This window comes from Oncorhynchus nerka, linkage group LG14, assembly GCF_034236695.1.
Source record: "Oncorhynchus nerka isolate Pitt River linkage group LG14, Oner_Uvic_2.0, whole genome shotgun sequence".
Taxonomy (NCBI): Eukaryota; Metazoa; Chordata; class Actinopteri; order Salmoniformes; family Salmonidae; genus Oncorhynchus; species Oncorhynchus nerka.
This window is the reverse complement of record NC_088409.1, coordinates 38,374,582-38,637,684: the sequence shown is the minus strand read 5'-3', so window position 1 is coordinate 38,637,684 and position 263,103 is coordinate 38,374,582. Positions and strand designations below refer to the sequence as shown.

General features: G+C 42.9%; 10 protein-coding genes, 1 long non-coding RNA gene, 1 other non-coding gene and 1 pseudogene across 21 annotated transcripts in view; 4 read left to right on the top strand and 9 right to left on the bottom strand.

Annotated features, from left to right (window-relative positions):
- The first annotated feature begins 48,449 nt into the window (after positions 1-48,449).
- pnp4b (purine nucleoside phosphorylase 4b) lies at positions 48,450-67,389 on the top strand. Its single transcript, XM_029679563.2, has 7 exons — positions 48,450-48,582; positions 51,844-52,016; positions 57,745-57,848; positions 62,425-62,600; positions 63,883-64,073; positions 65,344-65,423; positions 65,574-67,389. The coding sequence occupies exons 1-7, from the start codon at positions 48,557-48,559 to the stop codon at positions 65,718-65,720; spliced, it is 897 nt and encodes a 298-aa protein (XP_029535423.1). The 5' UTR covers positions 48,450-48,556; the 3' UTR covers positions 65,721-67,389.
- Positions 67,390-79,109: 11,720 nt separating this feature from the next.
- On the top strand, positions 79,110-96,886 carry LOC115141001 (calbindin-like). The gene is given in 12 exon segments (XM_029679562.2): positions 79,110-79,369; positions 79,792-79,868; positions 84,595-84,669; positions 89,136-89,216; positions 89,355-89,411; positions 92,649-92,726; positions 92,879-92,934; positions 93,033-93,072; positions 93,176-93,229; positions 94,487-94,558; positions 95,890-95,946; positions 95,948-96,886. Coding segments are annotated over 12 exon segments (801 nt in total). The 5' UTR covers positions 79,110-79,290; the 3' UTR covers positions 96,023-96,886.
- Positions 96,887-105,602: 8,716 nt separating this feature from the next.
- On the bottom strand, positions 105,603-112,352 carry decr1 (2,4-dienoyl CoA reductase 1, mitochondrial). The gene is made up of 10 exons (XM_029679561.2): positions 112,234-112,352; positions 111,123-111,322; positions 110,961-111,018; positions 110,753-110,839; positions 110,483-110,630; positions 108,254-108,353; positions 106,667-106,739; positions 106,363-106,509; positions 106,039-106,101; positions 105,603-105,763 (listed from the first exon to the last, which is right to left on the bottom strand). Exons 1-10 carry the CDS (start codon positions 112,315-112,317, stop codon positions 105,704-105,706), a joined length of 1,020 nt encoding a protein of 339 aa, XP_029535421.1. The 5' UTR covers positions 112,318-112,352; the 3' UTR covers positions 105,603-105,703.
- A 481-nt stretch (positions 112,353-112,833) lies between these two features.
- On the top strand, positions 112,834-115,130 carry LOC115140999 (uncharacterized). Its single transcript, XR_010458458.1, has 3 exons — positions 112,834-113,003; positions 113,122-113,185; positions 113,426-115,130. It is a non-coding gene; the product is annotated as an uncharacterized LOC115140999 (long non-coding RNA).
- Positions 114,287-136,933, bottom strand: LOC115140998 (tropomyosin alpha-4 chain-like). Of its 3 annotated transcripts, XM_065000053.1 has the most exons (9): positions 136,667-136,932; positions 136,158-136,466; positions 130,871-131,004; positions 130,325-130,442; positions 130,095-130,165; positions 129,342-129,417; positions 125,410-125,472; positions 125,225-125,294; positions 114,287-115,810 (listed from the first exon to the last, which is right to left on the bottom strand). In XM_065000053.1, the coding sequence occupies exons 2-9, from the start codon at positions 136,281-136,283 to the stop codon at positions 115,728-115,730; spliced, it is 741 nt and encodes a 246-aa protein (XP_064856125.1). In that variant the 5' UTR covers positions 136,284-136,466; positions 136,667-136,932; the 3' UTR covers positions 114,287-115,727. The 3 variants fall into 3 exon arrangements, with proteins under 3 accessions (XP_064856125.1, XP_064856126.1, XP_064856124.1); XM_065000054.1 differs by lacking the exon at positions 129,342-129,417 and adding an exon at positions 128,597-128,672 and having other exon boundaries at positions 136,158-136,933; XM_065000052.1 differs by having other exon boundaries at positions 136,158-136,932.
- A 6,764-nt stretch (positions 136,934-143,697) lies between these two features.
- LOC115140997 (annexin A2-like) lies at positions 143,698-150,614 on the bottom strand. The gene is made up of 13 exons (XM_029679558.2): positions 150,475-150,614; positions 147,932-147,998; positions 147,644-147,746; positions 147,379-147,473; positions 147,115-147,228; positions 146,306-146,396; positions 146,121-146,200; positions 145,610-145,669; positions 145,428-145,518; positions 145,220-145,315; positions 145,024-145,082; positions 144,674-144,784; positions 143,698-144,573 (listed from the first exon to the last, which is right to left on the bottom strand). The coding sequence occupies exons 2-13, from the start codon at positions 147,977-147,979 to the stop codon at positions 144,511-144,513; spliced, it is 1,011 nt and encodes a 336-aa protein (XP_029535418.1). The 5' UTR covers positions 147,980-147,998; positions 150,475-150,614; the 3' UTR covers positions 143,698-144,510.
- A 1,015-nt stretch (positions 150,615-151,629) lies between these two features.
- On the bottom strand, positions 151,630-196,887 carry LOC115140996 (rho guanine nucleotide exchange factor 2-like). Of its 2 annotated transcripts, none has more exons than XM_029679557.2 (20): positions 196,805-196,887; positions 169,040-169,202; positions 163,449-163,516; positions 163,261-163,324; positions 162,915-163,047; positions 162,549-162,802; positions 162,120-162,370; positions 161,789-161,914; positions 157,842-157,959; positions 157,420-157,668; positions 157,205-157,281; positions 156,816-156,988; positions 156,574-156,641; positions 156,213-156,404; positions 155,680-155,790; positions 155,500-155,558; positions 155,287-155,379; positions 154,772-155,158; positions 154,317-154,494; positions 151,630-153,247 (listed from the first exon to the last, which is right to left on the bottom strand). In XM_029679557.2, exons 1-20 carry the CDS (start codon positions 196,820-196,822, stop codon positions 153,186-153,188), a joined length of 2,844 nt encoding a protein of 947 aa, XP_029535417.1. In that variant the 5' UTR covers positions 196,823-196,887; the 3' UTR covers positions 151,630-153,185. The 2 variants fall into 2 exon arrangements, with proteins under 2 accessions (XP_029535417.1, XP_029535416.1); XM_029679556.2 differs by lacking the exon at positions 196,805-196,887 and adding an exon at positions 191,079-191,379.
- A 14,086-nt stretch (positions 196,888-210,973) lies between these two features.
- On the bottom strand, positions 210,974-226,621 carry LOC115140995 (death-associated protein kinase 2-like). The gene is made up of 12 exons (XM_029679555.2): positions 226,211-226,621; positions 216,462-216,596; positions 215,966-216,187; positions 215,028-215,166; positions 214,717-214,846; positions 213,792-213,840; positions 213,644-213,670; positions 213,229-213,381; positions 213,071-213,116; positions 212,788-212,877; positions 212,471-212,557; positions 210,974-212,128 (listed from the first exon to the last, which is right to left on the bottom strand). Exons 2-12 carry the CDS (start codon positions 216,521-216,523, stop codon positions 212,048-212,050), a joined length of 1,086 nt encoding a protein of 361 aa, XP_029535415.1. The 5' UTR covers positions 216,524-216,596; positions 226,211-226,621; the 3' UTR covers positions 210,974-212,047.
- A 6,321-nt stretch (positions 226,622-232,942) lies between these two features.
- Positions 232,943-236,914, top strand: LOC115140994 (transmembrane protein 79-like). 4 transcript variants are annotated; one of them, XM_029679553.2, is made up of 5 exons: positions 232,943-233,058; positions 233,617-234,460; positions 234,721-234,915; positions 235,033-235,249; positions 235,445-236,914. In XM_029679553.2, exons 2-5 carry the CDS (start codon positions 233,767-233,769, stop codon positions 235,644-235,646), a joined length of 1,308 nt encoding a protein of 435 aa, XP_029535413.1. In that variant the 5' UTR covers positions 232,943-233,058; positions 233,617-233,766; the 3' UTR covers positions 235,647-236,914. The 4 variants fall into 4 exon arrangements, with proteins under 4 accessions (XP_029535413.1, XP_029535412.1, XP_064856123.1 ...); XM_029679552.2 differs by having other exon boundaries at positions 232,943-233,063; XM_065000051.1 differs by lacking the exon at positions 232,943-233,058 and adding an exon at positions 233,090-233,210.
- Positions 236,915-252,190: 15,276 nt separating this feature from the next.
- On the bottom strand, positions 252,191-256,512 carry LOC115140993 (T-complex protein 1 subunit gamma-like). Its single transcript, XM_029679550.2, has 14 exons — positions 256,405-256,512; positions 255,718-255,779; positions 255,542-255,592; positions 255,384-255,446; positions 255,177-255,273; positions 254,797-254,914; positions 254,486-254,672; positions 254,219-254,368; positions 253,963-254,095; positions 253,774-253,855; positions 253,494-253,674; positions 253,061-253,306; positions 252,839-252,970; positions 252,191-252,498 (listed from the first exon to the last, which is right to left on the bottom strand). Exons 1-14 carry the CDS (start codon positions 256,430-256,432, stop codon positions 252,406-252,408), a joined length of 1,623 nt encoding a protein of 540 aa, XP_029535410.1. The 5' UTR covers positions 256,433-256,512; the 3' UTR covers positions 252,191-252,405.
- Positions 252,603-252,738, bottom strand: LOC115142291 (small nucleolar RNA SNORA15). The gene has a single exon (XR_003865497.1). It is a non-coding gene; the product is annotated as a small nucleolar RNA SNORA15 (small nucleolar RNA).
- Positions 256,513-258,316: 1,804 nt separating the features above from the next.
- Positions 258,317-261,341, bottom strand: LOC115140992 (protein disulfide-isomerase A3-like; annotated as a pseudogene).
- Positions 261,342-261,417: 76 nt separating this feature from the next.
- gon4lb (gon-4 like b) overlaps positions 261,418-263,103 on the bottom strand; it is a 25,315-nt gene continuing 23,629 nt past the window's right edge. For 3 of the 4 annotated variants that reach the window (XM_029679546.2, XM_029679547.2, XM_029679549.2), the window contains exons 29-31: positions 262,365-262,668; positions 262,183-262,285; positions 261,418-262,063 (exon numbers count right to left, since the gene is read on the bottom strand). In XM_029679546.2, coding sequence (XP_029535406.1) covers positions 261,944-262,063; positions 262,183-262,285; positions 262,365-262,668 — 527 coding nt within the window. In that variant the 3' untranslated portion in view covers positions 261,418-261,943. The remainder of the gene's footprint in view (positions 262,064-262,182; positions 262,286-262,364; positions 262,669-263,103) is intronic. The other variant, XM_029679548.2, reaches the window with a different exon arrangement.

Genomic DNA, 263,103 nt, shown 5'->3' with positions numbered 1-263,103 from the left:
GGCTGTCATCATGAAATAAAACATTCAACTATCTTGAATAAATAGTGGTATTTGTTTGACATGGTGGACTCATTTTGAAATGAATCGATTGAACTCCATAAGAAAGTTAGACTTCAAATTTGAACTAAATGCTCACTACACATTGGTTTGAACAGTGAGGACAGAGGTCAGGTGAGAAGTGATTTAGTCAATTTCGAGATAAAAGTGATTACATGGCCATGATCGCAAAGACAGTCACCTTTTTCTTGTACAGGGTATTCCAGTATGTGGCCTGAGTTGGTAAACAGTCTGACCCTCTGGGGACATTTAAAGATACCTCTGTGGACATCATGTTCCATTTTGATTTGATTTGAGCTAATCCAGACGGCCCAGGTACAAGATCATTAGATTAGGGTGGACAGTATAATGGGTAAGATTATGCAATCCAGTTTAAATGAGATCGCCCTAGTTTAGCGACACATTATGTAAACGTATTTAGGGTTTCAATGATAATGAGTTCCTGATGGTTTGTCAGGCGATGTTCACCTTCCATAAACGCTGAGAACAGGGACAACAGGCACATCCCTTAGCTGAAGTACACTGTATTCAACTTCCTGCTGTATTAAACAGTATTTGATTGGATTTATTTGATTCTTTATCCAGGAAGTCCCTTTAAAATGAAAAGTATATAAGAATATATCCTTTAGTGAGACCTTGCTTACTGTGCAACCAATACAGAGTTATACATATCAGCTGTCATAGCACCTTCTATGTCCCACCAAAATGTGTATGAAATGTTTTCCTAATCCGAACATTTAGCTCACAGTGTGTTGTGTCTTTACTTTCCTTATGACAAGGGTAAACTGTGTTCTTTCAATGGACTGTCATTATCATTAATGGAATTGTGTTATTATCCCATGTTGCATAATATAGTACTGTAAGTATAGTCACGAAGACATGGCCATTGACTTTGTTTTTTTTCGTCAGTACAGACACGGACAGAGAATACACACACATACACACACGCACACACGCACTTTCACACACACACACGCGCTTAGGGAGCGGTGCATTGAGATGGGCGGCAAGGTTGATTTCAGCACCATGGACAGTGTTAGCTGAACTGCCTGAGTGAGAATGAGAAGAGAGAGTCTAGAAGAGGGGAGATAAGAGGAAAGAACAAGATGAGAGAGCAACGAGGAGAGCAGAGGAAAGAAAGAGGAGGAAGATATAGGTGATAAAGGAGTGAAGACCTGAGGGTAGAGAAGAGGTAGAGGAGAGCAGGATAACAGGAGAGAAACCAAGGATTTATATTTATATGGCTCTGTCCTTGGAGGGACATCTGTGTTAATTCCTGAACTAATGATAACAGAGGCAACAGCTGTCGTATTGCTCTGCCCTGAACATTTGATTAATGAGATTTTACAATTCGCCAAATGCACGGTATAACTAGCCGATTAAACTCAACTCCACGGTTTAAGATGGAGTTGAGTGGCGACTACTGTGGGCGGACTGGAGCTCCTACGTCACATAACATTTTATAAAAAATGAATGATGTTTGTAATTGCGGGCTATTCTTTGTGTGCTGACATCAATCGTTTTTAATTTCATGTGAATCTGAATCTGGTAACAGGCTTGTGATTGAATAGATTTCTGATTGAGTTTGCCAGTTGGGTAATTTATCACGTCAGATAGGGCCAAGCACAAATCTAAAACCTGATGGATCAGATGAGACTCCAGCGTCTCTTTCCTCTGATGCCTGATCATCGGTAATTACAGCTTTGCTGCATCTTTCATCCTGTCATTCCTCATGACTACACAGGCAAATACATGTCAATCAGATGTTGGAGATGGTAGATGTTGTTGGCTGTTTGAGGGTAATTATTGAGGAAATGTATTGGAGCTTTTACTATTTGTGTCACACTGCAATGCCGTTTGGAAACCCTGGTTAGGGGCCCTATTTGTGTTGTTCTGCTATAGATTCCGACAGTGAGCAGAACCATATGAGACTCGTGTGAGACCCGTTTCCCTCCCTCTAATCCCTGCTGTGTTGGTTGGTTCTGCCTCAGGCTTGTGCCGGGGGTTGGGACACAGTTGCTGAACACCACCACTATGGGGTCTACCCCCTGTCCAATGCCCGCCTGGCATTTCCAGCTGCCGACGCCGTGACTCGTGATGTTCACCAGATGCATGCGCCATGGTGACTGTCTGGCTGGTTGACACTGGTGGCACCACCAACTCACTGTCTAGATTGATGTTGAGTTGAGCGAAGCATTTGAAAAGGCATGCACAGCATACTGTCCTCGAAATTAAATGCAAACAGGGAAAATGTTCCCATGTGTCTCTTCTTTGAGATGAGATTCTGCAATCATCAGTCATACTAACATCCCTCAGTTCTTATCCATAAAATGATCTAGTCAACTACACAAACACAACAGTTTGAGAAATTTGCACATATTCTCCTGCTATAACCTCATCGCATCCTCCTGTGAATATCCACATGCATCCATTCCTCCAGTGGGTTGACTGGCAAGGCTAAACGCTCATTTCCTGGCCAGGAATTGTTTTTGTGATTTGTCACCCCGCCTTGCTTCTTCCCCTCCCTTCCCCTCTTTCCCAGTGTACCTGTATTATATTTGGCCAGGAGGCAGGATTGCTCCTGGAAAGCAGCTGGCTAAAAGATGCATCTAGTTATTATCATCATCATTATCACAGTCTTTAGTCTTCTCCCTTATTGAGGCACTGTGAAATGACATCCAGGCTCTGTGAGACCGTTATTAAAGCCACGGTGAGACACAACACTGATTTGATTGGTTCTTGGAGGGACCTCCTATTGTTTACCATTTCTGCAAAGCAAATTGCAGTTTGATTTCACATGCGCTGCAAAAATAAGATGATTATTGAACGTGACCCGAAAACAGATAAATCCCCCCGTAACATATTCTTTGAATGGGTTTTTCCTATTGGCAAACTCCTATTGCTGCCTATGCGAAATACATTATTTTCTAAATGAACAAGAAATGTTCATTATCTCTTTTAGCATTTCTCCCATTTGCTCCTTAGCTGAAAGGTTCTGCTACTCTTTAGCCCATTAATGGTTCTCACTGTTTTCATCTGGTTCTCACTGGTTCTCCTCTGGCTTTCCCCTCCCAGTGTTCAGGATGAATGTTCAGTAGTGATGGGCATTCATTCATTGCCTCTGTATTAGAGCTGCTGATCAGATGGAGAATGGCTGTGCAGAATAAAGGAACAATGCAAACAGCCCTCTCCTGGATGAAACAATCTTCCCCCAGGACAAGAAAGCAATTCCAGCCAGCCTTGTAGTTAAGATTTAAACAGCACTGCTAAACAGCATATACCGTATGTATGTGTGTGCGTGTGTGTGCATTTGTGTGTGTGTGTGTGTGTACATGGGTTGGTACACGTTCTGAATGTATTTGGATGTACATTAGTGTTGTTTTTTGTGTTAGTATATGTATGGTTGTGGAATCATGGAGATTCACTTTAGAATGCTGTTTTTATCAGATAAAATGTGTGTGTTTGTGTGCCTGCCTGCCTGCCTGCCTGTGTGCATGTGTGCATGTGATGTGTGTGAATATTCCCCACTCCAGATGGTGATTATAGCCCAATCTCTCCATTGATTCACCTATCACTTTGTCCCCATCAACAGCTGTCACAGACCCTCTACTGAACAGTTCCTATCGATAATGGACACTTGTGACTATATAGACCTGTCAATGGTCAAGGACTCACCTGTCCATAGCTCTCTCAGCCTTCTGACAGGCAGAGTTGGATCAATACACAGCGACACCCGGTGAAGTAGGGGGAAGGGGACAGTGTGACACGAGGTGGGTGACACCACATGGAGTGTGTATGGCCCAGTACATCACTGGGGCCGAGCTCCCTGCCATCCAAGACCTCTATAATAGGTGGTGTCAGAGGAAGGCACTAAAAATTGTCAAAGACTCCAGCCACCCAAGTCACAGTAAACGGCTACCTGGACTTTCTGCTTTTCAGCCCCTACCTACATGTACATATTACCTCAATCACCTAACCAAACCTATATGTACATATTACCTCAATCAATCAATCACCTAACCAAACCTACATGTACATATTACCTCAATCAATCAATCACCTAACCAAACCTACATGTACATATTACCTCAATCACCTAACCAAACCTATATGTACATATTACCTCAATCAATCACCTAACCAAACCTATATGTACATATTACCTCAATCAATCAATCACCTAACCAAACCTATATGTACATATTACCTCAATCAATCAATCACCTAACCAAACCTATATGTACATATTACCTCAATCAATCAATCACCTAACCAAACCTACATGTATATATTACCTCAATCACCTAACCAAACCTACATGTATATATTACCTCAATCACCTAACCAAACCTACATGTACATATTACCTCAATCAATCAATCACCTAACCAAACCTACATGTATATATTACCTCAATCAATCAATCACCTAACCAAACCTACATGTACATATTACCTCAATCACCTAACCAAACCTACATGTATATATTACCTCAATCAATCAATCACCTAACCAAACCTACATGTACATATTACCTCAATCACCTAACCAAACCTACATGTACATATTACCTCAATCACCTAACCAAACCTATATGTACATATTACCTCAATCAATCAATCACCTAACCAAACCTACATGTACATATTACCTCAATCACCTAACAAAACCTACATATACATATTACCTCAATTAATCACCTAACCAACCTACATGTACATATTACCTCAATCACCTAACCAAACCTACATGTACATATTACCTCAATCAATCACCTAACCAAACCTACATGTTCATATTACCTCAATCAATCACCTAACCAACCTACATGTTCATATTACCTCAATTAATCACCTAACCAAACCTACATGTACATATTACCTCAATCAATCACCTAACCAAACCTACATGTTCATATTACCTCAATCAATCACCTAACCAAACCTACATCTACATATTACCTCAATCAATCACCTAACCAAACCTACATGTACATATTACCTCAATCAAGCACCTAACCAAACCTACATGTACATATTACCTCAATCACCTAACCAAACCTACATGTACATATTACCTCAATCAATCACCTAACCAAACCTACATCTACATATTACCTCAATCAATCACCTAACCAAACCTACATGTACATATTACCTCAATCAATCACCTAACCAACCTACATGTACATATTACCTCAATCACTACCTCAATCACTACCTCGTACCCCAATACATTGACTCGGTACCAGTACTCTTTGTATATAACCTGTATATAGCCTTGTTATTGTTATTTTATTGTGTTATTTTATTGTGTTACTATTTTATTTTGATCTATTTGTTAGTTTTCTTACCTTTTTAACTGTGTTGCTGGGGAAGGGCTCGTTAGTAAAAGCATTTCACGGTAAAGTCTATATTTGCTGTATTCGGCGCATGTGACAAACAATTTGATTGGATTTGATTTGATGGAGCATTGCTGACATGCTCCAGTCCAAGGTATAGGAGTACACATTGTACATACACAGACAGATGCACATACACACAGGCAGAACACAAACACATACACATAATGCAGACTTGTATGTGTGTGCACACAAATGCACACACATACAAATGCTCACAAATGCATGCACGCACACATGTACCAGCACACAGCAAACACACACACACAAACAGGTAAACTCACACATACACCAATTTAATTTCTATCTACCCTTCCCCGAACACACACACACACACACACACACACACACACACACACACACACACACACACACACACACACACACACACACACACACACACACACACACACACACACAGACACAACCTCTGTGTTTCTACTTCCCAGTGCTAGTATCGACACAGCCTTGCGTCCTGCCCTTTGGCACTGATTCCTCACAGTAATTCAGTTTCTAAATAAAGACATTGACTCTGTCAGAGAGAGAGAGAGAGAGAGAGAGAGAGAGAGAGAGAGAGAGAGAGAGAGAGAGAGAGAGAGAGAACAATGGATTTCTCCTTGAGTTTGGCCTCAGTGACATGTGGCCTGAGGGAGACGGCTTGCTGAACACAGTGCTGAAATGGATACCGAAAAAAAGCAACAATGACTATATCGCAGGGTTTGAGTTAAACCCAAGAGCTAGGTTTTAATCACTGACTGTTAATGGAACAGCAACAATGATGGATCCATTCACATTTACATTAAAACAGCTGACTTAGGACATCTGAAGTTTTATATTTATACCAAAAGGCTGGATGACAAATAAAGGGTGCCCTCCTGCATAATGTTACCATACACAAATCCAAGGACTCGAGTTGGCAGTTCAAATGACATGCAAGGGTAGCGATACAGAGAGGTCAAATATAACATTGCATTCAAGACATGCGAAACTGGACTCGACCAATAAACTTTGATTTGATTTGACATCAATTGATTATGAATGTTGAAGGATTTCTTATTTTTTTTAAGGGATGCTGGTTTTCAGGTATACAAGTGAGTGCCTAATTTTCCTCTCTCATGTGTAAATGCAAGCAATTTCTTTACTCTCACTGATGAGCATTCAATCCTAGGCTCGATTCAGTGTTGTGTCTCCCTGATGCAGTAAATCCTGTACTGCAGCATTTATATAGTAGTACTGTAGGCCTATCCTATCCGATTCATTTCAATGTGGACAATTGGGTAATATTTGGTATATACTATGAACAATGAGATTCCAACCTATTTTCACCCACTCAAAAAGACAGCCAAAAATGTGTTTAATTCCCAGTGTGTTATAACTATGCTTTCAAAAATTTAAAAGCACACCAAAGTTAAAATTGGAATATAATGTCAGATATTTTGTTTACATATACAACAACTGAATATGTTATCGCCGTGCTTCATCTAATAGCACAACCAAATGACCTGGATTGCAGTTAGTTGAGATTACATTAAAGTACATGGAGCAAGTGGAAAAGGCCATTTTATGTGTAGATTATTATAGCAATGGTGAAGATTTCCACAGATCTGCGACCCTGAACATGCATACATTCTATGATCACATAAGAAGACATTTATTGCTACAGTAACCTCAAAATGTGGCCATGGATGTGTTACTCCTCTTTTAAGGTTGAATAAATAATGTTACATTTGTTTGTAAGATAGCCTTAACATCAGGCTATTTACTGTCTTATACACAAGTCATATTGAATTGTGTTTGGTTGACAACACAATAAAATATCAACAATTAAAGGAGATGTATCTACTTCTTGGATAATTTCATCTGAGCCACTGGCTTAATCCTATTCTTCAACTTGTATTTTTGGTTGAGATGGCGACGTGAATCTAACATATCATTTTTTTTACTTGTTCGCAAGTTAAAGATGCACTCCGGGATCTTGAGCAAAACATTTTTTTTAACATATGACACAAATTGGATTCGTAGCATATCATGAATAGCAAAAATCGTGTGATATCACACAAATCGCAAAATTCCTAACATATCACAGAAAATGGATGACATAGGACACAATTGGATGACGTAGTACACAAAAAACAGGGAACATTTTTGGCTCGTGAGCACCACTTTCAAAACTACTGGCTGAAATTATACAAATGTTCGAGAGTGGATCTTGAATATGTTATTAACCATGTTGTAAAAGCCATATTGAATTGTGTTTTGTTGTCAACGCAACAAAATATAAACTTTTGAAGGAGATTATCTTCTGCTTGGATAGCTCCATCTGCCTCTGAGTCTGGCTTTAATTACAGTTTGTCTACAAATTAATACAAATACAAATTAAACTGATATTTTTTTTTCTTTACCTTTATTTACCTAGGCTAGTCAGTTAAGAACAAATTCTTATTTTCAATGACAGACTAGGAACAGTGGGTTACCTGCCTGTTCAGGGGCAGAACAACAGATTTATACCTTGTCAGCTCAGGGGTTTGAACTTGCAACCTTCTGGTTACTAGTCCAATGCTCGAACCACTAGGCTACGGCTCCATTTCAACCAAAATTGTAAGCTAAAAAATATGACTAAATCACATCAAACTTTAAATGCACCATAAATACAGTTTCATTTGATTTATTCCTTTTCTTTAACTTTTATCTTTGGTAGAGATGGAGGCATTAATCCAACATATTGCTATTAACTTGTAGATTCCATGGCTTCCAAATCTTTACGTTTCTCAAAGTTAAAGTCGCTCAAGGTCAAAATCCCGTCAGAGAACCTCATAGTCAAGTCAAGCCATTGTCTAAAGATGTTTTATTGTCACATTCACCAGATAGGTGCAGTGAAATGTGTTGTTTTACATGGTCAGCCATAGTAGTACAGCACCTCTAGAGCAAATTAGGTTTAGGTACCATGCTCAAGAGCACATCAACGGATTTGTTAGCTCAGGTACTTGAACCAGTAACCTTTCATGAATATTCCACATTTTTGCTGTGCTCTTTTTCATGCTCTTTGAAAAGGTCAACGTACATTAATTGACTGAAAAATCCTTGGCATAACAGCAAAATATGCAGCAGGAATCAAAATCACAACATTCTTCTTGATTAAAATGTTTCCACCAAGTGCTTCTGCTCTGGGGTCTGTTCAAACTGCAGTCTCAGGTATCAACTCAGCCACCTGGAGTTTTGCTAATAGCTCAAGACCCTTTGACTTCTAGAAAGATGCCAGTAAGTCATTTACGTGCAGACTCATGCTAATGCTAATGGGCTCGTTTGAGTGGTACGGCTGAAGCAACCGACTGCAGACGCAAGTCGAGGAGTGAAATCGAGTGAGGTGCATCTGCAACAGCAGAAAGTTGGACACTGATGTGGTTTTCCAACAGAAAGGCTGAGTGGAACATGGCTCAGTGTAATGTCGAAATGAACACCCGTATCGCACACTCACAAACTGTAAAAATATTGTACTATTTGTATATATATATATTGTACTATTAATTGGTTAGAGAGAGCCTCAAATATCACATTAATTTGTCGATTGTATACAATCGCACAAAGTTGGTTCCTGTTTCAGTCACTTCTTTGGTCAAACAAAAAACACCCTAATTGAGCCTCCCACAATGCAGGCGATGGCTGCAGGACGAAGTTGGTGAAGAGCAACTGCAGAAACTTGCAGTTGACTGCAGTCAAAGTTTCATGACCTTTGATCGCATGTTTTTTGTAAGGTTTATGCAGTCGACATGTCGTCATCGGATTCAGTCGTCATGTCGTCATCGGATTTTTGTAAAGTTCATGACGACTGCATGATCAAAGGTCATGAAATTTTGACTGCAGTCAACTGCAAGTTTCTGCAAGTTGGACAATATTTATCCCCATAATACAACACACTTTGGAAGGTGATGACCAACGATGGCAAAAAGTGACAAAAGTGATCCACTCAAACGCGCCCAATCTATGGCAGGTCTAAACTCCTGTGGTCCTTGCAAAACAACTGCAACCATCTGCAACAATGATTTCTATATACACTAGATGACTGACAGGGGATGTCGTTTTGAAGCCACTGCGCCTCCATCTTGACACTTCCCCACCGTTGTAAAAAATGTTTTGGAAGCTATATAAATCATTTACTACTAGGCAGGTTTCCATTGACCCAGGTTTGGAAAGGGACGATATAGGAGACATTTTCGAAAGTATGCAGGGCACTTGATGTCACCATGCAACTATAAAGCTCCAGTCCACATTTAATTCTAAATGTCTAATGCTTGCTAAATATACTTTTTTTATGATTAAAAGTAGATTTCTTTGCAGGATAAGGATTGTTCTGACTTTTTGTATTTGTATTTTTTTTATTTCACCTTTATTTAACCAGGTAGGCCAGTTGAGAACAAGTTCTCATTTACAACTGCGACCTGGCCAAGATAAAGCAAAGCTGTGCGACAAAAACAACATAGAGTTCCACATGGGATAAACAATTGTACAGTCAATAACACAATAAAAACATCGGTATACAGTGTGTGCAAATGCAGTAAGGTGATAAGGCAATAAATAGACCAATAGTGGTGAAGTAATTACAATTTAGCACTTTACACTTACAGTTCAAGTCAGAAGTTAACATACACCTTAGCCAAATACATTTAGAATTCACAAATAGATCATGATATTATATTGTATTCAAATTGTGCTGTATTACTGTATATTCCTCATACATCTGTAACATGATCTATTTGTGAATTCTACACGTCATATATAAGACTGCACAACGACCTCATGCTGATGGCAGAGCAGCAGTATTCAGTCATTAGCAAGAACAAGAAATTTGCAACATGGTCATAGCCAACAATTCCATCAGGCTAAGAGAGATCCAAAGTGTAATCATAACTGACAACAATGTCTTCGCAAATATCAATTCTATCAGCATTTCCACTATAGACAGAGTTTTGAAATAAAATGACTATGAAACAATTCTACAAGGTGCCATTTGAGAGGAATAGTGACAGAGTGAAGGAGCTGCAGTAGCAGTATGTCCAGGTAAACCATTGGTGTGCACATGGTATATTGTACAGGGAGTTTTACTGTACTTCAATGATGCCTGTATATACTTCTTGAAGTTGTAGATAGCCATAAGAACAGAAAACACTTCTACTTAACTAAACTGTCTCATTCTAGAATAGGCTACGTAAAACTAACTCTATATTTTGTTTCCGTGTTACTATATAGAGAATAATGGAGCTGGAAGGACATGAAATGACCCACATTCTTGTTTTTGTGGACGAGGCTGGGTTCAATCTGGCCAAAGGCAGGAGACGTGGCCTCAATCTCATTGGACATCGAGCCACAATTGCCACACCAGGCCAACGTGGGGGCATAATTACAACGTGTGCTGCCATTTATGAAAACGGTGTGAGCACATATTCCACACATTGGGCCCTATCACACCCAACTTCTCCTGTCCTTCCTAAATACACTTTACAGAGACCTAATACCAGAACACGAAAGAGGTTTAGTTAGACCCGATTTGCCAAATGATGTAATTGTGTGGGATAATGTCAGCTTCCACCGAACCAACATTGTTAGGGAAAGGTTTGCTGCTCATGAAAGGATAACAATGGAGTTGCTTCCACCATCCTCCCCATTCCTGAATCCGATAGAAGAGGTTATGTTCAGCATGTCTCCGTTAGATGCCATGAATGCTGCTTGTAAGGACATCACATGCAATCATTGCAGTGGATGGTTGCGCCACGCAAGGAGATTTTTCCCCTGGCGCATTGCAAGGGGAAAATCAGATGTGACGTTGACTAAAAACCAAGAAGATGGGAAGGTGTAGTGTTGTTTGTTTGCTTTTTACAGAACTACCACAGGCTTTTTCATCGTGCGGGTTTACATTTTTTTGCATGGATGTCATTTTGTGTCAAATTTTCTGTTCACTATATATGACTTTACATGTAAGAAATATGTCATTTTCTGTTTACATGTAACACATTGCTACAAAAATACATGTACTGTATACATACAAATGTGCATATCCTTTTTCTGTGTACTACAGTATTGTACAGTATTGACTTTTCCCAGTTAACTTTTACCTACTGTTCAAATCGGTATCTAAAAACTCAGTATGATACACAATAGCATTCAGCTGGACAAAACGGGCATTCTTTAATAGTACAGTAAGCAGTCAGTGTCAACAAAACAGTAGAACAAAACTGACATTTGTATTTAACAAATATTTCCAGGGTTGACTGCCATGGTGACAAAAACATCTAAACATTTTGACCAGGTACCCGCACCCCACCATACCCCTGTCTGTGCATTACGCCCTGAATATATTCTACCATGCCCAGAAACCTGCTCCTCTTATTCTCTGTCCCCAACGCTCTAGGCGACCAGTTTTGATAGCCCTTAGCCGCACCCTCATACTACTCCTTCTCTGTTCCGCGGGTGATGTGGAGGCAAACCCGGGCCCTGCATGTCCCCAGGCACCCTCATTTGTTGACTTCTGTGATCGAAAAAGCCTTGGTTTCATGCATGTCAACATTAGAAGCCTCCTCCCTAAGTTTGTTTTACTCACTGCCTTAGCACACTCTGCTAACCCTGATGTCCTTGCCGTGTCTGAATCCTGGCTCAGGAAGGCCACCAAAAATTCAGAGATTTCCATACCCAACTATAACATCTTCCGTCAAGATAGAACTGCCAAAGGGGGAGGAGTCGCAGTCTACTGCAGAGATAGCCTGCAAAGTAATGTCATGCTTTCCAGGTCCATACCCAAACAGTTCGAACTACTAATTCTGAAAATTACTCTCTCCAGAAATAAGTCTCTCACTGTTGCCGCCTGCTACCGACCCCCCTCAGCTCCCAGCTGTGCCCTGGACACCATTTGTGAATTGATTGCCCCCCATCTAGCTTCTGAGTTTGTTCTGTTAGGTGACCTAAACTGGGATATGCTTAACACCCCGGCAGTCCTACAATCTAAGCTAGATGCCCTCAATCTCACACAAATCATCAAGGAACCCATCAGGTACAACCCTAACTCTGTAAGCAAGGGCACCCTCATAGACGTCATCCTGACCAACTGGCCCTCCAAATACACCTCCGCTGTCTTCAACCAGGAACTCAGCGACCACTGCCTCATTGCCTGTATCCGCTACGGTGCCGCAGTCAAACGACCACCCTCATCACTGTCAAACGCTCCCTAAAACACTTCTGTGAGCAGGCCTTTCTAATCGACCTGGCCCGGGTATCCTGGAAGGACATTGACCTCATCCCGTCAGTTGAGGATGCCTGGTCATTCTTTAAGAGTAACTTCCTCACCATATTAGATAAGCATGCTCCGTTCAAAAATGCAGAACTAAGAACAGATACAGCCCTTGGTTCACTCCAGACCTGACTGCCCTCGACCAGCACAAAAACATCCTGTGGCGGACTGCAATAGCATCGAACAGTCCCCGCGATATGCAACTGTTCAGGGAAGTCAGGAACCAATACACGCAGTCAGTCAGGAAAGCTAAGGCCAGCTTCTTCAGGCAGAAGTTTGCATCCTGTAGCTCCAACTCCAAAAGTTCTGGGACACTGTGAAGTCCATGGAGAACAAGAGCACCTCCTCCCAGCTGCCCACTGCACTGAGGCTAGGGAACACGGTCACCACCGACAAATCCATGATCGAAAACTTCAACAAGCATTTCTCAACGGCTGGCCATGCCTTCCGCCTGGCTACTCCTACCTCGGCCAACAGCCCGGCCCCCCGCAGCTCCTCGCCCAAGCCTCTCCAGGTTCTCCTTTACCCAAATCCAGATAGCAGATGTTCTGAAAGAGCTGCAAAACCTGGACCCGTATAAATCAGCTGGGCTTGACAATCTGGACCCTCTATTTCTGAAACTATCCGCCGCCATTGTCGCAACCCCTATTACCAGCCTGTTCAACCTCTCTTTCATATCGTCTGAGATCCCCAAGGATTGGAAAGCTGCCGCAGTCATCCCCTCTTCAAAGGGGGAGACACCCTGGACCCAAACTGTTACAGACCTATATCCATTCTGCCCTGCCTATCTAAGGTCTTCGAAAGCCAAGTCAACAAACAGGTCACTGACCATCTCGAATCCCACCGTACCTTCTCCGCTATGCAATCTGGTTTCCGAGCCGGTCACGGGTGCACCTCAGCCACACTCAAGGTACTAAACGACATCATAACCGCCATCGATAAAAGACAGTACTGTGCAGCCGTCTTCATCGACCATGCCAAGGCTTTCGACTCTGTCAATCACCATATTCTTATCGGCAGACTCAGTAGCCTCGGCTTTTCGGATGACTGCCTTGCCTGGTTCACCAATTACTTTGCAGACAGAGTTCAGTGTGTCAAATCAGAGGGCATGTTGTCCGGTCCTCTGGCAGTCTCTATGGGGGTGCCATAGGGTTCAATTCTCGGGCCGACTCTTTTCTCTGTGTATATCAATGATGTTGCTCTTGCTGCGGGCGATTCCCTGATCCACCTCTACGCAGACGACACCATTCTATACACTTTCGGCCCGTCATTGGACACTGTGCTATCTAACCTCCAATCGAGCTTCAATGCCATACAACACTCCTTCCGTGGCCTCCAACTGCTCTTAAACGCTAGTAAAACCAAATGCATGCTTTTCAACCGATCGCTGCCTGCACCCGCTTGCCCGACTAGCATCACCACACTGGATGGTTCCGACCTTGAATATGTGGACACCTATAAGTACCTAGGTGTCTGGCTAGGCTGCAAACTCTCCTTCCAGACCCATATCAAACATCTCCAATCGAAAATCAAATCAAGAGTCGGCTTTCTATTCCGCAACAAAGCCTCCTTCACTCACGCTGCCAAGCTTACCCTAGTAAAACTGACTATCCTACCGATCCTCGACTTCGGCGATGTCATCTACAAAATGGCTTCCAACACTCTTCTCAGCAAACTGGATGCAGTTTATCACAGTGCCATCCGTTTTGTCACTAAAGCACCTTATACTACCCACCACTGCGACTTGTATGCTCTAGTCGGCTGGCCCTCGCTACATATTCGTCGCCAGACCCACTGGCTCCAGGTCATCTACAAGGCCATGCTAGGCAAAGCTCCGCCTTATCTCAGCTCACTGGTCACGATGGCAACACCCATCCGTAGCACGCGCTCCAGCAGGTGTATCTCATTGAGCATCCCCAAAGCCAACACCTCATTCGGCCGCCTTTCATTCCAGTACTCTGCTGCCTGTGACTGGAACGATTTGCAAAAATCGCTGAAGTTGGAGACTTTTATCTTCCTCACCAACTTCAAACATCAGCTATCTGAGCAGCTAACCGATCGCTGCAGCTGTACATAATCTATTGGTAAATAGCCCACCCATTTTCACCTACCTCATCCCCACAGTTTTTATTTATTTACCTTTCTGCTCTTTTGCACACAAATATCTCTACCTGTACATGATCATCTATCACTCCAGTGTTAATCTGCAATATTGTAATTATTCGCCTACCTCCTCATGCCTTTTGCACACATTGTATATAGACTCCCCTTTTTTTTCTCTACTGTGTTATTGACTTGTTAATTGTTTACTCCATGTGTAACTCTGTGTTGTCTGTTCACTCTGCTATGCGTTATCTTGGCCAGGTTGCAGTTGCAAATGAGAACTTGTTCTCAACTAGCCTACCTGGTTAAATAAAGGTGAAATAAAATAACAATAAAAAAGGTGACAAAAAAACATATCATTTTGGTGACATTGACCAATTTACTGACACAATAACTAGGTTTTGAAGCATGAATGAAATGTTTTGGGTGAGTTACTACATTTTGCATACATGCAATAGAGTTGTGATGTCCTATAAAACAGTTGTGAGAATTGCACTTACAGTTTAGAGAACATTTAGACGGTTTAAAAAAAAAAAAATGTCAAAGCGATTGAGAAACTGTAATGTGGAATTTGCCTAAAAGAGTATTGGGAACACTTCAACCTCTTGTGTGTGTGTGTGTGTGTGTGATGTCATTATGTCCAGCTCTTTTTATAGACACAAGATAGCTAAATGGAAATGTACCCCTGCAGGCAATTGTTGCATCTTTTTTTAATGCGTACTTTCTAAATGTCTAAAAAAAATCACTGGGCAAGTTAATGGAAACATTGCTACTGTCTACATTTGTTTTTGCCATGTTTCTTCTATTACAGACACCGTAATGTATGAATTATGTTATGTGAGCTAAACAAAAAAATAATATAAAAATTCCTTTAAAGAATAATATTTATGAAAGTTCTAATGTCACTGTCCCCACTACAACAAAACATACTTAAATACAAGGCATTTTGTCGAACATTTAATTGGAATACTTTAGAATCCCATTCGTTTTTATGTTTTTAATCAGATTCTGTTGAACTGAGGGAAGGATGAGAATACCAATTGGAGATGTAAGTATTATTCAAGCAGGGGGAATAACTATGCACCATGCTTTTCAATGGGATGTTTGTTTAGTTAAAATAAAGTCCACTGGCGTTGAACATCTAATTTGAATTCAAATAAATGTACTATTATTTCTCAATGTCTAATTTAAACTTATTGAGAGACATTTAAAGTAAGTCTAAAGTTGCATTGTTTTGTTCATGGCCCTAAGTAGGCATTAGTACTACCCTGCCAAGTAAAGCATTATCATCACCATCATAGATTACTCTTTAATTCACTCTCTACTGAGTTTATATTGGAAATCAGCAGAATACACTTAACTTTATAGTCAACCATTCTCTTCCTTTAACAATGAGTGGTAAATGAAAGCTGAAGCAGAGTTGGAATCATTTATGTCCCTCAAAACGGCTTCCCGCTGGTGAACAGAGAAGGTAATTACCGACTCGTTTAACACGCTGACGTTCCTCCCATTGTGTTTGCTGTTTTAATTTACTCCTCAATGCCAGCACATTTCAAACTACAGAGGGCGGGAGAGAGAGCGAGAGAGAGGCAGGCAGACAGTCGGTGAGTGATTGTCAGCTTTTACAATCTTACAAGATTGATAACATAAATTCATGCAATCACCCTTTCAAATGAAAGAAAGCTGAGGAAATAGAACTAGCAAAACCTGACCTAACTTCTGCCCATATTCCTGCCTCCTGAATGGACCATCCTATATATGGTCAAGCCTATTAAATGGAATGTGATTCACACAAATATGGGATATGTGGTATATGTGATGAAATACAGCCATGTCAATGACAGGATGTCGTATACTTTAGTGCGGTGCAGGGAGAGGACAGGAAGGTACAACTGTCTCACAGTGGGTGGTTTCATAGGCATGGTCTGGGATGTGATGCATTACAGTCATCATGTGTAGGCATCAGACTGGCTGTGTGTCATGCAAGTGCAGGCTATTACTACATACTATCTATTAAAGTTTCTACGCCACAGGAACTACAAGATTACATTTGTGGTCCAAGGACACTTCGCTGCCCTTACAACATCCTGCTATCATAATGTTCTCAGATCCAACCTTGTTTTTTGGGTTGAGTGTGAGGGTTTGATATTGGACATGACGTTAATGGTTTGTAGAATTGAGTTGGATAATGTCAATTTTTATAATAATGGATTTCATTGTATGCTTTTTCAGTATTCAACTAAACCACACCACAAATGATAGAAGTTCTTTCCAGTAGATACATTTATGTCCTCAGGGCCAGCCTACTAGTTTTTTTTTATAGAATTCTCCTGATATGAAATTCTATATTTTTAAGTTCCTTTGTGTGACCTAATATGTTCGTGGCATGTTTCCATTCTAATAGTAAACCATGGGGCTCCTGCTATGTCCTGTCGGCCTGTCAAGCTCCCCCTCAGCAGATTACACAAATGAATCATTTTACAGCTGGAGGCTCTCAGAGAAAGGTTTCATGTTCAAAAGGCAATTATGTGATGACATTAGAGGCTCTCGCTCTTTCTCTCTCCCTCTCTGTCACACACACACACACGCACGCACGCACGCACGCACGCACGCACGCACGCACGCACGCACACACACACACACACACACAGAGAGAGAGAGAGAGAGAGAGAGAGAGAGAGAGAGAGAGAGAGAGAGAGAGAGAGAGAGAGAGAGAGAGAGAGAAATACACACACAACTTTAATGATACTACAGAGGCCTCATTTGAATAAGCGCTCCAGGGCAATAAAAACAGAAGCCATACCAGTAGCAGTTAAAACATCAACACCATCGCTTCATGCACATCTGCACTCCAGGCGTTAATAAACATATGGAAATCATTTTGATATAGCTTTTCTCTACGCCTTCAAAAACGAAAGACTTGTTCATTCAAAATAACAGTTTAATCAATTTGTTAGGCACAGTGTTTGTAATGTGTCAGGGCTTTTCTGGATTGTGACTTAAACATACTGCGTATTGTGTTGTTTCTGTGCATTAGACCAAAGTGAAGGACAAATCACTGGATGGGAGGCTATGACCAGGCAGTTGGACAGGGGGAATGAAGGTCAGTGGCTTTGTTTCTGCTGAAATGCTGTACATGTTGTCCTTCCAAATACATGCTGGCAGAAACAAAGACGAAGCTCCTATTGAGTGGCTGACCCAACATCAATAACCCAGCAGTTTTCAATCAATCAAATGTTATTTGTCACATGCATCATAAACAACAAGTGTAAACTAACAGTGAAATTCTTACTCACAGGCCCTTCCCAACAATGCATAATTACAAGTAATTTGTAGACTGCAAATTGACCGCAAGAAGCCCAAACAGATGTAGTATTTGACTAAAATATTATTTCAAATCTTGCTTACATTTGTATGTACGGTCACCTCTCTCTATAGCGTGTGGGAATATTTGGGAACAGATTTCCAAAATGAAAATCACTTCGAGCAGATTTCCTGGTGTTAGTCTTTTATGTCCAACAATGAAAATGCAAGAAAATAATACATTATATTTATTTATTTTTTGCCCTGAAAACGTGAGGGGCCAAATAAAACCACCCGTGAGACAAATTCAGCACACGGGCCTCCAGTTAGGGACCCTCTTCTATAATACGAATATTATTTATTACATATTATAATCAAGTATACCAGCTTACTGTATCTCAACAATGGGATTTACATAGGCTTTTAGGGAACTCCTACACTTTAGCAAGCCTCATTGAAGAGACAAAAATGTCAATGTTCAACCTTAGCATGTCAGAACTATACAGCAGACATATGAACAGGAATGACATTTACTCTCATGGGTAGCTAAAAAGAACTAGCTGAAAGCCACGCCCCTACTAAACCAAGCCGCCAGTCTTCTGAACTGGCCCAGTGAGTCATATCTCAATAACCCAGCAACAATAACCCTGTATTTTGAGGGGAAGGGCCCGTAACTAACTTACTCATTGTGTATTTATTCCTTGCATTACTATTTCTCTATTATTTAACTTTTTTTTAAATCTCTGCATTGTTGGGAAGGGCCTGTAAGTAAGCATTTCACTGTTAGTCTACACCTGTTGTTAATGAAACATGTGACACATACCATTTTATTTTATTTTATTTGACCCAACATCAATAACCCAGCAGTTTTTAAAGAAAACAACCCAACTAAATCAATCAATGTTATTTGTCACATGCATCATAAACAACAGGTGTAAACTAACAGTGAACTCTTTACTTACAGGCCCTTCCCAACAATACAAAGATTTTAAACATGAAGATAAATAATAGAAACATAATAATAATACAAGGAATAAATACACAATGAGTAACGATAACTTGGCTATATACAGTATACTGGCTATATAACTAAGACAACCCAACACCTGCAACTCGTTTTTTTTATGACTGTGTGAGCGAAGTCTTGCATCTCAATATCTGTGGTGCAGCTCGTGGCAACGTCATTTAGCCGAGTCTACCTTTAACTGTAGTTTGTATGACAAAGTAGGTCTACTGGACTTTCCTGTTGTTCAATATTGAAAAAAATCCCAGCAGCCTCTTCCATGCACTGAGGACAGAGAATGCCTTGGGAGGGTATGAGGTGGAGGGGAAGTAGATTCATTCCTCTATTTACCGTTGCCAATTTCCTCGTCACATTAAGAAAGATTGCCCGAGACCTCCTGAGTGTCTTCACCTCCTATGTGATCTTGTCTGGCTCCTGTCTCCCTCACTTTTAAGTCATTGTCTGACCTCCGCCTATCCCCCCATGGAAAGGGTCCACAGCGGTGACAGCTTGCTGGTTTAAGTGCTTGGCATTTGGAGGAACAAAAGGCACCCACACTGAATGGGCCCTGATGTCTCTCCTCCCGACGGGTTTGCCCACTAATGGGCCTGTAATGAATTTTAAAAATATTGAAAGGCATGCAAGCTCCTATCCAGATAAGGTAAAATAATCCCAGCATGAATTACGCAAGGCTACAATTGTTGCCATATATACACCACCATTATTAACCTTTGACTGCTTGTCAGACGTAGACATGCCCTTAATCTGTTTATCTGTTGGTTGGTTTATTTTTTTTCAGAAGTTGCTTACAGGAGTTTGTCACACACAATTTTGTGGGCTTGAGCTGAAAACCTGCCTCTGGAACTCTGGGAGTTCATCAATGACAGCTACGTAGTCACAAAATGCCTTAAGGGGCTTCTGGGAGAATTAATTTAAATCCAGGGTAGATTTACTGACATGATGTCCTTCGAGTGAATGGGGAAGTGCCATCGTATGACTTCTAAAGAGCACAAATTAAATACTGTAATTTATACAGTAAGGTACTTTTTACTTTGGAATTTAATTTGAAAAGAGTTCATGCTTTTGGGGAACCTGACTCCCGGCCTTGACTCAATTGTACTGTATATGCACCAAGTTTTGCAGTTTATGACAAGACAGGGAAATATTTCAAGAATACTGTAGGTCCATTCTGTATCATGTAATCCTTCAATGGATGGGTTACGACATGAGGCACTGATCATGCTTCCAGAGGTACTGGAGGTTTATAGAATGACACACTGAAATGCATGTTCTGCTGTATGCCCATTTATGTGACCTGTGTATAGCAGATGACATCAGATTATACTGTAGTATGGTCTGGACATAAAACATGAACTGGAATCTGACACCTTATACTATATAAAAACTCATTAGACTTGACTGATTGATTAACCATATGAATTACTAATGAGGCTGACTAAAACCCTTTATTCATGAATTTAATGAATTAATCCTGCCCATCAGTTAATTATAAATGGACATACCCCAATCGGATATGAAACATATGTGTTTAAAACCTCTAAAAGTCTAAGCTGTTGGGGGGGGGTAAAGAGAAAATAACTTATCCCAGCCATGAAAGCTGCCCGAGCGCATGGGGACATTGCTTACATTTGCTATGACAGACTCATTGTCCACCCTCCCTCCCAGAAGCCTGGAAGGGATGAGAGAGCCAAGCCTATGGGTTCGTAGCTTCAACCCCGCAGTGCACACATACGCCAATTGATTAATGAACTGCTGAATGTATATATTTTTATTTATTTTGCTTTCTTTGATCCTTTCAGTATTGTGTATATCTCTGATAAGCTGCTCAGGAAATGGCTGAAAATAGCCCATATTAATATATGTAGCCTCCCTACCACTGAGGAAGTACAGTTCCCGCTCAGCCCAGTCAAAACTGTTCGCTGCTCTGGCCCCCCAATGGTGGAACAAACTCCCTCACGACGCCAGGACAGCGGAGTCAATCACCACCTTCCGGAGACACCTGAAACCCCACCTCTTTAAGGAATACCTAGGATAGGATAAAGTAATCCCTCTCACCCCCCTTAAAAGATTTAGATGCACTACTGTTCCACTGGATGTCATAAGGTGAATGCACCAATTTGTAAGTCGCTCTGGATAAGAGCGTCTGCTAAATGACTTAAATGTAAATGTAAAATCAATAACTTGCTAACATCAGATAGCATTTATATGTTAGCCATTTCTGAGACTCACTTAGATCATTTATTTGATAATACAGCAGTAGCAATGCAAGGATATAACATCTATAGAAGAGACAGAAATGCTTATGGGGGAGGAGTTGCTGTATATATTCAGAGTCATATCCCTGTAATGCTTAGAGAAGATCTTCTGTCAAGTGTTGTTGAAGTGCTGTGGTTGCAGGTTCACTTGGCACATCTAAAGCCTTTTTTTTGGGGGGGTTGCTATAGGCCACCAAGTGTTAACAGTCAGCATCTAAATAATGTGTGACATGATTGATGATGTATGTGATGTAAACACAGAGGTCTACTGTCTTGGGGATCTGAATATTGACTGGCCTGCTGCACTGAAAGTAAAGGGGCTGAATAATTTTGCACGCCCAATTTTTCAGTTTTTGATTTGTTAAAAAAGTTTGAAATATCCAATAAATGTCGTTCCACTTCATGATTGTGTCCCACTTGTTGTTGATTCTTCACAAAAAAATACAGTTTTATATCTTCATGTTTGAAGCCTGAAATGTGGCAAAAGGTCGCAAAGTTCAAGGGGGGCGAATACTTTCGCAAGGCACTGTAGATAGTTTGTGTGTATGCATTGATATGTAGGCTACGTGTGCCTTTCATTTTTTAAATGTAGTTCTGTCCTTGAGCTGTTCTTGTCTATTAATGTTCTGTATTATGTTGTTTCATGTTTTGTGTGGAACCCAGGAAGAGTAGCTGCTGCTTTTGCAACAGCTAATGGGGATCCTAATAAAATAACCAAATATGTGACCGATCACCTTGATTCAGTCTTATGTAGCAACATTTGAAATGGTCTTTTCTTTTACATTGGATAAAAGTAGAGACTTAGAGCGAAAAATAAATAAATAGTATGTCATACACTGCAGTTGAGGAACAACGGGAAAGTGTTATTTATGACCATCTTAAAACAATTCGTATTATAGAATTGCTTTAAGATAGTGATACCATGGATCCTTTAGCTATTGGATTTTGAATTTTAGGACCCCTTTAGGTATAAAAAAAATATATACAATTTGGCCTTTACTACTATAAACTATAGAAACGCATTGAATAACACATTCAGAAATGGCAAAAAAAGGCAGGCAAAAAATGTATCATAAGGAATGAGGTTTTGAAGTATCTGTCCTACATCTAGGAGATAGAAGAAAGATCAGGGGATTTCTTTTGGGGGGGGGGGGACACACATTTAACACCTTATTATTGTTTGCACATAACTACCTCCATACTTCCATTCGCTTGTATGGATTACCTTCAGGCAAGTCCCGTGACACTCGCGGGGGTCGTAGAGCAAAACGGACGCTACAGACATTTCTGTGAGAAGACCAATTTTCGGGATGTCTCATGGTCTGACAAACATCGCTGTAGCTCGGTCACCTTCCACCGCAGATTGGGAAGGCCGACAGGCCGATGCTATCTGATATATCTAGTTTAAACTGATGTATTTTTAGGTATTTTTTATTATGTTACTTAGATTGACACACGGGTGCATCAATAGACTCTTAAGGATGATTGCTGCAATTACAAATACATATATGTCATATCAAGCTCAATCTCTCTGTTCCCCTCCATATCTGACCTTATCCTTTCAGTCCGAAGTGAGAAGAAATTTAAATATTAAGGCTGTAATTTGTGTCAGAGGACGGAGGATTTGTTGAAATCTCTGATGGGCGACTACAGAGCACACCCCGAGGGTCCTCTGTCACCTCGCCCTCACCCCTTCCCCCTGCACTCCAGTCCTCCTTGATCCATCGTATTAGCAGGGTGTAGGCCCTGAAAGCGTGGGTGACTGAGCTTAATCTACTGGTCCCATCATTAAGCAGTCAGTCCCCCCATAGACATCCCGAGCTGTCTCCCAGATAGAGGCCAACAATGGGGCTGTCACAGGTAATCTGGCTCATTTGATCTCAACAGTATCAAGATGTGTTTTCATCCTTGAGCTGGAGATCTCTCATGTGCCACACTCACCTAGAACAATAATCCTCCCTTTTAATGTGACAGTGATGGCAAGATATGCTTGAGAAATAGTGCCCAGCAAAACTAAAAGATATTCAAGCCAGAGGGCATTTAATGACATTTTAAATTAAGTTGCACAAATACCATGTGTGTAGGCCTTTCTACACAGTAACTACAGTGTAACTCATATGAAATAGATTCTTCATTCTAATTCATTCATGATTTACAGTGTTTAGTCTGTTGCACACTTGTCAATCAGTTTGTCACCTGTTGCGCCCAACATTGTTACATTTTATTTTATTTCAGCCAGATCACTCAAGATTCACTCACAAGGGCCTCCCGGGTGGCGCAGTATTTAAGGGCGCTGTGCCACCAGAGACTCTGGGTTTGCGCCCAGGCTCTGTCGTAACCGGCCGCGACCGGAGGTCCGCACAATTGGCCTAGCTTAGTCTGGGTTAGGGAGGGTTTGGCCGGTAGGGATGTCCTTGTCTCATCGCGCACCAGTGACTCCTGTGGCGGGCCGGGGGCAGTGCGCGCTAACCAAGGTTGCCAGGTGCACGGTGTTTGTTTCCTCCAACACATTGGTGCGGCTGGCTTCCGGGTTGGATGCGCGCTGTGTTAAGAAGCAGTGTGACTTGGTTGGGTTGTGTATCGGAGGACACATGACTTTCAACCTTCGTCTCTCCCGAGCAGCGATGAGACAAGATAGTAGCTACTAACAATTGGAAACCACGAAAAAGGGGTAAAAATATAAATAAATAAATAAAAGATTCACTCACATTTAGTAGCCTACTACAGCTTAAAATACAATATGCAAATAGTGTAGTATTTTGATTGTCTATATAGGATGTCATTTACAGTATATGATGTAAATTTGCACTTGAAGTTTGCTCAAGTGAAGTTCATATTCATTGTTATTGCACACATTCAAATTCATTTAAATTCCTAGCACATCCTGCCAGCTACAATGTATTTGAAAATTAGGGGTAGGGTTGACCATGAATGTAATATGAAATCTTAGGTGCTGGCTTAAGGCTGGTAGCAACCACTACAGAATGTCCGGTCAGAACAAGGATGAGGTGGATGTCCAGGTTAAGGGGAGTTTAACGGAAGAAGATGTCCACATTTACACACACATCACACACACATCTGACCACTCATGGTTCAGATAACTGAGAATCATGTCCAGTGAGAACTGACATTGACTATGTGTTCGTTTAGATGGATGCACAATTAAACATCAGACATCCTGTACATAAAAGTTCAGCAGGAGGGAAAACTGTGGAAGTGCTCATCAGGCTGGAGAAAGCACGTTTCTGACCACACATCGAGCTTGGGGTATAGACCAACTGAAACTGAAGTCCTGGGAATCCTGCTGATAGGCTGAACGAGATGTGGTGATAAGTATTTGGCGTGACCTTGAACAATAAGACACTAACAAAAGTGGGGGGCCTCTGAATAGGAGACTAAGGTGTCCGACTAGGACTAACCATAAAGGATGGCTAGAATCAACTGACTGAAGTAGGCCATTTGAACAACATTCATGTTGTAGGTAGAGACAGACATCTGTAGGGACAATGAATATGATTATTGAGACGATGAAACAATTCTATGAAAGTGCAGAAATTATAAATAATATTTTCTTGAGAACAGTTTGATTGAACCATGTAGTTTGTTTGAACTATGTCCGTTTACAGACCTTTGTCCACATTCTATATTTAACATTATATTATTTTAGCATAGGCCTTTTCTGAAAAAAAAACTCATCCTACTGTAAGCAAGCTACCAAAGCATTTATCAACTCACAGTTGATGTTTGTGTCTTACAATTTAGTCGTCCATTAAGTCAGAATTTCTTAAATGTTTTACTCATCCCAAATACTCATCCCAGTGTAAGCAAGCTACCGAGATAACTGCTCACAGAAACGGGGAAATATCCTTCTGAGACCCAACAATTTTTATATATTTTTATATATATTATATTAAAAATGAAATAAAAGTTAAATGTAAAACATTTAAAAATAATAATAATAATAAAAAATCTATTGAAATATCACAAGTGTTTGGGGCGATGTTTTTTTAAACATAAAATCTGTACACCTGTGGTATTTAGGACTCGGTTGATAGTAAATATGCTAAATTTAACGTTACAGTAAAGAACATAGTTAGCTCATCCTGATGTCCACTACAGAGGACATCTATTAATAAGCTCTTCTTTTAATGTGAAAAAATAATAGGACATTTGCTCATGAGTTCAGTGACCATTGTCCCGTTGCCTGCATAAGAGACGTTGAGCTACCTAAATCTCGCTCACACGTTACTACAAAGATCATTTTTACAAATTTGAATCACCCAAAAGTTTTTGGTCTGAGCTGGAGATGAGTGACTGGTGGGTTGTGTCAACTATCACTGGCCCTTCATTGTTTTATTTTCCTGTTTAACTCAGATAAACGTGCACCGTACAAAAGGGTAAGGGTAAAAAACGGATATAATTTTGGGTTCACGCATTAATTGTCTGAGAAATTACAGGAAAGAAATACAGCTTGGGCTATCAAATGTATTTATAATGCCCTTCTTACATCAGCTGATGTCACAAACAGCAAGCAATGCAGGTGTAGAAGCACGGTGGCTAGGAAAAACTCCCTAGAAAGGCCAGAACCTAGGAAGAACCCTAGAGAGGAACCAGGCTATGTGGGGTGGCCAGTCCTCTTCTGGCTGTGCCGGGTGGAGATTATAACAGAACATGGCCAAGATATGCAAATGTTCACAGATGACTAGCAGGGTCAAATAATAATAATCACAATGGTTGTCGAGGGTGCAACCGGTCAGCACCTCAGGAGTAAATGTAATTTGGCTTTTCATAGCCGATCATTCAGAGTATCTCTACCGCTCCTGCTGTCTCTAGAGAGTTGAAAACAGCAGGTCTGGGACAGGTAGCACTTCCGGTGAACAGGTCAGGGTTCCATAGCCGCAGGCAGAACAGTTGAAACTGGAGCAGCAGCACGACCAGGTGGACTGGGGACAGCAAGTAGTCATCAGGCCAGGTAGTCCTGAGGCATGGTCCTAGGGCTTAGGTCCTCAGAGAGAGAGACAAAGAAAGAAAGAAAGAGAGCGAGAGAGTAAGAGAGAAAGAAAAAGAAAAAGTGAGAAAGAGAGAGAATTAGAGAGAGTATACTTAAATTCACACAGGACACCAGATAAGACAGGAGAAATACTCAAAATATAACAGACCCTAGCCCCCCGACATAAACTACTGCAGCATAAATACTGGAGGCTGAGACAGGAGGGGTCGGGATACACTGTGGCTCCATACAACGATATCCCTGGACAGGGCCAAACAGGCAGGATATAACCCCACCCACTTTGCCAAAGCACAGCCCCCACACCACTAGAGGGATATCTTTAACCACAAACTTACCATCCTGAGACAAGGCCGAGTATAGCCTAAGATCTCCGCCACAGAACAAACCAAGCAGGGGCGCCAACCCGGACAGGAAGATCACCTCAGTGACTCAACCCACTCAAGTGATGCACCCCTCCTAGGGACGGTATGGAAGAGCACCAGTAAGCCATTGACTCAGCCCCTGTAATAGGGTTAGAGGCAGAAAATCCCAGTGGAAAGAGGGGAACCGGCCAGGCAGAGACAGCAAGGGCAGTTCGTTTCTCCAGTGCCTTTCCGTTCACCTTCACACTCCTGGGCCAGACTACACTCAATCATAGGCCCTATTGAAGAGACAAGTCTTCAATAAAGACTTAAAGGTTGAGACAGAGTCTGCGTCTCTCACATGGGTAGGCAGACCATTCCATAAAAATTGAGCTCTATAGGAGAAAGCCCTGCCTCCAGCTGTTTGCTTAGAAATTCTAGGGACAGTGAGGAGGCCTGTTGTGACCATAGCGTACGTGTAGGTATGTACGGCAGGACCAAATCGGAAAGTTGGTAGGAGCAAGCCCATGTTATGCTTTGTAGGTTAGCAGTAAAACCTTGAAATCAGCCCTTGCCTTAACAGGAGGCTAGCACTGGAGTAATATGATCAAATGTTTTGGTTCTAGTCAAGATTCTAGCAGCTGTGTTTAGCACTAACTGAAGTTTATTTAGTGCTTTATCCGGGTATTCGGAAAGTAGAGCATTGCAATAGTCTAACCTAGAAGTGACAAAAGCATGAAATAATTTTTCTGCATCATTTTTGGACAGAAAGTTTCTGATTTTTGCAATGTTACATAGATGGAAAAAAGCTGTCCTTGTAACAGTCTTGATATGTTTGTCAAAAGAGAGATCAGGGTCCAGAGTAACGCCGACGTCCTTCACAGTTTTATTTGAGACGACTGTACAAAGATCAAGAAGATCTCCTTGTTTCTTGGGACCTAGAACAAGCATCTCTGTTTTGTCCGAGTTTAAAAGTAGAACATTTGCAGCCACCCACTTCCTTGTGTCTGAAACACAGGCTTCCGGGGAGGGCAATTTTGGGGTTTCACCATGTTTCATCAAAATGTACAGCTGTGTGTCATCCGCATAGCAGTGTAAGCTAACATTATGTCTCTGAACAACATCCCCAAGAGGTAAAATATATAGTGAAAACAATAGGGGTCCTAAAACGGAACCTTGAGTAACACCGAAATTTACAGTTGATTTGTCAGAGGACAAACCATACACAGAGACAAACTGATATCTTTCCAACAGATAATATCTAAACCAGGTCAGAACTTGTCCATGTAGACCAATTTGGCTTTCCAATCTCTCCAAAATAATGTGGTGATAGATTGTATCAAAAGCAGCACTAAGGTCTGAGGAAGAGGAAATGGAGAATGGGAGATTCGATATAGGCCGATATTTTTTAAATATTTTCTGGGTCAAGGTTTGGCTTTTTCAAGAGAGTCTTTATTACTGCCACTGTTAGTGAGTGTGGTACACATCCCGTGGATAGAGAGACGTTTATTATCTTCAACATAGGAGGGCCAAGCACAGGAAGCAGCTCTTTCAGTAGTTTAGTTGGAATTGGGTCCAGTATGCAGCTTGAAGGCTTAGAGGCCATAATTATTTTCATCAAGGTGTTAAAAGATATAACACTAAAAACTTGAGTGTCTCCCTTGATCCTAGGTCCTGGCAGAGTTGTGCAGACTCAGGACGACTGATCTTTGGAGGAATACGCAGATTTAAAGAGGAGTCCGTAATTTGATTTCTAATGATCATGATCTTTTCCTCAAAGAAGTTCATGAATGTATCATTGCTGAAGTGAAAGCCATCCTCTCTTGGGGAATGCTGCTTTTTTGTGTGTTTTTTTCGTTTTTGTTGAATTTTACCCCTTTTTCTCCCCAATTTCGTGGTATCCAATTGTTTTAGTAGCTACTATCTTGTCTCATCGCTACAACTCCCGTACGGGCTCGGCAGAGACGAAGGTTGAAAGTCATGCGTCCTCCGATACACAACCCAACCAAGCCGCACTGCTTCTTAACACAGCGCACATCCAACCCGGAAGCCAGCCGCACCAATGTGTCAGAGGAAACACCGTTCACCTGGCAACCTTGGTCAGAGCGCACTGAGCCCGGCCCGCCACAGGAGTCGCTGGTGCGCGATGAGACAAGGACATCCCTACCGGCCAAGCCCTCCCTAACCCGGACGACGCTAGGCCAATTGTGCGTCGCCCCACAGACCTCCCGGTCGTGGCCGGTTACGACAGAGCCTGGGCGGGAAGCCAGAGTCTCTGATGGCACAGATGGCGCTGCAGTACAGCGCCCTTAACCACTGCGCCACCTGGGAGGCCGGGAATGCTGCTTTTTAGTTAGCTTTGCAACAGCATCAAAAAGAAATGTTGGATTGTTCTTATTTTCCTCAATTAAGTTGGAAAAATAGGATGATCGAGCAGCAGTTGGGGCTCTTCAATACTGTACGGTACTGTCTTTCCAAGCTAGTCGGAAGACTTCCAGTTTGGTGTGGCGCCATTTCCGTTCCAATTGTCTGGAAGCTTGTTTCAGAGCTCGGTATTTTCTGCATACCAGGGAGCTAGTTTCTTATGACATATGTTTTTAGTTTTTAGGGGTGCAACTGCATCTAGGGTAAGTGGTTAACTGATTTTTGTCCTCTGACGTCCTTGGGTAGGCAGAGGGAGTCTGGAATCTTTGGGTTGTCCGAGAATTTATAGCACAACTTTGCATAACTTTTGATGATCCTTGGTTGGGGTCTGAGCAGATTATTTGTTGCGATTGCAAACATAATAAAATGCTGGTCAGATAGTCCAGGATTATGAGGAAAAACATTAAGATCCACAACACTTATTCCACGGGACAAAACTAGGTCCAGAGTATGACTGTGGCAGTGAGTAGGTCCGGAGACATGTTGGACAAAACCCACTGAGTCGATGATGGCTCCGAAAGCCTTTTGGAGTGGGTCTGTGGACTCTTCCATGTGAATATTAAAGTCACCAAAAAATGAGAATATTATCTGCCATGACTACAAGGTCCGATAGGAATTCAGGGAACTCAGTGAGGAATGCTGTATGACACAGGAGGCCTGTAAACAGTAGCTATAAAAAGTGATTGAGTAGGCTGCATAGATCTCATGACTAGAAGCTCAAAAGACGAAAACGTTGGGGGTTTTTGTATATTGAAATTTGCTATCATAAATGTTAGCAACACCTCCACCTTTTTCGGGATGCGCGGGGGATATGGTCACTAGTGTAACCAGGAGGTGAGGCCTCATTTAACACGGTAAATTCATCAGGCTTAAGCCATGTTTCAGTCAGGCCAATCAGATCAATATTATGATCAGTGATTAGTTTAATGACTATAACTGCTTTGGAAGTGAGGGATCTAACATTAAGTAGCCCTATTTTGAGATGTGAGGTATCACAATCCTTTTCAATAATGGCAGGAATGTAGGAGGTCTTTATTCCAGTGAGATTGCTGAGGCGAACACCGCCATGTTTAGTTTTGCCCAACCTAGGTCAAGGCACAGACACGCTCTCAATCAGGACAGCTGAGCAGACTACACTGACTGTGCTAGTGGCAGACTCCACTAAGCTGGCAGGCTGGCTGGCTGGCTGCACCCTATCTCATTGTGGAGCTAGGGGAGTTAGAGCCCTGTCTTTGTTTGTAGATAAGAGGAGAGCACCCCTCCAGCTAGGATGGAGTCTGTCACTCCTCAACAGGCCAGGCTTGGTCCTATTTGTGGGTGAGTCCCAGAAAGAGGGCCAATTATCTACAAATTCTATCTTTTGGGAGGGGCAGAATACAGTTTTCAACCAGCGATTGAGTTGTGAGAATCTGCTGTAGAGCTCATCACTCCCCCCACCCGGGAGGGGGCTAGAGACAACTACTCGATGCTGACTCATCTTTCTAGCTGATTTACACGCTGAAGCTATGTTGCCCTTGGTGACCTCTGACTGTTTCATCCTAACATCGTTGGTGATGACGTGGATAACAATATCTCTATACTCTCTACACTCGCCAGTTTTAGCTTTAGCCAGCACCATCTTCAGATTAGCCTTAACATCAGTAGCCCTGCCCCCTGGTAAACAGTGTATGATCGCTGGATGATTAGTTTTAAGTCTAATACTGCGGGTAATGGAGTCGCCAATGACCAGGGTTTTCAATTTGTCAGAGCTAATGCTGTGAGGCTTCAGTGTCTCAGACCCACGTAACGGGAGGTGTAGAGACAAGAGAAGGCTCGGTCTCAGACTCCGACTCGCTGCTTAATGGGGAGAACTGGTTGAAAGTTTCTGTCGGCTGAATGAGCGACACCAGTTGAGCATTCCTACAGCATTTCCCTCCAGAAAACATAAGAAAGTTGTCCGGCTGCGGGGACCGTGCGAGGGGATTTATACTAACGTTACTATCTGTACTTACTGGTGGCACAGACGCTGTTTCATCCTTTCCTACACTGAAATTACCCTTGCCTAACGATTGCGTCTGAAGCTGGGCTTGCAGCACAGCTATCCTCGCCGTAAGGTGATCGTTCTCCTGTATATTATGAGTACAGCGACTGCAATTAGAAGGCATCATGTTAATGTTACTACTTAGCTTCGGCTGGAGGAGGTCCTGACGAACCACGTTCAGATAATGCGTCCGGAGTGAAAAAGTTGAATGAAAAAAGTTGAGCGAGGGAAAAACAAAAAATATAAACTGTAATTAAAAAGTAAAAACCTTAAAGTTGTCAGGTAGCAAAGTAAGGTTAGCAACAAAACGCACAGCAGCACATAAACAAGTTTACAATTTGGCTAGACTGACTGATTCTACATCTTATTGGCAGTGCTTCAGACATCTCTGATTAGAAAAGTAAAATCAACATGTTTCATGATTTGCGTATTGGAGTGTTATCAACCAACTTTTGGAAAGTGGTCCAATTTTTGGAAACAACTCCACCCCCTCCTTGCCCCAGCAGGTTGACAACCTCTGGTCCCATAATAGACAGAATGGACATTTGTGGTGCTTTATCATTTTGCAACAGACTCATTTTATTTTCCTATCAACCATTTGATGTGTGTAAAGGCTTTCTTCCTGGGAAAGAGAGGACCAAAGCGCAGCGTGGTGAGTGTTCATCTTCTTTAATAATAAATCCCAACTGAACACTTCAAATTACAAAACAACACATGTGAAACCAGTCCTATCTGGTGCATAGACACAAAGACATGAAACAATCACCCACAAACCCCAACACAAAACAAGCTACCTAAATATGGTTCCCAATCAGAGACAATGACTAACACCTGCCTCTGATTGAGAACCATATCAGGCCAAACACAGAAACAGACCAACTAGACACACAACATAGAATGCCCACCCAGCTCACGTCCTGACCAACACTAAAACAAGGAAAACACACAAGAACTATGGTCAGAACGTGACAATGTGCTTTGTTAAAGATTGATGTTAAAACAATCCATAGGATCTGATTCACTTGATCCCTTCTTCCTGCAGCTCTCTGCCTCACTAATTGCAGTACCATTTACCTATATTGTTTACTTGAAAATGTGTTTCTAGTCTTATCCCTAATATCTGGAAAGTGACACATGACCTTTCCCTACATGAAGGAGGAGATCCTTCTGACTTAGGTAACTACTGTACAAATTCCAAATTATCTTTCCTTTTCAAAGTTTTAGAATCCCTGGCCAACTCTCAGCTAATAACTTTTTAAACTTCTTACTCTATTCTTAATGTACACCAATCAGTTTTTTTTTACCTGACATGGCACAGTTTCAACTACTACACTGCTTTTAGATGATGTGTTAAATTGTTTAGATCATAAAAATCATTGTCCTACCTTATGTATAGATCTTTCCAAAGCCTTTGACACTGTTGACCATCACATTCTCATTTAAAGGTTGATTGAAATAGGCCTGGATCAGGCTTCTTGCATGTGGTTTGAGAATTATCTGTCAGACAGGACATCATGTGTGATTTCTGATAGTGTTAAGTCTAGTTTCCTGGATATTACAAAAGGTGTACTACAGGGGTCGATATTGGGTAGCCTAGTGGTTAGAGTTTTGGTCTAGTAACCGGAAGGTTACAAGTTCAAACCCCCGAGCTGATAAGGTACAAATCTGTCGTTCTGCCCCTGAACAGGCAGTTAACCCACTGTTCCTAGGCTGTCATTGAAAATAAGAATTTGTTCTTAACTGACTTGCCTAGTTAAATAAAGCTTAAAAAATGAATTATATTATAAATAATATTGATCTATCTATTAAAACTTGTAATATTCATCTGTATGCAGATGAGACTGTTATGTATACCATTGCCCCAACTGTTGACCAGGTTATGTTAGAGCTGCAATCTTACAGAAAGCCCTGGTTGGTTTATGTAACAGGTGTCGTTGTCCGATGAGGAGGAATCGGACCAAAGTGCAGCGTGGGAAGTGTTCATGACTTTTATTTAACTGAAAACTGAAACAAAAAGAACAAAGTTCAAACCCACAAAACATAGGTGGGAAAAAGCTACCTAAGTATGGTTCCCAATCAGAGACTACGATAGACAGCTGTCCCTGATTGAGAACCATACCCGGCCAAAACAAAGAAATACAACACATAGAAAAAGAACATAGAATGCCCACCCAAATCACACCCTGACCAAACCAAAATAGAGTCATAAAAAGCTCTCTAAGGTCAGGGCGTGACAGTTTAAAAGTGTACTGTCATGCCCTGATCTGTTTCACCTGTCCTTATGCTTGTCTCCACCCCCCTCCAGGTGTCGCCCATCTTCCCCATTATCCCCTGTCTATTTATACCTGTGTTTTCTGCCTGTCTGTTGCCAGTTCGTCCTGTTTGTTCAAGCCTACCAGCTTTTTGTCTCAGCTCCTGTTTTTCTTAGTCTCCCTTTTTCTCATCTTCCTGTTTTTGCCTGTCCTGACCCTGAAACCCACCCGCCTAACCACTGCCTGTCTCTGAGCCTGCCTGCCATCCTGTACCTTGGCCTCTGCTCTGGATTATCAACCCCTGCCTTCCTTGACCTGTCGTTTGCCTGCCCCTGTGGTTACAATAAACATTATTACTTCACAGTCTGCACTTGGGTCTTACCTTGATTCCTGATAGTACGAACTGGCCATGACTGACCCAGCAGACTTGGACCAGTTCCGCAACGCCATCTCCGCCATCTCCTCCCAAGGAGCCCTTATTGGTAGCCACGAGGAGATGCTTTGTGCTCTGATGGAAGGGTTCCAGGACGTGGCCGAATGTGGCCGAACGTCACAAACTAGCATTGGACGCTTTGCGGGAGCAATTCCGTGGGTTGCCTACGAGGCAGCCTACCACGATGGTAACCTCCTAGCCCCTCAGTAACCCGGCTGGTAGCAGCGCCGTCACCCGGGTTTCTCGGGAACCCCGCTTACCTCCCCCGGAGGCTACGATGGAGATTAAAGAACCTGCCAGGCCTTTCTCTCCCAGTGCTCCCTCGTTTTCGAGCTGAAGCCTTCTTCGCTCCCCTCGGACTGCTCGACGATAGCGTACATCATTACGCTGATGTCCGGGAGGGCACTCGACCTGGGCCACGGCGGTGTGGGAGCAACAATCTGCTGTCTGCGTTCAGTCTGGAGGTATTCGTAGCGGAGGTGAGAGGTTCTTGAGGTTCCGGTGTCCGGGAGAGAGGCTGCCCGGAAGTTACTCCGGCTTTGGCAGGGCTCCTTCAGTGTGGCAGACTATGTGGTGGAATTCAGCACGCTGGGAGCAGAGGGTACCTGGAACCAGGAAGCGCTGTTCGACACGTTCCTGCATGGATTATCGGGGGGGGGGGGGGGGGGGGGGGTATAGGAGGGAGAAGTGGTCTGATTGCGGTCCCAATCGCTCACTCAAGGATCCCACCTTGCATCTGATGAACTCCCAAGTTCCTCCAAGAGCCTCCAAAGACTGCTCCAAAGAGTTGCCTCTTCCTGAGCCGATGCAGGGCTAAGCTGCCTCCAGCCGAACGCGTACCCAGACTGAACACCCAGAGTTGTCTGTATTGTGGTACTGTCGATCATTATGTGTCTACCTGTCCCTTCAAGAGACCCAGCTCATTCGATGGAGTGAGTACTCTGGTGGGTCTTAAAGATAATTATTATTCTCCCCTTACTCACCCCCCTCTCCATGCCACCAGTCCAACTCTCTCCAGGTACTCATCGACTTAGTGGCCGATGTGAGTCTCATGGACGTTACCCTGGCGTCCGAGTTGGGCATCCCCACTCAACCCCTTTTCATTCCCAAGGATGTTAGAGCGCTGGATGGGCGCTCTATATGCCGAGTCACCCACTTTTATCGATGGCGGTTATGATATCGTTTAGTATCTTGAGCATGGCTGAGGTGCATCTGTGACTAGCTTAGAAACCCGGATTGCACAGCGGAGAAGGTACAGTGGATTCGAAATGGTCACTGATCTGTTTGTTAACTTGGATTTCAAAGTAACTGTAACAGTTTGGGTCTAGAGTGTCACCCCTTTGAAGAAGGGGATGACCGTGGCAGGTTTCCAATCTTTAGGAATCTTGGACGATACGAAAGAGAGGTTGCACAGACTGGTAATAGGGGTTGCAAAAATGGCGGTGGATAATTTTAGAAAAAGAGGTTCCAGATTGTCTAGCCCAGCTGATTTGTACGGGTCCAGGTTTTGCAGCTCTTTCAGAACATCTGCTATCTGGATTTGGGTGAAGGAGAAGCTGGGGAGGCTTGGGCAAGTAGCTGCGGCGGGTGCAGAGCTGTTGGCCGGGGTTGGGGTAGCAATACAAATTAACTACTTAAAAATCCTACAATATGATTTTCTGGATTTTTGTTTTAGATTCCGTCTCTCACAGTTGAAGTGTACCTATGATAAAAATTACAAACGTCTACATGCTTTGTAAGTAGGAAAACCTGCAAAATCAGCAGTGTATCAAACACTTGTTCTCCCCACTTGTATACCTTGTGTTGAGAGAAAATCATACTGTACACTCGTATACTGTCTTGCCTTCTGTTCACAAGATGGATAAATGACCAAAAGGGACACGTGGTTACCAAAGTTGTGAAAAAAGTGATTGACTACAAAAAGTGCCATTGCTTTATGGATACAATTACAGACGTGTGTAATCCATTATTTAACCATTTCAATTCCACACATTGTTGTCTCTTTTATGGCTCTTTCAAGCTCCCTCGTTGTGTATGTAGCTCTTCAAGTGGAGTCCTTGGAGCCCTTGTCAGTGTGTCACCACCCTCATCAGTGACATCAGAACATGTCTCTCACGTGAGAATGTGGTCCAGATGAATTGCCTTCTGCTGCCCAATCAGCTCTTGTTGATTGGATGGTGTCATGTTTGAAGGGACATTGTAGACTTGAATACTACAGACCGTCACAATGTCATGATCAGCTAAATCAACACACTTCCTTGAGGTTCAGCTTTCCTTGTTAAGTCTAACTTGGCATGGTATGTATTATTGCATTCATTAGAACTATTTGTTGGTGAAGCTGCAAAAATTATTTATTACTTGTTCAAAACAAATACATTTATAACTCCTGTGAAGAAGTATGAACTCAAGCGGCCAAAGTGATTCCCAGCAGTTCCACCTGGAGTATGATATAATCCCATCTTGAGTTAGAGAGTCTCTCATTTCAAGCATCCCTTTTATTTCTGATATAAGGAGGCAATTTCCCCTGAGACATAGACATTTTGTTGAGACCAAAAGTAAAAGGATATACCAGCAGAAAATTCCATTCAAGGATCATTAAGCAGTTTCGGAGGAAATTCTCATTCTATGACATTAAACAACTTCCAAGACAAATGTATTTCCCTGTGCGAGCACACACACACACACACACACACGCACGCACGCACACACACACACACACACACACACACACACACACACACACACACACACACACACACACACACACACAATTTTCGTTCTATGACAATAAACAAGATATTCCGTATCTGATTGTTTTTTGTCTGTAGAACACTGCATTACTGATTAAAGAGTGAAGTCGCTGTGACAAACACATTCAAGCACATTTGTCACAGCATACAACTTGAAGAGAGAAAAACTCGGCCATCGTATTCAACTAATTCTCTCTTCTTGTAAATAACTTTTTATTACGATATCACTTCAGAGTCTAGTATCTGGGTTTCCAATCTGTCTCCCTCAGCAAGGCAATCGATGGTTATAGATATTTCTCCATAGATATGCATAATATGAGTCTGAGTCACCTTTTTCTGGACACAAGATAATTTGTTACTGTACCCTCCTCAATATGACTTAGCAGGTCTCTGTCATTTGATAAATCGTTTTTTATACATTACAGGACACTGTAATGCATCATGCGTAAATGTGGTATAACCTATGTACAGTATGTGGTCCATTTTTGTGTTATTATGAGAGGATCCAGTCATCTGAGAGCTCATGAGGCTGAAAGAGACTAACAGAACGCTAACCAGTGATGAAAGATGAGTGAATGGCCATACCAGGAAACGGATGCATGAGTGGGGTGAAAGAATCTTCAACAGCTTCCTACTGAGGTTTGGATACCCCTCGAAGCTACGCCATGACCAGGATAGAGAAATTGAGAACGGGCTCTTCAAAACCATGCAGCAGCTGACAGCAATGGTTTACTCAAGAACATCACCGTACCACCTTCAGGGCAACCCAGCCTAGAGATTCAACAGAACTTGAGAACAAATCTGGAGAAGGAGAAAGAGAGATGGAAAGAACACCTTCCACAAGTGGTGCATGCATACAGTTGTACAAGGCCTGAGTCCACAGGATTCTCACCCCCCTATCTGCTCTACGGTCGCCATCGGCGGCTGCCAGTAGACCTGCTGTTTGTCCTGACAGTTGAAGAGGAGACAAACTCGCCCACAGGCTATGCTGAGAAGTGGGCTGAGGGAATGACTGAAGCATACAGAATAGCATCCGAGAACAGCAAGCCGGAAAAAGTACTACGACCGACTACTGGGAGAAAACAATCTACGTTGTCAAAGAGCAATTGAGTGACAACCCTGTGTATAAAGTATGTCCAGAGTCTGGTGAGATGAAGATCCGCACCTTCCATCGAAACCAGCTCCACTTGGTTAAGAAAGGGCTCGTAAGTAAGCATTTCGCGGTAAAGTCTACACCTGTGACAAATAAACATTAGATTTGATTTGGTTCCTCGTCTTATTTCTCTTACAGGTGAGTTGCTTTGGGTGGGTATGATTTCTTTGGATGTTCTTCTATGGATTGGATTCATCTGCAATCTACAGGTAGGTTGTGAGTGTTCTGTTCTCTCTTCTCTTCTTACAGGTATCCTCAGACATTTTTCAATCTGCTGTAGTAGTAACACATAGTAACACAATAGTACAATAAATAACACAATAAATAACAATAGCGATGCTATATACAAAGAGTACCTGTACCTAGTCAATGTGCAGGGATAGTTGAGGTAATATGTGAATGTAGTTAGTGATACAAGTGACTGGGGAGCCAGGACCAGCCAATCAAAATTAGTTTTTCTACACAAAATGGAGAAATCAGATCAGATGTCCGTGTGGCTGGTCTCAGACATTCCCACAGGTGAAAAAGCTAGATGTAAATGGCCTGGGCTGGCATGGTTACACGTGGTCTGCGGTTGTGAGGCCGGTTGGACGAACTGCCAAATTCTGTAAAAAGACGTTGAAGAAATCAACATTAAATTATCTGGCTTGGCTACAGCTCTGGGGGTCATTCCTGCAGTCAGCAATGCCAATGGCACACTCCCTCAAAACATATCTCTAGCTTAAGGCGCCTCCAACGTTGTTTAAGAGAATTTACGTCCAATAAAGCACTTTTGTGGGGAAAAACACGTTCTGATTGGCTGGGCCTGGCTCCCCAGTGGGTAGGCCTATACCCTCACAGGCCTACCCATGGCTCTGCCCCTGCCCAGTCATGTGAAATGCATAGATTAGGGCCTAATATCTTTTTTCAATTGGCTGATTTCCTTATATGAACTCAGTAAAATCATTTAAATTGTTGCATGTTTATTTTTTTGTTCATTATATAATGCATAGACATTGAGAAGAAGCAACTGAAGAAAGCGGCTAACTCTCTCCATTTCAGGTGTTCTGCTTCTTTCTGTAGCAGCTTTTGTCCAGATCATACGGCAGTTGCCTCATCAGTTTACTGTATGTACTACTGTGAAACCCCCTACCTCACAACCATGATTGCATATTGATTTCATTACCTGTGACCAAACTGGCAGTGTTTACTTTTGTCATTAGTGCAGAAAAGTACTCCGTCAGTGGCACCTGCATCTCTATCGAGCCACCCTCGTGGTGACGGGTATGGCCTTTTACTTAGAGTATGGATTCCTCATCGAGTCGCCCACTTTTGAACGCATCATTAACCTTTGCCCTCTGCGTAATGGTATAGGTCAAGTCACTAATTATGGTTTGAGAGGAGTTCACCATGCTGGCGAGGATCCATCTGCCTTGTCTAATTATCTTTAACTGGGCACTCAGTCACTACTGTCTGGTGTTACTGTAGAGTGGAGAGGGCTAAAGAAACAAATAAAATAGATATTAGTGCCATATCTCATCAAGTAGCTGTCCAGTGTTTCCAGATCTCTATTAAATATTATCTTGAATTAATTACAATATTTGTGAAATAGTATTCCTTCAAAAATATCATATAAGCATATAAGTATGTTAAAAAGCAGCTTTTCAGTGTGTGGTGTGGGCATACCCCAACAACAGAATTGTGTGACCATATACCGGTCAATAAAAATATTCATGACAAGTGAACAGATGATTGGCCAGCTCAGCTAATGAGCCAATGAGTGGCTTGGCCAAAAACATGATATCATCCTCTATGAGGAAATGGCAAGCATTTTTTAAACGGTCTGTTTGAGATACAAGTTTGAGAAAGGGTTTTTAAAGTGTTTTCTCTCTGATTTATGCTTTTGGCCAGTTGTTGACAAGTCAATAACATTATTTGGGTATGAGTTAACAGATTATGAGCTTTTAAAAGTGAGATTTTCACTGGACAATTACTTTCAGTCCTATTGTAAATGGTGGCAATAGGAAAGTTGGCAGGAGTTATTTTTGTACTGTAGACATAAGGATGTCCATGTCCTTCTGGGGGGCAGTAAAGCTGATACAAATATAAGATAAGGTCGGTCCAAGACTGAGGGGTTGTTGGCCGTAGCAAGGTTAGATTTGATCTGTGCGATGGTGGGAATGGGAAAGACTAACTAGAATAATAATTTGGTGGGTGCTTATAGTTGTCCTATTTCACAGATGTACAAAGTGTATTGGAAATGAGCTTTTTGCGTATCCCAACTCCCCCTGACTGTAGGGTCAAGGCCAGGGTCGGTCATTATCAACAGTAACCCTGAAGCAATTAGGGTTAAGTGCCTTACTCAAGGGCACATCGACAGATTTTTCACCTTGTCGGCTCGGGGGGGATGCAAACTAGTGACCTTTTGGTTACTGGCCTAACACTCTAACCGCTAAGCTACCTGCCCTACTAAAACCACAATAACCAAGGAATTCCATCTACCCTGCTTAAAGCACAGCACTGACAATATTTGGACGTTTTTTCCAAAGTTATTTTGCAATAATAATTATTGCTATGTAGCTATGGTTTGTATAGCGGTACGAACATTGGTGGTATTACATAACACCATTGTGTTCATTGGCTTTGCCAAGAATATTGTCTGATTGAAGATTCAGGTTGGACTTTGCCTGGCTACCCAGACTCCTTGCGCCAGCTAAATGCTACACCAAGCCCTCCACAATGAGGCCGGATCTGAGTATCTCCCAGGTGATTTCTAGAAGGCAAGTACATTCGAACCGTTCCGATTGGTTCCAGAAACCGATGGGGTGGGCCAGAGCCAGAACCCATGTGGCTAAAGCAGCATTTCAAAAATATGTGATTGGGTTTGATACTCTGATTGGTTATGATCCCATCGCTGATGACTTTGTTTTGTACAACACCCCTCATTTTGCCATCACCACAAACGACTTAAAGTATGTAACCAATATAGAGCAGTGGAAGAATTCAGTTTGAGTCGTCAGGCAAGGTTCGACTGAAGAAGCCCTTTTCAATGAGGGCAGGGAGGTAAGTAAGAGGTCAGGAATGGAGGCTTTCTATCAGAGAAAGGTGTTGAGTTGACCTTTTTTTATTTCTTCTTTATTTAACCAGGTAGGCTAGTTGAAAACAGTTCTCATTTACAACTGCAACATGGCCAAGATAAAGCACAGCAGTTCGACCCATACAAAAACAGAGTTACACATGGAATAAACAAACATACAATCAATAATATAGTAGAAAAAATAATATACAGTGAGTGAATAATAAGGTAAGATAAGGGAGGTAAGGCAATAAATAGGCCATGGTGGCGAAGTAATTACAATATAGCAATTAAACACTGGAATGGTAGATGTGTAGAAGATGAATGTGCAAGTAGAGATACTGGGGTGCAAAGGAGCAAGATAAATAAATAAATACAGTATGGGGATGAGGTAGTTGGATGGGCTGTTTACAGATGGGCTACGTACCGGTGAAGTGATCTGTGAGATGCTCTGACAGCTGGTGCTTAAAGCTAGTGAGGGAGATATGAGTCTCCAGCTTCAGTGATTTTTGCAGTTCGTTCCAGTCATTGGCAGCAGAGAACTGGAAGGAAAGGCGGCCAAAGGAGGAATTGGCTTTGGGGGTGACCAGTGAGATATACCTGCTGGAGCGCGTGCTACGGGTGGGTGCTGCTATGGTGACCAGTGTGTTGAGATAAGGCGGGGCTTTACCTAGCAGAGACTTGTAGATGACCTGGAGCAAATGGGTTTGGCGACAAGTGTGAAGTGAGGGCCAGCCAACGAGAGCATACAGGTCGCAGTGGTGGGTAGTATATGGGGCTTTGGTGACAAAACGGATGGCACTGTGATAGACTGCATCCAATTTGTTGAGTAGAGTGTTGGAGGCTATTTTGTAAATGACATAGTCGAAGTTGAGGATCGGTAGGATGGTCAGTTTTACGAGGGTATGTTTAGCAGCATGAGTGAAGGATGCTTTTGTCACGCCCTGGTCGAAGTATTTTGTGTTTATCTTCATGTATTGGGTCAGGCCAGGGTGTGGCATGGGGTTTTTGTATTGTGGTGTGTTTTGTCTTGGGGTTTTGGTATTGGGATTGTAGCTTAGTGGGGTATCTAGCAAAGTCTATGGCTGTCTGGAGTGGTTCTCAATCAGAGGCAGGTGTTTATCGTTGTCTCTGATTGGGAACCATATTTAGGCAGCCATATTCTTTGAGTTTGTCGTGGGTGATTGTCCTTAGTGTCTTTGTTCCTGTCGCTGTGTTAGTTGACACAAGTATAGGCTGTTTCGGTTTTTGTTACGTTTATTTGTTTTGTAGTGTTTGTATTGATTCGTGTTTACGTTTTGTTGATTAAACATGGATCGCAATCTACACGCTGCATTTTGGTCCGATCCTTGTTCCACCTCTTCGTCAGAGGAGGAGATAGAAGAGAACCGTTACAGAATCACCCACCACAAACGGACCAAGCAGTGTGTCAACAGGCAGGAGCAGCCCAAAGAGGAGATGCGCAATAAGGATTTCTGGACATGGGAGGAAATCCTCGACGGGAGAGGACCCTGGGCTCAGCCTGGAGAATATCGCCGCCCCAAGGAAGAACTGGAGGCGGAGAAAGCTGAGAGGCGCAGGTATGAGGAGGCAGCGCGGCGTAGCGGATGGAAGCCCGAGAGTCAGCCCCAAACATTTCTTGGGGGGGGCTCACAGGGAGTAGGGCTACGCTAGGTAGGAGACCTACGCTAACTTGCCATGAAGCCGGCTCTACGCATCTGGTCCTCAGTGCGTCTCCTTGGGCCGGCTTACATGGCACCAGCCTTGCGCTCGGTGTCTCTGGTTCGCCTGCATAGCCCAGTGCGGGCTATTCCACCTCGCCGCACTGGTTGGTAAGGTTGGGCAGGCTCGGTGCTCAAGAGCTCCAGTGCGCCTGCACGGTCCGGTCTATCCAGTACCACCTCCACACCCCAGCCCTCCAGTAGCAGCTCCCCGCACCAGGCTTCCTGTGCTTGTCCTCGGTTCAGTACCACCAGTGCCAGCACCACGCATCAGGCCTACAGTGCGCCTCGCCTCTCCTGCGCTGTCGGAGTCTCCCGCCTCTCCAGCGCTGCCGGAGACTCCCGCCTGTTCAGCGCAGCCAGAGCTGTCGGTCTGCATGGAGCAGCCAGAGCTGCCAGTGTACATGGAGCAGCCAGAGCTGTCAGTCTGCATGGAGCAACCAGAGCTGCCAGTCTACATGGAGCAGCCAGAGCTGTCAGTCTGCATGGAGTAGCCAGAGCTGTCAGTCTGCATGGAGCAGCCAGAACTGTCAGTCTGCATGGAGCAGCCAGAGCTGTCAGTCTGCAAGGAGCTGCCAGTCTGCAAGGAACTGCCAGTCTGCACAGAGCTGTCAGTCTGCAAGGAGCTGCCAGTCTGCAAGGAGCTGCCAGTCTGTAAGGAGCTGCCAGTCGGCAAGGAGCTGCCAGTCTGCACGGAGCCGCCAGAGCTGCCAGTCTGTAAGAAGCCGCCAGAGCCGCCAGTCAGCGTGGAGCAGCCAGAGCCGCCAGTCAGCGTGGAGCAGCCAGAGCCGCCAGTCAGCGTGGAGCAGCCAGAGCCGCCAGTCAGCGTGGAGCAGCCAGAGCCGCCAGTCAGCGTGGAGCAGCCAGATCTTTCAGTCTGCCAGGATCCGCCAGTCAGCCAGACTCTTCCAGATCTGCCAGTCAGCCAGACTCTTCTAGATCTGCCAGTCAGCCAGACTCTTCCAGATCTGCCAGTCAACCAGACTCTTCCAGATCTGCCAGTCAACCAGACTCTTCCAGATCCGCCAGTCAACCAGACTCTTCCAGATCTGCCAGTCAACCAGACTCTTCCAGATCTGCCAGTCAACCAGACTCTTCCAGATCTGCCAGTCAACCAGACTCTTCCAGATCCGCCAGTCAACCAGACTCTTCCAGATCCGCCAGTCAACCAGACTCTTCCAGATCCGCCAGTCAACCAGACTCTTCCAGATCCGCCAGTCAACCAGACTCTTCCAGATCCGCCAGTCAACCAGACTCTTCCAGATCCGCCAGTCAACCAGACTCTTCCAGATCCGCCAGTCAACCAGACTCTTCCAGATCCGCCAGTCAACCAGACTCTTCCAGATCCGCCAGTCAACCAGACTCTTCCAGATCCGCCAGTCAGCCGGGATCTGCCAGAACTGCCAGTCGGCCAGGATCCGCCAGTCGGCCAGGATCCGCCAGATCCGCCAGTCAACCAGGATCTGCCAGTCAGCCAGGATCTGCTGAAACCACCAGCCAGCCAGGATCTGGTAGATCTATCTACCTGCCTGAGCTTCCTCGCACTCCTGAGCTTTCTCTCACTCCTGAGCTTTCTCTCACTCCTGAGCTTTCTCTCACTCCCGAGCTTTCTCTCACTCCCGAGCTTCCTCTCAGTCCCGAGCTGCCTCAGTCCCGAGCTGCCCTTCAGTCCCGATCTGCTCCTCAGTCCAGTAGGGTTCTGGGTGAGGACTACTAGGCCATGGTCGGCGGCGAGGGTGGACTATCCAGGGACGCGAGGAGAGGGGACAAAGACATTGACTGAGTGGGGTCCACGTCCCGCGCCGGAGCCGCCACCATGGACAGACGCCCACCCGGACCATCCCTATTGTTTTGAGGTGCGTTCGGGAGTCCGCACCTTAGGGGGGTGGTTCTGTCACGCCCTGGTCGAAGTATTTTGTGTTTATCTTCATGTATTGGGTCAGGCCAGGGTGTGGCATGGGGTTTTTGTATTGTGGTGTGTTATGTCTTGGGGTTTTGGTATTGGGATTGTAGCTTAGTGGGGTATCTAGCAAAGTCTATGGCTGTCTGGAGTGGTTCTCAATCAGAGGCAGGTGTTTATCGTTGTCTCTGATTGGGAACCATATTTAGGCAGCCATATTCTTTGAGTTTGTCGTGGGTGATTGTCCTTAGTGTCTTTGTTCCTGTCGCTGTGTTAGTTGACACAAGTATAGGCTGTTTCGGTTTTCGTTACGTTTATTTGTTTTGTAGTGTTTGTATTGATTCATGTTTACGTTTTGTTGATTAAACATGGATCGCAATCTACACGCTGCATTTTGGTCCGATCCTTGTTCCACCTCTTCGTCAGAGGAGGAGATAGAAGAGAACCGTTACAGCTTTGTTGCGAAATAGGAAGCCGATTCTAGATTTAATTTTGGATTGGAGATGCTTAATGTGAGTCTAGAAGGAGAGTTTACAGTCTAGCCAGACACCTAGGTATTTGTAGTTGTCTACATATTCTAAGTCAGAACAGTCCAGATTAGTGATGCTGAACGGGCGGGCAGGTGCGGGCAGTGGTCGGTTGAAGAGCATGCATTTAGTTTTTACTAGCATTTAAAAGCAGTTGGAGGCCATGGAAGGAGAGTTGTATGGCATTGAAGCTCGTCTGGAGGTTAGTTAACACAGTGTCCAAAGAAGGGCCAGAAGTATACAGAATGGTGTCATCTGCGTAGAGGTGGATCAGAGAATCACCAGCAGCAAGAGCGACATCATTGACGTATAAAATAGAGCTATTTCCCCTACATCCTTCCTCGGTGGGTAGCGGGAGTGGGACCTCTGGCTCTAACCGAAAGACAGTCACCCAAAGAGGTGAGGTGGAACAATTTAAATTCATGACACCATCTCGTCGACCCCAAGCATGCCACGTGTGTTTTGGTAAAATGACGCCCATTAAGGGGGAGATCCCTGAGACCCCCCTACCTCTCCCCAACCACCCAGCCTTGGAGGTGTCTCTAGGATCAGGACAGCTATTTTTTTGTCTGTTTGCTGCTTACGTAAGGTCTTCTGTCTCACATTGATTCTCCCCACAGGAGAGGACAAATACATGCAGATGCAAATGAGCTGCCAAGGCCTGGAGACAGAAAAAGATATTCTCTCTGGTCCCATTGTCTGCACACAACCATGCCTGAAAACAAATGGATATGATACAGTTATCCTTCCGAGCAGGGGTCAGCAACTTCATAACACATTCATAACCCATACATACAGCATTTATAAGCAGTGCATAAGCATTTGATATTTATTTGTGTTTAGGAGCGCAAAAATACTCTTACGTAACAGTATGTTTTCTGAACTCCGATAGGTTCAGTGAATCAGCCTGCAGAACTATTTGCTTAGGGCGCATGTGTGTACTTGTATCTGTGTGTGTATGCGTGCTTGCTTATGTGTGTATGTGTGTTTGTGTGCACATATACATACCGTTGAATGACCCTGTCTAGACAAAGAGATCCATTATGGTCAAGGTGACTCCAGGATTGGACATTGTCCTGCCAAGTGCAATGTGATGTTTCATAGGCTTTAGTTTAAGCCTATTGCCAGTCTGACTGAGCTTATGATACATTATGTCCCTGTATTACCACCACAGTAACCAGTACCAACTTGTACTGACTCATAGCCCATTAAGAGGATACTACTCTTATCTAATCAATTAATCTGCAATCATCACAATTGAGTTGACCAGTAGTGGTAAATAGGTTATAATACAAATTGAATGAGAAACGTAGCCTATCGGTCCACAATGGCCTTTTGACCAGTCACATTAGATCTTTTCACATCAGATATTTTTCAGAGCTGATCTGATAGGTCAAAATATCAATTGGTGATAAAAAGATCAGAATTGAGCTGCCTGTGTAAATGCAGCCTTACTCAGGCAGACCAATTTATATTTTTGCACAAATTGGTATTTTGACCAATTAGATTAGATATTTTGCCCATAATTGGGCAAAAGATCAGAATTGGTCTGCATGTGTAAATGCAGCCTAACAGTCTTCAATTGAGAACTTGGGTTGATCATCATTAGAAGCATATAATATTTTACTGGGCGAGATGCCAGGGTTTTCACCTAGAATTTTCCATAGTTCAACAAATTAGGGAAGAAGCAATCTCTCGTGGACAGACTACATGACATAAATTATAAGGGGTGGCAGGTAGCCTAGTGGTTAGAGTGTTGGACTAGTAACTGAAAGGTTGCAAGATCGAATCCCTGAACTGACAAGGTAAAAATCTGTTGTTCTGCCCCTGAACAAGGCAGTTAACCTGCCACTATTCCTAGGCCATCATTGAAAATAAGAATATATTCTTAACGGATTTGCCTAGTTAAAAAAAAGGTCAAATACAATAAAATATCTTAACATTTCAGAAGGATGGGATAAGCAACAGTAGTTCCGGTGCTTTGATTTTGCGTCACAAGTTATGAAAGCGGCATCTGACACAATTACACAAGATTTTGTTCAGGGATGAAGAAAAATAATTTTGTCAGATTTCTTCACATCTAACATTAGTTCAAATAAAGCATAGTATGAAATTCCGTGAAGATGAAACAAATGTCCTCCCACAAAAACGTTTTGAGAGAGCTTAGAGAGAAGCTTAGAGAGAGTGAGCTGGGTAGAGAACACATTGTGACAACGCAATCGTCCTTGAGAGTAGTTAGGTTATCCCACGGCTCATCCAAAATCATACACAACGCACAACGAACACGGCATGCACACACACACACACACACACACACACACACACACACACACACACACACACACACACACACACACACAGCATGTGTTGGGTTTTCATCAGGATAATCAGCTGTCTGGATTCCCCTCCGTAGACCACATCTGGCACAGTACTAAAGTCGACATCAACTTACAGGGAGCAATAATTAAAGGTCTGTTAATGACAGTAATAACCATGTCAGTGTACTCCTTTCATATCCCAGCAAGGCAAAGTGTCTAATTCTATGTCTCTAGATGATACGCCCTGATCGATATAAATCCCCTGCAATACCTACTCCTGCCACTAGCTGTTAAGCATTCTTTATAACTAATGATTTACTAAATACTATACACAAGTTTTTGCTGAACCCATACCCTTCTACTCAATAATCAAACATCTTAACGTTTTGAAAATGTCTGTACCTTGGAATGCTGTAGATGTGTACACTTCCTTAGTATCCCTCATGTAAGAGTGTTATGTAAGCCCATGTTACTCATTGACTGGGTTTACCTTGAACTCAGGGCATCAACACTATCTAGTCAAAAAATGGTTGTGAGCTAAATGCACACCTCTCTCTCTCCACTCAAAGTCCATGCTATGTGTGGGTGGGAGCCGGATGTGTCTGAAGACGTGGAGGTGTAGCAGAATGAAAGGTCAAGGGTCACAGACAACAGCTGACTAAGATGATAGTGGCATATGCTGACGGACACTAGACATTTAACCAGAGATGCCCCACCAACCCACCTTTGGCCACCTGAATGAATATGGTTTTGCCTCATTTCACAAATAACAACAATTAATAATCCTATGCTGTAATAAACAACCCATTAGTCATATTGCTTAAACTGATATAAAACAAGTTAGACATATTTACTTAATATTTGTTAGTGAATATTGTAGTAAGGTCCTTTCCGATTTGTTAAACAAATTCACTTTCACTATGAACGTGACTTCAAATAGGTAAAAGAACATTGGTAAACCCTGTAATTATTTGCATGTACCCTTGTCACATCGGACCTTTGCATCCCACGAGGATGTGGCTCGGCACGTTTTTTTTTTCTCCAGGAATCCCAAAGAATATACCCCACACTATTTCCCACCTCAAAATCAACCAATGAAAAGGTTCCACACACTAGGTTGCGTGGCACTATCTCACTCCCTCATGATCTCTCTTAACTCTATCTATCGTCGCCAGCTTTGATGAACTCTAAACTCCCCACCAGACTGCACCTGACAGACCTGTTTGTGGATCATGCATACCAAAGGAAGTACAGAATGGTAAATGTTATTTTCTTCATCATATTTCACACATCAGACAATATTTCCAGTTTAAATGGATTGGTTTAGCATAAGCACAACTTTGATTCAGGGATGACAGTGAATACACACATTTCGATTTGTTTCCCATAAATTATGAAACAAAAATGGAATTGTTACATACATTTAATGTGTTTGTTTAAAACAAACATACTAGCAGTCATAAAGACTTTTAGAGGGACTTACTAAGGAACATTTCAAAATGTGAATCTGAGAGGAATAAACAGGCACAGACAGTCATAGACTGCAGGTTAGCAGGGTATTATAGTATTCATTCTTGCTTTTCAATAAATACACTGATTTGTTAATATATTCAGAGGGGGCCTATATCAGAACAACTTACAAGTCAGGTCACATACTGTGCACTCAGTGAATACAAGAGGCTAAATTGGATTTGAATTGTAATTGTAATGTAAAATACCACTCAGGGGTTGACAATCTGTGGAACAATTGCTTTGAATATGTTTCCTCAGGTCAGGCACACCATTTCAAAAGAGCAGTGAGATCTCCTCACTTATTTCAGTTATTCCTCCTGTGCCTCAGCGGATTTATTAGTTGGAGTTATTCCTGTTTGATCACAATGAAGCCAAATGGAACTGTTCTCTATACGGATGTGTTGCGTTGTAATGAGGTGCGCACTTCTAATTTTATATTTATATATTGAGAGTTTGTGTCACTGGTCTACACACAAAACCCCATAATGTCAAAGTGGAATAGTATTTTTAGACAGTTTTACAAATTCATTAAAAATGAAAAGCTGAAATGTCTTGAGCCAATAAGTATTCAACCCTTTTGTTATGGCCTCAATAAGTTCAGGAGTCAACATTTGCTTCACAAGTCACATAATAATTTGCATGGACTCACTCTGTGTGTGCAATAATAGTGTTTAAGATTTTTGAATGACTACCTCATCTCTGTAACCCACACATACAATTATGTATCTGTAAGGTCCCTCAGTCAAGCAGTGAATTTCAAACCCAGATTCAACCACAAAGACCAGGAAAGTGTTCCAATATCTCGCAAAGAAGGTCACCTATTGGTAGATTTGTATAAAAAAAAGCAGACATTGAAAATCCCTTTGAGCATGGTGAAGTTATTAATTACACTTTGGATGGTGTATCAATACACCCAGTCAATACACAGATACAAGCATACTTCCGTAGAGGAAGGAAATCGCTCAGGGATTTCCCCATGAGGCCAATGGTGACTTTAAAACAGTTACAGAGTTTAATGCCTGTGATAGGAGAAAACTGAGGATGGATCAACAACATTGTAGTTACTCCACAATACTAACCTAACTGACAGAGGGAAAAGAAGGATGCCTGTAGACAATAAGAATACTCCAAAACATGCATCCTGTCTGCAACAAGGCACTAAAGTAATACTTAAAAAAATATTTCAAAGCAATTCACTTTTTGTCCTGAATACAGTGTTATGTTTGAGGCAAATCCAATACAACACATTACTGAGTATCATTCTCCATATTTTCAAGCATAGTGGTGGCTGCATCATGTTGTGGGTATGCTTTTAATCGTTAACGACTGGGAGTTTTTCAGGATAAAAAAAGAAACGGAATGGAGCTAAGCACAGGCAAAATTCTAGAGGGGAAACCTGGTTCAGTTTGCTTTCCACCAGACACTGGGAGATGAATTCACCTTTCACCAGGACAATAACCTAATCTACACTGGAGTTGTATCTGTAACTAGGCCAAATCTACACTGGAGTTGCTAATGAAGAAGACAGTGAATGTTCCTGAGTGGCCGAGTTACAGATTTGACTTAAATCTACTTAAAATTATATGGCAAGACCTGAAAATGGTTGTCTAGCAATGATCAACTGCCAATTTAATTTTGAAAAGAATAATGTTGCACAATCCGGGTGTTCAAAGCTCTTATAGACTTACCCAGAAAGACTCACAGCTGTAATTGCTGCCAAATGTGCTTCTATAAAGTATTTACTCAGGGGTATGAATACTTCTGTAAATGAGATATTTCTGTTTGTAATTTTCAATAAATGTGCAAACATTTCATAAAACATGTTTTCACTATGTCATTATGTGTCATGGATCCCCCCGGAACTGTCATTACGCACACCTGGTCCCTATTCCCATTTGATTAGTAACTGTATAAGTGTGTCCTTTGTTCACCATTGTCCTGTTGATTATTGTTCCAATGTCCGTTGGTTCGTGTGAGTACCTGTGCTATGTTGTTTTGGCTTTTGTGCCACGTATATTGTGCAGATGATTACGGGTCTCGTCCCGTGTGATAATCATTGTGCGATTGTGTATTTATTTGAGGTACTCCTCGCTCTTTTGTTTGGGTTTCTACCCTGTGATTGTATACGTGTTTGTTTGGTCTTCGTCCCCGTGCCTTTACACGGCACGCTGTAATTTGGGAAATAAAAAACCCTATTACGCATTCCTGCGCCTGTCTCCCAATCCCTTTATACCAACGTAACATTATGGGGTATTGTGTTATTCCAGATGGGTGAGAAATATATTGAACACATTTTGAATTCAGGCTGTAACACAACAAAATGTGGACTAAGTCAAGGGGTATGAATACTTTCTGAAGGCACTGTAAACAAAGATCTAAGTAGATATGTTATCTCGTCTTCCTTGCATCATTTTTGATGATAAACAATATTGTTCCTAGAAGGATACAGTCAGTATATTATTTATCTATTGCAAGTGTGTTTTATTTCTATCTAACCAATTATGAAGTTGAGCTATACCTAACTCCATTGCCTAATTCAGTTAACTGCCCAATTCAAAATTGACAGCTTGTCACTACCACCTATGGACTTGTTTAAGAAGGTGTAGACAATATGGCGGGGAAAAAACATAGGTATGGTGGAACTATTACCATATTGTTCATACCAAATCCTTTCATATCCATATTAAATGTTGAGTGGTAGGGACAAGGGGTTCATTTGGAATTAAGCATGTGTCTCTACATCAGGGGTAGGCAACCATGGAGACACGATCACGTCTCTTTTTTTATTTGTGGGAATGGTTGGGAACAGATTTCCAAAATTAAACACTTTTTTAGCTAAATTCCTGGTGATTTTACAGTCTTTTTTGACCAAAAAGTTAAATCCCCCCAAAATCACATTTGCGGGACGGTTTTGGCCCGTGGGCCACCTGTTGCCGATCCCTGCTCTACATGGTGTGTAGTCAGGCAGTCTATTTAAAAATAATTACCTGAGTGTCATCTCTCCTAGCTGTTGCTCTTTTGAAGACTACAATCAGACGACAGAATGGCTTCTGAGCCGGACGAGACACAGGCCTAAGATCGCAGTGGTGTGTGGCTCAGGCCTGGGCCTGCTCGCCGATGGTGTTACCAACAAAGAGATCTTCCCTTACGCAGATATCCCCAACTTCCCCGTCAGCACAGGTGAGATGAAGTCGCTGTCACGAATGTATAATGTGTCATGATAATATTGATATGAGACTAATGATAGTATATTGTGGTCTCTACCCAGCAAACAGTGAATGTTCCTACAATGTTACGATTAAGTTCCTATGGAGTCTTAATTTGGTTTACGTCCAATGTTAGCATGAAAACTTCCTATGACTGTTGTTAAAATGTCCCGGCAAAACCTACTAACATTCTGGGAATTCAGAAGTAACCAGAAATGGTTTGCTAGGTATAAACTGTCAATCTATACTACCAACCCCCTCACACACACACCAACACACACACACACACACACACACACACACACACACACACACACACACACACACACACACACACACACACACACTTTGACAAATATAATAGGCAACACCTCTCTGTAAACATCACCTCACCCCAATTAGCTTGTTCACTGATTCTCCCAAACATCAGGTGAACCTGTGTAGTGCTCTTAATTATGCCTGCACAGCAGAGGAATTTACATTTTCCTCAATGATTCCATTGACACACCATTGCAGCTAAGTAGTTCATTATTTACTTGCTGAAATGCATTTGGGATTTCTGTGTGTCTTTGTCAAAATGTCGCATGGAAAAACAAATCATAACCAGTTGGCGGGAAAATGAACCAAGAATGAATAACTGCTCCCCATGAATAAAATATTATAACTGGAGTAAAAATAGGCCCTAATATCTTCCACATGGAATTCTTATTAGGATCTCATGGACATGTTTAAATATTCATCATGTGGAGGTGAATATAAAATGTCTGCATAAGCGCTCAAATGTTCACTTTCCTATTATTATTAGAGTATGGTGGGTCTTTGCAGAAAAGCCATAGCCTCCTTTCTAGTAACCAGCTTTTGTTGTGTTTTTGGACAACAATAGCATCACAAATAAACAAATGAGAAGCCTAGAAATGACATTATTTGACAATGTTGCCTTCATTAGACAGAGCTGACATTTAAAAAAAAAAATATCTTCAATTCTGGTTTGGTTTGTGTTGCAGTCTTCCCAATTATATTCTAGTTAATTTAAGCTTGTCAGAGAGAAGCCCATTGAAAACACTAATCGATGTTCAGTGCAGTACTAGACTTCTCGTTTTTTGGTAAATTAAATGGAGAGCATAATGATTGGCAGACATTCTAAATGAGTGTGATTTCAGACAATACTAATATTGGTGTTTGCCTGTGAACAGGTGCTATGCTGTGTGAACCTGTAACAGCAAACAAAAACAACAACAAAATGCCTATCCAACAACCTGTAAAACCAAAGGGCCAGATTGAATCAAATCCACACAACATAGCAGTATCCAATAAAGGCTTAGATAACCAATACGATAGTGCATCCTTAGATAACCAATACGATAATGCATCCTTAGATAACCAATACGATAATGCATCCTTAGATAACCAATACGATAGTGCATCCTCAGATAACCAATACGATAGTGCATCCTCAGATAACCAATACGATAGTGCATCCTTAGATAACCAATACGATAGTGCATCCTTAGATAACCAATACGATAGTGCATCCTTAGATAACCAATACGATAGTGCATCCTTAGAAATACATGGTTTGCTTGGTCACTCACACCAAGTCTATATAAAGTGACATCCAGTTACGCTCATTAAAACAAGTTAATGCAGCAATGGAATGGATTCTGAAGTAACTTCAATGGACAGAGTAATAACTGACACCATCCTCCCCCCTAAACTTCCCTCTGCCAACCGTCAACCTCTGACAGAGGAGAAGAAAGTCACTTCTCTAAACAGTGTTGTAATCATTCAGGTTCTATCTCATTACGCAGCACTTTCCAACAAATTGCCTCTGACAAAACTCAGGGTCAAATTAACATCATCTCCACACCACCGAACACAACTCTGCTGAGGTCTCAGCCATCATCCCCACTATAAAGAAGGGTACTAAACAGACAATTACAGTTGACATTTGACAGCGGATGACTAACACTTTTATTTCAATAGCACAGATACTGTTCCTACACTGCATGCTGTCCTGAGTACTACAGTGCATTCGGAAAGTATTCAGAACCCTTGACTTTTTCCACATTTTCTTACATTAAGGCCTTATTCTAAATGTAATTAAATAAAATGTTTTCCTCATCAATCTACACACAATTCCCCATAATGACAAAGCAAAAACTGGTTTTTAGACATTTTTGCAAATGTATTCAAAATAAAAAACAGATACCTTATTTACATAAGTACTCAGACCCTTTGCTATGAGATTTGAAATTGAGCTCCTGTGCATCCTGTTTCCATTGATCATCCTTGAGATGTTTCTACAACTTGATTTGAGTCGACCTGTGGTAAATTCAATTGATTGGATATGATTTGGAAAGGCACACACCCGTCTTAAGGTCCCACAGTTGACAGTGCATGTCAGAGCAAAAACAAAGCCATGAGGTTGAAGGAATTGCCCATAGAGCTCAGAGGCAGGATTGTGTCGAGGCACAGATCTGGGGAAGGGCACCAAAAAATGTTTGCAACATTGAAGGTCCCCAAGAACACAGTGGCCTTCATCAAGACTCTTCCTAGAGCTGGCTGCCTGGCCAAACTGAGCAATAGGGGGAGAAGGGCCTTGGTTAGGGAGGTGACCAAGAACCCGATGGTCACGCTGACAGAGCTCCAGAGTTCCTCCGTGGAGATGGGACCACCTTCCAGAAGGACAAGCGTCATTTCTGGAGGAAACCTGGCACCATCCCTACGGTGAAGCACAGTGGTGCCAGCATCATACTGCAGGGATGTTTTTCAGCGGCAGGGACTGGGAGACTAGTCAGGATCGAGGGAAAGATGAATGGTGCAAAGTACAGAGAGATCCTGCACCAGAGCGCTCAGGACCTTAGACTGGGGGTGAAAGTTCAGCTTCCAACAGGACAATGACCCTAAGAACACAGCCAGGACAACGCAGGAGTGGCTTCAGGACAAGTCTCTGAGTGGCCCAGCCAGAACCTGGACTTGAACCGGATAGAACATCTCTGGAGAGACCTGAAAATAGCTGTGCAGTGACGCTCCCCATCCAAGCTTGACAGGATCTGCAGAGAAGAATGTGAGAAACTCCCCAAATATAGATGTGCCAAGCTTGTAGCGTCATACGCAAGAAGACTTGAGGCTATAATTGCTGCCAAGAGTGCTTCAACAAAGTACTGAGTGAAGAGTCTGACTACTTATGTAAATGTAATATTGAAGTTTTATTTGTAATACATTTGCAAAAATGTCTAAATCTGTTTTGGATTTGTTATTATGGGGTATTGTGTGTTGAGTGATGAGGAGGAAAAAACAATTGAATCAATTTTAGAATAAGGCTGTAACGTAACAAAATCTTGAAAAAGTCAAGGGGTCTGAATTCTTTGCGAATGCACTTTATATAGTCTATGTCAGATTATAAACCAGGTGGTTTGAGCCATGGATGATGATTGTCTGAAAGCCGTGGTATTTTTAAGCAATAAGGCATGGGGGGGGTGTGGTATATGGCCAATATACCACGGGTAAGGGCTGTTCTTAAGTACAACGCATTGCAGAGTGCTTGGAGACAGCCCTTAGCCGTGGTATAATGGCCATATATAGCAAAACCCGAGGTGCCATATTTATTTTTTAAACTGATTACCAACATAATTAGAGCAGAAGTTTACATACACTCAATTAGTGTTTGGTAGCATTGCCTTTACATTGTTTAACTTGGGTCCAACGTTTTGGGAAGCCTTCAACAAGCTTCCCACAATAAATTGGGTGAATTATGTGGACTTGCCAAAACTATAATTTGTTAACAAGAAATGTGTGGTGTGGTTGAAAAACGAGTTTTAATGACTACAACCTAAGTGTATGTAACCTTCCGACTTCAACTGTAGGTCCCATTGTATGTACAGTTGAAGTCAGAAGTTTACATACACTTAGGTTGGAGTCATTAAAACTCGTTTTTCAACCACTCCATAAATTTCTTGTTAACAAATTATAGCTTTGGCAAGTCGGATAGGATATCTACTTTGTGCATGACACAAGTAATTTGTCCAACAATTGTTTACAGACAGGTTATTTCACTTATAATTCACTGTATCACAATTCCATTGGGTCAGAACACTATGTTGACTGTGCCTTTAAACAGCTTGGACAATTCCAGAAATTTCTGTCAAGGCTTTAGAAGCTTCTGATAGGCTAATTGACATAATTTCACTCAATTGGAGGTGTACCTGTGGATGTATTTCAAGGCCTACCTTCAAACTCAGTGCCTCTTTGCTTGACATCATTGGAAAATCAAAAGAAATCAGCCAAGACCTCAGAAAAAAAATTGTAGACCTCCACAAGTCTGGTTCATCCTTGGGACCAATTTCCAAATGCCTGAAGGTACCACGTTCATCTGTACAAACAATAGTACGCAAGTATAAACACCATGGGACCACGCAACCGTCATACCGCTCAGGAAGGAGACGCGTTCTGTCTCCTAGAAATTAACGTACTTTGGTGCGAAAAGTGCAAAAAAAAAATCCCAGACAACAGCAAAGGACCTTGTCAAGATGCTGGAAGAAACAGGTACAAAATTATCTATATACACAGTAAAATGAGTCCTATATCGACATAACCTGAAAGGCTGCTCAGCAAGGAAGAAGCCGAAACCACCATAAAAAAGCCAGACTACGGTTTGCAACTGCACATGGGGACAAAGATCATACTTTTTGGAGAAATGTCCTCTGGTCTGATGAAACAAAAATAGAACTGTTTGGCCATAATGAACATATTTTTGGAGGAAAAAGGGGGAGTCTTGCAAGCTGAAGAACCCCATCCCGACCATGAAGCATGGGGGTGGCAGCATCATGTTGTGGGGGTGCTTTGCTGTAGGAGGGACTGGTGCACTTCACAAACTAGATGCCATCATGAGAAGGAAAATGATGTGGGTATATTGAAGCAGCATCTCAAGACATCAGTCAGAAAGTTAAAGCTTGGTCGCAAATGGGTCTTCCAAACGGACAATGACCACAAGCATACTTCCAAAGTTGTGGCAAAATCGCTTAAGGACAACAAAGTCAAGGTATTGGAGTGGCCATCACAAAGCCCTGATCTCAATCCTATAGAACATTTGTGGGCAGAACTGAAAAAGTGTGTAATAGCAAGGAGGCCTACAAACCTGACTCAGTTACACCAGGTCTGTCAGGAGGAATAGGCCAAAATTCACCCAACTTATTGTAGGAAGCTTGTGGAAGGCTACCTGAAACGTTTGACCTAATTTAAAGGCAATGCTACCAAATACGAATTGAGTGTATGTTAACTTCTGACCCACTGGGAATGTGATGAAAGAATAAAATCTGAAATAAATCATTCTATTTACTATTATTTTAACATTTCACATTCTTAAAATAAAGTGGTGATCATAACTGACCTAAGACGTGGGAATTTTCACTAGGATTAAAATGTCAGGAATTGTGAAAACTGAGTTTAAATGTATTTGGCTAAGGTGTATGTAAACTTTCGACTTTAACTGTATGTACATGCAGAGAGTTTTTCATTACAGCAGTAGTATTTTATTTCTATAGGACTCTCTCATGCTTGGAGTATGAACAACACAAATCAGACAACTTCTATGAAATTAAACATGAATAAAACATAAATTCACTGTTTTTATTTTCTAACCCTACATGAGACATGCTGTATCACTAACCGTCCATGACAGAATATGCTTGTGTCCGTCACAGTCCCGGGTCATGAGGGGTGTCTGGTGTTTGGTATTCTGAAAGGCAAATCCTGCGTCTTCATGCAAGGCAGATTCCATCTCTACGAGGGCTATTCACTCTGTAAGGTAAGTCCAAATACAGTATCTGACCGATGAACAGGTAATAATATATGCCATTTAGTAGATGCTTCGATTCAAAGTGACTTACAATCATGTGGGGGGGTACATTTGACACATATGGGTGGTCCCAGGAATCAAACCCACTACCTTGACATTACAACATTCATGCTTTATCAACTGAGCTACAAACTGAGCAACGAAGGACCCCATACATTTAGAGACTCCCAGTACCATGACGAAGACTATATCTATATTATTTTAATATAGGCCCTATTTTAAACATCCAACATTAAGACATTTACTTTACACTACTAGTCTTTCTACTCTTTTACCTTGCTGCTCTGCCCTTTGAGATCAGGGAAACATCACATCAGACTATTTTAACCATCAATATCCATAGCCTCCATGGATTCAACCCAGTCCCTGCTCATCTATAACCCTTACACATTCCCGCTACGGCGACACCGGATGTTTTGAAATATTCATCACCAGTGTGTGCTTATATTAGCCATCATAAAGAAGGAAAAGAGTGAAACAAAATGGGTCCTTTCCTTTGGAACGCTATGCGAAAAACTCTCCATTGTGGCTCAACAAGGTCATGTTAACTGAAGGAGAACTCCTCCTATTTGTATAACAGAGAGGGGCTGGCATCTCCGGCCTTGGCCCATTAACTTTATCTGTCACAATCAGGAAAATGGGAGGCAGGAAGACGATTGCTGAAACCAGCCTGGGAACTGCTGACTCTGCACAAGGCTGTATATTTTAAGAAACAAAGTTTAGGACAGGGTCACCACTGATCTGGGCCCTGTTTCTTAAAAATGTCCCTGGCAGCAATCAGGTCATTGTTGGGTCATTTGGTGTGAATTTGAACGAAATGTCAATGAAATTAAGCCATTTTCTCAAACAGCTTGTAAGGATATCTGGCCAAATGTTGAGTGGATGAGAGGTATGTACCAGCAGCCGTTCACCTGTGTTGCGACGCTTGTCTTATTTGTATATAAAAGTATTTCAAAGCAGCAACTTTCTGTGTGTAGGTTTTTGCTTGGTCGAGACTTACAGCCCCAATCAACCACTCAATCAGCTGTAGCACTGCATATTTATGATGTCACTCCAGAGTTAAATGAGTCCTTTCCTTCCACTGTTTTGGTTAAGGCAGCATAAATGCAACCCTCTCTAGACCCTCTAGGCCCTTGGTAAATGGCTAAGGAATCTTCTGTTGTCTGGAGTGGCGAGGGAAATTCTCAGAGCAATTACGACATTGACAACATGACATCATGTATTAGAGTCAACCCTCATGGCTGCCGGACACCGGCACATAAGTGAAGCACAGGCTTTTTGGCCTTTCACTTAGGGTCACCACATTGTACCTGTCAATCAATAGCACTAGTAAATACCACATTGCTCATTCTCATCCTTTGATTCTGACCAGTCCAGACAATAATATGTTCCTATTGACCTAGATTGCATTGGACGGCGAAAGTATAGACATATTGTATAACAGTCTATGAGAACAGCAGGAGACAGTCTAAAGATGTGTAATTATGATGAGATATCGAAGCAGCATTTCTACCCCCCAGGTGCTAGGCAGTAAACACGTCATCATGTTCTCATTGACTGTGACCACAGAGGAGGGCTTAGGTTGCAGCCTCGCCATTGGACATACAGAAGTATCGTACACCGCAAGAGGCTTTGGTGACAGTTTATAGGGAGACACAGAGAACAACAGACCAAATGCTGCCCTCTAGATCAATGTCTTATCTCCTATGGGCTGTTTCTCAATTCTGACCTCCACAATATTGTTTTCACCTGTCAATTCTCTTCAGATCAGAGTAGATGTAGGATAGGACCCAAAGGAGAGGAAGTAACTTTACACTCTTGAGATGCAGCCCATAGGTGAGCACTGTCACGGTTAGGGTTGCAAAGGGACGGTATATTACTGGAAACTTTTGAAGTTTACCATTAAACGACCAGAATTTGGTCTCTTTTAAGGATTTTATGTAATCTGTCACAAGACATCTAGTGGCACGTTTGGGTACTTCAGATTATCACAGGTGTCTAACAATCTCTGGTCTGGCCTTGTCACATAATATGATTTTACAATTTAAAAACAATTGAATGACAAATCTGTAAAACATTATGTGTGTGGCTCAGTTGGTAAAGCATGGGTTGTGGGTTCGATTCCCATGGGGGACCAGTATGAAAATGTATTACTGTAAGTTGCTATAAGAGGTGTTTAGCATGAAATATCATTTCAAAATGTTTTTACAAACTTTAATTTATTTTATTATGTCTATGTATTTGTTGTCAAGCTGGTTGCAGTTGTGAAAAAAGTAAATAGTTGCAGAGTTAACTAGAACATAATAACATAGTTGATGAGATGCTTTTTTCACTCAATCAGCTATTTTCTCTTGAACCATATTTATTTATTTAATCTTTATTTAACTCGGCAAGTCAGTTAAGAACAAATTCTTATTTTCAATGACGGCCTAGGAACAGTGTGTTGTTATCTGTGCCTTGTTCAGGGGCAGAACGACAGATTTGTACCTTGTCAGCTCAGGGATTTGAACTTGCAACCTTTCGGTTCCTAGTCCAATGCTCTAACCACTAGGCTACCCTACTTAATACAAATTCATGTACAATATCGACACAGATATAATAAATGAATCATTTATGAGGTTTCCTATCTTGAGGGCTGACTGAACATGCAGCAAAACGTGTAAGGTGTTAGAGAAGAACAGGTGTGATTACAGTGGATGTTGGACCTCTTTCCTATGGCTCAGCACACCAGACAAGGCAACAAAGCGATTTCTGCTAAATTTACCCGGGCACATGCAACCGATACAGCTGTGGTTTCAGCCTGCCATCTGCCCACTCTCTTTGTCTTTCTCTCATTCTCTCCCTTCTTTTCTCTCTCTCTTTCTTAATTTATCTTTCCCCCACCACTACCACCACACAATCTCACACTCTCCATGTCTCTACTCTCATCTCCATGTCTTCCCTGTTCTGCTCACTTTCTTTCCCAACATTATCGGACAGCAGTCCAGTATGTGTGACAGGGACACCAGGGTGTCCATACACTCCATCAGCCCAGGGACACATCCATGAGTCATTGTATCTGACACTTCCGACACCAACATCGCACCACTCTCACAAGAGTTTACGTCAAGACAAAACAAATACAGAGGTGTTGCAGCGAGAACTCAGTAAATATCTGGAAGGCGTAGTGATGCTACTAGTTTGTTACCAATTTTATATCTCCCTTTTCATACACTTTCTTTTATGATACACTTTGTTCCATGGGTTTTGACATCAAGTGCCTGGTACATAGCAGAAAAGCAATATGGTTTTGGCTTTGTTGAATCGCACTCGCACAAGCGCTCTCTCTCTCCCTCCCTCCCCCTGATTTGCAATCAGGGTGTGAGCTGTTATCTCTCTCATCTCAGTGTGTCGGTAGGAGATGCATGGCAAGGTTAATTAGCTGGCTTGCTTCGTTAGCCCTCCCTGATCTCCTCTCCCTCTGTGAGTGGTGCCTTTCATACAAACTGCTAGCATGCAGCTGGAGTTAGCCTTGGTGCTAGTTCTGTATTGTATAGTGGCTGTTATTGGAGCATGATGAGTCTTATTGGCATGCATGTTTAATTAAGATAAGCATGCATAAACATGTATACACATTAAAAAAATCACTTCTCCTATGCCACACACAAATATACATGCAGGTGAGGCAAGGAAAGACATTGAGGAAAGGAGGGAGGGAGGCTAGAAAGGTGATCTGGCATTGAAATATATTCACCAATTGCCAATCCTAGCTTGCAAACTGACAGAAATGTGCATTTTCATGAGTCACTGTACAACCCACACACGCACCCACACACGCAAACCATGTTTATGGATGTTGCACTAGTGGTGCCGTGTGTATGTGTCTGACAGTGGTCTGACTTACAAATGTAGGATCTTAATTTGAGTCAGTTTTCTACAGCAGGAAAATAATACTGCAGCAAACAGGAAATGTGAATTCTTATGCGGATTATAATTAATGCAAAGAGCAAAAATTGGACAGCACTCTGGTGAATAAACTTAAATGAACATATGTTTATTGCTGCACTCAAATACACTACAAGTTTTACATTTCAGGAAAGTTCTCCTGCAACAGGGTGATCAAATTAAGATCCTACATCTGTACCCTATTGGGTATTTCTATATCAAGAGAAGTGTGTGTGTGTGACAGAGTTACAAGTCGTGGCTGCATGCTTCTAGCAGATTGTATGCACATCTTGTGTATTACTGGTGCTGGAGATAACCAAGAATGGTCCAAGAGAGAGAATAATACATTTTATGTCTCATTTCTCATCTTCCCCTTAATGGTACAATAAAGTGTTGGTAGCATTCTCTTCACCTCTCTCGTCATTTCCTCTCTTCTATATTTATCTCTCCCTCCCTTTCTCTCCAACTCCCTTTTCCTCTTCACTCGTCCACTCCTTTCTCCTCTCCTCCTCTATACTCATATAATTCTCTTGTTTTCTCTCTCTGACTCTCTCCCCACCTATATTTCTCTCCTCTCCATCCCCTTCCTCTTCTCCCCCAGGTCACATTCCCGGTGCGGATCTTCAAGCTGTTGGGCGTGGAGACCCTCATTGTGACTAACGCCTCAGGGGGCCTGTGTCCGGACTTCAAAGTGGGCGACATCATGCTCATTAAGGACCACATTAACCTGCCAGGCTTCGCCGGCCAGCACCCTCTGTGCGGCCCCAATGACGAACGGTACAACCAGAGACAGGGAGACAGAAAGATAGGGGTAGAGAGGGGAGGTAAGGAGAGAGGGAGAGGGAGAGGGTTGTGGGAGGGCACAGCACCCTCTGTGCGGCCCCAATGACAAACGGTACAACCAGAGACAGGGAGACAGAAAGATTGAGGGAAGAAAGGGGAGACAGTGGTAGAGAGGGGGGATAAGGAGAGAGGGAGAGGGGTGTGGGAGGGCACATCAATCACTGTGCAGCTACAATGATGAACGATACAGGCAGAGAGATGGAGAGAGGCAGGGAAGAGGGACGGAGAGAGGGGTGGGGGGAATGGGTAGGGGAGAGTGGAAGTGATGGAGGGAGAGTCAAGGAGAGAGAGTGAAAAAATGTAGTATAGTCTGAAGCACAACGGTGGGAGGAGAGATGGAAAGAGAGAGAGTTGCAGTCAGTGAGAGAACTGAAATGATCCCGGAGAGAGGAAGCACGGGGAGGGAGAGGGGAAGAAATACATACTCTTCAAGTAATCTATCTAGCTCACTAGGTTACATGGAACCTGTAATTCATATTTTCCCTTTACAGCTAGGAGGTTGTAGATTAATGACAAATAAACTGTATATTTAGTGTAAGTGCTCAGAGAGCTACAGGTAACTGCCAAAATAATGGAAACACTTGAGCAAATGAGGAATACAAAATATATTGAAAGCAGGTGCTTCCACCCAGGTGTGGTTCCTGAGTTAATTAGGCAATTAACATTCCATCGTGCTTAGGGTCATGTATAAAAATGCTGGGCAGGCTATTATTTTGGCTAGCTTGGCTCTGCTCCAATAGGATGACAAAGACCCCATCCGCCGGGCACAAAATGGCTTGATGAGCATGAAAACGATGTAATGGCGGTCTCAGTCACCAGATCTCAACCCAATTGAAAACTTATGGGAGATTCTGGAGCGGTGCCTGAGACAGCGTTTTCCACCACAATCAACAAAACACGAAATGATGAAATTTCTCATGGTAGAATGGTGTCGCGTCCCTCCAACAGAGTTCCAGACACTTAGAATCTATGCCAAGGTGCATTTAAGCTGTTCTGGCTCGTGGTGGCCCAAAACCCTATTAAGACACTTTATGTTGGTGTTGCCTTTATGTTGGCAGTTGCCTGTATACTATCATAATACTGTATTATATTACAGTATTATTCATATTATTAATAGTAGAAGATTATTGGTAGATTAGGAGAGATACATTGCAATAGTATTTGCTCCATATGTCCCATCGATAAGCCAGTAGTGATTGTCTGTGCTCTGCTCCAGGTTTGGGATCCGGTTCCCCTGCATGTCAGATGCCTACAGTAAGGACCTGAGGAAGCTAGCTCTGGATATCAGTCATGAGCTGGACTATACCAACTTTGTGCGGGAAGGGGTGTACTGCATGGTGAGCGGGCCCAACTTCGAGACCATCGCTGAGGCACGCATGTTGCAGGTCTTAGGGTGTGACTCTGTGGGTGAGTGGAGACAACACAGGCCTACGGGCTACAACCACGAACGGGTTTTCATCACCAGAACTGGCTATGACTTGAGCAACAAATTACAGTTAATGTTAGGAAATGGTTCAATTTATGTTTAAAGGAACAATAGCAAGATATTTAATACAACTTGTGTTTCAAAATGCTGTATCAAGATCAAGCATCTACTCAGGAAGGGGATGTTTTGTCAGAGAGCCAAGTGACCACCAGCCACAACATGGTTTAACAACGATACAAACACAGACGAGGCTTGCTCACTCTCCTTTTCCCCTTTTTAGTTCATTATCACTGCTCTAATTGGACCTCCCTCGTAAAAACACCCATGCTGGGCTCGTTAATAAATGATGGTGTTAGCCGACTCATGCTAATTAGCTTAGCGATTAGGTCAACAGATAGACCAACAGGCTGCTACATGCTGTGACGCTAATTGGTCTGATGATTTGATCCAGGATCAAAATACAACACCAATATCTGTTACAATGTACAGTGGGCAGAATTAACGAATGACATCTTTCATTATCCACTCCCCCTAAGAACATGTATTTTGCCGACTTGTTACCTTAAGAGCTTGTTGTTGTAGCCAGAAAAGAAAAGCCGCTTTGGTTCCTTGTTTTGATGACGTTTTGAGTTATTACTCCTGTGAGTGTATTATTTAATGTGAGAGTCCAATTCAGGTCTGCCAATCCATATTTCTTTATGTGGTGTTTTTTCTTTACCATGCTTGAGTTTCAGCTTAGTGGAGGCTGTGTTTGAGTGAGTGAGACCTTTGGCTTAATAAGTATTTTTAATTCATATGCTTTTTGGTTATGCCTGTAAACATTGTTTTGTCGTTGCATTCGTACAGTATGTGCCTGTGTAAATTGTATCCATGTTTTTAGCATGGTTTTAATGATATGTGAGATCTGGCTGGGTTCCCATTAAATACTAACATGGGAATGGGACCTAATCTCAGGGAATGGGACCTAATCTCAGGGAATGGGACCTAATCTCAGGGAATGGGACCTAATCTCAGGGAACGGGACCAAAGTTCAGGGGGAAGTACACGGAGGGGGTTATTAATGATGCTGAATAGTATAACCACCTCTCTACACACACACAAACACACAACCATGACCCGGTGCCACCCACAAACCCTGTTGGATATTTAGCCATTTTCTCTCTGCCCCCCTCGCTTTCCATCCCCATGAACCTGCCAACCTCCGCTCCTGTCCCCGTCTGCACTCCCCAACCCCTTTCCTCTTCCCCATAGGCATGAGTACGGTCCCAGAGGTAACAGTGGCCAAGCACTGTGGCCTGAGGGTCTTTGGTCTCTCACTCATCACCAACAAGGTATTGATTGACTTCTCTTATTGCTGTATATCATTTGATGTACCTTATCTGCACACACTCTGAACAGCTCAGCGTATCTATTCTGTCATCTGTTGACTAGTTATTGAGTATGGTACCGGAGCATCTTAATGTATTCTTATCATTGTGAAGGTCTCCCTAGACTACAGCAGTGAGGAGAAGGTGAACCATGAGGAGGTCCTGAAGATCAGCAAGATGAGGGCGGAGCATGTGCAGATGATGCTCAACACACTTATTGCCCGCTCAGACCAGCTGGACGAGGGCATCAATGTCAACTGAAGGAGGAAGGGGGATGGAGAAAGAGACAGAGACATACTCTAATGTTGAAGCACACTCTCTCACACACAGACACGCAGAAATGTACATATCATTCACTGTGAATCTTTACAATAATCAACCACCCATGATGAAAGAATTTAGTCAATTTTCCAGTTTAATAAAATGTTCTAAAGTTGTTTTTTACACAAGAACCAGTCTGTTAAAAAATGTAAATGCTTATTTGATGATAGGACACTGACATGAGAATATGTAACGCTCCTATTTAACATCAGCTGAAGGGGTGCCACTACCAGTTGAACAACTGAACACCTTCAACTGAAATGTGTCTTCTGCGTTTAACCCAACCTAGGTATCCCCCTTTCCTTACGTGAGGAAATTCAGAAAGAGAGAGATGACAAAGGAGAGAGAGAGAGAGAGAGATTGTGACTTGGGTGGGCAAATCTGTTTCTATTTCTTTGTTGGCCTAGTATGGTTCGTTGTCTCTGATTGGGGATCATACTTAGGGCAGCCCTTTTTCCCACCTTCAGTTGTGGGATCTTGCTTTTGTACAGTTACTGTGTAGCCTGCAGAACGTTACGTTTGGTTATCTTTTTTTGTTGTTGTTGTTGTTCATCTAAATAAAGAACGATGTACGCTTACCATGTCCGATCCTTCAAACAACGGACATAACAGAAGACAGTTGTTGGGATCTTCTGTTCCGTCCGTTGTTTGAAGGATCGAACCAAGGCGCAGCATGGTAAGCGTACATCTTTATTTAGATGAACACCAAAAAAACAAAAGATAAACGAGGTGGGAAACAAGGTGGGAAAAGGCTGCCTAAGCATGATCCCCAATCAGAGACAACGATAGACAGCTGCCTCTGATTGGGAACCATACCCAGCCAACAAAGAAATAGAAAAACTAGAATGCCCACCCAAATCACACCCCGACCTAACCAAATAGAGAAATAAAAAGGCTCTCTAAGGTCAGGGGTGACAGAGATTATACATTAATTCCACCAAATGTTTTTCTCCCAAAAATAAATGTGAAAAGCCTCCAACCAGAAAATAGCATTTAATGGTAAATAGTGGGAAAATAAATATGCAACTGAACTAATGTACAGATGATGGTGCTTTTCTCTTCAAATTCCTCCTGCTATTCAGAGCTAGTGACAGAAAAAACATGTCCTGTATTAATATAATTATACAGTGCTTTCTTCTTTGTTATCCCCTCACTGTTTAGAACGAGAATCAAACTATTATTTATGTGCTTCACTGTGTTTACCAGACAACACAAGTCTGTTTCATAAAGTTGATTAAAAAACTATTTTCATGCTGAACAATTACAGTGTTACGAGTTAGTTTGACTGCAATAACAGTGAGAGCTCATGTAGAAATAATGTTTCTTGTAAGAATTTACACAGCAACAGAAAAAATGTACAGAAAAACTTGGTATCTTGCCAAAGCAAATACTCTGTTCACTGCCTTGCCTTACAGTAAATCGAAGTGCATTCATCTATAAAGAAAACACTGGCATCTTTCACAGGGCTCCTCAGCCAATATGGCGCAGTGGTAACTTCTGCACTGTAGCGATAAGCTTGGAGATCACTGATGTGTTCATAACAAGGTTTTCCCATTGTAAATATATAGATACATATATAAATAAACATACAGTAGATATAGATCATAAACAGACTTTAAGTGTGTTTATTTGTGTCTTGTGTGTGTTCGTCAGTGCATGCGTGTGTGTGTGTGAATATTGGGGCGGCAGGTAGTCTAGGGGTTAAGAGCGTTGGGCCAGTAACTAAAAGGTCGCTGGTTCGAATAGGTGAAAATCTGTCGTCGTGCCCTTGAGCAAGGCAATTTATCCTAATTGCTCCTATAAATTGTTCTGAATAAGAGCGTCTGCTAAATAACTAAAAGGTAGTGCAGGTGTGTGTAAAAATGGGGTAAACCAAGGTTAAACCAATCTACTCAGGGTCCGACTCAAAGTAAACGTGAATATAATCACATTGGATATTCAGGAATTCTGACCTTGTGCATTGGTTAGTGGTAAAGGAGACAGTAGAAGAAAAGTAGCCCTTCCCTGAGACAGTGTTCAGCTTGAAGAGACAATCATCTCTCATTGTATACAATAGACAAGACCAGGGTGGCTGATTCTGGTCGTGCAGGGCCTCTGTTGTTACAGTCAGTCCAGGGCCCGTATCCACAAAGTGTCAGAGTCGGATTGTGATCTAGGATCAGTTTAGCCTTTTTGATCACAATAAATAAGATTACATGGCCAGGTGGCCTTGTGTATACGGAGCCTGGACAATACGGCTGAACTAACACATCTGATTGATCTAATCATTGTCGTGAGAGGAAACTAAAATACATATCGCCACCTTATTTCTGAGTATTTAAAGTTGTATGCAAAGCAATACTGTACAATATTGGAACAGTATGGTTGACTATCTATGTTTAGTCCTGGGACCTGTTTAGCTGAGTGTATAAAGTAGCCAATATACTATTAGTAAACTAATCATAATATGAATCTCCTGTCACCCTTAAGACATCATTAACATAGATCAGTGGCTTTTCACACCCTGTTCATTTAGAATCTCTGTTATAAACTCCCCACAGAAATCATTCATGCTAACCTGGCAGGCCGAAACAAGGCTGGGGGTAGAACGCTTTCAATCTAAATCTTCCCTTTCGATTCCTCTCATGAGAATAAATAGTGTCAGGTTCCTCTTAGCCTTCTAGTCATTACCAAGGAATACAAATGTTCTCTAGTATTATTAAAATCACCAACATTAATAATTAGCAAATTATTGTAATTACACCAGAACTATTACCTTAAAATCCAAGGGGAAGTGAATTTATTAACAGGCTAATGTGGCAGTTTATCAGAGAGAGAGAGGCGATGTTTGGGTGTTTTTCTCCTTTCTCTGTGTTGATTGCCCTGCCTTGATGACTTGTATTGATGCTTAATGAGTTTGGTAATGTACAAAAACGTAAGCAGTATTTCCTCAAAATATTCAACAGGACATGCTACCTACCACATGCTGTTCTTTAGAATGTCAATCGGTCAAATGTATTTTGTAAATCATTAATGGCCTAGAAAAGCAGTAGCACATTGTTTTAAAAAAAAAAGCTCAATAGAATGAAGCAACCTAGATATGAACCAGGCTCAGAGGGAAGGCCCATCCTCTTCTGGCTGTACGGAATGTTTTGTTTTATTATGATAAGGTAATGCCACAAATGAGCAGAACACTTTGCTCTTGATAAATAAATAAATGTCTACTATTAACATTGGTATTCAGATCATATTCAGAATCATTATGGAAGCCAATTACCTTTTATCAGGAGTAATATTGTAATGAAATGTACATTGTTCACAATTAATCATAATCCTTTCTAGGCCGACAGGCAATGTTTGTTCTACAGTGCATCAAAAACAGAGTAATTACCATTAACACTAATTACAGTCAAATCTTACACATTATTCTCAGACTTGGGTTAATGGGACATTTGTTTGTTTTCTTATCAATTAGCTCATTAGCCAAGTCAGTTAGTACATATTTTGATGTCTGCTCAAACTTCAATTTGGAGGATAATGTCCCAGTTATGCTTGTGCCATCAATGTACATGTTATTTAGCCCTTTTCTTCCCAATTGGTAGTTACAGTCTTGTCCCATCGCTGCAACTCCCGTACGGACGCGGGAGAGGCGACGGTAGAGAGCCGTGCATCCTCCGAAACACGACCCCACACTTGACACAACGCTCGCTTGCCAACCGCACCAATGTGTCGGAGGAAACACCTTACACCTGGCGACCGTGTCAGAGTGCATTGCACCCGGCCCGCCACAGGAGTCACTAAAGTGCAATGGGACAAGGACAACCCTCCTCTATTGAATATTATATTAATACATTCATTCAATTTTGACCTAACTTTTTCGAACAATGAGCTCGACGTGGAATCCAAAGAAATGTTAAAAATGTTTTGTTATTTAGGGGGGTGCTGTTCCTAACAGCAGGAACAGTACTATCTAGAGGTAATATCAGTATGTAGGATGGTGATGTATATCAGTATGTAGGATGGGACATCACCTAACAATTTCATTGACTAATTTCTCTGAACAGGGGAAAAAAACATCACAAAATTCACTGAGAATACATTACATAGGATGAAGAAACAATACTACTTGTCAAACATAGAGAACTGACACTGTACAGTCATTGTTGAGGTGGGATTGGCGTGGTTTGTGGGGGGGGTCCGTGGTTTGTGGGGGTCCGTGGTTTGTGGGGGTCCGTGGTTTGTGGGGGTCCGTGGTTTGTGGGGGTCCGTGGTTTGTGGGGGTCCGTGGTTTGTGTCCGTGGTTTGTGGGGGTCCGTGGTTTGTGGGGGTCCGTGGTTTGTGGGGGTCCGTGGTTTGTGGGGAGTCCGTGGTTTGTGGGGAGTCCGGGTTTGTGGGGTCCGTGGTTTGTGGGGGTCCGTGGTTTGTGGGGGTCCGTGGTTTGTGGGGGGTCCGTGGTTTGTGGGGGTGTGGGAGTGTGGTTTGGAGTCCGTGGTTTGTGGGGGTCCGTGGTTTGTGGGGGTCCGTGGTTTGTGGGGGTCCGTGGTTTGTGGGGGTCCGTGGTTTGTGGGGAGTCCGTGGTTTGTGGGGGTCCGTGGTTTGTGGGGGGTCCGTGGTTTGTGGGGAGTCCGTGGTTTGTAGGGGTCCGTGGTTTGTTGTGGGGGGGTCCGTGGTTTGTGGGGAGTCCGTGGTTTGTGGGGGTCCGTGGTTTGTGGGGTCTGTGGTTTGTGGGGGGTCCGTGGTTTGTGGGGGTCCGTGGTTTGTGGGGGGGTCCGTGGTTTGTGGGGGAGTCCGTGGTTTGTGGGGGGGTCCGTGGTTTGTGGGGGGGTCCGTGGATGGCTTTTGACCACTTATTTGGATTCCTCATGTGGAACTTATTGTTTAAAAAAAGTTAGGTACCGTTAGTTCCAATATTTATTGAATATTATGAATCCTATTAATTAAAATGGCCAATTTGGATGCAATCAATTAACCTAATTTCTCAGAGATCAAATTATATTTCAACAAGATAATTGCAGAAACGCTAATCTGATCTGTTTCTAATTACAGAAATGATTTCAGAACTATCTGAGATAGTGGGTGTCATGGCTTGCTGAAATGACATGGCACGACGCTAAACAAAGATACTGTAACCTCTGTCTGATGCTCCAAATTATAGCATCTTACATCGACAAATCTTTACATTTCTCTTTTCCTCTTAATTATATAGGTTAATAATATACAAATAAATGTTTGACAGCCAGGGGCAAAACCAGTTAATGACTGTCATAATAATATTGACTTATCAGGAACCCATTGGATGTTTATGTTCCAATTAAATTCACATTTGTCTGATGAGCAATTGACTATTCAAAAGCTTGTCATTATTTTGTTATGCACTCGGTTCAACCTCATTTCAAATTGGTTGTGAAATTGTCCGGTACAACGTTAAAAGGAGACTCCACAAGGAGACATCATCATACAGGGGCTCCTGAGTGGCGCAGCGGTCTGAGGCATGGCATCTTAGTGCTAGAGGTGTCACTACGGACCCTGGTTCGGTTCCAGGCTGTATCACAAACGTCTGTGATTGGGAGTCCCATAGGGCGCCACACAATTGGCCCAGCGTCGTTAGGGTTTGGCCGGGGTAGGCCGTCATTGTAAATAAGAATGTGTTCTTAACTGACTTGCCTAGTTAAATAATAAAATACACAATGGAGACTTTCTGTTTACAGACATCAACAAAATACATTCAGATCAATAAAAGTAATCAAATAGGCTCTTCCTAATTTGTTCCAGGGAAGGCAGAGGCCAAAAAGCCGAATTAAACCAAAAGTCTGTCTGTTAGTTAGGTGGCCATAGCCATCCCATTTAGGCAGGGATTCTATCCAATTGGGGGTTGTAGAAGGCAATTTCCGATTGAGCCGACATATGCAGTGTTACTGTGAATGGGTTCCCTGTGAACGCGGGAAAATTGCCTTTAAAAGCCACAATGGTTATAACCCATGATCAGATTGAATCCCTGCATTACTTTCAATGGTCCTTTGGAGCTCAGTTAGTAGAGCAGGGCTCTTGGAACACCAGGGTAGTGGGTTTGATTCCCAGGATCACCCACATGTGAAATGTATGCATGCATGACTAAGTTGCTTCGGGTGAAAGCATCTGCTAAATTGCATATCTATACTGTATATATTATAATGGTCTATAAAGATTATGCAAAAAGTCATGATTCAGTAAATGGAAAGCAATAGGGCTGACAATGATTTCCATTGCAAGTATGGCCAGTCACCTATCTTGTCAATAGAAGTTTGCGCCCTCCCTTAAGTAACACCTACATGAGGATGCCATCTTAACAAATCTACCATATGTGTGTCAGATGCTGTAACCTCCACAGTTTTCCCCTGAGTGTCATACTGCAAGTGAAGTCACAGCATGGGTCAAACAGATTTATGCAAAAAGAGAAAATGCATCTCACCAGTGCGACTCCGCAGGAAAATACTGTCACTTTGTCAAAGCTCTCGTACCTCCTCTGAGCTGTCAGATAACCCAATCTACGGACCGAGGTTAAACCCTCCATTGAATTACCTTTAACCCCCAAGGCCAAGGGCATCCTGACGCTAGTCAATCTTAGTCAAGCAAAAAGCCTCTCTTACTCTGAGAAAGAAAACCGCTAGATGGTGAATGGAGGGATGAATAAGGGCTTGGTTCAATCCGTAGCGTGGACGATCTGCCTTGTAACTCGATTGACATTTAAAGACAATGTTACCATAGCCGTGGGAACGAGGAGTGCTGGAAAATCTCAATTTTATTTTCAAGTTTATATTTATTTTTTAACAAAATTTGTGAACTAGGACTTTATTACTCCTGTATGAGCGGAGAGAAAATAACTCCTCAGCTGAGTGGAGCACAGTACTCCCAAACAAAATATCATTAGCACCCCCCCCCCCCCACCCTCTGTGAACGTTATTGAGTTTTTGCGGAAACCGCATTTATGGTAAATGCAGCATATGTCATCTGAAACGGAAATTACCTTTAGATGTCAACCACATTACAATGCAGATCCTCCGTGATACAGATTAAATCTAACCCTAAGACTCTAATGTGCTGTTGCCAACACTTCTTCATTAACCCATAGAAAGATTGGTTACTCTGGTTGGAGTCTGTGCCAAATTGTCTGGAGGAGCCAACAGGAACTAAATGTCACAGGCAGCCCTGACTGCGGTTCAGTGGCCCCAACTTTACGGCGCAGTCTCGCCGTTTTGCATCTTGAGGATTTATAACGTATGTAAAAGAAAATAACATTCTCAACGTGGACAGTTAGTCAGGATTTCTGGACAGCCAGTGCACTCCACTCCATCCAGACATTAGATTAGGTCTCACTCTGAGTGGAATAATAACTAGAAAACTGTTGAATTACAGATTAGTCTGGCAAACTCCCCAGCTGCTGCAAAATGTGTTGGCAGGCACAAGTACAGGTGTTTTATTGTCTGCATAAACTGCAGACTGGGATATGTCCTGGGATGTAAAGAAGCTGTCTATGAATGAGCCTCAAGATTGTGTAAAGTTCTCTGAGCTCAGCAAAAAAAAGACAGTTATAGTTTTTGTAAAACAGCCCTACTTCACATCCCAATCAAGTCAAGGAAGTATTCGTTAACAAGCGCATATTTCAAGTGAGGTAACTTATTCAGAGTAATTACAAGTAAAGCTTTCCTCCACAAACGCGTACATTGATACAGAATGATGTATTTGTTATTATACAGAGGAATGTTTTCAAATCAAATCCAACTGTACTGGTCTCGAACACGTGTTTAGCAGATGTTATTGCGGGTGTAGCAAAATGCTTGTTTAGAATGCAGAACACGTTGTGGTGAGGGTGTGGAGGTAATGGCGTGTCACTGCGGGTCTGTAGAATACAGCATCACATCAGCACAAACAACACAGAACATCAGATGACACTCTCCACAGAATCTATGAGGTCTCTGTCAATATACAAGCTTATGTAGAGTACACACTTGAGGTAAATCAGACCATTTGACCAATTTCCATTTATTATCCATGTAAATCCATGCAGCATAGTGTGCGACAACCTTATGAAAGCATTGACTCGTCATCGCCACTCAGACATACAAAGTAATTTCACTATATTATTTGAGTGTCATGGGTAACATTTAAACATTGGATATCATGCTATGATTCTGGGTATTCTTGCATTAAATCCCCATTTTATAATGATACATCCCTAGGCTAATGTTCTTGCTACATGGGGCTTCTTTAATGTAGATCATTTGTTTACATGTGACATTTCACTGGCTATTCATTCTTCATAATTAACCCTAGCTACATGTCGTCTCAACAGATGACCCTGTGTGAAATGTGGCGACGCTCGAGACAGACTGCCACGGGTGTGTTCCATATTGCCAATGTGCTGCAGTCACACACATATACACCAACAACACACACATACTGCCAGCGCACCAACAGCAACCCCCCACATCCTGTTATAACATTTTCCTGTTATTAACAATTTGTTAACACTCACATTTTTTTTCAATATACAATTGTATTATTTATTTTGGGATTTTCAAAACACACAAATCACCACCCTTTCGACACACCCACTCTTTTTCACACGCCCATACTCCGGTAGTCATGTTGGGATGCAGCAACACCCTTCTCGCGGAGACAGCATTCATTGTAAACGCAGCATATGTCGGCTGAAACTGAAATTACCTTTAAATGTCAACTGCGTTACAATGCAGATATATTATATTTATATAGCATTATTTTTTGACAAATGAGTCATACTTGTAATCATTTCCCGTGACAAACTGCTCTGAACTGTGAAACGTTTTGAAAATGGATGGTAGGTTTTACGTAGTGTGTAGGACCATTGAAAATGTATGCGGTCAACACCAGTAACTGGTAGCTCTTGTAGGCCTATGTTAAAGAGTTTTTTCATTGTGGTATGATGGGAATTGAAAATCTACCATGAATATCAGTTTGATCATTAATTCAAATTCCTACACCATGAAGTCTATTCACTCCCTTCTCTGAGAAAGGCTATACTTTATTGCATGTGTTCAATTATAATCTTAGGCAGAATGAACACATCATTCCTCTTAAAACTCGTAGTGTAAAAAACAGTAGATGTTCCATTAGAGCCATATCTCATAAACAACAGTTCCATGTTGTAATATATTGAAGGTAACAGTTTAGGAATATTACAGGAGAGAGAGAGATAGTAACTTTCATTACAAATGGAAAGTGAATCCAAACCCTCCAATCACATCAAAGCCCAGACAGGTGACACCTATGACATCATGGCTGTCAGGCAGAATAGTTAGTCACCCACTGGTTGACCATCCGAGGAAGAGCAGTAGGGGTGAGAGGTCGCGGTGGGGCTGAAGCCAGGTCCCCTGTTTGTCTGGGACAAGGTGTCATCAGAAACAGATGGAGCACAATTACACCCTCGGGTGACAGAGTGCATGTGGCTACACTAAATGGCTGTAAATAGCTGGGATGTGTTGTAATAACAAGATAGGAGCTAGGAGTGAAAATCAACACAAAACAAATACAGTGAGAGAACCATGAGCAGACCAGATGGAAGCTCTGGCCCTGAACCAATAAGGAGAAAGGAAATGTTGTTTTTGCTTTGTTTCTACAAATTAGTAAATGTGGGGAAAATGCCAACAAATCAAAGCAATACAATTGACATACATTATAAGCAATTTATAATATTTCTAAATGATTGTACACTACAGCTCGAAGAAAATATGGGTTGTCCTAGGCAAGCTCTAAACATCACAGCAAAATGACATGCTGATATGAACATTTCCACACTCTTGTGGAGTAAAGGAATTTAGATTACAAGAAAATGTAATCCTTTCTTATCATTTAAAAACAATATAAAATCGTCTGAAATGTTCATATTCATAAAACGTCCTTCTCCTGCTTAAATGTTAGAAATACATTTACTTTCAGTGCCATGGTAGGGGTATGGGAGGGGAGGGGACAAAACCTAAATGATACATCATCCTTCATGTCTGTGCTGTCTGTTCCATAAACCAAGAGGAGAGCTGTTTCCCATTACTCCACCATGATGCCTCAGAATGGGAACTCTGCATGTTGCCATTATAAGGTTAATTTATGATAGGTGGTGGTGGGGTTGTTGTAAAAGCCCTCCTTAAAAAGCTATGCCAGTTCCCATGCAGTGCTATTATATGCCGACCTTGGCTGCCTGCGGATTCTCGACCCCACACTGGGAACCCGCAGCACAAGGTGATTAAACTGGACCATATCTCTGGAGACTGAACGCAGCCAGAGCTAAGCATTCATTTTTCAAGGGAACGAAGAAGCACATTTTGTGTGTGTGTGTGCGCATGCCTGTATGTTCGAACTAACTACAGTATCTACAATCTTTGTACCCAAAAGTGTGGCCCTGTCATAAGGCTGTGTTAAGGCACATGGACAAGAGGAATTATAATTAAGCAATAAGGCCCGAGGAGGTGTGGTATATGGCCAATACACCACGGCTAAGGGCTGTTCTTAGGCACGATGCATCGCGGCCATATATCACAAACCCCTGAGGTGCCATATCGCCATTATAAACTGGTTACTAATGTAATTAGAGCAGTAAAATAAATGTTTTGTCACATCCATGATATACGGTCTGATATACCACAGCTTTCAGCCAATCAGCATTCAGGGCTCGAACCACCCAGTTTATAATGATGAATGGCAATGTCATATCCTGTCACAGTGACTGATGGGAAAGGGAAGAGACAGTGTGATGAGAGTGGATGAGAGGAGGCCCCGGGAACAGGGATAAGCTGAATCATGTCAATGATGATAAGCATCATCATCATCATCATCATCGTAACACCTTTTATTTGTTTTTCTCATTTACAGAAAGGACTTTGAAGTAACTGGCAGAAAGTATTCATACTGTACCCCTTGACTTCTTCCACATTTAGTTCTGTTACAGCCTGAATTAAAAATATATTGAAATGAGATTTTTTTGTTGTTGACCTGAACACAATACCCCATAATGTCAAAGTGGAATTCGTTTTTTAAAACATTTTTACAAATTAATAAAAAATGAAAAGCTGAAATTTGTTGAGTCAATAAGTATTCAACCCCTTTGTTATGGCAAGCCTAAATCAGTTAAGGAGTAAAAATGTACTTAACAAGTCACATAATAAGTTACATGAGGCAATAATAGTGTTTAACATGATTTTTTAATGACTACCTCATCTCTGTACCCCAGACATACAATTATCTGTAAGGTTCCTCAGTCAAGCAGTGAATTTCAAACACAGATTCAACCACAAAGACCTGTGAGGTTTTCCAATGCCTCGCAAAGAAGGGCACCTATTGATGGAACACAAGCATTTTGCTGCACCAGCAATAACATCTGCTAAATTTGTTTATGTGACAATACATTTTGATCTAATATATATATATATTAAATATATATATATATTAAAAGAACAGACATTGAATTTTCATTAGACTTGGGATGGTGTATCAACATACCCAGTCACTACAAATATACAGGCGTACTTCCTAACTCAGTTGCCGGAGAGGACTAAACCGCTCAGGGATTTCACCATGATGCCAATGGGGATTTTAAAACAGTTACAGTTTAATGGCTGTGCTAAGAAAACACTGAGGATGGAAAAAAACTAAAACACTGTAGATACTCCACAATACTAACCTAACTGACAGAGGGAAAAGAAGGAAGACTGTATAGAATAAAAAATATTCCAACACATACATCCTGTTTACTAAAGTAATACTGTAGAAAATGTGGCAAAGAAATTCACTTTTTGTCCTGAATACAAAGTGTTATGTTTGGGGCAAATCCAATATAAGTCATTACTGAGTACCACTCTCCATATTTTGAAGCATAGTGGTATCTGCATCGTGTTATGGGTATGCTTTTAATCGTTAACAACTGGGGAGTTTTCAGGATAACAAATGCATCGAATGGATGTAAATAAAGGCAAAATCCTAGAGGAAAACCTGGTTCAGTCTGCTTTCCACCAGACACTGGGAGATGAATTCACCTTTCAGCAAGACAATACCATGAAACACAAGGCCAAATCTACACGGGAGTTGCTTACCAAGAAGACAGGGAATGATCCTGAGCGGCCGAGTTATAGTTTTGACTTAAATCTACTTGAAAATCTATGGCAAGATGTGAAAATGGTTGTCTAGCAATGATCAACAACCAATTTCACAGAGCTTGAAGAATTTTGAAAAGAATAATGGGCAAAATCCAGTTGTGGAAAGCTCTAAGGGTCTTGCCCAGAAAGACTCACAGTTGTAATCGCTTCCAAAGGCACTTCTGCAAAGTATTGACTCAGGGATGTGAATACTTACGTAAATGAGATATTTCTGTATTTCATTTTCAATATAAATTGCAACAATTAAAAAAAACATGTTTTCACTTTGTCATTGTGGGGTATTTTGTGTAGAGGGGTGAGAAAAATGTTACATTTTGAATTCAGGCTGTAACAAAAAGTGGAATAAGTCAAAGGATATGAATACTTTCTGAAGGCACTGTACTATAGTGTACAACAACCCGAAAAAGAGGCATAACCCTCTTCATAATACGTTCATATAGAAGTAACTTTGTGATACAATGTGGTTTGAAGCCATACAAGTCATAGACCTGTGCTGCATTTATATGCTGGGGTACATTGACTCTCCATGGCATTCATTGACCACAGCCATCCATATCGAAGCTCCATCTTTCTCTTGTCACTCACAATATCGGTTATTGAAGGTAATATCTTCACTTTATTCTATTCCATCTCCCCATCTCCCAAAGCCACCTCGTGCACTGAAATGTTATTGATTGTGTGGACTATGTGTGTCCCACACACATTATGAGGCAGCAGTCACCAGTCTTCTCTAATGAGTGGCACCACCCAATACAACAGTGGTGTAAGAGAAATGTACAAGTAAGAAACAGAATCCTAAATCTCCATAGTTAGATAAGGAGTTGAGTCAGCCCAACTATCATGGAGTGTCCAGCCAGCAATTCGCATTTCAAAATATCCTTTCTGTCCTTTCCTTCTTTTTTGAAGATTATGTAACTTTGCATAAGTCTTTTACTACTACATAATCCATTTTATTTCATAAAGAGCCCTTGGATGGCCCTTAAATGCCAGAATAAAGAAGAGGAGGGTTGAGCTATTTTTTGGTTGAACAACTTCTACACTTTTGTGTGATAGAGCGTATATCTGGAGGGGGAAATGAAAAGCACGAAAAGCGGGTGCTCATTTAAATGGATCTCACATCTCCGTGCCCCCTGGCGCGCGTCAACGTGCTGCTGAGCTCGCGCTATTCCTGCGGCGGGAGGAGAGGAGGTGACTTGCGCGTTTGGCTAGTTTCCCAACGTCGGGGAAGGGGGGGCGACAGTGAAAGATTAGCGTGATAGTGCTTCCTTTAAATACCGGGCACCGAATAATCAAAGCGTCTCATTCATAGCATATCTTCGGCCAGTGCAGCTATCTGGTACGCGCTCTGGTCCCCAAACCTAACCCGCGACATGGCAAACGCTTACCTGCAAGGAGTAGAGATCTCTGCATCACAGTTCCTGGATATTTTTCACCATTATGATAACGATGGTAACTTATTCTTTAAGATTGTGGATTATTCATGGAGATGGCACTGAAGTAAAACGATTTTTGGAAAGTTTTGCACCAAAGACCCTCATGGACATTTGCGCTTTTTAGCGGGTTTTCGAAAATATGTAGTAGCCTATAGTATATTGAATGAAAAACTCGAATTAGCTGTCAAGACTGATATTTGTTCTCTCAACTTTATCCATTGACATTTTATAGCGACATTTTCAATATTTACAAAACTCTAAATGACTGGAAAATATTATTATAATATGGTGATAGGTTTAGGCACTAAAATGGAAGTTCAGTCATACAGCTGTCACGAAACGGCAAATGATGGATTTGATCCTGTGCGTAATGTTCTTAAACTTAATGTAGGCTACTTTACGCATGTCTTTGATTGATTTGGTGCTTACTTCTTGCAGGTAATGGATATATTGAAGGGAAGGAGTTGCAGAGTTTTATAAAAGAACTTCAGCAAGCTCGAAAACAGGCAGGACTTGTAAGTAAACTGAATGATTTTACATTTTTTAAACTTAAAACATGAATGTATTGGCAGTGGGCCTGATATCTAATTGTCTTCTCCAACTGAACTGTATCTAGTTTAATGCGTTTGGTGTGACTCTCATTCCAATTACCTTCATCAGATAGGTCATACAGTAGGCCAGACATATTGACATTGTGAAACCAATGGGTGGTTGATTAGGCTACTGGTGGTGCCACAGTTGAAAGCGTTCAAGTTAAAACATTTTGTGTGCGCGTGTGTGTTTGTGTGTGTGCGTGCGTGTGTGTGTGTGTGTGTGTGTGGTGCATTTCATGTAACGCTTCACTGAGCTTCCATTTTAAAGTACTGTCATGATATTGTGAAACTGGTTGTTCTTAATTGACCCTTCGCTAAGCCCCACCCCCCTTGGTTACTGTTGTAACCACGGACAACATTTTCCCTGGAAGCACAAATCCCCCTTCTAACCACTGGCGAAATCCCCTCACAATGATCTCAAACTGTGTTTTTCATACACAATGAAATTATACACTGACTACCCCTTGCTAATTAAGAAATTATCTTGTATGTTGTAGTGGATTGTATTTATTATATTTACTATATTTATAGTCTGGCAAGCCAATTAATCTATGGCTCTGAATTCACTGTCAGCATGCAGTCAAAGCGTACTAACCTCTTTTGGAGCTAACTAGTGCTCTCAAATCATATCCTGATGTCGACAGCAGATTGGAGTTGTATTAATAACATGGCTAACTTAGCTAGCTAACATACATTTCGAGAAAACAAGTTATATTTAGTGGCAAGCTAGCTAGCATTAGCAACGTTTGATGGTCAATGAGCCTGAGAAATAGCTAACCAGATGAACTACCAAACAATGTAACAGAAGTATAATTTTGGATTTTAAAAATACTCCATAAACAGGTTCTGGAATCAGAAGTGCCACTGGTGCACTATTCCATTGTCTAGCCATTTAAAACATGTATTTTGTTTAAAGAACTCAGGTTTTCTTACAGCCCTCACTGGCTTTTATGTGTTTCAAACATGAGCTTCCTTGAGGTGTAGTACTCGAGACAGTTGCTATCCATTGGAGTGCTATGATTAGTTGCCCAGAATTCTGGGGCGGGGCTTAGCGAAGGGTCAAATGTCATTGATTAATACATTATGACTAGTTATGAGGTGTCAAGTACATGCCTGAAAGACATGGAACAACCCCATATTCCTGTTGCGTCAGATTGATGGGTTGATGGATATATTTCCCACATTTCCATCTTGCTCAACTGTAAGCCCCGATGCGGAAAAAGCAGTTTTGGAAAATTCTGTTTTCCATTCTGACCTTGTTATTTGACATTGGTATTTTTATTTGAGTCTCAACTCAGCGTTTTGGGGTCTGAATTGGATTGAGTCACCTATTGCTCAGTGACAAACAGCACTGCAGTGCACTTTCCTACTTTGCATTTGGGAAAGGTTAAACACTTATTTCCCATTCTGTGTATAAGCAATTAGCCAAGCCTCTATAGAGCAAGCCATTTGGCACTCAATCCCAGATCTTTAAACAGGAGTAATGGTTCAACGTTTGCCAGACACTGAAAACATCTTTTGATTTACTCTATGGGGGGAGAGCACGTTGGGGAGTGGAAAATCACAGCATTTACCATCAAATGAAGTGCCCATTTACAACTGCCCAATCAATGCCCAGTGAGAGAACACCATTGAAGTGCATTTTGAAGTAGGATTGGAGTTATTAGCATATCTGACACCACCTTATGCAGAGAGATGCCAAAGATGGTTTCCACATTTTGCATGTGTAACAGTATAACTTTAGACCGTCCCCTCGCCCATACCCCGGCGCGAACCAGGGACCCTCTGCACACATCAACAACAGTCACCCTCGAAGCATCGTTACCCATCGCTCCACAAAAGCCGAGGCCCTTGCAGAGCAAGGGGAACCACTACTTCAAGGTCTCAGAGCAAGTGACGTCACCGATTGAAATGCTATTTAGCGCGCACCACCGCTGACTAGCTAGCCGTTTCACATCCATTACACATGGGCGTCATCATCACAGAGATCAATACAGAGATCAATGATTGGTTTTGACTGCACAGCACATGCAGTGTGTTGATTGGCTCAGGGTCCTCTTACTTTGAAATTCCATGGAATTCAATCAAACATGCACTTTAACATTTGCAGAGTCACTTGACGTTGGATAGTTGACATGATTTTGATTATGTCATACAGCAATAAAGATAGCTTCCAAAGATGGCCGCCTACTCAATGGACACACACATAGACTAGAAGAAGAGTTCACTCGTAGTACATCTTCCTTTCATACAACATAATCATTTTACCCCGATAGACAAGGCCAATGTTAGAATATTGCCTACTTTCTACATGTTGCTACGTATTGCCTACTTTCTACGTGTACAATTTTCTCTCCAGTGAGTATGCAAGGTGGTCTTCTTCTCTAGAGTTAACCTCTTGTGCCAGTTTCTCTGAAAGGAAAATTATGAAATGATAATGGTCGTATATTTGGTCAGCGCTGGTGTGGTACTGGGATTTACAGATATTTGTTTATAGCATCTCAGGATATGGTTCACATTGTTCTTGAAGGAATGGATTGCTTTTATTGATTGTGTATTGGAGATGAAATGCAAATCTAAAAATCTATCTGTTTATATTCCTACTATAGAAAGGCTCTATAAAACAGACATTAGTCAGGACTAAGGTACTTCTGATGTTCTCATAAAAACATATAGTACTAACGCCTCAATCACACCGATAGCGTCATTGCATTTTGGTACAGCAGAAGTACATTCATTTCCAATGGAACGCTGCGTGAGCCTTGCAGCACTGCGTTGCAGAGGCAGTTGCAGTGCGTTCTGTGTGGTGCATACGTTGGATTTATAGAACATATGCGTTAAACTGTATGCGTAGACGACTTGACAGAAATGGTAGCAAGGGGTGAATGTTAAACTTTTGTTGAACACATATCCAGATGATGCTGCGTACCATTTTGCGCAATGATGGTATAGGTGTGGTCGAGGTGTAAGATATATTGATATTTTATCCTTGGATATCAAATTTAATCTAGTTTTTTTTTTACATCTATTTTTTACATCTATCTAACTCATTTACTTTTACCATCGACACAATGGGAGTGAGTGATCATAGTAAAGGCCATGTCCATCTTTTACAGCAATGCTCAATTTGCAGCATAAAGCCTAAGCCTTACACAAATATGCAACACAAGAACGCAATTAACTACACATGCAATAAAGCCCACTTCAACCGCAAGGCCGCTTACCGCAAGGCCATGTAGCAGATGAAGTGCTACCCTTTAAGTGTTACACATCATACAATATCTACAGTATCACATTGTCACATGTAACACTTCCCAGTCCCAACATAGACAATCTCAAATGGCTGCCTTTAAAGGCCCAGTGTGTCGTCAAAAACTAGATTTTCCTATGTTTTATATATATATTCCCACACTATGAGGTTGGAATAATACTGTGAAAATTGCTAAGAAGCTGTTTTTGTTTCTTTTTGACCATTTTGATGGAAAACAATCACAGTAAGCTACTTAATTGTTATCCATAAATCATTTGCTATTGAGATAAAATGTCTGCATTGGAGCTTTAAGCATCTTCTATTATAACTTATTTTAGCATTCTCTTGTGGCACTTCGTATGCTTCGATGAAAGTACCTGACAGTATCAGTGCCTCGTCAACTCGATTCAATTACACTGAATGTGTCAGTGGAGATCTCTGTCCCTCCACACCAGGCATTACATCAGTAGCTGGCTGGCTGTGCAGCCAGGTCAACTGTGATACAAGTCAGTATTCCACGTCCATCAATGTCTGAGGACGTCGGGAGATGACGTGGAACCGGCCTCTAGGGGCAACAGTGAGCTGTTACCTTCAAGTAGGTTGAGGTTTTGCTAGGGTGTTGTGAACGGAAATGGCAGATGGGCGTAAGCATCTGATTCAAAAGGTTGCAAGTTCTAATCTAGCGATAGAATGTTGTTTTTTATATTTTGTTTTAAACATATCCCAAAACCTAACCATTCAGAGTTACTGCCTAAACTTAAGAATTTTAAATAAATGCCTGAACTTAACCCTAACCATAAAAATTCAGAGTTAATTCCTAAACTTAACCTTAAACACTTTACTTTACACTTTACATTTGGAACAATCTCGAAATTTGCCATTTGAGAAACATGGATCAACGTCTAATTCTGACGTGAGACTTTGAGAGCTGGTTGGGCCCCTCCGTACATGCATAATCAATGCATCGCGTGGCCATCTGTATGCGTGCAGTGACATGGACTGACCAGTGCCAAAACTCTATTAGAATTGTGCTCTGATGGGTGAAGATTACCACCCTCGCTCCTAATCTAATTCAGATTGGATAACATGGCCGTCTACTTAGCATGTTAAATGGTGTTTGTGAGGACACAAGGTATACAAGGTCTTTCACGGCACCAGGTGCCTACTAAATAGCCTTTCCAGATAATTGAGCAGATTTACTGAGCCCTCTCATGTTATCAGTGCTTGTATTTCAAACTAAAAGCTTCCCTGCATAAAACATAATTACTTGTTATAACGATGTGCGAATACCTATTTAGTTTCGTTGTTAACTAATTATATGTTTATATGTTGATTTGTGTGTAATTCTTCAAGGCAAAAGCTACTGCAATTAATTGACACTAATTTTCTCTCTCATAGGAGCTTACAGACCAAATGAAGGCTTTTGTACAGGAATATGAGAAAAATACAGATGCCAAAATTGGAATTGTTGAGGTGAGAGTCTACATAAACTCATGATGCAGTATACACACAGTAGGTTAAGACCCACCTAGAATTTGGGACTTTCAGGGACACTGGATCTTGAAACACTGACAGGTTTAGATGGGGCTTCTCCCTCTATGAAAGGTGTTCAAATATCATTTTAAAAGACAGTCACTTTAGCCATGCAGGGTCAAGGGGATTCATATCTCTGCTATAGATGGATACTCTGAAGCTTTAGCTGACAGACAGGGTCCTGACAGGGTCATTCAGCTGTACACAAATGCACCAACGCACACACAATGATTACACAAAAAAGAGGTAAGACATCATTTGAAAGTGGAAATAACATCTATTGTGTTTGGAATATGAGATTGCCGTTTAGATTGGATTCTCCAGGAGCATGATGGAAGAACACATTTTTGTCATGGGGTGTTTCAATGCCCCCGGAATGGTTATATTGCAGCTGTCTGATGGATAGTCTAGCGGGAGTAGTCTGAAAGTTTAGGCTGGGTCTCATACCCGATTTCCAATGCATTTCTGAGCAGCCAGCTGGGTTTGCTCACTGGGCAAAAACTGGTAGAATCAATATTGTTTCACGTTATTTAAAAAAAGAAATGACGTGGCAGACCAGGGGGTTTGATCAAGACGTTCACACAGATCAGACAGACACAGACACAAGTGTGATACCTCAGTTTCAAGGGTGTTTATTTAAAACAAAGAAAAAGTAAAGAAACCGGTCTCCTTCAGGAGACCTCTTCCAGATTACCGTCTTCTGGGCTCCGGGGAACGCTGTCTCCTCTGGGGTAGAACACCGAGCCGGTAGCGACCTCTCACTACCTCCAACCCTCGCATGTGCTGTCCTCCTGGAAGCTTCATGGGCCCCGTACTGCTGGTGAGCAATCAGCCCCTTGATTACTCACCATCCTCAATCAGGGTCTGATTGCTCACCAGCCTCAATCAGCCCCAATTAGTCCTGGCCGGAGGACCCATTGATACCTAGCACGTCCAGCAGAGGGAGCCACCGCCGTGTGATATAGACTCCAACTGTCACCAGGCCTCGACGAGTCTCCCCCTGGTGGGTTGTCCGCAGTACGCCACACAAGAATCAACTGGTGACTCAATCATTTGTGTCCTTTCCCCTGGCCATCCAGACCAGGGGATAATGGTCCGTGATTAGGGTGAAGTGGGTTCCCAACAGGTAATACTTAAGAGTGTCTAGCGCCCACTTCACCGCTAGACACTCTTTCTTAACATTCAAAACCTTATTTTCTCGGGGTATCAAATTCCGGGTTATGTACATGATGGGGTGTTCCTCCCCACCGTGTACCTGGGACAGGATGTCCCCTAGTCCTGTGTCGCAAGCATCCGTCTGCACCAGCATCGGTACCTGGAAATCCCTCTTCACGAGAATTGGATGAGAGCACAGGACTTCCTTCAGGCACCTGAACACCGCTTCGGCCTCATCCAACCACTTCATTGTTTTTGGGAGGCGGGCGGTGGTCAGATCGGTAAGGGCCATAGCTGCAAAATTGGGGATTAACCAGTTATAGTATCCTGCTAGCCCCAGGAAGGACTTGACCTGTGCCTTGGGGCATGGGCCAGTCACAAACCGGCTGGACCTTCTTCTTCTGGGGCTTGACGTTCGCATGTCCGATCAAATACCCCAGGTACTCCACCTTATCGATCCCCAGCTTGCATTTCTTGTGATTCGCTTGAATGAGCACATCCAGGACCGCCTGGAGACGCGTCAGCTGCTCTTCCCAAACTTGGCTGTGGATGATGATGTCATCCAAACAGGCCACTGCGTACTGTTGGTGGGGTCGGAGGACTTGGTCCATCAGGCCCTGGAACGTGGGCTGGGCTCCATGTACTGGACCTTTCCCAAATGGTCAATGAGCTTGTCCACCCTCGGAAAACACGTCCGTGTTCCGATCGATGAGCTCCCGGAGTGCTTGCTTCTGGGCCGGCCCGAGGTCCTCATTGCTCGAGACCACCACTAGTCCCGTCGACGTCCTGAGTTTCGACCACAACACAGCCAAGGCTGTCCTCACGTGTCACCTCTTCAATAGGTTCACGTGGTAAATCTGTTCGTGTTGCCGTCTCCCTGGCCGCCGTACGCTGTAATTTACGGGTCCCAGCTTCTCCGTCACCTCATACCGTGCCCTATTGCCAAGAACTTACTTTCTGCATTGGGGATTAAAACTAGCACCTTCTCACCCACATGGAACTCTCAGGGCTGGGTACCCCGATTGTAAACCTTGGCTTGGGCGCACTGGGCCTTCGCCATATGTTCCCTTACCACTGGCCATATGCCTGTCTTCCGCTCCCTCATCGTCTCTACGTGTTCCACCACGCTGCGTAAGGGGTCGGCTAGGCTTCCCACACCTCCCGTAGGGGAATGGCCTCGGGACGACGGTGGCATAATCTACTATTACCAGGATGTACCGGTGTCCTCGGGCCATTTTTACCAGGGGGCCCACTATATCCATGGCGATGCATTCAAACGGCACTCCAATGATCAGTAGTGGAACCAGCGGGTTCCAGAAGTGTGCTTTTGGTGAGGTGATTTGACACTCGGGGCAGCTGCGGAAATAGCCTTCCACGGCCTACCTCCTCGCGGGCCAGTGGAACCAGGCGTTTCCGGGTCTTCTCAATTCCCAGGTGCGCCCCCAACAAATGGGTGTGGGCCAGATGAAGAACGGTTCCGACATACCAGCGGGGCAGCAACAGCACCTCTCGAAGTACCCCCTGTTCATGGGACACCTGATACAACAGGTTATTTTTGATTTGGAAATGGGGGTATCGCCAGTCACTCACCCCCAGAACAAGCTGGCCATCCACCGCTATCACTCGGGCCGCGAAGGCTTTCAAGTCCAGCTTCCTTGTGGCGTCACGATGGTGGCCTGCCTGGTCTAATACTACCTGCCCGGTTAAATGTCGCCGTGGACACAGGAGACTGACACAGCGTTACCACACTCACAGAATCGAACAGAGCGTGTGTGTCGTGACCATTGACTTTCACCGGCACCATGGGTAGTTCACTGTGGGCCCAACATGAGATGAGGTAGTTTTACTGCATGACCCGACTCATCTCCAGGGCCCGCTGATGGCATCGACTCCTCTTGACAAGGGCAATTGCATGCGAGGTGTTCCCGGGCGCCACACTCAAAACATCTCCTTCATTCTTCATCCTCCTGGGTTTTTTGGCAGCGGGTCAATTCTCACCCGGCTGTCTCTCCGGGGGTCTGCATTCCTTTAGCCCGGCTGACTTTCGGATTGGGGAGTACGGTGGTGGGGTCATCCTTCTCTCCCCCCGACAGCTCCCGGACTTGACCTGCATCCCTTTCAGCAGGGCCTCTGTATTCTGGTGTGTCTCCACAGCTCACAAGATGTTCTCTAAGGTCTGGGCGCGTAGGTTTGTCGCCCTCTTCATGTGAGGTAGCACCCGTAAGAAGCGATTTATGACAACTTTGTCGATTACATGGAGGGTGGCTATGTCGGTTAGGAGTGATGCACAGTAGGTCGCTCATCTGGGCTCGTGAGGGAAGCTTCGGCCACAAACCTCCAGTCCTGGACCAGTTGGGCCCGACGGGCCAGGCTTTACCCGTAGCGGCTGAGCACCTCCCTCTTGAGACAGTTGTAGTTAGCCACCTGTTCGGTGTTGAGTTCATAATAATCTCCAGACAGGAAAGGGGCCAGCAGACACGCCAAATTCGCCTTGGGCCAACCTTCACAAAGTGCTGTCCGTTCAAACGTGCAGAGGGAGGTCGTCATCCTCTGTTAGCTTAATTAAAAACTGATTGGGATGCGATTCGGTCTATGTTTGTCCTCGCAGCTTCCTGACGTCCTTCAGCAGGTGGACATTCTGTAGACGCTGTTCTTCCAGCATTCGTTCCTGAATGCCCTGTTGCGCTTGTTGTGCCTGAACAAACTGAGCTATCAACTCGGCCAAGCTGATACTGCGTAAATGTCAACCCTGGTCTGACCACGTTCTCAGACTTGCCCTGTCCGGTAGCAACCCTCCCATGTGCTGGCCTCCTGGAAGCTTTATGGGCCCCGTATGGCTGGTGAGCAATCAGCCCCTCTGTCTGTCACAAGGCCTCGACAAGACTCCCTCTGGTGGCTTGTCCGCAGTACGTCACAATGATGACATTGAATCAATGTGGAAAACTGATTGGATTTGAAACAAGTAATCAACATAAGGGAATTTAATCTTTTTTTCACCCAACTTTAACCTAAATCCAATGACATAGTGATTTTTTGTTGTTTTCACGTTGAATTCTCAACCAAAAGTAAATCAAAACTAGACATTTAAATAACGTCTGTGCCCAGTGGGTGGTGGCTAAACTGTCACATGGTGCCATTCTTTGCCACTGATAAACTGTTAAAAATAAATGGGATGTTGAACCAATGTAAGCATGTTTCAGGACAATACAGTGTTATCTCTGATATATTTTCTTCTTTTCTCTGTGTCACAGCTAGTACAAATATTGCCCACAGAGGAGAACTTCTTGTTATTTTTCCGGCAACAGTTGAAGTCTTGTGCGGAATTTATGCAGGTATTTTTCTATTAACCAATATTATCTATTTTAAATATTTTCAAGTGGCTCATGACATAAATATAGTTTTTAACTGATTTAACTTTTCTCTCCTCATTGATGATACAAACCCCTATTTCACTCATTGTCTCATTCCAGGCTTGGCGGTGTTATGATGCAGACCATAGTGGCTACATTGAAGCAGATGAGCTGAAGGTGAGCAATGCTGGACTGTAACTTGCCTCCCAATTTGTATCTTGATGAACTGTCTCATTGTCCTCTCTATTTCATTAAGGGGATATAGGCTCACAAGGAGCCTCTGAGGTCAAGGCTCATCTGGACTGTAACTTGAAATCCCTTTTTTATTGTAAATAATTTAGGTAATTGAGCATTTTGTACGAATCTCGGGGGAGTTTTGTCTTTCTTAATAACCCCAATACCAAAGTTAGACTCATATACAGTACCAGTCAAAAGTTTGGACACACCTATCCATTCAAGGGTTTTTCTTTATTTTTACTATTTTCTACATTGTAGAATAATAGTGAAGACATCAAAACTATGAAATGACATATGGAATCATGTAGTCACCAAAAAAGTGTTAAACAAATTTGAGATTCTTCAAAGTAGCCACCCTTTGCCTTGATGACAGCTTTGCACACTATTGGCATTCTCGCAACCAGCTTCATGAGGTAGTCACCTGGAATGCTTTTCCAACAGTCTTAAGTTCCCACATATGCTGAGCACTTGTTGGCTGCTTTTCCGTCACTCTGCAGTCCAACTCATCCCAAACCATCTCAATTGGGTTGAGGTCAGGTGATTCTGGAGGCCAGGTCATCTGATGCGGCACTCCATCACTCTCCTTGGTCAAGTAGCCCTTACACAGCCTGGGGGTGTGTTTTGGGTCATTGTCCTTTTGAAAAACAAATGATAGTCCCACTAAGCTCAAACCAGATGGGATGGCTGTGGTAGCCATGCTGGTTAAGTGTGCCTTGAATTCTAAATCAATCACAAACCGTGTCACCTGCAAAGCACCCCCACACCCACCTCCTCCTCCATGCTTCACGGTGGGAACCACACATGCGGAGATCATCCGTTCACCTACTCCGCGTCTCACAAAGACATGGCGGTTGGAACCAAAAATCTCAAATTTGGACTCATCAGACCAAAGGACAGACTTCCACCGGTCTAATGTTCATTGCTAGTGTTTCTTGGCCCAAGCAAGTCTCTTCTTCTTATTGGTGTCTTTTAGTAGTGGTTTATTTGCAGCAATTCGATCATGAAGGCCTGATTCACGCAGTCTCCTCTGAACAGTTGATGTTGAGATGTGTCTGTTACTTGAACTCTGTGAAGCATTCATTTGGGCTGCAATCTGAGGTGCAGTTAATTGCCCATTTCTGAGGCTGGTAACTCTTAATGAACTAATCCTCTGCAGCAGAGATTACGCTGGGTCTTCCTTTCCTGTGGTTGTCCTCATGAAAGCCAGTTTCATCATAGCGCTTAATGTTTTTTTGTTATAGGGCTATTTTGCTTCCTCTGGTCCTGGGGCCCTTGTTAAGGTCAATATCACCATGAACTTTACCCAGTACCAGGACATTTTAGCCAAAAACTTGGTTGTGTCTGCCAGCAGGCTGAAACTTGGATCTTCCAGCAAGACAATAACCCCAACCACACATCAGAATCCACAAAGAAATGGTTAGTTGACCACAAAAAAATATATACATTTTGCAATGGCCTTCTCAGTCTCCAGACTTGAACCACATTCAAAACCTGTGGTTTGAATTGAAGAGGTCCATAAGCACAGATGAAGGATATCATGGATCTGTATGAAGACCGGGTCTAAGATGCTTTCCAACGTGTTCTTCAATCCATAAAACATTTTTGAAAAAGGCTCAGTGCCATTATCCTCGCAAGGTGAGGTATTGAAAACAGGGGTGCCAATAATTTTGACCTCTATCTTCTTGTGGAAAAAAAGCAACTGTATTAGTATAAAATAATTTCATTTTTCATTTTTTGTTGAGCATACAATATACAGTGCCTTCAGAAAGTATTCATACCCCTTGATTTTTCCACATTTTGTTGCGTTACAGCCTGAATTCAAAATTGATTACATAGATTTCTTTCCCTCACCCATCTACATACACAACACCGCATAATGACAAAGTTATAATAAGTTTAGACATTTTTGCAAATTTATTGAAAATAAAATACAGAAATATCTAATTTACATATATATTCACACCCCTGAGTCAATATTTTGTAGAAGCACCTTTGGCGGTGATGACAGCTTTGAGTCGTCTTGGGTATGTCTGCATCAGCTTTGCACATCTGGATTAGGGGATTTCCTCCCATTCTTCCTTGCAGATTTTCTCAAACTATGTTAAGTTAGATGGGGAGCGACGGCTAATAGCAATCTTCAAGTCTTTCCGCAGATTTTCAAAGGGATTCAATGATCTCAGAGTCTTTCATGTGGCTTTTGGCAAACTCCAAGCGTGACATCATGTGTATTTCTCTCAGGAATGGCTTCCGTCTGGCCACTCTACCATGAAGCTCATATTGGTGAAATGTTGTAGAGACTGTTGTCCTTCTGGCAGGTTCTCCCATCTCAGCCAAATAACTGTAGTTCTGTCAGAGTGGCCATTGGGTTCTTGGTCACCTCCCTGACTAAGGTCCTTCTTGCCCGGTTGGTCAGTTTGGTCGGACGGCCGGCTCTAGGCAGAGTTTGGGTAGGTCCATATTTTTTAACATTTCCCAATGATGGAGACCACTGTGCTCTTGGAAACTTTGAACACTTTAGAAATGGTTTTATACCCTTCCCCAGATATATGCCTCATCACAAGTATAACTCAGAGCTCTACAGACAGTTCCTTGGACTTCATGGTATAGCTTCTGCTCTGACATGCACTGTCAACTGTAGGACCTTATATAGACAGGGGTGGTTGTTTCTAAATCATGTCCAAACAACTGAATTGGCCACAGGTAGACTCCAATCAAGTTGTAGCGACATCTCAAGGACGATCAAAGGAAATTGGATGCACCTGAGCTCAGTTTAGAGTGTCATAGAAAAGGGTTGTGAATACTTATGTAAATGAGGTATTTGTGTATTTCATTTTTAATACATTTGCTAAACTTTCTAAAACCACGTTTTCACTTTGTCATTATGGGGTATTGTGTTTAGAAGGGTGAGAACATTTTTCTCCATTTAATCCATGTTGAATTCAGGCTGTAACACAACACAATGTGGAATAAGTCGAGGGGTATGAATACTTTCTGAAGGCACTGTAGCTCTGTATTTGTATTATTTATTTTATACAGTCTTTGTTTGCTCATCTTTATCAAGGTTGCCAATATTTCTGGACCTGACTGTACATCCCGGACAGCATTGCATTTCAAATGTGTCTGCTATAGCAGGCGTTTGTTGTCAAACTGATCTTTCTGCTTTTGCTTCATTTCCAGAACTTTTTGAAAGATCTGCTTCAGAAGGCTAAGAAACCATATGACGAAAAGAAGTTAGACGAGTATACACATACCACAGTAAGAATATAGTTTATACTTGTGCAGCTAGCCTCCGCAACAACTTTAAGAACAGTGTAGCTAAATGGCTACAACAAATAGCTCCGTACAGTATAGTCCTTCATTTTCTGTTTTGTAGAGCTTTAATTTCTTTCTTTATTTTTCTCTTCCAGCTCAAAATATTTGACTCAAACCACGATGGGAAGTTGTGTTTGGCAGAAATGGCAAGGTCTGCTTATGGAGTTTTGTCCTGTGTGATATGAATGATATATCTGTCTACACATCGTGCTGTATATGACCTGAACAGTGTGTGTTTTTTTTCAACAGGCTGCTACCGGACGAGGAGAACTTTCTACTCAAGTTTCAGGTTAGTGGTTATTCCCAGAGTAAATCCGAGATGGAATCGGAAAATCAGATTGACCTTGACTCAATTGTCTCCTCTCCCTCTCCCTCCTGTCTTTCTGTTACAGAATGTGAAGATGGTGAGAAGAGAGTTCAACAAGATCTTTGAGTTATACGATCAGGTACGTTCCAATAATACATTGTAATTATACACCAAAATAAGAATCACTCTCTGTTACGGCTTTTTGAATGTTTCAATGCCTCTCAAGACACAGTATGAACAAGGACAGAAAGTGCTTCAGAAAGTGCTAGTCTAGGAAATTGCTGCTCTCCTGGGATGCACTCCCTCAATCTTTCTCTCTTATCCTCTTTATCTATCTCTCCTTCTCTTTCTTGCTCTTGCTCTCTCTCTCTCTGTCTATCTACCAATTTCTCTTCCTATTGCCCTTATTTGTATGCACAATGGATACAGTGCATGGTCCCCCCCTGCCACCATCACTCTTCCTCTCTCTCTCTCGCTCTCTCTCTTCCCCCATCCCCATTTACCCCACCCTCTCCCTCTCTCCCCCTATAATGTATGACTGTCTCTGGAGCAGGTCGGCCCATACCTTCTCTCCCGTGGCAGCGCCTGTAATCCATATTGACTGGCAGGTTCATGTTGCACAGGCTGGCAGGCAGGGTTGCAGGCAGGCAGACAGGCAGGCTGACAGGCAAACAGACAGGGAGGCGGGCAGACAGACAAGGAGGCAGGCGTTCTGGGCCTTGCTGATATGTGACAGACAAGTAATTGGGGCAGCAAATGACAACACCTTCTTTAGTCTGCCTGTAGAGCATTACAGGACAATTAATCTGAGTGGCTGGCTGGCTGATCATGCTTTTCCTTTTGTTTTAGTCTTCGACCAGAGAACCTGGTCTAAAGATTTAGATTGTTAGATGTGCCATGTTGGCACCTACTGTCCCACATGGTTCCTGATGATGGCGCTCTTGTTGCCAACACAGAGGATTGATTGCTAGACTCTATGGTACAGTATTTATTTTGCTCTAAATGGAGTTGGACACACAGAGGACTCCCCTAAAGTGGATAGGGATATCCTTGTAAAGGTATCAGCGATGTGGTTATCATATTATAATATTGCTTTCAGGGAACACGAGCCAGTACAAAGATGACCAAAAACAAACCGTTCAAATTCATGAATAGAAAATATGAGCAAATATCAGAAGGGCCCATGAACAGGCTGTTCAAATATACACATCTGTTCATTAAGCCTATTGTTTTGTTTGTTTATGAGATCTGTCTTGTGAGATGCAGCGTGGCATCATGTTGACACTGCATACCAAACCAAACCCAAAGGCGGGCTAAATGGTGTGACATCGTGTTTCTTGTGTGTCTCTCTCTGTCTTTCTCCCTCTCTCTCTCTGTCCTTCTCTCTGTCTGTCAGGATGAGAATGGCTATATGGATGAGAATGAGCTGGATGCCCTCCTCAAAGATTTGTGTGAGAAGAACAAGAAGGTGGGTTTGAATTCTGTTTAAGGGCAAGATTCAATCAGTTCCGCCTTAACCTGCGATAATCAAGAACTGCATACCAGTCTCATTGTTTTTATGTAGGCGATGTCTGAGGTGTAACTGCGTTGGAGCTGTCAAATCAGCAAGCGGCTCCCGGCGTTATACTTATCGCGGACATTGTCATTGGATGCGCCAAGTTGAATTGGTAATAAACCCACACGGCTGAAACAACAGCTATGCAGGTGTCAGCTTTCAATGGTTAACGCTGGATCTGATTGAATCTAGGTCTGAACAGTCCAAACAAATATTTTAGTTTTTCATTGAGACTTCAAATATCACAGAGGGCCTCGTCTGTTGCCTGTGGTGATATGATTGGCCTGAGGACAATCACAATACCTCTTCAAACAAACTCATGAGAGCATGCTTAGAACTGGACAGATATCCAATCTCTCTGTCTCTCTCTGTCTCTCTCTCTGTCAATTCAATTCAAGGGGCTTTATTGGAATGGGAAACGTGTTAACATTGCCAAAGCAAGTGAGGTAGATAATATACAAAAGTGAAATAAACAATCAAAATGAACAGTAAACATTACACATACAGAAGTTTCAAAACAATAAAGACATTACAAATGTCATATTATGTATATATACAGTGTTGTAACAATGTACAAATGGTTAAAGTACACAAGGGAAAATAAACAAGCATAAATATGGGTTGTATTTACAATGGTGTTTGTTCGTCACTGGTTGCCCTTTTCTTATGGCAACAGGTCACAAATCTTGCTGTTGTGATGGCACACTGGAATTTCACCCAGTAGATATGGGAGTTTATCAAAATTGGGTTTGTTTTCAAATTCTTTGTGGATCTGTGTAATCTGAGGGAAATATGTGTCTCTCTGGTCATACACTGGGCAGGAGGTTAGGAAGTGCAGCTCAGTTTCCACCTAATTTTGTGGTCTGTCTCTCTGTCTCTCTCTCTGTCTGTCTGTCTCTCTCTCTGTCTGTCTGTCTGTCTGTCTCTCTCTGTCTGTCTGTCACTCTCTCTCTCTTTCACTCTCTCTTTCTTTCACTCTCTCTCGCACTCTTGACAGCTGACTTTAAAAATAGTTTTCTGGATGTCAATATATCAATGAAATATGTGACCTGCGTGTAGAGCCTACTCCTCTTTTCTTGTGCAAATATTTTGTGTCATCTCTATGAGCTAAGCTTTGGCCCAGCGACCATCTCATAGCCGCAGGGGATTTTGAAATGAAAAAGTAGGGTCAATGTCAAATCTGTAAAAGTCAAGGGATGAAAATGACAAGTTGGATGTTTGCATCTGTTTCTTGTCTCCGACAGGTGCTGGAAGTCAACAAAATCCCCACATATAAGACCGCCATTATGGCGCTATCAGACGGGGGGCAAGCTGTACAGGACAGAGCTAGCACTGGTGCTCTGTGCTGAGGACATTTCAGCCCCTGCCCCCGTATAAACCAGTCCTCTTTCCACCTAACCACACCCCCTCCATCCCCTTCCAACCCGCCTCCCTTCCCCTCACTCATGAAGTGTTTAAAGATACTGTACCTTGAAACCCCAAGAACGTAGGGTGTATTTTTATTTCAGTTTTTGCTTTTCTTTCAAGAAATCTGTCAATTTGCCAGTGACAGTGTGTGTGTAGCTAGGGCACATTATCAGAGACATAGGGTGTCAAATACTTTTCAAACCTTTTGTTTCTATACTCTTTGTAAATGTACAGATTTTTGTAACAATGAGATTGATACCACCATTGAAAGTCCCTGTACTTTGTCTTCTCTATACTACATACTCCAACCTCTCATTGGCTGAAAGAGAGGGTGTGTCCCCTACTGAGCAGTGACAAAAATGTTTACTGTATTGTTCATTAATATCTCTACACCAAGTAGTCAAACTACTAGTAACAATAACTTATTATAATTATATCCCTCCAGTAGCCTAAGCAATACGTTACTAAAATGTTTCTGTAATGTGGTGCATGGAAATTAAAAATAAAGAAAATAGCGGAAGAACAGTTCTGTGATGTGAGACCATTTGAAGCTATATATTGTTTTGCAGTGCATGTTAGTTGCTGAAGGCTAGCCTTGTATGGAGATACTACTGAATGGACAAGCACGTATCTCAGAGTTGTGTAGCCTAACCCCCATGACCCCTGACCTGCCCTGTGTACAACGATGGTGCCAGTCTCTGATGTGCTACATGGACCTTTTTTTGCACTGTAAACAATGCCATGCCCCACCATGCTGGGCACCAGAAACACTGTGTAAGATGTAATAAAAACTCTATTTAACAACTACCTTACACCCCAACTGTGTGCATCGCTGTGTTGCTATTTGACTGACGTAGGGGGGATTTGACAATGTCAAGAATGATATGGATGAAACATAATAATAATAAATTTAATATGAAAAGCGCTGAAGAAAATAACAAAAAAAGTTTATATATACAGAGCGTACAAAACATTAAGAACACCAGCTCTTTCCTTGACGTAGACTGACTAGGTGAATCGAGGTAAAAGCTGTGATCCCTTATTGATGTCACTTGTTAAATTCAGTTCAATCAGTGTAGATGAAGGGGAGGAGACAGATTTAAGAAGGATTTTTAATCCTTGAGACATGGATTGGGTATGTGTGCCATTCAGAGGGTGAACGGGCAAGACAAAAGATTGAAGTGCCTTCGAACAGGGAATGTTAGTAGGTGCCAGGCATGCCGCTTTGTGTCAACTGCAACGCTGCTGGATTTTTCACGCTCAACAGTTCCTGTGTGTATCAAGAATGGTCCACCACCCAAAGGACATCCAGCCAACTTGACACAACTGTGGGATGCATTGGAGTCAACATGGGCCAGCATACCTTGTAGAGTTCAAGCCCTGACGAATTGAGGCTGTTCTGAGGGTTAAAGAGGGGGGTGCAAGTTGCAACTTAATATTAGGAAGGTGTTCCTAATGTTTGTTATACTCAGTGTGTGTGTGTATATATTATATATATACACACACACACACACAGTGGGGCAAAAAAGTTACTTAAAAAGATGAGAGATGGCCTGTAAATGTATCATAGGTACACTTCAACTATGACAGACAAAATGAGAAAAAAAATCCAGAAAATCACATTGTAGGATTTTTAATGAATTTATTTGCAAATGATGGTGGAAAATAAGTATTTGGTCAATTACAAAAGTTTATCTCAATACTTTGTTATATACCCTTTGTTGGCAATGACAGAGGTCAAACGTTTTCTGTAAGTCTTCACAAGGTTTTCACACACTGTTGCTGGTATTTTGGCCCATTCCTCCATGCAGATCTCCTCTAGAGCAGTGATGTTTTGGGGCTGTTGCTGGGCAACACGGACTTTCAACTCTCTCCAAAGATTTTCTATGGGGTTGAGATCTGGAGACTGGCTAGGCCACTCCAGGACCTTGAAATGCTTCTTACGAAGCCACTCCTTCATTGCCCGGGCGGTGTGTTTGGGATCATTGTCATGCTGAAAGACCCAGCCACGGTTCATCTTCAATGCCCTTGCTGGTGGAAGGAGGTTTTCACTCAAAATCTCACGATACATGGCCCCATTCATTCTTTCCTTTACCCGGATCAGTCGTCCTGGTCCCTTTGCAGAAAAACAGCCCCAAAGCATGATGTTTCCACCCCCATGCTTCACAGTAGGTATGGTGTTCTTTGGATGCAACTCTGCATTCTTTGTCCTCCAAACACGACGAGTTGAGTTTTTACCAAAAAGTTCTATTTTGGTTTCATCTGACCATATGACATTCTCCCAATCTTCTTCTGGATCATCCAAATGCTCTCTAGCAAACTTCAGACGGGCCTGGACATGTACTGGCTTAAGCAGGGGGACACGTCTGGCACTGCAGGATTTGAGTCCCTGGCGGCGTAGTGTGTTACTGATGGTAGGCTTTGTTACTTTGGTCCCAGCTCTCTGCAGGTCATTCACTAGGTCCCCCCGTGTGGTTCTGGGATTTTTGCTCACCGTTCTTGTGATCATTTTGACCCCACAGGGTGAGATCTTGCGTGGAGCCCCAGATCGAGGGAGATTATCAGTGGTCTTGTATGTCTTCCATTTCCTAATAATTGCTCCCACAGTTGATTTCTTCAAACCAAGCTGCTTACCTATTGCAGATTCAGTCTTCCCAGCCTGGTGCAGGTCTACAATTTTGTTTCTGGTGTCCTTTGACAGCTCTTTGGTCTTGGCCTTAGTGGAGTTTGGAGTGTGACTGTTTGAGGTTGTGAACAGGTGTTTTTTATACTGATAACATGTTCAAACAGGTGCCATTAATACAGGTAACGAGTGGAGGACAGAGGAGCCTCTTAAAGAAGAAGTTACAGGTCTGTGAGAGCCAGAAATCTTGCTTGTTTGTAGGTGACCAAATACTTATTTTCCACCATAATTTGCAAATAAATTCATTAAAAATCATACAATGTGATTTTCTGGATTTTTTCCCTCATTTTGTCTGTCATAGTTGAAGTGTACCTATGATGAAAATTACAGGCCTCTCTCATCTTTTTAAGTGGGAGAACTTGCACAATTGGTGGCTGACTAAATACTTTTTTGCCCCACTGTATAAAGTTATATAAAGGTGTCGTCAGATCTGATGGACAGGAGAACAGAATTAACATAGGTATTTGAAAGCTATTCTGAACAGCAGTTATCTGTGCCTTAAACGAGAGACTCTACAGCCCTGACATTGACTAAGTTCCACAGTCGGGGAGCTGCAATACTGAAAGACCCGGTCACCCATAAATGTTTGTCTGCAGTGGGGCGCTGCTGAACAAGTACGGACCTGGAGGTTCGAAAGGTGTGTGTGGGGTAGGAGGGTAGAATGAGGTCAGACAGGTACTTGGCTCCGCAGTTGTGGATAGCTTGGTAGCTGTGAACCAGGATTTTAAAGTCAATGCGTGAGCATATTGGGAGCCAGTGGAGGTTGAACAGCACTGGAGGGATGTGCTTACAGGGGGAGGTGAGGACACTTCAGATGGAACTTCCTTAACCTGTGTGCAAATCTGTTTCTGCTTTGGCCAACTTGTCCTTGCAACAATGCAGCGTTGCTGAATGCAGAAACAGTCTGGTGCCCAGGACAGGAGATGTCTGTAGACACAGAGGCACTTGAAGTTACATGCTGCTTTATGACAGACAGAAGCATTAACCTTAGAAATCCCTGCACTGAGTGGAGGCATTGCTCAGTCCTCTGTACCCCATGCATTATGCAGTGAGAGTTTAGACAGCAGGATGATTTTATATCCTAATTGGGCAGCTGCTGGCATCTCTCGCCGAGTTGGTAAAGGTATAGCGATGGCTTATCTGAGGTTAGCTGCAGTACGTACTTGCCTAGTTAAATAAAGGTTAAATGTAGCCGGTGTGAAGTGTGTGTCTGTGTGTTTCTGTATGTGCCTAACGGAACTCTGGGACGTGAAAAGGTAGGGGTATGAAGTAGGAAGAGGGGAACAGGCTGCATTATGGGAGAGCTAATTGTAATTAATAAAAGCAAGGTACTGTTCCACTCTATACGTTGATGCCTGTTTCCCTCGACACAGAACAGGCATACCCCTGACCTTAAAAGCATGGCCAAAGGAGAATCTGCAAACAAATTGGACACTGGTTCAACACAATTAAAGATGACAAAGGAATAACCAGATGAAATTGTCGTTCTTTTCAATTGGACATTTCCACAAACCTCATAGGATAGGTAAATAAACCACATTTCATTTTCTCAGCTAAGTGTTGCTGACACCACAATCAGAGTAATAGTGTTTATCCTGGATATATCCCAACACTGTGAGACACATACACACAGATTTAGCAGGAGGGTCAGTGAACTGGTGTTTTGTGTTGGATTGAAAGGATGTTTCCTCCGTTGTGCTTGTCCTATGGCATCAGACACTGTCCAGCGCCCTCTGTTCAGTGGAGGAGGACAAGGTCTGGTGGCAGAACAGTGAAAATCCACCACGCTCCAACTGTAAGAGAAGGCTTTGTGGCTCCACTGCTCTAATGAATACAGGAAGGGAGGAAAATAAAATAGAAAATGTAAGGATGAGTGGGGGAGGGGGTTCAGACAGAGGGGGAAGAGGGGTGAAAGGGAAAGAGTTAAAGGAGGTAAAGTGAGGTAAGGAAGAAGGGGGAAGTAGAAAAGGGAGGAAATGGAGAGTATGAAAGACAGCAGTAGTGTGACTTGCACAATACAAATAGAGATGGGAGGGAGTGGGGTTCTCTCTGTTCCTCTGTAGAGAAGCTCACTGGCACAATGCCTACCCATCACAGTAAGACAACTATGCCTAACAATGAGACATGGGCTACTTCACATTTGGCTACATTTTCATTTAGCGTCACGTATGGTGCACCATTAAAAGGCTTAGGTCCAATTCCAACGTTGTCAAAATACATCACGTCCTTCCCTGAAGTAACCAATCGGTATGCGATTGGATGCGTGAAGGATGTTTCCATCTTTTTACTTTCACCAATGAAGCCTTGGCACATCAGTGATTACTTCAAAGAATATTAAAAACACATTTATGAACAATTGAAACGGTTCATCAATGATTATGCATTCGACAAGCTTTCATTTGCTACAAATCGCACTTCTGACCAAGGACAGCTCATTCAGGTTATTTATTTCTAACAGCTTAGCAGTGTATTAGATCCATACAAGCCTATGTCAGCATTTAGACTATTGATTTGTCAGAGTAACTAAAATAATGATAGAGCAGCTTGGGAGTGAATGAATAGAGTCAATCCATCTAACGCTCCATGTCAAATCAAATCAAAATGTATTTGTCACATACACATGGTTAGCAGATGTTAATGCGAGTGTAGCGAAATGCTTGTGCTTCTAGTTCCGACAATGCAGTGATAACCAACAAGTAATCTAACTAACAATTCCAAAACTACTGTCTTATACACAGTGTAAGGGGATAAAGAATATGTACATAAGGATATATGAATGAGTGATGGTACAGAGCAGCATACAGTAGATGGTATCGAGTACAGTATATACATATGAGATGAGTATGTAGACAAAGTAAACAAAGTGGCATAGTTAAAGTGGCTAGTGATACATGTATTACATAAGGATGCAGTCGATGATGTAGAGTACAGGATATACGTATGCATATGAGATGAATAATGTAGGGTAAGTAACATTATATAAGGTAGCATTGTTTAAAGTGGCTAGTGATATATTTACATCATTTCCCATCAATTCCCATTATTAAAGTGGCTGGAGTTGGGTCAGTGTCAATGACAGTGTGTTGGCAACAGCCACTCAATGTTAGTGGTGGCTGTTTAACAGTCTGATGGCCTTGAGATAGAAGCTGTTTTTCAGTCTCTCGGTCCCAGCTTTGATGCACCTGTACTGACCTCGCCTTCTGGATGATAGCGGGGTGAACAGGCAGTGGTTCGGGTGGTTGATGTCCTTGATGATCTTTATGGCCTTCCTGTAACATCGGGTGGTGTAGGTGTCCTGGAGGGCAGGTAGTTTGCCCCGGTGATGCGTTGTGCAGACCTCACTACCCTCTGGAGAGCCTTACGGTTGAGGGCGGAGCAGTTGCCGTACCAGGCGGTGATACAGCCCGCCAGGATGCTCTCGATTGTGCATCTGTAGAAGTTTGTGAGTGCTTTTGGTGACAAGCCAGAATTTCTTCAGCCTCCTGAGGTTGAAGAGGCGCTGCTGCGCCTTCTTCACAACGCTGTCAGTGTGAGTGGACCAATTCAGTTTGTCTGTGATGTGTATGCCGAGGAACTTAAAACTTGCTACCCTCTCCACTACTGTTCCATCGATGTGGATAGGGGGTGTTCCCTCTGCTGTTTCCTGAAGTCCACAATCATCTCCTTAGTTTTGTTGACGTTGAGTGTGAGGTTATTTTCCTGACACCACACTCCGAGGGCCCTCACCTCCTCCCTGTAGGCCGTCTCGTCGTTGTTGGTAATCAAGCCTACCACTGTTGTGTCGTCCGCAAACTTGATTGATTGAGTTGGAGGCGTGCGTGGCCACGCAGTCGTGGGTGAACAGGGAGTACAGGAGAGGGCTCAGAACGCACCCTTGTGGGGCCCCGTGTTGAGGATCAGCGGGGAGGAGATGTTGTTGCCTACCCTCACCACCTGGGGGCGGCCCGTCAGGAAGTCCAGTACCCAGTTGCACAGGGCGGGGTCGAGACCCAGGGTCTCGAGCTTGATGACGAGCTTGGAGGGTACTATGGTGTTGAATGCCGAGCTGTAGTCGATGAATAGCATTCTCACATAGGTATTCCTCTTGTCCAGGTGGGTTAGGGCAGTGTGCAGTGTGGTTGAGATTGCATCGTCTGTGGACCTATTTGGGCGGTAAGCAAATTGGAGTGGGTCTAGGGTGTCAGGTAGGGTGGAGGTGATATGGTCCTTGACTAGTCTCTCAAAGCACTTCATGATGACGGAAGTGAGTGCTACGGGGGCGGTAGTCGTTTAGCTCAGTTACCTTAGCTTTCTTGGGAACAGGAACAATGGTGGCCCTCTTGAAGCATGTGGGAACAGCAGACTGGTATAGGGATTGATTGAATATGTCCGTAAACACACCGGCCAGCTGGTCTGCGCATGCTCTGAGGCGCGGCTGGGGATGCCGTCTGGGCCTGCAGCCTTGCGAGGGTTAACACGTTTAAATGTCTTACTCACCTCGGCTGCAGTGAAGGAGAGACCGCATGTTTTCATTGCAGGCCGTGTCAGTGGCACTGTATTGTCCTCAAAGCGGGCAAAAAGTTATTTAGTCTGCCTGGGAGCAAGACATCCTGGTCCGTGACTGGGCTGGGTTTCTTCTTGTAGTCCGTAATTGACTGTAGACCCTGCCACATGCCTCTTGTGTCTGAGCCGTTGAATTGAGATTCTACTTTGTCTCTGTACTGACGCTTAGCTTGTTTAATAGCCTTGCGGAGGGAATAGCTGCACTGTTTGTATTCGGTCATGTTGCCAGACACCTTGCCCTGATTAAAAGCAGTGGTTCGCGCTTTCAGTTTCACGCGAATGCTGCCATCAATCCACGGTTTCTGGTTAGGGAATGTTTTTATCGTTGCTATGGGAACGACATCTTCAACGCACGTTCTAATGAACTCGCACACCGAATCAGCGTATTCGTCAATATTTTTATCTGACGCAATACGAAACATGTCCCAGTCCACGTGATGGAAGCAGTCTTGGAGTGTGGAGTCAGCTTGGTCTGACCAGCGTTGGACAGACCTCAGCGTGGGAGCCTCTTGTTTAAGTTTCTGCCTGTAGGCAGGGATCAACAAAATGGAGTCGTGGTCAGCTTTTCCGAAAGGGGGCGGGGCAGGGCCTTATATGCGTCGCGGAAGTTAGAGTAACAATGATCCAAGGTTTTACCACCCCTGGTTGCGCAATCGATATGCTGATAAAATTTAGGGAGTCTTGTTTTCAGATTAGCTTTGTTAAAATCCCCAGCTACAATGAATGCAGCCTCCGGATAAATGGTTTCCAGTTTGCAAAGAGTTAAATAAAGTTAGTTCAGAGCCATCGATGTGTCTGCTTGGGGGGGGATATATACGGCTGTGATTATAATCGAAGTGAATTCTCTTGGAAGATAATGCGGTCTACATTTGATTGTGAGGAATTCTAAATCAGGTGAACAGAAGGATTTGAGTTCCTGTATGTTTCCTTCATCACACCATGTCTCATTAGTCATGAGGCATACGCCCCCGCCACTCTTCTTACCAGAAAGATGTTTGTTTCTGTCGGCGCTATGCGTGGAGAAACCCGTTGGCTGCACCGCATCGGATAGCGTCTTCCCAGTAAGCCATGTTTCCGTGAAGCAGAGAACGTTGCAGTCTCTGATGTCCCTCTGGAATGCTACCCTTGCTCGGATTTCATCAACCTTGTTGTCAAGAGACTGGACATTGGCAAGAAGAATGGTGGGGAGTGGTGCGTGATGTGCCCTTGTGCTGAGTCTGACCAGAAGACCGCTACGTTTCCCTCTTTTTCGGAGTCGTTTCCTTGGGTCGCTGCATGCGATCCATTCCGTTGTCCTGTTTGTAAGGCAGAACACAGGATCCGCTTCGCGGAAAACATATTCTTGGTCGTACTGATGGTGAGTTGACGCTGATCTTATATTCAGTAGTTCTTCTCGACTGTATGTAATGAAACCTAAGATGACCTGGGGTACTAATGTAAGAAATAACACGTAAAAAAACAAAAAACTGCATAGTTTCCTAGGAACGCGAAGCGAGGCGGCCATCTCTGTCGGCGCCGGAAGTATTAGGTGGCTGAGAATTTTAAAAGAATGCGTCAGAGAGATATAAAAGGTCTACTGTCTTTTATTCAACATACTCCACACAGACATATTCATGTAAAGCTCACGTATTGTACACACAGAGCACAAGACAAACACTTAACAGCAATGAATAGCATTACTGGACGTCAACTTAGATAGGCCATTGAAACATGTTTTTTGAAAAAGAACAGAATTGATTCTTTTCAAGGCATCATTGTAAAAACAAATGATAAATGTTACTAGCAAAATACCAAGTCAATCGTAGGAACAGACAGGTTTTTCAACCAACAAGAAGCCAGTTTCATCCAGGGAGTGCTGTAGCCAGTAGAATCTCAGACCGAGTGAGAACGAAAAGATGAGGTCAAACCTCCTCTAAATAGTTGGCCTCCTGATGAAGCCATTTTCTCTTCAAATGCTGCCCTACTGTCCCCATCCTGTCGATTTGTCCATTAGGCAATGAGAAATAAGGCTTGAGGTTAAGTGAGTGTGTGAGAATGGTGTTTGTAGAGAAGGCTGTGTGTGTGTGTGTCGATCCTGTAGCCATATTCCCTGACATGGTATAATCTCTGTTTTAGGTCAGAAATAGAGGGAAAGATTGTCTGTGTGTACAGTATCTGTGTTTCCCTGGAGCATTAACAGTGGTAGAGAGTTAGTAAATATACTTTTTTTAACCTTTAATTAACTAAGCAAGTCAGCTAAGAACAAATTCTTATTTTCAATGACGGCCTAGGAACAGTGGGTTAACTGCCTTGTTCAGGGGCAGAACGACAGATTTTTACCTTGTCAGCTCAGGGATTCAATCTTGCAACCTTTCAGTTACTAGTCCAACACTCTAACCACTAGGCTACCTGCTGCCCAGGAAGTATCGTGTTCCCATCTTGACTTCTTAGGATCCCTTGGTGCCCCTGATCATGGTCTCCATCATAGCCCACTGCTCCTTAGTGACCTGACACACACAACACAGCAAGTTAAAACTAGCACAACCTGACCCACATATCCATAAACTAACATCTGTCATAAAATGTGGCCGATTTCCTCAACCAGAAACAGCTCACTTGCAATCTTGTTACGGAATCAATAGCTAGTTGCATAACAGAACAGAGATTATGCAAAAGGTAGCAATGCTATCAAATTATCATTCTATGTTCATATGATTTTTTTGTGTTAAAGTTCCGGTCTTGACAGTGGAACAGGGTTTGCAAAGTTAGTTGCAGCACATACCCTCCTTAGATCATTGAATTCTCCTGCCATGGAGACATACTCTCCACCGTCCATCCGAATGATCTGCAAATAGAAGAGAATGGGCACAACTGAAGAAAATAACATGGTATATGTGGATGTTGAGTCATCATTTTCCCCTTAGCTATAGTCCATCCTATACCTACATCGCCTAATCCTAGTGCACTTGGAATGTCATTTACAGTGAAGGACTTACTGCAATCTGCAATTTCCAGATACCCATTCTGCAAGGCAGGCATCCAGCTAACATAGTGATTGGTCTCCACTGCCTGCTTAGCCTATCAAGACAGACACACATTCTCTTACCGCTCCAGACACCCAGCAGGCATAGTCACTGCACAGGTAGGCTGCCAGGTTGGCAATCTCTCCGGGCGTGCCCAGCCTGCCCACGGGTATCCTGCCGATCATGGCCTTCTCAAACATGCCCGTGGGATCGAGACGACTGAAGGCCCCCTACACAAAGAGAAGAGGTCATAAAACATAGCTAATTACACATTTACAAGCCAAGATAAAACCAGAAAGGGCAAGATTTAAGCCATTTTATTATTTTAAAAAAAATATATCAACACAGTATATTTGTAAAGTTTCATGCCAGAGTTGTGTCTGTTACCTTGGTTCTGATTGGTCCTGGCTGGATGACATTAAACCTCAAGCCGTACCTCCCCCACTCCGCAGCCAGAGACCTGAGAAACAAACAGTCGTTTGTTTACATATACATACAATACACACACAGGAAAAAAAGAAGAAAAAGACAAAGAACTACCACTACTGCATGTAGTAATAAAGATGGCCTAGTGCAGGCTCAAGGAATCTGTTTAGACTTGGGTATAGGAGTGAGGCACTACCTCCTAAATATTCTCATAGGTAGTCACTCATAATGGGGCCTTCAGTCTGAGTCTAATATGATTGGAGGGTAACTAGCTGCACCTAAAAACAAAATACATCTCAACTATTCATACAGAAAAAGCTGGGGTGCCAAAAAGTAGATGCCAGGAGTGCTTTAGTCATTCCATGTCATTCTGGGAACATTATAGCGAGAGGCGCCGAGGGTGGTGCTTGTTGAATTGATTCATTCCCTCTAGTTTCTTGAAACCCTCCGCACAAAAAACTGTAATGAAAGAATAGGATCTAAAAATAGGCTAGCTCTCCCCTGAGATGCCGGGCGCAATAAATGAGCATGAAATTTGGCTGCTGCTGCCTTTACAAAATAGAGGGGTCACTTTTTTGGTGTGAGCGATTTCATATGGGGGGGGGGCATTATCAGATAATAGCGCTCATTCACACAGAAAAAAACACCAGCTATAGGTAACTCTCCAGTATGCCACTATACATGTAGTATGCTCCTTTGAGACCCCTCTTTCAACGTCACTGAACAACCAGGCATTTTTATGCATGACCCCTAAGCATGATGGGATGTTAATTGCTTAATTATCTCAGTAAACACACCTGGGTGAGCAACCTGCTTTCAATAGACTTTATCCCTCATTTACTCAAGTGTTTCCTTTATTTTGGATTCAAGCGTAACCTTAAATGGCATTCCAGCTAGTCTGGAACCCGCACACACACACACTGCGGTCACTTGTATAGGACGTCAAACATATCAAGGTACAAAAGGGACGTGATTGTGAGAGACACAAATAGTTCCCCCATCTATCATTCCCAGTCCCCTGGGTTTATGGGGAAACCTTTCAGTGTCATTAACTCCTTCCATGGAATTGAAAGGGACTAATATTGAGTGGGATCTTTCCTTCGGTAAAAGCCCTCAGAGGTTCATTAAGAAGGTGTATTCTTCATTTGATAAGAGCATCCCTGTCTTCACATGAAAGGTGTCGGTCCCATTCAGGATTTAAGTTGGGTTCTCACACACACTATTGGATTCACACGTGTGAAAGAACAAGGTACACGCACAGAGCCCACCCGTCTTTATTATTGTCTACATTCTACTGGAGGGGATCGGGAGAGAGAGACACTTTAATGTTAATTAAATGTTCCTGGACCTTCGTTATGCTAATGATTGCTTCTCTTTAAAAATGCATTAGTGTTCATAAGGCGTTTGATGAGTGAGAGAGCCAAATCTTTTCAAATGAGGCCAGTGTGGATGTCTACGTGTGGTGGGTGCAATAGTGATAGGGATGGTTTAGGACAGGGAAACAGGTCCTGATAGGTTTTATGGTAGTGCCTCCTTTGAAATACCTACATGCACAGAGTTTCCACTCCTGCCTTGGCAGCCGCGCTAGGAACCACAAATCCAGAGCCGGTCTCTGCATAGATGGTGGTGATGGCCAGAAACGCAGCACCTACAAACACAATGTACATAAATACCACAAAGAAACAAAAATATTTCCAACTGTAATATATGCACAGTATATGCCCAGCAATATGTGTTATCATGTACATCCCTATAATTTACAACTGATTCCAGTTTAGACCAATTCATCCATCTCTTCATTAGACTGTCATAGGCTGACTTGTTCCTCCAATGAACTGAGAGAAGCGGTTAGTCATTGTACAGTTCTATAGGCTTTTATATGCAGCACACTAAAGCTCATAAAACATGGTGGCTGTTGTGGGCCAGATTACACTGCAATAGATTTAACGAGTCAGGGTACCTTTAGATTGATAAAACAAACGACGCTACTACACATACATGGAACATCAAGAAGTCAGAGGAGTAGTGGAAGGAGATGCTAGCAGAATAAATATTGTGTCTGTGAGACTATTTAATCAAAGCCTGGAGCCAAGCTGCCAGGTGAGAAGACAAAGCAATGTTATTGTACTGCGATAAAAGCACATTTAGATTTATGTAGCCGCTAAAACAGGGAAGGGAAAATTCTTATTTTAGGCTCACAAATTGATTTTGAAGAACAAATCGATCAAATAAAAAAAATGTGCGGCCCTCCGTTAAATTTCAAAATCCCAATGTGGCCCTCGAGACAAAAAGATTGCGCACCCCTGCAATAGAATAATCCTAATAGTGTGAACGAAGAACAGACACCTGGGTATCAATTCAAATATGCTTTCTTGCACTGTTGGAAGAATGGCTGTTTTGGAAAACATCAGTTCAGATTGAATAGTGCCCCTAGTGTGATGGCATGTTTTTGTCTTTGTACTTCAAGGTAATTGCTTAATTGTGATTTGCCTAATTGCAGTGTTGAGGGCAGATGGAAAAGCCACAGTAATCAGAGAAGGGCTGGGATATTCACATGAATATTAAAGCTTATCCACGCACACACGCGCACGCAGACACACACATATTATAAATATGGCACAACATCGCATGAGAGGCTTTTCCTATCCTCCCATTACATATAATTTTCTCTTTGACCAGAGACAGCAGAGAAAGGAGAAGAAAAAAAAGAGAGGACGATAAGGAATGCCTCAGGATGGTAAGTTGGTGGTTGAAGATATCCCTCTAGTGGTGTGGGGGCTGTGCTTTGGCAAAGTGGGTGGGGTTATATCCTTCCTGTTTGGCCCTGTCCGGGGGTGTCCTCGGATGGGGCCACAGTGTCTCCTGACCCCTCCTGTCTCAGCCTCCAGTATTTATGCTGCAGTAGTTTGTGTCGGGGGGCTAGGGTCAGTTTGTTATATCTGGAGTACTTCTCCTGTCCTATCCGGTGTCCTGTGTGAATTTAAGTATGCTCTCTCTAACTTTCTCTCTCTCAGAGGACCTGAGCCCTAGGACCATGCCTCAGGACTACCTGACATGATGACTCCTTGCTGTCCCCAGTCCACCTGGCCGTGCTGCTGCTCCAGTTTCAACTGTTCTGCCTGTGATTATTATTTGACCATGCTGGTCATTTATGAACATTTCAACAACTTGGCCATGTTCTGTTATAATCTCCACCCGGCACAGCCAGAAGAGGACTGGCCACCCCACATAGCCTGGTTCCTCTAGGTTTCTTCCTAGGTTTTGGCCTTTCTATGGAGTTTTTCCTAGCCACCGTGCTTCTACACCTGCATTGCTTGCTGTTTGGGTTTTTAGGCTGGGTTTCTGTACAGCACTTTGAGAAGGGCTATATAAATACATTTGATTTTGATTTGATTTGAAGGAATGAGAGGGTGCATGCACGCAAAGCCAAGAGGAGCCTAGGGCAAAAGGGCAGTGGACAAGGGGAGGGATGCTGGACTATGACCAACTGAATGGAAAAGTGCTCAAGCATTTCATATTGAGGCTCAATCACTGTCAATATTACACACTTAAAATAGAAAACAGATAGACATGGTGCACATGCATCCACACCAATGTTCTGGGTTGATCCTCACTTGTTATACTACTAAGGATCAAATGTACAGGAGTTGTAGGCAAATGGTGAATCTTTACTGCCCCCTGTTGGCAGCACTACACATTACAACACAAATAAATGGGGAGGGAAAGCTGATCCTAGATCTGTGCTTATGGGCTCCATCAGATAGCTCTGGTGTTTACCCTTCTCGGCCAGTATCAGCCTCTTGCCCAGTTCCAGGGTGACGAAGGCCGTGCCGTTCAGGACGATGTCTGTGATGGTCCTCCATGCGTTGGCAGACAGCTTCTCTGACGGGGAGATGAAGTTCCCTGCAGCGTTGTTGATCACCACCTAAAGGAACAAGAGAGGAGGATGATATTTACCAAGCAATTGGAGTATTACTGGCCAGTACATCTAGAACAGCGAAGCATACCACTTTTCAGACAAAACATCCTTGATCTGTACCTACGTACATCAGGGAGACCAGCAACCTCTACCAGTTGGTCCACAGCAGCTTCAATTGACTTGGGGTCTCTAACATCACACTGCACAGCATGGACCTGCAGATAGAGTCTTGAAGTATCAAACACAACTTAAAGCAGAGTTCATACTGACTTATCAGTATCTACAACTCTTGGATAATGAATGCATTCAATGTGGGTAACTGATCAGTAGTAGTACCTTATTTCCTGTCTGAGCTGTAATTTCCTCTGCAGTCTTTTTCAAAACATCCAGTTTTCTAGAAATTACAACAAAAATGTGTCACTTTCTAATTTGTGAGTGCAAGAAGGCAGAAGTGGTGTTGGGATTTATAGCCCGACTGACTACCAAGTTTCCACTTACCTGCTAGCGATGACACACTCTGCCCCTAGCGCTGAAAGTGTTGTGGTCATGCCTTTTCCCAACCCCGTTCCTCCTCCTGTGATAAAGGCCACTTTGCCTTTGTAAGTCCCAGGGAGCAGCATTGATCCCTCATTTGCAGGAAAGAATTTAGCCTGGGAGGGTCCAGTCTCACTCAATGCCCTGGTCCCACTGCTGAACAACTGTTTAAGGAGAGTAAATGGGATAACACACAACAAAAAAAAACTCATATTAATGAACCAGCTGAAAGGGATGTTGCGAGTCAGAGATTTTGATTTGATTTATTTAGGATCCCCATTAGCCGACACCAATGGTGACATCTAGTCTTACTGGGGTCCGACACAAAGAAAAAGACATTACAGACAAAAAAAAAGACTTGGAAAAACACATTAACATGTGTGTGTGCATCTATCAGTTACACATACATGTCAGTAAATACACACAAGTACTGTTCGGTCACACAGGGAGAGGCGTTGTGCCATGAGATGCTGCTTTTTCTGTTTAAAAAACCCACAGGCTTGCTGTTCTCCTGCGCTATATAAGAACTTGTGCTATAATTGAACTTGCACATCTACAAGTAGCATAGAGGCCATTGAATTAAAAACTAGTTGTCTTTCCTGTCAAACAAATGCATTAGTAAGAGCAATTACTTATATTGATAAACACCACTGATACACTGCACTCTACTCTTCCAACAGCGTGGGTACTCACATTCCCAGTGGAGAGGGGACTGGGTGAAAGGTTGAGATGCTTACATGTCTGGCTGTGAGAACACACAGCAAGCCGCCTACACAGGTTTAGTATTTACTTTAGTATGTGCTCTTGCATGAACATCACAAAAGTGGTCATATCGTCAACTGTCCCTACACTTCTTAGCAATTTATCTGTAGCAGAACACTGGAACAAATGTCTGTCAACGTCGGAAATTATGTTTAAGCCGCTGCACAGCTTTCCCATAGAAGCACACCTAACAATTAGCTAGCCAACTAACAACAACCTGCTGCTAAACTAGCAGCTAGCTAACTTACACATCACATTAGAGTTTTTAATAAGATTTGTGAATTATTGCATTAATCTCGGTGGCAATGTTTACCCGTCTGTAGACAAGACTCTTCAACGGCAAGGTTAAATCAGTTTTAAATATTGACGACACCCGACACAGTAAAGTGGACGCCATGGTTTCAAAGTTTGATTTGACTTTTGCCCTGATTTCCGTAAGGTAAAGAAGGGGAGGGGGGTTATTGTTTAGAAAGTAGGTTGTTCCATGATCTTAGTCATACTGTCGTGGGCCATTTTACGTATTTTAACACTTTTTCTTTCGTGATTAGTGCAATATCCCTCTTATTTTTCATTCACGTATTCAATTTGATGTTGTCGTCATTAAAGAAACCATTAAATATTTTATATTTCATATGATCACCCTATTTCCGCATGTCAATGGTAAGGTCCATGATATGATGACGATCTGTTACCGTAAACCTTGCATGACAGTTTTTAACCAATGTTTGCCCATCTTTTTAAAGTTGATGAATTATAAGAATGACTATATCTTAAAATAAATAATTACATGTTGTAAAAATGTTGAAATATGTACTTTTCTCGAAGAAATTCGATCACATAAGCAAATGTTATAATTATATGGCGCTTGTTATGTGTATATTACTGTAGCTCAACCAACCATAATGCATGTGGTACGGTTAATGTGTAAACGAAGAGGCTAGCTCTTCTGTATCAAAAATAAAACACATAAATTGGTTGCTGCAACGTTTTTTCGATGGCGACAGTGGAACCCAAACTCATCCTTTTATTTAGTGGGAAACGCAAATCTGGAAAATATTACGTGACGGATTTGATTCACAAAAGGTGCTATTGACTGTTGGCATACTGTTCACCAATTTGTCAAAGCTATTATCGCTGAATTGTATACTCTATCAAATGTTATATTAGTTTAACAATGTGGTTCATGTATAATTTATATCAGACTAGGTCCAGATGTATGCTGTATCTTGCGTATCTCGGGTCCTCTCAAACAGCAATACGCACAGGTTGGTATTTCTGTACAGTTGTGCTACATCATCCTGGCCGATCCTCGGTGTGCAGGCTTGTGTTCCAGCTAATACAACACCTAATTCAGATAATCTTACCTTGATGAGGTTAATCGATCAGACATTAAGTGCTGGGCAGGAACAAAAGCCTGCATGCCCAGCTGGTCTACAATACACACTACGAGTGAATGGAGGAACACTACCACTACTGCCTCCTTATATTACCCACTATGCCTACAGGACCATGGATTGGACATTGATGAGCTGTATGGGAGCAGGTGAGTACAAGGAGAAGTACCGTGCTGACATGATCCAGTGGGGTGAGAAGCAGTGGGAGAAGGACCCAGGGTTCTTCTGTCGTGTGGCCATCAAGGCAGCCCACCAGCCTATCTGGGTAAGATAACAAAATTCTCAATTGACCCACTGTTATGGAGAAACAAACAAGCCAAGTCCCGCCATATATGATTTATGTCAAGCGCAAGTCTTTGAGTCAGGTCTTAATTGCTATTAGAAACTGACCATCTGCATATTCAGAGTTGGTGAACATGACAAAAAAAAAGGCCCTACCTGATGAGCAGTTGAAGCATCATGGATTGTCCTCTACCATTATACCTTCTCTAATCTCTATTGTGCCCCAGATTGTGACACATGACATCTGTCAGATCTGAAGTGGTTCTGGAGGGAGTATCCTAGTCAGTCTCGCTGTGTTCGGGTGGAGGACTCAGAAGAGACACGGAGGGAGAGGGGCTGGGAGTTCACAACAGGTGCAATACCTACACTGATAGTATTAGTGATATGTTCTTCACTTTCGGAGAAATACAATACCTCAACACCACACCCTCTCTCTCTGCAGGAATAGATGATGCAGTCTGAATGTGGGTTCGACCAAGGAGTAGTTTGATTGGATTACCCATGGTAAAATTAGTGCAATACTGCATTGCACACCCATTCAACATAATTAAAATGTACTAGACACAGACATGATCAATGTTCTAATAGCAGGGTAAGTGTTAGTTCATAAAACATTTTAAAGTAGACATGGAGGTAGTAGCAGCACCTAAATTGGAGTGGTATCAAACTGAAAAAAAAACAATACAAAAATTGGAATGTCAATACAAATCATGGTTCTTTATTTTTAAAAAGTGTGTCCATTTGTGTCATGATTACAATCAAAACATTACTGGTAACAATGTTTACACCCATAGTGTTGAGTGAAAAGTTCCAGTTAAACTTGATGCAATACTTTACTTTTTATTTCTTTATTAATTATAATGTTTGCAGTTCACTTAATTTTCAGAAAAAAATAGTTTAATAGTCTATACTGATAAGAAGTCTAGATAATACCCTTGTGTCCCTTCTGCCTATTCATTGGCCCCTATGCTTCCATTTTGGCAGTGGAATGCGTAGTGATTGGCTGATCACACCCCTCCCCTACATCATCTTATTGGAAAAAAAATAACAATTAGCCTAGAGGACTAAGGCTGCAATTGGCTAGAATATCTGCATCCAATTCTGTCTGAAGCTATAAGACATTTATATCCCTTCAATGACCCACGACTCATTCACAATTCAATTTCCTGATCTTGGGGGGAGGGGGGTAGTAGTAAACTGGAAGTGGGAAAAAAAACACAGTTTACAGTAACTTGTGACAATGGCCCTTTTTGGAAAATGACTCCAGATAAAAACAAAAACATGTCATGCAACTAAACAAAACACTTCTCCCTTATAAGAAAAACATGTTAATCCCCCAGCCCATAATTGTAAATTAACACAAAATCCTTGACAAAAGGTAGCATAGTTGTGGACCCTCTGGGCATTGGCACAGTAGAAATGCAGTGCTTGTGTAAGGATGTTCCAGCAGAAGGTGAGTGGTTAGAGGGGGACAAGAGTTTGAGGCGATACGTTGGTAGGGCAAGTGGTTCAGATGGGGATAACAGAGGGCGAGTTGATGATCAAAATGGTGGTCCCATTCCAAAAGGGAGACATAATTAGGTAAGAGTTATTACCCTCGCCACCTTCATATGTACCCCAGTGGACACCAAATATCCCCTTAAGGGTTCTTATCAGAACAGGAGAGAAGCACCTCAATGTATTTAAACGCTTACAACTAACATCCAAAGAAAGATCATAGGAATGGCCTCAAAAACACAAATCACACACCTAAGCTGGAATGTGAATATTAGAAACCTGTGAAACACTTAAGATGTGGGTGCTTGAGTAAATGTTAATGTTGCCCTTTTAAGACTAAAAAGAATGCTATGAAGAAGCTAAAAAAAAAAAAGAAAAAGAGATGCTCATCAGGAGAGCATCCGCAGATACTGGGGTGGAATGTGGGAGAGGCGGTCAGCCATTTGGTCTACTGGGGAGAAACGTTTGGCTAGGTGTGGACTGAAGAAAGTGCTAACGTGACCAAAAACAATTAACAACCCCCCCACCCCCTGCTAAACAGTCAGCCAGCACAGACAGAGACAGGGCCAGAGGTGAGGGGGTGGAGCAGTAAGAGGTGGTGGTGGAGGGGCCATGCCGCAGGTCCAGTAGCCGCTCAGAAGCTGTTAAGATCCTCCAGGGTCTTGTCCAGGGTGGCGTGAATGTTGACATTCTCCTCCTTGGCGTTGGCTAGCGCATCTGTAAATCAAAACAAAGAATGAAGGTAAGCGAAGGATCCTCCTGGTGGTGAGATGAGGATGTAGGAGGCAAGACATTGAGATGTTAAATTGGTGTTTGAGTTTTGTAAGAGGTGTACTACACTATAGTGGAGCAACGCCAAGGGATAAACCATGTCAATCCACATGACAAAACCTCCTGATAGCGTCAAATCAGTACATGACTACTTTGAAAACAAGTCACATACATAACTGTCAAGGATAAACAAGGAATGAGTTCAGCTGTAGCTGACAGAAGATGTAGGACATCTATTTCTGCAACTCCACAAGACGGTATAGCACCTGGTCAAATATTGAAGTTGGAGATTCCCTATTTAACTACAGTATAAGTCACTGAAACAAACACAGCCCGAGCTATTGTATGGCCGGATTTCTCTGACAGACATTTGGCATGACGAGATCACTCACACTGTTCGAACATTTAATAAAACAAGTCTGACCTGTCAGCTACACTTTTCTAGCAGCCTTTAGCAGACACCCTTATCCAGAGACACTTAACATTCAACTTCAAATCAAACCATTTACTTCAGCACATTTCAGACATGGAATGCTTTACAAAATAAAAAAATATATATAATAAAAGTTGAAATATTTACTACAGAAAACAAGATTTAAAAAAAAAAGACAACTAAAATGCACCCTAAGGAAAAGCTAAGCTAAAAATGTTTAAGATATCAAATATACGTCCACAGTTTCAGCACCCCTCAGGTTCTCTGGCAGGCTATTTCAAAGGCTGGGGGCATAATAACTAAAGGCTGCCTATCCATGCATCTTGGTCCTAGACTTTGGGATAGTTAAAAAGGCCAGTGCCAGAGGGACCCTACTAGGTACATTACTTAAAAGCATGTCTGACATGTATTGGGGTGAACGATGGCAGATTGATTTGCAAACCCAATAGAACCTGAAAATGTATTCTAAAACTCAGGCAGCCAGTGCAAAGACCTTAAAACCAGGGTAATGTCTGCTCTCAGTCTCATCTTGGTCAGTACCCGTGCTGCAGCAGTCTGTTTTGCAGTTGACTAATGGCTTTCTTGGGTAGACCAGACAGGAAAGCAATACAGTAGTCAGGCCTGTCAACTTAAGGTAGTGAGGTACAACAACAAGTCAGTAAAAACGTTCCTCAAAGCAGCCATCAGCAAAGTCAGTGCTAGTAAGGAAACAAGTCCAAGAAAGTAGAACAGTAGGTTTTTTATTTTGCTCGCTATGAACAGGTTTAGTTTTGTACTGCCTGCATGGGACAGCAAGTGTTAAATTTACAATGGAAGTCAGAAGTTTACATACACTAAGGTTGAAGTCATTAAAACTCGCTTTTCAACCACTCAAGTTTCTTTTTAACAAACTATAGTTTGGCAAGTCAGTTAGGACATCTACTTCATGCATGACATAAGTCACTTTTTCCCAACAATTGTTTACAGATTATTTCACTGTATCACAATTCCAGTGGGTCAGAAGCTTACATACACTTAGTTGACTGTGCTTTTAAACAGCTTTAGAAGCTTCTGATAGGCTAATTGACATAATTTGAGTCAATTGGAGGTGTACCTGTGGATGTATTTCAAGACCTACCTTCAAACTCAGTGCCTCTTTGGTTGACATGGGAAAAAGCAACAGAAATCAGCCAAGACCTCAGAAAAAAATAATAATTGTAGATTTCCATAAGTCTGGTTCATCCTTGGGAGCAATTTCCAAAAGCCTCAAGGTGCCACGTTCATCTGTACAAACAATAGTATGCAAGTATAAACACCATGGCACCACCCAGTCGTCATACCGCTCAGGAAGGAGACGCGTTGTGTCCTAGAGATGAACGTACTTTGGTACGAAAAGTGCAAATCAATCCCAGAACAGCAAAGGACCTTGTGAAGATGCTGGAGGAAACAGGTACAAAAGTATCTATATCCACAGTAAAATGAGTCCTATATCGACAACCTGAAAGGCCGCTCAGCAAAGAAGCCACTGCTCCAAACCTGCCATAAAAAAGCAAGACTACGGTTTGCAACTGCACATGGGGATGAAGATCGTACTTTTTGGAGAAATGTTGTCTGGTCTGATGAAACAAAAACAGAACTGTTTGGCCATAATGACCATCGTTATGGAGGAAAAAGGGGGAGGCTTGCAAGCCAAAGAACACCATCCTAACTGTGAAGCACGGGGGTGGCAGTATCATGTTGTGGGGGTGCTTTGCTGCAGGAGGGACTGGTGCACTTCAAAAAAATGGATGGCATCATGAGGGGGAAAATTGTGGATATTTTAAAGCAACATCAAGACATCAAAGTTAAAGCTTTATCGCAAATGGGTCTTTCAAATAGACAATGACCACAAGCATTCTTCCAAAGTTGTGGCAAAATGGCTTAAGGACAACAAAGTCAAGGTATTGGAGTGACCATCACAAAACCCTGACCTCAATCCCATAGAAAATGTGTGGGCAGAACTGAAAAAGCATGTGCGAGCAAGGAGGCCTACAAACCTGACTCAGTTACACCAGCTTTGTCAGAAGGAATGGGCCAAAATTCACCCAACTTATTGTGGGAAGTTGTGGAAGGCTATCCGAAACATTTTTAAACAACTTAATGGCAATGCTACCAAATACTAATTGAGTTTGTAAACTTCTGACACACTGGGAATGTGATGAAAGAAATAAACACTGAAATAATATTATTCTGACATTTCACATTCTTAAAATAACGTGGTGATCCTAACTGACCTAAGACAGGGAATTTTTTCTAGGATTAAATGTCCAGAATTGTGAAAAACTGAGTTTACATTTATTTGGCTGAGGTGTATGTAAACTTCAACTGTATAGGACTACTTAACAGTATATTGGTTGATATGCTGGTATGGCTATTATCTCTACGTTTCTCAACGTGTAGCTTTATTTGGTATTCATCACAACTTTAGAGCGGTAATTTACTAGCCAACGTTGCCTAAACTGGAGGGAGACCCATAATCGTCGCTGGCGTGAACATGAAAAATATTTAAAAGCATACTAGCAAAGTCAGCTAGCAATGCATTCACTCAGCCAGCTTCTGCTTACATTTCTGTAGCCACCTTATTTAGATTTATAACTAGCAGTAGCACAGTCATGGTGCACTAGATGGAAACAATGACTACATACTACCAGTCAAACATTGACACATCTACTCATTCAAGGGTTTCTTTATTTTTCTATATTGTACAATAGTAGTTGAGACATCAAAACTACGAAATAACACATATGGAATCATGTAGTAACCAAAGTGTTAAATCAAAATATATATTATTTGAGATTCTTCAAAGTAGCCACCCTTTGCACACTCCTGGCATTCTCTCAACCAGCTTCATGAGGTAGTCACCTGGAATGAGTTTCAATTAAACGGTTAGCTTGTTAAAAAGTTAAGTTGTGGAATTTCTTTCCTTAACGCGTTTGAGCCAATCAGTTCTGTTGTGACAAGGTAGGGGTGGTATACAGAAGACAGCCCTATTTTGTAAAAGACCTAGTCCATATTATGGCAAGAACAGCTCAAATAAGCAAAGAGAAATTACAGTCCATCATTACTTTAACTTATGGCTGCAGTGGCAGTATTGAGTAGCTTGGATGAAAGGTGCCCATATCAAACGGCCTGCTCAGTCATAGTTGCTAATAATTGCATATTATTATTATTATTATTATTATTATTGGATAGAAAACACTGAAGTTTCAAAAACTGTTTGAATGATGTCTGAGTATAACAGAACTCATTGGCAGGCAAAATCCTGAGTTGAAATCAAAACAGGAAGTCAGAAATCAGAGCTTGTATGTATTCACCAGAGTCCCCAATGAAATCCCCTTGATATGAATGATGTTGCACTGCCTAGGGGATCCACTAGATTTCAACCATCAATAGAAATTATAATAAGGCTATGTTGTTGTGGGAGTGAATGAGAGCAGAATATATCAGCTGTCCATCAAGCAGCCATTATGTGATCCCACTTTTTCCTCATGGTAGTCACTTGCGTTCCATTGCTCACGAAGACAAGAATACTCAGGTTGGAACTTTATTGAAGCTATATGTTAAAAACGTCCTAATGATTGATTCTGTACTTAGTTTGAAATGTTTCTTCGACCGGTAATATAACTTTTTGTCCGATATAACGCTGACCAGAATTAGTGTTTGGATATGTATACCAAAACGCACTAACAAAAGAAGGTATTTGGACATAAATAACGGATATTTTCGAACAACAAACATTTGTGGACCTGGGATTCCTGGAGTGCTTTCTGATGTAGATCAAAGGTAAGGGAATATTTATCATGTAATTTCTTGTTTATGTTGACGCCATCTTTGCGGCTGTGGTGTTTTTACTTTTGAGCACAGTCTCAGATTATTGCATGCGTTTCTTTTTCAGTCAAGTTTCTTGAAATCTGACACAGCGGTTGCATTAAGGAGGGGTATATCTATAATTCCATGTGTATAACTTGTATTATCATCTACATTTATGATGACTATTTCTGTTGAATGATGTGGCTATGCAAAAATCACTTGATGTTTTTGGAACTAGTGAATCTAACACGCCAATGTAAACTCAGATTTCTTTTATATAAATATGAACTTTATCAAACATGCATGTATTGTGTAACATGAAGTCCTGAGTGTCATCTGATGAAGATAATTCAAGGTTAGTGATTCATTTTCTTTATTTCTGGTTTTTGTGAATGCTATATTTTGCTGGAAAATGGCTGTGTTTATTGTGGTTTGGTAGAGACCTAACAATCATTTGTATTGCTTTGGCTGAAAAGTCTATTTGAAACCAGACACTTGTGGGATTAACAACAAGAGCTTTAAAATTATATAAAGACACATGTATGTTTTAGGAATTGTAATTATGAGATTGTGGTTTGAATTTGGCGCCCTCTATTTTCACTGGTAGTTGTCATATCGATTCCGGTATCGGGATTAAAGCCATAACAGGTTAAGACATGGTCAGTCAAGCTGGAAAATTTCAAGAATTTAAAGTGCAGTCGCAAAAACCATCAAGCCCTACGAAACTGGCTCATGAGGGCCGCCACAGGAAGGGAAAGTTTAGCGATATGCCATCCCATCTGGTTTGCGCTTAGTGGGACTATTATTTGTTTTTCAACAGGACAATGACCTAACACACCACCAGGCTGTGTAAGGGATATTTGACCAAGAAGGAGAGTGATGGAGTGCTGCATCAGATGACCTGGCCTCCACAATCTCCCAACCCAATTGAGATGGTTTGGGATGAGTTGGACCGCAGAGTGAAGCAAAAGCAGCCAACAAGTGCTCAGCGTGTGGGAACTCCTTCAAAACTCCTTCATTCCAGTTGAAGCTGGTTGAGAGAATGCCAAGAGTGTGCAAAGCTGTCAAGGCAAGAATCTAAAATATATTTTGATTTGTTTAACACTTTTTTTGGTTACATGATTCCATGTGATATTTCATAGATCTGATGTCTTCTATTATCCTACAACATAGAAAATAGTCAAAATAAAGAAACCCTGGAATGAGGTGGTGTGCCTTAACTTTTGACTGGTACATGCATGCACAGTCATCTTCTGCACATCTACCATTCCAGTGTTTAATTCCTTCGCCACCATGGCCTATTTATTGCCCTACCTCATTTGCACATACTGTATATAGGCTTTTTCTACTGTATGTTTGTTTATTCCATGTGTTGTGTGTCGAACTGCTTTGCTTCATCTTGGCCAGGTCGCAGTTGCAAATGAGAACTTCTCATCTAGCCTACCAAAAAAGGTAAAAAAAAATTTAAAAAAATGGACAAAGCTATCAATCGTGAAAAAATTAATTTCTATGAAGACTCAATAGCGCATCGAAGTTAAATTAAGTCGGTTAAGATGGCATCTCATTGAAACATGCGCAGTTGAGCTAGTCCAGGAAGAGACGTTGCAGGCTAGCTCAGTGCTGCCCACCCATTGAGTATCTCAAGTCGAAGGCCGACCAGGGCTGGCAGGCTGCCATTAGCAACTAAATTATCCTGTGTGCGATTTAACCGTTTTTTGTAAAAACAGTTTAAGGACATACATCTGGTGTATTAGAAGCAATTATTGGTACCATGATTTATTATTTACACATGAGGGGAGGGGGGGGGGGCAGTCTTTCTCCCCTGAATGGAAACACGAATCATTTGGTAATAATTTACTTACATTGTCTACTTAAGATTGATAGGCTAAACCTATTGATTCTTGAAGAACATAACTTATGAATGCCTCGTGAGCGAGGTACAGCTGGCGTACCTCATCAGAACCCAAAATATAAGCATGTTTTATGCCATTGTAAATAACCATTAAAGCCTCAAAACATGGTTAAAACTATGATTTTTATATCATGGATGGCCAGTCCTGACATCCATCGCTCTCTAATATGATTCTGAAAGTGGTGTCATTTCTCCAGCCTCCGCCTTTATTTTATTATGACCCATTTGCTCCCCAATTTCGTGGTATCCAAATTGGTAGTTAGTCTTGTCCGTACAGGAGTTGCAGCGATGGGACTCGGGAGAGGCGAAAGTCGTGCGCGTCCCCCGAAACCGCACTGCTTCTTGACAATTCCCGCTTACCCGGAAGCCAGCCGCACCAATGTGTCGGAGGAAACACCGTACACCTGGCAACCTCGTCAGCGTGCATGCACCCAGCCCACCACAGGAGTCGCTAGAGCGCGATGGGACAAAGACATCCCTGCACACCAAACCCTCCCCTAACCCGGACGACGCTGGGCCAATTGTGCGCCGCCCCATGGATCCCCCGGTCGCTGCGACAGCCTGTGGACTAACCAGGATCTCTAGTGGCACAGCTAGCACTGCGATGCAGTGCCTTAGACCACAGCGCCACTCGGGAGGCCCAGCCTCATCCCTTCACCAAAACAGTAGTGGGGTGACTAATTATTCAAACTGCAGATGTTAAGAATAACCTTTAAAACAATTAATTCATTGGTCTTTATTTCAAAAATCTCACCAGTACTTTTATACAAAATGGCACTACTGAAGATTGTGACTTCTTTGGCTATAATTATGCTATGGTGTCAAGATAGCAAACACAAGGTTGTAATAAAGGCTGTGTATTTAGTTATGGGTGTGTAATGAATTCTGTAGACTTAAGTCAACAATTACCAAGTTAATATCTTGCATTAAGACAAGTCACGGCTCATGCGACTCATTTTGTGCAACCACAGGCATGTCATTTTGATGTCATTGAATAGTCCATTTTAGGCATCTTGTCTAACTACTTACTGTAGCATTAGCTGTACAATGACCATGCTGTGCGTACTGACACGGTTTGGAATACCAACGCTGACTGAGCTAGTCACTATTACAGGCTTTTCTGCTTTAGTAACAAGGATGAGTCAATTTATCTACAAATAAACGTGTAGTAACGTTCCTGATGCCAGGTCACATTAAAAATACAATATTTGCACAGTTTCAATAATAATTCACCTGCAAATCTGTTTTGAGCTTTCCTCTTTTGGGTCACTTTATCAGACGTGACTCAGAAGGGTGAACATGTGAGAGAAAGGTAAGGGTCTGTTCCACACCTGTAATCTAGGATTACACAAACCTGGTCTGCAAGACTAAATCTTCTTTGATCACCAGGACATATTTAAAAAATATGTGTGTGTCTCTAGCCAAACATTCATTCATAACGATTTCAAGTACTTACTGTGCCCACAATGCTTGTGATAAAATTCTTGCTCAGAATACCTCCCCCTACTCACTTATTTTCAGGGGGGTTGCATCAGATACTGACCAACCTCTGGTGATGTGAAACCAATGAAGCCCAGACAGTGTGGACAGCCAAAAAGCAGTGAACAGAGACTAATGCCATGGCATTCTTTTCCCCCTCTTCATTAGGTACAGAGAGACAGTCACAAATACAGAGTGTGAACATGAGTGTCAGAGCGAGCAGTGTAGTACAGATAGGAAAGGACAGGTGGAAAATAAGAAAGGCAGTAACCCAGAAACTCAGCCAGCGTGTTGGCCGCAACTGGGCCAATGACAAAGGGAGATGAGAGAGAGAAAGGGAGAGACAGGCACAGGTGACTAGGAGGAGGGTATGGTTCTTTCTATCTAGAAAGGAAAGGGGGGAAAAGAGAGAGAGAGCACGCAACCATTGTGGCAGTTCAGGCAGACTGAATTCAGGGTGTATCGGGTTTTCCAGAAATCTAACGAGTCCAATTTATCTGAAATAGAGACGGAGCAATGGCAATTTAACACTTCAAAATAATACTGACACACCATGGTTGTCGTCATGGGGTGTAAACTCACAGCAAACCTGTAATCCATGCAAATCCAAAACACACCAAGCGTGACCGGAGTTAATAAAGGGCAATGCCACCACTTTTCAGCCTGGTTTTTATAATCTCCAGCACAATAACAGTGTCAACATGTGAAGGCAGCACATTTAAGTTATTCAAAATGTTCATAGAAACACGCTGTTTTCACATATGTAGACACCGGTTTGGTGCTGGAGATGGATGTTAAAAAGTGGTGGAATTGCCCTTTAAGTGTATTACAGTAGAACCCCGGGATACTCACACTTGTAATATAATTAGACTGAAAGAAATCGCCCAACATACACACGAGCTGCAACCCAATAGTTCCAAATGGAATCCCTGAGCTAGACTAGTCAAAGGCATTGATATCCATAAAAAGAGAACTTGTGTCCACATTTACATGTGGATAAGTAGGCCTGTGACAGCATGTGAGCCATATCTACATAAAGTATCAGTGTTCGTGCCTTGTGTTGTGCCGTTGCCAAGGTGACAGCTCACATCCGTTACATTGCAGAAGTGGGTGAAGGGGAAAGCTCAAGGTCTGAGGAAACGTTCTACCACTGCAGATTTACTTGTAGCTACCGTATGCTTGTATCTACAATGTGCCGATCCCTAGTCAGAATAAAATGGAATGTGTGCATGGGTGTAGATGCATGGAAGTGTGTGTACATGGTAGGCTATGCCTCAATACATTTTCCAGTACAAACAGCCAAAGGCTACCAGAGCACATTCCACTACAATAGTTCCCTAGCAACTCAACTTGATCCATCCTCTTATGACAGTCTGCATACGGTTACTGAATCATACTGTTATTAACACACGATAGCACACTCCAGTTCAACCCACACCACAACAGGCATCTAAATTAGTATTTACATGGAGGTCATGTCATTTAGGGCATGGTCCAACTCCTCACTAATGGCTTTGTACTTCAATTTCTGCGCATAGAGCTCATCTGTGGGCGCACAGAGGGGAGAGGAGAAAGGGATGAGGAGAGATGCTCTCCATCCCCCCTTGGTGTACAAGACAAAGCCAGAGGGCACAAGCAGGAGAGTACAGTTTATAACACCTTATAACTGTACTGTGAACTGCAACAATATGGCGAGTGAGAGTCCTACCTTCAAGGTCATCAATGGTCTTTTCCAGTTTGGCCACTGATCTCTCAGCAAACTCAGCACGGGTTTCAGCCTATGGGAAAGTAACACAAGTTCATTAAACCCCCCCACCACAGCAATACAGGCACATATCACAGCATCAGTCATCCATTCAGAGCTTCATGATAGACGTTTCCGGGGAATCTCACCTCTTTGAGTTTGTCGGTCAGGATCTTGATCTCTTCCTCGTACTTGTCCTCTTTCTGGGAGTACTGTAGGGGACAAAAGGGGAGGAAGAAAGAAAAGCCAATCAGATAATCACACGTTGGGAACACTAGGGAGTCCTCAGGCTTATTCAGGACAGCACAGAGCGTTCACATAGAACAGACAGGATTCTTGTGTCATGTAGTAGAAAGAGTCGAATCAACGCTGCACATTAGTGGAGCCAGAGCGACAAGAAAATGACAAAGCTTAAAACAATAATTCTAATGTGTTTTCAGCTATCAGAGGTAGCCGGTAGGCTTAACTAGGACTTACAACAGCACTCCATTTAACTGTCTCTCCCTAACATCTTTCCAACTCTTTATTTAACTAGGCAAGTCAGTTAAGAACAATTTCTTATTTACAATTACAGCCTACCCTGGCCAAAAACCTAACGACGCCGGGCCAATTGTGCGCCGCCCTATGGGACTCAGAATCACGGATGGTTGTGATACAGCCTGGAATCGAACCAGGGTCTGTAGTGACGCCCCTAGCACTGAGATGCAGTGCCTTTGACCACAGCCATTTGGAAGCCTCTAGCAGATGTGTGCTATGCAAAATATATATATATTTCTTTTTAAGAGGGTGGGGGGGAGGGGCGACATCTGCGACTAATGAGAAACAGATACTGACCTGCAAAGAAACCCCCTGGGAAGTGGGTTGGCCTACAATTAGGAGAAACTGATACGTATTATTCCTCATCTCTTGAGTACTCAGTCTGGTCAAAAGCTTTTAAAATGTGGCTGCTGTGCGAGTTTGATCGAAACTCCACCAGACAGAAGGGGTAACCCAGACATGTCACGGGGCTATCCGTTTAGAATGTTCTCACCACAAAATATGGTGGCGAGAGGAAGTCCAGTCACGGGTAGTGAGGATGGAACTAGGTGAAGCTGGGCTGACATTTTGGTCCCCAAATCTAGAATCTGTTAAAGACAATGCACTAAGTTTCAGACTGATACTTTGCCAAAGTTTTTTTTTTAATTGCATTGTTTAGGAGTGCAAGGTCGAATTGAGTTTGTGCACACACGCACTTCAGCGAAGGCGTTCCCTATTGGAAATATGCGTCAACGCACCAATAGGAACTTGCTAGCTCGTGCTTGGCCTACCTCCTTGCTCGTTCTACCCACTATGCTTAATTTGCTCCCACTGTAAACGACACAGATGAACTATCTTGGGTTAGTTATAAATATCTTCACTACCACCTTTGTGCGGACTGAGCTGCAACAGTGCAGTGGGAAGGCATGGGCTCATCAAGCTTTTGAGAGAATGAGGGAGAGGTGTGTAGACTGAGTGTGACTCAACATGCCTGGGAAGTTGAGAGAAAAACAGTCCATTAGTGCAGCTTCAATGGAGCTAGAGTTTGGGTGGGAGAAGAATGAAAACAAAACCGGCTTCTCTCGTCGGATGACATCATTGGCAGACACTCGTTTGGCAATGGGAGTTTGCTGAAAAGGCCTCTTTCTCTGAGCTACACAGCACTGGTGTAGTGCAGTACAGTATCATCACCCTGGGGGGGATTTACAGGAGGGGGTATGCATTCTTGCAGCTGCAAAGTCAGGGTGTGGCCTCTAATCTAGAAGTGTTTAAGGATTACGCCACAGCAGACAACCACCATGCAGACTCCCCCCCCCTGCCCTGAAACGCCTTAGTTAGAACTCGAGGTCGACCGATTAATTAGGGCAGATTAAGTTTTTCATAACAATCGGAAATCTGTATTTTTGGGCGGCATTTAAAAAAAAAAATTTTTACACCTTTATTTAACTAGGCAAGTCAGTTAAGAACACATTCTTATTTTCAATGACGGCCTAGGAACAGTGGGTTAACTGCCTCGTTAGGGGCAGAAAAACAGATTTTCACCGTGTCAGCTCGGGGGACCCAATCTTGCAACCTTAACTATTCCAACACAATAACGACGTGCCTCTCTCGTTGCACTCCACTTGGAGACTGCCTATTACGCAAATGCAGTAAGCAAAGCTAAGTTGCTAGCTAGCATTAAACTTCTTATAAAAAACAATCATAATCACTAGGTAACTACACATAGTTGATATTACTAGATATTATCTAGCATATCCTGTGTTGCATATAATCTGACTGAGTGGTGGTAGGCAGAAGCAGGCGCGTAAACATTCATTCAAACAGCACGTTCGTGCGTTTTGCCAGCAGCTCTTCGTTGTGCGTCAAGCATTGCGCTGTTTATGACTTCAAACCTATCAACTCCCGAGATGAGGCTGGTGTGACTGAAGTGAAATGGCTGGCTAGTTAGTGCGTGCTAATAGTGTTCCAAACTTCACTCGCTCTGAGCCTTGGGGTGGTTGTTTCCCTTGCTCTGCATGGGTAACGCTGCTTTGATGTGGTGGCTGTTGTCATTGTGTTGCTGGTTCAAGCCCAGGGAGGAGCGAGGAGAGGAACGGAAGCTATACTGTTACACTGGCAAGACTAAAATGCCTAGAAGAACATCCAATAGTCAAAGTTTAATGAAATACAAACGGTATAGAGGGAAATAGTCCTATAATAACTACAACCTAAAACCTCTTAACTGGGAATATTGAAGACTCATGTTAAAAGGAACCACCAGCTTTCATATGTTCTCATGTTCTGAGCAAGGAACTGAAACGTTAGCTTTCTTACATAGCACATATTGCACTTTTACTTTCTTCTCCAACACTTTTGTTTTTGCATTACATGGTTACATGAGCAGGAACCAAACCAAGTTCTGGGGGATGTCTGAAACTAAACTGACTTTGAGGCTATGGGCGGGACGCAAACCCAGACACCGTTACAAGGCAAACAGGTCTGCCTCTACTTTGATAAATTAAGTAAGTTGATTACACATGACATTTTGGACTAAAGTCAAGCATTATGTAGCATATACCAGTACACATGCTTTTTAAAACGTTACAGAAAACTAGGTTTATCCCTTCTTAAAAGGACACCAAACACTTCAAATTCAGGTTATGCACAACATCCAGGGTTATGGTAATCATATTGTAGTTAAAGAAATTCACCAGCAACTAATTTCAGATCAATAAGGCTTTGGAGGGTTTTAGGTGTAGCTGTAGTTGTCTCCAGGAATGGCCTGGGTGCAGTTACATTCAGTTCAAAAAGCATGCAGGGTTTCTCCTCCCTCCCTCCTACCTTCTCAGCTTGGGCTTCCAGGGACTTTAAGTTATTGCTGACATTTTTCAGCTCCTCCTCCAACTCGGCACATTTGCTGCAGTATTTAGTTTTTTTTTGCAGTTCATTTGGGGTTTTGGCAGGGTTTGGGAATAGGGGGATGAGGAAGAGGGAGTGAGGGAAATGAGGACAAAGGTCAATGGATAAGGTGAGGGGCAAGGAAAAGACATGTAACAATGAACAGGGGAATTAGAGGGTGGGGTAGAGACAACAGACGGAGAGATTTACAAAGAAAAACAAGGAGAGAAAGGCATGGACTTTAACCTCGGAATGGGACCCAGACCACGGCCATTCTGCTACAAACTAAATCATATCTCAACAATACAAAACAGACTTGTTTGTGGTCAACTACTCTTACTAAACTTGGATTATGGAGCGCCTGTAGGTCGGGTCAATTCATGCGGATGGTATGCGGAGCGTTTGAGAGAGAAGGAGAAGTGAAAAGGAGCACACACGAGAAGGGGAAAGGATCGCGGAGGCAGCAGCTATACAATTACAGCTGTTAGTCGTGCAGCCAGATAAACGTAGGACTTTATGTTAGCGAGGGTAGGAGGACTGTGTGCATTCCTGGTTTTCATAAACCAGGTTCAGGGGGTTATGTTTATGGATGCCTATAATGAAGACCCCAGTCAGACCAGTTGAGGGTCCCCATAAGGCACCATTGTGTCCTGTAGTTGGTAAGAACAGGGAGAAAGGGGGGTGGTACCTTGTCCTCAGAGGCCTGCAGGCTCTTCAGTGACTGGTCAAAACCCCTCAGCTGCTCCTCCAACCTCCGGGCGTTGCTGTTAGTGAGTGGGGGGGGGTCACATGACACGGAAGCGCATGCAGAACAAAGAGAAGGACCGAGAAAGACAAGATAGAGGGGGAAAAGAAAATGGTAACCGACATGTCGGTATGGTAAACCCAGGACACATACAACAGGCACATACATACAGGTACATACATATGGGGAGAGGGGGAGAACAGATTGGATATTGTCATGGTACTGTTACATCATTCCCATTTTTACACTAATGATTAGCGTGCTAGTCCAAGTTAGTGCTAGCAGACATTTGAATATATATTTCCTATTACAGCTATACTACAGGTAATTGCAAAAGTAACAGTATCGTTCGGTTGCATAGTAAAGACACCTCCAGTTTAACATTTAGTAACAAATCTTCAAAACATGTAAAAGTTTATTTTATTTTTTAAGTGACATAAGTGGTGTGCAGTTCCTACTGTGACGAGAGTGAATACATCGTGCAGTCAGACAAAGCAGTGTTGAGGCCAGTTAAGTAACGCCATGCAAAAGGTGTGGCTGAAACACATTGTGGCTTTAAACTTACTTCTGCAGTGTAAGAGTGATGGAACCGGTGGGTGTTTTTATGTGTTCTGCTATCAGCTTAAGCAGATGCAGTGTAAGACTGTAGCGGAGAGGTACAGGGAGATTGATCAAGTATGTTAGAAAGCGACTCACCCCTCGGCCAGCTCCGCCCTCTCCTCTGTACGCTCCAGATCACCCTCAATGATCACCAGCTTACGAGCCACCTGTAGGGGTAGAAAGGCAGTGAAACATTTGATAAGAGCAAGAGAATGAGAGAACGAAAGTGGTGACACACGGTCCAAGACTTCTTCAGAAGCCACACCAGAGCCTTGTTCTACATGTGTGACCGTGTGTTTGGTGTGGGGGGGCTCTGATCAGCTCACCTCCTCATACTTGCGGTCGGCCTCCTCAGCGATGTGCTTGGCCTCCTTCAGCTGGATCTCCTGCATCTCCATCTTCTCCTCATCCTTGGAAGCCCTATTCTCAATCACCTTCATACCCCTAAGGTAGAGAGAGGGCAAGGAATGAGTGTCAAAAAAGTGTTTTGGCCTTAATTACCATATTACACAGTGTACTGCAGGCCTTAGCTTTCGGCACAGGAAATACTGAAGAAGAAAAACAGGTGAGCACATCTCTGTATAGTCTGGTGGCAAACTACCTCCACAGCTCTCTTCTGCTGATATGTGGTGTCAGGACCCTATAATGCAGGCCAGATCGGAGGGGCACTGATACACACTGCCCCCTGACATCTTTGTATGTGAGAAAGTATCCTAGCATATATAGACAAATTATCCACAGGGTACACCCTCAAATAGGCTAATTCCAGCTCACACCCATCAATGACCTTGTCCCACAACAGGAAGTGGCGTGACCCGGTGAAGACTGAGAACACCGCCCCACCTCCACCCCTTCAAAACACACGCACACACCTCTCGCTCTCATCTGCAGCTTTCTCTGCCTCCTCCAGTTTCTGCAGAGCGGTGGCCAGTCTCTCCTGGGCCCTGTCCAACTCCTCCTCAACCAGCTGGATACGCCTGTTCAGAGAGGCCACCTCAGCCTCAGCCTGGATGTGGACAGAGAGTTATGTTAAGCTCACAAATGCCATTTGAGACACCTCTTCCAAAACAGACAACACATCATGACATACCGGTACCTTTAAATGATAAGGACATATTTCACACCACCTCAGCCTTTGATATAGAGAAGGATTACAGACGTGGCCTACAATCACATAACACTGGTAGTGTGAGAGTTACTATGACATAACAACCGGCAGTTATACTCAGACACACACGGGCCTGTTAAAGGATACACCTCTCCCGCAGCCTGGATGTGTGGGTGAGAGAGAAAGCAGCACTCTCGACAGAACTGGAACAGAGCTGGGAACCTGTGTGCTCGCAGAGTCTTTGTAATGGACACCAACCCGTCACATTTCATCACCATAAGAGCTGGATACACTAAACGCACACAGCAAATCTCTGACCGATGTGCTGGTGTATGGGTTAGACATGCCAGTGGTCTCCATGGCCATGAATGGCACTAATTAGGCACACCAGCCTAGATGACTGTGCTGCCTACCCTGGGTGGGTCGGGTATGGAAAAACAAGGGAGAGAGAGAAAATGCACTGATGAGGGAAAGGTTAAAGCACTTGGAGTGAATAAATGTTTTAGTGCCTTGTAGAGAGTAGCCTGGCTGTTCTCACTCTCCATGCCTTGGAACAGAGGAAAAATGCGGTGTCAGAGAAATAGCAAGCGGAAGACAAAGAGCAGTGAGAGAAGGATAGAAGGCTTACTAAGCCTTAGATAGCCACAACCAGATGGCCAGATCAGAAGATGGACCAGAAGGAGGCCAACACTGACACAGCTCAGTATATACTGTGAAGCACATTGAAGATTAGGACTGTCTGTTACTTGTAGTACCTCCATGTTAAGTTGCTAAATTGTATGCATGTACCATCTAGTAAATCTGGATGAGACAAATCATAAATGGGTAAAGCGTTTGACTGACTATAGAGCTGGGCACCATGATGCTGCTGCCACTATGTTTACAAATACTGGCCAGGAGACGCTAGCATGACAGCCATGGAATCATGTCTGCAAATAGTATCAGAACCATTTAGGTTGAAACCACAAGCTCTCCTCTATGGCTTTGGGTAAGACCATCTGTCAGATGAACACCATGTAAATATAACGCTGCAATATTGAGACAGAGCACCAAACTGAAAACAGAAGGGGAGCATTAAGCAATGAAAGCACAGCACCTTTTAGATGTAGATGTATACGGCAACCCTTAACTACCCCTACTACACACACAACAACCACAGGCAACCTGCTGTGGCTGCATGAAAGAACGACTTCGGAGCAGTCAAACCGGTTGCCATGGCACTGGCATGCAAGTGTTTGACAGCCTTCACGAGAAATGGGCCTCTTGCCAACGTAGGCCAGCACCATAGAGATATGCAAATCGGCACCCCCTCACACCCTGAAATAGCTTTCTGTCACCAAAGACAAGAGTGCTATTAGTTAGCTTCTTCCGGTCTGACCAAGCACATTCTGGAGGTGGTATTTTGCAGCCATGGTTCCTAGATTATTGCGTATGCACCTTCAAATTCCTCTATGGAGAACGCTGTAGCGCAGAGACATTTCAGCTCTAGACTTGAGAATGAGGCGTCTAGTTAGCTTGGTGGTGTTTAGTGTTTGTACACCTATTGACCAAGATGCAACATGATCCGAGTCTTCAGAGTAGCGCATGTAGAATAGTAGCATTTCTGAATACTGTTGACTTCCAGAAGGCTGATTCAGACAGGTGGAATGATACAACTCCTCCAGACTAGGCCTGATGATTTATTCTGTGGGAGAAGGGCCAAACATTCATTGTCAGGTTGTCTTCCTCTAGGTAAGACACACACGCGACTCATAACCAACATCTTTTTTTAGTCATCAGTTGTCATTTCCTCTGACAGCAGTGGCAAAAAAAGCCCCACCACAATCAGTTGGCAACCACACTTCCTGTGCACCATAATAGAATGACTCCACAGGAGCCTCACGCTCTGTCTCACCCGCTTTCAACACGGGCCTCTGTGCTAGAGTATAACTGTAGACCAAGAGACTCTCTCATTGAAAAATGACTCCACTGTTTAGGCCATTTATTTCAGTCAATTGCTCTTGAATAGCCGTTTATATCCAATCAGTTACTGTGTTGCATTTGTTTTGCTCCAAATAACAGTAACACTTGTGTACCTCCTTGAAAAAGACACTGAGCTCATATCAGTGACAGCATTCATGTCTTGTAGGAGTTTTATCATGGGATGAAAGGAGAAAACAGACATGCTTGTATCATCTGCGTGTGACCAAATTAACCATAGAATTACAACTGGGGCCTGGGCCAAAGTAATGCGCCATAAAACCGCAATACATGTTGCACTGTGTGGCAACCCAGGCGCTTACATCACTAGCTACTAGTGAGCTTAGAGAGGAGGAATTTGGCAAGTTGAGGGCCAAGCCTAGGAGGCAAACGTTTGAAATTCCAGTGAACAGGGAAATACAGGGACAACTGAAATACAAACTATTTAAAGCATTTGACCAACATTCATCTTGGAAATAGCATTGCACAAGTAAAACATCCATTCAATGAAAGACTAAGACCTTTGGGAACAATTATTCTTAAGATAATTGGAAATGCAGGACATCCATAGAGATGGATCAAGGACCCATCTTTGTCTCTGTGCCATGCTGCATCTGCGACAGCATGGGCTGCGCCATAGACGGGTTGGTTGTTTTAAGAGTTGCCAACTATCCCGTATTAGCCGGGATGTCCCTTATATTGGGCTAAATTGCTTTGTCCCGTATATTCATCCAATCACAGTATAGAGTAAACACGCCAAACCCTGCTAAGTAATTTCTGTTGTTGTTCAGTCAGTTTGGCATATCAAGGAAATATGGATAACCCTGCAATAAAAAAAATTGCCAGTACAACAAACGGGAAGCAAAAAAAAACAAAGTGGGTGAAGCCCGTCAGTGGTGACTCGAAAGCTGTCTGTACTTTATGCCGTCGGGAATTCTCAATTGGCCATGGAGGGGAGAATGACCTAACTCAGCATGCATCCACAGAAATGCACAAGGCAGCCACACTTGCTAAAGGTGCTAGCAATATCGGTGCATTCTTCGTGGTGTCTAATGCGGAAAGACAAAAATATCAGCAAGTGGAGCCTTGCATGTGTACCATACGGTTAAACACAGACTCAGCTACAACAGCACCAGCGGTCTTGTTAAGCTTAACAGTGTTTTGTTTCATGACTCAAATGTTTTGAAAATGCAAAAGCTGAGATTATTACAACGAATGTTTTAGGACCAAAGACTGTGCGGGATATTTTTTATGATCTGTCCCCGACCAAAGGTGAGCCAGTGTATTTCTCAGTGATGCCTCAAACAAGAGAAATAGACATATGTTTCCAGTGTGCGTGAGAATCTGATGGAGTGCAGTGCAAGTTACTTGACTTATGAAGACAGTGATGAAACTGCAAATGGCTTACATCAAGCTCTGATGAACTGTCTGGAAAAGCATGAACTGGATATTAGACATCACAGCCTACGCAGAAGACAATGCCAATGTCAACTTGAGGAAGTCCAAAATGAAGATGATTCAGCAGAAACAGGACAGCTTTTTTGAATACCAGACCAAGCAGCTGATGGGACAAACAATTGTCAGCACCAAGGTCCAAGCAGCAAAAGGACTTTGTGAAGTTCTATGACACTGTCATTACATACATTGACAAGTGGTTTGATTTCTCACCAGAAAAAGTAATGGTGAAACTGAAACCGATCTGCTTCTATGAGGAGCTCTCCTTCACTGACCTGGAGCGTGGTGGTTGCCCTCAAAATGACAGACAGTCAGTATGGACCAACTATGAAGAGTTTTGTGCTAGCTGGGAGGAAATACACAAAGCCAGTAAGGGCACTACATAATCCACCAGTGAGAAGTGGGTGGCAGTTTTCCAAACCTAGGGAAAGCCAACTTAATCAACATGTTCAGGATTGTCTCATTTGTCCTCAGTGTGCCAGGCTCAAATGCCTTTGTAGAGCAGATTTTCTCTCGGATGACCATTAAATGGTGAGACTCAAGAAACAGATGCTGCACAGACCTGATCAAAAATGAACTTCAAATATCTGTGAACTGTGACTTGTCATGTAAGGACTTCTCTGTCTATGCAAAAAGACAGCTTTAATCAGTCAAGAGCATCAAAAAATATCCATGGAAAAATGCAGACTTGGTGAGTGACTCATGCCCCTCTTTCGCATTTGAAATGTTATTTCTTGCTGTAATGGTCCAAATTGTGATTTCTTTGATAATTTATTTTGAGGTTTAGTCACAAAAGTTTACATAATTATACAGTTTTAGTAAAGCTAGACTAAATTGAATATAATTTATTTTTGCCTTTCAAATTGAATAAGAACATACACTTCATTCACACAACACCATACCCACACAGCCGTGGCACCGTGCACTGGCACGCCACCATACGTCCCTTAATTGGTAGTGTGAAAGGTTACAACCCTAGTTTACTAACAATTGTAAATAAGAATGTTCTTAAAAAAACTTTAAGGCAAGTCAGTTATGCATCTATTGAAACCAAATCCACTGTCACTTTTCTTCTTGTCTTTAAAAAAAATAGAAAGCTAATAGTGGAGGTTTTACCGCCACCTGTAGTGCTGGAGTCCTGAACCAAATATTGTCTCATTCATTTATTGTGGCCTCTAGATGGCTGTTATAGCTTAAATCCATTTACAAGCCATAAGACCCAATTTGAATACAATGGGTTTATCATAATCTGATTTCTCCCAACCCATAGGAAACCCCACCCAGTTGACTACTTTAAAAATGACACAATGGCCATGATAAAACTGGTTATATCCACGATGAGTCTACTCTCTATGAAGACGCCCAATTCCAGCTAGCTGATTTAGCTGGAATTTGTCACATTTCTTTCACCTCCAATGAGACTATTGGACTGAGCCAGCTGAAGAAACCAGACAAAAATAGGTGCTAACGGTAGCTATCCAGCCAACTGGCTAGGGGGTTCAGTTCAAACGATACTGTAAAGTTGACATAGCATCACAAATCAATGCATCTAGCTACCTAGCTAAAAACCTGTACATAGCAACTGGATTATTCAAGGCCTAACGTTGGCAGACGCCGGAAGGTTATGTCAACGTTACCTGTTCCCTTGACCGCTTCTCCTCTTCAACCTGTCTTTGCAAAGTCTCAGCTCTTTCCTCGGCTTCATCCGCCTGTTGCTGCAAAACTTTAATTTTTCGCTTCACTGCCTCGATGCTATTGGCCATTTTCTGACGTTGATTTGGTTTGCTAGCTAACTTGCAACGATTGAAAACGCGTTTCTATTAACTAACTCGTGCAGGATGCTAACGTTAGTCGTCCCAGTTGGATTAGTTGCAAGCTGGCAAACGTCGTTCCCGATGCGATGTTTTCACGAACAGACAAACCAACGCCCCGCCAACGAGTCCAAACTGGAAATTAGAACAGAGCTTTGTTTCTTTCAAATCTAACGTTACTCAACACTGTAGGAAGTCAGCTTATAGTCTAAATGAATTCTTACCGACAGACAAATGTAATGTGCATAAAAGCTTAACTCTCACGTAGTTCGATTGATAACTATACCGAATTAATCAATTAGACTAGCCTAAAAACTGTAAACCAAAGTTTTCACCTCGATGTGTCGATGGACAGACAACGTCGTTATCTAGCTAGCGGCTAAAATAAATGCTATAGGTTCGAAAGGCAGTTCCAACAAGGTGAATACAAGTAGGATTTTCCTTTTAAGCTAAATGTATGGACGGTGGTTCCAGTTGTCTATTGAAAATGAATACTGAAATTCCTAAGAATTTGGAGAAAAGCTGTGCAAAGAAGACGGTTCTCTCTCTCCCTCCACTGCTCAGTTGCCTCGTTCTCTTCCTTATTTCAGCAGACAGCACGCTTCCGGTCTACTCCGCCCTGTCAAAGGGGAACTGACGCCTTATATATTCCCGCCACCGGATCATTTTGATTTTAACCAAATGATAATGCAATAAAGTTCTCCAACGCAAAGACAATGAAACAGTAAACCAATAAATTGTCATATTTAGAGCTAGCTAGTAGCTCAACCTGGTCTCAGAATATTTCGTATTATTATGTACGTAAATCTGAGACACGCAATTTAGTACGAAATCAAATCAAATGCTATTAGTCACATGCGCCGAATACAACCTTACAGTGAAATGCTTACTTACGAGCCCCTAAGTAACAATGCAGTTAAAAAAAATATGGATAAGATCAAGAAATAAAAGTAACAAGTAATTAAAGAGCAGCAGTAAAATAACAACAAGCGAGACTATATACAGGGGGTACCAGTACAGAGTCAATGTGCGGGGGCACCGGTTAGTTGAGGTAATATGTACATGTAGGTAGAATTATTAAAGTGTCTATGCATAGATGAAAACAACAGAGAGTAGCAGAGGTGTAAAAGAGGGGGAGGTGGGCAATGCAAATAGTCTGGGTAGCCTTTTTGATTAGATGTTCAGGAGTCTTATGGCTTGGGGGTATAGAAGCTGTTTAGAAGCCGCTTGAACCTAGACTTGGCGCTCCGGTATCACTTGCCGTGCGGTAGCAGGGAGAACAGTCTATGACTAGGGTGGATGAAATGTTAAGTTTCGTATGGTATGTATTAATTTATGGATGCCCATCACCCATTTCGCATGATATGTTCCGAATTACAATTTGTATTACATGTTACGAATTAGCAAAATGTAAAATATGTTAAGAATTTGAAAAAAGTGTTACTGTTACGAATTTGCAAAACATACATTTAGCTAATTAGCTAAATGTATGTTAAATTCTAGCTAGGTGGCTAATGTTAGATAGCTGGCTAATGTTAGCTAGGCTACGGGTTATGGATACGTTTAGGAGTTAGGCTAAAGGGTAAAGGTTAGGGTTAGGGGAAGGATTAGCTAAAAGGGTTAAGGTTAGGGGAAGAGTTCGCTAACATGCTAAGTAGTTGCAAAGTAGCTCAAAAGTAGTAAGTAGTTGAAAAGTGACTAATTAGCTAAAATTATAAAGTTGTCTGTGATGAGATTTGATCTCGCAACCACCTTCATTTAGTTTTTTCCCTAAGCAACTATCTGTCTTATGTAAAGTTGTCGTGTAATGCTCTGGCTAATTGTGAATTATCATACTAATTTGAGTACCTTGGATTTACCTTTAGTATGCTACGTGTAGCCTATGAGACCAGGCTGCAACCCCCACACTGGGCACAGACGTCAATTTAACGTCTATCTATTCCACGTTGGTTGAACGTAATATATTTGAAATGACATTAAAACAACGTTGATTCAACTAGTGTGGCCAGTGGGTAGCAATACGGTTAATCTGAAGCTATAGCTTTATTTTTAATGTATTACTTTTGTCACTATAGGTCTAGGTCCTGTCTGCAGTGCTTTGTCATGGCCCATCTCTTCCAGGCACTCTTGGATGGCTGCCCTCAGCTCACAGGGCCATCTGTCCAAGCTGCATATACCAGCTGGCCAGGCCATTATTTGTACTGGAGAGCAGTGAGTGGTTTTATTTAGCATAAAGAAGATGTATACTGCCATGTAATGCTCTGGCTAATTGTGAAATGTGTTGGCTTGAGACGCCTGCTTTTAGCCCATGCTCAGGTGACACATCTTGCAGGGTATAAATGTTGTACGTGATGGTTTTAGTGTATGCAAAGATTCATTCCATGGTATTCAATAGGTGTGAGATGGCTTAATTTGCTTATTACTACTCTTTTTGCCCCATGTATCCAGAAATGTGCACCATGGTCCATGGGTGATTTTCATTGACAAGTGCATATGTCAAGTTGTATGTGGACTTGAGAATGGCTTGTCTAACCACTAGAGGTCCCCATGGTTACACATAATAGCCAGTCTTTGGCTGAACCAGTACCCGGTCTGAGGAGACGCACAGTATCTGCTTCCAAAAAAGGTCTGAATAAAAATGATCTATTGTTTTTTACCAAGTTCGCACGCGCCAAATCCATCTTCGGCACCTGCAATAAAATCACCCATTGGTGCTATGCACAGGTCGGCTGATCCAGCAGCGCTACTTTTATTTTAACCTTTTTTGGAAGTACATACCGTGCGTAACGGCAATAATCACGATAGTTGCTCTGCAAAACGTCATATTTTGATACCGAACATATTTTGACATAACGTTTTCAGAGCTGGTTAATGTGACTTTAAATTGAAGGATCCTAGGCATCAGAGGAGATCTTGTCAAATTCATCATCTCATCAAGCTCAGGTATTGGTTCAGGGTTTTTTTGGGGGGGGGGGCATATGAATCACGAGTGGCGTTGCATTTTATTTTGAATAAATAATTCTTTACATCAATTAAATAATCAAATGATAATTGGATACTGGATGAGTTCTTTTGATCTGCCTTTGTAACTCCTAACCACCAGGCAGTGCAATGTCAGAAAGACTGCAGTTGATCTCTTGCCTGTTTCTTATGTCTCTTGACATTTAATTAAGGGTCAGGAAACGCTAGCAACTCCATTAGAAGAGAAAGTAATGTGTGCCACCCACTTGTCTCCCAATACAATGTTCCAGGAAAGATTATCTCAACAAAGAGCAAGCCAATCGTTTGAAACGTGTCCCTAATCTTCAGTAAAGGAGCAGTGGACACCCCACAACTCCACAACGGATTACACCAGTCTGGGAGTGTCAATGACATTTGAACCCTAGTAGTTTGAAGGTGTAACGATATTAACCGTCCCCACTACACTCTCCCTAGTCACTGGGAACACAATGATGACAGGGGTGATAACAGCAGTGACATGGCGACACTATTAACACTAATCCCCCATTGGGTGCTTGTAGCCAGCTGGATATGCAAAGTGACACCCTGTCTAAATCAATTTCACCCCCTCTTGGATGCCGAGAGGCTTTGCACCAAAATGCCACTGCAGGGGGTGGGGCTTGCCAGTTGGTAGGGGAGGAGGGGAAACAGTATATATTTTATGGCTGACCCAGGATGGCCATTTTGCTTTGTGTTGTGTGGTTACAGAACGCCACACGCCAGGGTTTGTCATGGCCCCTGTAGTACATGTAGATCTCTCCACCTGACTGTGGATGTCTCCTGCCTCACTAATGTCTTGTTGTGTCTCTGTCCCTCGAGACTAACTAAAGACTGAAGGGATATTCTGTCCTGGCAACTGAGACCACAAGTCATGACATTATGCCATTAGATTGTCTGAGATGCCACACGAGCCAGGGCATAGGTGATGTGTTATCTTTATCCTCACTGAGGATTCTGGTTCCTCTCAAGGTCTCTTACTGCTTTTCTTCTTCAGGGCCTAACAGCATTGTCTCTATGGGTGCATTTGCAAATTCACTCTGGAGTGCCAAAGAGCACTCAGAGTGCGCTCTGGGCATTCATAAATTCAGAGCTTTGTCAGATTGTCCGTTTGTAAATTCAGAGCTTTTCGCTCTCGGAGTGTCTCTGGCCGAAGAGTCGAGGTTGATCTGAGCGTTCTGACCTCACAACGGCATTCAAGCACCCAAGCTAACTAGCTAAAGTTAGCTAGCTTGCTAGCTACTTCGAGACATAAATGAGAGAACACCTCACTCTGACCATTTTACTTGCTCTAGCAGAGCTGGTTTGGCTGTTTTCATGTTATCCAGAGCGTTGGTGACTGTAACTGTGCTGCTGGCAAAAAAAAATCTTAAGCTTTTTTGCCAATGTTTACTGACACCGACCATATTCAATTGGTGTTGAGCGTTCGTAAATTCATCAGTTATTTTGCATTCTGGCACACTCAAACAAGAGTGCTCTGAAATCGGAGTAGATAGCCAGAGTGAATTTACGAACACACCCTATGACGAACACGCCCTAGACATGGCCTTTGCCCCCCCTCCGCCCCCACCATTCTGACCTCTCCTATTTTAAACCCCATGGTATTTTGGCATAGGAGAGCCTTCTCAGGGCTTTGCCATAAGAAGGCAAATTATTCGTGTGCCAGGTGGACGTGCTATATCAGGGGAGTGCTTCCCTGACAAAACCATTTCATCATTATCATGAGACAGATCGGAAGAGAAGGATCAAAATAAGGTAGAGAAAGGGTGTGGGCCTGACAGGTTGACCTGTATGTGTGGAAACTGAGATGATGGGAAGAGAGGCCTTGTTTGTATCTGTGGGTGTGAGAGGGAAGTTTGTTTGGTGTGCCAATAGAACTTACATCTGCAGCTTTCTTGTCTGCAACCTCCAGCTTCTCCTGGGCATCCTTCAAGGCCTCAGAATATTTGTCCAGCTCATCCTCAGTCCCCTTCAGATTCTTCTGCATCTGGATCAATGCATCGTCATGCTGACGGAGGGAAAGAACAACGGATAGAGGAGAGTGGGAAAGAGAGAGACAAACAGGCAGAAAGAGAGGAGATGGAGAAACAGTGAGGAGAGGACAATAGAGCGAGGGAGAGATACAGTATGAGCAGATGGTTAAAGGGAAGAAACACAGAGTAAGACAAGCCAAGATGTGTGACGACCAGGCTATAGAGTGGAAAGAACCACACATACAGTAGCAAGATGTGAGAAGGAGAGGTCAACATCATAATGTTTCCGAAAACATATTTCCATAGTACAAGACCATTCATTGAAGTTATTGAGAGATTAGAGCAAACCATTTTTATTTTTTACCTTTATTTTACTAGGCAAGTCAGTTAAGAACAAATTCTTATTTTCAATGACGGCCTAGGAACAGTGGGTTAACTGCCTGTTCAGGGGCAGAAAGACAGATTTGTACCTAGTCAGCTCGGGGATTCAAACTTGCAACCTTTCGGCTACTAGTCCAACGCTCTAACCACTAGGCTACCCTGCCGCCCCCTAACAATCATGTTAGGTAGCACATATTTCGGGCTTCAGTTCATTACTTAGTGAACAAGACTCTTTTGGAATGTTATGTATACTGATTGGTCGCTTTTGATGAGCAATTGATCCCAAACATCCACAAGTATGAGTAGCCGAATGAATGTGTTTAGGGGTTACAGTGTCAATGCATTGTGGGTATTAATATCCCCAGGCTCTCAGCTTTCATACCTGGACTGCTGTGTAACACTATTGTCTGTCCTTGTCATTGTTCCTAACCCTAATGTTGGATTCCAACTTGGGGACAGGAGGACAGCTATCACTGTCAAGATGAATACCCACACGCACGGTCTTAATATAGATTATAGAGCTCTCTGGAACCCGATAATCACTTTAGGACCCGGATATAATGTCTCTCTTTGTCTTTTCCTGTGACTATCTGTCAATTAAGTTTAGGCCTTTATAAAGGCTCCTGGCTGTCAAATTTGGATTTGTCATTTTGATATTTTTTTCTACATTTCGGTAGAAATACCAAGATAATTTGTTTGTATTCTTCAAACAACTCCGCCTTGAATTTCCTAAATATTTTTATCATTGAGTTTAAAAAACATACACATAGTTAATAAATATGGTATATGCCATAACATATATTAGCTTGTAGAATAATTATTATAATTTGTGTTATTTATTGTTACTAACACTTTGTGTGAGCATAGGTTGCTTGCCTTCTCAATGTAATGATTTGCTTTTAAATACTCATATTAAATTCAGTGTTGACAGACTCATTTTGAATTTGACTCTATTGTAAGGCCTCAAGATTAACCTTCAGTTGACCTCCCCTAACCAAGCTATGGTTAGCATCTTAGCAATTGTTGGCCTACTTGTGTTAGCAAAGTTAATTGACTGTGTATGAGTTAGAATCACCTAATTACTTACTAACTAGAATTATACTGAGAATACTAGGCTAAGCTGGGCTAGGTGTCCCCACCTGCTTGCTCTTATCCTCAGCTGCCTTTTTGTCAATCTCGGACTGGTCAGCCGCTTCAGCATCAGCATCTTCTTCTTGATGGCCTCCATATTGCCTGTGTTTGGTTAGGCTCACGAGGCGAATAAATAAACGTGGATGTCTTTCTGGAGAAAAGCTCAAGGAGGATGAGTTGGAGCCCAGAAGGAGATGGGGAGAGAGATGGACGGACAGAGAAAGGGGTGAAAAGAGAGAGGCCAATCATAGGGTGGGTGGTTTTATACTTGGTGGAAAGGTTGGAGACTCCCACCTCCGATGCCGCTCCTCTAACCTATTTTAAGGCTCCTCCACTGACCAAGGCCTTATGAACCTATTATTCAACTCTGTGTGTCTGTCAGAATCTATCTCTCTGACACACACATGCACACCCACTCTTAACTATATCTCTTACACAAACACACACACTGTTATTGCTACTATGGACATGAAACATCCCCTCTTAGAGGCCACCCCCAAATATGAACTACTACTAATAAATGTTTCCCAGTTTAGAAACCACAGTCATTGTAAGTTGCAAATCAGTCGGAGAAATGGAGATAAAAGACGTGGAGGAAGGTGAGACCAAAAAAGTGGACAAGAATCAAATGTCGGAAGTAGAAGGACAGTCCCTGATATAGAATGTACATGGTCTCAAAAGTGAGCTCATTCAATGTGGAGAAGGGAGACAATTTACTGTTGGTTGACAAAGCTGTAATCCTGACAGGCAGTCATTCACTATCAGGGTGTCACTTTTCAATAGCTGGACATGGAACACACATGCAAGAAATTAGCCAGTGGTTAAGCAATGTTTTAATGACATGACCCCAACTAAGCTTTTGGAATTTGCCTGGGACCCATCAAGTGAAACAAACCCGTGTTTATTTTCATGATCCAGTCAGCAGTCAAACCTTTTATGTTTAAAACTAACTTTTATTATTTATCGTTTTGAACTTTGTACAAGTTCAAAGTTGCATTATAAAGGAACAGTTACATGTGGTTTTTGATGCGTCTCATCATAGGATCCAAACTCTTTGTCTCGACTCACACAAACATCCAAGGCTGCCAACATCACATTTGATTAACACCGATTGAATCAGGTACCAACTCTTGTGGAGCGTCGGAGTGGCAACAACATCATTAGGGGGCGGGGTGCCTTGTCTATATAATGGTAGGGGAAACACTGCCATAGGATGAAAGTGCTTCTATTTTTACTGATTGACAATCCATAGGCACAGCCAACCCTTGGTCATGGTGGGAGGGTGGGCAATGGTGGGGAGGGGATGAGGGGAGTCTGAGATGCTAGCTATGAGATGCTTGAGGGATATTAATACTTCCTGGCTGACATTGACCTGGGATTAGGACGAACAGAGGGAGAGAGACACTTAGAATTTGAAGCGCCTGGACCCTGTTCCCCACCAACTCTCACACACACTGGATGATATTCATAGAAGTAGAAACAAAGGTGTGAGAAGTTTGAAATTCGGTTGCTATAAGGCAAATTACCCAATCGTAATGGTTAGCACTATGGGTGATATAGACATGGTAGAATTATGGCAAAATATGCTGAAATATCAAAGACGTGTAAATTGTTTAATGGAGCGACATAATACCAGTTCTTAGGTTACAACAACGGAAATAATATGTACTGTGTGTAGGTTAAAAGGTATTCTTCCTTTACAGGTCTTCAGATCGACACAAGGCTAGGAGAGCCTGCTGCATCTCTCCTTTGTATTCTTTCTGTGGGTGTGAGAGAGAGGGGCGTAGTTATGAGAGTTACAAACAACAAACCTTTCAGAATGACTATTCAATGTACTGGTGCGCGTGCATATGTCTTCACCTGCAATGTAGAGTAGAGTGAAGTGTTGGTCAGTCTGCGATACTCGATTCTCACACAGAGGAGGTCCTCTTCACTGTGGCTGATAAGAATCCCCTGCACTAAACTGCCTTTCTGCAGGACACATACACAATAAACATACACATTTGGAATGAATCTGGCTTACAAAAGACTCTTCCTCAAGACCTGTCACAAAGGCACAGAAATCGATAGTCTTACGAGATCGCAATGCCCACTACACTTGCCGACTACACCTCACAGCATAACAAGAATAGTCATGTAGCCAGTGTGAGTCTGGAGTAGAGTCACTGTAACAGAATGTGGAGTAGACCATCATATGACATGAAACTCACCTTAATGTTGCTGTGTAGACGCTGGGCCAGGAACAAAGGAATACTTGGGATGGAGCCAACTACAGATGGAAAGAATCAATACATACTGTTAATTAATGTTTGTCATACTGTCACACACACACAAACACACATATGAGCGTTTGAAAAAGTTGATAGCCTTGTTCAATTGCTTTGTGCGAGACAAACTATGTCATACCCAGAGTGCGGAAGCCAAGCCTCAGGTCCCCAGAGAAGTGACTCTGTACTGTTTTATCCACAGTCTCCCCTCTCAGATCCTCCAACCTGGATAGCACTGAGAGATAGAGAGAGGGAAAGAGAGAGGGGAAGGGGGTAATGGAGGCTACAGCCATACCAGGGCTAGGAGGAGAGACAGCGAACGGATGAAAGAGAAATTGGTTTGTTACCTCTGTTGAGATGGTTTGAGTCTCTCGTGGTTAACACCTGAATCCAGGGAGCTGGGTCCTTTTTCTTACCATTCACAGCATCATTCAGAGCCTACACACACATGCACAAAGGATATCAAGAGTACTGCCTAATTGAAGGAACTTTCTGGAGGTAATTTTGGGCTTTGAGGAAGATCACTCACCTTAACATCCTGGTCAATGAGCTGATAATCAACCATCTCCTTTGAATTCAGCTCCTCCTTCTGTTGGTATTAAAGCACAAATGGCACCGTTTACTTAGTTTAAATTAGGACATTATTTTTCTCTGACTGATCTATACAACTTACTCTGTGCAAGGGGGTGAAACTTGACACGGCACTCTAACTTACTATGCGTATATTGCATTCACTTAGAAAAAGGGTTCCAAAGGGGTTCTTCAGCTGTCCCTAAAGGAGAACCCTTTTGGTTCCAGGTAGAACCCCTTTTGGGTTCCATGTAAAACCCTCTGTGGAAAGGGTTCTACCTGGAACCGAAAGTGTTCTACATGGAACCAAAAAGGGTTCTTCAAACGGTTCTCCTATGGGGACAGCCGAAGAACCCATTTAGGTTCTAGATAGCACCTTTTTTTCTTAGTGAACTCTACGTAGTTTGCAATATTGAGACATCAAGTCTAAGACCAGAATGAGTAATCTGCTAAAAGAAGAGTGGCAGTACCTTGAGTATGGCCAGTACCAGCTTAGTGAAGTCTTTACTAGTCTCACTGATAAGATCATTCTCCAAGTAACGTCCAAACTCTGTAAACAAAGCAGTATAAGACTACAGTAGGGCACACTGTGTGTGTGTGTGTGTGTGTGTGTGTTGCAAGAGTGTATGTGTTACCCACAGACAGTAATTCTCACCCTGTTTGTAGGCAATAGTGGCATCTTTAAGCTGCTGTGGTGATTTGGTACACAACACAGCCAATAGACTCTCTTCATCTGTACCAATACCCTGTAACAAAAAATTACACATTTAAAGTGATTTGTTCCAGTGATGTAGCCAAGTCACTAAATGTTGAGTCCAAGTGGAATCCCAAATACTTGAGTCACGAGTTCCTTGGTGTGCTAAATGTAGTTGTCAAACCATTTTTAAAGTTAAATATCATTTTAATTTAATTAAAATTTTTATCTTTACCTAGGCAAGTCAGTTAAGAACAAATTCTTATTTTCAATGACGGCCTAGGAACAGTGGGTTTACCTGCCTGTTCAGGGGCAGAACGACAGATTTGTACCTTGTCAGCTCGGGGGTTTGAACTTTCAACCTTCCAGTTACTAGTCCAACACTCTAACCACTAGGCTACCCTGCCGCCCCTCATTACAGTGTGGCACATTTGTAAGGCTAAATAGATAATAAAGCTATCTAATGTTTGCTGTTGTTACATTATGAAAAAGAGAGACATTTTCTGACAACAAAGTTACCACTGGTCAAATCCAAGTCGCGTTGCGAATCATGAAAATCGTGACTTGAGTCTGAGTCAAGTCCGAGTCCTGTGCTCGAGTACTACAACACTGATTCATTCACACACACACACACACACACACACAAAGACCCACACATTCATTCAAACCACATTACAGTACATACAGTAATTACACACCTAAAAATACATATAACATGTATTACATGCTTATTACAATGATCATTGAAATAACAGGTGATCTGCTCTCACCTCTATGGTCTGTCTGAGGCGATGGGCGTCAAACTGAGAGGGGGTCATCATCAGCCCCAGCATGAGTTGCTCCAGCCCCCCTGACAGAGCTTTCTTCAGGGCAGGACATAACTCCTACGGAGTATGGGTAGATAGAGACTGTTGGGCTGGGTTCCAATGCCATATATCACATCCCTTCCCACAGTCCCCTTATAGATGTAAAAGTAGTCAATAAGTAGGCTGACAGATCCACAAAGTGGTAGGCTGACAGATCCACGGAGTTACCTTCTGTGTGAGGTTACGGTAGGACTCTGCGATGCTCTGTCTCTGAACATTGTTTCGATTGGTCAGGATTCTCACCAAAGTGTTCACATCACTGTCTAATACACGGTAACACACACACATATTTTGAATACCTCATCCAATATGTATGTATAATATTAACTACTTCAAACCATCAGATTGATGAAATTCTCAGGCAACCAATTGTTTTCAATGAGCTATGGTAGTGATTTACTTCATTAGCGGACATTCAATCCTTGAATAGTACCTTTGCTCTCCAGGGCAGTTTGAATGTCGCGGGCGTCCTTCTCTGAGTTGAAGTTGGGGAAGGGTCGCACAGTGCCCAGTGTACCCCACCACATCGCATGAGACTGGACAAGACAGGGGAGAGAGGGGTGGTGTCACTGAGTCACTACAGTAAACCTCTATCACTGACATTTACTGTCTAGGTTCCGTCATGTTGCGTTTAGCCATTCCATCCTTTTAGTTTAGTCCAGAAGAAGGAGAGGAGATGAGGAGAAAGTATCTTCAGACTATGGAGAACAGGTTCACTTACACTTGCTTTGGGAGTGTTTTTTTGCATAGACTTCTGCAGAGCTTCCATGATGGGAGTGACAGAGTAACTGTGATGGAGATTAGGCATAATCAGTTTTGGGGTTAATTGACATTTAATATGTGTACAAATATTTCAAATATTCAATGCAATATTATATATTACAAAACGGACTGTTTGAATCCTAGATGCTGATTGGTTGTTAGCAAGGATTTATTCAAGATAATTCCCAAATACCATGATGCCATAATTTCAATTCACGTATCAATACACATCCACTGTCCCGCAGTTCAGTTGTCCAACTCTGCATTGATACATTTACCATTGATAAATCAGGTACCCAAACGACAGACATTAGATATTTTATGCAATAGAAACATTGTCTTCGTGTATCAATTCACAAACAAGTCAGTGATTACCAAAAGAAAGAAGGGAGGGAATAGAACGTTTTTGAACAGGGCCACAATGGTCCGTGAAGTCCATCCAAAATACTTTAACTTCATTGCCCTCTAGTGTCGCAAATGTACGGAATAGTATTAGGGGTATTAGGGGAAGTGGTGATACTTATATATATATATATATATATATATATATTTTTTTTTTACTATAGTAGTTTTTAAAAGTGCGAATATTTCGAGAATAAAATGGCAATATTTCGAAAATAAAGTGACAATATTTTGAGAATAAAGTGGCAACTTTTTGAGAATAAAATCGAAATGTAATTTTGAGAATAAAGTCAAGATTGTGAGAATAAAGTCGCAGTTATATTTCAAGATTAAAGTAGGTGATTTGGTTAACTGCATGACTCCCTCACTCCCTGCTGCTGTGCGTGCCACCATTGATTTGCCTGCAATTAGATGACCTGGTGAAACTATACTTTAGAATTGGCTTTAGTATCAAGGAAATCCTTTATCTTTTAGCACATAATAACCATATTATTATAAGTAGGCCAAATCCCTGTCATGGACCTTGCATAGCAACGGGGCAGAGGTTTGGGTAAAGCGCCGTCTAATTTTACGTTCCATTAAAATAATCTAACAGTCAGGTCTAGCCTCTATAATGTGAACAAGTGGTAGCCTAAATTAGCCGTATAGCTGAGACAAATAGTTTTTAACGGAGATGTCCCTGTTTTGGGATATGCATCCTTCATTATTCCCATCCTTGAAAACATCACCGATAGATGGATAGTGAAAGGAGATATTATGCTAGCCTACCAATCAAGTAATGTCAGATCAGTGATTATTTCTTTATAGCCTATCATAATGTATCTAATAGGCCTATATTTAGACCAATGATTATTTCTAGAAAGGGTGAATCAACCATGAATATATTCAAACAGCGCCTCAGATTAGCTGGTTTGCGCGTGCATGAGATGTCCTTGATTTGCCTGCTCCCACAGATATTTGCGTAAAACCCACGCTTCATTGTTCATTCCTCCCGCAGCGGTTGGATAGGCCTATCATTTACTTTAATTTGCCCACTGTAATGTAAAATTAGCCTACAGGTTAATTAAGGTACTCAATCTAATGGACCGCTATAGGTTTATAGTGTGCTGAGAATAGCGTTGTTGTAGCGAATTTTGAGAGCAGTTTGACATTGGACACATACACACGCATATTACCCAGGATCCCAAGATAATTCGTTTTATTGAGTGTGTTATCCTAGCCTACCATTAGAAGTATAGTTGCCATAAGGCGGAAATACTACTATCAGTAAAGCATCATGGATAAAGTAGTTAATTATGCAGATTTTTGCCAGGCGTTCCCCTAGGCTACGCATCATAACGTTGTAGCGAATTCGGAGGGCAGACTGACAGGGACTCAACCCCAGTTCTTGTTCGTGCGAGATATTAGATCATTAGATTGATAAACGTGAGTGCAGTGGCGCCTGTTTGAACGAGTGTATTATATCATTAAATTGATGGCCATTTGTTTGTTTTGCCCCTACTTTTAACCGCCCACACACACACACCTACACACCCAACCCGCCGCACTTCTCGAAATATTACCACTTTATTCTAGAAATATTGACACTTTATTCACGAAACTGCCACTTTATTCTATAAATATTTAGCTAGTTTTTTAAAGTACTCGCCTGCAAAAAATATATATAATCCAAGTAACGTCACCCCTTGCTCTTTTTTTCTTCACTTTGGCCCTAATACTCTTCCGTACAAATTACATTTCAGCGTTGTGTCATTTCTGCTTGCATTGCATATCACAAAACTCCAACATCTGGTCAGAGCAAGCAAATAGTCCTCCGACCTGACTCTACAGACTCTAAATTAATCTCGTCTCTGGTGATGTTGCCTACAACAAACTGTCTAGCCCACCAATCTAGAAATTACAACATGTGAAAAAACGCAGGGAAACCAAACGTATTTAAAAAACGCAGGGAAACCAAACGTTTTTTCTGTCGCTTATCACCATATCGTTTACAAAAATAAAACATACAATTATGAACTTCATAAATCAAGGATTATACATTGTTAAAAATGTGTCTCCAACAATTTATGTCATTATACAGCATAATGAAATGAAACGCACCTGATAGTACCGTTTCGTATCCGCTTGACAGGAGAGGTCTCTGAAATTACTTGATGTTTTAGTCTATTTCCAAGACAACCTGGTGTAGCTGCAGCGGGACAGGTGGGATATGGCTATGGTGCACTTGAAGCACTCACTCATTCATTGTATAACCATGGGCGTGTCTCTATTGACAGGTAGGCTATCTTGGCTGAAGAAATTCCTGGCTATGGACTCCCTTACAGAAAAACCACATGATTTCACAGGTGGAAAATCACATGATTTCACATTACATTTCAAATGTCAAAACGTGTTTTTTGGAACACTTCACATGTGATCACGTTTTCACATGTGTAGTTTCATGTTCACATGTTATCACATTAACTTCACATAAGATCACATGTGATCACATGAAAGCATGTGTTTTTGGAACACTTCACGTGTTCACATGTGAAATTCCTGTGTTTTTTTCACAAGTGCAATAAGCCTACCTGGCCGTTAGTTCAGTTCACCAATCTGATAGGAAATGGATGAAACCTGGAGTAAAACCAATACATGGTAAGATAGATGGAGCTATAATAAAATCACTTGTGTATCCAGTACTTTCATGTGGAAAGTTGGATATCAGACACACTGTCACACACACACAGAGAATGTTGCACACCTGTCAGAGGGCGACCCCCTCCCAACACACACACACACAGAGAATGTTGCACACCTGTCAGAGGGCGACCCCCTCCCAACACACACACACACACACACACACACAGAGAATGTTGCACACCTGTCAGAGGGCGACCCCCTCCCAACACACACACACACAGAGAATGTTGCACACCTGTCAGAGGGCGACCCCCTCCCAACACACACACAGAGAATGTTGCACACCTGTCAGAGGGCGACCCCCTCCCAACACACACACACACACACAGAGAATGTTGCACACCTGTCAGAGGGCGACCCCCTCCCAACACACACACAGAGAATGTTGCACACCTGTCAGAGGGCGACCCCCTCCCACACACACACACACACACACACACAGAGAATGTTGCACACCTGTCAGAGGGCGACCCCCTCCCAACACACACACACACACACAGAGAATGTTGCACACCTGTCAGAGGGCGACCCCCTCCCAACACACACGCGCCAATAACAACTTCCAAGCCACTCTAGATTTCTGTAACATTTATAAACAATACACAAAATTAACAATAATTGTAACTCAAATAAAAATGATAAAAAGACAAAATTACAACATTAACGTTAAAAGTCATTTTCTTTTTTCAGAACAGATCAAATATTTATACAAATTCTTCCTATAGAATATATGTAGCATATAAAGACAAAAACACATTTTTAAAAATGTATTTCAAACAAGGAAACACCTTTTGAATCCAGTCAAATAATTTCCATTCCTACATAATAGTTGCTTCATGGTCAAGGGGTGAGCTCAAAAACAGTTCTAAAAATGTTGACTTTTTGTTAAAGGAGGTTTTGGTTGGTGTCAGTGTTGCTGGTGGAGTTGGCTGGTAGCAACAGTTTATCATCCTAAAAACCATATGGGTGAAATACATTAGAGACGATCAAAGTCAATTCCACCGGCAAATCTGAACTCACGATTGAGTGCAGTGTAAACCACGTTTTAGTAGTTTGTGTATGAAACATACAACTGTAGATGAGATATGAGGTCAACATATTCCAGGTACAGTCAGCCAGATTAGTCTATCCTTATTCTAAGGATGCAATTCTTTATCCTAATTCAAATATAAATGTTGTTGTTTTTTGGTTCAGTATGGTCCTTCTGTGTATCCTCCAAAAGTCAGAACAGTTCATTGCAAACCTCCCTCCTCCCCATTTTTATAAAATATTCAGTATAAACCCCCCCATGGTGGCTCACTACTGTTGTCTTCCTAGAAAAAAGAAACAATTTGGTTTATAAAAAGCACAAGTGTTTTCAAGTGTTTGTGTTCAAGAATGGGGGTGGGGGGTGAGAGTTGATTAATACCCACATTTTTTTTCACAACTATATAAAGTATATATATATATATATATATATATATATACACACACATATATATATATATACACATATATATATATATATATATATATATATATATATATATATATATATATATATCCTCCTTTTCTGTCCTGTCCTCCCCCTTTTCCTGTCCCGCCCTCCTTTACTGATCTAAGTTCAGTTTCAATCAGTCAGCTCCACCACCACAGACAAACCAGTTCTGTAGAGAGGTGACACTAAATGTACAACAATGACAGGCAGTTACAGTACAGAATAGTTCCTACTGGTATCAGCAGACACCTATAGATCAACAGTCCACCATTAGAATTCCATTGTTGTTACGAACCGGATCCTCCTCTTCAGCCCTAATCTCTCTCTCTTATTAGTCATCCTTGTTTTGAAAAGGGAAAGAAGAAACGAAGAGTGGGTTTGGAAAAAGGGGTTCAATCCCGAGGATGAAGCTTTTAACATAACATTAGAAAAACATATAACATCTCCGAACTAACATATACCATGATACAATACACAATTCCTGGGTAGGCTTTCTATGCCAAAGAAAGACGAATAGATGGAATCACTGAAGATAATTTCTATCAGGTCTGGTTGGTTGAAGGTTGACAATATGTTGGTCCAGCTCTCAAGTCCTGTTTTCTGGTTTGCGTGTCCAGTTTGAGGTCAATGTTAACTCGGAACAGTCTCGGAATCAGCCTTTGGATTCCTGCGCTTCCGGTCCGCACTCGCTCTCCTCCGGGATATCCTGGAGATCTGAGGAGGTCACTGAAGGTTATTCATATGAATAAATGTGTTATTAATACGGTTAATAGCGTTTGAATAACGTGTTGATCCAAACAAGACTAGCTTGCTCAGTAATGTAAATAGAGGTCACCAATGAAGATGCGACTGGAGGAGCACTGTTTTACTAGACTGAGTTACCAGACAGTGACTGATACAATAAGGACTGTGGACAGAGGGAGTTAAATATTGTCAGAGGGATCCACCCTTTAAGCACACAGAAAGAAAGAATGGGGAGAGGTGCATTGATTAAGTGAGTAAGAAGGGCATCAAAAACATGGGCTGTCTTTCAATACTCTAAATGTCGCCTCTAAACCTACCATATAGCGTATGATCAAAGTTGAATGAAAATGTATGAAAAGTGTGGAAAAGTAAAGAGTGGAGAGGACAGAGTGCTATTATTGACTATCAACAAGCAGCCATTAAGAGAGAGCAGAGAGATAGAGGGAGGGCAGAGAGATAGAGGGAGGGCAGGACATGGTGCACAAAACTCTGTCTACTCTAGAAACAGCTGAGAAATCGGTGCCAAACAGATAGATAGAGATATGACGTGGCGACACACCTTCAACATGCAGAGGTAGAGAGTGAGAAATATGGCAGGGCTGAAAGAACATAAAAAGTGTGTGTGTGTGTGACTATTAAACTAGGTGTGATATGGTTAAAGGTCAGAAATGGACACCATGGGGATTTTCTGGGGATTCCATTGATTTGGCCAATCCCAAAGTTATCGAGTCAACCACCTCTATCTCACAGATTACACCCTACCAATGACTAATACTTTAGTGGCCCTAGATATTCCTTCTATTTTTGTTTTTTACTCCACATACAAACGTATACATATAAACAACAATTTACAGACGTACACAAACAGACGCGCACACAAACAATGACTACATCTCATCTACCCAGACCCACATGCTCACACCTCCATCCCTAGTGCCTGGTCACACCTCCATCCCTAGTGCCTGCATTACTGGTTTCCCTTAGATATTCCAATTACACTCAATACAGGAAAGATACACACTGTGGGTCATTTACTCACCTCTTGGACTGTCAGAGCGTGGTGAAACCTTCACTACATCTGCCTCTTCTTCTGACTCCTCCTCTTCCTCCTCACTGCCTTCCTGTACGCCGTCCAATTGGTCCACTGGTTCCTGACAGGCCAATGGGGCGACAGGGCTGGGCTCGCCGTCACCACTTCCTCTCCTTTTAGAGGGAGCCTAGTAAAGGACAAAAGTCATCATATCCTGTTTGAGCTCACCTACAGATCAACCACTAGTACTTCCTGAATGGCTTAGTGATTCAGCCAGTTGGGGTGAGGACTGTAAGTCTACCTAAACCCAAACACACTTGACCCCAAACTCCCATTCACACACCTCTGCATTCACACACCTCTGCATTCACACACCTCTGCATTCACACACCTCTGCATTCACACACCTCTGCATTCACACACCTCTACATTCACACACCTCTGCCAGATGTTACTTTGCTCACCTGCTCTAAGGCTGTAACATCCACCACAATGTCTTCGTTGCTGCCTCTGCCGCCCCTCCTTCCCCTCCTTCCCCTCTTGCCCTTATTGTCCCTGATCTGCTGCTCCAGCTGAGCCCTGGCCCTCTCGCTCTCCCTCAGCCTGGCCTCCAGGGGGCGCAGCCTCACCACCTCCTCCTGCAGCAGATCATGCTGCTTCTGGAGCATGGCCATCTCCCCCATGGCTGCCACCATGCCCGCATCCAGACCTGTGTCACGTGACATGGAACGGCACAGCCTGGGGAAGGAGTTTGGAGGAGTGGGGGTGGGAGTCGGGGAACCTGAGGAGGCAGGGCCTGTGCCCTCATGGAGGCGGAGCTCGAGGACAGAGTCTTGGTGAATGACGGCGGCCTGGGAGAGGGAGAGAGGAAGGAGAGAGAGTGAGTTTTGAATCTAGGTTGGAGCTGGGGTGTAAGGGAAGGACCACTTATGCAATACAAAATGCCTCAAATGGATTCCAGTGTGTCATTCAGCCTCACCTGTAGAGATTGGAGATGAGCACTGAGGTTCACAAGCCTCTGACACACCTCCTCATTTAGGGGTCTGTCCTGTAGCTGGTTACCATTTCTGTCCTGAGAGGATAAAAAACACCCACAAAACATGAAGTCATTATAAACTCATTATGTATTACAGTCACAGTTGTGGCTTATGTACATGTTATCCAACCCTAAGGCACAGTCATCCTCTCTCACCTTGGACGCTGGACTTCCTTTCATTTCATGAGTCCCGTTGACGGAGATCAAATCCCCATCTGTAAATGGGTGGGACAGAAGGAGAGAGAAAGTGAGCTGATTGGTAAGTGAGAGCTGAAACACTGTAGAGACCACCCTCCACCATGTCCCAGTAGTAAAAGACAAAGCGAAACCACTCACTGCTCACTGGCGCCCCTTTGTGGTTCTGGTCATCATTGGTACCGTTGGTGCTACCATTGGACTTGGGAAGCTCTATGTTGGAGCCCAGCAGCAACTCACTGAGCCTGTCAACTGATGAAAGGAGGGAAGGGGAGGGAATTAAAAACTAAAAGAAAGAGGCAGAGCAAAGTTAATAACACAATGTAACATCGTCCTAGTCACTGAAAAACACTACACCCAGGGGTTAATAAAGGAGGTTTCGTTGGTGATCTCAGATGGACTCCTGAGGAAGTTATGACTAGCTGATACTCATACTCTCATAGGGTGCTCATTATGTAATTCTACCTCTCTATCTGCAGTGTTAAGCTCTGGGTTAGGCCTCATTTAATACCTGCCTCTCTGTAAGACGGTATTAACACTCACCTTACACTCTATGGCACTGACCTAGGATGACCCAACCCTACACCGGCCTCTCACCTCACTATTAGGTGGTGAAAAGTCAAACTGACCATAGATCAGGAATTAGAATGAAGGTAAATTCTACATTCCCTTACCCTCTGAGATGGCGTCGGTGAGTAGGTATTCCGCCTGGAGTGCGTAGGGGGTGTCGGCCCGGAAGATGTTCCTAGAGTTGGTGGGGGGCGTGACCTCCTGACACCCACCGGTGACCTCAGCCAGGTCAGAGAACAGAGTCACTCTCTCCTGGAGGAGCTCCAGCACCTCCCTGTCCTTCTGCTGGATGTCAGCTAGAAACACATTCGAGTCAGTAAGATGCAACTTCAGGTCTAAAACAACTGAATATTCAGAACGATGCAGATGTTGTCTATTAAGGGAAGCTACATAGACAAGTGTAGCACAGGAATGATATAGAAAGAGAAGGATGGAGGAGTGTGAGGAGAGGAGAAGAGGTTGTACCTCTGAGTCGGCGCAGTAAGGCCTTGTCCTCTGTCTCTATCAGGGGGAAGTCCTCTCTGGACGGACAGCTGGAGGGAGGGAGAGAGAGTGAGGAGAAAGGTGAGGTATGGTCGGAATAAGGATAATGCTGGGGCATAAGGAAGGACCCCTAGGATTCCAGTAAGGATAATAGAGAATTCTCAAAATTGAAATCGGCAATGTTCTGAATGAGATGAGTAGGTGTGTGTATTACAGGAGCTGACCTGCTGACTGTCTGCTGTATGAGTCTCATCCAGTTGTTCCTGTCGTCTCGTGAGGCGCCGTGCAGCTCGTACATCTCTGGGGGGGTGGAGTCACTGATCAGGAACATCCCTCGCTCCTGATTGGCTATGTCCCTCACGATCAGGTTCTTCAGAGACAACACTGCAGGCTTGTCCTGAGAGAGAGAGAGAGAGAGAGAGATAGAGAGAGAGAGAGAGACCGAAAGGGGGGAGGGGTTACCTCTGTGATTTAACGCTTAGACTAAATAAAGTTAGATGTGTGGAAAGGCAAAGACAGAAGCAATGGAGGACCTGCTGAACAAAAGTCAGAAAGCAGAATAGATGAATAGAGGAGGATGAGTCAGATGGGTGGAAAGGTGGGGCAGACTTACTATGCAGGGGAATAAATACTTCTGGTCCTTCTCCTGCATGAACACCAGGATGTCTGTCATCAGCAGGACCTGCACATCTACATAGACACACAGTGGAACATTGTTAAAGATACAAAGAGTGTGCAACCTTGTTATACACACTCACACTCAAAGATACAAGAACAATCATACCCCTTTATCTCTCTCTCTCAGATACACACTCCCTCCCTCCCTACCTTTGAGTCTGGATCCTTGCGTCTTCCACAGCAGTGTGCCCTCGTGGAGGAGCGTCCTGCGGAGCAGTTCCCCTCCCCTGAACACCCCTCCTCCCCGGACCTCTGCCTGGGCCCGGGGGTCCAATCTGGCCCTGATCTCCTGGAGCCTCTGGGTCCGCTCCAGCTCTGCCACCTGCTGGTCCACAGAGCTCAACAAGTCCCGGATCAGGGACAGGGACTGGGCTAAGGACTGGGCCTCCTCTTCACTGCCTGTTGGGGGAGGGGGGTTATTCTACTGCCGTGTGCGTGTATGTAGTGATTATTCAGTTCTTATATATGTTTTTGTCTACTCCCTGAGCTGTAGTGGCTGTTCTGTGTTCAGCTTTTATGCTGTGTGAGTCTACTTACTAAGCTGCTATAGCTGTTCTGGTGTCAGGTCTTACCCTTGGTGTTGTCCAGGATGCGCTGGATGAGGACAGGGTATTTGGTGATGCGTTGAGTCACCAGCAGGATGCACTCCTGGATGCCATGGCGACGCAGCAGGGGCCCCCGGCTTACCCTCTGATTATGGGATGGATGAGATTTAATACCACTTATTATATATTTAAGCAATAAGGCCCGAGTAGGTGTGGTATATTGGCCATTATAAACTGTGGTTCGAGCCCTGAAAGCTGATTGGCTGACATGGGTATGACAAAACATGTATTTGTACTGCTCTAATTACGTTGGTAAACAGTTTATAATAGGAATAAGGTACCTTGGGGGCTTGTGATATATGGCCAATATAGCACGGCTAAGGGCTGTGTCCTGGCACTCAGCGTTGTGCGTAAGAACAGCCCTTAGCCGTGCTATATCGGTCATATACCACACTTCCTCAGGCCCTTTTCTTAAATATACCATGGCTAAGGGCTGTTCTTATGCACAACGTGAAACGGCCCTTTGCCGTGATATAATGGCCATATACCACAAACCAAGGTTTGATATATAATAAACTGGTTAACCTTTATTTAACTAGGCAAGTCAGTTAAGAACACATTCTTATTTTCAATGACAGCCAAGGAACAGTGCCTTGTTCAGGGGCAGAACGACAAGCTCGGGGATTCGATCTTGCAACCTTTCAGTTACTAGTCCAACGCTCTAACCACTAGGCTACCTGCTGCCCCATAAATAGGACATTAAACAAGTATTTATGTGCCATACCCGTGTTATACGTACTGATGCTGTTTCAGCCAATCAGCATCTAGGACACAAACTACCCAGTTTTATAATATACTATAATTACCACTTAGACATAAAATGTAATAACATGACTAATTTGAATGTGTAAAGTAAAATAAAGGTATAGATCCATCTATGGGGACTGAAGCCCAGGGTAAATCCCATTTTAGCTAATATACAGTACCAGTCAAAAGTTTGGACACACCTACCGTAATTGCTGGACTATAAGCCGCTACTTTATTCCCACGCTTTGAACCTCGCGGTTTATACAATGACGCGGCTAATTTATGGATTTTTCCCGCTTTCACAAGATTCATGCCGCCAAAAAACTGAGCACCGTCACATAATGTGACGTAAAATCGAGCGCGCTCAAACTTCCCATCATTCTGATTACGGTAGTAATTTTGTCACCCTCTTCATGGCAAAGACACTGAGAAATGCATATGATGCAGCTTTCAAGTTGAAGGCGATCGATCTGGCTGTTGGAAAAGGAAAGAGAGCTGCTGCACGGGAGCTTGGCCTTAATGAGTCGATGATAAGACGTTGGAAACAGCAGCGTGAGGAACTGACTCAGTGCAAAAGACAACAAAGGCTTTCAGAGGGAAGAAAAGCAGATGGCCCAAAGTATTTGCAGCCACTCGACATCAGTGTAAATCGTGCATTTAAGGTGGCGCTCCTTGTTCAGTGGGAGTCTTGGATGACAAGTGGGGAGAAATCCTTCACTAAAACGGGCTGCATGCGAAGAGCAACTTATGGTCAAGTCTGCCAGTGGGTCCTGACAGCGTGGAGCATTGTCAAAAAATCCACTATCATCAACGGGTTTCGAAAGGCTGGAATGCTGCGTGTTGAAGGGGCAGCATGAGCTCAGCTGGGTATTTGCCTCTGGATGAAAGTGACGAGAGCGACAATGAAAACGATCCAACATCGGATGAAGCAATTCTGAGGCTATTCATCTCCGACACCGAAGGAGATGACTTCAGTGGTTTCAGTGCACAGGAGGAGGAAGATAGTGACCAAGTTCATTTGTTTCAATGTACCGGTAGGCACCTGCGGCTTATAGACATGTGCGGTGTATTTATGTACAAAATACATATTTTTTAATAATTCAGTGGGTGCGGTTTATATTCAGGTGCTCTTAATAGTCCAGCAATTATGGTACTCAATCAAGGGTTTTTCTTTATTTTTACTATTTTCCACATTGTAGAATAATAGTGAAGACATAAAAACTGAAATACCACATATGGAATCATGTAGTAACCAAAAAGGTGTTAAACAAATGTTTTATATTTGAGTTTCTTCGAAAGTAGCCACCCTTTGCCTTACTGACAGCTTTGTACACTCTTGGCATTGTCTCAACCAGCTTCATGAGGTAGTCACCTGGAATGTATTTCAATTAAAAGGTGTGCTTTGTTAAAAGTTCATTTGTGGAATTTATTTCCTTCTTAACATATTTGAGCCAATCAGTTGTGTTGTGACAAGGTAGGGGTGTTATACAGAAGAAAGCCCTATATGGTAAAAGACAAAGTCCATATTATGGTCAGTCATCTTGAAAATCTCAAGAACTTTTAAAGTTTCTTGAAGTGCAGTCGCAAAAACCATCAAGCGCAATGATGAAACTGGCTCTCACGAGGACCGCCACAGGAAAGGAAGACCCAGAGTTACCTCTGCTGCAGAGGTTAAGTTCATTAGAGTTACCAGCCTCAGAAATTGCAGCCCAAATAAATGCTTCACAGAGTTCAAGTAACAGACACATCTCAACATCAACTGTTAAGAGGAGACTGTGTGAATCAGGCCTTCATGGTTGAATTCCTGCAAAGAAACCATTACTAAAGGACACCAATAATAAGAATTTTATGTATTTAACCAGGCAAGTCAGTTAAGAACAAATTCTTATTTTCAATGACGGCCTAGGAACAGTGGGTTAACTGCCTGTTCAGGGGCAGAACGACAGATTTGTACCTTGTCAGCTCGGGGGTTTGAACTTGCAACCTTCCGGTTACTAGTCCAACGCTCTAACCACTAGGCTACCCTGCCGCCTTAAAGAGAAGAGACTTGCTTGGGCCAAGAAACACGAACAATGGACATTAGACCGGAGGAAATCTGTCCTTTTGTCTGATTAGTCCAAATTTGAGATTTTTGGTTCCAATCGCCATGTCTTTGTGAAACGCAGAGTAGGTGAACGGATGATCTCTGCATGTGTGGTTCCCACCGTGAAGCATGGAGATGGTGTGATGGTGCTTTACTGGTGACACTGTTGTGATTATTTTTTAGAATTCAAGGCACACTTAACACAGCATTCTGCAGCGATACGCCATCCCATCTGGGACTATCATTTGTTTTTCAACAGGACAATGACCCAACACACCTCCAGGCTGTGTAAGGGCTATTTGACCAAGAAGGAGAGTGATGAAGTGCTGCATCAGATGACCTGGCCTCCACAATCACCCAACTCAACCCACTTGTGATGGTTTGGGATGAGTTGGAACGCAGAGTGAAGGAAAAGCAGCCAACAAGTGCTCAGCATATGTGGGAATTCCTTCAAGACCGTGGGAAAAGCAATCCAGGTGAAGCTGGTTGAGAGAATGCCAAGAGTGTGCAATGCTGTCATCAAGGCAAAGGGTTACTACATGATTCCATTAGTGTTATTTCATAGTATTGATGTCTTCTTTTATTCTATAATGTAGAAAATAGTAAAAAATAAAGAAAAGCCCTTGAATGAGTAGGTGTGTTCAAACTTTTGACTAGTACAGTAGATAGCAGTAAAGATATGTTAATTTTTGGGCATTTCATAGGGGAGTGATTGGACCACAAAGCTAGGACACTTATGAAAAGTTTTGAGGCCAGAACACATCCTTGTGACGAGTGTTAGTTAGGTAATGAAGCAGAAATAACTTGTTCGTGACTCCTTTTTGAATAGAATATCTACAGTGTGATAAGTTGTTCCTACCATTCAGTGTTATCTGTTCAGCACTCCTCCTAGCTAAGGCATGTGAGACACCCCTCAGCTGGCACCTCCTGACACGGACTGCTGAGCTCACATGCGCGCGCACATGAATCATGCTCTTAGGCCTTCCCATTCTCCCCGTCTCTGTACCTCTATCCCTTCCCCCTCCCTGTGACCCCCCCCCCGCCTCACTCCATCCACCTCTCTTGCTCGCTCTCTCTCTCTTACCCGTATGAAGTGCTGAAACCTCTTGTCTCTGGCCAGCAGTTCCTTGTATAGTTTCACAGCTTTGGGGTGGCGGCTACAGAACTCAGCATAGGCTTTCCTCATCTCATCTGCACACTGACCTGAGAACTGAAAACACACAACAGGTATCAACTCAGTTAGTGTGTGTGTGTGCACAATATGTTTAAATTATGCATTGTTCATTGGGTGTTTAGTATGAATGCATTCTAATGTTAATGGACGGCAAAGTTGGTACATGCGTCTTGGGTTCTGTGTGTGTGACCGTGGATGTTTGTTCTAACGTCTGAGTGTGTGTGCCCAGTGCGTTTCCTACCTGTTCAGTCAGTATATCCCCCAGTTGGTTGATAGTAAAGTTAGTACCGCTACCGGGGGCTAGACTGTGTGTGCGTCGTGTCATAAGCTGGGAAAGGAAACGTGTGTGTAGCGCCATCAGCTGCTCCAGACAGGGGAAGACAGCGTGCGCCACGCCCGGCTCCAGCAGCACCTCGTCCAGCATGCCCTGCCGGAACACCCCCTCCATGATCCGCAGGGTCCTCACGTGGTGGAACTCTGTCTGGATCAGCTCTGAGAGGGGCGCGGAATGGAAAACAGCGTTAGGGATATACAGTACCTTCACATAACACACAAACACACAGAGAGAAGGGATAGAAAGAGAGAAAAGAGATAGGAATATAGCGAGAGAGCAAGAGAAGAGGGAGAGAGAGAAAGTGAGAGAAATAGTGAGGAAGAGAGGTGTTCTCACCATAGATGACGTCCTGTCTCTTGATGACGTCTTTGCGGTGCGTCTGCAGGTAGGAGGGGTCTACGGCCCGGCTCCATGAGTCAGCCTCAAAGTCCTTCCCCTCCCTCTCCAGCTCCTCCAACATGGCAGCATAGTACACCTCCCCCTCGTCGTTGAGGGACTCCATTGACATGGCTCTGTTTCTGAAGTTCAGGGAGTCTGTGGACTGAGACAGGATCCTCCGCAGTCCCAACGGTGAGTCGTCATTCAGATTCCTGGAAACACATTTTTGAACACAACAGTTACACAACGTTTCAAACAACTTCATATCAGTGCCCTGCTCGCACAGGTTAATCAATTGATGACTCTACACAGCAGCCTGCTCACCCTGCGAGGTTTTGTGTGGAGACACTCTTGGAGAGGGAGAGGCCAGAGCGGACACGGCGGGAGCCCAGCAGTGACTGACGGAGACTGTCGGACGGGTAGATGGCTGAGCTGGGCCGCTCCTTCATCATAGGGGCTGGAGAAAGAGAGAGAGACAAGGGGTTCAATTGAACTTTTCCTGTCCAAAAGGATTTAAATCCATATGATGCAGTCAGTACATCCATATTGCAGTGGCAGCGACCAGCCAACAGGTGGCAGCACCCCTATATTCACATGCAGAAAGGAGGCATTAATTGCGAAAGAAGGAGAGGAAATAGGAGAGAAGTTTTTGAGGAAAAGAGATACTAACTTTTGGTCCTCAGAGCTACGTTCGGCAGCGCGGAGCTGTTCCTCACCAGGGCTAGCTTCTGTTGCTGCAAAACACACAGAGAAAACACGTTCAGACCAATGTCTCATCCAACAGTCAACTTTTCAAAAAACAAAAGGCCCAAATTTTGCTTTTCATACATTAAAAACCTTTCCTTTCCCCTCTCTTACCTTTTGTTTCATCTTGGCACAGTTGGCCAGTGTGTCTCGACAGCGGTTGTGGATGGTGACATTGCAGGCTGCAACACAGAAACACAAAGATCAATTTCCCCGACACTCCACAATATCTGCATATGTACTGTTGATAAGAATGGCAACTAACTTCATGAAATCACAAGACTATTTTTGAGGCACTTGTCATTACGGTCGCGATGCATTGCTTCCAGAGTGACTGGTGAGTACAGCTATCAAGTGAAGTTGATAAAGGTGCCCACTCCTCCTGTTCCAGATAGGGTTATCAATGACACATTGTACATTTGATACTGGCACTGACTCTAATTTCTTAGTTTTTTTTCTCCACATGTTTTTTATTAGATCTACCACTTTGATATTGAACACTGCACTGTTGGGTAGGGATTGCAAGTGAAGCATTTCACTGTACTTCTGCATGTGACAATGAACACTTGAAACCTTGAAACCTACGCTTTCTGACACCAATGAAAATGTTAGCACTGTTATTAAAACCTCTCCTATGCTTCAAAACACCCCTTCTCCCCTCTCCCCTCCTCTCTTCCCTCAGCTTCCCTTTCTCTTCATTGTTAGAGGGGCTCCACTTCCTGGTACATGTTTTCTTGACAGGAAGTTCTCCTGGAATGGCGGTGGGAGGTTGAAGGGATGTCTGAGGCAGGTTATCGGTGTGTAAGTGCATGTGTGTGTGTCCTGAGTCCTGGGAGTGTTGTTGCGTCCATATGAAACGGCCTAAAAGTGTTTATGAGAGTTCTTGCCCACTACACAGGGTTGTCTTTGTTCTAAGAGCAGCCCAAGGCTAGACACACACACACACACACACAGAGAATCTCCCTTATAAAACTCTACATATTCCTTTACTTTAGTCTTTCCAATGTCTCCGCCCAGATTACACATTTGCTACCAAAGCAGGCTAAATACAGCCAAAACACTTGTCAGAAGTATGCTTTGCTTTGGTGGGGTGCATTTCCTTGGTGCCGTTCCTATTTTCAACCAATAGTTTCCACACACATGAGAGGGAACATAGGGCTAAAAATACACTCTTTTCAGGGTGTGTTCTCCATAAAAGCCAACATTTTACAGAGCATGGACTCAGCTAACACACTTTCTACTTAAACCTCAGAATGCGAGGCACACTGTGACCCATTCATCGCTCAACCTCTCACAACACACACACACATACACAGGCTACAAACGATTTAAACATACTCAAAGCCCCTCACACACCACTCCTTACAGAAGGACAAACACATCCAGTAGATATTGTCCCCGGTGCTAAAACAAACAGACTAGGCCCCTTGCTCACTAAACCAACATGCCAGTGTTGGAGCAACACTGTTGGTGCTGAAATGATGGCGGCCTTCTCCAAGGCTCGTAGAGACGTTTAGAAAGTACTGTTAGACCCTTCCCCTAAAGCTCAACATCGCTGCTCGGAAACTAGACTGGAGACCCAACAGGATTAATGGCATACTTTATAGATATGTCCATACAGAGTGGATCTACAACATAGAAATGCTTTGGGGTTTCAAATACTACTTAGAATCCACACTTCCTTATGACACTATATTATTTACAGCTCACTTGTCTTTAGCTAATTATCTTATTTATTTCTATGATAATACTGTACACTGAGTGTACAAAACATTAGGAACACCTGCTCTTTCCATGACATTGACTGACCAGGTGAATCCAGGTGAAAGATATGATCCCTTATTGATGTCACTTGTTAAATCCACTTCAATCAGTGTAGATGAAGACATTTTAAAGAATGATTTTGAAGCCTTGAGACATAGATTGGGTATGTGTGCCATTCAGAGGGTGAATGGGAAAGACAAAGGATTTAAGTCGCACCGGTTTGTGTCAAGAACTGCAAAGCTGTTGGGTTTTACACACTCAACAGTTTTCTGTGTGCATCAAGAATGGTCCACCACTGAAAGGACATCCAGACAATTTGACACAACTGTGGGGAGCATTGGAGTCAACATGGGCCAACATCCCTGTGGAACGCTTTCGACACCTTGTAGTGTCCACGACCTGACGAATTGAAGCTGTTCTGGGGGGCAAAAGGGCGAGGACAATTCAATATTCTTAATGTTTTGTACACAGTGTATACTCCCCAATTGTAATCTGTGTGTGAGTGTAATCTAGGACCCTCAGATGATGTCAAAATGAGCCAAACAACAATGGCCTGGTCGTCTTAATCTGAGTCTTAATCTGTGTCTGAGGAGGTAATCTCACACGTAATGACACAGCGCTACGCAGAGGCTACACACATTCAATTACATTAAATTATTATCCTATTTGTCAGTTATCCGTTCACGCAGAGAACAATAAGATGTGAGGCAGGAAATAAACACGAGTTCAAATGTTGATGAAAACAAAAACAAAATGTCTTTCTCTGCAGTAATGGAATAAAGGGTCCCTGAAATGAATTTGAAATAAATAACAATAAATAAAAAGATACCTGTGGACCAAACCTTGTTGTACATCAAGAACACGTACTTAATTGATTGAATACATAGACAATATTGTAAAATCCTCCCTGGTGACTCCAACCCGGAAACATCCACTCAGACATGAAATCAATGGATTCTCCCAAAACAGGCGGTGCTACCTACTCCACACACACACACACAGACACTCTCCCCCGCACCCAGCCTAAACATATGTCTCCCCTGTCCCAATTCACAGGGGACCTCAGATAGCAATCCCGATGTAGGACAATGTCATGACCCCGTATTCAAACATCGCTGGGTCTCTGAGGCAACATGGCTCCCTATCAGACCACTGTGTTAAACAGGAGAGGTTTAACTGTGTTACCCTCAGCTCATTCATCACTCATTACTGTTAGGGACCACTAATATCTGTGGACGCAGAGAGGAAGAGGGATTGGGAGTGTGTGTGTCTGTGTGCATTCGTTCGTGCTGACCTGCCTATGTGTGTTAGTCTATGTGTGCGTGCATGTGTGTGCATCTATGTGTGCATGCATATGTGTGTGTATGTGTGTGGGTGCACACGTCAGTGTGGCAGATTGCTTGTTAATCTCCCACACTCCAACTACCAGATGCACTATTTCCAGATTACAGTCGGGGAGGGTGGTAGCAGCTGTGTATTGGGGCAAGAGGGGGAGAGGGGGGGGGCTGTTTCAGATCCACCAAACAAAGAGAAAAGCCCCTCTCTCAACAGACAGTGGGCTTCATCATAGACCTACTGTATAATCTCCTAAACCTGTATTCTGTACTGTAGTTACACTATAGCTACTTTGTCATTCTCCATCTCTATATTGAGTCTTACAGGTCTAATGGTTGTGTTGCATCTAATTATAACATATTAGCAAACTGAGATGACAGTGATGCGATAACACATTAATTAATGAAAAGGTAAAACTGTGAAAAATATTAGTTGAGTTCAGACAAACTGGCTATGACTGACCCAAGGCATGTTGCCTAAACCAATTTAGATTCTTATCGAATCTAAATCTAATCTAAATCAAACAGACTCTAGACTAAAAATATCTGAACTGGCTCAGAATTTGAATACATGAATAGAGAATCCAACACTAAGGGAATTCCCAACCTGAAATAGTCTCACAGCCGGCTCACACCTCAGTCCTCCCTCCTACTTACAGTAGGCATCCACTCTGTTTCTATTCCCGTTCTCTCCATCTCCATCTGTATCTCGCCCCCTCTCTCACCTCCGGTGTAGTTTACAATGATAATGTATTCATGCCCCCTTCAGCCCAATACGCACACATACACACCCAGACCTGACCCTGTGAATATAATTATGCCCCCAACCCAAATCAATAGCCTATGACTGGTGTTCTATCTAAACTACAGCTGGTGTACCCCTTACCCCCCACTGCAATCTCTGTGCCCACCGTCTCTCTCATTCTCAAGTACCGGAACTCTCACACACACACACAATACTCATAACCACTCACTCACTCACTCACACACACACACACACACAATACTCATAATCACTCACTCACACACACAGGCGCACACTCACAAACACACATACACGGGCACACACACACCACTCTTTGGCAGCAGACATGTGTAATCACACCCCATGCCAAGAGCCTTCCCTCTCCCACCCCCATGCCCCACTGTACCCCCTCCCCCTGTGCTCCCCTTCTCTCTCTGTCTGTCTGTCTGTCTCTCTCTCTTCTCTTTTATCTCTCTCTCTTTGAACCTCGTCTTCAGAGCTGTAGGGGTCAAGGTAACGAGGTCGAAGATGGAGCAGCTATTTCCTCAACTTGAAGGACAATGAACTTCATCCATACATCAATATTCAATCAAAATAGGTAATTGGGTTTGATAAGACAAAAGGCATCCCTCTTTCCCTTTAGGAATGTACGTTTGGATTGATTTAATGATAAATACAAATCTCAATAGACTATGACAGTCAATTGAATTGTCTTTGATGTTGCTGTGGGGACAGTGTAGTGTTGTTGCATGGTGTAACGCTCGTTTCAAAATGGGGTAAGCAAAACAAAAACACAATTCTCAGTATGGACTTCCTCTTTCTATCTCAGGCAAACTCCTCTCTGTCTGTTAGTGTCATCATGCATCATCCATATGGCTTCGTCTCCTACTCTCGTCTTTCTGGTTCACTTGTTTGTTAACTAATATCTCGCTCTCCCTCCCCCTCGGTCTCTCTTGACCTGAGAACTGATGGCCCCTGAGGAGCCTTTTCACTCAATATGTTCTCCTCTACCTCCACCTCTTCCTTCTACCCCTGTCTTTCCCCCTCTTTCTGCTCTCTTTATCTGTCCACCCTTCTCTCTGGATCTTCCTCTATTTGTTTTCCCCGTTTGCCCTGGAGTCTCCCTCCCTCCCCTCGCTCCCACTCCTCCCTCCCTCCCTCCCACTCCTCCCTCCTTCCCTCCCACTTCTCCCTCCCCTCCCCTCCTCCCTCGCTCCCTCCCTCCACCCAGCTGTTCCTCCAGGCGAGTGGAGAGAGGGGCAGGCCATCTGATCTGTGCTCCCCACACACTAACACTATTGTCTGGGCAGGGGAAGGGAGAGGGTTCTCCTAGAAGTCAACAGCTGATTGATTCTCAAAAGGAGGAAGGAAGGAGAGAAAGAAGGGAAGGAGGGAGGGAGCAAAGAAAAACATTGAGAGGGTGCAGGAGGAATCCCCTCTCCTTTTCGCTCCCCTGCTATTCACTGTGTGTTTCCTTCCCTCTTTTGATCCAACTCTTTGGCTCATTTGTTTCTTCTACCTTTATTGACCCACACGTCCTACCCCATCTCTCTCTCTCTACCCTTATTGTTTGAATCTTCTTTTTCTAGCTCCAATCTCTCTCTCCTGCTGTTCTTTTGATCACCCTTTCTCTTCCAAAGCAATTTTGCCCCCCCCCCCCTACACTAGACAGTCACTAATCTCTCCCTCTCTCCCTCCAATATGACAACCCTGGGGCAAGATGTCTGTTGGTCCACTGATCTGGTGATGCATCAATACACCAATACCCCGATAATGTTATCGCTAATGACATTAGGCTTTTGTCTGGGCCTTGTGAGTGTATGTACTGCCTACAATAATGTGTGTGTGTGTGTGGTACTCACTGGGGCAGCTGAGGGCCTCTTTAGCGGTGATGCTCTTGTTGCAGGCGGAACAGAGGGTGGTGGCAGACACGGTGAGGGAAGTGAAGAGGTGGCCGTTGCTATAGCGCGCCTCCCGCTCCCGCGCCTCCTTCTCCCTCTCCTTCATCCGCTCCTTCTCTTTGTTCTGTAACCAAAGACACAAATCAGCGCCAACCGATGCAATCTGTGGATGTTAACTGTTTAAAAAAAAAAGCCACTCTCGCTCATCTCACACTGTCAACCGTTCCGGATATTCCACAGCTGTGAGATGCTTGTCTGGTGCTCAGGTCTCCTCACACTGTATATGCAGCATGCACTTTGTTTCATAGAGGAAGTTTCACTGGATGAGGACAGCTGGTGCATGAGGAATTGTAAATGTGGTGTTTTCAGGAATAGTATCTCTCTCTCCCTCCCACTCAGGGAGATTGACAGCCTGGGGACTGTCTTTAATCTCGTTGTTACACTACAGGGCTCTCCATGCTGCCTCAGCATAACTCAAGCGCATTCAGCGTGAGAGTGTATTCCGTGTGCATGTTAGCAATTGCGAGTGCATGTGTCCTTGTGCATCTAAGAATGTGTGTGCGAGCACTATGCTAATTAGTGTAGGTGCATGTGCGTGCACTATGCTAATTAGTGTAGGTGCATGTGCGTGCATTTGCAATTGTGTAGGTGTGACTCAAATGTGAATGTTCCGGTGTTACTTTGCCTCTGTAATATCCAGCTGTTCCTAGCATGGTGCCTTATTTTATACCACACATTTTAATGGCAGCCTGTCTGTCTGTGTCCAGACCAGAGCACCAGTCTATGCTGCTGGCTGTGACTCTGGCCGTGCTGCTAAGTCAGCAGAATGGTCAGGTACCAAACAGCTTTTCACAGCCGGTGGCCTTTTAGTCACAAACTAATCTCCTGATGTTGTGAACACAGACAAAGTAGTCCATCTTCAGTGGCTTTGTCACTCTCTGTTTTTTAGCTCTCAGCTAATTATCAACTCAACAACACGTGGCGTTACGATGAAGTTGTGTATCCACTGTAGCGAGAGTATATGACTTACAGGTGCTTCCAGTAGGTTCTCAGTAAGCACTTTAGGCAATTATTTATGTTCAAGAGGACAACTCTGCCATCAAATTTGTTTTGAAATGACTCAAAATGGTATTCCATGTCAAATAATCCTTGTGCATCACCACAACTGCTACTGCTACCAAAACAAACAGAACAAAAGCTGTTTTCAAATACACAACATGTCTATTATCTGAAATGATGCCCTTCGATACTGGTTGTACTGTATTTTCTAAAATATTGAGAGGACATAATCAACAAAGCAGTTCTCTCTAAGAGTGTAGACTTCAGACCCTTGACGTACACATAAGGAAAGCTCACCCTGTTGGTTTATCATGATGGGCAGCAGAGGGGTTTAACCCGCTCACCGGAACGTGCCACACAACTATAACGTTATCGGAAAGAGGAAGAGAAATAACTAAAAGAAGGATTTGTCAGGGGTTCCTTTGAGAACCTAAACAAAAGGCCCGGGGGCCCCCATTGTGAGGAACTCATTCAGGACATGTCACCATCTCAGGGGTATGTAAAACACACCCAACGGAAAGAAACCAGAGAGGAAAGAAGAAGGGAGAGGAGTTCAAACCCATCCATTTACATTAGCTAATTAAAAAGGCGACCCGCCAAGATTTTGATCTGAGGTGAAAATGGTGGAAAGAGACTCAAGGGTAAGGACATATAGGACACACTGACACACGCAACATGCTGGTGTGATGACTAGCTACAGTTGTGACGCTGTAATGGCGGTGGAATGAGGTGAGATGGGCAGGGAGACAGCTTAGGTCCAGGACACTGGCTCTACTTACAGACCCTTGTGTCTAAACACACTAACCCACATTTACATTCACTCCGGTTTGAAGAGGAAGGAAACAGGTGCACAATTTGACTCTGGGCACCAAGCCAATGCTTGATAAATCTTTCTAAGCTTCTCGGTAGAATTAATCCATAGAGTTTAACTGCATCCATGTAGCGTCCATCGCCTAGCAACTCCTGTACAGTATGTCTGAGGCGGCTGGCTTTAATGGCGGTAGGATGAGCACTGCGGCAGCGTGCTCTAATCCACTCTGTCCCCCGCAGAGCAGAGGTAGGTTAGTCGACTGTTACCAAACTGCCTCCCTCACTATTATTAATGCACAGTCAGCTCCATCAGTCAAGACCACCTTATTAAGACCTTTTTTCTATAGAACTGACTCTTACACTAGATATCTGGCACACTGACTGAATTTCCCCCTCCCCCTATCCATCGCTCTCACACACTCGCTCCATCTCTCTCTCTCGATTCCTCTCTTCTTGTCTCTATCCTACCCTCCTTATCACGCTCCTCTATAGTGGATTAACAGACTGGATTAGAATCATCGGACTCAGGGCGGATAGGGGCTGGTGTGAAAGACGAGAAAGATAGATAGTGAGCGATAGGAAGAGAGAGCGAGAAGAGTGAGTGAGATTGCTAAGAGCATTTAATTGAGGGAAAGAATGCCACATTGCAGTTTATGAAGAGCGGCGCTGCTGGTAAATTGTTACCAAATGGGCGTAATGACTTTTTAATGAAAAGAGGGTGGGGCAGTGGGGAGGAAGAGAGAAGCTGCTGTTATAGACTAGGGATTAGTAGATACTATTAAGGGGCGGATTAGGCCACAGACTTAACCTCTGCCCAAATCTTCCAGATATCTAACCTTACCCCACTGAGGAATTTACACTGTTTGGTGGATGAGCAGAGGACAAGGCCTTCTTACCCTCTCTCTATTTTGTCTCTCTCTCCCTCTACTCAATTCAAATGTCTTTATTGGCATGACAATAGCCATATCACAAGCAAAAGGCTAGGAAGTAAGACTGGGAAATGACGTACTATGAAGAAATGAAGAGTATATTTCCAAAACGCTATATCCACAAATGTTTATCAGAAATTATTGCTTCTGGGTACCGTCATGTGTAGGTAAAATATTACTGTTCTCAGATTTTTTTATTCATAGATTTTAGATGTGTATGAAAATGTGTTTAGCTGGAATGGAATGTTCATATCTTGTATATTTGACTGTGGTATGTGCCAAGTTAAGTGACTTGCCTAGTTAAATAAAAGGTTAAATAAATAGAAATATATAAATGAATGCACTTAAGAGCACCTGCTAAATTAATAAAATGTCAAATGTAAATGTTTTACATACAGATTAATAACTGTATTGAATTTTTATTTATTTTATATTGATGCCCCAAAAGCATCCTTTGTACAGTTCTTTTAACCTAGCAGTGGCACTTATTTCTCTCAGAGTGAGGTGGTTAAGCAACATTTTGCAAAGAAAAAACATTATTATTTGTCTCTCTGAAATGAAACCATCAAGTGATAGAGATTTTAAACAAATACATGTCTATCATTGAACACCACCATACCGTGAATAGATAGTGAAAAAACACTCCAATCTCTTTCATAATTTCTTTAAAACAATAAAAGATCATTTACCAACATTTCTGAAAATGGATATACACTGAGTGTACAATACATTAGGAACACCTTCCTAATATTGAGTTGAACCCTCTTTTGCCCTCACAACTGCCTCAAGTCAGGACATGAACTCAAGGTGTCGAAAGCGTTCCACAGGGATGCTTCCCACAGTTGTGTCAAGTTGGCTGGGTGTCCTTTGGGTGGTGGACCATTCTTGATACACACGGGAAAATGTTAAGCATGAAAAACCAAACAGCGTTGCAGTTCTTGACACACTCAAACCAGTGCGCCTGGCACCTATTACCATACCCGTTCAAAAGGCACTTAAATATTTTGTCTTGCCCATTCACCCTCTGAATGGCACACACACAATCCATGTCTCAATTGTTTCAAGGCTTAAAAACCCTTCTTTAACCGGTCTCCTCCCCTTCATCTACATGGATTTGACATCAATGTAACATCAATAATGGATCATAGACTGACCAGGTGAAAGCTATGTCATGGAAAGAGCAGCTGTTCTTAATGTTTTGCTCACTCAATGTATAGTCCCTCTCCCCTGCTCCTCTACCTCCTCTCTCATATGATTCCCCTGTATCAGATAGCTGCCAGAGGAGAGCTAATGCTAAAACTCTGTAGTCGACTTGTTTATTAAACTGCCTCTCCCGTGCTCCTGGCCAGTCTGAGAGGAGACCACATCACAGTGTGTTGAGTTAAATCAGCCTAAGGAGGCCTCTAGGATCCATGACCCCACCAACGTCAGACGTCACCCCCCCACCACAAGACCAACAAACCCACTAAGATAACACCCTATCTGGCTGTAAAAATGTTATAGGATAAACTTCTCAGTGATGATCAGACGAAGGGCTTGGGATTCAATCAAACACGTACTACGGAATGTTTGATTGTGTTACGGAAAAACGCACTAGGGGAAATATCACTTTGAACTTTGTACACTGAAAAAAGGCTATCATCACCAAACAGGATGTTGAACCAAGATTACGCCTGTATTTATACGTCCATGTTTCAATCTAAAATGAGATACTTTAGACATGTGCGTCTACAGAGAATGAGTATCCTGCACAAGGCCATAAAAGCAGTATACAATTCTCACCTGGGGATTACGAACCAGTATGCCCTCAGGTCACAAGCCTCAACCTTAACCACCACTATGCCATATAACAGTATCCAAGTCTGAACTCTGACCCCAGACAGATAAGACACAGAGATAAAAGAGCTGTTAACATGCTGTTGTGGTGAACAACACAAACAACCAGCAGGTCAATAAACCTGCTATAGGGGAGTCATCAGAAAAATGTATGATGAGGGCAACGTTCCTTGTTATTTTGGATGGGGGAGTCTATCGTAGCCTTTGTCTCTTAGTGGTTGAAGAGCACCTTTGGCCAAATTCAGCCAGCCAGTGAGTAGCATGGCTAATCCTTTGTTTTGTAAATTCTTCTTAGACTGGCACTGGTGTCTATATAAAGTGGCATGTATTACTTTTTTTTAGATGGAAGGAAGTGACCTAATTGGTTTACTGTAAGCAATGATGCTTGGGTATGCTGCTGGGATCTGGCTTTATTGATGCTAATGGTTAACCAAGAGGTTGGCATGACCGAGAATCTAGCCAAATAGATGCAGATACACAGTGCTAGGCAGTTAACATTGAGTTATGTGTGTATGCAAAGACATATACTGAGCAAAAATATAAACGCAACATGCAACAATTTCAAAGATTTTACTGGGTTACAGTTCATAGAAGGAAATAGGTCAATTGAAACAATTCATTAAGCCCTAATTTATGGATTTCACATGACTGGCCGGGGTTGGCCTGGGAGGGCATAGGCCCACCCACTGGGGAGCCAGGCCCAGCCAATCAGAATGAGTTTTCCCCCACAAACGGGTTTTATTAGGCAGAAATGCTTTTTGTGCATATGGAACATTTCTGGGATCTTTCAATTCAGCTCATGAAACATGGGACCAAAACTTTACATGTTGAGTTTATATTTTTGTTCAGTATATAATAAATAGAATGGACATTACTATTTAAAGCAATTGTCAAAATGTTTTTATGCCACACGTCCATTTCTGATGAGTCAGTTTCCAAGCGTCAACCAGTTTTCCTGCCGCAACAATAACACTTCATATTTATCATGACACTTCTACAAAGTCTAGCATGCACTTTACTGGGCTGCCATGACAGATGAGGTCAGAGGAGTTTCAGATGAGATGGACAGAGAGCCATATAGATTCTTCCCTTTCTATTTCTATGAAGGGTGCTATCTGAAAGTGTCAAGACTCATGAAGTCTCTGTTCCTCTTCAGACTGTGATATTGGCATCTGTTGTTTTCAGGGGACTGAACTAATGTGCAGATGCCTGAGTCAGAGAGAATGTGCTCACTTTTGGTCCCTCTATTAAAAGCTTCTATGAATACATGTCATTCACTCCCCTTCCTGCAACCAAACAGCCTCAGAGACTCAGATACAACAAAACTAAACAGGAAACTCAGTGTCGAAAAACGTTGTTTGGAAATGGGTTTGTATACACAGTCCAAACATTTTTGTAAAAAGCAGTTTTTGTCTCAGTAATCTGTTTTCTACAAAATTGTCTATGCTAGTGCTTCAGTGCTGACATCACACACCGGAATTTATTATACTGACTTCCTGTTTCATGGAAAAGGCAGTGGAGCCAGAGGAGAGCATGGAGACTGGGGTTGGTGAGTTGGGAGCATAGCAACACTACAGTTGGAGGGGAAGGACAAAGTTGTTGTTCATAATCTTAGCTCCGGGCTTCTCAAACAGCCTTGTAGACTTCTTTGACACAGATCAACACCATGGCTATGCGTTGCAAACAATTTTGTCCAGTCTGACTGACAAAGCAGACATTTTAGGCATTTTTTTTGTCATATAGCTGGATATGTAGTGAATGTAGGTTAAGTAAAGAACAGTGACAACCCACTGGGTAAATACTTGTTGAATCAACATTGTTTCCACATCATTTTAACACCAAAATTCAATGTGATGAAGTTTAACTTCTTATGGTTGGGGGGCAGTATTGAGTAGCTTGGATGAATAAGGTGCCCAAAGTAAACGACCTGCTCCTCAGTCTCAGTTTCTAATATATACATATTATTAGTAGTATTGGATAGAAAACACTCTGAAGTTTCTAAAACTGTTTGAATGATGTCTGTGAGTATAACAGAACTCATATGGCAGGCAAAAACCTGAGGAGAAATCAAAACAGGAAGTGAGAAATCTGAGGTTGTCATCTATTCAACACAGTTCCCAATGAAATCCCCTTGAGATATTAATGAAGTTGTACTTCCCAGGGCTTCCACTAGATGTCAACCGTCTATAGAAATTTGAATGAGGCTTCTACTGTGTTGTGGGACTGAATGACAGCAGAAGGAATCAGGTGTCTGGCAGTCAGCCATTTCCTGGTCACCCGCATTTCACATGATAGCGACCTGCGTTCCATGGTTCCTGAAGACGCAAAGGAATACTCCGGTTGGAACTTTATTGAAGATTAATGATAAAAACATCCTAATGATTGATTCTGTACTTAGTTTGAAATGTTTCTGAAATGTAACGCTGACCAGAACGAACGTTTGGATATGTTTACCAAACGCGCTAACAAAAGTAGCTAATTGGACATAAATAACGGATATTATCGAACAAATCAAGCATTTATTGTGGACCTGGGATTCCTGGGAGTGCATTCTGATGAAGATCATCAAAGGTAAGGTAATATTTAACAATATTTCATTTATGGTTTATGTTGACTACAACATGGCAGCTAATTTGACTTGATTGTTCTAAGCGCCGTCTCAGATTATTGCATGGTTTGCTTTTTCCGTAAACTTTTTCGAAATCTGACACAGCGGTTGCATTAAGGACAGGTATATCTACAATTCCATTTGTATAACTTGTATTATCATCTACATTTATGATGAGTATTTCTGTTGAATTGATGTTGCTATGTAAAAATCATTGGATGTTTTTGGAACTAGTGAATGTAATGCGCCAATGTAAACTCAGATTTACTGATATAAATATGAACTTTATCAAACAAAAACATACATGTATTGTGTAACATGAAGTCCTATGAGTGTCATCTGATGAAGATCATCAAAGGTTAGTGATTCATTTAATCTCTATTTGTGCTTTTTGTGACTCCTCTCTTTGGCTGGGAAAATGGCTGTGTTTTTCTGTGGCTTGGTGGTAACCTAACATAATTGTTTGTGATGCTTTCGCCGTAAAGCCTATTTGAAATCGGACACTGTGGTGGTATTAACAACAAGACTACCTTTAAAACTGTATAAGATACATGTATGTTTGAGGAGTTTTAATTATGAGATTCCTGTTGTTTTGAATTTGGCGCCCTGCACTTTCACTGGCTGTTGTCATATCATCCCATTAATGGGATTGCAGACCAAAGAGGTTTTTAATCAACGTGGAAAACTGATTGGATTTGCAAAAAGTCATCAACGTAAGGGAATTCCGTCTTTTTTCCAGCCAACGTTTAATCTAAATCCAATGACATGGTTACATTTTTTGTTGATTTCACATTGAATTCACATTAGTTGGCAACTCAACAAAATGTAAATCAAAACAAAGACATTGAAATGACGATCAGTACTTCCCACTGGGCACAGACAACTAGGAATTTGAACCATAGGCTTTCTAGTAACTATATGACTGGTAACTATAGCATAGAGTCTATGCCATAGACGCTGTAAACATAAATGTTTATTAACTTATAACAAATAAGTGTTCAATAATCTATTTTTTTAAATAAATGCACTAAGACTAAAAATTCATTCAACACATATTGCACATAATGTAGCTCATAACACTGATTCAAAGCTGAAATAAATGATAATGCTTTGTTTTGATGTGAAGGCCCATTATTGCTCTCCCTTAAGTAACTCATTATCCACACAATGTAGTCATAAGTTATTACAGCCAGACACTAACAAGCTTGGCTGATCCTTGTTCCGGTTGACTGAATAGCTTTGGGTGTGTCCTCTCCTCTCCTCTGTTTATGCATTATTTTTGCCGACACACTTTCAACCCAGGGTATACAGTGGCTTGCGAAAGTATTCACGCCCCTTGGCATTTTTCCTATTTTGTTGCCTTACAATCTGCAATTAAAATGGATTTTGTTTGTATAATTTGATTTACACAACATGCCTACCACTTTGAAGATTCAAAATATTTTTCTTGTGAAACAAACAGGAAATAAGACACAAAAATGTAACTTAAGCGTGCATTCCCACGCCCCTCCCAAAGTCAAAACTTTGTAGAGACACCTTTTGCAGCAATTGCAGCTGCAAGTCTCTTGGGGTATGTCTCTATAAGCTTGGCACATCTAGCCACTGGAATTTTTGCCCATTCTTCAAGGCAAAACTGCTCCAGCTCCTTCAAGTTGGATGGGTTCCGCTGGTGTACAGCAATCTTTACATCATACCACCGATTCTCAATTGGATTGAGGTCTGGGCTTTGACTAGGCTATTCCAAGACATTTAAATGTTTCCCCATAAACCACTTGAGTGTTGCTTTAGCAACATGCTTAGGGTCATAGTCCTGCTGGAACGTGAACCTCCATCCCAGTATCAAATCTGTAGGAAGATTGAAACAGGTTTCTCAACAATTTTCTTGTATTTAGCACCATTCATCATTCCTTCAATTCTGACCAGTTTCCCAGTCCCTGCCGACGAAAAACATCCCCACAGCATGATGCTGCCACCACCATGCTTCACTGTGGGGATGTAGTTCTCAGGGTGATGAGAGGTGTTGAGTTTGTGCCAGACATAGCATTTTCTCTGATGGCCAAAAAGCTCAATTTTAGTCTTATCTGACCAGAGTACCATCTCAGCTCTGTGGAGTGTACGGCTTAAAGTAGTCCTATGGACAGATACTCCAATCTCCGCTGTGGAGCTTTGCAACTTCTTCCTCATCTTTGGTCTCTTTGTTACCTCTCTGATTAATGCCCTCCTTGCCTGGTCTGTGAGTTTTGGTGGGCAGCCCTCTTTTGGCAGGTTTATTGTGGTGCCATATTCTTTCCATTTTTTAATAATGGATTTAACGGTGCTCCGTGGGATGTTCAAAGTTTCTGATATTTTTTTATAACCCAACCCTGATCTGTACTTCTCCACAACTTTGTCCCTGACCTGTTTGGAGAGCTCCTGGTCTTCATGGTGCCCCTTGCTTAGTGGTGTTGCAGACTCTAGACCTTTCAGAACAGGTGTATATATACTGAGATCATGTGACAGATCATGTGACAGATCATGTGACTCTTAAATAAAGTCCACCTGTGTGCAATCTAACTAATTGTGTGACTTCTGAAGGTAATTGGTTGCATCAGATCTTATGGGCTTCGTAGCAAAAGGGGTGAATACAAATGCACACACCACTCTTCCGTTTTTTTATTTTTTAGATAAAAAAAAGTTGTTGTTTTCATTTCACTTCACCAATTTTGACTATTTTGTGTATGTCCATTACATGAAATCCAGATAAAAATCGATTTAAATTACATGTTGTAATACAACAAAATGGGAAAAACGCCAAGGGGGATGAATACTTTTGCAAGGCACTGTATTGTGTGATGTCAGCTCACTGAAGCGAAATAAGCGCAGTCTAATCAGAGGGTGAATAAGTGGTCAACTAACCTCAGAATGATATCACTAACTAATGAGATAGAAAGTCATTAGTGCACAAAGGAACAGAAACACATACAGCAGATTCACAGAATAATCACACTAGAATGACCTGCATACAGAAACTTAAGTTGAATCTGAAAACAAATGTAAACATGACGCTATTGATATAGGTTGAAATTTACAGGGACATATGCCAGTGGTCCCCAATGAGATTGTGTTCCTCAAATGACATATGTAAACAATGAAAAACCATTGTGCAGTCTGCCTTTATTCGAGTTGAGCCAACTAAACCAAGGTGTGTCAGGCAGGAAGGGCTGTCCTGTGTGTATTGCGACATCACAGGAAAGTGGACTGCCATAACAGAGTTAGTGGTAGTCAGCACATGGACATACACTGGGAGAACAAAGCCATTTGCCTTTGCTTGCTACCCAATCGGTCTGCGGCAGCCCAGGATCTCCTTCAAGTTAACCCTGTGTCATGCGTGAAGAGGGTCAGTCCCTCTGTTCTAGGAGAGGAGGAGAGGGGGGTCTTATTATGGGAGAGAGTGTGCTTGCTACTGTCCCCTGTAGCAGAGAGAGTGAGGCTGAGAGAGACTGAGCCCTGCTTAATGGGCCATAACAATGAGCTTGTCTGTTGTCTCTCTCATTTCAGATGACATCAGCAGCATAGTGACAAAAAATGAGAGCTAATGGGTAATTAAATATCCTCAGAATGATCTTTGTGAACAAGCACAGTCACCAATCCCCATAGCACGTATGAGAGACATTAAAAAGAGTGATGGAATAGCTACACTGTGAAGTGTAGCAGCTTGACGAGATCATCAGTAGCAAGGAGCAGCATGGAGAGTCTGCCTAAACCCAACAAAAAGGAGTGAAGTTATGAAGCTATACACTGTCTAGACAAATATGTCCTAAGAGGAGATGGAGGATTACTAACAGAGAGAGTAAGAGGGAAGGAGAGAGAATGAAACCGAGATACCTAGGAAAGAGGGAGAGGCCTGGAGGGGAAGACCCACGAAAGCAAGAGGCTGAAACGAGTGAGGGAGAAAAAGAGAGACCTAAGCAAGAAATAAAATGGGTCTGGGATGAAGGGGGGGGGGGAAAGGCAGACAGATGGAGAAACGGATACAGGGGGAAGAGAGAGAACCCCAGAGAGAGGTAGAGAGATAGAGAGCGTGATGTGGCGAGGAAACAAAAGAGGAGAAGAGAATACCTGACACAGCGAGAGAGCCTAGCAGGTAACTGGATTTCAGCGTGTATTGATGGAGGAACAAAGAAATAGAGAGCAGACAAAGAACACAAAGAGAGATGGAGAAACTGGAGACACTGGGGAAGAGAACTACTGGATGTGTTTGAACTCTATCCTAAGGGTTACTAAATGTATCGAAAAAAGACATTGAGTGTGTGGATCCATAGTTCTCATCTTAGTGTGTGCATGTGCATGTGTGTGCATTCAGTACGTGCATGCATATGGGTGTGCGTTTGTGTGGCAGCAAAGGGGAAGTATAGCTATAGTATTTGTGTGCTGTATGTGTGTTGTCACGGGGGAAGGTGGTCATTATAATATCGGGAATGTGTCCATCCTTTGCATGTTCCTGTGGGTGAGGAGACTATAGATGTAGGATCTTAATTTGAGCCAGTTTGCTACACCAGGAAAATAATCCTGCATTAATAGGAAATGTGAATTACAATGTGGATTATAATTCATGGAAATATTTTGCAGGGGTTGATATTTTTATTATTAGGGCAAATCAAGCCTTTTTAAACCTTGAATAACCTACGAGTTTGCATAAAATTTGCAGCAACAGAAGAGTGATCAAATAAAGATCCTACATCTGTATCAGAGACAAATGGCATCTATCACGAGGCTTAGTACACTATGACCTTGATGATGTGAGGCGAGGCCACACACCCACACAGTTCTGTGGGAAAATTAATGTCTGCCCCCTAGTTAGCACCTGACTGTCCCAAGGGCACATTCATTAATAATGAGTACAGCTACACACCCACACCCACATGTAGGATCATAATTTGATCACCCTGTTGCAGGAGAACTTTCCTGCAATGCACAACATTTTAAACTTGAAATGTTTTTGAGCATCTGAAGTTTATCATTTCCATTTAGTAATTTCAGACTTGATTTTCCCGTTGTGAAAAACATAACCCCTACAAAAATGTTCATTCATTATAATCTACATAATAATTAACATTTCCTGTTTTTGAAGGATTACTTTCCTGCTGTACCAAACTGGCTCAAATTAAGATCCTACATCTGAAACACACATATTATAAACACGCACAAACTGACTTATGGAACAATTCCTTACAAAAGGTACGGCACACAAACAGTAGAGAGAGAGTTATTGCACAGTAGGAGTCCACATACCAGTGTTTTATGGTTACAGCTATTTCCACCACGACATAAAATAACAGAGGCATCTTCATCAGGGGAAATCTGTTTTTCGTAATCAATAAACATATTTAATCGTTATTTTTTCATGCTAACTATCAACTAAATCAAATCTTCTTAGTTACATGCGCCGAATACTTACAAGCCCCTAACCAACAATGCAGTTAAAAAAACATGGATGAAAATAAGAAATAAAAGTAACAAGTAATTAAAGAGCAGCAGTAAAATAACAATAGTGAGACAAAACTCAGCAAAAAAAGAAACAAACAATTAATGAACATGCACCTGTGGAACGGTCATTAAAACACTAACAACTTACAGACGGTAGGCAATTAAGGTCACAGTTATGAAAACTTAGGACACTAAAGAGGCCTTTCTACTAACTCTGAAAAACACCAAAAGAAAGATGCCCAGGGTCCCTGATCATCTACGTGAACGTGCCTTAGGCATGCTGCAAGGAGGCATGAGGACTGCAGATGTGGCCAAGGCAATAAATTGCAATGTCCGTACTGTGAGATGCCTAAGACAGCGCTACAGGGAGACAGGACAGACAGCTGATCGTCCTCGCAGTGGAAGACCACATGTAACAACACCTGCACAGGATCGGTACAGCCGAACATCACACCTGCGGGACAGGGACAGGATGGCAACAACTGCCCGAGTTACACCAGGAACGCACAATCCCTCCATCAGTGCTCAGACTGTCCGCAATAGGCTGAGAGAGGATGGACTGAAGGCTTGTAGGCCTGTTGTAAGGCAGGTCCTCACCAGACATCACCGGGAACAACGTCGCCTATGGGCACAAACCCACCATCGCTGGCCCAGACAGGACTGGCAAAAAGTGCTCTTCACTAACGAGTTGCGGTTTTGTCTCACCAGGGGTGATGGTCGGATTCACATTTATCACCAAAGGAATGAGCATTACACCGAGGCCTATACTCTGGAGTGGGATCAATTTGGAGGTTGAGGGTCCGTCATGGTCTGGGGCGGTGTGTCACAGCATCATCGGACTGAGCTTGTTGTCATTGCAGGCAATCTCAACGCTGTGCGTTACAGGGAAGCCATCCTCCTCCCCCATGTTGTACCCTTCCTGCAAGCTCATCCTGACATGAACCTGACATGACAATGCCACCAGCCATACTGCTCATTCTGTGCATGATTTCCTGCAAGACAGGAATGTCAGTGTTCTGAAATGGCTAGCAAAGAGCCCGGATCTCATTCCCATTGAGCACGTCTGGGACCTGTTGGATCGGAGGGTGAGGGCTAGGGCCATTCCCCCCAGAAATGTCCAGGAACTTGCAGGTGCCTTGGTGGAAGAGTGGGGTAACATCTCACAGAAAGAACTGGCAAATCTGGTGCAGTCCATGAGGAGGAGATGCACTGCAGTACTTAATGCAGCTGGTGGCCACACCAGATACTGACTGTTACTTTGATTTTGACCCCCTATTTGTTCAGGGACACATTATTCCATTTATGTTAGTCACATGTCTGTGGAACTTGTTCAGTTTATGGCCTCAGTTGTTCAATCTTGTTATGTTCGTACAAATATTTACACGTTAAGTGTGCTGAAAATAAAAGCAGTTGACAGTGAAAGGATGTTTCTTTTTTTGCTGAGCTTATATACAGGGGGTGTACCGGTACAGAGTCAATGTGTGGGGGCACCGGGTTGGGGTAATATGTACATGCAGCAGCGTAAAAGAGGGGGATGGGGGGGGCAATGCAAATAGTCTGGGTAGCCATTTGATTAGATGTTCAGGAGACTTATGGCTTGGGGGTAGAAGCTGTTTAGAAGCCTCTTGGACCTAGACTTGGCACTCTGGTACCGCTTGCCATACAGCAGCAGAAAGAACAGTCTATGACTAGGGTGTCTGGAGTCTTTGACCAGTTTTAGGGCCTTCCTCTGACACAGCCTGGTATAGAGGTCCTGGATGGCAGGAAGCTTGGCCCCAGTGATGTACTGGGCCGTTCACACTACCCTCTGTAGCGCCTTCCGGTCGGAAGCTGAGCAGTTGCCATACCAGGCAGTGATGCAATCTATCAGGATGCTCTCGATGGTGCAGCTGTAGAACCTTTTGAGGATCTGAGGACCCATGCCAAATCTTTTGGGGGAATAGGTTTTGTCGTGCCCTCTTCACGACTGTCTTGGTGTGTTTGGACCATGTTAGTTTGTTGGTGATGTGGACACCAAGGAACTTGAAGCTCTCAACCTGCTCCACTGCAGCACCGTCGATGAGAATGGGGGCGTGCTCAGTCCTCTTTTTCCTGTAGTCCACAATCATCTCCTTTGTCTTGATCACATTGAGTGAGAGGCTGTTGTTCTGGCACTACACGGCCGGGTCTCTGACCTCCTCCCTATAGGCTGTCTCGTTGTTGTAGGTGACCACAGGACAAAACATAAAATTGAATGCTCTTGGTCTTTGTTAGCCTACTAAACAGAGGTATCTGGGTATTTAGGGTTACTACTGTTTTCACTGAAGTATATTCCAGTTTAGTGCACTTCTTCAATTCAAAATGATGATCCCTGATAGAAGAGTGCCTTTTTGTCCATCTGTGATGAGGACGGAGGAGAGAGGAGACCGAGCTCAGATGGTAGGCCAGGTCCTTTCAGCTCCAGCTGTGATAACTATCTATGCCTTGACAGTCATTTCAGAATGGTCAGAAAGAGCCATCACAGGCTATGCACTAATATTAATTTATATTAGTGATCGGGGGGAAAATCTATGTAGTTACATATCGCAATATACATTTTGGACAAAATTATATCAATATTTGACTCCAGCCCTAATTTATAGTCTCCTTTTGTGCATTTTCCCCTGATAGGTATGACTAGATAGGTTTTCACTAGTAATCATTCTATTCAAATCAGTGTTTATGAAAGCCAGGATACTGTGATGAAGCTACAGTATTTCAGTCTGTTGGGTAATTACTGTAGCAGACTCAACCCAGTAGCAGCCACTCAGGGGGAGTGTGAGGGGGGAACTGGGGCTATTGACTGAGTCATCAGGTTCACACAGGGTGTTGTTTGTTTTAAGAAGCTCTCTGATGAGTTCACTTCCTGTGACTCTGGCTTTAGTTAGTTTGGGTTCCACCCCTGACCCCTACTCAGTCACCTCTAGTGGGGGTTTCACAAAGGCAGTGCTAAGACTCCAAAGAAAACACCTGTAATAAAATGCTAGCTATTGCAACACCCAAACCCCCTATACAAAGTCCTTTACCTACAGACTACTAAGCACCCCTCCACCTATCCTTATTTCTCCTAAATGTTTTCTTTCCTCCCCCCTTCGTAATCACTCGCCATCCTGACAACTCAAACGGAAGTCTTCCACTGCTCTATGACCGTGGAGAAGAAACATTAGTGGGGAACATGGTGTTTGGCTGGAGCTATGTGGCTGAGTAGCCAATCAAACCTGTCGCTCTCCTCTTCCTCAATCTCTAGTCCTCCTCTCTCACTTTCTCTCCTCCCTCCCCATGGGATTGGTCCATTCCCCTACTGGTCTAGTCAGCTGCTGTGAGGTGAACCCATTGTCCGTTACCAGGCTGACTGTGAGAACAGCCCCCTAAAGCAACGCTGTTTACACAGGTGCAGTCACACACCGGTGACCACAATGACAGTGTGTGTGATCTGTCGACAGAAGGTGAGATGGTGTGTCCATGTGTGTGTGATTAGGTCTCTGTTGGGTGTTAGTGTGGGCACACTATTGAGTGTTAAAACAGGCCTTAGCCTCATGGGAAGAACTTTTCATGTGTAGTAGTAACCCATGAACACAAGTGTTTGTGTGCGTGCATTAGAGGTCGACCGATTATGATTTTTCAACGCCGATACCGATTACTGGAGGACCATAAAAGCCGATACCGATTAATTTGTTGATTATTTATTTATTTGTAATAATGACAATTACAACAATACTGAATGAACACTTATTTTAACTTAATATAATACATAAATAAAATCAATTTAGCCTCAAATAAATGATGAAACATGTTCAATTTGGTTTAAATAAGGCAAAAACAAAGTGCAATATGTTCCATGTAAAATATGTGCCATGTAAGAAAGCTAACGTTTCAGTTCCTTGCTCAGAACATGAGAACATATGAAAGCTGGTGGTTCCTTTTAACATGAGTCTTCAATATTCCCAGGTAAGAAGTTTTAGTTTGTAGTTATTATAGGAATTATAGGACTATTTCCCTCTATACCATTTGTATTTCATTAACCTTTGACTATTGGATGTTCTTATAGGCACTTTAGTATTGTCAGTGTAACCGTATAGCTTCCGTCCCTCTCCTCGCTCCTCCCTGAACTCGAACAAGCAACACAACGACAATTAGCGCGCGCTAACTAGCTAGCCATTTCACTTTGGTTACAGGAGCCTCATCTCGGGAGTTGATAGGCTTGAAGTCATAAACAGCGCAATGCTTGACGCACAACGAAGAGCTGCTGGCAAAACGCACCAAAGTGCTGTTTGAATGAATGTTTACGCGCCTGCTTCTGCCTACCACTGCTCAATCAGATACTTGTATGCTCAGTCAGATTATATGCAACGCAGGATACGCTAGATAATATCTAGTAATATCATCAACCATGTGTAATTAACTAGTGATTATGATTGATTGTTTTTTATAAGATAAGTTTAATGCTAGCTAGCAACTTACCTTGGTTTACTGTATTCGCGTAACTCCTTGTGGAGTGCAACGAGAGAGAGGCAGGTCGTTATTGCGTTGGAATAGTTAAGGTTAAGATTGGATCCCCCGAGCTGACAAGGTGAAACTCTGTCGTTCTGCCCCTGAACAAGGCAGTTAATCCACTGTTCCTAGGCCGTCATTGAAAATAAGAATGTGTTATTCTGACTTGCCTAGTTAAATAAAGATTAGATAAAGGTGTAAAAAAAAAAAAAAAAAAATTGGCAAATGGGCGCCCAAAAATACTGATTTCTGATTGTTATGAAAACTTGAAATCGGCCCTAATTAATCGGTCGACCTCTAGCGTGCATGTATGTTGTACAGTGTATGGTCTGTTTTGTCACATGACCGCGCGGTTCAGGCCCATTAACTGGGCACTCCTTATTCTTGGGCCTGCAGACATATGATGCATGTCCACTTTATGAGTCTGCACTGAAGAATGGCCTCTCTATGGCACTGTCTGAAACAGAAGCTGATCTAGGACTGGGCCCCTATAAAATAGCATGAATGGAACCAACAGGTCACCATTTAACCTTAATGAATGAAGTCTACATGCCGCTTTGATTAGGTAAAACATATTTGATATATTTGGGGTTTTAAGAGTACATAATGACATCCGCTCACTTGCTTCCCCCCATCCGCTCACTTGCTTGAATTCAGATGGAGCCCTTGGAAAGATGATACCCCAAATTATTATTTTAGGATATAAAGATGATGCTGTATCAACAAAAAAACGGATTGCAACTTGCAAAACATGCGGGAGGCGCAACAATTTCCAACTTTGTTCGACATTTGAAACTGCACAAAGAATGGTAAGTCGTGGCTAATATAGCCGACAGCTATATACAGTGTATCATGTAGGCTAGCGTAACGTTAAATCAATGAGCCTCCACACAGTCAGTCAGTGCGGGAATGTAAACATTGAGTTACAACTGGCTAGGCAGTTGGTAGCCTAAATCCTGCCTGATGTTACTGCTGATCCTAAAACAAGGTTGGGCGATTGTGTCCAAGCCTACATCGCCCGATTGCGCACCATAGCGATCCTCGATAGTCGATCACTATTGGGGGGAGGGTCTTTCTCATGGCTACCCATATATTTCAATGGAAATGTAATGTTTATTTGGAAAGTAATAAATATATATATATATATATATATATTTAAAAGCATTCATGATTTGCATAAATGTAATATACTATCTATTACTCTTGTTAAAAATATGAAATTGTATTACATTTGGTGAAGAGCACATTATGACTTGTTTAGGACTCAAAACTCAAAGTTTAGGACTTGAGACTTGACTGTCTTGACTTGGGACTTGAGTGCTAAGACTTGAGACTTACTTGTTACTTGTAAAACAATGACTTGGTCCCACCTCTGGTTACAGGTCATAAGTCATATTGGCAGACCGGGGGGAGTGGAGAGGGGGGGTCAGATTGCAGGTTTCTGAGGTCACATGATCAGGAAAAGGCTTCTTTAAGATTACGGAGTTTATGGCCTTGGGTTTAAGGACAGAGCGCACTGTGTCAGTCTGACAACTGGAGTGTGTGTGTGCATGCGTGCAATGCTAAGAGTGTAGGTCTTCAATTTAGACTCCTAGCTATTTTTCCTGGAGGCACCGACCACTAGAGCACATAATGAGAATACAACAGGCTGATCACACAGACACTCCTCGCCTGTCTCAAACAGATATATAAGGCAAGGACTGACTCACCTCCTGTCTTTCTGACTCACCCAGACACTTTCAGCCTACGTCAACTACACATCTCATAATATTAGTCTTCCAGACAGATTTAAAACTCTGATATATGATTCGGCAATAGGAAAGCCCTAAATATATAGAATATATCTAAAGCAACTTAGGTGTGCAGTGAGTTATTGGCACAGCAATGAGGGAGAGATAATGTGGGAAAAGCCCACCAGTCAGAGCCATTCCCCAACTGGTACAATGGAGACCCTGTGACAACTGACAAGAGAGCTTCCTCCCTCTTTCTCACACACGCACAATATCTTTCTCTATCATCCGCTATCCCTTCCCAACCTCTCCAATTCCATCTATTTCACTCAAACCCCCTCTCACTCCCGCTCTCTTTCTCTCATCTTCCCCCAGGGCTGTATATATCACAATCCCTGCTCTGTCCTGCCCCACATTCTACCCAATGATGTGCAACTTTGCTGGGGTGCATAGGGTCCAATGAACAGCAATGGAACCCCCAAGAGAAAAGAAAGGGTTGGGTTGTGAAATGCATGAAACATGGGATTTCTGGCTAATCTGAATGTACGCCAATGCCAAATCTCTTTCTCTCACACATATACACAGTCCAGAAGTGTGTGTGTGCGCATTTGTCTGTGTATGTGTAGACATTGAGCCCTGGAGTATTTCATATGTGATTGTCTAGCACTGCGAGTTTGTATTGGCATGTGGCTCCGTGTGACTATGCATGCCAGCCCTGATGCCTTTCCACCAGTCACATCTGCTGGCATGTGTGTTTGGGTCTGCTTGTTCTAGTGGGGGTGGAGGTCACGGCACTGGGATGCTAAATTAGCTTTGGCCAAAAGGCTGAAATCCCACAGTCAGACGAAGAACACACACACACACGTTCACATTCAAACAAATACGTACGCATGCACACACAGAAATCCCTCACTCTAACCTCTCTAACTCAGTGGGCATCACCCACTAACATTTCCCCTCAACACAATGACACACACACAATGTGATTTTAGTTAGTAATGTTGCCATTGGTGAATATGTTTGGACTTCTGACTACTTGGTTGGGTCTTACAATATATGCCCACAACAGCTGTACTTTCTCCACTATCCTGTTCTAACAAATCCTTCTCTTGTGGCCTTCTCCATTAAAGGTTGACCAAACAAAAGGCTACGCAAGACAGAACTACATTGACACTTGTGTTTCCATAGGAACTGTACACTTCCCTGTAAACATCTGAGCTCTGACTTCAACCACACACAAAGCAGTGAGATAAGGTATCATAGAATACACACAAACCAATCTCACAGTACACATCACACAGAGATAGTAGCACACATTCACTGTACACACACACACACACACACACACATTTTACCTTCTGATCAGGAAGCAGTAAGATGATGAATTAAAACTGCTGCAATAATGATAGGCATAAAGCAAGAGTATCATATTACACCTGTATAACCTGTCACAAACCAGGAACACAAAGCCAACAGGTTATACACACCCTCAGCGGGGAGGAGGGGTAGACAGGCTATAGGAGAGAGGAAGGATATGTACTATTACCATGTTCTAAGACTATAAAATCAAATGATACTCAGAGGACTTTGTTAAAGCTAAGACCCGGACCAGATCTGGATCCAAAGTGTTGCAGAAGAGAAGGCTGGGAAAGGGAAGTGAACAGATGACGTGGACTAAACGGATGCTAAACTTGTAGAAATGCTTCTGATTTAAACAGGTGTGAAGAGACAGTAAACAACATGACCACACTTGTTTAGTAGAACTCAGATACACAAGACAAGAAGTGATTTGTAAAACTAACACAAACACATTCAACCGTCTGATCTTTTAGCCATGCCATACACTCTTAGAAAAAAGGGTTCTTCGGCTGTCCCCTCTGTGGAAAGGGTTCTACATGGAACTCAAAAGGGTTCTACCTGGAACCAAAAATGGTTCTTCAAAGGGTTCTCCTATGGGGACAGCCAAATAACCCTTTTAGGTTCTAGATACACTCTTGGGGGGGGGGTGCTATTGAGAAACTACTTTTTGACAACAACCATGGTAAAGATTCAATAAACATACTTGTATTATGGAAATGTGGATATGTCAGTATCTGTGTCTGACCTAGTACTCCGCAGCATATGTGGCAACACACATCCACAACTGTGCTATAGTCCATCCACCCTTGTCACTTTCAGAGTGCATGATACAATTACTGCGAAACAGAAACAATGTATCCTTATCATCATGCTGCAGCAACCAAATCACATGGCGAAGACAGACAACAGAGCCCGGGAGACGTTATAACAAATACAATGATTATAAGAATAGGCTATAGGCATCTCTTTGACGTATACCGTTATACAGCATTTGCAACGGTCTCTCTCATAAAACAGTTGAACAATATTCATTTTTGAATACGTGTCATGTGTCTAATAGCGTAACTGCATCATTTTGCAATTACTGTTCGACATATTATTGATCCGTAATATTCCGTATAGTCCATGACTAGACCAATGACAGACACACACACACTTGCGGTTTTTCCCCCCTCCCCCAAACTATTTCCTCTATCTCGGACAACGTGTTCGAGGTCTCAAGCTTTGGCTACTGTGCCGCACTATGCAACCCTTTTGCCAAGCAATATGGTTTTCTATGATATGCAACGGGCGGGACAAACATTGACAAAGTAGACAAAATCATTAGCATTAATAGTAGTCTAAATCATTATTAAAAAGGTTGTTTCATTACATTGCCAGGTGCCACCATACAAAGCAGGAGTCTAAGGGAGCCCCCTCGTTTCCCCTACTCCTCTTGGTATACCCGGAATGAGTAAATGGGGGATTTCCAAGTCATTGCTGTATTTTACTGTAAAGACATCATTATGTATTTATATAATAAACACATGTAGGCTATTATAAATGTCAGAATAACCCATGTTACAGAACTACTGATATAGGCTACTAGTGGCCTTCTACATTTTAACAAATTGTTATTGAAAATGCAAATGTATTATCTATGCTTTGAATACTTTATTGAACAGTTATATATCCATATGACGATTCAAACTCACCCGTAAATTGATTTCTTTCATTCTCTCTTGACGCGTTTTGGGCAGCGGTTCAGTGACACGGGACATAACGAGGACGGGATCAACAGAGATTGATCCTCAATTTAAATCAAAGGTGATCTCCAATCCTTCTCTTTCACTTTATTGCAATGTTTTCTTAAACGAAGATAAAATCCCAGTTTAACATTTCCAGTGGAATAAGCGACGTCAGATAATAGCGCATGGAAGGCGAATCCGTTAACTTTTCTCCATATGTCTGAGTACGGGCCTCGACGAACAACTGAACCGTTTCTCATGCAGGAAATTCGGACGCCGCACTCTGAAGGAGGAGCGAACATTTTTAAGCCGCGCCTCTGAATGCGGAGCTATTCAGATCAAAACACCCCCTTTCCTTCTTTTCACCAACCACAGATGAGTATTGAGTACTTAACCCGCCCACTGGGTAAAGAGACGTAATGAAAAGCCAATAATCAGATTGTGACTATATTTTTTTGGAACCACACCTCTGGAGGTGAAGGTTTCTCGGAGTGTAACCTAGGCTTCATATTTAGGGGTTAGCTAAATGAGTTGTGCCCATGTACAGTCTATGGTGGCCCCAATGTTTTACTGTACATTTACAGCACAATTCAGATTATAGTTGTTTGAAACCTCAATTATTAAACTGTGCTACTTGAGCCACATAATGTGAGTTTGCCTGTTGACGTGGCAAAAACATAATTATGAAAACCTCCCATTTGGGCAATGCATGGGAGAGATACCATCTGTTGGGAGGTGATGCCTTAAAGGCTAAATGTGGACTGTAAAAAGTAAAGGTGAATGTATTTGGGAATAGAACAAGGAAAAGAGAAGAATAGTAAAGGGATAGAGGGCATGTTAAGATGGAGAGAAGGAAAATAGGGAGAAGGGGAGGTTAAATAAGGAGAGTGGCCCAGGGCTACATTTAGAGAGCAATGAGAGAGGAAAACGCCCAACCATGCACCCACAGCCAATGGACCTCTGTACAACTCGGTCCAACAAACTGCAATATCACACCATTCATTATCTCTAATAGGACTGTGCCTGTGTGACCTTGCCTCTTCATCCTCCCACTCGTTTTCAGTCTCTCTGCTTTCAACACAATTTCTACTTTACTGGACGTTCTCCGTCTCCACCTCTCTGAGCACTATGCATTATCACTCTCTGTTTCTCTTTCTTCTTCTCTGGTTCAGTTGAGGGCTATCTGCATCCTTCCTTCTCCACTGTGATCCTCTCCAGCTCCTCCTCCGTCTTCTCAGGTCGTCATCTTCTCTTCATGAGTCCTCATCTGATACCAATTGCCAATTGTCAAACACACACACCCACGTGTGCGTACATGCGTGCGTGTGTATGGGAGAGACTGCATGCATGCATGTGTGTGTGTGAGCGTGTGCGTGCGATGCCTGGCGGCACTTGGGTGGTATGATATAACACACAGGTGTAGGAAATTGTACAATACTTCTGTTGAGCATAGTCAACCAACATCACACACACAAGTCACTAAGTGACACTGTCACACACTAACCCTCTGAAGAGTTATTGTGAGGGAGACAACAACGCCTCACAATACGTAGTGAGTGAGAGAAAGAGAGTGTGTGTGTGTGTGTGTGTGTGTGTGTGTGTGTGTGTGTGTGTGTGTTAGAGAATGAGAAAATGTGTAACAGCGTGATAAGAGGGCAACAGTATTCCCTTTCAAAACAGAAAAGAAGAGCACGTCATTTAGCGAAAGAGTCCTCATAAACAATTATAAGCATCTATAACATGACATCACCCTTCGCATAAGAGTTTCCGATATGATGAATGGAAAAACAAAGACTGCGAGAGATAAAGAGAGTGATGGTGGGGAATGGACAGAGGAGAGAGACTAAGAGCAGTTAGTAGTGAACATGTTGGTATGATAGCATATTAGAGGATATGTAACGGCTGTGATGCGAGACGTGGGCAGCTTTAATCAGGCAGGGTATATTTGCTTGGCTAATATTCTCTGACCCTCCGCAGGCTTCTTTATGAGTTTCATATCCGCTGTTCTGCCTACCTCAGAATGGACATTTGGAATAGGGCAGATAAAAGTGGAAAAGAGAGCGAGAGTTGGAAAGAGGGAGGTTGAAGGGGGTGGGACAAAGAGTGGTGAAGAGAGGAAGCGGAGAGAGATTATCAGACACTGAAAATGGGAGGGAGAATAGAAAATGATGGAAAGATGGAGGAAGAAGGGGATATATGAAAGGGTGAAGAGAAAAGCAAAGGGAGAGAAATGGAGAGGGGACTGTAGAAGGGACACAGAGAAGAATAACAGAAAGGGGTGCAAGAGAGAGAGAGAGAGAATACGCAGAGAAGCGGAGGCATTGAGGCAAGGGAGGAAAATGGTGTGGGATTGAGACAAATGAACGGAGGAGTGGGGGTGGAGTGACGGAGAGAGAGAGGGGGCTGGGGAGAGAGGGATAGTGGAGGAGAAAAGCCAGCTTGCTGATGCAATCCTGCCACCCGAAGCAGTAACTGCCCAGTTGGGAAAGAGAGCGATTGAGCTAATGGAGAGAGAGAGCGGGGAAAAGAGAGGGGGAATGAGGGATTGAAGGGAAAATAGTGACTTTGGCCAAGAGTTATTAAATACCAATACATTTTTTTTAATGTACACAAAACTGTTAAGTACATTCACTGTTAAACATAGTGAGACACACACACTTCCCCTGGGACACAGTGAACACACACCAACAAAACCAAGACACATGTTGTCCAGATGTGTTTGCTCTTAAGCGAGGGTCGTGTCTATCTACAGACATAACTTCCTCCTACTCAACATACGCTGAACAAAAATAGAAACTCAACATGTAAAGTGTTGGTCCCATGTTTCATGAGCTGAAATAAAAGATCCCAGAAATGTTCCATATGCACAAAAAGCGTATTTCTCTCAAATTTTGTGCACAAATTAATTTATATCCCTGTTAGTGAGAATTTCTCCTTTGCCAAGATAATACATCCACCTGACAGGTGTGGCATATCAAGAAGCTGATTAAACAGCATGATCATTACACAGGCGGTTCTTGTACTGGGGACAATAACAGGCCACTCTAAAATTTGCATTTTTATCACAACACAATGCCACAGATGTCTCAAGTTTTTTAGGGAGCGTGCAATTGGCATGCTGACTGCAGGAATGTCCACCAGAGCGGTTGCCAGATAATTGAATGTTAATTTTGCTACCATAAACCACCTCCAATTTGGCAGTACGTCCAACCGGCCTCACAACTGCAGACCACTTGTAACCACGCCAGCCCAGGACCTCTACATCCGGCTTCTTCACCTGTGGGATCGTCTGAGACCAGCCACCCTGACAGCTGATGAAACTGAGGAGTATTTATTTCTGTAATAAAGCCCTTTTGTGGGGGCCTATGCCCACCCAGGCCAACCCATGCCCACCCAGGCCAACCCATGTCCACCCAGGACAACCCATGTCCACCCAGGACAACCCATGTCATGTGAAATCCATAGATTTGGGCCTAATTAATTGATTTCAATTTCCTTATACGAACTGTAACTCAGTAAAATCTTTGAAATTGTTGCATGTTGTGTTTACATTTTTGTTCAGAGTAGTATAAGACACATTTGTACAGGTACACTCTTAGAAAAAACCTTAACCCCTTTTTGTTTCAAGGTTAAACCCTTTTTGGTTCAAGGTTAAACCCTTTTTGCTCAAGGTTAAACCCTTTCTGTTCCAGTTAGAACCCTTTCCACAGAGGGTTCTATGTAGAACCCAAAAGGGTTATACCTGGAACCAAAAAAGGGTTATACCTGAAACCAAAAAAGGGACTAACCTTGAACCAAAAAGGGTTCTCCTATGGGGACAGCCGAAGAAACCTTTTTTCTAAGAGTATATGAATAACAGACTTGTGATCTTGTAAAGTGTTCTGTTCTCAGCTCCCTCCAGTCTGAAAGACATGACATATTATCATTATGAGAGTACTGGGCTTAATCTAAAGCCACCAGATGTCTCTGTCTAACATATAGAGCCAGCTCAGCCAGCTCTGTATAACACTGAGGTCAGTAGGAATACAGACAGTCCTGTAGACACACAGCAGAAGCACACTGATTTACATTCCAAAGTAGACTCCTCCACATGCTGACTTCTTGAGACGTCATATGTTATAGTGAGAGAGACAGAGAGAGAGAGCTCATAACTGCTGTAGAGAGGAAAGGTCTGGAGAAGTGAGCTCAGTCTCTTTCCTTCTGACTACTGTTCTCTTTCACTCTTCTGTTCTCTTTCACTCTCTCTTATTTGTCTCTTTTCTGTCTGTCTGTCCATTCATCTCGGGCTTATGGTCTGGAGTCCAGTAGCCACTAAACATACAGCACCAAGGGTGTGGACAAACCTCACATACCTGGTTACACCACACACACACACACACACACGATGTCTGTTGTCACAGACCAGAAATAGCTCCGTCAAACAGGGCCAGCAGCTGTCTGTCTCTAACAGGCCATCTGAGTCGGAGGCGATGATGTCATTGCGTCAATGAACTGCTGATCATCAAAATCACAGCCACGTCCCTGTGACATCAGTGGGATTTCTTATCAGTTGGGATGGAGGGCACAATCTGGCAACCCCCCGTGATAAGGACCTCGGAGGAATCTGGCAACCCAGGGGGTCTTAAATCAGGGACTTAGTCTGGAGGGGCTGGTAGGGCATTGTTTTAGTCTCCCTTGCTTTTAGTTTTTTTTAATTATTAAACAATATACAGACAAGAATACATCAAATGTTACGTATAGGAGTGTTACATGTCAAAAGAAAATATACATTTTCCAAAAAGTGTGATGGTGCATACTGCTCTTTGGTCGGGCTTATTAGTAGGACAGTAATATCTGAAACCCAGAATTTAAATCCTGCGTAATTGCATCAGATTCTTGATACTAGTTATGAGACGTCCGTCTGTCCACCAGAGATTAGTAGGACACAAATAACACATATACAAGAACACCAGCTGTACCCAAGTTCAGTTCAAGTGTGGAATGCCTAAATCATCAACTTGGCCATACATCATCATCCTGCTGAGGGCCACAGTGCTGCTTATTCCACTTCACTCATCATATCCAACTCCCAAAACAGAGTCTCCCCCTGCTGTTTAAAGATTGTCATTACTATAAAAAGACACACACACACACACACACACACACACACACACAACCCACTAGTACAAACACTTAAAAATGTTCTATCAGAAATCAAGAGCATGTTGCAATTCAGCTAGCCAGATATCGTCAACAATAATCTAAGCAGCACAAGAGAGAGAGCCTCGCCCAACATAATGAATAATACTGTTGTGGTTACTGCTTTGACAATATTGTTGTACATATATCATTGCTGTAACATTGTGTTACAGTCTTGGCAAACAGCATATGTGTTGAATTGGAGGGCCTTGCCTTGGTTGTGGTAAAATTGATATCGGGGGTGGTTCACAGCTGAATCTAAATAAAGCAGATACTGTCACTTCCTCTCTGGGGGAAGTTCACTGCTGGGACTCTACACTGTAGGGGAAGCTAGCCTACTACCAAACTCCAACTCTCTGTCCTCAGAGATGGTCCTGCGCTCTACTCAAGTACTCTACTGCATAGTGACAGCTGTGACAGGGTCACATCCACATGCACCCACAATCACAGAGAGACACAGACACTCTGAAACACACACCCACACTCTCCTCTCTCTCTCTTTCTCACTCTCTCACCTTGCGCTGGACGGCCATCTTGCGCAGGAAGCTGAAGGTGCGTCCCAGAGGCCTTCCTGTCTTCTCCCCCCTCTCCTCCCCGGGGGGAGCACCCCTCAGTCCCTCCGTCCTTCTCTCCTCCCTCTACCTCTCTCTCTCTTCACCCAGCCGCTGCCTGTCTTCCTGCCTCCACAGCTCACCAAGCTCCTCATCCACACTGAGAAAGAGGTGAAGAGAAACATCCTTCCATAAGACGGGACGAGTTTGCGTTCAGCCTAGCTTAGAGGAAAAGGTGTGTTACTATGGGTATGTGTATCAAAAAGCAGTCAGTGACAGATGAGATCATGTGCTCTATAGGGTTGTGAGTGAACAATGGTCATCAAGAAGAGAGAGAGAGAGAGAGACACAACTCACCTCTGTGTGGAACCCCCAAATACAGAGCCCAGGGAAGACTCTGTGAGACAGACAGACAGACAGACAGACAGACAGACAGACAGACAGACAGACAGACAGACAGACAGACAAAGTGAAAGAGACAGATACAGATACAGATACAGAGAGGAAGAGAAGAGGCAGAAAGCAGAAACAAAGGAAACAAACTTAGTCATCCCATTATCTCAAAACTATCCATACACACACACACACACACACACACAATCCCAGATAGATTGAAGTGCATCGCCTGATAAGTGACAAACCTCTCTCTGCTCTGCAGCTTCTTGGCAAACACAGCTAATCCAAATGATGGCTGAGACCAAGAGTTAACAAACGCATGAAGGCAGACAAGGATGAAATAACAGAAGACAGTTGATTAAAGACCATCAAGAAGTGATTAAAACGATCTCTGCCGATGCCGTGGAATGAAAGGATGAATAGTGAACATGCAAAAGGTGAAATGAAGAGAGCGAGAGAGGAGATAGGAGAGCCTGAGAACACAGCGCTTTCTGTTCCGTGGCTAATGACAGCAGCAGCAGCAGCCCCCAGTGAGAACAAACACAGGAAGAAGGCTTCCGCATAGCTGCACACAGCTAGAAACACACACACACTAATATCTGCCCTTCAAAACAGGAGAGTCCCCACATACACTCACAAATGAAGAGTCCTACTGTCCTACCTTGGTAGTGGCGTTGGAAGATGGAATTGGAGTTTGAGTAGGAGCGATGGCAAGGCTGATGATGATGGTGGTTTTGTGAGTGTGTGTAGGGGTATGTGTGAGGTGTCTGAGAGTGTGTATGAGTGTGTGTGTGGGTTGGAGGGTGGAGGTTGGCTTTGGGTAGCTGGCGCAGACTGGGACTGGCACACAGGGAGGGAGCGGAGGCACTGAAGCCCTGCAGCTGAGACGACTGCTCCTAACACAACACAGACAAGAGACAAGGGCCACAGTGTGTCAGAGAGAGAGATAGAGAGGGGAGAGAGCGAGCGAAAGAGCGAGCGAGAGACAGAGAGAGACAGAGATAAAGGGGAGAGAGCAAGAGAGAGGAGAGAGAAAGAGAGAGTGTATGAAAAGCTCATTCCATTATAAACAAAGACAAGAGCATCAGTGAGTGGCTGTATGTATTTGCAACAAAATAACCCAAGACGTGCTGCCACTGCTTGCACGAGACGTGTGCATGTGACTGTGTGTGACTGTGTTACTGTCTGTGTTCTAAATAAGATTACTTTATCTCATTCATGTCAGCAAATTATATTTATCACACACACACACACACACACACACACACACACACACACACACGTCATTCACAGGATAATTCATCTGAAGCTTCAATCCTAGCAGTCTGGACTAGGCCTCACCTCAAATGGGGAGAAGAGCTGGGTCTGGCAGCCCGCCTCCTCCTCTGTGAGTGACAGCAGGGAGCCCAGCTCCTGGCCATAGGAGGTGATAGGGGCTCGGCGAGGGTCCCGCCCCCCTCTGCTGAACCCCTCCAGGGCCCCAATGAGTACCTGCTCCATCTCTTCTGTGTCGAAACCCTCCAGACTCACACTGGGGGAGAGGGTAGTGTCACAGTAGAGTAGTTGAGTAGATAGGAGAGGAGTGGAGTAGAGGTCTAGTAAAGAAAGCAGCAGTCACTCATCCTGAGTGTGTGAGGCTGTAGCTTAGTGACATTTTGACCCTCTTCTTGTTTTTGAGAGTACATTGTGTTGATGACCTGGCTTTATTTGCTGGCGGCTGCACTTATACTTCTGGTTTGTCTCTGAGCCCTCTCTCCCTCCCCCAAATTGTATCCTGTGTCCGTAAAATGAATATAGGTTCAGAACTTTTGTTAAACAGCACAGTTACAAATATAAGGCAAATAGAAATCAAACTAGATGGTCTTCAGAAATAGATGGGAGGGGTCGAGGGTAGCGGAAGGACAGGAGTAAAAACAAACAAAAGATAACCATTGTAAAATAGATGGTGTCCGTAACATTTACAGAAATGTGCTCTCACTGTCAACTGTGTTTATTTTTAGCAAACTTAACATGAGTAAATATTTGTATGAACATAAGATTCAACAACTGAGACATAAACTGAACAATTCCCACAGACATGTGACTAACATGTCAGCTCCAGGACAGCGGAGTCAATCACCACCTTCCGGAGACACCTGAAACCCCACCTCTTTCAGGAATACCTAGGATAGGATAAAGTAATCCTTCTCACCCCCCCCCCCTTAAAAGATTTAGATGCACTATTGTAAAGTGGCTGTTCCACTGGATGTCTTAAGGTGAACGCACCAATTTGTAAGTCGCTCTGGATAAGAGCGTCTGCTAAATGACTTAAATGTAAATGTAAATGTAACAGAAATGGAATAATGTGTCAATGAACAGAGGAGGGGTCACAATCAAAAGTAACAGTCAGTATCTGGTGTGGCCACCAGCTGCATTAAGTACTGCAGTGCATCTCATCCTCATAGACAGCACCAGATTTGCCAGTTCTTGCTGTGAGACGTTATCCCACTCTTCCACCAAGGCACCTGCAAGTTCCTGGACATTTCTGGGGGGAATGGCCCTAGCCCTCACCCTCTGATCCAACAGGTTCCAGACGTGCTCAATGGGAATGAGATCCGGGCTCTTTGCTAGCCATTGCAGAACACTGACATTTCTGTCTTGCAGGAATTCACGCACAGAACGAGCAGTATGGCTGGTGGCATTGTCATGCTGGAGGTTCATGTCAGGATGAACTTGCAGGAAGGGTACCACATGAGGGAGGAAGATGTCTTCCCTGCAACGCACAGCGTTGAGATTGCCTGCAATGACAACATGCTCAGTCCGATGATGCTGTGACACACCGCCCCAGACCATGACGGACCCTCCACCTCCAAATTGATCCCACTCCAGAGTAACGCTCATTCCTTCGACGATCAACGCAAATCCGACCATCACGCCTGGTGAGACAAAACCGAGACTCGTCAGTGAAGAGCACTTTTTGCCAGTCCTGTCTGGTCCAGCGACGGTGGGTTTGTGCCCATAGGCGACGTTGTTGTCGGTGATGTCTGGTGAGGAGCAGCCTTTCAACAGGCCTACAAGCCCTCAGTCCAAACTCTCTCAGCCTATTGCGGACAGTCTGAGCACTGATGGAGGGATTGTGCGTTCCTGGTGTAACTTGGGCAGTTGTTGTTTCACATCTGCATGCCTCCTTGCAGCATGCCTAAGGCACATTCACGCAGATTAGCAGGGACCCTGGGCATCTTTCTTTTGGTGTTTTTCAGAGTTAGTAGAAAGGCCTCTTTAGTGTCCTAAGTTTTCATAACTGTGACCTTAATTGCCTACCGTCTGTAAGCTGTTAGTGTCTTAACGACCGTTCCACAGGTGCATGTTCATCAATTGTTTATGGTTCATTGAAGCATGGGAAACAGTGTTTAAACCCTTTACAATGAAGATCTGTGAAGATATTTGGATTTTTACGAATTACCTTTGAAAGACATGGCCCTGAAAAAGGGAATGTTTCTTTTTTTGCTGAGTTTATATGTCACACCCTGACCCATTTCACCTGTCTTTGTGATTGTCTCAACCCCCCTCCAGGTGTCGCCCATCTTACCCATTATCCCCTGTGTATTTATACCTGTGTTCTCTGTTTGTCCGTTGCCAGTTCGTCTTGTTTGGCAAGTCAACCAGCCCCTGACCCTGAGCCTGCCTGCTAACCTGTAACTTTGCACCACCTCTGGATTGTTGACCTCTGCCCACCCTGAGCCTGCCTGCCGCCCGGTACCGTTGCCCCACTTTTACTGATCCCTGCCTGCCTTGACCTGTCTTTGGCTGCCCCTGTTGGACAATTAAACCATTGTCAATTTGACGTGTCTGCATCTGGGTCTTACCTTGATTCCTGATAGTATAAGCTGGAAGTAGAAGTGTTCTTGTTAATTTGTTTACTCCAATCAGGGGAGGAGTGGTGGGGTTAGTGGTGGGGTTCGGGTTAGTGATTTTTTTAAAGTATATATATCTAAAAAAAAAAAATCGAAATTGTTGCCAACATCTTGGATAAATGGGTGGAAAAAGAACGATAGATAAAGGATAGACAAAGACAGAGAGAGAGAGGGGAAAGAGAACATTGCCATGCCCAGTGAATTAGGAGCAGAAGAGATGAGCAAATAAGAGAGTAGGAAAGGGCCAGCTAAAACAGCACTGATAAGAACACCAGCAGTTAGAGCAGGAATGCCAGAGATAACAACAGCATTGACTATATGTGTGGGAAGTTATATACTGGTAGCACTGGTCTTAGATCAGCCATTCCCTAAAACAAATATTAGAACATAGCTATCATAATCCTACACAGTTCACTCCTAAATTCTCGCAGCCCTCCAGGAACATGGTTGAGTTGCAAGCTGTGAATTTAACTCAAATCACTATCTCACTCAAATCAAATCTAAATCAAATTTTGTTTGTCACATGCGCTGAATACAACTGGTGTAGACTTTACTGTGAAATGCTTGCTTATGAGCCCTTAAGCAACAATGCAGTTTAATGTGTACATGAAGGCAGGGTAAAGTGACTAGTTATCAGGTTAGATAATAATAAGAGTAAAATAAAGAGTGGTAGCAGCAAATTGTGTGTAAGTTTGCGATAAAAGTCACTATTGAGCAAAGTTGGGTTGGAACTCGTAAGATGTCGCCCTTCTCCGTCGGCACCATCAACCTCTACCCTCGACACTGATGTGAAGTCAGTTTTGGGTTTCCCCGCCCTAATGATAAAGGTTAGGATTTGAGGAAGGTAAGCTGATCCTAGATCTGTCTCTATGGGCAACTTGTGGTCTTGTACCTAAAGCGGGTTGTTGACCACTGGACTAGTAAGTATTGGTCGTTAGTGCGCCCCCTACCTGCGTTGCTGGTACTGCGGGGGGCAGCCATACATCATGGCTCCAGGCTGCCAGCTGTGCCTGCGGAGGTGGTCCAGATTGTGTGTGAGACAGTAGGAGGGGGGGGTCCAACGTAGTGTCACCCCTCCAGAGGAGGGAGAGGTGGGGCAAGGAGAGGAGGGTGGGGGGGCCGGACATGGGATGCAGCGGCCTCCCAGATATGACGGGGAGCCTGGGAGACGAGGGGAGTTAGGAGGTGTGGCAATCATCTGACGGAGAGGGGAAGGGAGAGGAAGGGTGAGAGAGAGAGAGAGAAAGGGAGAGGAAGGGTGAGAGAGAGAGAGAGAGAGAGAGAGAGAGAAAGGGAGAGGAAGGGTGAGAGAGAATGGACAGATGTTATGTAAAGGCCTTTATTCATACTTTCACTGCAATTCATTATTTACAAAATACATCTCATGGCAGCTACAGAATCAACTATTAGATTATAATTACAATTTAGTACATGTTAGATTTTGAGGAAGTGTTAAAAAGTTGAAGTTGCTACTAAATTGTTAACTCACTATGTGGTTTGCATGTTGGACTTGTTATGCTGTCATGGAAACAACATGAGGCCACGTCAAAACAAAAAGATACTGCAACTGGCGCACTTGAGAGAAGAGCTGAAACAAAATGCAGCCAAATCCTGTTTCAACCTTCTGTATTTTACAAGAACAATGTGAAACGTTTGACACATAGATGCCACACTCTCAATGACATCACTGTCCTAAACACCTGGAATGAGATTAAGAAGGATTAAGACCTAAATATTTGTTAAGATGATCTGCATTGGGAACCAAATGAATAGCAGTGTGTCAAATGCCTGGAACTGTTGCCTACTTCCTGGTCTGTTTTATGATGTAATCATAACTACTTCTTTATTCTAGCTGAGCATAAACAAATACAAAATGGAATCCATACCATATGTATGAGAGTAGGACTGTGCTCAGAGCCCATTGAATAATGTAGTCACAGCAACCTCTAAAGGTGATGTCTTGTCAAGGTCATGGACATCACAATCTATAGGCCTCCTTTTGATGACAGAAAAATGAAATATTGAATCCTTACAGAGTGGTGTGTGTGTGTGTGTGCTGCATGCCTTTGAGAGTGAGAGACAAGAGACTAGTAGGGAGGTTGTATATTTAATGAATTCCTTCAACCACGTGTTGTGTATCATGCTTCATGTAATGAGGTTTAGACAGACTCCAGCCCTGCATGGTACAGTATCGAACCACACCCCTGGTGTAAAGTACTTTAAAGTACTTTTTGGGGTACTTGTACTATACTATTTATATTTTTTGACAACTTGTACATTTTCCCTGTCACCCAAAAGTACTGGTTACACATTTTGAATGTTTAGCAGGACAGGAAAATTGTCCAATTCACACACTTATCAAGAGAACATTCCTAGTCATGCCTACTGCCTCTGGTCTGGCTGACTCACTAAACACAAATGTTTTGTTTGTAAATTGTCAGTGTTGGAGTGTGCCCCTGGTTTTCCTTAAATACCAAAAAAACTAGAAAATGTCTGGTTTGGTAAATATAAGGAATTAGAAATGATTTCTACTTTTACAGTTGATACTTAAGTAATTTTTAGCAATTACATTTACTTTTGATACCTAGGTATATTTAGAACCCAATACTTTTAGACTTTTACTCAAGTAGTATTTTACTGGGTGATTTTCACTTTTACTTGAGTCATTGTCTATTACGGTATCTTTACTTTTAGTCAAGTATTACAATTGGGTACATTTTCACCACTGCCCCACACTGAGAACAACCCTCGCTGACACACTCACGCGAGGGCGGAGGTGTATGTTTCATGATTAACGACTCATGGTGTAATTGTAACAGCATACAGGAACTCAAGTCCTTCTGTTCACCTGACCTAGAATTCCTCACAATCAAATGCCGACCGTATTATCTCCCAAGGAAATTCTCCTTGGTTATTGTCACAGGCGTGTATATCCCCCCTCAAGCAGATACCACGACGGCCCTCAAGAAACTTCACTGGACTTCATGCAAACTGGAAACCATATATCCTGAGCCTGCATTTATTGTAGCTGGGGATTTTAACTGAGCAAATTTAAGAACAAGGCTACCTACATTCTATCAGCATATTGACTGTAGCACTCGCGCTGGAAAAACATGGGATCACTGCTACACTAGCTTCCACGATGCATACAAGGCCATCCCTTGCCCTCCCTTCGGCAAATCCTCCCTTCCTATAGGCAGAAACTCAAACAGGATGTACAGGTGCTAAGGACTATTCAACACTGGTCTGACCAATCGGAATCCACGCTTCAAGATTGTTTTGATTATGCGGACTGGGACATGTTCCGGGTAGCCTCAGAGAATAATATTGACGTATTCTGTAAGTGAGTTTATAAGGAAGTGTATATGAGATGTTGTACCTACTGTGACTATTAAAACCTACCCTAACCAGAAACCATGGATAGATGGCGGCATTCGCGAAACACCGTAAGCGTGAACCACCACATTAAACCATGGGAAGGTCACTGGGAATTTGGCCGAATACATACAGTGTAGTTATTCCCTCCGCAAGGCAATCAAACAAGTGAAATGTCAGTATAGAGACAAAGTGGTGTCGCAATTCAACGGCTCAGACATGAGACGTTTATGGCAGGGTCTACAGACAATCACGGACTACAAAGGGAAAACCAGCCACGTCGCGGACACCGACATCTTGCTTCCAGACAAGCTAAACACCTTCTTTGCCCGCTTTGAGGATAACACAGTGCCACCAACACGGCCCGCTACCAAGGACTGTGGGCTCTGCTTCTCTGTGGCCGACGTGAGTAAGACATTTAAACGTGTTAACCCTCGCAAGGCTGCTGACCAAGACGGCATCCCTAGCCACGTCCTCAGAGCATGCGCAAACCTGCTGGCTGGTGTGTTGACGAAGATACTCAATCTCTCCCTATCCCAGTCTGCTGTCCCCACATGCTTCAAGATGGCCATTATTGTTTCTGTATCCAAGAAGGCAAAGGTAACTGAACTAAATGACTATCGCCCCGTAGCACTCACTTCTGTCATCATGAAGTGTGTTGAGAGACTAGTGTCGTGTCTTTACTATCATTAAATTGAAGACTTATAGTTTTTATCAAAGATTCTCTGTAATTAGTATTATGCGATCAACTGATTAATCATGTAACTGTAATTAACTAGGAAGTCAGGGCACCAAGGAAAAATATTCAGATTACAAAGTTATCATTTCCTAAAATAACTTTTCAGATATTGTATCTGATAAATTAGTCTTCGAATTAATGAATTATGTACTTAACCTCACCTCACGTTAGTCTCATTCCAAACGTCGTAAATTGTTGGTTATCTGCACGAACCTAGTCTTCACTATGAGTCATCCATACATCAATTGTCTTAAATCGTTTATTTATTACTAACTAAGTAATTCACAGAAATGCATAAACAAACAGTAAATATGGTTTCAAGAAATTATAGGAGAATGTGCCCTAGTGGGCTAAACCGGCATGGTGGCTTGTTAGACAAAAGGGGAAGTGGGGGTCGACTAAGAAGTCTGTATAAGACAGTAGTTTTAGAATTGTTAGTTAGATTACTTGTTGGTTATCACTGCATTGTCGGAACTAGAAGCACAAGCATTTCGCTACACTCGCATTAACATCTGCTAACCATGTGTATGTGACAAATAAAATTTGATTTGATTTGATTTGATTTGAAGTCACTACAGAGCAATAATTATAACAATTGAAATGCTAATCCTTTGCACATGAACGTTCACTCATTCGGGAACAATTGCAATCAATATATATATATTTACGCTCAGTGTGTCGTCTTGATTGCTGGTGAAAAGTTTGTTTCTGTTGGAGAGTTTCGTCCTCTCTCTCGGTCTTGGTTAGAGGGGATTGTTCAGAGTGACATTCATTAATTTGTCATAGAATGAATGTTTCGGCGGTTGTCGTTCTTAGCTGCAATTCCTAGCTGCAGACTAGTAATTAATATCAAAGACTTGTTCTTATTCTGTCGGTATCGATAGTCTAAGAGTTTAACCATGTGGTATGGTTGAAAGATTCAGCAATGAAAACAACTTCTCACTCAACGTCAACAAAACAAAAGGAGATGATCGTGGGCTTCAGGAAAAAGCAGAGGGAGCACCCTCCGATCCACACCGACGGGACAGCAGTGGAGAAGTTAATTCCTCGGCGTACACATCACGGACAAACTGTAAATGGTCCACCCACACAGACTGTGTGGAGGAGAAGGAGCAAGAGCGCCTCTTCAACCTCAGGAGGCTGAAGAAATGTGGCTTGTCACCTGAAATCCTCACAAACTTTTACAGCTGCACAATTGAGAGCATCCTGTCGGGCTGTATCGCCGCCTGGTACGGCAACTGCACCGCCCACAATCACAGGGCTCTCCAGAGGGTGGTGCAGTCTGCACAACGCATCACCGGAGGCAAACTACCTGCCCTCCATGACACCTATAGCATCCGATGTCACAGGAAGGCCAAAAAGATCATCAAGGATAACAACCTGCCAAGCCACGACCCTTTCACCCCGCTACCATCCAGAAGGCGAGGTCAGTACAGGTGCATCAAAGCTGGGACCAAGAGACTAAAAAACAGCTTCTATCTCAAGGCCATCAGGCTGTTAAACAGCCTTTACTAACACAGAGAGGCTGTTGCCTACAGACTTGAAATCATTGGCCACTTTAATAAATAGATCACTAGTCACTTTAATAATGTTTACATATCTTGCATTACTCATCTCATATGTATATACACTGTATTTTATACCATCTTTTGCATCTTGCCTATGCCACTCTGTCATTGGTCATCCATATATTTATATGTATATATTCTTATTCCATTCCTTTACTTAGATGTGTGTATTAGGTAGATGTGGAGGAATTGTTAGATTACATGTTAGATATTGCTGCACTGTAGGAACTAGAAGCACAAGCATTTCACTACACTCACAATAACATCTGCTAACCATGTGTATGTGACCAATAAAATTTGATTTGATGTGTGTTTGCGTGCGTGTGTGTTTCCTCATGTGTTCTCGTATGTGCTTTCCTGTGTGTTACCGAGTTGAGAGACTGAAAACAAGAGTGATTAAATATACATGTGCCATTAAGTGATTGAGTGTATTAACAGACAGGTGCCTCCCTCTGCATGGGCTAAAGCTAGGTAACAATGTCACTGTGCCTAGCTGCCTTGTCTCCTACTCCCTATTCATATTTTTTCTCTTCCATTTCTCACATTCTTCGTAATTTGTCTGCCTTAAAAGGGATACTTTGGGATCTACTTCCCCAAAGTCAGATGAACTTGTGGATACCATTTTCATGTCTCTGTGTCCATTATTAAGGAAGTTAGAGGTAGTTTTGCAAGACAATTCTAACTAGTATTAGCATGATGGCTGGAAGTCAGTGGATGTATGCTTTAAGACATAAGGACTTAAGGTGAATTGAATGGTTGACTGCCATCTACTGTCTCTCCCCTCTCCATACACCATCTCTCTCCTCACCTCCCCCTCTTAGATCTCTACTCCCCTTCCTCCATCGTTCACATTCCTCATCTCTAACCATAGACAGGACTCTGTCCAAGGAATGTAAACAGTAGGAGGTGAAACAACATACATGTCATCTTTCTTTCTGAAGAATGATGTGTCATCCGCTCTTCAAACCCTCAAACATTTATCTCTTTAATCCAGCTTTACATTCAGGGTGCTCTAATGCACTCCAATGTTTCTACACAGTTGCTTCACATGTGCAATGTGTTGTACTACCCAGCATCCTTTGAATTCATGGTGTCAATGACTTATCTGCCTAATAAAAGGTAAGGCTTATTAACTGGGGTTGCTTCGGCCTATCGGGAATGTACGTACAACCATGCTGAAAATGTCTGTGACCTTATGTCCATATAAGCTTTTTTTTATATATCTTGAGCGTACCTGTTGGCCCTGTTCCTCCTTTTACTGTCCTTTTTTTAACTTCAAACATTTGTGGCTCATGAAGAAAGCTCCCATCATCCCAACAATCAGTGCCATCAAATGGCAACTTTTTATGGCCAACCTAATACTGTGGCCAACCTAATACTGTGGCCAACCTAATACTTAACTTGAAAGTATGCAAACACACTTGATATACCTTTAAGGTTTGTCTTCCTTTAAATCATTACCTAGCTTCTTCTTACAGACCAACCAGACATGAGTTTATGAGCCATGAAGTCCTTTGGGAAGGATGGGGAGAAACACGTCATGTTACTGTCAATGTTGTTAACACAACTTGAATAAACCAAACTAATATATCCCAGTCAATTTGTTCTTTAAAATACATTTGTCAATTTGAGATTTTTTTTAAATCAATGTTTCCCTGGTTATATTGTAAATGCAATAGGCTGCCTGTCGTCATACAGTCATCATACTGATAGATGTTATCATGTCTGATAATGGTGTAATTTGAATATTTAAATTGTATCAAACGAACCATGGTGATGAAATAAATATAATTTCCAACCTATTTTAGAAAAGTATGGTCCCCTTGGTAGGCTGCTACAAAATTATTGGAGAACCTGGCAGGATGCCTTGAATGTCCCATGACTAAATAAACTAGACCACACATTGAAAATACACTGAACAAAAATATAAACACAACATGTAAAGTGTTGGTCCCATGTTTCATGAGCTGAAATAAAAGATCCCAAAAGAGCACAAAAAGCTTATTTCTCTAAAATGTTGTGCACAAATGATTTACATCCCTGTTAGTGAGCATTTCTCCTGCCAAGATAATCAATCCACCTGACAGATGTGGCATTTGAAGAAGCTGATTAAACAGCATGAACATGACAAAGGTGCACCTTGTGCTGGGGACAATAAAAGGCCACTCTAAAATATGCAGTTTTGTCACACAACACAATACCACAGGGAGCATGCAATCTGCATGCTGACTGCAGGAATGTCCACCCAAGCTGTTGATATACATTTGAATGTTCATTTTTCTACCATAAGCCACCTCCAACATTGTTTTAGAGAATTTGACAGTACGTCCAACTGGCCTCACAACCGCAGACCACATGTATGGCGTCGTGTGGGCGAGTGGTTTGCTGATGTCAACATTGTGAACAGAGTGCCCCATGGTGGCGGTTGGATTATGGTATGGGCAGGCATAAGCTACGGACAATGAACACAATTGTATTTTATCAATATCAATTTGAATGCAGAGATACTGTGATGAGATCTTGAGGCCCATTGTCATGCCATTCATCCTTCGCCATCACCTCATGTTTCAGCATGACAATGCATGGCCCCATATCGCAAGGATCTGTACACAATTCCTGGAAGCTGAAAATGTCCCAGTTCTTCCATGGCCTGCATACTCACCAGACATGTCACCCATTGAGCACGTTTGGGATGCTCTGGATAGGTACAACAGCGTGTTCTAGTTCCCACCAATATCCAGCAACTTCGTACAGCCATTGAAGAGGAGTGGGGCAACATTCCACATGCCACAATCAACAGCCTGATCAACTCTATGTGAAGCAGATGTGCCTTTTTGCATGAGGCAAATGGTGGTCACACCAAATACTGACTGGTTTTCTGATCTACGCCCTTACTTCTTTTTTAAGGTATCAATGACCACCAGATGCACGTCTGTATTCCCAGTCATGTGAAATCCATAGATTAGGGACTAATTTATTTATTTAAATGGACTGATTCCTGATATGAACTGTAACTCAGTAAAATCTTTGAAATTGTTGCATGTTGAGTTCATTTTTTGTTCAGTATACATACATAGACTTTTTAATAGACATTTAGTTCATGGTCAGGTAAAAAAATATATAAATTACTTGCAAATGACTCACCGGTTTGGTGGCTGCACCTGCCGCGGTAGCCAACCAGCGCGCAGATGTAATGATTGTCCTGTGCTTTTCACGTCTTCCCACGGTTTAGTCGGAAAAACTACAGTATAATAGCCGTTTTAATTATAGGTTTACCAGTCTTCCTGATATATATATATTTTACATTTAACTTTGTCCAATTAATAAAAATAAATGCAGACCATCCGAATTCCTCAAACGTCTACAGGTAAGGTGCCATGTGTCACTTGATCTCGAGAAGGAAACCCGTTTGACATTTTGTTTGTCTCGCTCTGTGTATGAGTCGCCACTCCCACGATAATGCTTGGCTAGCCGTAAGTGTTGTAGCCTGTTACTCAGTTTCGCTAGACATGGCTGTTTGCGCATCTCCTCTCACCTGTATGTACTGTATGTGTGGGTGTTCATGCGTGCGAATTACAAATATACTGAACACCTTGAACACTTATTATATTATGCACCTTTACTTCAATTTTAATGATTGCCTAATTCCAAACTCACCTCTCTTGCATGCTCGAGTGCGTCTGTTTGTGAGTCCTCAATGGCAACGGGCATGTGCTCTGTAGGATGCACATTGGAAGGAGAGAGGGCATGGGCAGATTCAGGAATTTACAGTGTGTGAAAGCTCTTTATTTTCTTGGCCCCCTCTCTCCAAGAATGCTGCTGACTCCTTGGATCCTGCTCATCTTGGAAGTGCCAACTATTCAACCCCGTTTCAAAACCTCTATACCCTTGTATAAACCCAGAGGAAAATGGCAACAATTCCCCACCCTTCCATAAGAATATGAGGTTGACAGCCTGGAACCAATTTAGAACATTTAGAAAAAGAACTGAAAGACTGAAGTTTGTAGGCCTCACTTCTTCTAATCCATTTGTCTGTTACAATGAACTTTGACAATGATTGTGATGTTAACTCTAGGTTCGCAGTGGTCTAGTTCGATACAGGTTGCCGTTCACTGACTATCTTGACCTCATCATGTGCCACAGAAACTGATAACTCAACCAGTGCAAGTAGTCTGCTGTCTTTAAAAAATGGTGGGCTTTCAAAGTAACAAATGTGTATATACTGTAATAGCTTTATCATCATAGACTAACATTTTCTTATTCACCATCACACAATTCACAAAACATGGTTGTTGTCAGTATTAAACTCTCATTATTATTATTATATATATATATATATATATAAACAAGCCTACACAAGGTTATAAAGTAGCTTTCTCTTTCAAAAACGACTATAAAATTGACCTTTGACATAAGCCAAAGATGGTTGAAATGTTCAATAAAGTATATCGAAGATGAAGTTTGATAAGTCTTTTAAGGGCCCTACACACTAAGACTACATTACATGGCTGTAGCTGTGTATAGTACAGTAGCTCTGTATAAACTTATATCTACATTCTGACACAAATAATGTATCCACTTAAAGGCAGAATTCGAGAAACAGGCCTTCTATTTCCAATTGTATGGCTTGTATAGTTCCCTAATTTCATGTGAAACACTCAATTAACATTTGAGTTACCAAGTACTTTTTCTAGTTAATTGTATTTAATGCAAATGTCTCAAACACAAATAAAAATGAGTTTGGAATAGTCTTGACCTTTGATAGCCATACAGCAGTCAAAAACATCACTACATGTGGCGGAGGCTAAATAATAACCACATAATATTGTAAGGCATAATAATTGCAATCGAGGTTAGCTATAAGTGTGACAAACTCTATCCCGTGCACCAAAACAAAAGTTTTGGCATGTTCAGAAAATAAATGTGTCAAACTTAAAAGGCACAGGCAAATGCTAAGTCAAATGGGGGTGAAGTGTAACAGAAGCAGTTTGGTAAACTACAGTGGTTTTATCAGGAACCATGTCTGAGACATTAAGATTCAACTCTGTGGACTAACACTGGCTTTAGGCACCTGCACATCACGGGTTCGTCACTCGTATTGTCACTGGCATAGTCAGTCGTTCTGTAACTCAGACTATTGTTGATTGGTGCACTCACAAAAGGCTTCTCTCCATTTCCCCATGGTGGGATGGATAGAGGTGGTCTGAGGCTGTGTTAGTGACCCCAGTGGTCTTCTTTAGGAACTGCTGCTGAGTCTGCGGCGAATGAGAGAAGCAGGCTTGGTCTCCGTGTCCTCCTGGTCGCTCTCACACTGCCTCTGACAAGGGGACAATTGCAGAGATATTCAGACATAAGCATATCAACAGCCTCATCAATATGTTGATATTGAGAGTATAATAAATGGATTTATAACAGTTAAATAAAGGGATTGTAACATTATGATGAAATATGGGTGCAATATTTCATTGTAGTTTCCCAGTTTTTGTTCTTTCCCTGGCATATAAATGATTAGTGTATTACGATTTATTAAAATTGGTGTTATTGATCGCCCAGACGGTACCCACAGCTAGTTATATAGGTCTTAGTCAGACTTTAAGAACAGGGCAGAAGCCAGCATGTCCCCTGGTCTAGACCCAGTCCTTTCTGCTCTCTCTCTTACCAGTTCTGGGTCCTCCTGGGACCTGCTTTTACACTGCAACTGCAGGCGAAATAATCTGTTACACGCCCACACCATGTTATATGACATCTACAGAGAGAGAGAGGGGGAGGATTTAAAAAAGGTATTGAAAGAGGTGTCCACAGAAAAACAAGACTTTGGAAAGAAAAAGGCAAATATGATGCAATACAATGTCCGGACCAGCAGGTGTCCCCCTCACCAATATTGTAGGACTACTGCTGCACACTAATGCTGATACAAGGTAGGAGAAAAGAAGAGGAAGCTACTTTGGAGTATTGAGATGCACTACTGGGCCTCACCTTCCATTTCCTTTTGGCGTTGAACTTCTTGAAGCTTTTCATGTTAATGGACGACCGACTTCTGTTATCCGCCTGTTTGCGTGTGAGGGGCTGATAAACAAGGAATTAACGTGCTAATTTAATAGACGCTTTATCCAAAGTGACATGCAGTTCACAGCTTTTCAGTGTGAATCATACTCACAACTTAAGCTTTCCTACTCAAACCTTCAGCACAATAATGTGCTTATGTTGGGTTTATGTATTGAAGTTACCCCAATCAAATCACAATTCTCTCTTCTCTCACCTTGATCCAAGGGTGTACTAGACATTCATCCGCTGTCATTCTCTCTCTGTAGGAGGGACACACATCATTAAGTAATAGACTGTTGCATGGTATACAGAGGTTATAGACAATAACCATATCAATGAAACTAATAAATTCATGAGTGATCGTTTGTTTACATTGGGTCTTTGACCAGCAGTTTCTCAATAAAGTCTTTGGCCATGGCGCTGGTCTGCGTGAAATAGTTCTCTTCAAACTCATAGATCATCCCCACGATATTCTTTAGTGTCTCCTCGTCATTATCTCCTTGAAAGGGGGACAAACCACTCAACCTGTAGAATAGGGGGGTATTAAAGAATATGTGTAGCTACCAGAGGAGGCTGGTGGGCAGAGCTATATGAGGACAGGCTCATTGTAATGGCTGCAATGTAATAAATGGCATGGGAGTCAAACGTGGTTTCATGTTTGATACCGTTCCATTTATTTCTTTACAGACATTACAATTAGCCGGTCCTCCTATAGCTCCTCCCACCAACCTCCACTGGTAGCTACGGTATGTACATTTAAAATGGTCCACTTGTTTTGCATACTCACAATATGTAGGTTATCACACCAATACTCCTGGAGAGAAGAGAAGAGAGATGAGTGACTTTGTGTGCACAAAATGATTTACCCTGATAGTCAAGGCAGCTGGGACATTTTGTTTGGTTTTTCTAATGAGTAACATTGTAGTAATGGTTACCAAATGTCGGCTGCCTCGCTCAGGGGTTCATAGTTAATCACCTCAGGGGCTGGGAAGAAAATGGAAAGGGAGAAGGCGGAGAGAGAGAGAGAGAGAGAGAGAGAAAGTGAGAGATAATGAGATACACATAATACAATCCAGCCTTATCCAGAAAAACAGAGTGTGTGTAACAGAGGAAAATAACTGATAGTAAAAGAGAGAGACTTCTTTTGTAAGGACTTGAGAATACAATAGAGGAGAGTAACTTCCTTTTGTCACAACAGTCACTGTGTCATTGTGTTAGGGAAACACTGGGTGATGCTAACACTGCTGTTGCACAATATAATGGCATTCTCTAATGATTAATAATGAATAAATGCTCTAAGGACGTCATTGTAAATAAGAATTTGTTCTCAACTCACTTGCCTAGTTAAATAAATAAAAATATATATAAATAAATCCTAAAATCTTACAGTAGAACACATGAAAATGTGCAACTAGTTGGGGAATGAGTGGGTTATGGTAGAACTCATGGCCCAACAATAATACCCATGCAACCCTCCTGCCCTCTCTTAAAGTAATCATTCCGTTACACTCTTTGTGTTGGCGACTCAGGTTGCATCACGTATTTCAGGCCTGTTGAAACTTCTCACCTAGTCACACGTCTCTCTCTCACTACCCCCAGAGCCCCACCACACGCTCTGATGTCACATCCTGTCCACAACCACACTACTACCCCTTGGAAACTGTCTCCATGGAAACCTCAGCACCTTTCTAGAGGCTCATGCTAAATAAAAACTAAAACAGACAGGAAGACACACTGTACACACATCAAACATACACACCATAATCACACACTAACAAAATGCTCACACAACATGAGACACATACTGATTGACACAATTTCCACCAAACACAGACAGTAAACGTGGAATGTTCCACTTACCGATGTACTGTGGGGTCCCAGATAGGCTCCTGTACTCCTCCCCCTGTTTGAGGCGATGGGCCAGTCCAAAGTCAATGATCTTGATGTGGGGGTGTGGCATCGTCTTGTCAGCCAGCATGATGTTCTCTGGCTAAATGGAAAACAGAGAATGTTACACACACAATGCCAAATCCTGATGGAATGAAAAACAGCCCAAATGGGTTTAGGCAAGGGGCAACAGAGTCAGGAAACGGGAGGCCAGTCCCACCTAATTCATGGTACGGGGAAGCAATGCTTTCTATCATCTCTATTTCTATTCCTGTGTGTCTTACCTTGAGGTCAAAGTGGGCAATGTTCTTAGTGTGCATAAAGCCCACTCCCATGAGGATCTGCTTCAAGAACTCTATGGCCTCCTCCTCAGACAGGCTCTCCTTCTCTGCTATGAAATCAAACAGCTCCCCACCACTGATACTAGAGCAGAGAGAGGGAGGTGGGGGGGCAGTGAGAAGGAAGTGGTAAAAAAAAGTAGATAGAATTAAGTAGATGTAAGTTTGTCAGGAGAATATCTTCATCACATACAGATGTAGGATCTTAATTTGATCACTCTGTTGCAGGAGACATTTAAAACTTGTATTATATTTGAGGTTTAAAAGGCTTCCGAAGTTTGTATTTTCTATTTTGAAATTTCAGACTTGATTTTCCCTTAGGAATAATGTATCAACCCCTACACAAATGTCCATTAATTATAATCCACAAAATAATTCACATTTCTTGTTGCTGCAGGATTATTTCCCTGCTGTAGCAAGCTGGCTCAAATTAAGATCCTACATCTGTCGACTTATAATAACTAGACCAAGTTATGAAAATGGCATCTCATTCCTATTAAAATTACTCGAAAGTGAATCAGCCTAAAAGTTTGCTTCAAGATCTTATATTCATGTGCTCTTGTTTCCTGGAGTGCAGCACCAGTTTGGTTGTAGTTGTGAGTGTGTCTGTATTTGGGGGGGCTATTGTTCAGTTATATTAACAAGTTTTGAGTTGTCTGTCTGGCCTGGACTATTAGCTAGTAATGACAGGAGGATTAGATGGGCTGACGGGACCAAGTGCTTCTCATTGTGTTCCCATTATACAGGGTGGGAGTGAAAGTGGTGCTCCACGCAACTATTTCCATCCCACCTGCTGTGGGCTGAGGGGAAGACAGACAGACAGACAGACAGACAGAGACCAGCAGAGGTCTCCCCCTCCCTCCATCTGTCCCCACTTGACTCACAGCTCCACGATGAGCACCACCTCGGCGCGACTCTCAAACACATCCCTGAGGGCCATGACGTTGGCGTGCTGCAGGCTCTGCAGTATCTCCACCTCCCTCTCCACACTCTTCCTCTCCAGGCCCAGGCGGCTACTGGCGCTCCGACGCAGCTTCAGGAACTTCCCCGCCCAGTTGACCTTGGACGCCCGCTCCAGCACCGCACGCACTTGCCCAAAGTGACCACTAGAGGGGGGCAGAGAGGGATGATATCGTAGGAAACGTTTGCATTGTGCTCTATATTACACTGAACTACTCCTGTGATGCTAATAGGCCTAAAGCTAGTTTGAATGTTTGATTAGAGTGAATAACTGAGGGGCATTGCACCTTTCTAGTACTATTTACTTAGCAGTGTATTCCTAGCATTATATGTAAATTAAGTGAAATTCAAATCAATTCAAATGAACATCAATTCATGTCTAGCGCTGTTCCATTCTCTACTCCAAACTTTCTCACTCACCTGCCAAGCACCTCTCCAATCTCATAGTAGTCCTCCACATTCTGCAGCTTAATCTGAGCCATGGTCTTGCTCTTTTTCCCTCCCCCCCCCCCCCCCCACACTATTTTTCTGGTTGTTTTCCAGAGCTACTGCACTCTGTAGAAGGGAGGGAAGAAAGAGGGATGACAGAACAGATTTGGAAGGTAAACTAAAATGTATTTCAAATATAGAAGCAAGTAAGTCACCAGACAGCATCAGGAACCATGGAAGAATGCCGGGACAAAAAACAGTACTCTGTGTGTAGATATAATTATGTCAAGCGTATAGCAGCAGATAAACTAATGGAAACAAACATGGACATAAATTGAAAAAAGGCACACACACGCACACCAACCCACACAACCATGGTCGCTGGCAGATGTTTTGGGTTGGCATAGGGGGAGGGGGGTGTGGAGCGATTTAAAAGAAATGTATTTATCATCATCCATACTTTGCGCAACTATGCACACAAGAAAACAGCCAACCCCCATGATTTGTATCACATTACAGTTTTTACAATCACTTTGATGAGATTTTCACACGTATGTCACAACGGTTAGTACACAACTCAAAACAGATCCTCAAAAAGGCAGTTTCACAACTCTAAGCACTTTTTCAATTGACTTGATTCAATATCAAGTGCTGAAGATTTGCACTGTAGCACGATTGAAATCTAGGCCACAATTCAATTCGTATTGCGAAAGTTCAGCGCTATAGCGCGATTGAAATTGATGGGTAATTTCTGATTGAGGCGAAATTTGCAGCGTTTACCGTGAATACAGTCTCCCCGAACGCGGGAACAGTGCCTTTAATTTTAAATCACGCTATAGCAATTTGATCGCAAATGGGATAGAAATCAAGGACATTTTCAGTAAATGTTTATGGGTAGTGCCAGTGTATTGCCTAATGTGAAAACAGTGTAATATTGTCACGCCCTGACCTTAGAGAGCATTTTATTTCTCTATTTGGTTAGGTCAGGGTGTGATGTAGGGTGGGCATTCATGTTTTATATTTCTGTGTGTTTGGCCGAGTGTGGTTCCCAATCAGAGGCAGCTGTCTATCGTTGTCTCTGATTGGGAATCATACTTAGGCAGCCTGTTTTACCACCTTAGTTGTGGGTAGTTGTCTGTGTTAGTGGCCTGTATAGCCCTAGGAAGCTGCACGTTCGTTTCTTGTTTTGTTGGCGACATTCTTAATAAAGGAAAATGTACGCTTACCACTCTGCACCTTGGTCCAGTCATTTCCCTGACGATGTTGGTGACAAATATACTGTCATTGACAGTACTGTAGCCTATTACATTCAAAGGACAATTTTGCATCTTGCATTTATTTCTATTAGATTAACTGTTAGTTAAAACAACTACATTGAGAAGATATCATGATGTGTTTTGGTGATTAAATCGAGGTTCTCATGGTATTTCACAATACAATTCTATTTTGGATCAATGGTTGTGTGGTGAAAGTCTACAAACTAAATGAATACAAAATATATGGTTTTGAATATAAGATGTTGCTGTTTTACAAGTCTTACCAGTTTGGAGTTTTTTACTAAGAGTTTAGAAAATCCACCATATATTTGTGAAAAGATCACCAAAGCGATTGGAAGGGGAAAAGACGGTCAATAGACAACTACACCTCTTCCTTGCATTTCATGTGTGTGTTTGATGGTCAGTCCTGCATGAACACTGATAACTTGGAACAAAAGCAGGCACTGACTGCGCCCTTATCCAGATGTTTTATATAGAACAGACATGTTCTGCCGTGTATATATGTGTGTGTGTGTGTGTGTGTATATGTGTGTGTTTGATGACATCACCTTGCATGAGGTATGGAAGTTGTTTATGAATGGTAGTGGTTAATAGAGATGTTATTACGTCACGTTAATGAATGCTGAACAAATGTTCCACTATGGCTTGTTAATTTAGCAACGAAAACCAAATAATGATTCTTTACACACAACCACCCAACCACCAACACACATCCTTCCCTGCTGATGCTGGAGCACAAAGACATGCTCTGTATCTGTAAATATTTACATGTCACCGGAAATAACATTCATTTATCAGTGGATGCCCCAATGTGCTGTCAGCACACACACACACTAACTAGCCAGGGGCCAAAGTGTTCTGCTTAACCACAACACCGATGAGAATACTTCTGTGAAAAAGAGAAAGACAGAGAGGTGTGTCCATATGCCCTGTGCATGTACAGTATGTGGCCTGTATGCAGGGTCTAGGGGTTTATACTGTGTGTGAGTGATGCATGGCATGATAACAGGTTCCAATCAATAGTCAGATGATAAATCAATGTACTCCTCACACTCAGTCATGGCAAGTTCTATCACTACATATCAAATTGTATTTGTCACATGTGCTGAATACAACTGGTGTAGACTTTCCCGTGAAATACTTGTTTATGAGCCCTTCCCAATGATGCAGAGTTTAAAGATATTAATAATAACTCAAGAGTAGCACAAGAGGAAGAAAAGAAAATACACAAGAATGGAGCTATATACAGGGAGTACCAGTACCATATCAATGTGGAGCTATATACAGGGAGTACCAGTACCATATCAATGTGGAGCTATATACAGGGAGTACCAGTACCATATCAATGTGGAGCTATATACAGGGAGTACCAGTACCATATCAATGTGGAGCTATATACAGGGAGTACCAGTACCATATCAATGTGGAGCTATATACAGGGAGTACCAGTACCATATCAATGTGGAGCTATATACAGGGAGTACCAGTACCATATCAATGTGGAGCTATATACAGGGAGTTCCAGTATCAGATCAATGTGGAGCTATATACAGGGAGTACCAGTACCATATCAATGTGGAGCTATATACAGGGAGTACCAGTACCATATCAATGTGGAGCTATATACAGGGAGTACCAGTACCATATCAATGTGGAGCTATATACAGGGAGTACCAGTACCATATCAATGTGGAGCTATATACAGGGAGTACCAGTACCATATCAATGTGGAGCTATATACAGGGAGTACCAGTACCATATCAATGTGGAGCTATATACAGGGAGTTCCAGTATCAGATCAATGTGGAGCTATATACAGGGAGCACCAGTACCAGATCAATGTGGAGCTATATACAGGGAGTATCAGATCAATGTGGAGCTATATACAGGGAGTTCCAGTATCAGATCAATGTGGAGCTATATACAGGGAGTTCCAGTATCAGATCAATGTGGAGCTATATACAGGGAGTTCCAGTATCAGATCAATGTGGAGCTATATACAGGGAGTTCCAGTATCAGATCAATGTGGAGCTATATACAGGGAGCACCAGTACCAGATCAATGTGGAGCTATATACAGGGAGTATCAGATCAATGTGGAGCTATATACAGGGAGTATCAGATCAATGTGGAGCTATATACAGGGAGTTCCAGTATCAGATCAATGTGGAGCTATATACAGGGAGTTCCAGTATCAGATCAATGTGGAGCTATATACAGGGAGTACCAGTACCATATCAATGTGGAGCTATATACAGGGAGTACCAGTACCATATCAATGTGGAGCTATATACAGGGAGTACCAGTACCAGATCAATGTGGAGCTATATACAGGGAGTACCAGTACCATATCAATGTGGAGCTATATACAGGGAGTACCAGTACCATATCAATGTGGAGCTATATACAGGGAGTACCAGTACCAGATCAATGTGGAGCTATATACAGGGAGTACCAGTACCAGATCAATGTGGAGCTATATACAGGGAGTACCAGTACCAGATCAATGTGGAGCTATATACAGGGAGTATCAGATCAATGTGGAGCTATATACAGGGAGTACCAGTACCAGATCAATGTGGAGCTATATACAGGGAGTACCAGTACCAGATCAATGTGGAGCTATATACAGGGAGTACCAGTACCAGATCAATGTGGAGCTATATACAGGGAGTATCAGATCAATGTGGAGCTATATACAGGGAGTATCAGATCAATGTGGAGCTATATACAGGGAGTATCAGTATCAGATCAATGTGGAGCTATATACAGGGAATACCAGTACCAGATCAATGTGGAGCTATATACATTGAGTATCAGATCAATGTGGAGCTATATACAGGGAGTATCAGTATCAGATCAATGTGGAGCTATATACAGGGAGTACCAGTACCAGATCCATGTGGAGCTATATACAAGGAGTACCAGTACCAGATCCATGTGGAGCTATATACAGGGAGTACCAGTACCAGATCAATGTGAAGCTATATACAGGGAGTACCAGTACCAGATCAATGTGGAGCTATATACAGGGAGTACCAGTACCAGATCAATGTGGAGCTATATACAGGAAGTACCAGTACCAGATCAATGAACAGTCTATGGCAATTTGGGCCTTCCTCTGACACCGCCTGATATAAAGGTCCTGGGTGGCAGGGAGCTCAGCCCCAGTGATGTACTGGGCTGTTCACACTACCCTCTGTAGCGCTTTGCTTTCATTTACATACCAAGCGGTGATGCAGCCAGTCAAGATTTTTTTATTTTTTTATTTTAACCTTTATTTAACCAGGCAAGTCAGTTAAGAACATTCTTATTTTCAATGACGGCCTGGGAACAGTGGGTTAACTGCCTGTTCAGGGGCAGAACGACAGATTTGTACCTTGTCAGCTCGGGGTTTGAACTCGCAACCTTCCGGTTACTAGTCCAACGCTCTAACCACTAGGCTACGCTGCCGCCGATGGTGCAGCTCTCGATGGTGCAGCTGTAGAACTTTTTGAGGATCGAGGGCCCATGCCAAATCTTTACCGCCTCCGGGGGGAAAAGGCGCTGCCGTGCCCTCTTCACGACTGTGGACCATGTTAAGTCCTTTGTGATGTGGACGCCGAGGAACTGGAAGCTCTCGACCCGCTCTATAATAGCGCCGTTGATGTGGATGGGGGCGTACTCTCCCCTCTTTCTCCTATAGTCCATGATCAGCTCCTTGGTCTTACTGAAGGTGAGGGAGAGGTTGTTGTCCTAGCACCACACTGGTAAGTCTCTGACCTCCTCCCTGTAGGCTGACTCGTCGCCATCTGTCATCAGGCCTACCACCGTCGTGTCATCAGAAAACTTGATGATGGTGTTCAAGTCGTGCGTGGCCACACAGTCGTGGGTGAACAGGGAGTACAGGAGGGGACTAAGCACACAGCCCTGGGGGGGGCCCTGTGTTGAAGGTCATCGTGGCAGAGGTGTTGTTGCCTACCCTCACAACCTGGTGCCGGCACGTCAGGAAGTCCAGGATCCAGTTGCAGAGGGACAGGTTCAGTTCCAGGGTCCCTAACTTGGTGATGAGTTTGGAGGGGACTATGGTGTTGAAGGCTGAGCCGTAGTCTAGGAACAGCATTCTCACGTAGTTATTTCCCCCTTTGTCGAGGTGGGAGAGGTCAGTGTGAAGTGCAATTGAGATTGTTTTTTCTGTGGATCTGTTGGGGCAGTATACAAATTGGAGCGGGTCTAGGGAGACTGGGATTATGTTGTTGATGTGTGTCATGACCAGCCTTTAAAAGCACTTCAGAATTACAGTCATTTAGGCAATGGTGGTCAGCTCGAAACATGTTGGGATGACAGACTGGGATAAAGAGATATAAAAAATGTCTGTGAAGACGCTTGCCAGCTGGTCTGCGCATGATTGGAGAACGCGCCCTGGTATTATGTCTGGCAGGCGGCCTTGTGATTGTTAACCCCGTGCTCACATGGGCCATGGAGTGCAAGATCACACAGTAATCCTAAAAACAGGGGCTTTCATGCAAGGCACCATGTTATATTCCCTCAAAGCGAGCATAAAAGGCATTTTGCTCGTTTGTGAGTTCTGCATCGCTGGGCAACTCATTGCTGGATTTCCTTTTGTAATCCATTATCGTCAACAAGCCCTGCCACATAAAATGAGAGTTGGAGCCGGTGTAATAGGATTCCTACTATATTGTTCTTTTGCATGTTTGATGTCTCGTCAGAGGTCATATCGGCCTTTCTTGTATGCGTCCATGTCCGTGTCCCGTTCCTTGTAAGCGTTAACTCTGGCCTTTAGTCCAGTGAGAATATTGCCTGTAATTCAGCACCCCCAAACACCTTCCTGCGGCTATGGGCTTTTCTGTCTATGTGTGTGTATCTGCGTGTTGTGTGTGAGCTCGCACCTGTGCGTTTATCTGTCTAAATGTCTTTCTGACAATATACATTGACGCAAATTGGGAAAAATATGGTAAAAAACCCCAGGATGTGTGTGTCTGTGTGGTGTGCATGCATGAAATGACAACGTGTCTGTATGTGTGCTAGTTTGAAAAGAGAAGAGTCTGTGATGACAGGGTGTTTGTGTCTTTGTTGCAAGACAATGGCAGGATATGTGACATGTTGTAACGTCTGCTTCCAGCCCACACTCTCAAACACGTAGATCGCCTGCACGCAGCTCACTTACCAGCCCACACTCTCAAACACGTAGATCGCCTGCACGCAGCTCACTTTCCAGCCCACACTCTCAAACACGTAGATCCCCTGCACGCAGCTCACTTTCCAGCCCACACTCTCAAACACGTAGATCTCCTGAACGCAGCTCACTTTCCAGCCCACACTCTCAAACACGTAGATCTCCTGAACGCAGCTCACTTTCCAGCCCACACTCTCAAACACGTAGATCGCCTGCACGCAGCTCACTTTCCAGCCCACACTCTCAAACACCTAGATCGCCTGCACGCAGCTCACTTTCCAGCCCACACTCTCAAACACGTAGATCTCCTGAACGCAGCTCACTTTCCAGCTCACACTCTCAAACACGTAGATCGCCTGCACGCAGCTCACTTTCCAGCCCACTTTCCAGCTCACACTCTCAAACACCTAGATCTCCTGAACACAGCTCACTCTCCAGATCCCAAGCACCTGAATTCTGATCACCTGTTCACACACCTGTATGTCATTATCACACACTATTTAGTTCTTCCCTATCATTGGGAAGTGTTGTTTGTTTTTTGACACACACACATGGAATCATGTAGTAATTTATTTGTATTTATTATTTAACTTGGCAAGACAGTTCAGAACAAATTGTTATTTACAACGGCCTACACCAAACCTGGACGACGCTAGGCCAATTGTGCGCCAGCCTATGGCACTCCCAATCATGGCCGGTTGTGATACAGCCTGGATTCGAACCAGGGTGTCTGTAGTGACGCCTCAAGCACTGAGATTCAGTGCCTTAGACGGCTGCGCACCCGGGAGCCGAAAAATGTGTTAAACAAATCAAAATATATTTGACATTTGAGATTCTTCAAAGTAGCCACCCTTTGCGTTTAATGACAGCTTTGCACACACTTGGCATTCTCTCAACCAGCTTCATGAGGTAGTCACCTGAAATGCATTTCAATTAACAGGTGTGCCTTGTATTAATTTGTAGAATTTCCTTCTTAATGATACAATCAGTTGTGTTGTGACAAGGTATGGGTGTTATAAGGAAGATAGCCCTATTTGGTAAAAGACCAATTCCATATTATGGCAAGAACAGCTCAAATTAGTAAAGAGAATCGACAGTCCAACATTACTTTAAGACATGAAGGTCAGTCAATCGTGAAAACTTCAAGAACTTTGAAAGTTTCTTCAAGTGTAGTCGCAATAACCATCAAGCGCTATGATAACTGGCCCTCATGAGGACTGTCACATGAAAGGAAGACCCAGAGTTACCACTGCTGCAGAGGATAAGTTAATTGGAGTTAAATGCACCTCAGATTGCAGCCCAACTAAATGCTTCACAGAGTTCAAGTATCAGACATCAACTGTTCAGAGGAGACTGCGTGAATCAGGCCTTCATGGTCAAATTGGCTGTAAAGAAACCACTATTAAAGGACACCAATAATAAGAAGATACTTTCTCGGACCAAGAAACACGAGCAATGGACATTAGGCCGGTGGAAATCTGTCCTTGGTCTGGTGAGTCCAAATTTGAGATTTCCGGTTCCAACTGCCATGTCTTTGCGAGACACAGTGTAGATGAACGGATGCTCTCCCCATGTGTGGTTCCCACCGTGAAGCATGGAGGAGGAGGTGTGCTGGGGGTGCTTTGCTGGTGACAGTCTGATTTATTTAGAATTCAAGGCACACTTAACCAGCATGGTTACCACAGCATACTGCAGCGATATGCCATCCCATCTGGTTTACACGTAGTGGGACTATCATTTATTTTTCAACAGTACAATGACCCAAAACACACCTCCAGGCTGTATACGGGCTATTTGACCAAGGAGAGTGATGGAGTGCTGCATCAGATGACCTCCACAATCACCTGACCTCAACCCAATTGAGATGGTTTGGGATGAGTTGGACCGTAGAGTGAAGGAAAAGCAGCCAACAAGTCCTCAGCATATGTGGGAACTCCTTCAAGACTGTTTGAAAAGCAATCAAGGTGAAGCTGGTTGAGAGAATCCCTAGAGTGTGCAAAGCTGTCATCAAGGCAATGGGTGGCTACTTTGAATTATCTCAAATGTAAAATATATTTTGATTTGTTTTTTTGGTTATTACATGATTCCATATGTGTTATTTCATAGTTTTGAGGTAGTCACCCGTAATGCATTTCAATTAACAGGTGTGCCTTAAAGTTAATTTGTGTGTGAACTTGTAACTCTGTGTGCGTGTGACTCTGTGTATGTGCATGTGTATTTGACTGCATATCATATGCATGACCCATTCTGGTCCACTAGACTACTGTAACACTAGTAAAACGTCTACTCCAGTACATCCATTGTCAAGGACTGACCGTCCAAATGGAAAACATATACAGATGCTGTATCTTAATTTGAGCCAGTTTCACACAACAGGAAAATAATCCTGGAGCAACAGGAAATGTGAATTGTTATGTGGATTATAATCTATGGACATTTATTTTGTAGGGGTTGATACCACAGGAGGCTGCTGAGGGGAGGACGGCTAATAATAATGTCTGGAACGAAGCAAATGGAATGGCATCAAACACATGGAAACCATGTGTTTGATCTATTTGATACCATTCCACAGATTCCGCTCAAGCCATTACCACGAGCCTGTCCTCCCCAATTAAGTTTCAACCAAACTCCTGTGGTTGATTACATTTCTCATTAAGGCAAATCAAGTCTGACATTTTTAAGTGGAAATTACAAACTTTAGAAGCCTTTCTAAGCATTGAATACACTACATATTTGCATTTCCTGTTGTCCAGGAACATTCCTGCAACAACAGGATGATCAAATTAAGATATGGCATCTGTATAGCCCCCGAGATTAGGACACAGATAGGGTATCACCAAATCTATGTTCCACAAGACAACTAGAAAAAGAGAGAAAGAAAGACGGAGAGAGAGATTGAGAGATGCTGCATGAATGAGAAGTGGGTTATTTATATCAAACAATAGTGAGAATTTACATGAAGAGGGGGAGGTGGATGCTTTGGCCACTTGTGTGTGAAAGATAGTCTAACGTGGCATCATCCATTCCATTGTCACTTGTTGCAGGCTTGAAAAGTTGATGCGTAATTTGTAACATTGTAACAGCTGCGTCCATGGGTTTTGTATACAATATGACATTACACATCCCTAAATAACAAAAGAAATGGCCAACATCGCTTGATCTCCATCAGTTGGAACCAACAGACAGACAAGAGGGAAATGGCTCCTCATAAATAGGCCTATTCAAATAAACGGATTTTGGGTTTGAGGAAAAAGTCTGTAGGCGGTGGTTATAGTTAAAACTACTCACCCAAATAAATTCACGATAATCTCGGGCGCCGCTTTGATGTGATGTTGGTCGTGTCACAACTTTCTACTTCTTCACCTGTGTAGTAGGCTTTACGAACTCCCGAATTTAAAGTAAATTTGTCTCCCTTGAAATTAAATAATTATGTTGTGCCGTATTCTGACAGCAACCGGTTTCCGTACCGGGGAGAGAGTAGTAGACAGACTAGTTCGACGGCTCCCTTTATTTCAATGCTCTTTGGTTACCCAAGCCTACAGGGGAGCTAGAGATACGCGACATATACACCATAGCAAGCCCTCGCATACTTTTACATTTTTAAACCACATCAATATTCCTGTAGACTATAAAAGGTGACTGTGGTGGCCCTGAATCAATACACTGATTAGTCTAGTACAATCCAATTTCTTGGATATGTTGCGTGCAATTTGCAAATCGGCCAGTACACTGGAGTTGTAGCCTATTGTGTGATGTGGTATAAAAAAAAGTACCCTAAAGGCAAGGTTGGGTAGGTAACTTTCTAAATGTAATCCGTTAGTTACTAGATACCTGTCCAACATTGTAACTTCAGTAACTTAATCTAATTAGGCTACTTTCAGTTTGCCATTAAGAGGCATTAGAAGAAGACCAAAAGGATCCATCAAACACATTTGGTGTGTCATCATAGCGGTGTCTCTGACTTTTGGTCAGATGATCACATACACGAACACTAGATGACTGATAGGGGCGCTGTGTTGAAGCCACCATGCCTCCATCTTGGACCCCCACCATTGAGAAAAAATATATTTTGGAAGCTAAAGAAATGCATTTATTAATGTCTACATTCGTTTTTGCCTCATTTATTATATTACACACACCTTAATGCATGAATAAGGCCACTTTAATAACGTTTACATATCTTGCATTACTCATATCATATGTATATACTGTATTCTATACTATCTTTTGCATTTTAGCCTATGCCGCTCTAACATTGCTCATCCATATATTTATATATTCTTATTCCATTCCTTTACTTAGATTTGTGTGTATTAGGTATTTGTTGTGTAATTGTTAGATATTACTTGTTAGATATTGCTGCACTGTCGGAACTAGAAGCACAAGCATTTCGCTACACTCACAATAAAATCTGCTAACCATGTGTATGTGACCAATAACATTTGATTTGAAATTATATTATGTGAGCTAAACATATATATTTTAATATCTCAGTTTCACCTCATTTCACACCTGATTTATTTAACAAAAGACAAATCTCAATAGGTGGTCGAGGTAAGTAAAGACATGACACAAGTGGGGGGGTGGACCTTTCCTCTTTTGTTCTCTACTGCTTCTCTATTGTTCCTCAAGCAAGTGGGAGGCTGACGATATCACGGATTCCCAGCAGACCAACTCCTTGATTTTTTTATTTTTTTTACCCCTTTCAGTGATATCCAATTGGTTGTTACAGTCTTGTCCCATCGCTGCATCTCCCGTACGGAATCGGGAGAGGCGAACGTCGAGAGCCGTACGTCCTCCAAAACACAACCCTGCCAAGCCGCACTGCTTCTTGACACACTGCCCGCTTAACCCAGAAGCCAGCCGCACCAATGTGTCAGAGGAATCACCATACAACTGGCGACTGAAGTCAGCGTGAATGCCCTTGACCTGCCATAAGGGATTGCTAGAGCGGGATGGGACAATGACATCCTGGCCGGCCAAACCCTCCCCTAACCCGGACGACACTGGGCCAATTGTGCGGCGCGTCATGTGTCTCCCGGTCGCTACCGGTTGCGACACAGCCCGGGATCAAACCCGCGTCTGTAGTGATGCCTCAGGAACGGCGATGCAGTGCCTTAGACTGCTGCACCACTAATGATTTTTTCCCCCTTTAGTGTGTGTACTTTACTGTAATTATACTTGGGATGATGCTTTTCAACAGTAAAAGTATTTTTTTAATCCCCGTAGGACATCTTTAAAGTATAATTTTTAGAGATGACTAATGTTACTATCTGGCTTTCATACCATCATGGCCACCTAATCATCCCCAGCTTCCAATTGGCTCATGTATCCCCCTCAATGACCTTTAACTATTCCCCAGCTCATTGCTGTAAAATGAGAACATGTTCTCAGTCAATTTACCTAGTAAAATAAGGGTTAAATAAAATAGAAAATGAAATAATGTCCCCACAATAACATAAAATAAAACATTTCATTTAAATACTTTAGAATTCCATTCATTCCTATGTAGGACTGGTCTTACAGGGCAGTGCCAATATGGCAGAACGGTTGCTTCAAAGCCTTTCAATGGCCAATACATAATATCAGCAATCCAGGGTTTATATACATCATTTGTTCACACTTGCTCAGGTGGAACAAACTTACACTTGTGCATTTTTTTTCAGTGCATAATTTCTGAATTGAAAAGTAATCCAAGAAGTAATCATCTAGTTTTTCAAAAGTATCTGTAATCTGATTATTGTTATGTCTCGTGGGTTTCATAACCACGTGTTTATAACAACTCAATAGTGACGTTAAGGAAAACGGAATTCAGTTCAACAATTTATATGAACGTGCTCATCTCACCACACATTACCCATGATGCTCTGCGTATACAACTACGGTGCAAATAGTACAACTCTAATACAAAACAATTACAATATTTTTGCAGTTAACGTCACTGATAACAGTTATTGTTTTTTTTGTAATCAGATTACATGTAACTGATGATGTAATCAATTACTCCTCAACCCTGCCTACAGGTAGGCTAGGCCTAAAATATCCCTGGGCTGTTCTCTAGGACCTCAGCTCTGTCTATAATCAACTCTCTCGGAAACCGTTTCATTGCACCAAATAAGGCGAAAGAGGAGAGGTGAAATATACAAGCCAACCCTCCCCTAGGAAACCCTAGGAAAATAAACAAAAGCTGTTATAAAAGTGTCGTTCCTGGATGGAAGTGCTTGACAAACATAAGAGGATGCACACTGTGGTAGAGTAGACTATATGCTTCCCAAGTTGAGAGAATTACATTTCATCATTGACACAGTGCCCACATGGAATTGTCTTTCAGGTATTTTCATTGTCTTTCAGGTATTATAGCCTATTCAGAAGAATAGTCAGTATGGTTTCTACTCCACAGCACCACACATGAATATTAGTATTCCCAGTATATGACCAAATTACCTCGATTTTGGAACAGGCCCCTCTGTGCACTGCTATAATGTAGCCTGTAAATTTGATCCGAAATTGCATGGCATTTAATTAATTAATCTTACCTTTCATAACACCAGACAACTTTTTTCTGCAAGCCTTGAGTGGAGACAGGGGTCAAATAATGATTTAAATATACACTAGATGACTGACAGGGGGCACTGTTTTGAAGACACCGCGCCTCCATCTTGGGACTCTACCATCGTTGCACATTTTTTGGGGGGAGCTATAGAAATCAAATCAAAGTTTATTTGTGACGTGTGCCGAATACAACCGGTGTAGATCTTACAAGGAAATGCTTACTTACAGGCTCTAACCAATAGTGCAAAAAATGTGTTAGGTGAACAATAGGTAAGTAAAGAAACAAAACAACAGTAAAAAGATAGGCTATATACAGTAGCGAGGCTATAAAAGTAGAGAGGCTACATACAGACACCGGTTAGTCAGGCTGATTGAGGTAGTATGTACATGTAGATATGGTTAAAGTGACTATGCATAATATGATGAACAGAGAGTAGCAGTAGCGTAAAGAGGGGTTGGTGGGTGGTGGGACACAATGCAGATAGCCCGGTTAGCCAATGTGCGGGAGCACTGGTTGGTCGGCCCAATTGAGGTAGTATGTACCTTAATGTATAGATAAAGTGATTATGCATATGAGATAAACAGAGAGTAGCAGCAGCGTAAAAGAGGGGTTGGGGGGGGCACACAATGCAAATAGTCCGGGTAGCCATTTGTGATCATTCCTGTTCAGGAGTCTTATGGCTTGGGGGTAAAAACTGTTGAGAAGCCTTTTTGTCCTAGACTTGGCACTCCGGTACCGCTTGCCATGCGGTAGTAGAGAGAGCAGTCTATGACTGGGGTGGCTGGGGTCTTTGACAATTTTTAGGGCCTTCCTCTGACACCGCCTGGTGTAGAGGTCTTGGATGGCAGGCAGCTTAGCCCCAGTGATGTACTGGGCCATACGCACTACCCTCTGTAGTGCCTTGCGGTCAGAGGCCGAGCAATTGCCGTACCAGGCAGTGATGCAACCAGCCAGAATGCTCTCGATGTTTCATGCCAAATCTTTTTAGTTTCCTGAGGGGGGATAGGCTTTGTCGTGCCCTCTTCACGACTGCCTTGGTATGTTTGGACCATTCTAGTTTGTTGTTGATGTGGACACCAAGGAACTTGAAGCTCTCAACCTGCTCCACTACAGCCCTGTCGATGAGAATGGGGGTGTGCTTGGTCCTCCTTTTCCTGTAGTCCACAATCATCTCCTTAGTCTTGGTTACATTGAGGGATAGGTTGTTATTCTGGCACCACCCGGCCAAGTCTCTGACCTCCTCCCTATAGGCTGTCTCGTCATTGTCAGTGATCAGGCATACCACTGTTGTGTCGTCAGCAAACTTAATGATGATGTTGGAGTCGTGCCTGGTTATGTAGTTGTGGGTGAAGCGGGAGTACTGGAGGGCACGCACCCCTGTGGAGCTCCAGTGTTGAGGATCAGCGTGGCAGATGTGTTGCTACCTACCCTCACCACCTGGGGGCGGCCCGTCAGGAAGACCAGGATCCAGTTGCAGAGGGAGGTGTTTAGTCCCAGGATCCTTAGCTTAGTGATGAGCTTTGAGGGTACTATGGTGTTGAACACTGAGCTGTAGTCCAATGAATAGCATTCTCACATAAGTGTTCCTTTTGTCCAGGTGGGAAAGGGCAATGTGGAGTGCAATAGAGATTGCATCTGTGGATCTGTTTGAGCGGTATGCAAATTGGAGTGGGTCTAGGGTATCTGGGATAATGGTGTTGATGTGAGCCATTACCAACCTTTCAAAGCACTTCATGGCTACGGACGTGAGTGCTACAGGTCTGTAGTTATTTAGGCAGGTTGCCTTTGTGTTCTTGGGCACAGGGACTATGGTGGTCTGCTTGAAACATGTTGATATTACAGACTCAATCAGAGACATGTTGAACATGTCAGTGAAGACACCTGCCAGTTGTTCAGCACATGCCCGGAGCACACGTCCTGGTAATCCATCTGGCCCCTAGCCTTGTGTATGTTGACCTGTTTAAAGGTCTTACTCACGTCGGCTACGGAGAGCGTGATCACAAAGTTGTCCGGAACAGCTGATGCTCTCATGCATCCCTCAGTGTCGCTTGCCTCGAAGCAAGCATAGAAGTGATTTAGCTCGTCTGGTAGGCTCGTGTCACTGGGCAGCTCGTGGCTGTGCTTCCCTTTGTAGTCTGTAATAGTTTGCAAGCCCTGCCACATAAGATGAGCGTCGGAGCCGGTGTAGTATTATTCAATCTTAGCCCTGTATTGACGTTTTGCCTGTTTGATGGTTCGTCGCAGGGCAGAGCAGGATTTCTTGTAAGCTTCCGGGTTAGAGTCCCGCACTTTGAAAGCAGCAGCTCTACCCTTTAGCTCAGTGCGAATGTTGCCTGTAACCTATGGCTTCTGGTTGGGGTATGTACAGTCGTGGCCAAAAGTTTTGAGAATGACAAATATTAGTTTTCACAAAGTCTGCTGCCTCAGTTTGTATGATGGCAATTTGCATATACTCCAGAATGTTATGAAGAGTGATCAGATGAATTACAATTAATTGCAAATTCCTCTTTTTTTTTTTTTTTGTTGAATTTTCCCCCCTTTTTCCCCCAATTTTGTGGTATCCAAATGTTAGTAGCTACTATCTTGTCTCATCGCTACAACTCCCGTACGGGCTCGGGAGAGACGAAGGTCGAAAGTCATGCGTCCTCCGATACACAACCCAACCAAGCCGCACTGCTTCTTAACACCGTGCGCATCCAACCCGGAAGCCAATTAATTGTAATTCATCTGATCACTCTTCATAACATTCTGGAATAATTTTTTATAAATTGACCGCACTCAGTCAGCTGTTTAAGGAAATAAGCAAACAGGAAACCCCTCACCCAGAGGCGGCGCTCCTACTGGCGGGAGACTTTAATGCAGGGAAACTTAACTCAGTTCTACCAAATTTCTATCAACATGTTAAATGTGCAACCAGAGGGGAAAAAATTCTAGATCACTGTACTCCACACGCAGAGATGCGTACAAAGCTCTCTCGCCCTCCATTTGGTAAATCCGACCACAACTCTATTTTTAAATGCTAGGCAACTAAATATATAACATCTACTGAGGATATATGATAGGCCTCTTGTAGATAACACCAACATGTTGATTTCTCTGTTCATCTATACTTCATTCCGTCAGTGACAGGGCTGTGTTTCAACCAATATTGCTTTTGGAAATAGATACAAGAAAGGGTAACCAACAAAGTGAGATAAGATAGTAAGATAGTTAAGATATTGCATTGGTGTGTACTAACAACCACATAACGAAACAAAACATTTACTGTATGCTATATCCACAATATCTCACAAATTATTTTCACCCCAAGAAAGTTTGTACATTAAATTATTAAATTAAATCATTCATTTATTAAAGGGTGTTTCTATAAAGACATTAAAGGACAAATACGATAGGACCTAAATATTCCTATCGTACTTTCCCTTTAATGTTTTTTTTTAGGAACATACCCTTTAATAATTTACCTGGCCACACCTGAATTTCCACCCACTGAAAAGCAGTTGCACAATAACAATAGAAGTGGAAAAACGATGTCAGAGACATTCAATAAAATCCCCAAACTCGTTGTCTGATAAACCCTGAGGTTGGGTGAGTTTTATATTTTTATATTTTTCATTTGTATTTGCCAGCTTTGTATAGCTAGCAGTCTTCTTACGTGAGTCGGAAAGTCCAACATTTTATCTAGTGCGCTGGTATGAGAAACTTCCGTGTTGTGATATGGAGTGCGCTTTGAAGGTCTGCGTACTACGTTTGTCTGGAAACTTTACAACGCTATTTGTATGTCAACAATATTTTATTTTGGGGTTTTATATTGCAAGCGTATTTTCTTTGGTATTCATGCGTAAATAGGGCCTTTTATTTTCTTAGACTACTCAAACAGCACAGGCCATAATGAGATGCATTGGGCGGAGCTTTGTTTGCAACGGACAGGGAGGGATTCTACTTGTTTTGTCGGTCTTGGCTTGGCTTACCTTACCTGTCGTGGAAAATTTTCAACCTTAGAGACTATTGTTTGATGATTAATGACACTAGAATGCCGTCTGGAGTTACAGCTTATCGGTTTTGGGGCATCATCTCTTGCGTGGGAAGACATGTATGACCTACAGAATGTGCACTCTGTAAAATGTACTTTACTTTGTAGGTGAAGAGCTGTTTACCGTCAAACCAATAGAGCTGGGACACAAAGAAGGAAACAGACAATGTGATGTGACTTCAGTCAAAGTAAAAACACTCAATCAAGCACAGAGTCACTGACGAAGTCTGGAGACATTAAATACCTAAACATAAAACTATGTCTGAGATCCTACGGTCAAACCTGGAGCTGCTAGAAAACAGCCCCTCCAAAACGAGCGGGGTGACTGCTGAACCCCAAACCCCAACATGGGGGGCAGAGGGGGAGAAGGTGATTGAAGAATTGGAAAAGGGAAGGGAGGGAGTGGTGGAGGAAGACGAAATGGTTAGCTCTGCTAAATTGGAGCCTACCACTCTGCAATGGCCGGGTGACAGGGATGTAGAGAAAGCAACAAAGAACGGAAGTGCATTGACTGTGAAAGAAGATAAGGGAAGGGGAAAGGGAGATGACCCTGAGGGAGAGAGGAGGAGCGTGCACTCCATGTGCACCTCTCTTCAAGAAGGAGGAGGCCGGATGGAGAGCGAGAGAAGGCTGGGTTTGGGAGTGGAGAGAATGAGAACGGGGGAAGAATGGATGGAGAGAGAGGTGCAGCACCCAGGGCTGTGTAAGAGAGGAAAGAAGGTGCAGGTAGAGATAGAGGTGGAAGATGGTATGAACTCTTTGCCTGAGAAGGCAGCACAGGTCTTCAACCCATCTGTCACCATCTTACACTCCTCTAGTGCTCCGACATCTCCCAGAGAAAGGGAGCCATTCTGGGATGTTGACGCAGAGAAGAATCTCCTCCTCGTTCCCCAGGGAACCCCACATGATGGCTACTACCACGACTGGCCAGTGGAGGGGGGGTCCTCAAAATGTAAAGAGATGCACTAACATGTCATCTTTCTGTCTTTTGGCCTCCAACCTCTTTCTCTCAGTCTTTCTCTTTGCTCTTCTCTCCCTTGTTCATTCAGCCACTGTGGCTCTGCTCAAATAGATTTGCGAGTGCAAATTCATCCTTCCACTCCTCCCTTATTTTGTGGTAATCTGATCTAGAGGGTGGTAATGTTTCTGTTAGCTTTCTTTTACTTCAGAGGGTAGAAAGACTAATAGTCTCTCCTTTCCTCTCCCCTCCAGATGGGTGTGACTGTGCCAACCGGGATGCTCTCAAAGTGGGGGTGTCTGTGTTCACTGCAGCTCTAATTTTCCCCCTCCTAGTGTGGGGGGGTTATGTCTTCCTGCCTTTTGATGCCCCACTGCTGGACAGTGCCCCCCTCAGGCTGGTCTACACACTGCGCTGCTCTGTCTTCGCTGTGGTGCCCATCATACTGGGTGAGTGGCTCATTGGTCATTCAGCATATGTTCTCTACCAGAATTATGCCAGTGTGAACAGCAAGGTGGGTTGAACAACACTAACATCACAAGCTAACGCTTGTGTTGTCCTCCCAGGCTGGTTGGTGCTGGGTGTCTCCAGGATGCGGTTGGGGAATGTGAAGCCGCTGTGTGAGGTGGAGGCCAGGGAGGTGGGTGTGCACCGGCGCTATGTGGATGACTCCGTCACCCTCTTCCTGCTCTACTTCCTGCAGCTGGCCGTAATGGCGCCCTACCTGAGCCAGGACCTGCTCAAACTGGTGCCCTTGCTCACTATCATCTTCGCCTTTGGCAGGTAAAGAAACATGCAACAACAAAAAATGTTTATTTTGTCACATAACCCAGAGAGATGCAGTGAAATCTGTTGTCCAATTTCAGTGCCCAGTCAGTCATAACCCTATATGACATGTGATCTCAATTTAATACAGTCTGGGCAGACTATAGAAATGACTGCATCTGTCTAATGTCCATCTCTCCTCTGTGCCAACAGGCTGATGTACTGGGTGGCAGCTGCACTGGGCAGCACTGTTCGGGGCTTTGGCTTCGGCCTGTCCTTCCTGCCCACTGTGGCCATGCTGGGTGCCAATCTCTACTTCATCTTCACCATGGACGCTGGGGGCACCATCTTCGCCCAGGATGTGGTTCACCAACAAGACCAACCTCCAGCCTCCCGCCAGAGGTTCTGGGGATAGGGGAATGGGGAATGGAGTAAAGACCGAAGGAATGAAAAGGATGGGGAAGAGGGACAGGATTTGTTTTACCTACTGGTGGAATTGAACTTTCAAAGGGTTACTATGTAAACGGTAGTGGATCGTGCTAGTGTGTTTAAACCACACTGATGATGTGTAGAATAGACTGGGCAGTGGTAGTCAGTGATAGAGCATGTACAAACCGTTATTGAAGAAAGGCTGTCTACGTAATAATTCATTTTGCATGGCATTATACCGTCACTTTAGTGAAACAGAATGTATTCTGTAAAAGGTCTGCTAATTGACAGCATGACAGTTAAGTACCATGGAATAATTTTGAAATCACAATTGTCTCGCTGCAAATAGTTTGTAGATCCACTTGGGGAAGTTTTGAAAATAACCAAACCACTGTTTTCCTCATATCTAGCTAGGCCTGCTGCAGACAAATAGTTTGCTGAACTATACTGTTTGGTTTGACAAGTATATCTGTACTTGAGGCATCCTGTAATCTACTGTATTGCATTTGGTTATGAATCTGGTATTTCAAGCTAATAACAATTGCATTTACATTTGGGGCGTTTATAGAGAAACTGAGACTTGCTCTAGACCTCTTAGTCAATTTCCTCTTGAAAATGTTCAATATAACCAATCATAAAATCATGTTCTGTGAAAAAGTAATCGACTACTGAGTGGACATTTTGTCTCATCTTCATGACTGTATGAAGGACGTCCCCACATAAGCAATGTCATAACAGCTAACGATTTAGTATAAAGATTTTGACATTGAGAACCATTTCACAATAGAATGTGGATTGCATGGCATTTTGTGCCTCCCCCAAAATGGCAGTGACCTTATAGAAACCAACCAGTCCAACAAGTGCCTTTGTCTCTGAAAACTAATCCTTTCACAATACAGCACAGCCCTGTAAGGGTGATTGTTAATGGAGTTGTTACTGTATTTTAAAATATTATGTATGAAATCTGATTTTTACAGTGTAGGCATCTACTTTATAAAATGTATAACTACACTGATTTCTTTCTCCATTTCAAGGTACACTTACGGTCTGAAACAAAGTGTAGAGTCTATTTAATGTCTATCATATTTTAAAATAATTTATGACTCAATAATCAATTATACTTAACAAGTGATGTTTTTATTGGCCTTTCATTTGTGAAGCTGACATTTATTGGTTTGAAAGCCTTTTAGTGACCAATAAAAATGAACAAGCATTGAAGGTAGACCTTTGTGCATTACAGTTGTTTGAAATGGGCACCTGTTTTCAGACTGTTATTGCTGTGTTCGTAACCAAGTGGAAGGTGGTATTTATCACAAACGACTGGGAGAAAACCACTTGAACACCCCTCCAACTCGTAATTACTAGTGGAAAACCAGAGATCGTTAGAGGACGCAACATTGTATCGGTCAGATTTTGGCTTTGTGAGAGCATGCCCTGTGCCATTGAGGCCATCTCCATTTTGAAGAAGTACATTTTCTTCTAATACTACGAGTTGGTAAACAAACTGAAAGGGTGCATACATGCCACTTGGAGTGTGTTGTTTGAACAGGTATAAAGCCAAGGTGGGGGATTTAATGCCACCTGCAGTTATGGAATGTTTGCTCACAAGTGTAACTAATTGGCTGATCCCTCCTGATGACCTGGATGGAAATATATAATCTTTCCTTAACCAGTAGGAAGTCCCACACAGTTGACTACTTCGAAATTGTGAAAATCCTAATGGTGCTGCCCATGTTAAAACTTGCTTTTGGGTACTAGAGGACTCAATCTCTATGTGGGAAACTCGTCTATCACCCCTGATCGCAGACTTCTCCCGCATGCTGACCTACTAAGGAAATGACCTTGATAACAGGATTTTCGGCAGTTAAATGTAATAAAACATTGTTTATAAAAATCTATTAATGTGTTTTTTGAAAACTATATTTTGTTTACATGCGTGATAGCTGTACTTTTAGTTATAGTTGACGCAGCTTGTTGGCTATCCGGCGTCTGTCAACGAGTTCAAGGCATGTGAGTGCATCCAACTGGTATTTACAATATTACCACCTTCCCACTTGGTTATGAACGTAGCATATTGCCGTGTTCAAAATAACTGGGAACTCGGAAAAATACGAGGTTAAGTCATGACTTCAGGTCAGAAAGTCGGGAGCTCTAAAGAGACTCTAGTTTCCGAGTTGGATGACCGTTCAAATAATTTTTCCCCATTCGGAGCTCGTTTTTCCCAGTTGTTTTGAAGGCGTCATAACATCGAGCCTATGACGTAGGACTACACTTTTCGACTAACGGGCTATTTTTGTCGGTGGTCAAATATTGTTCACGTCTAACCAAACTTTTCGTTTATTTATTGGTCTGGAGAATATGGCAGCTGCCCCAGCTCGAAGAAAACACGGAGCGTGTCTGCTTCGAATCAAAGAAAATTGTCCATTGCGAAAATTTAAGAAAAACAGGTGTTACGGTAAGAACATTATTGTTTTCAAGAATTGATGCATAACAACATATAGCCTATAAAAATGCATAAAATTAACCTACAGACGAATTATACTACCCAGGAAGTTAGTTTGAAGTTGACACTTCATAGATCCCTGTCGGCCTTGCACTGTATACATTTGACAGTAAAACGTCTATTTAATTTGTTTGGTAGGCTCTATAGGCCTCAATGCAATAGCCTGATAATACATTATAAATAATAATCTTACATTTTAAAGTTTTATTTACTATAAAGGCACACTATAAAATGTGTATATCAAGGGAGAAAATGCACAACTTTTCCACATGCAAACACCTTTATATATAAAGGTATATATATATTTTATAGTGCTGAAGGAATAACATTCTAGAAGATAAACATTACATCATGTTTATCTGTATACACCTGTATACATTTTGTCAACATAAACATAAACAATGGCGTAATATATCCTATATAAGACTACTGTACTTATCAAGTTATGAATAATAAGTCATATTATTCCAAATTAAGGGGTAGGCTATATTGCATTAGTTGAAATTACCAGAAGTCTGACTGTGGCTTTAAAATAAGTAGTCGGTGTTGTTAACTGCCAATGCTGATGCTCCTCCACCATTATTTGCCACAGTTTTGAGGAAGTTGGGGGCTAAAGTAGCAAGGCAACATTTAGTCCCAAAGTATCATGTGGTTGCTTAAGACTTAAGACTGGCATACCTGTCCAAAAGTACACGCACTAGTCTACGCCTACACCTCCTGTCAAGTACTTCAGTTGCACTTGCTGTCAAGAGCTGGGTGCCCAGGGTGGGTGCATGTCAGCAGTGTAAAAATGCTTCCTGCATGGTCTCCTCTCCTTCAGCTGGATTGATCTGACCATAATTTTAAGTAAAATCGTTTAAGCTAACAACTGAAAATTGCTTTCACCAGTCAAATGATTTCACATCAGTGCAGATGAAGGAAATTAGATAAGGAGAGGAAATCACTTCAGAGTATTGATACTTAAGCCTAATTGTAAAAAAAAAAAAAAATCCCTTTGGCAGAGGTATCTTCGGCTGGTGGTGGGATGTGTTGGGGAGACTTCAGGAAGCACCCCATTTCTGCATCCAAAACCAGACCTATCAGCACCATCTATGTAGAGCCCCTCCCTCCCTCCTATCAGTCTATTTACCATCCCCATCAATCACAGGACTCCATTGGTAAGACCATTAAAACACTCGCATGGCCTTCTTTCCAAATGTCTTGGTGAATGGTCTCCAAAGGCCAATAGTTAACTGACCTCCTTTATCAGGAACCTTGATATGGTAGTTACTGGTTTTTAGTACTATTAGAAGTTACCTCAATCTCTCTGATAATCCTATTATAAATGGGAACAATATTTTGGGAACATTGCTCTCACCTATTTAGCTTGTCACATCAGGGATAGCTTTTTTGAAGTAAGGAAGAATGTACGTTATTGGAAAGTGCTTCACAGAGCCATACACTGTGTATACAAAACATTAAGAACAACTGCTCTTTTCATGACAGGCTGACCAGGGGCCTCGTTTTATAAACCGTGCGTACGTACAAAATAGACCCCAAATCAAAATAAAATGTGATTTGTCATGTGCGCTGAATACAACAGTGAAATGCTTACTTTACAAGCCCTTAATCAACAATGCAGTTTTGAGAACAAAAAGTGTTAAGAAAGTATTTACTAAAATAAACTGAAGTTAAAAAAATACTAAATAAAAGGCCTATGTTACCTCATGAGTATGAAACCATCAGAGAGAAGGTGAGGAATGTATTATGCAATGATCATGGAAATTAAACCTGTGTGTGCCAGGTTTCACACAAAAGTTGGCATTTATAAAAACTGAACTTGACATGAAAATGTGCTCACCTTCCCACAAACCTGAGACCATGCCTAAGCACAGTTTATAGTGGTTGAAGTACTGCATTGCAAGCAGGCAAGTAGATTAGTATTTTCTGCAAATGGAGGAAAAGAACAGTTTAAACAGGTTAATAACAAGATGCAATAACTTGCCATTAGTGACAAGAGAGAATCTATTTAGTTTGTCTTTGCATTTGAAAATAATTAGAAATAGGCATTTATTTCCTAGCCTATTATTTATTTAATTTAGATGATTATTTCATAATAAATTCCTCACCTTCTCTGTGATGTTTTCATACTCGCGGGGTAGCGTAGGCCAACAACAAGGATACCATTTGTCCCATCTCTGGTTTAATTGCATCCACTTCATAGTAGTAAATAGATAAGCCATTTCAAGTATTTTGCTCTATGCCATCTGATCCGAAGCTAAGTTTATTAACGGTGGAACAGGCGGTTGGTTGTAGGTTACTTTTGTAGCTTACGTCTAAATACTGTACTTTCACATTTCTCGAGGAGACAATATTGCATTTATACACAATCCATATTTTCATAACCATTGCAGAATAAATGTGTCACTTTTTCTGGCCATGATGGGTATTCCCGAAGTAGCCATAGCCTACAACAAATTACCATGCGCAGACCCTTCACTATGTCCCACCCCAGAATTTTGGGCAACCAATCGCAGTGCTCCAATGGATAGCAATTGTTGTCGAGTCCAACACCTTGGACAAGCTCACGTTTGAAACGCATCAAAGCCATAGAGGGCTTTACAAAAACATTGTTTAAATGGATAAATCATTTGACAGGGCACCAGGGGTGCTTGCTACTGTGATTCCTATAGGGCTGACCCCAATTAGTTGACAGGTCAATTGTTGTTGTTTTGTTAGTCGAGTCGTAACAAATATATAAAATTGCGCCGATTAGAGAGGGCAGCCGTGCTTCTAGCCCCTAGGCAACTTTGCAGTAGTTCCTTTTTTGTATGTGTTATTTTTTACATTATTAGGCCAGAACATTTTTTGTATTATTACATATAGCTGGGAAGAACTTTTGGATATCAGAGCGGCGGTAACTCACCAGCATTACGACTTTCCTGAATCGGATCCTTTGTTCGTACCCCCCAGGGCAATTGGAACTGATTCCAGAAGCTGGTTCAAAACATCGCCAGGGGATGCCCTCTCCCGCCCTCCCTTCGGCAAATCTGACCACGACTCAAATTTTATCCTCCCTTCCTATAGACAGAAACTCAAACTTTAAGTACCTGTGCTAAGGACTATTCAACGCTGGTCTGACCAATCGGAATCCAGCTTCAAGATGGTTTTGATCACGCGGACTGGGATATGTTCCGGGTAGCCTCTGAGAATAACATTGACAAATACACAAAAACACAGTGACTGAGTTTGTCAGGAAGTGTATTGGAGATGTTGTACCCACTGTGACTACTAAAACATACCCTAACCAGAAACCGAGGATAGCTTTCACGCAAAACTGAAAGCTCGAACCACCGCATTTAACCATGGCAAGATGACTGGGAATGTGGCGAAATACAAACAGTGTAGTTGTGCCCTCAATCAACAAGCGAAATGTCAGTATAGAGACAAAGTGGTGTCGCAATTCAACGGCTCAGACACAAAACGTATGTGGCAGGGTCTACAGACAATCACGGACTACAAAAGGAAAACCAGCCACGTCGTGGACATCAACGTCTTGCCTCCAGACAAGTTACAACACCTTCTTCGCCAGCTTTGAGGACAACACAGTGCCACCGATGCGGCCGCTACCAAGGACTGTGGGCTCTCCTTCTCTGTGGCCAACGTGAGTAAGACATTTAAGCGTGTTAACCCTCGCAAGGCTGCCGGCCGAGACGGCCTCCCTAGGCGCATCCTCAGAGCATGTGCAGACCAGCTGGCTGGAGTGTTTACGGAACTATTTAATCTCTCCCTATCCCAGTCTGCTGTCCCCACATGCTTCAAGATGGCCACCATTGTTCCTGTACCCAAGAAAGAAAAGGTAACGGAACTAAATGACTATCGCCACGTAGTACTCACTTCTGTCATCATGAAGTGGTTTGAGAGACTAGTCAAGGATCATATCACCTCCACCTTACCTGTCACACTAGACCCACTTCAATTTGCTTAGCACCCATCTAGATCCTCTGATGATGCAATCACCATCGCACTGCACACTGCCTCATCCCATCTGGACAAGAGGAATACCTATATAAGAATGCTGTTCATTGACAATAGTTCAGCATTCAACACCATAGTGCCCTCCAAGCTCATCATTAAGCTCAAGGTCCTGGGTCTGAGCCCCGCCCTGTGCAACTGGGTCCTGGACTTCCTGACGGGCCACCCCCAGGTGGTGAAGGAAGGAAACACCACCCCCACGTCGCTGATCCTTAACACTGGGGACCCACAAGGGTGCGTGCTCAGCCTCCTCCTGTATTCACTGTTTACCCATGACTACGTGGCAACGCACGCCTCCAACTCAATCATCAAGTTTGCAGACGACCCAACAGTAGTAGACCTGATTACCAACAATGACGAGACAGCCTACAGGGAAGAGGTGAGGGCTCGGAGTATGGTGCCAGGAAAATAACCTCTCACTTAACATCAACAAAACAGCATATCGTGGACTTCAGGAAACAGCAGAGGGAGCATCCACCATCCCCATTGATGGGACTGCAGCGGAGAAGGTGGAAAGCTTCAAGTTCCTCAGCGTACACATCACTGACAAACTGAAATGGTCCACCCACACAGACAGTGTGGTGAAGAGGCACAGGCTGAAGAAATTTGGCTTGGCACCTAAAACCATCACAAACTATTTGTATTTATCATCATTAGTCATTTAGGTCAACATTGGATCATTCAGAGATCCTCACTGAACTTCTGGAGAGAATTTGCTGCACTGAAAGTAAAGGGGCTGAATAATTTTGCACGCCCAATTTTTCAGTTTTTGATTTGTTAAAAAAGTTTGAAATATCCAATAAATGTCGTTCCACTTCATGATTGTGTCCCACTTGTTGTTGATTCTTCACAAAAAAATACAGTTTTATATCTTTATGTTTCAAGCCTGAAATGTGGCAAAAGGTCGCAAAGTTCAAGGGGGCCGAATACTTTCGCAAGGCACTGTATTCTTAATTCCATTCCTTTACTTAGATGTGTGTATTGTTGTGAAATGTTTAGATATTACTTTTTAGATATTACTGCACTGTTGGAGCTAGAAACAAGCATTTCGCTACCCCCTCAATAACAACACGTGTATGTGACCAAAACTATTTGATTATCATTTAAAGTATGTTTTATTAGAGCCGTAGCAAATATATATACACTGCTCAAAAAAATAAAGGGAACAGTAAAATAACACATCCTAGATCTGAATGAATGAAATATTCTTATTATATACTTTTTTCTTTACATAGTTGAATGTGCTGACAACAAAATCACACAAATTATCAATGGAAATCAAATTTATCAACCCATGGAGGTCTGGATTTGGAGTCACACTCAAAATTAAAGTGGAAAATCACACTACAGGCTGATCCAACTTTGATGTAATGTCCTTAAAACAAGTCAAAATGAGGCTCAGTAGTGTGTGTGGCCTCCACGTGCCTGTATGACCTCCCTACAACGCCTGGGCATGCTCCTGATGAGGTGGCCAACTCCTGGACAGTCTGTGGTGCAACCACAGTTGGTGGATGGAGCGAGACATGATGTCCCAGATGTGCTCAGTTGGATTCAGGTCTGGGGAACGGACGGGCCAGTCCATAGCATCAATGCCTTCCTCTTGAAGGAACTGCTGACACACTCCAGCCACATGAGGTCTTATATTGTCTTGCATTAGGAGGAACCCAGGGCCAACTGCACCAGCATACGGTCTCACAAGGGGTCTGAGGATCTCATCTCGGTACCTAATGGCAGTCAGGCTACCTCTGGCGAGCACATGGAGGGCTGTGCGGCCCCCCAAAGAAATGCCACCCCACACCATGACTGACCCACTGCCAAACCGGTCATGCTGGAGGATGTTGCAGGCAGCAGAACCTTCTCCACGGCGTCTCCAGACGCTTTCATGTCTGTCACGTGCTCAGTGTGAACCTGCTTTCATCTGTGAAGAGCACAGTGGCGAATTTGCCAATCTTGGTGTTTTCTGGCAAATGCCAAACGTCCTGCACGGTGTTGGGCTGTAAGCACAACCCCCACCTGTGGACATCGGGCTCTCATACCACCCTCATGGAGTCTGTTTCTGACCGTTTGAGCAGACACATGCACATTTGTGGCCTGCTGGAGGTCATTTTTCAGGGCTCTGGCAGTGCTCCTCCTGCTCCTCCTTGCACAAAGGCGGAGGTAGCGGTCCTGCTGCTGGGTTGTTGCCCTCCTACGGCCTCCTCCACGTCTCCTGATGTACTGGCCTGTCTCCTGGTAGCGCCTCCATGCTCTGGACACTACGCTGACAGACACAGCAAACCTTCTTGCCACAGCTCGCATTGATGTTCCATCCTGGATGAGCTGCACTACCTGAGCCACTTGTGTGGGTTGTAGACTCCGTCTCATGCTACCACTAGAGTGAAAGCACCGCCAGCATTCAAAGTGACCAAAACATCAGCCAGGAAGCATAGGAACTGAGAAGTGGTCTGTGGTCCCCACCTGCAGAACCACTCCTTTATTGGGGGTGTCTTGCTAATTGCCTATAATTTCCACCTGTTGTCTATTCCATTTGCACAACAGCATGTGAAATTTATTGTCAATCAGTGTTGCTTCCTAAGTGGACAGTTTGATTTCACAGAAGTGTGATTGACTTGGAGTTACATTGTGTTGTTTAAGTGTTCCCTTTATTTTTTTGAGCAGTGTATATATTTTTATGGCACACGAGACTGTCTTATTCGCTCCCATCTCAGTGAACCAATCCACTGCGGAGGCAGAGACTCAAAGGCTTTGCATGGTCAATCTGACATCTGAAGTAGCCTTACAGCATTTACTGTGATGCAGCTTCTGCAGACATCAGGGCTTAGCGGAGCAGAGCTATTGTGAAGGAAGTGAGTTTGTGTTTATACAGGACGTACTGTCCCCACCTATCGTCAACGTGGAGCTTTATGGAGCCCTACGCATTGTTACAAAATTTGACAGGCGCACAGCGAAGTGAGGCCATACAGTTGAAGTTTACATGTTTCTTTTATACCGTTATTTTACCAGGTAAGTTGACTGAGAACACATTCTCATTTAGAGCAACGACCTGGGGAATAGTTACAGGGGAGAAGAGGGGGATGAATGAGCCAATTTGTAAGATGGGGATGATTAGGTGACAGCTTGGGAATTTAGCCAGGACACCGGGGTTAACACCCCTACTCTTACGATAAGTGCCATGGGATCTTTAATGACCTCAGAGTCAGGACACCCGTTTAACGTCCCATCCGAAAGACGGCACCCTACACAGAGCAGTGTCCCCAATCACTGCCCTGGGGCATTGGAATATTTTTTAGACCAGAGGAAAGAGTGCCTGCTATTGGCCGTCCAACATCACTTCCAGCAGCACCTGGTATTCCATCCAGGGACCAACCAGGACCAACCCTGCTTAGCTTCAGAAGCAAGCCAGCATTGGGATGCAGGGTGGTATGCTGCTGGCTATAATATATACCTATATACATACATATACCTTAGCCAAATACAATTAAACTCAGTTTTTCAAAATTCCTGACATTTAATTCTAGTAAAAATTCCCTGTCTTAGGCCAGTTAGGATCACCATTTTTCTTAAGAATGTGAAATGTCAGAATAATAGTAGAGAATTATTTTATTTTTTTCATCACATTCCCAGTGGGTCAGAAGTTTACATACACTCAATTAGTAGCTTTGCCTTTAAATTGTGTAACTTGGGTCAAACGTTTTGGGTAGCCTTCCACAAGCTTCCCACAATAAGTTGGGTGAATTTTGGCCCATTCCCCCTGAGAGAGCTGGTGTAACCGAGTCAGGTTTGTAGGCTTCCTTGCTCTCACACGCTTTCTCAGTTCTGCCTACAAATGTTCTATAGGATTGAGGTCTGGGCTTTGTGATGCCCACTGCCACAACTTTGGAAGTATGCTTGGGGTCATTGTCCATATGGAAGACCCATTTGCGACCAAGCTTTAACTTCCTGACTTATGTCTTGAGATGTTGCTTCAATATATCCATATAATTTTCCTTTCCTCATGATGCCATCTATTTTGTTAAGTGCACCAGTCCCGCCTGCAGCAAAGCACTCCCACAACATGATGCTGCCACCCCCGTGCTTCACGGTTGGGATGGTGTTCTTCGGCTTGCAAGCATCCCCCTTCCTCCAAACATAACAATGGTCATTATGGCCAAACAGTTCTATTTTTGTTTCATCAGACCAGAGGACATTTCTCCAAAAAGTTCCATCTTTGTCCCCATGTGCAGTTGCAAACTGTAGTCTGGCTTTTTTATGGTGGTTTTGGAGCAGTGGCTTCTTCCTTGCTGAGCGGCCTTTCAGGTTATGTCGATGTAGGACTCGTTGTACTGTGGATATAGATACTTTTGTACCTGTTTCTTCCAGCATCTTGACAAGGTCCGTTGCTGTTGTTCTGGGATTGATTTGCACTTTTCACACTAAAGTATGTTAATCTCTAGGAGACAGACCGCATCTCCTTCCTGAGTGGTATGACAGCTGCATGGTCCCATGGTGTTTATACTTGCGTACTATTGTTTGTACAGATGAACGTGGTACCTTCAGGCGTTTGGAAATTGCTCCCAAGGATGAACCAGATTTGTGGAGGTGTACAGTTTTTTTTTCTGAGGTCTTGGCTGATCTCTTTTGATTTTCCCAAGATGTCAAGCAAAGAGGCACTGCGTTTGAAGGTAGGCCTTGAAATACATCCACAGGTACACCTCCAATTGACTCAAATGATGTCAATTAGTCTATCAGAAGCTTCTAAAGCCATGACATAATTTTCTGGAATTTTTCAAGCTGTTCAAAGGCACAGTCAACTTAGTGTATGTACATTTCTGACCCACTGGAATTGTGATACAGTGAATTATAAGTGAAATAATCTGTCTCTAAACAATTGTTGGAAAAATTACGTGTCATGCACAAAGTAGATGTCCTAACCGACTTGCCAAACTATAGTTTGTTAACACAAAATTTGTGGAGTGGTTGAAAAACTAGTTTTAATGACTCCAACCTAAGTGTATGTAAACTTCAGACTTCAACTGTACGTAGCCAATGTGATTTATAGGATTTTTATTTTTATCAGGATATTTTCTAATTGCAGGGTGCAGTGTTTTTTGTTGGCTTTATGTAGTCTATTTTTACATTGTTGGCAGTGGCAATAGAAGTTAGGAACAAGGGAATCACGGCCGGCCAAACCCTCCCCCTCCCCTAACCCGGACGACTCTGCGCCGCCTCATGGGTCTCTCGGTCACGGCCTGCTGTGAAACAGCCTGGGATCGAACCCAGGTCTATAGTGACGCCTCAAGCACTGCGATGCAGTGCCCTAGACCACTGCATCACGCGGGAGACCTTTCAGGCAGAATTGTAATGCTTGTTCATGCGCTCAGTTTCACAACGGGTCTGATTTATAATGGAAACCTGCACCAAGTTTATAAATCTCTATTTTTGTATGTGCTCAGTCTTCTCAGAAATACCGCACACAGATTTTTAGTGTGACATTTACACAAGCGGTTATGAGACCCCAGGTGAATCCATGTGAGATCTATGATCCCTTAAATCCACTTCAGTGTAGATGAAGGGGAGGATTATTTTTAAGCCTTGAGACATGGATTGTGTATGTGTGCTTTTCAGAGGGTGAATGGGCAGGACAACAGATTTAAGTGCCTTTGAATGGGTTATGGTAGTATTACCAGGCGCACCGGTTTGTGTCAAGAACTGCAACGCTGCTGGGTTTTTCACGCTCAACAGTTTCCCATGTTTATCAAGAATAGTCCAGTACCCAAAGGACATCCAGCCAACTTGACAACTTTTGGAAGCATTGGAGCGAGCGGAACGCTTGACACCTTAGAGTCCAAGGAAGGTGTTTCTAATGTTTGGTATGCTCAGTTTATACTTTGTACTCCTCACTGATCACTTCCCTTTTTTTCCGGCCCTTCGCTGAGAGCAGGCGTGGATATGGAGGTGGTCCGACCCCAAGCTCCTATTACGGGGGTCATGAGTCTCCCCCCATCCTCTGTACTGGCTCCAGGGCCTCTGGTTCCCAACCTCCAGCCTACCTGCCAGCACAGACGCCTCCCCTCCACAGCACCCAGTGAGGCCAGCATGGGTGAGTCACACTTAACAGCGGGTGCCATCTGTTAAGTTTTTTTCTCCCTTAAATTAAAAGTGTCAGACACAGGTGTGTATTTTTTTTTTAAAAGTCATATGCTCAAAAATATCAATTAAAGGATAAATACTCACACTGTTGAAGAGTTTGGAAAAACTCAGATGCTAATACCTTCATTGCTTTGTAACGATGACTAACGTGCCGATTTCCTCTCCAGGTCTGGATAGCGGTGTCGACCCAGAGACTGGAGAGAAAGCCCAGAGATGACAACACCACTCTTCCTCTGTTTCTACCTGGCCTGATTCTGGAGATCTGGGTCAGATATAATGAATGTCTAGAACAGGTCAAGTGGTTTGGAACCTGGCTGTACAGACTCTCTCAATGTTGTGAAATACTTTTCTCATCCCCTTTACATTGGTAGGTGAACAAGCATTTAAAAGTATCCATCAAGGAATATGAGTTTTTTTTATTAGGGTGTATGGAGGATTTTGGTACACTGCCATCTGCTTCTGTACAGGGCAGGGAAAAGCAAACCTTTAAATACTTTTATGGCATTTCATTGCTCCCTTTTCTCATATTCTGAACCACTGTCCCGATGAGTCAACAAAAAAGACTCCCTTCATATTGCTTTGAATGGTCTTCTCAGGTCAGGGTATAGAGATAAAGCCCAGGAATCCATGTACTTGCACGGTCTGTTGACATGTACAGTACCAGTTAAAGGTTAGGACACACCTACTCATTCAAGGGTTTTTCCATTGTAGAATAATAGTGAAGACATCAAAAATATGAAATAACACATGGAGTGTTAAACAAATCACAATATATTTCATATTTTAGATTCTTCAGAGTAGCCACCCTTTGCCTTGACAGCTTTGCACACGCTTGGCACTCTGAACCAGCTTCACCTGGAATGCTTTTCCAATAGTCTGGAAGGAGTTCCTACATATGCTTAGCACTTGTTGGCTGCTTTTCCTTCACTATGCGGTCTAACTCTTCCCTAACAATCTCAAGTGGGTTGAGTTGGGTGATTGTGGTGGCCAGATAATCTGATGCAGCACTCCATCACTCTCCTTGGTCAACTAGCCCTGACACAGCCTGGAGATGTGTTGGGTCAATGTCCTGTTGAAAAACAAATGATAGTCCCACTAAGCGCAAACCAGATGGGATGGCATATCGCTGCAGAAGCCATGCTGGTTAAGTGTGCCTTGAATTCTAAATAAGTCACTGATAGTGTCACCAGCAAAGCACCCCCAAACCATCACACCTCTAACACACATGCTTCACCGTTGGAACCACACATGCAGAGCTCATCCGTTCACCTACACTGTCTCAGAAAGACACAGTGGTTGGAACCAAAAATCTCATATTTGGTCTCAACCAAAGGACAGATTTCCACCGGTCTAATGTCCATTGCTCGTGTTTTTTTGGCACAAGTCTGATTGTCCTTTAGTGGTGGTTTCTTTGTAGCAATTCGACCATGAAGGCCTGATTCACGCAGTCTCCTCTGAACAGTTGATTTTGAGATGTGTTTGTTACTTGAACTCTGTGTAGCATTTATTTGGGCTGCAATTTGAGGCTCGTAACTCTAATGAACTTATCCTCTGCATTAGAGGTAACTCTGGGTCTTCATTTTCCGTGGCGGTCCTCATGAGAGCCAGTTTCATAGCGCTTGATGGTTTTTGCTACTGCACTTCTAGAAACGTTAAAATTATTGACATTTTCCAGATTGACTGACTCATGTCTTAAAATAATGGACTCTCCTTTCTCTTTGCTTATTTATACTTTTATTGCCATAAGGTATTTTACCAAATAGGGCTACCTTGTCACAACGCAAGTGACTGGCTCAAACGCATTTAAAGAAATTCCATAAAAATGTACTTAACAAGGCAAACCTGTTAATTGAAATTCATTCCAGGGGACTACCTCATGAAGCTGGTTGAGAGAATGCCAAGTGCGCAAATCTGTCAAGGCAAAGGCCGACTATATTTTGATTTGTTATACACTTTTTTGGTTACTACATGATTCCATGTGTCACGTCATAGTCTCCACTATTATTCTACCATGAAATGAAGAAAAACCTTGGAATGAGTAGGTGTGTCCACTAGAGGTCAACCGATTATGATTTTAATGCTGATACTGATTATTGGAGGACCAAAAAAAGCAGATACCAATTAATCTGACGATTTTATATATATAATAATGACAATTACAATACTGATTGAACACTTTTTACTTAATATAATACATCAATAAAATCAATTTATCCTCAAATAATGAAACATGTTCAATTTGGTGTAAATAATGCAAAAACTAAGTAAAAGTGTAATATGTGCCATGTAAAAAAGCTAATGTTTCAGTTCCTTGCTCAGAACATATGAAAGCTGGTGGTTCCTTTTAACATGAGTCTTCAATATTCCCAGGTAAGAAGTTTTAGGTTGTAGTTATTGTTAGGACTATTTCTCTATACTATTTGTATTTCATATAACTTTGACTATTGGATGTTCTAATAGGTACTTTAGTATTGCCAACCTTATCTCGGAAGTTTATAGGCTTGAAGTCATAAACAGCGCAATGCTTGAAGCACAGCTAAGAGCTGCTGGCAAATGCAGGAAAGTGCTGTTTGAATGAATGCTTATGAGCCTGCTGCTGCCTACCACTGCTCAGTCAGACTGCTCTATCAAATCTGAGTCTTAATTATAATAACACAGAAATATGAGCCGTAGGTCATTAATATGGCCAAATCCGGAAACTATCATTTCGAAAACAAACACTTATTCTTTGAAATACGGAACCTTTCCGTATTTTATCTAACGGGTGGCATCCCTAAGTCTAAATATTGCAGTTACATTGCACAACCTTCAATGTTATGTCATAATTATGTACAAGTCTGGCAAATTAATTACGGTCTTCACACACTTCGCAACAAGCCAGGCAGCCCAAACTGCTGCATATACCCGGACTCTGCTTGCACAGAACGCCAGAGAAGTGACACAATTTCCCTAGTTAAAATAAATTCATGTTAGCAAGCAATATTAACTAAATATACAAGTCTAAAAATATATACGTGTGTATTGATTTTAAGAAAGGCATTGATGTTTATGGTTAGGTACACATTGGTGCTAAGACGGTACTTTTTTCATGAATACGCTTGTTAAATCACCCATTTGGCGAAGTAGGCTGTGATTCAATGATAAATTAACAGGCACCGCATCGATATGCAACGCAGGACAAGCTAGATAAACTAGTAATATCAACCATGTGTAGTTAACTAGTGAATATGTTAAGATAGTATTTTTTATAAAATATAAGTTTAATGCTAGCTAGCACCGTGGCTCCTTGCTGCACTCGCATAACAGGTAGTCAAGCATGCCACGCAGTCTCGTGGAGGGCAATGTAATCGGCCATAATCAGTGTCCAAAAATGACAATTACCGATTGTTATGAAAACTTGAAAATGGGCCCTAATTAATTGCCCATTCCGATTAATCGGTCGACCTCTACTCCAGACTGGTACTGTATATGTGTAAAGTTGCAAACATACGGAGTCAAAAAAAAAGAAAAGTTAACCATGACCTATTGCATGGTTTTATGACTTCCTAATAGGCCTATTCAACACATTCAGGGATGTTATGATAAAATAGAACCTTGATGTAACCGGAAGTAATATTTTATTATCTGTTGTGTACTCACCTCTGGTTTATTTCAATATGCTGTGGTGAATTGCATTTTTTTTTCTCCATGCATTTAACTTTAATAAAGCTGAAGATAATATTTTTATGTCTGTTGCTGAGAGAAACCTATCCTTAAAAAGGCTAAAACAGTATAACCTGTTTCCACTTTAACTGGGTACTACAGTGCTATAAACAATACTCATGGAAGATACTTCTTATTTAATCTGCCACAACTAAAGATATACAATGAACTGTGAGTCAGACCGTATTCGATTTGAATTTTATAGCAAATCAAACATACATGGCTACTGTGATGCTTGATTATCGACACACATACTTGGTTGAGAACAGACAATCCAGGCCAAACATTTAGTATTTTTGCAAAGTAGCATCCCAAAAGAGAACAGTAGGCTGTACTATGTACACTAGCGGTCTGTTTGCCCACTGGTCTACCAACCCATTTCTTTCCTCATTTATCTTCACTCTGCTCCCTGTCCTCCTCCAGCCTGGTCATCACCTTTCTTCTTGATTCCAGACACAATGTCATCAATGCGGAGCAGCAAGATGGCCGTCTGAAAGGCAAGAAGAGATCAAAATTACATTAGTGGGGTTCACTGAAACCAGTGACTGTTTAAAGTCATAAAACGACAAGAGACACTAAAGGTGCCCTGAGTTTCATTGTATTCACTTTGATGTGAAGGAGATAAGGCACTGGAAAGCACTCATCCTTTAGAGTAGTAGGAGTGAAAATGTTTTTGCATGGTGTCTGACTGCATTCACTACTGACAAAGTAAAACAGAATTCGTCCATGCCTTGTACAATATGTTTTAAAAACAGTAAGTCTCAAGCATTTGCTGCAGATACATTCAAGATGAATCTCACTTTCAACAGCAGCCTATTAGCCCCTCTTACCTCCACAGCAGTCTTGTAAGTCTGGGCCTTGACAGCCAGCGGCTCACAGATGCCAAGCTCCATCATGTCTGCCAAGGTGCCAGTCTCTCCGTTCACACCCCATGATGCACAGGCCTCCAGGGTGTGCTTGGCCTACAGAGGGGGGGTAAGATAAATAAAACAACATAGCTGTGCCCAACAAAATGATTAAAGGTGCATATTTTAGAGCAAAACCACACGTACCCTGAGAGAGGTGAGCACGCGGATGGTGGAGGCTCCACAGTTTTGGATGAGTGTACGGGGGATAACCTCCAGGGCCTGGGCCACGGCACGGTAGGGCCACTGCTCCACCCCAGTCAGGGTCTTGGAACGCTCCATCAGCCTCTTGGACACAGCCATTTCCACCGCCCCGCCTCCAGGGAGTAGAGATGGGTCCAGTAGCACGTTACGACACACCTGCATGGCATCCTGCAAGTTACGCTCCACCTCCTGAGGGACAGAGAGACACACACACCATCAACACTGTTTGGTTCCACAATGAAGCATTGAGCACAATAGGATACCATGAGGATCAAATCATCCTGTCTTGTTACGGTATGCCTGAAAATGAGCTGCTTCTGCCGCAACGGAGACATCTTAACATATTCTTGTGCATGAGGGGTAACTTGATACGTACAGCCAGGATCTCTTTGCTGGCTCCTCTCAGCAGGATGGTGCAGGCTTTGGGGTCTTTGCACTCTGTGACGAAGGTGAAGTACTCGTCTCCAATCTTCTTGATCTCAAACAGGCCGGCGCCAGTTCCCACGTCCTCCTCACGCAGCTCATCTGTACGGCTGGCAATGCGAGCCCCACATGCCCTGAGAATATGATATCAGCGTTAATAGTCAATTAACAATTTAAAAGGATTAATAGTTAGCACATCTTCAGAATACTATACTGTGTGGAATGGACCTTACCTTGAAATGCGGTTGTTGTCAGTCTTTCTGACACGGCGGATGGCTGTGATGTTGGCCTTCATCAGATAGTGTTGTGCCAGGTCTGGGGAGATGAGTGGAAAAGTGAGTTTCTCTGGTCAGTGCAGGGGAGCTTTGGTGGATTAAGAGCGGTTGCTAAAATTGTACATACAGATTTTGTATGTGAAGTACCTGAGATGCCCTTCTCGGTGAAGATGAGGTCTGGCTTGAGGCGGATGATGTCTTCACAGATCGTCTGGATGTACTCTTCCTCCATCTGAAGGATTCTAGAAAAATCCTCCTCACGTGTGATCTCAATGTCAGTCTGCATAGGAACACAACATTTATTGGCTAGTACCTACTACTGTTATTTTTATACTGTATGTGTGTGCTGGTAATGCATTTGTGTGGATGTATCAATGACACTGTGTACATGTGTTTTCAGTACCTGGCTCTCGCCCTTCTTGTACTCCAGGGAGCAGTCCAGCAGGATGATGCGGGGGTTCTTGATCATTCTGCGCATGCGGGGGTGAGTGACGTCCTTGTTGACCATCACACCTTTTAGCACACATGAGTCCTCAATGAAGCCACCAGGCACCTATAACCATAGTAAAACAAGGAGGAATCAACCGACCTGGTGTCATTTTCCCAATGACCACACCCTTGTCATACTTATTGATGTCAATTATGTAACCGCAAGACCTTTAACGCTTACCTTCTCCACTTTGGCGTACAGCTTAATGTTGATTTCCTTGCGTCCGTGCTCCTCCAACTCCACAGTGCGCACGGCGTCCAGGGCAATATTACACGCCATGGTAGACCAACGGCTCAAGGCCTTGGTGCAGATGGCAGAGTTGATGATCTTCAGCATCTGCGCCCTGTCATTCACATCCACCGGGGTGCTGGGAGGGAACAGAGACAGTCGTCAATAGAACTGAGTGTAAAAGTGTGCGAGGGAGGATTGTGTGTGTAAGTGAATGCAATTGAGTGTTCATCAGTAAGTGTGTAAGTGTATGCAATCTATACCTGATGTCTTTGAGCATGTCGAGCATGTCGTCCAGGGCGTGTCTGTAGGCACTGATGATGACTGTGGGGTGCATCTGCTGCTCCAGGAACTGCTCTGCTACAGACAGCATCTCCCCAGCTAGAGACCGACAAAATATTGGAAAAAATGTTAACCAAGAGCGGTTTTAAAAATGTGCACACTCAGTACGATGGCTTAGAGGACGATTGATTCTTACGATTCATCAACGTGGTCCTCTCGGAGTCGGAGTGCCACAACATCCAGTCCTAAATAGCCTGAAGCTCAAAAGGGTACATTGACTATGTTGAAGAGGTTGACTGGATCTCAGTCAATTCCATGTCAATGGAGTGAGATTAAATACTTCCACTACCAGGCCACTTACCAAGGATGATGACTGACGTGGTGCCGTCTCCCACCTCCTCATCCTGGGTGCGGCTGATCTCAATCATGGACTTGGCTGCCGGGTGCTGCACTTGGATCTGTGTTTGTTTACAGGAAAGGTAACTAACAGACCTAAATTTGTTTACATTTACCATCTTCCAAATACAGTGTACGGGTGCTTATGGGAAATGTAGTGCAGAAACCTCACCTCTCGGAGGATGGCATTACCATCGTTGGTCATGACAATGCCACCCATGGGGTCTAGCAGCATCTGTTAATAGATAGGGAAAGGTTAAGACAGTTGTATTTTGGTGTCACTTTGGGATTTAAGTATCTAAGGACCAGGAATTGTGTCTTGGTACAAACCTTCATCATGGCTCTTGGTCCCAGGCATGTTCTGATGACATCTGCTATTGCCTATAAAAGTAGACTTCGTAAGGCTGCAGGAATTTCTCATGTTTCATTATCGCAATTAAACCTCAGTCAGAAGTTAAATTATTGGGTAATGGGAAGGGGAAGTCCGAGTGGTGTGTCATCTTTACCTTTGCTGCACTGATGTTCCCTTTCTGAACCTTGCGTCCAGACTCTCTTTTCATATTCTGGCCTAAAGAGAGAAGATCATTGAGGTGGCGACAGAGGGGCAGTCTCTTAACTAGGCCTATACTCAAAATGACTGACCATGATGCTGCGGTTTGTTCAGTGTATTTAGCAACTTGATGGACAACATGGTAGGCCAACAAGTGTGTAGTTATAAGTACATTTAATTTCTGAAATTACATTTGCAAGATTGTCTGCACCATCGTTAGCTACCGTGTTGCCACTGCTCGAACCAGATACTTAGACCAACCCCAAAAACGGGGAGACACCGGGGAAATAGCTCAACTTAAAATGTAATTTAGCTAGTAAGGCAGCTTAGCAAATTATTATCCATTAATCTTACCCGAGGGGTTTGTCTAACTACGTTTGATGGCGTGCATAACAATACCAAATAGAACACTAGCAGAACAGTATCCCTGTTTATTCCCCAAATTTGATAAGTTTATAGCCGATTGTTCCGCTAACAGCGCAGCATGACTGTCATAACTCGAGACATCACTGGCTAGCTAGGCCCGAACGCCGGGCATCACCTCGCGTGAATGAAAAAGCTCACAAATATAGCAAAATATAAAATACACTTAAAACACTAATGTATTTAATTCATTGATAAATGTTGTAACTTTATCACTCACTCAACACGACGATTGGTCTTCCCATCATTTTGGCAGCGTGCGTAGATCAACCGGCTACCAAGTTCTCAAACGCAGCACAGGAAAGGCTCATTTGTTTGTGGCTGGGCGGGTTGGGGAAAAAATGACCAATTAAGGACGAGGGAATTTTGATGAACAGCCGTACAACCCAATCTGCGTGACTACGAAAGAGGAAGTCGCCAGTGGGGGCGCTATCTTCAAGTTTATATTGTTTCCTCGTGTGATTACCCTAGCAAATTAAATCCTATGTCGCAGTACATATGGACATTATATAGAAACCCAATAAATGACCAGCTCCGTTGTATCAATTATGTGCATGACGGCATAAAACTACCTGTATCTTCAAACGTTTAGATACATTTACTAGGCTTACCATTTGGTGCACTGTACGTACAACCTTCATCACGCACAGGTATTGCATTTTGGGATATGTAGTAGTCCAGAAAGAAACAAGACCATTCTGTAACGTATCAAATAATACCCATGCATTGGACATTGCCCGACCTTGATAACTCTCTTTTCATGAAAGAAACATAAAATTATTTCAGTAGTTACTCAAATGCAAATAAAAGCTCAACGAGACGTAAGTCAAATGTCACGTAAAACATAAATCGCAGAAGAGGGGCTAGCTGATGTAACTATACATTCTAGGAAAACAAATAATTCCAATAAATATCACTGTAATTTCCAATAACAAATAAACATAGCTCTCTAACAAAAATGACTAATATGTGGATTATGTGCGAAATTGTGTATATAACACGAAACAAAATAGTGATGTTGAGTGTCTTTAAAAATCAAATAGAGTTCAATTTGATAAATTCGGGACAATGAGACATTTCAAACTTTATTTTTTAAATTTAACTAGACAAGTCAGTTAATAAGATCAAATTCTTATTTACAATGACGGCCTACCGGGGCACAGTGGGTTAACTGCCTTGTTCAGGGGCAGAACGTCATATTTTACCTTTTATTCAATCCAGCACCTTTCGGTTACTGGCCCAACTAGGTTTCCTCTCCTCAAGAGCATTTATGGAAGATGCACAAAAGTGTGCAAATGTATATAAAAAAGAAAGACATACCCAAATGAGATGCTTGGCATAAACGCAGGGGGGCCCAAGGACCGAGTTTGGGAAACCACATGCTAAATGACCAAAATGTAATGTCAAATGTATTTTCTTGTCTAAATCTTTTTGTATCAGATATTTTGTAACTTTTTGTTTGTTTTTTGTGTTTGTACCCCCTTTTTTCTCCCTCATCGCTGCAACTCCCCAAAGGGCTCGGGAGGCAAAGGTCGAGTCATCCTCCGAAACATGACCCACCAACCTCGCTTCTTAAAACCCACCCACTTAACCCGGAAGCCAGCTGCACCAATGTGTCAGAGGAAACAACCTTGTGAAACACCGGAGGAAACACAACTGACAACAGAGGTCAGCCTGCAGGCACCCGGCCAGCCACAAGGAGTCGCTAGAGTGTGATGAGCCAAGTAAAGCCCCCCGGCCAAACCCTCCCCTTACCCGGACAACGCTGGGGCAATTGTGCACCGCCCTATGAGACTCCCAATAACGACCGGTTGTGATACAGCCCGGGATCAAACCCGGGTCTGTAGTGACGCCTCAGTGCCTTGCACCACTCGGGAGGCCCCTGTATCAGACATTTGATTCTATTTTTATCTATTTGCTTAGCAGGCACTTTTTTATTTGTACCCGTAAGCAACTTTGCAAAAACTGTTGCACATAATTTTTCCTTTTCTACATTTATCTATAGTCTGACTGAGGTACATTACTCAGAGTCAAGGACGCTACACTAGTATGCCTTTCTTGGGAATATTAATAGCAACCACCAAGTCACCAGTTTAACTGCAAAACCAATCTGCATGTGTTGCCTATTTTAATTTTTTTTTTAATTTTACCTTTATTTAACCAGGCAAGTCAGTTAAGAACAAATTCTTATTTTCAATGACGGCCTGGGAACAGTGGGTTAACTGCCTGTTCAGGGGCAGAACGACAGATTTGTACCTTGTCAGCTCGGGGGTTTGGTTACTAGTCCAACGCTCTAACCACTAGGCTACCCTATTACTGTACTTGCAGATGCTCCATCCTCTCACATTGAGAACATTACTCTTTTGAAGCCCCATGAAAAAACAGCAGATTTTTAAATGTAGAAGTCCTCTATGTTATGAGTATTCAGTGTTGCTGGTAAGGCACAGAAACCCAAAGGAGATCTTCTGGTCGGAAACTGTGTATTGCAATGGATGGCTCCTTTTTCCCCCTTATAGTTCATGTCTTCTGCTTCTTTGCCAGTCCACCCACTCATCCCTTGTTTTTTCTTCTCTCTCTTCATTGCACTCTCACAAGTCTTCTCTGGCAGTGCCCAGGACAAGGGGATGTGTGGCCTCCTCCTTCAGATATTTGAGGAAATCATTCACCTCACGGCCACCCTATTGACAGATACGGACGGTTAAAACTGTGAAGGAATGTATCAGAATATTGATTACAGAGCATTAAGTGTTATTTAATCCATGTCCTTTGGAGGAGGAAAAGTGGTGTTGTAGCCTAACCTTGTATATCCGAGGTTGGTCCTTGTATATCCGAGGTTGGTCCTTCTGTCCTGCTGAGACTGCTTCAGTTTACCAGCAAAGTAGTCCTCCAAGAACCTCTCCAGGGATTTCCCGTCCCGTCTGCAATGGATGGACAGATTAGCAGTGTGACAGCTGGCCAGACTGCATAAGGAAGGGTCTGTGATGGTCATGTGTTGTCGTAACTCACGTGAACTCCTCCTGCATGCTGTACTTGTGGCCCTCCCTGTTCCTGATGGTGATGAGAGGTAGCTCTCCCCCGTCGGATAGACCCGGGCCAAACTCCTCCTCCAGCTCATCCTGGAACTCTGCTCTGTTGGCCACAGCGTAACTCAGCCCCTGAGACTGGAACTGAGTGGTCACTTTCATCACCCTAGGGAGAGAGAAGGGGTAGTGAAAGTGATGGAGAGAGAAAAAGAGAGAGGTGGATATCAGGTAAGAGCAGTTTCTTTCCCCGTGCTGTGGCCCTCACCAGCTAGCCATCAGGTTTATAGGGACTAAGTGAATTTGCCCCATGCCATCACCACGCTGTCCTCAAACTTGCTGTTGAGTCGTGGGGGCCGGAAGAGCACCACCGTTCTGGTTAAGAGAGACACAAGAGGAGAGTGACATCATCATAAGGTACTACTACTTGGCAATAATCTATGATGTCATATCCAACTAATGTGCCCTCATAGTCTAGTGACCAGAGGTCTGAATGTTCAGAACCCAGGTGGGATTATATGTAAGGGGAGCTACAGCACATACTCTGATTCCACGCCGTGTTTGAGGCCCAGGCTCAGGTCTGCAGTGTATGCAAAGCGGTGGCTGTCTCTCATTGCACTAGACGCCTTCAGAAACTCAGCCATCTGAGAGTTGTCAGCACCTGAGAAAAAACCTGACAGCAGGGAGGGAGAATATAAGTCCCTCATATAGTTCACTAAAAATATACATGCAATTGTTTTATTTCAATAGACTAAAGGATCTCTACTTTGCTGTGATTAATAAAGTGAACTCACCAACCACACTGGCTTCAAAATTGTTGATGAATGCATCCAGGTCTCTCTCATTGTGCAGAGGAATGGAACTGGGACCTGCCTGTTTTTTCACGAAGCTCACAATGCCATATATGGGAACATGGGACAACATTAGATGAGTCATACATACACTAAAAACACAGACACAAACCAGAGCAGCAATGGTTTTAAAGTAGCCACCTGCACTCCTGGGTCCATCATAAGCAGCAAAGTCCTCTCCATTGCGGAAGATTTTGAGTGTGGTGGGGTACCCATTGACGCCAAAACGTCCACACGTCTCAGAGTTCACTGTGCAGTCTACCTGGGGAAAATGACAGAAACCGGTTTAATAGCAGTGCATTCAGAGTGGCGGTATGTAGAAGCAGCCCTGATGTTAAAGCTACTGTGGGAACTGATCTCAATTCACCAATAAAGATCAAAGAGAAGCAACAGAGCTATCATGGAAAGTTGACCCCCACATTTTAAAGCAATACCCATCCTGTGGAACAAAAATAGATTGTAACTAATCTGGATGCAAGGAAATAAAATGCATCCCCTGGGGTGTCATGTGTGGAGAAACTAGTATACTCACTTTAGCTAAAGACACTGTCACTTTTCGTTTTGTTGCTGCAGTTTCATATTCTGGGGCTAGTTGCTGGCGGTGACCACACCTGAAAGAGAGATGGGATGAAGGGAGGCGCCATACAAAGGAAGCGAATGATAAAATGTCACAAATACTAGAGGCAAGTGTGACAGCTGAGATATCAGGTGACTTAGAAAAGTGTTAAAGAGAGACCTAGACTAGTCATAATCCACTACTCAAATATGTCAGCGCAGAATGCACAAATAATGTAACACTGTTAGTTTGAATTGAGCAGACACATTGAGTCAATAAAGCGATCTAGATTAAGACAGTGTTATCGGCTAACGTTAGCTGCACAGTTCTAACTGTAAATAGTTAAACTATCTACAACATTGTGCGGTATAATCGATATTAAAATCAGGAATGAATTTGTATTTACTAAACATGTTTAGATGGCTGTCGTTCGTGCGTGCTAATTCATTAGCGAAGAACTCCACCAACAGTCTCGTACTCGAAATCAGAATTCCGGAGCTCGAGCACGTCGCTGGCGGCTACAAAGACGTTCTGCTGAGACAAAGCAAAAAGCAAGAACAGGCTAAATGGACCCAAGGTACCCATCGCAGCAGAATTAATTGCTCCCAATAGCGATATACTGTAGCTGATATCCTCTGCTTTTCACTACCGCTCACTGCTCTGCATTCGTTCACTGCCGGGTGAGTGTAGTAGAGCCGTTACCAGGCACATCTGTGTGGGTCTAGTAGACGTCTAGATGTGCGCCTTGGAGATTGCACTCTTATAACATCTCAGTTATCAACGAAAGGAATTAATCAAAAAAGGCAAACGGATAAATTACGTTTATTTTGTATAAAATATATAACTCTTGTACAGGTAGTATTACCGTGCATATACATGCACAACTCAGGGAATTGAAAAAAGTATTTAAAAAAAAAACATGTACATTATTGGACTAAACACCATGTCTATTTCTAGTATTTATTCAACTTTTGCCACACTAAGAGACTATGTTCCCTGGTCCCTCAGTAGTGCATTTGAGTGATACCTTTTAGACAAAGGGTGCATTTCTTTCAATAAATTAGTGATGTACAGTTACACAGTGCTCACTGTCAAAATTGGTTCTGGTAAAAATTGAAAAGCTGCCATCTTTCAAGCTGCTGGTGTTGCTTCAGCTCAGATGATTCTGATATGAGTTTATTAAAAGCATTCATATGCCCTCAATGTTGCTTCCAGATTTCACCAGCCTTGAACTGGTTAGTATGAATATACTGCAGTCAAGTATCTTCTCTGCTCCTCTCCTTTGAAGTATCTGAATTTAGTTCTGTCCTTTTTGGGTTGGTTCTGTCAAGTTCAGTCCTGCTCCTCATCTGTGACTGTCTGCTGTTCAGTGGTCACAGCTTTGTCCTCTAAGTTGACCTGGCGGGCAGCGGTGTGGAACAGGCGCATCAAGTCCCGAAACCGCCGAGACACCTGGACAAGAGAGAGATAAAAGAGTCAGTGGACGAGGGTTAATTTCACAAGCCAAGACTTTTCAACAAGTGTATTACTGTTGGATTTTTTATAGTTCGGTTACAAAAAACAACCTTCACCTCATTGAGTGTCTTATTGCCAAGTTGGGTGGAAATTGCCTGGAAAGTACTCTGATTGGCACCTTGCTGCTGACAGGTGGTTAGAATGACACGGTCAGCCTCCCTGTAACCCAAAGAGGATTATCACTCTTTAACAAAAACATTTTAAAACATTAAACAAATACCAGGCTCCTCTTTCTCACCTTGTCCAGAGTATGACCTTCTCCCCACTGGCAGTGAGGGAGATGTTTTTGGCACACACCGGGGGATCGGAAGAGGGGTTCTCCATCTCCCCGCTAAAGGCTGTTGGGGGGCAATCAGACACCCCCGAGCCTTCTCCATCCCCCTTACTCCTCTTTGGCAAGGGGCTGTTTTCTCTCTCCCCATCCTTCCACTCTTCCTCATCATCCTCATCATCCTCCTTCTCAGTGAGGGGGAGTGAGCCTTCCTCAGGACCCTCCCATGAAGGGGCTCCTTGCTTTTCTGAAAAGCATAATGGTTGTTTATCTGCAATGTGTGAAAGAGTTTAAAGGGGGGCTGAACTTCCTGATTTGACTCTAGTGTTTTGTCTCGTTCAGAAATGCAGCAATCATGACTGAAGCCAAACAAGAGTTGTCCAACTGGCCTTCACCACCACAGACCACGTGTATGGCATTGTGTGGGCGAGCGGTTTACTGATGTCAACGTTGTGAACAGAGTGTTCCACGGTGGCTGTGGTTTATGGTATTGGCAGGCATAAGCTACAGACAATGATTGCATTTTATCAATGGCAATTTGAATGCACAGAGATACCGTGACGAGATCCTAAGGCCCATTGTCGTGTTATTCATCCGCCCCAATCACCTCATGTTTCAGCATGATTATGCACAGTCCCATGTTGTAAGGATCTGTACACAATTCCTGTCAGCTAAAAATGTCCCAGTTCTTCCATGGCCTGCATAC

Coding starts and splice junctions, on each gene's coding strand:
- LOC115140993 (XM_029679550.2), bottom strand. CDS start 256,432: ATGATGGGAAGACCAATCGTCGTGTTGA. Junction 255,274..255,383: donor GTAATGCCATCCTCCGAGAG/GTGAGGTTTCTG, acceptor AAACAAACACAG/ATCCAAGTGCAGCACCCGGC. Junction 253,675..253,773: donor GACAACAACCGCATTTCAAG/GTAAGGTCCATT, acceptor TCATATTCTCAG/GGCATGTGGGGCTCGCATTG.
- LOC115140994 (XM_029679553.2), top strand. CDS start 233,767: ATGTCTGAGATCCTACGGTCAAACCTGGAGCTGCTAGAAAACAGCCCC. Junction 234,461..234,720: donor GGAGGGGGGGTCCTCAAAAT/GTAAAGAGATGC, acceptor TCTCCCCTCCAG/ATGGGTGTGACTGTGCCAAC. Junction 235,250..235,444: donor ATCATCTTCGCCTTTGGCAG/GTAAAGAAACAT, acceptor CTGTGCCAACAG/GCTGATGTACTGGGTGGCAG.
- LOC115140998 (XM_065000054.1), bottom strand. CDS start 136,283: ATGGCCAATAGCATCGAGGCAGTGAAGCGAAAAATTAAAGTTTTGCAG. Junction 130,166..130,324: donor CCGACCGCAAGTATGAGGAG/GTGAGCTGATCA, acceptor CTACCCCTACAG/GTGGCTCGTAAGCTGGTGAT. Junction 125,295..125,409: donor TGACCGACAAACTCAAAGAG/GTGAGATTCCCC, acceptor ACTTTCCCATAG/GCTGAAACCCGTGCTGAGTT.
- LOC115140996 (XM_029679556.2), bottom strand. CDS start 191,144: ATGTCCCGTGTCACTGAACCGCTGCCCAAAACGCGTCAAGAGAGAATG. Junction 162,371..162,548: donor GAGACAGGACGTCATCTATG/GTGAGAACACCT, acceptor CGCCCCTCTCAG/AGCTGATCCAGACAGAGTTC. Junction 161,915..162,119: donor GGGATATACTGACTGAACAG/GTAGGAAACGCA, acceptor GTGTGTTTTCAG/TTCTCAGGTCAGTGTGCAGA.
- LOC115140995 (XM_029679555.2), bottom strand. CDS start 216,523: ATGGCTCAGATTAAGCTGCAGAATGTGGAGGACTACTATGAGATTGGA. Junction 213,841..214,716: donor TGGGACCCCACAGTACATCG/GTAAGTGGAACA, acceptor TTTTCTTCCCAG/CCCCTGAGGTGATTAACTAT. Junction 212,558..212,787: donor ACGCCAAAAGGAAATGGAAG/GTGAGGCCCAGT, acceptor CTCTCTCTGTAG/ATGTCATATAACATGGTGTG.
- pnp4b (XM_029679563.2), top strand. CDS start 48,557: ATGCATACCAAAGGAAGTACAGAATG. Junction 57,849..62,424: donor AGGGCTATTCACTCTGTAAG/GTAAGTCCAAAT, acceptor CTTCTCCCCCAG/GTCACATTCCCGGTGCGGAT. Junction 62,601..63,882: donor TGCGGCCCCAATGACGAACG/GTACAACCAGAG, acceptor GCTCTGCTCCAG/GTTTGGGATCCGGTTCCCCT.
- decr1 (XM_029679561.2), bottom strand. CDS start 112,317: ATGGCGTCCACTTTACTGTGTCGGGTGTCGTCAATATTTAAAACTGAT. Junction 110,631..110,752: donor AGGTTGCTGGTCTCCCTGAT/GTACGTAGGTAC, acceptor TTGTTCCTTTAG/GTGGTGATCAACAACGCTGC. Junction 108,354..110,482: donor GCTGATACTGGCCGAGAAGG/GTAAACACCAGA, acceptor TTGTGTTTGTAG/GTGCTGCGTTTCTGGCCATC.
- LOC115140997 (XM_029679558.2), bottom strand. CDS start 147,979: ATGGAAGCTCTGCAGAAGTCTATGCAAAAAAACACTCCCAAAGCAAGT. Junction 145,670..146,120: donor TGGTACTGGCCATACTCAAG/GTACTGCCACTC, acceptor TAATACCAACAG/AAGGAGGAGCTGAATTCAAA. Junction 145,519..145,609: donor TCATTGACCAGGATGTTAAG/GTGAGTGATCTT, acceptor ATGTGTGTGTAG/GCTCTGAATGATGCTGTGAA.